This window comes from Oryctolagus cuniculus, chromosome 18, assembly GCF_051225735.1.
Source record: "Oryctolagus cuniculus isolate XC-2025 breed Fujian yellow rabbit chromosome 18, ASM5122573v1, whole genome shotgun sequence".
NCBI lineage: Eukaryota > Metazoa > Chordata > Mammalia > Lagomorpha > Leporidae > Oryctolagus > Oryctolagus cuniculus.
In genome coordinates, this window is record NC_142884.1 from 11,327,721 (window position 1) to 11,573,542 (window position 245,822).

Below are 245,822 nucleotides of genomic sequence, written 5' to 3' on the forward strand. Positions count from 1 at the left end.
GAAGTCACCACACTCGACCCTGGCAGGGGAAAGCGAGGGCGGGACAGGAGGAGGCGGTTACCGGCTGTTTTACTGAAGGGTTGGTCAGGCTGAGCAGCAGGGGACAACTAAACGGTGGCCACACAGCAGGGGCCTGCCTGGGGAGGGTGGGCAGTGTGGGAGGTGAGGGTGTGGCTTCTGTGTGCCAGGTTGAAGGTCAAGGGCACACGGAATTTTCACTGCCATGGCAGGGTGGTGGGCAGCAGAGAGAGGAGAGGACGGGGCTGAGGGCTTGGTGGGTGCAGCAGTGGGAGGTGGCTTGGGACTTCCCACGTGACACAGTCCCACGTCCCTCGGATGCCACGGGAGCTGGCTGACAAGCCAAGCAGGGCGCTGCCTGACTGCTGTGGCCGTTGACACGGGCTGAGAACCTGGTGCAGGGCAAACCCCTCTAACCTGAAGACCTGAACGCTGAGTGCTCCCAATGCAAACTGTTCTGAGCATGGACATGAGTTCCCCCAAACTTTGTTTCAAACACAAATTGGTTAAATATTGTACAGGGGCCGGCGCTGTGGCATAGCGGGTAAAGCCACCGCCTGCAGTGCCAGCATCCCACATGGGCGCGGGCTTGAGGCCCGGCTGCTCCACTTCCGATCCAGCTCTCTGCTGTGGCCCGGGAGGGCAGTGGAAGATGGCCCAGGTCCTTGGGCCCTGCACCCACATGGGAGACCTGGAAGAAGCTCCTGGCTTCGGATCAGCACAGCTCAGGCCATTGTGGCCATCTGGGGAGTGAACCAGCGGATAGAAGACCTCTCCCTCTCTCTGCCTCTCCTTCTCTCTCTGTGTAACTCTTTCAAATAAATAAATAAATCTTTAAAAAAATATATTGTACAAAGTCACCTTCAGCCTATGTGTATGGAACATAAACAAACACATTTCATGTTTAGTCCTAGGTCTCATCCCTAAGAAAGCTCATTGTGTATATGCAAATACTAAAAAAAAAATCTGAAACTTGTGGAGCCCCAGGCATTTGGGACAAGGGATTCCCCACCCGTCTGTGAAAGGCACCGCTCTGTGCGTGCAGGTCGGCGCCTCCCACTCCCCCGAGAGCTTGGTGAGGCAGGAGCACTTCCCCTCACATCCCAGAGGACACGAGCATGGGAGACGGGAGACACTGTCCTCCTCCTGCTCCCAGCCCGAGGCTTGCTGTGGTTCTGCAGAGCAGCCCCACGAATCGGCACACCGTGGCTGGTGCGCATGACGCAAAAGCCAAAACCAGTGAACTGCTGAGGAAAACGAGATCCCTTAACAAGAGAAAAGGAGAGACGCACGACACCCATGGGCTGGGACGTCTCAACTCTCCCCACGTACCTACAGAGTCAAGACAGGTTCAGTGCAAACCCAGCAGGCTTGAGACTGGCGAGCTGATTCAGAAGTGCATGGAGCAATGTGGAAGGCTTGGAATGACCCAAAGAACACCACAGTTGGCACTCGCACTGCCTGCCTTCCAGACCCGCTGTGATGCCACGGGGACGCGCTCAGCACACACTCCCCGACAGGACAGGGCTTGGAGAGGCCCACGTGGGAGGAGTCCGCCATCTTCAGGAAAGGTGCCAGGTTAATGAAAAGGGAAATAAATGAATTCAATGGCTTAAAGAACCAATCGACACTCATATACAGAAGGGGCTCACATGCACAAAACTAACAGAAAGTGAAGCATTAAAACAAGGGTAAAATCTAAAACTACAGAACTACGAGGAGAAAAACACCACAACCTTGAGGGTAGGCAAAGGAACACCAATGCTTAAGTAGCAGAGAAGGAACTGAATTTCATCCAAACTGAATGTGCGTGCCTGGGGCTGGCGCTGCGGCACAGCAGGCTGAGCTGTCGCCTGTGGCGCCCACATCCCAGAGAGGTGCCCCTGCAAGTCCCGGCTGCTCCCCTTCTGATCCAGCCCCAGGCTGATGTACCTAGGAAGGCAGTGGAAGGCGGCCCAAGTACCCGAGCCCCTGCACCCAGGTGGGAGCCCCAGGCTCCGGGTTTTTTTTTTTTTTTTTTTTTTGACAGGCAGAGTGGACAGTGAGAGAGAGAGAGAGAAAGGTCTTCCTTTGCCGTTGGTTCACCCTCCAATGGCCGCCGCGGCTGGCGCGCTGCGGCCGGCGCACCGCGTTGATCCAATGGGAGGAGCCAGGAGCCAGGTGCTTTTCCTGGTCTCCCATGGGGTGCAGGGCCCAAGCACCTGGGCCATCCTCCACTGCACTCCCGGGCCACAGCAGAGGGCTGGCCTAGAAGAGGGGCAACCGGGACAGAATCTGGTGCCCCGACCGGGACTAGAACCTGGTGTGCCGGCGCCACTAGGCGGAGGATTAGCCTAGTGAGCCGCGGCGCCAGCCAGGCTCCTGGTTTTGTCCTGGCTCAGCTATGGCCACTGTGGCCATTTGGGGAGTGAACCTGCGGAAGAAAGATCTGTTTCTCTCTTCCTGCCTCTCTTCTCTGTAATTCTACCTTTCAAATAAAAAACCTTTTATAAAAAAATGCATGCTCTCCAAAACACTGTTGAGAAAATGGAAAGACAAATGTATGAGGATGTTCAAAAAGTACATGGAAAATGAGTATTATGGACAAACCATGCATGGATTTCACTGGGTTTTTTGCACCAAAATCAACTTGTACTAACTTGCTAGGCCTCAACAGCGTCCAGTTTGAGGCACTGAGAGGGCAAAGGCATCAGTCTGACAAGTGTCCCTTTTGGAGCAACACGAATCCTGGTAGAACTGCAGGATAAACACCAACGCGAGTGAAGCCTGGGTGGAAGAATGGTGACGTCACTGATGCCTTAAGTAAGGAGGGTGGGGACAGCGCCCCAGAGAGGTCGGCTTACAGACGGGTGACGTGTTAAAGAGGGAGGAAAGTGGCTGGCACTGAGGCACACTGGGGAAAGCCACTACCTCTGACACCAGCGTCCCATATGGGCACTGGTTCATGTCCTGGCCGCTCCTCTTCTAATCCAGCTCCCTGCTGGTGCGCCTGGGAAAGCAGTGTCAGATGTCCAAGTCCTTGGGCCCCTGCACCCATGTGGGAGACCTGGAGGAACCTTCTGGTATCAGCCTGGCTCAGCCCTAGCCATTGTGGCCACTTGAGGCAGTCAACCAGTGGATGGAGGATCTCTGAGTGCCTTTCCCTCTAACGCTCTCAGATAAATAAATAAAACTTTTTCTTAAAAAGGGGCGATGACGCCAGGTGTGAAGCGTGCAGTGGCAGACCACTCACGTGAACTCACTGTGCCCTCCCTGGACTGACGGCCCACACGGCAGCACCGGAGTTGCTCTGGCTTACACACTTTCTGCCCCACGCTCAGGACGCCGGCACCCAGCTCGGCTGCAGACGGGAGCCGAGACTCCCATGGAAACTAAACAAGTGCGGTCGAAGCATCTAAGCAGGACGTGACACCCAGGTTTACTAGCACGATCCTGAGAAGAGGCGCGGTCAGAGCAGCGGCTCCCGAGAGCAGACGGTCGAGCGCAGAGTCATGGCATCAGTTTCCCAGGACGTCCAGGCATCTTGCTTGCCAGCTCCCTGAAAGGCCGGAGGACAATCCCATCTGTGTATAAGGAGAGTGCTGAACAAAGTTGGCCAAAGGCTTTTTTTTTTTTTTTTTTAAGTGATTTATAGTTTATTTGAAAGGCAGAGTTAGAGATCCCAAATGCCCACAACAGCCAGAGCTGGGCCCGGCCGAAGTCACCCGGGTCTCCCACATGGCTGCAGGGGCCCAAGCACTTGGGCCATCCTCCGTTGCCTTCCCAGGCGCACTGGCAGGGAGCTGGATTGCAGTGGGGCAGCCCTGTGTGCGCATATGGGTGCTGGTATCAGGCAGTGGCCTAACCACAACCAAGGTTTTGAAGAGAAAATGCCTAGGGAGGCTCCACCGAAGTCCCCTAACACAACCAAGCTCCCGCTCACCAATCCCGGGCCAGTCTGGGCAAGTTTTAAGGGACTCTGGGCATCTACCTCACAGTTCTGACTTGGCTTCTTGTTTCCTACGATTAAGGGCACTCACTTGTCTTCAGCTAATGCAGAAAAGACGGCACTGACTGGGTCACACTCGCATGACCCGAGGTCCTGAGGGGTGGACTCAGCAGCTGTCGCGGCCACGGAAGCGTCTCCAGTGCTGCAGCCTAAAACTGGAGCAGTAACTCAGACTGAGGGGACAGCTGTGTGGCACACGGGGTGCCCACGTTCCACACTGGAGTGCCAGCTTAAGTCCTGGCCACGCTGCTTCTGCTCCAGCTCCTTGCTAACGCATACCTCAGTCCCTGCCACCCAAGAGGGAGACCCTGGATGGAGTTTCTGGGTCCTGCCTTGAGCCTGTCCCAGCCCCAGCTGTTGTGGTCATTTGGGGAGTGAACCAGCAGATGGAGAACCTGTCACACTTTCAAATGACTTTTTTTTTAAAGACTTTTAAAGTTTAGATTTTCCTCTTTTAATCCCATACTTCGATGAATTTTCTGAAGCCTTTTCATGGATGTGGAAAAAATATTTATTAACATATTACCTGATAAAGGACTTGTGTCCAGAATATAGTTTTAAAAATCTTTGAAACAGTAAGACACACAATCTCTCTGGCAGAGAGACAGTTCACTCCTGGTTCACTCCTCAAATGCCTGCAAAAGTTGGGCTGAGCCAGACCAGGCCAGGCCAGGCCAGGCCAAAGCCCAGAACCAGGAGCTCTACCCGGGTCCCCACGTGGGTGCAGGGACCTAAACACCTGAGCCCTCACCTGCCGCCCCCAGGGCGCACACTAGCAGGAGGCTGGACTGGAGGCTGGGACAGAACTTGACCCCAGTCACTCTGAAATACGGGATGCACGCATTCCAAGTGGTGCCTCTTTGTCTCTCAAATGAAAACAAAAAATATTGTAAAAAAGTATACACTAAGCGGGGCCGGTATTGTGGCGCACTAGGTTAATCCTCCGCCTGCAGTGCCGGCATCCCATATGGGCGCTGGTTCTGTGCCAGCTGCTCCTCTTCCAGGACAGCTCTCTGCTGTGGCCCGGGAAGGCAGTGCAGGATGGCCCAAGTGCTTGGGCCCTGCACCCGCGTGGGAAACTGGGAGGAGGCACCTGGCTCCTGGCTTTGGATCGGCGCAGCGCCGGCCATAGTGGCCATTTGGGGGGTGAACCAACAGAAGGAAGACCTTTCTCTCTGTCTTTCTCTCTCACTGTCTGTAACTCTACCTGTCAAATAAATAAATATTTTTAAAAAGATGTACAATAACCACCAGTACAATGCTTGAGATAAGAACACAACACTGATAATCCCTAGTCAGCAGGTGGAGGGGTGATCGTGCTCTCTGGTGCTGGTGGAGTGCAAACTGGTAGAAGGACCTTGAAGAACAATTTCAGACTCAGCCAAACCCATCCAGGAATTCTACCCCCCGGATATGGACTCAACAAGACGCAATTCACCAAAACCAAGGGCCAGTGTGTTCGCTGCCGCATTGTTGGAAGCTGGACATAAACTGAGTGTCCATTAGCAGGACAAGCAGTGAAGGCATCTGCTATGATGAATAAAGCAGAGCCAGATGCGACGTCATCTCGAGCAGAAACCAGAGAGAGCACACTGCGAAGTTTGGAACTGTGAGTTAGTGGGCGTGCTGGCCACTCGGGGGACATGGGGACACCAGCTGCTTTAGTCCTCAGCCTGGAAGCTGGTAGCACAGGTACCCTTCATCTGGGAAAGCCACCACACTGCTCACTTATGAGCTGTTTTGTTTTTAAAAATTTAGGGGCAGGTACTGTGTGCTGGGTAAAGCCCTCACCTGCAATACTGGCACCCTATAGACACCGGTTCAAGTCCCAGCTGCTCCACTTCCAACCCAGCTCTCTGTTAATGCACCTGGGAAAGCAGCGGAGGATGGCTCAAGTCCTTGGGCCCCTGTGCCCATGTGGGAGACCCAGAAGAAACTCCTAGATTAAGCCTGGCTGTTAAAACCATCTGAGGAGTGAACCAGAGGATAGAAGCTCTCTCTCTCTGTTTCTCCCTCTTTCAAGTAAATTAAATATATTGTTCCACTTCGATGTTTGCAAGATTGCTGAATGAAGGCGTGAGACCCCGCCAGGCTGCCGACTACCGAGACTGTCAACGTCCCCGGGATGAGCGCGCCCCTGCTCCACAGCTGCCCAGCAGCCACTGTCACCAGTTGCTGTAAACAGGCCCAGCACTGACCGAGAAAACGACGCCTACATGTGGTTTGTGTCATGCGGGGTCACGGGAACGCCAGGGCCACGGCCCCGCCTGCAGCAGACAGAGCACACGTTGTTCTGGTCGCCGAGGGAGGTCCTGCAGGACGCCACCCAGTCCCCGAGAACAGGCCCACCCAGCCCCATCATTAACCTCGAGCCACAGCACACACCAGAGGGGGCGTGACCCTTGGCTCCTCCCATGTGACCGCTGCACTGACAGCCACCTCTGGGCAGTAAGAGTCTCTCCACTTCTCAGAAGCTCCCTTTAGACTCACTCCCCAGATGGGAGTCTTGGGTGGGACACCTCATACACGCTCCAGACAGACAAGCGCCCTGGTTGGTGGACAGACGGGAGAGGAAGCGACGACTGCGATGACTGAGGAATGGGGCGGCAGGGACTCTGAGGTTGGCCCTGGCGGGGTCAGGCCCGAGACCCCTGTCAGGCGGCAGGTGTGGGTGCCCAGGAGGCAGCAGGGCACAGGCACCAGTCAGGGAGCAGTCAGGGCGTGGCGAGATCGGGGATCATCAGATGCAGGGGGAGGTGAGCTGAGGCAGGTGGGCAGAGCCAACCAGGTGAGGACGCGGAAAGAGGGCATGGAGGCCACTGCGAGCGAGGCCTGGTGGGCCAGCAGCAGGAGCTCCCTGGTGGCTGCCACGTGAGTCAGCTGCTAGGGCCCGGCCCCACAGGAGCATTCCCCCCCCGCCACACCCACCCAACACGAGGGCAGATTCGGGCCTCCCGAGCTCCAGGGGAAGCGGAGAGCAGACACTCTGGAGAGCCTAGCCCTGCTGGGCCCTGACCACCCAGCCCTCCTGCAGCCCTGTGCGCACGGTGCAGGGCGGCAAGGACAGCCAGCCTCGAAGCTTCCTAAGCAGGTAGCAGCCGGCCCACAACCAGGCCTGCAGGCAAGGCTTTATTCACACGGTCACCCCCGCCCTCCAGACCGGGACCCCCAGGCTGGGCTGGAGCTAACTGGTCCCGCAGGCCAGGCGCCCACCCCGCCGCCTGCTCACACATGCTGCTTCCGGTGCCGCAGCACCTCGGTGGGCGTGAACAGGAAGTCCTTCTGGCAGGCCTCGCAGTGGTAGGGCCTCTGCAGGGCAGACGCCTTCTGGACAGGCTCGGGGGCCACTTCCTCACCCCCTAAAGGAAGGGAAAGGGTGAGGCTGTGAGAGGGGCGCCCCACTGTGCACTCCCACCCACCACATCCAGGTTCCCACGGGGCTCAGGCTCTCTTCCCGCCTCCTTCCGGGAGCCGTCCTTGGTTAACACACGCACTGGCCAGTGAGTGAGACAGACAGACAGAGACACAGAGCCTGGAAGAGTGAGCTTGGGTGGGGCCGAGTGCCACGCTGCAGTCCCCCCCGCCCCCTAACCCCCACAGCACGCGACGCCCTGCAGTATGCTTTGGGTGACAATGGCACGGGTGGTCAGGGCAGTCAGCTACGAGACAGAGCAAAGAACAAGAGACAGCCACAGATGGACAGAGAAACAGAAACAGACAGGGACAGCAACCCAGAGACCAGAGGCAGGCAGGTGGGCAGACAGAAGCAGGTGGTGCTCCAGGGCCCATCTTTGGAACTGGGTCTGTGTGTGGCTCTGGCTAGGGGGTAAGGTCATCAGCCCCTAGCGTCCAGCAAGAGCCCAGCCACACAGGAAACAACGTGGGATGGCCGGGCAGCTGGACAGACACACACGGCTGGGGCCCCAGGCTTGCCTGCGGTGCCCTCCTGCGGGGCCTGGGGGCAGGAGCTCTCGTGGGCGATGCGCTCCAGGGGCGTGAGGGGCAGGTGCAGGTCGCAGTGGGGGCAGGTCCAGAAGCTGCGCAGGCAGTCGCTGTACAGGTCCACGTCACTCTGCAGCAGGCAGACTGTCAGGGCTTGGCCCCCCAACCCCAGACCAAGTCCCAGTGGGGGTAGGGCTTCCTAAAGCCCCTTCGCTAGGGCAGGAGGGTGAGGGGCCAGGGCGGGGTCAGGCTCACCGTGAGGCAGTTGTACGTGAGGAAGTCAGTGACGGCATAGCCCCCCTTGATGGGGTGGGGGGACAAGGTAGAGCTGCCAAAGAGGCCAGGGAGACTGGGGGCAGCTGTGACAGTCTGTGGCCCCACGTAGAGGTTCTGGGTTTCCAGCCCTGTCAGCCGCCGGAGGCTGTAGGGAACCTAAGGAAGCAGACAGCAGATAGAGACAGACTTGGGGGATGACTGTTGAGCTCCTGGATCCAGCTGTGCCTGAAACCTGCATTTGGACTTTCCCCCAGCCTCCATTCTTCCAGGAAGTCACCCTGGATTTCACCTTTCTCCCCCACCCCACCTACATGAACCATTAGGGGCAATTTTGCACTCTCCACTTAAAGAGTTGGGGGACTGGTTTAAAGTCTGTTCTGGCCAGCTCTTCCTCTCTGTCTTCCATGAACAGATGCCTACGGCTTCCCTCTCTCATCCTGAGCTCTCTTACCTGCTCACATCTTGCATGCAGAAGGTGCTTACTAAACATCTGAGGACACAGGTGGTGCAGGACAGGAGGCGGTGGGGTGGCCTCCACACCTCACAGCTGACTGACCATGGGCACGTTTTTAACCCGCACCGAGTGACCTGGAGGCTGAGCCTTCCCACGTCTGCAGCCCACGGGAGCTGACTCCTGACCGCAGGTGCGCACCAGCACGCAGGCCAGGCTACCTTGGACGCCATGAACTGCAACAGCTCCCTGCTCAGGGCCGCCACCTCCTTGCGGCTGATGGGCGGAGCCTCCTCCCCCTCCTCCTCCTCCAGGTGCTGCCGCCGGGCCTGATGGGCCAGCTGCCGGTCCAGGGCACTTTCCCAGTGAGCACGGAGCCGCAGGGAAGCCGTCAGGAGCCGGACGGCACTCTCGCTGTCCGCCAGCTGCAGCTCCAGCCAGCCGTCAGCCACCAGGCGGGAGCAGTCACCATTGGTGTCCAGGGACCGGCTGAACAGCAGCAGGGACTGCAAGAGAGGGGGCAGAGGATGGAGCGTGGGTGGGAGGGGCAGGACGCCATCTCAAGGAGAACTGCTCCCGCCTGGGCTCCTGTCCGCCCACCTGTCCATCTGTCTACCTGTCAATCTGAGGAATCCACCCCTGCGGGCTCTGCGCCAGACCCCTTCAGGTGCTGCGGACACAACTGTGAACAAGGCCTGGCCCTGGCCCTGACACCGACTTGGAGAGACAGGAGACAGCCTGACCCTAAGAGGCAGCTGAGCCCAGCAGGGGCGGGAGTGGGGGGTGGCAGCTCGGGGGCGACGCTCACGGACAGGAACACCGTGGAGGGCAAGAACCTGGACAGCAGGTGCACGCTCACCCACCAGGGCAACCAGGACACCATGCTGGGGCATCCCACAGCTGGGGCACGGGGTGAGGGGAGCGGGAGCAGCCACAGGTCCTGGGTGACGTGTGGGAGGGCTCGACACCTGGTTCTGCCTACTTCCAGACCCAGGTACCACTCTCCATGCACACAAAACACTGAGGGTGGGCAGAGACGCAGGCATGCGGCTGTTCCATCCACTGTCTGCGGGACATGACCGGGTGCACTCCAGCGGGGTGGCACGCGGTCGCCGAGGGGGAGCAGTGGCTCCTGGGCGGGAAGCACGGCGGCCACAACCCCTCCCGCAGGGACCTCTTCCCTCTCCGTCCCCTGGGACCAAGGCCAGGGTCCTGCTACCGTGGGCATACAGCTGAGAGCGCCACTAGGTGCACTGTGTGACCCTGGAGCTCTGCTTGGTCACTCGCTGCTGCCCACCCTGAGCCCGCCGGCCCTCTACAACGTGGGTCACAGGGGCCGGGCCTGGTGGCGTGCAGTGCAGCAGCCACTGCCGCCAGGACCACCTTTCTGGCCATAGACATGGGCACCAGCGAGTCTGCAACCCGAGCACCTGGACAGCTGTGCCCACCTCGGCACGGGGTGCCCAGCTCTGCCCAGCTTCCTGGGGCTCCGGTCTCACCTGCCTCTCTACGACAGCACTTCCAGCCCTCCCTGAGCACACTGAGCCTGGTGCCTCAGGGCCTTTGCGTGTGCCGCTGCTCTGCCCCTAGAGACCCTCTGACCGAGGCCCACCCTGCTGGCCTCATCGCACCGACAGCCCGTGCTCCGCATCCGCCCCTGCCCCACTGCTCATCTTCCCCTGCTACTTCCCTGGCTCAGTGCCCTCCTGCGTCTGCGCTGTCCTGAGGGCAGGGCTGGGTTCTCAGCAAACCCACGCAGGAAGAGGACAGCGGGCCCAGACAGCGGGCCCAGACAGCGCCGCCTGCAGCAGCTCCTCGGCAGGGGTGGCGCGGGGTGGGACGCACCTGCAGGGCGGGGATGCGGACGCAGTTCACCAGGTAGGGCTTGTTGGTCTCCAGCAGGGACACGAAGGCGAGGAGCTGGTGGCTGCTGTTCATCTTGTCCTTGTCACCTGAAGGGCAGCAGAGTGGCTCAGAGCCCGGCTCTCCCGCTCACCCGCCCCACCCCACCCGTTCACACCCACACGAGGAAGGGCTCGAGTGGGTCCTGGTAAGACATCCGCCACTTGTCCGCACATGCTCTGCCCGCAAGGAGGGAGAACCGGTGACCTGGTGCCACTGGCACGTGTGGCAACAGCGCGAAGGTCACGGAAAACCGGGCGTAGTGGTCAGCAGTGCCACTGCACACGAGACGGCGGCCAGCCCCAGCCCCTGACCATCGGAGTGAACCAGCCCATCAAAGACCCCTGTCGGGCCCTCTAACTTGAAGAGGAAAGGGCAGGGCAGTGTGGGAGTGGCCACTGGGAACTCAGAGCGCAGGGTCGGGGGGACCAGCGTGGCCCCCTCAGGGCCCTCCCTCAGCAGCCTCAGCTTCACGCATTTCTACCTGTGACACGAGCAGAGTGCCACGCACTCACTGCACACGCGGGCGGAGCCACCCAGAGCCTGGAGAGACCACGAAGCAGCCGTGGGGGCTCTGGAGCCAGCTTCCGCCAGCTCAGTGCGACAGGAATGGGGCTCGAGGCCCGGGGGACTGCTGGGCCCACGCCGAGGAGCACAGCCCACGGCCAGGGTTTCTGACACCCAACACTCCTTGGGCACGGCCACTGGCTAGATCGGTGTGCAAGGCCTTGCCCGAGGCCGACCTGGTGGTCCCTGGCAGCCCCCTCCGACGGGCCCTGCGTCAGCAGCGCCACACAGGTGTGTGGGAGGAGAGGCAAGCCCATGGGTGCCGCGCTCCTGAGGCCACTGCGTCACTGCCCCTCCCATGCGGGATGGGCCCCTCCCACCAGCTCTCGGTACCTTGCTTTCCTTCGCCACCCGCAGTCTCCCGCTCCTGTGTGTGCAGCACCTCAGGGTTGTTGGCAAAGACACAGGTGGGGTGCAGCACAGTGCCCTGCTTGGCCTGCGTGTGGAAAACCTGCAGAGGTGGGGTGGAGGCTCCAGACTCTGCTCTTCCCAGGCCCAGGTGCTTCCCTCCATCCTCAGAACCAGGTTCCCTCTTCCACGTCTCAACCCACACGCCCCTTCCTCCAGGAAGACCTCCCTGACTACGTTCAGGCTGAGTGAAGTTCATCCCAGCCCTGCCCCCCTCCAGGTGTCATTCTGGGATGTCTGTGCCACTGAGCTGTAAGCCCAGTGAGGGCAGAGCCAGGGCTGTTTGCAGTCCCCACCATGTCCCTAGCACAGAGTGACAACCAAACAGGGATGGGAGTGGAAGAGGCCCACCTGGTCAGAGTCCTTGCGGCCACTGTTGAGTGCATCGGGGACGGCCAGCTGCGGATAGAGGCCCCGGCCCAGCACCAGCTTGAGCAGGGCCATCTGCTCCCGGCTCAGGTCCTGGGCAGCGCTGGCGGCCGCCTGCAGCTGTTCCAGGTTGTGCCGCAGCTTGAACTTCACGTCCTGAGGGGCCATGGGAGGGAAGCGGGCTCCTAGGAGCTCTCCCAACTCTGCCTAGTGGGCTGGGGCTAGGACACATGCACCCTGGGGCTCCGGGCCAGGCCCTGTCTGGGACCTTGTTCCCTGGTGCAGGGGCAGGGACGGGTCCCCTCAGGCTCCAGGACAGAGCACAGAGCCGACTCCCCTCCATGAAACTCCTGCTCACCCCAGCCCGCAGCCCCACGGCGCCCCACCTGGATGTCCACGTTGTCATCGGCCGCCCGGCCTGCGCAGTCCTCCTCGCTGGAGCAGTCGCCCAGGTCCTCCTGCAGCCGCAGAACCTTGCGCCTGCGCCCTGCGCCCTCCTCGTGCTGCCGTTTCAGCTGGTGTAGGGCCCGGCGCTCGCGACGCTGCTCCAGCCGACTGTAGCTGTCCCCCGGCGCCACCGGCTGAGCCTCGGCCAGTAGCCCGTGGTCTTCCAACAACTCCTGGGGGCGTGGGGGGGGGGACAGAGAGACACAGAAGGCTGAGTGGGCTCTAGCATCAGATGTAGGTTCAGGGCCAAGGCCCACCACTTGCTGGTGAGTGCCTTCCCCCTCTGAGCCACCAGCTTCCTCACACGGAAAATGAGGACCCCTCAGGATCCCACAGGGCTGCTGGAGGCTGGGGGCAGCAGATAACTGCTCCATGGGAGACAGCGCCATCACCGCTGGCCAAGGGAGTGCCGGCAAGGGACAGGAAGGGGCAGAAGAGGGGTCAAGGCGAGTGCTCCCTGGGGTCCTCCCTAGGGGCTATGGTCAGCGACCGCTCCCTACAGCCCACAGCTGCCTCCAGGCTCTAGCTCTGCCCCCACCCTCCCCTCAGGCCCAGGGGAGGGCCCTGTCCCGCTGGTCCCAGGATGCTCCAGCCCAGGAATGGCCTCAGAGCCCGGCTTCCAGCACACCCGGGAACCTGCTGGAAATGCCAAGTCCTGGCCCCCAGCGCAGACCCAAAGTCAGATCTTATGGAAGGGCTGGACGGGGGCCGGGAGTCTGCATCCAGCAGCCCCCAGGTGGCTGACGTGCAGTCACTCCAAGCCCCCAGGCCTCCACTGGCCACGCCTTCATAACAGCCCTCATGTGACCCAGGCTGATGGGACCCTGCTTCCTGTGGAGCCCCTGACCCATAGAGGACTGAAAGGGGCCCACACTCCTCGAGACAGCCCAACAAAGGTTCCCTGAGATGCTAATAGCAATCGGGACAACGGGTCCCCACCACAGGGACCCCGGAAACCGCACAGGGGCATTGGCCAGGTAACCACGCACTCTGGGCCTCAGTACACCCATCTGTAACCAGAGGGAACAAAGGAGACAGGCTCTGATGTTTCAGCCACGGAGACACGCCGGAGGGAGCTCCGTGCCAAACGAAGTGACAGCCACGGAGCACGACCCCAAGAGCCGTGGAGGGGCCGGGCGGGGGGCCGGGGGTGGGGGCGGGGCTCATCACGACTCCACAGGCAATCTCCTCGGGCCACCCTCACCCTACAGGCATCCAAACGGGTACCCGCAGGCGCTGTGCTCAGAGAAGACTGTGTGGCTGGGCGACATTTATCTTCTGTTTGTGGAGGGGACGTCCGGGGGCAGGCTGCTGGCGAGCGGCAGAGTGAGGGCTGGCTCCGTGAGGGCGGCTCCATCTCAGGGCCCCGAGCCTCGCCCTCAGCCGCCTCACAGCGCTTGGCCTGTGCTTCAGGCTGTTTCCCTGGTCCAGAGCGTGAGGCTCTTCCATGAGGACGCGGCAGGTCACTGCTCACCCCATCTGCCTCCTCCAGGAAGCCTCCTGGGGTTCTGCCCTGCCCAGGCTACCCCACACCTGCTCGTCTGCCGGCGGGGGAGGTGGGGGGAGGGAAGGAGTCTGGTCTGATCAGGGAAGGGGAGAGGAAGGGTCTGCAGGGGGCCGGCACTCTGCTTGCTGGGCAGGGCCGGCCCAGGCCACTCAGCCTCACCTTGAACTGGCGCCGCAGGTTGGCCATCTCATACAGCCGGTGCTCCTCTATGCCTCGGCGGCGGCACCACTTGCGGGAGTTCCTGCTCCGTTCTGATTTCACCTGCGAGGCGGAGCGGACGTCCCAGTGCCTGAGCCCAGCCAGTTCAGGGGCACCGGGGGCTGGCCCACCACCCAGCACGAGCTGCCCCAGCACGAGCCACGGCGGGCCATGAGGCAGGTGGGAGACCTGCTGGCCCTCACTCAGGGACAGCTGCTCTCCTCCTTCCAGGTCTCAGCCCCAGCACTCCCTCCCACAGGAAGTCCTCCTAGACCACCCTGTGGGCTCTCCCAGCCCTCTCTGGGGTGTCACTGTTTAAGGTTAGGTCTGTCTCCCGGCTCCAGACTGGGAACCCCAGGAAGGCAAGACCAGGGTAGTTCTGGTCACCAGCAGGTCCCCAGCACCGACCAGCTCGGGACTCAGGACACGAGTCCTGGATGCATGGTTGCCAGGCTAGGGAATGCGACCCTTCTACAGGTGGCACTGGCTTTAGAAACCCCGGGGCCGAGCCCATGCAGCCCCTCAGCCAGAGGTGGGGAGGGCTCACGGGTCCTCCCAGGGAGGGGACAAGGTACAAGGAGCCGCAGCGCAGGATGCCCAGACCCCATGCAGGACACGTGGACAGAGCTCCCCTGGCAGCCTCACCTGAACCCAGGCGTTGAAGATGTTGAAGAGCGTGAGGGGGTCGCCCTGGTCGCTCTCCAGCGGCCGCCGAGCCGCCGCACACTCCAGGCTGCTCTGGGCGCTGCGGGTGAAGGGCGACTGGACACTGAGGGCGGCCGCGACGGTGAGCATGGGCTCCGCCAGGCTGAACACGGAGCCCAGGATCAGCATCTTCCCTGGCGGGCAGGCACGGCTGAGCCTCTTGGCGCTGGGACGGGGCCCCTCACCCCCGGGGCCCTCCCACCCCTACTCTGCATCCCCCCACAAAGGCCCCAGGAGCCAGAGGGTTGGATTCAAACTCTCCTGCCGTGCTTTCTGGACACGTGACCCCAGCACTGTCCTGGGATGACGGCGCCACCACTGCTGTCACTGACGCCACGGCCTTCCTGCTCTCCCACTCACAACTGCTGCCGCCCCAGCTGCCCCTGCTTCCGGCACCTGCCCTCAGCTGCCAGGGGAACGGTGCTCCCCCGCCTCGGAGACCTGTGCACAACCACACCTGCACCAGCTCTAGCACACAGCAAGTGCTAACTCTGCTGCGGCAGAATGAATCTCTTGCCATCTTTGTCCAACTCAAGGGTGGTGGCAGAGGAAGAAGGGGGGAGGAGAGTGAAAGCAAGGAAAAGAAACAGAACCTCAACATGGCCAAACGTCTGTCTGTGAGGCGCGCCCGGGGGAATCTGGCCATCTCCGGCCTTGCCCACCTGCCCTGTGACTGTGGCTCACATGTCCCAAGTCTGACAGTCCCCATGACTTCATGCTAAGCACCTGTCCCATGGCTGCCCTGGTCAGATAACGCTGGGCAGTAAGGCCAGGCCCCCGGCTCAGTGACCACACGTATCCTTCCACCTAACCAGGCCTCTGTTTCCCTATCTGAAAAATGAGGAAACAGGGGTTGGCATTGTGGCGCAGTGCGCTAGGCCTCCACCCGAGGTGCCAGCATCGCATATGGACGCTGGATTGAGTCCCGGCTGCTCCTCTTCCAATCCAGCTCTCTGCTATGGCCTGGGAAAGCAGCAGAAGATGGCCCAAGTTCGTGGGCCCTTGCACCCACGTGGGAGACCCGGAAGAAGCTCCTGGCTTCGGATCGACTCAGCTCTAGCTGTTGCGGCCATTTGAGGAATGAACCGGCAAATGGAAAACCTCTCTCTCTGTCCCTCCCTCTTTCTGTAACTCTCATAAAATAAATAAATAAATCTTAAAAAAAAAAAAATGGGGAAACAGCATTGACCTCTCCTCTCCGGGGTGCTCCGAGAATCAACTGGGGCTCACCTCGTAACAGGCTAGGAACTGCACTGGCACGGAGGACACCCCAGCCAAGACCCCTGCACCCCCAGCTCTGCTGCTACCCATCTGGGAGCCTTCCTCTCCTTCCACAGGAATTGAAAAGTCATCTCCCTGCTCTGACCCGGGGAGGTGGCGCGAAGGAAGTACTGAGCACCAGCACCCACCAAAGCCAGGCTCTATGGCCACTGCTTCCCAGCGGAGTTTCAGTATCCTCACCTGTACAGGGCGACACGAGGCCCTGCCCTCAGCAGTAAGCACCAAGCGACACAGCGAAGCGCTGACACAGCCATGCACTCACAGAATGGTCTGCTGACCCCCTTTCTCCAGCCCTATGTGCTTCTAAACAAACAAAATAACTACCTCAGCCCGGGGGGCACTTGGAGCGGCTGGCCCAGCCTCAGCCCACCCTGGGGACCACAGTCTCTGCGCCAGGTGTCCAAGGCGTTAACGGAGACGGTTCAAGCAATGGCACCCCAGGAGGCCCTGCTGAGGCAGGAAGAGTGGGCGGCGTGGGCTGTGATGGCAACCGAGCCACTGCGAGGAAGAACAAGCGTGGTCAGCAGGCTCCCCAGAGGGCAGCGATGACTCAGGAACGCGCGAGAGAGCAACAGGCAGCCGAGTTGCAAAACCTCAATGACCGCAGAGCAGGCAAGGACAGAGTAGGAACAGGCTGGGCCCAGCAGAGATGCGGGCAGGGGTCTGAGCTGAGGGACACCCAGGACTCCTGTGTCTGCGCAGTCAGTCCTGTCCCTCCCAGGGCGGCCCTGTGAACACACCCAGTGTTGGGCAATCCCTGCGGGCGAGGGCATCCGGTGTATCACCACCGCAGCGCCCCTGCGTGGACAGTCCTCCAGCCAGGCACCTCAGGCCACACCTCCCCCAGGGGTGGCATCCGCAGGACACCAACGGTGTGCCCGAGGTCAGAGGTAAGAATGACAGGGTCACAGGGCCTACCCGCCTCGGGCCCTCAGGATGACCCCCGCTCCAGACTCTGTCGCCCACACAGACAAGCAACACCGCGCCTGTCCCTGACCAGCCACTGAGGACCCGCACAGGCCCAGTCGGGCCTAGAAACAGCGTCAACGCCACAGCACCCTGGGGACCTGGCCCCTCGGCCCTCACTGAACCCAGCTCTCAGGATAACTCCTTCACTTTCCAGCCTCCTTCAGTCACGGAAGACCCACTTCTACCCAACCCTGCCAGCCTGCATCCAGTGCAAAGCCCTCCCCTGACCTGGAGCCAGCACCACAGGGACCAGCCTGCCCTGCCCAGCCCTGCCTGCTTCCCTCACAGCCCGCACACCGTGCATCTGCCCTTGATGCACGCAAGCCCCCAGCCCCGGGACATCTGTTCTCTCCACTGTGCCGTCTCGCGTCGGGAAGGGGGCTGGCTGGGACCCTGGTGAGTCGCTGGGCCCAGAGAAGGAACAGACTTGCCTATGGGATCACCCAGGGGTCCTCACCAATCACGACATCCACGGGCAGCTGGGCCAGCAGGGACCCGATGGGAGTGAGGCTCTCAGAGCTGTCCAGAGCTCCCTGGTCCTGGAGATACAGGATGGCGGTTTCCAGGCTGGCTGGTGGGGGGGGCTCAATGAAGGGGAAGGTTCGGGGGTTCCCCACGCTCATACTCTTCATCTGGAATGAGACAGAAGCCCCACCCCGAGACCAGGGAACACATGAGCCACGATGGAGCATGGACAGGTGTTGCTCAGTGTGGGGAGCAACCCGGACTAGACTAAGTTACTGGAATTAAGACTTATTCTATGCATCTGCTCTCCCACAATATGGCGCTGGGAGAGGAGGAAACAGCTTCTACACAGCTGCCTCTTGCCAACTTGAGTGATGACCTCCAGGAGCTGATCCTGCTCCTGATTGGAGGAGAGCAGCGTACTCGGCGTGTGGGTAGCAGAGTTGGGATTGGTGGAAGAGGACTATAAAGGAGGAGAGAGACAACATGCACCAGGAACATCTAGGGGGAACATCTATCTGAGGGAACACCTGTGCAGCCCCCGAGAGAGCCGGCCGCCGGCGGTGTGCCGCTCCCCTGCGGAAGTGGGGAAAGTGGCCAGGGGGAACCGCCCTTCCACGGAGGTGGAAGGGTCGGTAGCCAACCCGGGAAGAACCAGCAGCAAACCCGGGAAGGGCCGAGCAGACAAAAGAACAGCGCAGGGTCCTGTGTCGTTCCTCCACGAAGAGGGGGAGCGACAGCTCAGGAGTCGCAAACACATGAAACTTCAAACCCCCAGCTGAGGCCCACAGCGAGGAGCCAGGGGAAAGTCCACTGTGTGTCTCCGTGCGTCTGCCCAGCACATCTGACCACAGTAGAGGAGCCCATGATCCCAGCTGGACCAGTCACAGCTCCTGGGCTCTGGGTCACAGCAACTATGAAATGAACAAATGAGCGGGGCAGAGTCAATTGGAATCCTTCCCTGGGACTCTGCAAACTGGAGCTGAGATATGGGGGCTCTGGCATCTCCTGTGGTTGTGAGTGGTCAGGATGGAAGCCACTGCCTGGAAATCCACGCATCCGCCACAAGCCCAGGAGTCTTGGGCCCGTTTCTAAGGTAGACATGGCCCACCCCCCGCCCCGCTGCCGCAATCACACACAAATTGATAAAACTTCCCTTCCTGTGATAGTGTGAGTCGTGTTTCTCTCACTTGCTACCGAAGGAATCATGATTAATTCAGAGGCCCAGGTGGGCAGTGGGGGTGTGGAGAAGAGACAGCATGGCCACTACTGGGCCTGGCACACGGACAGACGCCGACGGTGAAGGTAGGCTTGGGGGCACCACAGCTCATACGACCGTGAGAGAGAAGCAAGCTCACCTGGCCCTGGTCCCTGGCACAGTTCTGGCTGTTTTCCTGGCAACCAGCTGTCCCAACTTCTTCCTGCCAACTAAGCCCTGATGCCTGGGAGAGTGTCCAGTGCTCACTAAGAGACACATTGCTTTTCCTTTTTGTTTCAGGTGACCCCAACATGCAGCTGGGGCTGACCATTACTGTTCTGAACCAGCTGGGCGAGGCCACGCCCCTGCCTCAGACAATGACGGGTTACAGACTGGACACGTGACCCCATCCCGTCAACAAGACAGGATGTGAGACTGGCCAGGGGCTTCCGAGAAAGGCTCCCATGGCCCGACTCGGCGCTTGCCAGCTGAGTGCCCAGAACAAGGTGCTTCACCCCTGCGCACTCTGCCCTCAGCTGTAAAGGGGACATGGAGATCCCCGACCCCATGGAGGCTGCGTGAGGATCACAACAGTTACATCCAAAACACTCACAACGCTGCTTAGCCAAAGAAAGCCCTGGGTAAGGACATTCTAATTTTACTTTTAATTGCTGATGAGAGACAGCACATTTATCCACTGGTTTACACCCCCAATGCCCATAACACCCAAGGGTGCAGAACTCGATCCAGGTCTCCCAGGTGGGTGGCAGGAAGCCAACTGCTTAGACCATCCCAGCTGTCTTCCAGGGTGTGCAGCATCAGGAAGCCAGAGTCAGGAGCCAGCCCTGGGGACCCCACCCAGGTGCTCCCACGTGGGACCTGCGCATCCTAAATGGCATCTTAAGTGGTAGGCTCCTCCTCCTCCTCACTGGGAGCTGTGCCAAACTGGCTGGAAAGCTGAGAAGAACCTAGTCCTTGGCGACACCGTTCGCTGATCCCCCAACCTAAGCCCGGGGCCCCTGCCTCATGGCCTCTCGTTGTGACACGGCAGACATCCTGCACCGTGCGGTCAGGCTGTGAGTCACCAGCGGGTCAGAAATCCACCCAGTGGGTCACAATCAGCCTTTTTTATTTCCATCGAAACCAAACAGAACAGAAAGCACCAGCACGCACCACTGTCAGCAGGGCGCTGGCTCGTGCTCCTCGCACGTCACGCTCTTCCCCACTCTCTTCCTCCTGAGCACTTCCCAGCGGCCCTCTCGGTGAGGGGTGGCCCAGTGACCGGGCTCCACAGGGGAAGTGTGTGGAAGGGACGCGCACCCCTGCAGGGGCCTGGCCCACACTCTCCCGCACTCATGTCCCAGGCTCCCCACCACCCACCCCTCCCAAACCAGCCCCCCTGCAGACGCAGAGGGAAGGAACCGAAGCCGCTGTGCCGGCCCCTGGTGACGGGCTCTGGCTGTCAGGCAGCCTCGGGACATAAAGTGTACTGAGCACCGCTCCCCGCCTGGAACCCCCTGCCCTGGGGCTGGGGCTCCCTGTTACAGAAGCAGGTACTACTGTGGGGTTTCCCATCACAGCCGAGAGCATTCTGACCCCACCCCACCCCCCCAGGAGCAGTCTGACATGTGGAAGGAAGAGCTCCCTCAGTCTCGCCAGCCCTGCCCTTCCTGGCCCCGACACGCTGGGAATGGTCCTGTCTACACCCGCTGCGTTCTCGCCTGGCACCTGCCCTCCCTGCCCACGTCTCACCTGCAGCACCAGCGCGTCCAGAGCCACCCTCCGAATTTCTGGAACGGGGTAGGGTGCGAAGGCATCGTAGTCTGACTCAGCGTAGAGGCGGAAGCAGACCCCGGGGCCCGTGCGGCCTGCCCGGCCCTTGCGCTGCTCGGCGCTGGCCTGACTGATCCAGAACTCCTGCAGCCTCTGCAGTTTGGCCTGCGGGTCATAGCTCATCTCCTTCACTTTGCCTGGGTGAGAGCAGGGAGGCCAGGAGGGAAACGCGTGTGTGGACGTGCGCACTGTAGCACACGTGGCTGTACACACACCTGGCGGCCAACCATTCGCTTGGTCACCTGCACCCACTCCTCACCCCATCGACACCAGCCGGCAGCTGTGATGGGCCAGCCCTGAAACCTCCTCTCTCTCACTTCCTTTCCCAAGCCTCGCGTCTTCAGAGGAGCGCTCATCCTACACCTCTGCTGAGCTCCCAGCCAGGCACCACGCAGCACCAGGCACGGGAGTGCCAGCCGTGGACGAGACAAAGGCCCTGGCCTCACAGGGCCGAGCAGAACGCCCCACCCACCCTAAGCCCAAGCTGTGTCTGAAAGCGGAGCAGCCTCAAATCCGGGCACCACAGCTCCTGTGGCAGCACCGAAGGCCCTCTCGGCGGCACGAGAAGGCGGGCGTGTTCCCATCAGCACACCCAAGGTGGCTCTGTTATTGCCGCACTCAGTCAAGTCACCCCGGGCCAGCTGCCACCACGTACACCCATGCGTATGAACTCACTCCGTCCTTATGACCTGGCCAGGGTAGCACCATGGGACAGGTGAGCAAAGCAACACAGGCAGTGCCAGTGACTTGATCCTGGTGACACAGACAGCAGTGACCAGGCCAGGCTGGCCGGTGTCGCCTCACCACCAGGCCACGCTGACTTTCCAGTACCTTCCAGTCAGAAGGAAGACAGAACAGAGAGCAACAGCCAGAGAACCCAACACCAGGCTCTCGGCAGCGAAGCAGCAGTGGGAGGAGAGGGTGCCTCTGAGAGTGAATGGGGCCTCCAATGAGGGCAGGGAGGGAGCCATGTGGACACCTGGAGAGACAGCTCTCAGCAGCGAGATCAATGGTGCAAAGGCCCTGGGGTCTGAGAACATCAGGGGGCCAGCACTGTGGTGCAGGGGGTTAATGTCCTGAAGCGCCGGCACCCCATATGGGTGCTGGTTGGAGGCCTGGCTGCTCCTCTTCCCATCCAGCTCTCTGCAATGGCCTGGGAAAGCAGTAGAGGATGGCCCAAGTCCTTGGGTCCCTGCACCCATGTGGGAGACCTGGAAGAAGCTCCTGGCTTTGAATCGGCTCAGCTCTGGCCATCGCGGCCATTTGGGGAGTGAACCATCGGATGGAAGACCTCTCTCTCTCTGCCTCTCCTCTCTGTGTAACTCTGACTTTCAAATAAATAAATAAATCTTTTAAAAAAAAGAACATCTGAGAAAAATTAAGCGGCTGTCACTGCTCCACAGCCAAACCTCACCAACTCCCCACTTAGGTCTGGGGCTTCCCTGGCTGCACCCGCACATCTCCAGACTTCTTTCTAGGTTCCCACGGTGGGTGAGGCCAAGGGACGGCCCTTACCAGAATCAACCACAAAGCGGATCCCATCGATAGTGACCGAGGTCTCGGCGATATTGGTGGAGAGGATGCACTTCCGGACTCCAGGGGGTGCCACGTCAAACACCTGGGGGAGGGCGGTGGTGGCGTCAGAACTAACTTGACCCTCAATGAACTGTGTCCAGGGGCCCGTGTGTCTAACACAGCCTCAGCACCTCCACTAACCCCTCTTCCTCCACAGTCCCCCGCGCAGACGGCTCTGCACCACCCTCAGCCCTCAGCCCCACCAACCCGCCTTCGATATTTCCCCAGTCTCTGTCCCCTGCCCAAATCCCTGGCCTCTGGCTTCTGGTCTCACACCCTCCAATCCACCCCTCACAGAGCAAGCAGAGGGCTCTGCTAAAGCACAGCTGGTAGCGACCCCCAGCCCTGCTCAGAGCCCGCCCACAGCTCCCCAGTGCGCCGGGAGCGAAGCCGGGCACCACGCTGGGTCCTCGAGGTGCCTTGCAGGCCAGCCGCACGCAGCTTTCAGCCTCATCTCTGCTGATGCCCACTTCGCGATCCGGAACCCAGCTACACTGCACAGCTTTCCCGTTGATCCTTCTTTCTCTCGACCCAGGCCCTCCGCACAAGGCCTTCTGGGGTTAGGGTCAACAACTACGGCATGCGAGTCAAGCCCAGCTCACCAAGAAGCAGCACAGAAACCGAGAGCGAGACCCCTGCCTGCTGCTTCACTTCCCAAATGCCTGCAACAGCCAGGGCTGGGCCAGACTGGAGCCAGGAGGCAGGAACTCAGGGGCCCGAGTACTCGAGCCATCACCTGCTGCCTCCCAGGGTCTACGTAAGCAGTGGAGCTGGGACTTGAACCTAGGGATTCCAACATGGGATGTGGGCATCCCAAGTGGTGTCTCACAGCTACACCATGACCTAGCCTTTGTCATTTTTCTTTAAGAAATATTTACTTATCCATTCAAAAGCAGAGCAATAGAGACAGAAACAGATTCCCATCTGCTGATTCACTCCCCAAGTGGCTGCAACAGCAAAATCTGGGCGAGGCTGAAGCAAGGAGCCAAGAATCCCATCCTGGTCTCCCACGTGGGTGCAGGGGCCCAAGCACTTGGGCCACCTTCTGTTGCCTTCCCAGACACATCAGCAGGGAGCTGACTGGAAGTGGAGAAACTAGGACTTGAACCAGAATGCCGATACAGGATGCCAGCGTCCCAACTGGCAGCTTAACTCACTGGGCCACAACGCTGGCCCCTGCCACATTTGTCCAGTTTTACTAGAACACAGCTGCCCACACATGCGGTTTAGGGTTGCCTCTGCACTGCAGTAGTGAATCTGAGCAGCTGTGACAGAGCCTAGGGCCTACAAAGCTGAAAATATCTATTCTCTGGCCCTTTACAAACAATTTGTCAAACTCTGGCTAAGCGCGGGCTCTGGGTGTCCACCCTGACCTTGCTGGCTGTGGACCTCTGCACAGGTGCAACCCCACCGACCTGCACCTGCGAGCCACCTCGGTCCTCATGCAGCAGCCCCGCCCCTTCTCCCACAGACCCCACCTGCCCGGCTCCGCAAGGCTGCATGCCACACCTTGTCCTGGTCGGCCACAGAGAGCGCGCTGTGCAGCGGCAGCACCACCCAGCGCTGGGTGTGGCTGGCATAGGTCTGGGCGGCCTCCAGCACGGCGCTGATCTCCGCCATGCCGCTGAGGAAGACCAGGAGGTCCCCCCGCTCCTCGGGGGGGTACTTATTGTCAATGGCCTGCAGCACCCTCAGGAAAGGCCGTGGGTCCAGCTTCTCCGACTTGGATGTGGTCGGCTCTGCCTCCTGCGGCTGGTAGACCACCTGTGATGAGACAGCACAGAGCACACCTTGTCATGCCAGGCCTGAGTAACAAATGGGAAGACTGGGGGTAGGCAGACCTCAGGCTGCTGGGGAGATGCACACAGCACAACTCAAATGGGACCATTTTGGAGGACGTAATAAAAAGACCAAACAGCAAGGGAACTGGGACTTCTGGGAGGACAGTAATGTTTGCTTTTTACAAATCTGGGTGCTGGCCCCACAGACATATGTGATCTGTGAAAGTTAACTGAGCTGCACTGAGGGCCTGCCACTCAGTGCATCTCAAGCACGACTCCACTAAGCAAAAACACTCTCAGTGATGGAACCAGCACCCTTTACGGCTACAGAGGAGACAAATGGCTTTTAGAACCAGAAGCCACAGGGATGATGGAACCCTTCCGGCGAGCTCTGACTGCATGGTTTAGACAAGGCAGCCCCAGGAGGGCAGTTCTCAAAGGGGGTGGTTTTGCCACCTGGAGCAGGCTGGCGACACCTGGAGACCCTGGCAGTCGTCACAACTGAACAGCAGAATGCCATGAGCACACAGCAGGCAGAGGTCAGACGCCGAGTAGCCCGGGGCGCACAGGACAGGCCCAAGGTCAGTACCACTGACTGAGAAACCCTGCCCTGCGCAGACAGTAGAGCAGACAGAAAGAGCCTGGGTCCCTGAGTGACACACGGAACACACTTGCCCACCAGGCTGCAGCAGCTGGACTGTGAAACCACAGACAGAAACTTCATCTTGGCCAGTGCCGTGGCTCAATAGGTTAATACTCCACCTAGCGGCGCCGGCACACCGGGTTCTAGTCCCGGTTGGGGCGCCGGATTCTGTCCCGGTTGCCCCTCTTCCAGGCCAGCTCTCTGCTGTGGCCAGGGAGTGCAGTGGAGGATGGCCCAAGTGCTTGGGTCCTGCACCCGCATGGGAGACCAGGAGAAGCACCTGGCTCCTGGCTTCGGATCAGCGCGGTGCGCTGGCCACAGCACGCCCGCAGCAGCGGCCATTGGAGGGTGAACCAACGGCAAAAGGAAGACCTTTCTCTCTGTCTCTTGTCTCTCTCTCTCACACTATCCACTCTGCCTGTCAAAAAAAAAAAAAAAAAAAAAACCTTCATCTTATCAGAGTCTATTTTTGGCTCACTCTGTCACCAGTCTGGCTCTTCCTCTGACAAGCACTTAGCTGTTTACCTGGGGCATTTTAAGTGGTCAGACCATGGGAGCCTTAATAGAGAAAATCCTTAACCAAACAGAGCAACGGAGAGGACAGACAGGTCCGGGTGGCCAGGGGGCGGGGTGGGGGCTGCGGAAGCACCAACCGTGATGGGGAACAGCCTCCCGGGCACCTGCACCACAGGGGCATTGCCGAAGTAGCTGGAGAAGAGCGAGATGTTGATGGTGGCCGACATGAGGATGACCTTGAGGTCAGGCCGCTGGGGCAGCAGGCGGCGCAGGACACCCAGCAGGAAGTCATTGTGGAGGTGCCGCTCATGGACTTCATCCACAATCAGAACCTCGTACTGCGGCAGGCTGGGTTCCCGCTGGATTTGCCGCAAGAGCAGCCCCACGGTCAGGAACACAATCTTGGTGGCGGCAGAACGCGTGCTCTCAAAGCGGATCTGGTAGCCGACCTGGGGCAGGAGGGAAAGGCATGATCAGCAGGGACTCTGGGCCTGGCACCAGCCCCTCATCCCGTCCACACCAGAAATGCCTGCTTGTCAGACTCCAAGGTCCAGTGGGCTTGGGAGAAGACCCCCACCTGTACCACTTGGTGGTGTTGACCTTGGGCAAGTCCAATTCCAAGTATATCCCTTAACGACCTCTTTTTTGGGGGCAGCATTATAGCATAGCAGGTAAAGCTGACGCCTGCAATGCTGGCATCCCATATGGGCAATGCTTCAAGTCCCAGCTGCTCCACTTCTGACCCAGCTCCCTGCTAATGTGCCTGGGAAAGCAGCAGCAGGTGACCCAAGTCCTTGGGCCCATGCACCCATGTGGAAAACCTGAAAGAAGCTCCTAGCTCCTAGCTTCAGACCAGCCTAGCTCCAGCCATTGCAGCCATTTGGGAAGTGAACCAGAGAATGGAAGATCTGTCTCCTCTTTCTGAAAAAAAAAAAAAAAAAAAAAAAAAAAAAAAAAAAAAAAAAAAACAACTATCTTTCAAATAAATAAATCTTAAAAAAAAAGTTATTTTCCTCTCCTAGATGCTGTGAGATTTCACATGGCAATGCCAATAAGGCTTGTGGCATGGAACTCTGTGTATGTTAATCATACTAGTAATTTCTTGAAGTTTATTTATTTACTTGAAAGGCAGAGTGACAGACACACACACACACACACACACACACACACATCTTCCATCCACAGGTTTGCTCTCCAAATGCCAACAACAGCCAGGGCTGGGCCAGACCAAAGCCAAGGGCCAGGAACTCCATCCAGGTCTCCTCTGTGGGTAGCAGGGGCCTGAGGACTTGAGCCATCACCTGCTGCCTCCCAGAGCACACATAAGCAGGAAGCTGAAACAGAAGAAGAGGCGGGACTTGATCCCAGAAACTCCAGATGGAATATTCAATTCTCAAGCAGTACTTAACCCACTGAGCCACAACACCACCCCAAAACATCAAAGTCTTTAGAAAAAAACAAACAGGAAAATATAGTCATGGCCTTCACATAGGCAGGTTTCTTAAAAAGAACTACATGTAAATGAAAAGACACCAGTAATGGAGTGAATGGCAACTCGTAGAGCAAGAGACAAGACCTGCAACACAGAAATCACACAAAGAACTCATGTCCAAAATCTACAAAGATCTATATAAATCAAGAACAACGCAAAGGACAAACGGGACAAAGACGTGAACAGGCACTGTGCCAAGGAGGGTCTCCAAAGGGCCCACAGGCAGATGTAGAGGTTCTTGGTCATCAGGGAACAGCCCAGCAGAATGGGAGCACCCATCAGAGAAGCTGAGGCAGGGCTGGTGCTGTGGAGGTAAAGCCGCAACCTGCAGTGCTGGTATCTCATATGGGCGCTGGTTCTATTCCCGGTTGCTTCACTTCCCATCCAGCTCTCTGCTGTGGCCTGGGAAAGCAGCAGAAGATGGCCCAAGTCCTTGGGCCTCTGCACATGCACGGGAGACCCCTAAGAAGCTCCAGGTTCCTGGCTTCGGATCAGCCCAGCTCTGGCCATTGCAGCCCAAATGGGCGCCAGTTTGTGTTCTGGTTGCTCCTCTTCCGATCCAGCTCTCTGTTGTGGCCTGGGAAGCAGTGGAAGATGGCTAAGTTCTTGGGCCCTGCACCCACACAGGAGACCTGGAAGAAGCTCCTGGCTCCTAGCTTTGGATCTGTGCAGCTCCAGCCAATGTGGCCATTTGGGGAAAAGACCTTTCTTTCTTTCTCTGCCTCCCTGTCTGTAACTCTACCTCTCAAATGAATAAATAAAATCTTTAAAAGAGGGCCGGCGCCGTGGCTCAATAGGCTAATCCTCCACCTGCGGCGCCGGCACACCGGGTTCTAGTCCCGGTCGGGGCGCCGGATTCTGTCCCGGTTGCCCCTCTTCCAGGCCAGCTCTCTGCTATGGCCCGGGAGTGCAGTGGAGGATGGCCCAGGTGCTTGGGCCCTGCACCCCATGGGAGACCAGGAAAAGCACCTGGATCCTGGCTCCTGCCATCAGATCAGCGCGGTGCGCCGGCTGCAGCGGCGGCCATTGGAGGGTGAACCAACGGCAAAGGAAGACCTTTCTCTCTCTGTCTCTCTCTCTCACTGTCCACTCTGCCTGTCAAAAAAAAAAAAAAATCTTTAAAAGAAAATAAAGTACCCTTATTAATGAATTTCTGTATGACTGCTAAAATTGATGAGGTTTTAATGTGTTCCCTTTTTCTGGTGTGCTATTAAAAGTGCTACACTGGATCAAAGCTAGTGCCTTTGTCTTCTGGCCATACACAAGCCAATCTGCAAAGTTCTAGAAGACTCCTCACTAGGTCAAAGGGTGAGTGCTCCACTTCTATTGAAATCGCCACATGCAGAAGCAACTGCTCCCACGGTCAGCTGGAAGCTCAGCGTCCTGGCTGGCCGGTCCCACTCACCTTCGAGCCGTACTGACTGAGGCTCTCGAAGCCCACACGCTTGGCCAGGGAGATGCAGGCAATTCTCCGGGGCTGGGTGCAGGCCACGTGACTGAAGCCAGCGGCCAGTAGGTACTGGGGCACCTGAGTGGACTTGCCGCAGCCGGTGTCGCCGGCCACCACCACCACCTGGTGCTCCTTCAGGGTCCGCAGGATGCGTTTCTCGTACTGAGCAATGGGAAGCGCCGCCCGCTCGCGCTGCAGTTTCGCCAGCCGCGCAAACGCCTGCTTCTGGCTGAAGTCCAGGTAGTGCAGCAGGGCGCGGCGGAACTCGGACGCTCTCTCCGGGGGCAGGCACCGGCCCAGCTCCCGAGAGCCCCGCGTGTCAGGGCCGAGGACGGAGAGGTTGATGCGGTAACGTGGGTCGTAAGCGCGAGGGAGGTCAGCCAGCGCCGGGATGCTGTGTGTGGGATGCCCGGGGTCTGCCTCCTCCTGCCTGGAGGCCTTGAGGCTCCGGAATCTCTGCAGGCGCTCAAAGAAGGCCCAGAACCTCTGGCACTCCTCAGAACCCTGCCGGATGGGGTCCTCCCCCCGGAAGAAGGCATCCTCCAGGAGGCGCCGCGTCTCCGGGCAGCTCCAGTCCCACTTCTCCGGGGCCTCTTCCTCACTGGGAGCCCGACGGTGGTCTCTGTGGTCCCTGGCATCCCTCGTCCTGGGAGGGGGCATGCTGCCAGTCACACCACTGTCCCCAAACTGGTCTCAGCGCTGACCACGCAGACGGCATAGGGCTCATCCGCTCCCCACCCACGGCAGTGAGGGGCCGGTGCCTGCGCCAAGAAAGCACGTGCTCCCCAAAGAGCCACCAGTCTTCCCGGGTCGCGGTGCAGGGTCACCCCGGGCGGCAGAGAGCATGGCCCGGGGCCTGGCTGGGCCGGCGACACACAGGGCACTTCTGAATGCTGCTGCGATCCGTGATGGCCGAGTTCAGCCTGGGTTGTCAGGCCCTGGAAGCTGGGGGGAGAGAGGACAGACAGTCACTCACGCTCACAAACGCTTCCGGAAAGCCCGCTCTGGACTAGAATAGGGGTAGCGAATGAGAACACTGGGGCGACACACGGTGGCACCCCAGGAATGGAGACTGGGACTACGGAGGGAAACCAGGGAGCCCCAAAGAGGCACCTGCCCAGGCCCGGCGGGCAGGGACGAGACCCTTGGGCACCGCCAATCAACAGCACAGCCTTCTCAGGGGAGGGGGCTACACGGAAAAGAACGCGATCCGGACGCCATCTCCCGAATCCTTCCATTCCCAGAGGTCTGCAGCCTTCACGACCCCTCAGCCTACGGCTTCCTCAGCTCTTGGTGTACAGGGGCCCTTCCATGAGTTCGTGGAAACTGGAATTAACCCATCGGTGTATTTCGGTGCAAAAGCAACTTTGAAATCCACGCATGGCTTTTCCATGACGCACACTCCCTACGAAACTTCGTATAAACTTTGGAACTTCCTGGCGCCAAAACACGCCAGTCTGTTCATCCCACGCCTCCGCGGACTTTTCCAAGTCGTCACGTCCGCACACCTGCTGCCCCGCAGCCCCAGGCAGGTGCCGTCCTCACGCCCGGCCCGGCCCGGCCCGGCCGCGCCCCCAGGGCTTCAGTCGTAAAGCGGCCGAGCAGGGAGGGAGTCAGTGTCAGGTCTCGGCCCGGCTCTCCCCCGGTTGACGGTCCTCAGCCTGGCCCAGGGCCTCGCTGCCCACGGCTCCGCGTCTCCGGGAACGGGGCGCCCCCATTTCTCGGTCTCTCTGGCTGGAACGAGACGAGAGCTCGCCCTAGTTTTCAAATCGTCTCCCTGCCCCTCCGGTTCCGCGACTCCATGTCCGGCTCCTTCGGCCCCTAGGTTCTCCCCGGGATGCTCAAACTCCACCTGTCCGCGTCGGCCAGCCCCGTCAGCTTCCTCCCACTCTCCTCACCGCGCGACCCGCCTCCCCGCTCGGCGCTCTCCCAGCCCATGTCAGGGCCCGGACCCACGCGCGTCCCACGCCCCTCACCGCACCAATCGCCGCCAACGCATCAACTTCCGGTCCGCGCACTCCTCGCGCGCCCGCAGCCGGTCCTGCGCCTGTGCACACCGCCCTCTCGGCCAGACCCCGCCCCCCGCAAACACAGGGCCCAATCAGGAGGTGTGGGCGGGCCAAGGCCCACACTGCGCCGGCGCACAGCGCAGTCCCTCACCGCCCCGCTCTGGGCGGAGCCTCGGACGACCCTGCGCCCTCTAGGGGCCGGTGGAGGTATTGAGACGGAGACTTGAGTTTCCGTGGCTTTGCTGTCGCGGGCGCCCCGGATTATCGGACGCTGGGGTTTTCACCCGAAGAGGGATCTTCCGGGGCCCCGGGCACTATTAAAACCGTCCCGCCGGCCGGCGCCGCGGCTCAGTAGGCTAATCCTCCGCCTAGCGGCGCCGGCACACCGGGTTCTAGTCCCGGTCGGGGCGCCGGATTCTGTCCCGGTTGCCCCTCTTCCAGGCCAGCCCTCTGCTGTGGCCCGGGAGTGCAGTGGAGGATGGCCCAGGTGCTTGGGCCCTGCACCCCATGGGAGACCAGGAAAAGCACCTGGCTCCTGGCTCCTGCCATCGGATCAGCGCGGTGCGCCGGCCGCAGCGCGCCGGCCGCGGCGGCCATTGGAGGGTGAACCAACGGCAAAGGAAGACCTTTCTCTCTGTCTCTCTCTCTCACTGTCCACTCTGCCTGTCAAAAAATAAAAAATTAAAAAAAAAAATAAATAAAAAAAAAAAAAAAAAAAAAAAAAAAAAAAAAAAACCGTCCCGCCATCACCCGTTAGTGTATAAGTCACTAATAAATGATACAGCGTAAAGTCCCCGAGAAGGCGCGGTGTGGGTCTTGCCTGGGACTTCCTACCCCCACAGTGTCTGGGGGTCAGCGTGTGTTTGTTGAATGAGTATTAAATGAATGAGCAAAGCGAGTCCTCTGCCTTGCAAGGAAGCAGCACTATAAGGTACATGCGGAAATTTCGGGGTGCTTCTAGAACACACTTTTCAGGTGGCAGAATTTCCCACGTGCTCAAAGCCGCGTGAGAAGGCAGATGGCTGAAAACATCTTCAAAGAATAGAACAAGGAGACTTCCGTCCTAAATGAGCCGGTCATTTATAGCAGAATTACCTACGTTTCAAGGTTGTTGGGGAAAACAAGTGAAAAAGTCTATGTAAGGTGCATGAATGGGTCTTTTTGCCATACCTACAGATACTCAAGAAATGTGTATAAATTGTAATTAAAGGACTCATTTCAGGGAAAAAAAAGAGTTATGTGGTGGGGCCGGCGCTTTGGTGTAGCAGATAAAGCTGCCGCCTGCAGGGCCGGCGTCCCATATGGGCGCCAGTTCAAGTCCTGGTTGCTCCACTTCCGGTCCAGCTCTCTGCTGTGGCCTGGGAAAGCAGTAGAAGATGGCCCCAGTCCTTGGGCCCCTACACCCGCGTGGGAGACCCGGAAGAGGCTCCTGGCTTCAGATCAGCTCAGCTTTGGCTGTTGCTGAACAAAACAGATGCCCCCAGGAGTTCAGATCTTCCTGGGGGAGACAGAAATAGATGCAAAAAAAAAAAAAAATTCTGATGGCAAGAAGTGCCACCTGCCCGGAGCAAGCTGGGTGGAAAGCAGGCTATTTTGAGCAGCGCAGTGGGAGAACTCTGATGAGGGTGTCGGAGCAGGAGCTGCTGGAAGGGAGGCAGCCAGCCAGGCGGCGGGGACACAGCCGAGCTGGGGACTGCAAAGCTGAGTCCGAGGTGGCACCGGCTGGGTGGTTCAGGGAACGCCAGGCAGGGGCTGCAAGGGGTCCTGTGCACGGGGGTGCCACCCGATGAGCAGCCTCAGCCGGAGCTAATCCGAGGAAACCTTGAGTCGCTTGTGCCAATACATTGAGGGGACGCCAGGGTCCCCTAAGGAAATGGCCTCCCTACACAGCAGCCTGCCAGGGCTCTCGCAGCTAAGGGTCGGGGAGCGCCCAGCCCGGGGAACAGAGCGGCCGAGGAGGGCTCTTCCTGCTCACACTGTGTCCGATCATGGTGACGATGGCCTGCATCCCGCATGGGAGGGCCTGGGTTCAAGTCCTGATGCCAGCTTATTGCTAAAGCACCCCTGGGGGGCAGTGGCTGGTGGCTCCGGTGACTGGGCCCCTGCCGCCTGTGTGGGAGACCAGGATTGAGTTTCTGGCTCCCAGCTTCAGCCTGGCCCAGCGCCGGTTCTACTGGACTTTTGGGGACTGAACCAATGTTTCTGGAACATTCTGTGACCAGCACGCTCAAGGGACTGACTGTCTAGATGCTCTGCTCGTGTCCCGGGGCCTGACTCTTGCCTCTCACTCTGAGATGCCGGAGGGAAGAAGGGAAGAATAGCAGGGCACGGGGAGGGAGAGGGGCTCGTGTGGTCGCTACACCAAAGGAGGCGGCAGCCTCGGAATGGATTCGAGATGTGCTCTGACCTCAATTTTAACTGTTACGTAGATCTTTTTTTTTTTTTTTTGTCATTTTTTCCTTTTTTTTTTTTTTTTAACAGGCAGAGTGGACAGTGAGAGAGAGAGACAGAGAGAAAGGTCTTCCTTTGCCGTTGGTTCACCCTCCAATGGCCGCCGCGGCCTGCGCACTGCGGCCGGCGCACCGCGCTGATCCGATGGCAGGAGCCAGGAGCCAGGTGCTTTTCCTGGTCTCCCATGGGGTGCAGGGCCCAAGCACCTAGGCCATCCTCCACTGCATTCCCTGGCCACAGCGGAGAGCTGGCCTGGAAGAGGGGCAACCGGGACAGAATCCGGCGCCCCGACCGGGACTAGAACCCGGTGTGCCGGCGCCGCTAGGCGGAGGATTAACCTAGTGAGCTGCGGCGCCGGCCTGTTACGTAGATCTTTAAAAAAAAAAAAAAAATTAGCCTAGTGTTGCGGCAGTGCTGGTGAAGCGTCTGCCTGCAGTGCTGGTTCAAGTCCCAGCTGCTCCACTTCCCGTCCCGCTCCCTCGGGATGCGCCTGGGAAGGGAACAGAACATGGCTCAAGTACGTGGGCTCCTGCACCTGCGTGGGAGATCAGGAAGAGGCTCCTGGCTTCGGATCGGCCCAGCTCTGGCCATTGTGGCCATTTGGGGTGTGAACCAACAGGTGGAAGATCTCTCTCTCTCTCTCTCTCTCTCTCTCTCTCTCCCCTTCTGTCTGTCTCACTCTCTCTCTCTCTCCCCCTTCTCTCTCTCTCTCTCTCTGGCTCTACCTTTCAAATAAATAAATCAATCTTTTAAAAACAATATTTATTTATCTGAAGGGGAGAGTGATGGGGGGAGATATCTCGCTCTTCCATCTCTTGGTTCGCTCCCCAGATGGCTGCCACAGCTGAGGCTGGTCCAGGTTGAAGCTCCATCCGGGTCTCCCAAGTGGGTGGCAGGAAATCCATGGATTTCCCAGGCACATCAGCAGCGAGCTGGATCAGAAGCAGAGCAGATGGGACCTGAACCAGTGCTCTGAGATGGAATGCTGGCATCGAAGGCAGCTGCTTAGCCCGCTGCCCCACAATGCCAGTCCCTAGGAGAAATGGAGAGAGACAGACAGACAGACGGACAGATGGACAAAGCTGCCATATGGGCACTCAGGGACAGCTGGGACTGGGATACGCTACAGCTGGGAGCCAGGATCTACATCCAGGTCTCCCACATGAGTGACAGGGACTCAACCTGCCACCTCCTGAGGTCCGTATGAGCAGGAAGCTGGAGCTAGGCCCTCCAACGTGGGACGCAGGTGCCAGCCGATGTCTTTTTTTTTTTGACAGGCAGAGTAGAAAGTGAGAGAGAGAGAGAGAGAGAGAGAAAGGTCTTCCTTTTCCCCCCAATGGCTGCTGCGGCCGGCGCACCACGCTGATCCGATGGCAGGAGCCAGGTGCTTCTCCTGGTCTCCCATGGGGTGCCGGGCCCAAGCACTTGGGCCATCCTCCACTGCACTCCCTGGCCACAGCAGAGAGCTGGCCTGGAAGAGGGGCAACCAGGACAGAATCCGGCGCCCTGACCGGGACTAGAACCCGGGGTGCCGGCGCCGCAGGTGGAGGATTAGCCTAGTGAGCCGCGGCGCCGGCCAAGCCGATGTCTTCACCCCTGGGCCAGACGCCTGCCCCGATGTGGTGTAACGGAATCCTCCGGTTCCCGTGTGGAAGCCAATCGGTAGGGGAGCAAGACAAGGCGGGGGCGAGAGGTGGGGAACAGGGTGTGGCGATGGCCGGGGTGGGGGGCGGCAGTGGCGGGGTTCTGCAGGTTGCTGGGAGGTAGAAGCCAAAGGAGGTGGCTGGCAGGTGGGAGCGAGGTTGCAGTTGACGCTGATGTTTGCAGCCTGAGCACCTAGAAGTGGGGATTGCCGTCTGCCCAGGGTCACCGAGTGGAGGGGGAAGGGCTCCGCTTCAGGCCTGACGAGTTTTCCACGCGTCAGATATCAAGGGAGGGTGTCAAGTGGCCAGCCGGACGTATGTAGCAGAGCTGAGGGACGGCTCAGAGAGAGAGGACAACGGATGCCACGGCCACGGGAAAAAGGAGAAACGGACTCAGCCTTCCGCTGACAGTGTCCCAACAAGGCTGCGATCTTAAAAAGAGGAGAATGGATGAAGCAGACAGCAGCTATGAGATCGAGAGAAAAACAACCCCAGGGCCAGCGCTGTGGCCCAGTGGGTTAAGCAGCCACCTGTGACACTGGCATCCTAGATGGGCGCTGCTTCAAGTCCTGGCCGCTCCACTCCCAGTCCAGCTCCCTGCTGATGCGCCTGGGGAAGCCGCGGAAGGTGGCCCAAGTGCACCCGCGTGGAAGACCCACAAGAAGTTCCTGGCTCCTGGCTTCGGACTGGCCCAGCTGCAGCTGTTGCAGCCATTTGGGGAGTGAACCAGTGGATGGAAGACCTCTCTTTCTCTCTCTCTCTCTCTGCCTCTGCCTCTCCCTCTCTGTAACTGTGCCTTTCAAATAAAAATAAATATATAAAAAAAAAATAAGGAGGAGGGGAGAATGTCACAACCTACCAACCAAAAGTTTGAGTAGAAAAACTGAATCCAGTTCTTGGAAAACCCATTATGACTAGTTCTTCAAAAACTTAAAGAAATTGGTATTTTATTGTTTAAAAAAAGTCCAAATCAAACAATACAAATAAACAAACTTAAGAACAACAAAGGAAGAATTACAACAAGCAACAAAAACAGACTTACACTAAATCTCTCAAGACGTAGATTTGACATGTGTTGCTGTGGATTCGTTCTGAGAGGAGAAGCGCGGTGGGGGCAAGAGGCGCGGAGTCACCACACAGACCCTGGGAGTCAGGTGAAAGCGGGCCAGAGGCGAGCAGCCCGCAGACTCATTTATTTCAGTTGGTACATCAGCTTATATAGCTGAGGCAGCCAATCCGGTCAAGGGGCGGTCTATGCCCTAACCAATCACAGCCTGTTGCCAGGCAGGCTCTGTTGCCATGTGGTTTTGAAGCCATTCCTGAGTAACTGAAGCTGGCTTGTCAGCGGCCATCTTGGCATGGCCTTCTCATTCCACCACAGACATGCGTGACATTTATTCTTTAAAAAAAAAATACATTATGTTTCTGTGTGGGAGCAAACTGTTGAAATCCTTACTTAATGTATACTAAGCTGATCTTCTGTATATTAAGATAATCGAAAATGAATCTTGATGTGAATGGAAGGGGAGAGGGAGTGGGAAAGGGGAGGGTTGTGGGTGGGAGGGACGGTATGGGGGGGAAGCCATAGTAATCCATTATTCGTACTTTGGAAACGTATATTCATTAAATAAAAGTTAAAAAAAAATACAGTTAATGAAGTAAACAATGACAAAAATTTCAAAAATCCAAAAGACGTCAGAAAGAACTTATTGAGGAAATCTCTTACATGGTCCCGACTGGTTATGGCAGGATTTTTTTTTTCCCCAAACTTTTCAAGAAGCCACAGAATTTTTCCCAGGACAAAATTCATACTACAGGACACTCTTGGTCTTCATAATTCTGAATAAAATAGCCACAAATACAGCATGTGCTGTGGGGAACTTGTGTTCCTCAAAGTTCATGTGAAGAAAAAGTCTGGAAAAAACAGGTCTCCACTGTCCAGGACCTCAAGGCTATAGATAGTATTTGGTTCTTTCTCAGCCCTGGCACAGGAAGAGGAGAGACAGAAATTAAAGTGGTCCCGAGTTGTCTTTGGAGAATTTATAGTTTATCTCTGAACTTACAGTCCTGAGTCTCGGAGTAGGAACCAGTACACCCTGCCTTAGGAGGGGGATGAGTAATCCGGGAGGGCTCCCTGGAGGAAGTGTCATTTGAGGGGGTCTTTGAGGGCGAATCTTCGCCAGGGAAGAGCACAAGTCTTGGGACCAGGTTCACTGTGGCTTGTTGTGGAATTCTGGGTCAGGTGCGTTCCTGGAGAAGTGACAGCAGTGCGGGTACCCACCCTGTGTGATTCAAAAGCCCTGAGCTGGTTGCGGTCCTGGCGCGGCATAGCCAGAGGTGTCCTGTGACTGTGTGTCCAGCGCGGGAGCCACAGCGGAGCCCTTGAGCTGTGTCCAGGGGGCCTGAGGGCCTGGATTTCCGCTGCGATGCATCTGACAGCCACAGACAGCGTGAGCTCACCACGCTGCGCTGGGCGGGCTCCATCAGATGGGCGCCCCTGCACGCGGCCCCAGCCTGAGGACGCCCAATGCAGCCCGGAGGGCGCCACAGAAAAGCACACAGGGCACCGTCTTGGTATCTGGAGGCCTTGGCTGGCGGCCCCCTCTTCACACCGCTCTGACCACCGCACCCAGTGTCACCACGCCCGCTCCTGACTCCCGCTCCTGCCCTCTTGTGATGGCACTGGGCTCACCCCACTCAGGATCCTTAACCCGGTCCAACTCACAAAACCCCACGTGGGGTCGCACAGACACGGGTCCAGGGGACTCCAACGTGGACCTCACTGGGGGCCATTACTCCGTGTGCTCCAGGATCCAGAAAGCTAAGGCACGTGCCCATCATCTTCTCAGCGCCTCTGCCCCACTACTCTGACCCAAGTCACCCTCGCCTCTGCTTGGACTATTGCAGTAGCCTCCTCACCAGGCTCCTTCTTGCCCCTTTCCCACATCGCCACCAGCCACCAGCAGGATCTTATGAAAATCCAAGTCAAGTCAGGACACTCTTCTGCTGAGAATAGTTGCTTCATTTAGGGGAAAAAAAAATACATTGTGCTCAGTTCAATTTGAATGTCAGATAAGCAACAAACACAACCTTTAGCATAAGTATATCCCAAATGCTTTATGGGCTGTACTTACACTAAAACTTCCTCGTCGCTTATCTGAAATTCAAACTTAGCGGTGTGTCCTGTATCTCATCCAGCTCCGGCAGCTCGGAGCCTCCCTGTAGACTCAGACATCAGCCATGGCCCAGAAGACTTCCCGAAGCTGCCCCCCACTGCCCCCTCCTGCCCTCTCCCACCACTACCCCCCTGCACACGGACCTCCTCCACGTCCCCGGAATGTGCTGTGGACGTCTTTCCCTGGGAAGGACATTCTCCAGATTTGAGCACGGCACCTCCCTCCCTTCTTCGAGTTCTGTCTGAAACATCGCCTGGCCCGAGAGGCCCCTGTCTGGCCGACCTATCTTGCCCCTGGATCCTGCCATGCCTGAGGCCAGATTTGTGAAAGCGAACAGAAGGGAGAGAGCCGTGTCCCTCTGCCTACACCTCCATCTCCGACACCAGGTCGTGGCTGGGGACTGTCTTACTGACCACGCTTTCGTCCTCACCCTGGGACTCCCTCAGGGCCCAGCGACAGGCAGCGGCCAGGGACTGTCGGAGCTGAGCCCTCCCAAAATACAAGAACAGCAGTGGATTGAGGCAGCTGTGCGCAAGGGCCAGGCCCACCACCAGAGGCTCTGCCTTCAGGGCCCGAACCAGGAGCGCAGAGTTCGGGGTCGCCACGGCCAGCACCAGCCCCAGCAAGTGGTAGGGGGCCCAGCAGACAAAAAACCCCACGATGACGGCCGTGCACAGTGGCCGATGGCGTCGGACGCCTCGGCACAGAACAGCCCCGAAGCAGCCGGCCACGACCGCCAGCGGCCCCAGGAAGCCCAGCAGGAAGCGAGCGGCGGTCACGGCGTGTTCAGCCGCAGCTGAGCCCCCATAGTCCACCACGCACTCCAGCCGGGAGGGGAAGTGCTCCTGGTGCAGCCGCCGGTGGATGGCAGAAGGCACGGTGAGCAGGACAGCCAGCACCCAGGCTGCCGCCCGGGCCAGCCGCACCCCCCACGCCCGCCACGCCACCGCCCACCAGGTCGGCCAGAGGGCCAGCAGGCAGAGGTCCGCGCTGAGGGCCGCCAGGAGCAGGACGCTGGCATACATGGATGTCAGAATGACCGAGGGCAGAGCCCAGCAGCCCACGGCCCCGTACGGCCAGTGGCCCCCTTGAGCTATGGGCACGGCCAGGATGGGGAGGGACAGGCAGCAGAGCAGGTCCGCCACGGCCAGGTGGAGGAACCAGGCGGCCCCAGCGGAGCGGCTGGCCTCCCTCCTGGCCACCCAGGCCACCATGGCATTGCCTGGCACCCCCACTAGGAAGATGGCGGCGTAGAGCAGGAGCGGGGCCACGTGGCCGGGGCGGGCGGAGAGGCAGGTGCCGTCGGGGCAGTCCACGGGGAGATCCAGGAGGTCGCTATAATCCCCGTAGTCGTAGCTCAGAGATGTGTTCTCCATCGGTGTCCCAGACGCCTGGACGGGAGAGAAACGCGTCTGGGAGTCAGCGACGAGCGCCCCAGGGGTGGACGAAGCCCAGCTGACCCCAGCCCGTGCTGCAGCAGGGTCTCACGCTCTGAGAACTCGCCTTGCATGTTGCGGCGTGGTGAGGGCTGCAATGCTCACAGCTCGCAGCGCGTGCCTCGCCTAGGAATTCTAGAACATTCCACAAGGACTCTAGTGTGAGGGACATCCCGGAATTCCGGAATGCTCAACCGAGAGAACCCTAGCCGTGGATGACTCGGAATTCCAGAGTGGCGCCGTCCGGTGGAAAGTTCCACGTGGGTGCAAATGTCGCCTGCCTGAGCTGGCCGGTGAGCTGGCCGCCGCCAGCTGCGCATGGCTACAGAGCATTTGCAAAGTACCGGGCGGGGGCCAGTGCTGTGGCACAGTGGGTTAAGCCGCTGCCTGCAACACCAGCATCTCATATCGGAGCGCAGGTTCCAGCCCCGGCCAGTCCAGCTCCCTGCTAGTGCGCCTGGGAAGGCAGCAGAAAAGAGTCCCAACTCTTGGACCCCTGCTACCCAAGGGAGAGACCCGGATGGAGCGCCTGGCTCCTCCTGGCTTCAGCTCGGCCCAGCCCTGGCTGTTGCAGCCATGTGGGGAGTGAACCAGGGGATGGAAAATCCCTTTCTCTCTGTCACTCGGCCTTTGAAGATGTATTTATTTCGTGTAAGCTAGAGCGTAGAAGACAAGCCAACAACAGAGCGCATGCGTCTCACCAGACAGCTTGCAGGTTTCACAACCTGAACTCATTCAGGAAATGGTCGCCCAGAGGGAGAACATACGGAACTTTCTAGAATCCTTCTAGGGCCATTTTACAAAGTAATCATGCAAGTAGGAAAGCAGGCAAAAGAAGCGACCGGGCTCGGTAAGATCCACTCACTCGCTCAACGCAGAGCCCCAGGGCCGGGAGCTCCTCTGTGTCGCCTGCGGCTCCAGGTACCCAGGCTTGCAGGGGACAAGGCACACAAACCTCTGTGGCCTGGGAGCTGACAGTCCAGGGGGAGGAGTCAGCCGGAAAAGAAGTAGATCAGCAGCATTCCAGGAAGAGTAAGTGCTGTGGGGAGAGCGAGGGAGGCAGACGGGTGGGGGACCTGGCAGAAGGGAATTCAGGCACAGGGAACAGCTGGTACAAAAGCCCAGAGGCAGGGAGGTGCTGCTTACGATCAAGGAACAGGCAGGAGGCCGGGGTGGCTGGAGCGGAGCAGGCGGGCAGGGCCAGCACAGAGGCCGCGATTTTTATCTTTTACTCCAAACGCCGCGGGAGCCGCGAAAGCGAGGGCGCTAACCAGAAAACCAGCCCAGCGTGTCCCAGCCCACACAAGCCCTGGTGGCCAGAAGCCACCCTCTGCAAAGCCCTTGGCAATACTCCAGGGGCCTTAAAACAGCACGGCGCACTTCCACCAAGCCTCCGAGGGCGAGACCATCGCTGCGCCCATTCTGCAGATGAGGATACCGCAGCACTCAGCTGGGTCACTCACGGCGCTGGGTTTCAAACCGCGCTCGCCCCACTCTGGAATCCCGGGAGTAGCATCCGCAAACCTTAGACACTGAACAGTTGGAAGGCAGTATAGACCCGGCCACGTGACCTTCAGCCACAGACCTGAGCGGTGGATGAGTCATCGAGACAAAGCTACCTCATCAGTTTTGGGGAAGACGTGAGAGCTAACGCCTGCACAGGGCGGTGGCTCTGACGGCGGCTCGGGTACCCAGGGCCCATGCAGTTCTCTGCTGACTCCTGTGGGCTGGCACTGCCCCGAGCTCCGGCTGGGGTTGACCCAGCAGGAAGGACGGAGAGGAAGTTAAGGGGCCTCTGCCCTCCGCCCCTGCTCACAGGCCCGGCCTCTTGTTTTGCATCCCTTCTCTGGCTTTCAAAACTGAAACCCTCGGGGTCAGCGTCGTGGCGTAACAGGTTAAACTCTGCCTGCAGCCCCAGCATCCCATATGGATGCCAGGTTGAGTCCTGGCTGCTCCACTTCCGACCCAGCTCCCTGCTAATGTGCCTGGGAAAGCAGTGGAAGTCGGCACAAGTCCTTGGGCCCCTGCACCCATGTGGGAGACCCGGAAGAAGCTCCTGGCTCCTGGCTTCGGGCTGGCCCAGCCCTGGGCCGTTGCAACCATTTGGGGAGTGAACCAGTGCATAGAAGACCTCTCTCTCTTGCGCGCTCTCTCTCTCCTTTTCTCCCTTTCTCCCTCTCTCCTTCTCTCCCTCTCTCTCTCTCTCTGTAGCTCTGACTTTCAAATAAATACATAAATCTTAAAAAACAGAGACTGAAACCCTCGTCAGCTGCCTGACCTCTCTGTGCCTCTGTTTGCTAATCTGTAAAGTGGGAACAAGAGTGTACCCACCTTAGAGGATGCCGGAAGCTGCCAACAGGTGAAGAGAAGGGAAGAGGGGAGGGCGTTTGGCACAGCAGTTAAGTCCCCTGTGCCCTGCATCGGAGCACCCAGGTTCGAGTCAACATTCGAGCTCCCTGCTAACCTGTACCCTGGGAGGCAGCAGGTGATGTCCCTGGCACTTGGGTCCCTGCCACCTACATGGGAGACCCGGATGGAGCCCAGCTCCGGCTGTCCTTGTGGCTATTTGAAGAGTGACCGAGTGGTGGGTAGGACCTCTCCGGCGCCGGTGCTCCATGGGCGCCTCCCACGTCCTGGCTCCTATTATCACAGGAGCACACAGCCTCTCGGCCCCTGCACGCCACGCCCAGCCCTGGGCCTGCTGATTAACTTCGGGAAGCTTGCTTGGCAGAGGCGAAGACAGAGGTGCAGACACACAGAGCTCCCAGTCTCTGGTTCCCTCCCCTAAATGGCCAGGGTGGGGCGTGGGATGGAGTTGGGAGCTGAAAGCTCAATGCAGGCCTCCCACGTGGGTGCAGGGGCCTGAGCACTTGGGCCATCTTGTGCAGGGAGCTGGGCGGGAACTGGAGCAGCTGGGACTTGAACCAGCGCCCATATGGGATGTTGGCGTCTCAGGTGGCAGCTTTACCTGCTGCGCCACAGCGCTGGCCCCCATCCCTATTTTTTCTTTAAATAATTAAACTAATAGGTGATGTTTATTGAGCACCTACTGTGTTCCAGACATGACCCCCATAACAGGCCTCCCAGGTGCGTGGCACTGTCGCCCACAGTCCCAGAAGTCAAGGCTGTGACCTCCTGGTTCCCACCCCCAAGCCCCGCCCCCAGCTCCCCTCTGTGCGTGCTCCCCTGTGTGCCCCGCAGCCACAGCGAGGGGACAGGTGACGTTCGATGAGCGGAAGAAATGAAGGAGGAGACCGAGGCACAGAGCGGCTAGGAGGTCCATGAGCTCACACCAGTCTCTTGGTTGTGTTGGTATCAGCTGGCCGGGGGTGGAGGTGGGGGGACCAGAGCTCACCGGAAGCCAGGTGCCAGAATCATTCACCCACAGCAGAAGGAACCGACACCCCGAGGTGTGTTCCCCCGGGAGGGGAGGGGTCTAGGACAATGTGTGAGAGACCGGTGGGTGTCACCCTGCAGTGTTGAGGGACCGAAGCCAGGCACACGGACGTGTGTGCAGTAATCCCACTCGCATCAAGTTCAAGATCGGCAGAGGGGTTCAGACCCCCAGGGGCCCCAGCTGGCCCTGCCTCCACCCCTGCACTCTGCCTGCGAACCGGGAGGGCTCAGGGCCCCTTCCTGGCATTGCTGGAGTCAGGGGCCGCGGGAGTTCCAGGAGCTGGAGCGAAGTTGTCCTTGCACGTCTGAGTGCGAGAAAACACTTGGCTCCCGGGACCCGGGCCAGAGCGCATTCCAAGAACCCGGGGCTGCAATTCACCTCCCAAATCCTAACTCTCCTCCTAGGGCTCTGAGAGGTCACTCCCCACCCTCTCCCTGTGTCCCCCCCCCCCGCCACATCCTTACCATCTCCTGCAGGAGGGGGTCCCCCGATTTGCCCAAACGCTACGTGGGTGCAGGAGCCAGGAGCACAGCCAGGACCCGGGCTGTTGGGGGTCTGAGTCTGCAGCTCTGGGCACTGACCGGGAACCAGGAGAGACTTTTCCCACTCCCAGGGAGTGTTTGTCCCAATTCCTGCCGGTGACTCACATGTCCCTAAATGACAGGGCAGCCCTCGGGACTGGCGGGGCTGGAGTGAGTGGGCGGAGAGCCGACCAGTGTCCACAGCCCTTCACCTCACCTCCCCTCTTTCCTGGAAGCCACACCTGCCTGTGGTTTGACCTTCAGTGCCGGGATTTGGCCTGACCACGGGGCCCCCCAGAGCCTGCCATCCTCATTCCAGCCGGCCGCAAGCACAGATAAACCTTCCTTCTCCTTTGCCCTGGGCGTAGGGGTGGGGGTGGCCCAGGGTTAGCGGCACAGAGGCCAAGGCTTCCGCAGTGAGCAAAACACAAACAAGTGCTAAGTCCCGGCCCCTGTCTGGGCTTCAGTTTTCCCATCTGCAAAATGGAAAGATGACGGTTGGAGTCTTTTTATTTTTCTAATTTAAGACAAAGAGGGCTCCCAGGTGCTGGTTCACTCTCCAAATCCTCGCAACCACAGCCGAGTCCCCGGCCGGGGGCGGGTGGTGGGGGGCAGAGACCCAGCTCCTCAAGCCGTCGCTGCCGCCCCCCAGGTCTGCCTCAACAGAAGCCGGGAGTCAGGAGCACAGAGCTGGGAATCGAACCCAGGCATCTGGACTGGCAAAGCGAGCACTGGGTTCATCCCGTCATGGCAGTTCTTGGTTATCTTTCATTTATGTGAAAGCAGAGAGAGAGAGAGAGAGAGAGAGAGAGAGAGAGAGAGATCTTGCGCTCACTGGTTCACTCCTGAAGTGCCCAAAACAGCCAGGGCTGGGCCAGATGGAAGCCAGGAGCTTGGAACTCCATCTGGGTCTCCCACGTGGGTAGCAGGGACCCACGTATTTGAGCCATCATGGCTGTGTCTCAGGGCCACAAAGGTTCAAAACACACCCTCTGATATAGGGTGTGGGTGTTGTGAGCAGGGCCTTGACTTCTGCACCCAGGGCCCCTTCCCCACTTCACAATGGCTGAGAACAGAGACCCAAGAAACTGACAGGGGCCGGCGCCGTGGCGTAGCGGGTAAAGCCACCACCTGCAGCCCCAGCATCCCATACGGGCGCTGGTTCGAGTCCCGGCTGCTCCACTTCCGATCCAGCTCTCTGCTATGGCCTGGGAAAGCAGTAGAAGATGCCCAAGTGCTTGGGCCCCTGAACCCACGTGGGAGACCTGGAAGAAGCTCCTGGCTCCTGGCTTCAGATTGACCCAGCTCAGGCCATTGTGGCCAACTGGAGAGTGAACCAGCTGATGGAAGACCTCGCTCTGTGTCTCTCCCTCACTCTCTGTCTGTGACTCTGTCTCTTGGATAAAGAAATAAATAAATCTTTAATGAGAGAGAGACCGAATGACAAGAGTCATATTCCAGGTCCACCGTTGTCGAGTTGCAAGTCCTCAGCCCTTCTCAGCCTCAACTTCCACATCTGTGAAATGGGTTGTACTGTGAGCAGAGAGCCGTGCATGGCTTACAGCACAGGGTGAGTTTTGTCTTAGATGAAACGGTTGGGACCAGAAGTGCCTCAGAGTTCAGACTGTGCAGGGTTAGGGAATATTTGCATACGTCTAATGAGCTACTATGGGGACAGGACCAAGTATAAACAGGAAACTCCTCAGTTACTTTTCCAAAACCAGTGCATGCAACTGCATCCAGTATCTTTACTGCCCCCGCATTTTGAAGCCTGGAGCGTTGTCTGCTAGGGGAATCCTGTCGGCAAATAGCTTCAGATGCCAGAGCATCCTGAATTCTGGATTTTCGCGTGAGGAATGCTCGCCCCGCACATGCTAGGTACATGTTTGCAATATTAACAACATGAGCCAGTGTTGTGGCTCATTTCATATGAGCACCAGTTCATGTCCCGGCTGCTCCACTTCTGATCCAGATCCTTGCTGGAAAAGCAACAGAGGACGGCCCGAGGGCTTGGGCCCCTGCACCCACGTGGGAGACCTGGAAGAAGCTCCTGGCTCCTGGCTTCAGCCTGGCCGGGCCCTGTCTGTTGCAGCCATCTGGGGAGTGACCCAGCAGACGGAACATCTCCCTTTCTCTCTCTCTGTCTCAGCCTCTCTCTGTAACTCTGCCTTTCAAATAAATAAATCATTTGTTAAACACTGTTTTCTTATTACTTTTTTAAAATAAAGATTTATGTATTTATTCATTTGAAAGGCAGAGTTACAGAGGGGCAGAGGCAGAGAGAGAGAGAGAGAGAGAGAGAGAGAGAGAGATCTTCCATCTGCTGGTTCACTCCCTAGATGGCTGCAATGGCTGGAGCTGAGCCGATCTGAAGCCAGGAGCCAGGAGCTTCCTCTGGGTCTCCCAAGTGGGTGCGGGGGTCCAAGGACTTGGGGGCAGCTTCTACTGCTTTCCCAGGCCACAGCAGAGAGCTGGAATGGAAGTGGAGCAGCCAGGACTTGAACCAGCGCCCACAGGGGATGCTGGCACTGCAGGTGGCGGCTTTACCTACTATGCCATAGCGCCGACCCTAAATCATTTTTTTAAACCCATAAGAAAAGCGCAGTGTAGAAGAGCGTCTGGCAGGCACAGGTGCAGGCCGAGCGAGCGGAAGTGGTCCCATGGCGCTCAGAGCCTCCTCACTGGGCAGCTGCGGCCACAACATCTCAGCTGTGGGTGTCCAGAGACTGACATCACCGTGGCACAGGAAGTCGCTCCAGAGTGCCCCGGGTGGCTCCCATCTGCTCCCTGGGTGGCCCTGTGGTTCCTGTGTGGGAACTGGCCCCATCATGAGCCCTGACAGAGACAGAAGACACAGGGTGGGGGAGGGGGAGTGGGGGGGTTCGCACGAGAGCTGGCCATAGCCGGCCATGCTCACTGCAAACTTTCCCAGGGCTAAAAGGGCTCCTAGCGTCTACCTATCAGATAATTGGCGCTCTCTCTCTCTCTCTCTCTCTCTCTCTTTTTTAAAGATTTATTTTATTCATTTGAAAAGCAGAAAAAGAGAGAGAAAGAGAGAGAGAGAGAGAGAGAGGTTCACTCCCCCAATGGCCAGGGGCTAGATCAGACCAAAGGCAGGAACCCAGAACTCCCTCAGGGTCTCCTTTGCGGGTGGCAGGGGCCCGAGCACCTGGGCCATCTTCCGCTGCCTTCCCAGGTGCATCAGCAGGGAGCTGGACCAGAAGCGGAGCAGCCGGGATTCTGACCTGGGCGGCCGGCGCTGCCCCCAGCTCGCCAGATCCCCACACACGCCCTGCACAGCCGCTGAGCTCGGAGCCCCGGCTGCCCAGATCCGCGTCAGTCTGTTCTTCTTGGCTGTAACGCTTGAGGCTGAGCGACTGTACAAAGACAAGAGGTTCCTGTTGGCTCGTGGTTCTGGGCCAAGGCTGCCAGGCCAGCTGCGGGCGGCCTCATTGCTGATAGGGTACAGAGGCGGGGCGGGTGTCAGACGACGAGAAAGAGGGAGAGGGTGTGCACGTCTGTGTGTGTGTGTGTATGCATGTGTAGCATCCTGGTCTCTCTCCCTCTTCCCGCAAAGCCATCAGGATTTGCTCCTGGGGGCTCCATCCTGGTGCTCTGTGAACTCACAACCTCCTATAGACCCCACTCCTGAGGACGGCGCTGTGGCGTAGCGGGTAAAGCCGCCGCCTGCAGTGCCAGCATCCCATATGGGAGCCGGTTCTAGTCCCGGCTGCTCCACTTCTGAGCCAGCTCCCTGCTGTGGCCTGGGAAAGCAGCAGGAGATGCCCCAAGTGCTTGGGCCCCTGTACCCGTGTGGGAGACCCGGAAAAAGCTCTTGGCTCCTGGCTTCGGATAGGCACAGGTCCAGATGTTGTGGCCATTTGGAAGTGAACCAGTGGGTAGAAGACCTCTCTCTCTCTCTCTCTGCCTCTCTGTAACTCTGCCTTTCAAATAAATAATTTTTTTAAAAAAGACCCTGCCCCACCCCCACAGCGGGATTAACTTTCCACCTCCTCTCAGCTCGCAGGGGGCGCTGAATGTTAGCACAGGAACCTCCAGGAGTGCGCCCAAACCACAGCAGGTGCTGCAAGGCCCCTGTTTCCGGCTGTCCCTGGGGCTGGGGGCTCTTGCCCAAGGGGCTGGTGGTTACTACAGGCCAAGGTCAGAGTCACTGTTGTCCTTAGAAGCCTGGGGAACAGTGAGAGGTGCTCCTTCCTCAGCCTTCCCCTGGGGACCCTGAGCCCCAGGCCCTCAGCTCATCAGCTGTTTCCTGCTCCCTGCGTGAGAATGTGCTAGAAGTTTATTAATCAACCCCTGCAAAATGGCCATGCTTGGAGGCCAAAACAGGCTGGATTCAGCAAATCTGGAGAGAAACGAAGCAGATGAGTGGTTGCCAGGGCTGGTGGGGTGGGGAGTGGGCGTGGCCTCTGTGTAAGGAGGCGGAGGTGCCCTGAAAGCAGACAGCGGTAACAGGTGCACACACCCAAGTGCTTGGACCCCTGCCACTCACGTGGGAGACCTGGTGTCCATTTGGGGAGTGAACCCGGTGGATGGACGATCTCTCTCTCTCTCTCCCCCTCTGTGTGTGTCTCTCTCTCTGTCTCTCCTGCTCTGTGTAAATCTGCCTTTCAAATACATAAAATATATCTTTAAAAAAAATAAATTCTGTGAATGTAAAATTCCTACCAAATTCTTGAGGTCTCGTATGAAAAAAAAAAAAAAAACAATGTGTAATTACCTGAGAATTTTTAAAGTATGGATCACATATTGAAATGATACTATCTGGGCCGGCGCCGTGGCACACTAGGCTAATCCTCCATCTGCGACTCTGGCATCCCATATGGGCGCCGGGTTCTAGTCCCGGTTGCTCCTCTTCCAGTCCAGCCCTCTGCTGTGGCCTGGGAGGGCAGTGGAGGATGGCCCAGGTGCTTGGGCCCTGCACCCACATGGGAGACCAGGAGAAACACCTGGCTCCTGGCTTCAGATCGGTGTAGCTCCAACCATAGTGGCCATTTGGGGGATGAACCAACGGAAGGAAGACCTTTCTCTCTGTCTCTCTCTCTCTCTATCTAACTCTGTCAAGTAAATTTAAAAAATGATACTATCTTACATATAGCAGGCGAAACAGAAGACATCGTCACAGGTGACTTTTAACCTGGTTCTTTCCATTGCTTTTTGCTCGGCTCTTGCTTGCCTGATGGAAAGCACGACATGGCAGGTGTGTGGTCAGCCGGGGCGGGGCTGGCCCTCCTGGTGGGCACTGGGCGCAGGAGAGGCAGGGCAAGCAGCTCCGGCCCCGCCCAGGCCTGGGGGTGCCCAGGGCTGCAGCCGCTGAGGACAGAGAAGTGCAGGTTCTCCCCACCCCCACCCTGGACACCTGCTGACTCAGCCAAACCATCATCCATTTCCGCCCCCTCCACTTCCCCTTTGCAACTTGTTGACCTAGCAGATTCCTCCGCTAAGGATGTGGCAATGACCTGGGCCTTGGGCCAACTTCCTCCCTGGGCACACAGCTGGTCAAGCCCACACAGCAGCTGCCTGGGAAAGACCACCTGAACGCCGCGCATCGACCTCCAAAGTGCCCCTGGAAGGCTGTTCTATGGCCGTGTCTCCGAGAACCGGCAGGTTGGAGAGACCGGCTACCTGCACCCCACCTGCAAACCAAGACAGAGAGGCAGGGTGGGGGCTCGGAAGGCAGGGGAGAAGTCAGGGAGGTCCTCCCGGAGGAGGCCACACTCCGCAGGAATGGTCTTTGAAAAACAACGCCCAGGAGAGCAGCGAGAGGCAAGGCAGAAGCCGAGGGGGAGAGGAGAGAGGGCTTGGAGCAGACAGGCTCTGGGCGGACGATGGCGCTGTCCCCAGGGTGGGGTCGCCAAGGGAGGAAGAGGCTTGGGAAGGACGTGGAGGTCAGGGCGGGTGTGGTGAGTGGAGGGACGGGGACAGGGGTGACAGAGATGTTGAAGGAAGTCACCAGAGCAGGCAAGAGAGGTGGGTTGAAGAGAGAGTTCCACAAGTCAAGTTCAAGAGCAGAGGAAGACAGTGGTGGTCGAGACACCAGTCAGGATGACTGCAACTGCATTCCCTCCGTATCGTGGGTTCAAGTCCTGGCTCTGCTTCTGATTCCAGCTTCCTGCCAGTGCGCACCCTGGGAGGCAGCAGGCAAGGGCTCAAGTCCCCGAGCCCCTGCCAGGCACGAGGGGTGGGGCTCCGGGCTCCTGGTCTCGGTCTGGCCCAGTGGATGGACAAGCTCTATCTATCCTCTCTTTATCTCTCTCTCTCTCTCTTTCCCATGTCTCTGCCTTTAAAATATAATGTAAATTTAAAAAAGAAAGAAAGAAATCAAAACAGCAGAGGAAAACCCCAGGCCAAGTAGGGGCAGAGGACTGCGGGGCAGGTCAGGCCAGCTGGGGAGGAGCAGGTGCAGGCTGCTGGCTGCTGTTGGGGGGAGGGCATCCAGCAAGACCAGGGTCTCCTCGGAGGACCAGGAGCCACTGCCCAAGAGAGAGAGGCTGGGGCTCAGGCCTTCCCTGCGAGGGGGGCTGTCTGCCCCAGTGACCACAAGTCTGGGAGGAAAGTTTGTCTTTTGGGTGCTCAGCCAGGCACAGAGCCTGCCCACGCAGGTGCTCAGATCATGGCTTTTTTTTTTTTTTAAGATTTATTTCTTTATTTGAAAGGCAAAGTTCCAGAGAGAGTGGGGGAAGAGACAGATCTTCCATCCGCTGGAAGCCAGGAGCCTGGAACTCCATCCGGGTGGCCCATGTCGGTGGCAGGGACCCAAGTCCTTTGGGCCATCTTCTGTTGCTTTCCCAGGTGCCTTAGTGGGGAGCGGGATCAGAAGTGGAGCAGCTGGGGCTCGAACCAGAACCCACTAAGCCACAAAGCCGGCCCTTGGGCAGTGTCATTATCTGAGTCACACCTGGAGGGGCCGTGAGGATACAACAGGGCAGTGCGCAGACACAGGAACCAGACCGAAACTCCCCCAAGCGCCCCCCAACAGGGTGCGCTGCACTAGGGCTGAATCTTGGAGCTGAGAACTCCAACCAGGTCTCCCACAAGGTACCTGAGCCGCCACTGCTGCCTCCCAAGGGCCGAATCAGCAAGAAGCCAGAATCAGGAGCAGAGCCAGGAACCGAACCCAGGTCCTGTGACGCGGGAGGCAGGCACCACAGCTGGTGCCTCCGTGTAGCACAATTAGCAGATCATTTTTTTTTATCTTTTTTTTTTTTTAATTTTTTGACAGGCAGAGTGGACAGTGAGAGAGAGACAGAGAGAAAGGTCTTCCTTTTGCCATTGGTTCACCCTTCAATGGCCGCCGCAGCCAGCGCGCTGCGGCCAGCGCACCGCGCTGATCCGAAGGCAGGAGCCAGGTGCTTCTCCTGGTCTCCCATGGGGTGCAGGGCCCAAGGACTTGAGCCATCCTCCACTGCACTCCCGGGCCACAGCAGAGAGCTGGCCTGGAAGAGGGGCAACTGGGACAGAATCCGGTGCCCTGACCGGGACTAGAACCCGGGGTGCCGGCACCGCAGGCGGAGGATTAGCCTAGTGACCGGCCCAATTAGCAGATCACTGACGTCATTGTTCTGAGCTTAGCCTACAGGACCGCTCCAGTACCTCAAAGGGTGCTTGCAACTGTGGATCCTTTTAACCCTATGTATACTGTGGTGTGACCTAGATGCACACACCTGGGCTAAAGTCCAGCCATAGCCCCTTAATCCCTTAGGCACAGCAAGAGAGGAACAACAATAGCAATGACGACAAGAGACCAGCGTGGACGCGGTCACTCCCTCCTGAAACACTCACCACCAACAAGAAACCGAAAGCAGGAAGAGAGAGAACCCCGGGGTGAGGCGCGGCGGCTGCGGTCTCACCATCTTACAGCAGCGCGAGCCCCAGCTGCCTTATCTCCCGTCTTGGACCAGCCCACGGCACCCTGTGGTTCACACATAGGCCTCTCGCTGGCCTGCCCGCTAATGCTCGCCAACCCACAGGCCCACACGTACACACACGAGTGAGCAGAAATATTGCAACGTCACCTCCACGTGATGAACGAGACGTTGGGCGCAGGGGCCCAAGGACTTGGGCCATCTTCTACTGCTTTCCCAGGTGCCTCAGCAGGGAGCCGGCTTGGAAGTGGAGCAGCCGGGACTCGAACCAGTGCCCATATGAGATGCCGGCATCACAGCTTAACCCGCTGCACCGTAGTGCCCGCCCCTCCTAACCATATATTTTTTATTTTACTTAATACTTTAAAGAAAACAAAGGAACACTTTAGCCTCGTATTTTTCTTTTTAATCAACTCTTGGACCTGTGTGCTCTCACCTTCTCCTACACAAGAGTGACTTGTGAGAGGCCACAGTGACGGCCCCTCGATGTCCCTGGGGGACTGACTGCCGGTTTCCCGTGGGCACCTGCACCCCAGGGTGCTCAAGGCCTTCCTGGAAACCCCTTAGCCTTTGCGTGCACACCCAGCTGCACACCCAGGCTGTCCCCCGAAAACAGCGCCCTTCCTTCCCTTCCCCACCAACGGTTTGAAGCACCTGCAGCAGGTTCCAGCACCTCTGGGTTACTTGTGCCCGATGTGTACTGAATGCTAAGGCATGGGTTGGGTTACCATATTCTTTACAGAATAATGACAAGCAAAGCAAGTCTGTATATGGGCAGCTATTTATTTATTTGAAAAGCAGAGAGGGTGGGGGGAGGGAGAAGGAGAGATCCTCCATCCGTTCACTCTCCAAATGCACAAAACAGCCAGGACTGGGCCAGGCCGAAGCCAAAGACCCTAGAACTCCACCCGGACCTCCCACATGGGCGGCAGGGACCCAAAGACACCAGCCATCATCGCCTGTCACCTCCCAGAGTGTGCATCTGTAAGAAGCCGGATCGGAAGCGGAGGCAGGATCCGAACCCCGCACTCGGGTGTGCAATGCCGCCATCCACAGCAGCAGCCCGACCCCTCTGCCACAAGCGCCACTCCCAGATGCAGTTTTCAAACATTTTTGACGCACAGTTGGTTGAATCCATCCATGGGGAACCCGCGGAGCCAGGAGCGCTGCTTCTGGGTAACAAAATTTCCATTCGAAGCCACCGAGATGAGTTCACCAAGGCCTCTAAGAGCTAAGTCCAAATAAGCAGAGAGAGAGAGAGAGACAGAGAGAGACCCGGAAGGGCAGGGCGAGCACGGGAGCCGGCGCCCCAGAGCCTCCCTCACACCGCTTGGCACTTGTCGGCCACCGTGTCCACCGTGGAGCGGGAGAAGGACTTGCTGCCTTGGATCACAGATTCCTCCGCCAGCACGTTGCGGAGGAGGCTGGGGAGAGACTTGCGCAGCTGGCCCTGGAAGCCCTTGCCGGCGACCACGTAGATGATGGGGTTGATGCAGCAGTTGACGTAGGCAAGGGCAATGCACAGGGGGTCCAGCCGGATGGCCCACCGGAAGGTGGCGGAGGAAGGGTGCAGCAGGGCTAGGATCATGCCCATCACCTGGTAGGGCAGCCAGAAGATGAAGAAGCTGACCACCACGGCCACCACCACCTTGAGCGTCTTGGTGGAGCGCGTGGCCTTGCGGCTCCAGGTCCGCAGCAGGAGGAAGGTGTAGCAGACGCTGAGCGTGAACAGCGGCAGCAGGAAGCCCACGACCAGCCGGACGATGGCCACCGCCCTCTCGGCGCGCACGCCCTCGTGCCCGTAGTCCACACCGCATGTGGTCTTGGGCGGATAATCATCCTGGAGCACCTTGCGGTACAGGAAGGAGGGGATGGTCAGCAGCAAGGCCAAGCCCCAGGCCACGCAGCACGCCAGCCAGGCCAAGCCAGCCCCTCGGGTGTTCTGGCACCAGATGGGATTGAACACCAGCAGGAAGCGGTCGGCACTGATGGTGGCCAGCAGCAGGATGCTGGCGTACATGTTGAGCAGGATGAGGGAGGGCAGCACGCTGCAGGCGGCCCTGCCGAAGGGCCAGTGACCCTCCTGGATGATGGACACGAACAAGATGGGCAGCGCCAGGCAGGACAGGAGGTCGGCCACGGCCAGGTTCAGGAACCAGATGGCGTTGACGGTCCGCTTGGCTTCCAGCGCCGTCACCCAGACCACCAGGGCATTGCCCGGCACCCCCACCAGGAAGACGGCCATGTAGATGACCAGGGCCACGATGGTGGTCGGGCGTAGCCTTCTGACAGTGTTGTCCACGGGGGTGGAGGGGTCCAGGGTCCCCAAAGAGTCATAGTTGGTGTAATCGTACGTGCTATTTTCCATGGGCGCCTACGTGGAATCAGAGGCAGGGAGAGTCTGAGGCTCTGTGGGCCACCGCCTTCTCCTGGGGAACGGGGGTGCGGAGGGCCCAGGCAGCTGGGGGGCTGGCCCTCCGCTCCAACCTCACAGTGCTTGGGGCAGGTGCCCGGCCCACCCTCCACGTGTCCCAGGGTCTGGCCCCAACCCCGACTTCAGCCTCCTGCTAGCGTGCACCCTGGGAGGCCACAGGGGGAACCCTCGCCACCCATATGGCAAACCTGGATGGAGCTCCTGGCTCCTGGCTTTGGCCTGGGCTAGTCCCAGCCATCAAGGGCATTTGGGGAGTGAAGCAGTGGACAGAAGAGCTCGCTCTCTCTCTGTCTCTCTCAAGTAAAGAGAGAAGGAGGAGTGGGAAGGCAGGGAAAAGAAAGTGAGGGAATTTTTTTTTTTTGATAGGCAGAGTGGACAGTGTGAGAGAGAGACAGAGAGAAAGGTCTTCCTTTTTCCATTGGTTCACTCCCCAAATGGCTGCTATGGCTGGCGTGCTGCGCCGATCTGAAGCCAGGAGCCAGGTGCTTCTCCTGGTCTCCCATGGGGTGCAGGGCCCAAGCACCTGGGCCATCCTCCACTGCACTCCCTGGCCACAGCAGAGAGCTGGCCTGGAAGAGGGGCAACCGGGACAGAATCCGGCGCCCCGACCAGGACTAGAACCCGGTGTGCCGGCGCCGCAAGGCAGAGGATTAGCCTAGTGAGCTGCGGCGCCGGCCATATTGGCCAACTTTTGATAAGGTCTTCAGAAAGTGTTTACGCATGGACTTCGAAGGCTTTGAGCACCAAAACAAACATCTTCGTGGTCCATTTTTCCCCGAACTTTTGGAAACCCCTTCAGATTCTGGAACGGGAAGAAATCGGGCGTTTGGGAGCCGACACAATTGTGGCGCAATGGATGAAGCTGCCACTTGGAACACCTGCAGCCCTTATGGGAGCCAGTTCCAGTCCTGGCGGCTCCACTTCCGACCCAGCTCCCTGCTAATGGCCTAGAACAACCAGCAGAACATGGCCCAAGTGCCTGGGCCCCTGCCGCCCACGGGATGCAGGTCCCAGCTCCAGGCCTCAGCCTGGCCATCGCCAGCATTTCAGCAGTGAACCAGAGAACGGAAGTACTGTCTGACTCTCTTTCTCAGAAACTAAAGAAATACAACTTCAGATGGTGAATTATCCAAATTTTACTTGATTTTTCCAATGCCAATGTCATGAGGATGAGGAGGGGCCGAGGGCCGAGACCACAGAGCCAGGATGCCCACGACAGCCTGGAGTCCCGGCCTGGAGGCTGGAGCAGGAAAAGCAAGTCCACTCTAGCGGGTGCCACTGGGACACCAGACAAGCTTGGACACAGCGCACGGTCCAGACAGCAGCAGTGAGCGTATCCTGACACCGACACCCGGGCAGTGCACCTGCAGGTGCAATGCTCGCTCCTGGGAAACTGATGCTTGGGTGTTCAGAGGTAGAGGGGCATGGGGCCTACGCTGGACCCTCAAAACTATTCAGTAAGAACATGATAGACATGGATAGACAGGGAGAGGGAGCTGGATGGAGAGATGAGAGACAGATAGATAGATGGGGGGCTGGCGCTGTGGTGTAGCGGGTAAAACAGCTGCCTGCAGTGCTGGTATTCCATATGGGCACTGGTTCAAATCCCGGCTCCTCCACTTCTGATCCAGCTCTCTGCTATGGCCTGGGAAAGCAGTGGAAGATGGCCCAGTTCCTTGGGCCCCTGCATCCACATGGGAGACCCAGAAGAAGGTCCTGGCTCCTGGATTCGGATCAGCACAGCTCCAGCCATTGCGGCCATCTGGGGAGTGAACCAGTGGATAGAAGACCTCTCTCTTTGTCTCTGCCTCTGCCTCTCTGTATAACTCTGCCTCTCAAAGAAATAACTCTTGGCCGGCACCGCGGCTCACTAGGCTAATCCTCCGCCTAGCGGCGCCGGCACACCGGGTTCTAGTCCCGGTTGGGGCGCCGGATTCTGTCCCGGTTGCCCCTCTTCCAGGCCAGCTCTCTGCTGTGGCCAGGGAGTGCAGTGGAGGATGGCCCAGGTGCTTGGGCCCTGCACCCCATGGGAGACCAGGAAAAGCACCTGGCTCCTGGCTCCTGCCATCGGATCAGCGCGGCAGCCATTGGAGGGTGAACCAACGGCAAAGGAAGACCTTTCTCTCTGTCTCTCTCTCTCACTGTCCACTCTGCCTGTCAAAAAAAAGAAAAGAAAAGAAATAACTCTTTTAAAAAAAATAAGTGAGTGGATGGACAGATGATTGATAGTTGGGTTGATGGATGGATGGATGATGTGCACGGATGATGGATGAGTGGATGGGTGATAGATACTGGATACCTAAAATCTGATAGATGGGCGGTGTTGCCGGGAGGATGGATGGTCGAGTAGGTGGATGAATAGATGGAAAGACACATGATAGACTAAATTTGGAGAATCTAGGTAAAATGTATATTATTTGTATTACTCTTGCAATTTCTCTACATGTTTGAAAATCAGTCGAAATCAAAAGTAAAACGTCTGAAATCCTTGCACTGGTAAACCCCCAACCTCAACCGCCCTCCCCACAGCACCACAAGCCAGCTTCCCACTTCCTGTCCTCCAGGTCCCCAAGGCCTCAAGGCACGAAAGGGCTCGTGCCAGGCATAGCCGGAAGCCCTGGCCCCTGGCCCAGATCCTGGCACCGGAGCAGACAGCCACCTGTTTTGAACATTGCCCCTACCCCGACCCCACAAGCGACTTGTGACGCCAGCTTTTGCCACTGCTGGTTCCCCGCCAGCCCAGAGCCTCCCCTCCCCCTCCCCAGCTCCTTTCCCCGCTATGAGCTCAGCAGACTTCTCCTCTCCCTGACATCTGCAGGACAGAGTGGAGATGTCCGCTCCAGCACTCTGAGGCTCCTGGGGTCTTCCCGCATGCCAACAGCTCGCTGGCTTTTGCTGTGAGCATCCCACAGAGGCTGGAAGTACACCAAGTGCCCAGCAAGAGGGGAGCGGCTGAATTAATCACGCGCATCACTACTCCTAGGTAGCTCGCAGAAAGGAGGAGGGGGCGTCTATGTGGCGCTGTGGCAGGACTTCCAAGGTCAAGGGTAAAGGAGAAAGAGCCGGCTCAGAACCCAGCATGTGGCCTACAACCAGGGACACGCCCGCTCTGGCTCCCCGACCTGTGTGTGCCTGTGGGCTCGTGCATGGGCCTGGCTCCAGAAATTGTGGCAAGGCAACCTCCCCAGGATGGGGAGAGGGACGGGGCCAGGGCAGCTTTTGCCCATATATACTTATTATTATTATTATTTAAAATATTAAATTAAATTAAAATTTAAAAGCTGGATTTGGATGCAAAGGGGTGATGCGAACCCAGGCACTCAGATTTGGGATGCGGGCGTCCCGAGCGATGTCTCAGCTGAGAACCTAGCAAGCCGCTGAGACCTGATAGACCCTGTTAGGTCACTGAGCCTGAACTTGAGCCCGATGGAGCCAGGCGCAGAAAATGCGAAGCCTCGCACCCGGGACTTTGCAAACTGCTAAGATGCGCACTGCAAACGTCACCAAGGAGCCTCTCTACACGCCCCCACCCACCTGGTCAGGGCGCCCGTGACGCTCGGCACCTCCCCCAGCGAGCCGCTTAAGAAGGGACTGTGCAGGCTGGTCCTGTGGTGCAGCTGGCTAATCCACAGCCTGCGACACCGGCATCCCTTATGGGCGCCGGTTCGAGTCCCAGCTGCTCCACTTCTGATCCAGCTCCCTGCTATGGCCTGGGAAAGCAGTAAAAGTTGGCCCAGGACCTTGCGCCCCTGCACCTGCATGGAAGACCTGGAAGAAGCTCCTGGCTCCTGGCTTTGGATTGGCCCAGCTCTGGCCGTTGCAGCCACCTGGGAAGTGAACCAAGGGAAGGAAGACCTCTCTCTCTGCCTCTGCCTCTCTGTAACTCCGCCTTTCAAATAAATAAAATAAAAAGGAAGAGAAGAAAGGACTCTACCAGCTGCTCAGGCAGAACGCAGCCTCGCTTCAGCCCCCTGCCCTGGGTCCAGGCAGACTCAACCCCCAACCCCGCCTCTCTTCACCTGCTCGCTCGTCCCCGCTAACCTAACCAGATGCCTCCTCGCTTTCTAAGAACCTGAAAACCCTAACAGCTAACATGAGCCACGGCACCAAACGCCACACCTGCTGCATCCCTGGATGTGCGCCCCCCCCCCCCCGCCAGCTCCTCCTCCACCTGCCCCCCCCCCCCCGCCACGCGGAGGCCTTCCCAGCCCCAGCCTCTGCTGTTTCCCTGGGTGTGCTCACCTGCCTCCCCCCACCCCCACGCTGATCCTCCTGAGGAGGTCACAGTCGCTGTGGCCTCAAGGACAGGGTGGCCACCTGACTCATTTGTCTTCTTGAATTTGCACAATCTCAGTCACAAAAAATCTATAAACATTCCAAAGCAGAAACACTCGCTTTTTTTTTTTTTTTTTTTTTTTTTTTAATAGCAGCAGAAGAAGCTTCCATCTACTGGCTCACTTCCTACATGTCTGCAACAGCTGGAGCCGGGCCAGGCATCAGTCAGGAGCCAGGAAAATCCCAGCCAGGGTCTCCCCTGTGGGTGGCAGGGGCCCAGCTACGGGGCCGTCAGTGCTGCCTCCCACAGTGTGCAATCCCCGGGAGACGGCACCTGAGCCAGAGCCAGCAACTGAACCTGCCAGGGAGGAAGTTAGAAATCCGCCTACGAGGGGCCAGCGCAGTGGTGCAGTGGGTAAAGCTGCCGCCTGCAGTGCTGGCATCCCATATGGGCGCCAGTTCAAGTCCCGGTTGCTCCACTTCCCATCCAGCTCTCTGCTGTGGCCTGGGAAAGCAGTGGAAGATGGCCCCAGTCTTTGGGCTCCTGCACTCGTGTGGGAGACCTGGAAGAAGCTCCTGACTTCGGATTGGCCCAGCTCTGGCCATTGCAGCCATCTGGGGAGTGAACCAGCAGATGGAGGACCTCTCTCTCTCTCTCTCTCTCTTGCCCTCTCTCCCTCTCTTTCTCTGCCTCTCTGTAACTCTGCCTTTCAAATAAATAAATCTTGAAAGAAAAAAGAAATCAGCCTATGAGCCCAGGACTTACACACGGCAAAGTCCTGCCCCGACCCCGAGAACTTTGCAGGCAGTCTCAGCCCTCCCCCTCAGGAAAGCTCTCAGCACCTGAGAACACAATAAAACCTCGGGTCCTTCCTCCAAGGCGGGCACCAGGGGAGGGCACTAGGGAGCAAAAGCTGGGCAGGAAAGAGGGGAAGGGGAAAGCGCCGCGGAGAACCAGACCCCTCTCCCTTGTGAGCCACCCGCCCGCCCCGCCTGCCGGGTTCATCCTCTGCACTTGACCATGGGACCTGAGCGACGGGGTACTGTCTGTCTCTCAGATCTGTCCCATCCGTTCTGCCCCAATAGCCCTCTCTACCTTGCTGACCACTGCTGTCTCACAGCTGAATTCCTTCTTGAGTGAAGACAAGAACCAAGACCCTACCCCCCATCTCTGCTAACAAACCCAGATAATCATCTCCCATGTGAGATGTGGGTGTCTTAATCAATTAGCCAAACACCCGCCATTAACACTCACATTTGTCTTTAAAGATTTATTTACTTATTTGAAAGGCAGAGATACAGAGAGAGAAGGAGAGAAATGAGGTCTTCCATCGCTGGTTCACTGCCCGAATGACCACAACGGCCAAGGCTGTGCCAGGCTGAAGCCAGGAGCCTGGCTCCCACATGAGTGCAGGGGCCCAAGCACTTGGACCACCTGCTGCTGCTGTTCCGGGCACATCAGCAGGGAATTGCATGGAAAGTGGAGCAGCTGGGACTTGAACCAGTGCCCATGTGGGATGTCGGCACTGCAGGCAGAGGCTTAGCCTTCTATGCCACAGCGCCGACCCCCTAACACTCACATTTTAAAAATCAAAGGAGCCAGCAGGTTAAACCATCGCCTACATAGCCGACATTCTAGATGAGCACCAGTTCGAATCCCGGCTGCTCCACTTCCCATCAGGATGGAGCTCCAGGTTGCTAGCATTAGCCTGACCTCAGCCCTCACTACTGCAGCTTTGGGGGGCAGTGAACCAGCAGACAGAAGCCCTCTCTCTCCCTCTCCCTCTGTCTCTGTCTCCCTCCCTCCCTCTCTCTCTCTCTCCCTTTCTCTCTCTCTCTCTGTCTCCCTCTCTCTCTAACTCTGACTTCCAAGTAAATAAATATGGTTAAAAAATAAAACCAAATAAAAAGACATGTCTCCAGGTCCCACGAGGGTGCAGCGAGCTGCCTCTCGGGCTGGCAGACAAGGAGGGCGCGCGCACTGCGCAGGGGAGTGTCACGCCCACAGGCACTCCCCGGGCTCCACAGGTGGGGACAGAAACGGCGCAGCTTTGGGCAGTGGCCCGGGGCCCTGCATTCAGCACTTGTCGTTCTGGGAACCCGGGCACAAGGCCCAAAGGTGAAATACTGGCGACCGTATGAATGGCCCTCGCCAGGGGGGCGGGGCCTCGCATTGGAAGACTGTGCAGTGCAAGGGGGTGCCGGTTTACGCGTCAGCCGCTCGGCTTCCAATACAAAGCCCCGAAAGATGGCCCAAGCGCTTGGATCCCTGCCACTCACGTGGGAGACCCGGATGGGGCTCCTGACTCCCAGCTCTGGCCTGGCCCCGGCCCCGGCCCCTTAGCTACTACGGGCATTCGGGGAGGGAACCGGCAGATAGAAGAATTTCAGTCTCTCTCTCTCTTTCTCTCTCTCTCTCTCTCTCTCTCTCTCTGTGTGTGTGTCGCTCTGCCTTTCAAAGAAATGAAGATAAAAATAACCTGTTTTTTAATTTAAAAATTAAAAGTCCAGGCAGAGGCAGCCCAGGACAGCCATCTTCAGGCGAAGCTGAGGTCCGGGTGCCCCCCAGCCCAGCCCCGCCTCACTTCACTGCATCCAACAGTCTGGTGACCAGGCGGGACTGGCGGGCAGGGCGGGGCTTCTTTGCCGAATACCCCTGGGTGTCTCTGGACAGCTGGTCGCCCTGTGCAAGTCTGGCTTGCTCAAGCCCCCCCCCCCCCGCCCCGCCCCGGCCTCCCTATCACCCCACCCCCACCCCCAGGTCCATCAGCCTGTTTTCCGTTTCCTCTTTCTCTCAGATGAGGCAAAGGCAGAGACCGCTATACCAGCTGAGCAGGTGCAGTGCCCTGGGCTGGGACACAGCAGCCGGGCCGGGCTCCCCCCGGAGACTCATGGACCCCATGGCACAGCCAGGCCGCCTCTGCTCCTGCGGGCCTCAGTTTCCCCCATGGCTATGACTCAGAACACCTGCACTGTGCAGTGGGGCGGGGCAGGGCAGGGCAGGGCTTTGCCATTCCAGCCCCCTGGTCTCTGCCCCTGCCATCTCCCTGGCTGTGCCTGCGATGGCCTTATCTGTATTCTCCCTTCTTGGGCCGGGACTTCCTCCCTGGGGAAGCTGCTCAGTTCCGGAGCCCCTTGGGGCCCCCATAGCCCCTTGGCAACCTCATTCCTTGGTCCTGTCCCAGCCCTGGAGGGTGAGACTGAGAGAAGGGGGGAGCTAGGGAGAGGGCAAGGAGCCCCCCAGGGGGTGGCGAGGAGCGGGCCTCCCCCCTCCCGAGACTCACCAGATGCTGGGCTCCCTGCTCCGAGGCCGGACACCCTCCTGCCCGCCTGGCCCATGGTTTTTGAAGCCTTGAGGAAGGAAATGCCGTCTTTCATGGAGGGGTTCTCATTGGTCTGCCAGCTGGGCGTCTGGGCTGGGCCCCCTGACATGGGTGCACACCCAGAGCACCCAGGGCCCCTCCTCCTAGGCAGAGAGGGCGGCAGCCGGGGCGGGGGGGGGGGGCTCAGCCCCTCTCCTGGCCTGTTTCCCCATCTGAGGCGCTCTCTCTCTCGCTCTCTCCTCACTCTCTCTCTCTCTCTCCTGGAGCCCCAGACTTCTGGGGAAGGGCTCAGGGGCTCAGTTGGCTTCAACTCTCCTGGAGTCCTGGAGAAGGGACTTTGAGCCCCCAGTACCCGCCCCCCAAGCCCGGTTGCTTTGAAGCCCAGAGAGGCCAAGCAGGTGGGGGGGTGGCCCAGCCCTGGCGTACATTTTCCCATTCAATTTCCTCTCTAGAGTTCTGTCTTTCTTTCTTTAAGTTTTTTTTTTTTTTTAAGGCAGCATTAAAGAGAGAGAAAAGAGACAGAGAGAGCGAGAGATCTTCCATCTCTTAGTTCACTCCCCAAATGACCACAGCAGCCAGGGCTGGGTTAGATCGAAGCCAGGAGCCAAGAGCTTCTTCTGGGTCTCTCATATGGGTTCAGGGCCATCCTCTGCTGCTTTCCCAGGCGCATTAGCAGGGAGCTGGATCAGAAGAGGAGCAGCCAGGAATGGAACTGGTGCCCATGTGGGATGGCGGCGTCACAGGTGGCAACCAACCCACTGCGCCACAGAGCCAGTCCCTTGCCAGGGCTTTTATGACAAGGGTCAGGGGAACAGGAGGGCCCTTCCTGTTCGTGGGCTACCTCCACACTCAGGATGTGCAAAACTCAGCCTCGGGGGCCGGTGCTGTGGCGTAGCAGGCTAAGTCACCACCTGTGATGCCACCATCCCATATGGGCACCAGTTCGAGTCCCGGCTGCTTCACTTCTTCCAATCCAGCTCCCTGCTAATGCACTTGGGAAAGCAGAGGAAGATGGCTCAAGTGCTTAGGCCCCTGCACCCCTGTGGGAGACCCAGATGGAGCTCCAGGCTCCTGGCTTCAGCCTGACCCAGCCCTGGCCATTACAGCCATTTGGGGAGTGGATCAGTGGATGCAAGCACTCGCGCTCTCTCTCTCGCGCTCTCTCTCTCTCTCTCTCGCTCTCGCTCTCTCTCTGTCTAAACAACTCAGGTTTCTCTGTCTCTTGCTTGTGGGTGGCCTGGCCCCCGCTGAGTGCCATGTTGCAAGATGAGCTTTTCTGGAACAAATGCACTTGGGGGAGTGAACAGTTTAGATTCTCTGCCCCTGTTCTGCGCCCGCTCTTATCTCAATTCTACCTTCTTGGTAGGAGGCTGTTCTCTGTGATAACCATGCGTCGCTGTTGAAATAAGGAAATGTAATCCTCCTGCAATGCCGTTACACAACCTGCGTCCAAACGGACATTTTACCCATTGCCCCATTTTTGTCCTTGATCACTTTTCTTTTCTTTTCTTTTCTTTTATTTATTTATTTATTTTTTGACAGGCAGAGTGGACAGTGAGAGAGAGAGACAGAGAGAAAGGTCTTCCTTTTGCCGTTGGTTCACCCTCCAATGGCCGCCGCGGCCAGCGCGCTGCGGCCGGCGCACCACGCTGATCCGATGGCAGGAGCCAGGAGCCAGGTGCTTTTCCTGGTCTCCCATGGGGTGCAGGGCCCAAGCACCTGGGCCATCCTCCACTGCACTCCCTGGCCACAGCAGAGAGCTGGCCTGGAAGAGGGGCAACCGGGACAGAATCCGGCGCCCCGACCGGGACTAGAACCCGGTGTGCCGGCGCCGCTAGGCGGAGGATTAGCCTAGTGAGCCACGGCGCTGGCCTGATCACTTTTCTTTTCTTTTTATTTTTTCAGATAAAAAAAAATTGGTAAGTACACTCTAAAATGCCTTATTCTATTTAAATTTTACTATTGGCCGGCGCCGCACACCGGGTTCTAGTCCCGGTCGGGGCGCCGGATTCTGTCCCGGTTGCCCCTCTTCCAGGCCAGCTCTCTGCTGTGCCCGGGAGTGCAGTGGAGGATGGCCCAAGTGCTTGGGCCCTGCACCCCATGGGAGACCAGGAGAAGCACCTGGCTCCTGGCTTCGGATCAGCGCGGTGCGCCGGCCGCGGCGGCCATTGGAGGGTGAACCAATGGCAAAGGAAGACCTTTCTCTCTGTCTCTCTCTCTCACTGTACACTCTGCCTGTCAAAAAATAAAATAAAATAAAAATAAATTTTACTATTTTTCTAAAGATTTTTTTAAACATTTATTTGAAAAGCAGAGTTCCAGAGAGAGGCAGGTGCAGGGGCCCAAGGACTTGGGCCGTCCTCTGATGCTTTCCAGGCTAGCGTCAGCGGGGACCTGGATCGGAAGTGGAGCAGCCGGGACTGAAACCAGTGCTCATACAGGACATTGGCACTGCAGGCGGCGGCTTAACCCACAGTCACCAGCCAGCCGAGGCCACTGAGTGCTTGAGCCGTGGTAGACCCAGAGTGAGACGGCCGGGAATAGAAAAGACACACATGGTGGGGGTGGGCAGTGCTGTGGCGCAGAGAGCTAAGCTGCTCTGTGCAGTGCCGGCAGCCCGAAAGAGCACCAGTTCGAGTCCCAGCTGCCCCACTTCCCACCCAGCTCCCTGCTCATGTGCCTGGGAAAGCAGAAGAGGAAGAGGATGGCCCTGTGCTTGGGTCCCTGCCACACACGTGAGAGACCCAGATGGAGCTCCAGGCTCCTGGCTTCAGTCTGGCCCAGCCCCGGCCACTGCAGCCATGTGGAGAGTGAACCAGTGGATGGAAGATCTCTCTCTGTCTTTCTCTCTCTCCCTTTCTCTGTAACTCTTTCAAACAAATCAAGTAAATATTTTTTTAAAAAATGAAGAAGAAAGAAATCCAGCAAGGGCGCCCGCGAGAGAAGGAGCACTGTTGATTTTCCTGGGCTGTGAGCGGTGAGGACTCCCAGCTACACTCGCCTTCCAGAACACAGAGCTGTCAACTCCTGCAGCATCTCCAGGGCTGCTCGTTATCAAAAGAGGTGACTGCGAAGGCACGGACAGTCCCCGAGCCGGCCCGCCTTCCCCCACTTCCAACACCTGCTGCAAGCTCAGGGGTCCCAAGACCCCTCTCGCCCTGAGAATCTGCGGAAAGTCTCAGAGCTCCCGGAAGCCATCATGCTCACGGGTCTGGCCCATGGCGGTGAAGGGCATGGATTGAAATCAGGAAAGACAGGAGACTGAGCGGAGGGCGGCTGTGCCCGTCCAGACCTCGTAGGGCTCAGCCACACGGGCCCAGCCGGCCACCAGCGTGACTATCTCGGGGCCCTGGCCCTCTGCTAGTCACGCTGACGCCACCCAAAGCCCCAGCCTCAATCACGGTGGGGACTGTCGGCTGTGACGCTCTTACCAGAAGAGGCGTTCCAAAGACTCAGGCGCTCAGGCTGGGTCTCTCCTGGGGCCACGTTAAACTCCTGCTGCGCAGCCACAGCAGTCACCATGGCCCTCGCAAGGGTGGAAAGTTACTCACCCAGGGCCCGAGAGCAAGATCCGGCGGCCGGGTGTCTTAGCAGATTTCTGCGTGGGAAATACTTCCGCGGGGATACGTGTGGCACGCAGCCTCGCCTGCTCCCCTCAGAGTGTGCAGCAAGGGGCCATCCGGCTGAGGTCTGTCTGCTCAGTTTCAAAGGACAGGTCCCGGCTGGGGCTGTGGCACGACGGGTAAAGCCGCTGCCTGCAGTGCCAACACCTCGGAGTCCCGGCTGCTCCACTTCGGGTCCAGCTCCCTGCTAATGCGCCTGGGAAAGCAGTGGAGGATGGAGGCAATGAGGATGGTGTAACCACTTTGGGTAACTCCTCATGATTTCTGCTACGACCAACCCATGACGCAGCGGTCCCACTCCTAGGTACCGACCTAGCACAGAAACAGACTTGGGGCCGCAAAAGAGCCCACTTGGAAGGCTCAGGGCTGCTCCTTCTACAGTAACCAACCACTGGAATCCAACCAAGAGTGCGTCAGTGCGTCAACAGTGAAGTGGATACACATGTATTTACACAGAGGGATATTCTATAGCGACGGAAAGGAATGCAAACACCGTTAGTTACAAAACAAAACAAAACTAATCGTGCAACAAGTACCATGGCTGAGTCCCAGTGATCATGTTGAGCAAACAAGAAGCCAGAGGCTAGAGCCTGTGCACTGTATAAAGTTCAAGGTCGGGTAAAAACTGGACTTTGGTGCCATAAGCCAGGACAGCAGCTGTTTCTGAGGGGCGCAAACTGGAAGGGGCTCCCGGTATTGGGGTGGGGGTGGGGGGTCTGGGGTCTCATTTTTATTCCAAATGACTGTAACAGTCAGGAAGGACAGCAGCTGACGCTGGAAACAATGTGCTTAGCCGGAAATTACAAGCGGTTGGTTCGCCGCCCGCCCTCTGACAATGGTTACTACCAAGAAAGCCTAAAAGTAGCCAAGTCCTTCTGCTACACAATGCGCATGAGCAGCATTTAGAGAAAGTACATGAAAAGCAAGAAGCAGCAAGGAAGGAGACAGAAAAGGAAAGGAAAGAGAAAAACCCACAAATGCCGAACTTCAGAAATTAACATTCGCTAAGAACACAGTGGTGAAGACGTTCAGTAGCGGCGTCTTCAAAAGAACTTCCTAATTCAAAAGCTAAACACTCCCAAGAGGGGACAGTTGCACCGGCTTAGAAGAGCTGCCGCGGTCACACAATGACAATCAGTGCTGCTTCCGAGACACCGGGAGAACCCGTGAGCCCCACGCACCTGCGGCCCGGGCCCACCGGCGGCGCTGTCATCCCTGACTGTATACAAGGACATGCTGGTCACCTCAGGCCAGGTGGCGCCCCCCACCACTCGCTGCTCCCCCTGCCAATGAGCCGAGGCCCCTCGGCTGCAGCTGCAGTGACTTGTGGGGCGGGGCATGCACATCCCAAGAGCACCTCTTTTTTTTTTTTTTTTTTTTAAGATTTTTATTTATTTGAGAGGTAGAGTTACAGAGAGGCAGAGGCAGAGAGAGAGAGAGAAAAAAAGTCTTCTATCTGCTGGTTCACTTCCCAAATGGCTGCAACGGCCGGAGCTGCGCCAACCCAAAGCCAGGAGCCAGGAGCTTCTTCCAGGTCTCCCAGGCAGGTGCAGGGGCCCAAGCACCTGGGCCATCTTCCGCTGCCTTCCAAGCACTTTAGCAGGAAGATGTCTGGGCAGCTCAAGCCACCGCACCAGAATGACAGCCCCTCAGGTTGTCTTTCTTTTTTTTTTTTTTTTTTTTTTTTTTTTTTTTTGACAGGCAGAGTGGACAGTGAGAGAGAGAGACAGAGAGAAAGGTCTTCCTTTGCCGTTGGTTCACCCTCCAATGGCCGCCGCGGCCAGCGCGCTGCGGCCGGCGCACCGCGCTGATCCGATGGCAGGAGCCAGGAGCCAGGTGCTTTTCCTGGTCTCCCATGGGGTGCAGGGCCCAAGCACCTGGGCCATCCTCCACTGCACTCCCTGGCCACAGCAGAGGGCTGGCCTGGAAGAGGGGCAACCGGGACAGAATCCGGCACCCCGACCGGGACTAGAACCCAGTGTGCCGGCGCCGCTAGGCGGAGGATTAGCCTAGTGAGCCGCGGCGCCGGCCCTCAGGCTGTCTTTCTAATCACCGGTAGGGGCCAGAGTTGTGCCAGCTAAACCGCTGCCTGTGGGGGCCGGCGCTGTGGCATAGTGGGCAAAGCTGCTGCCCACAGCGCCAACATCTCATTGAGCACTTGTTCGAGTCCCGGCCGCTCCACTTCCCATCCAGCTCCCTGCTAATGTGCCTGAGAAAGTAGTGGAAGATGGCCCAAGTGCTTGGGCCCCTGCACCTGGCTTCAGATGGCCCAGCTCAGGCTGTTGCGTCCATTTGGGAATGAGCCAGTGGATGGAGACCTCTCTCTCTCCCTCTGCCTCCCTGTAACTCTGCCTATCCAATAAACACATAAATCTTAAACAAACACCTGCCTGCGATGCCCAGGCCCGGATGCTCCACTTCAGACCCCACTCCCTGCTAACGCACCTTGGGGCAGCAGCAGATGCCCCGCCACCCACGCGGGAGACCCTGGTGGACTTCCTGCCACCCATGTGGGAGACACAGATTGAATTCCTGGCTTCCGGCTTCAGCCTGGTCCAGTCCCAGCCATTGCAGCATTTGGGGAGTGAACCAGTGATGAGAGCTTGCTCGCTCGCTCTAACAAAATCGATCTCACAGAGAATAGGACCGTGGTCAGGACAGCCTGGGAAGGCTGTGGGGAGGGAGGGACAGAGAGTGGATGGTTCATACGCACAATTAGTATGCATCAATTAATTTTTTTAAGAAGGTGCCAGGTGACCCTGGGGACTTTTAGGCAAGGAGCAGTCGTTAGAGCACCTCCAGGCCGGCGCCTTAGCTCACTAGGTTAACCCTCCGCCTGCGGCGCCGGTACCCCGGGTTCTAGTCCCGGTCGGGGCGCCGGATTCTGTCCCGGTTGCCCCTCTTCCAGGCCAGCTCTCTGCTGTGGCCCGGGAGTGCAGCGGAGGATGGCCCAAGTGCTTGGGCCCTGCACCCGCATGGGAGACCAGGAGAAGCACCTGGCTCCTGCCTTCGGATCAGCGCGGTGCGCTGGCCACAGCGGCCATTGGGGAGTGAACCAACGGAAGGAAAACCTTTCTCTCTGTCTCTCTCTCTTACTGTCCACTCTGCCTGTCAGGAAAAAAAAAAAAAAAAAGCACCTCCGGCTCTCCCCGTGCAGAGGGCGCCACCCTGTGGACACGCTTGAAGCGCCCTGGCTCCGCCAGGCTCCTCGGAGGGTGCGAGATTTGGGGGCGCGGACGGGCGTTTGTGGTCAGCTGAACCGAGAGCAGCACAGACGCGCTGCCTTGAAAATAATTAATTTCCAACAAAACCCTCGGGGAGGGCTGCCAACGGAGCGGGGTCCACAGAAGAGCAGCCTCGCGTGCGGCGGCCAGGGGAGCGGACGCAGGCGGGGAGGCCCTGAAGCCCCGGTGCTTTGGAAGGAGGCGCACTGAGTCCCGGGTCAAGGAGGCAGGGGGCTCCCAGGCCGAGCAGCCCCTCGGCCACGCCCCGCGCGGGAGAGAAAGTGGCCCCCGAGGGATGCCAGCAGATAGCTCCGCCCACGGCCTCAGGGTCTCCGTCCACGGCCCAACCCCGCCCCCTTCCTCTAGGCTCCGCCCCTTAAATACCTCCCCTCCCATCGCCACGCCGGGGACCGAGCATCCAGCGGTAGACACACCCAAACCGCCGCGGGACATTCAATGCCCATGCACACTTTGGGGGTGCATCTGGGCTCCATGAGCTCAGGGGCGCTCACGCAAACCACGAGAGCCCTGGAGCCCACTGGAGAGGCTGCCAGCCCTGCGGCAAGTGGACCCGGGGCAGCTCCGATGGTGATGGCCACGGGCCCCGCCAGTGTCTACCATGCGCTGGCGCGCCCTGCGGCGTCTCTGTCCCGGCCAGAAGCAGTCATTACCTTTCAGCCCACATTTATTGGTCTTTTTAATTAATAGAAATCTGTTCCTCTATTCCACCTCTGAATCAGTGCTTTAAAAAATCATGTGGATGGAGCCGGCGCTGTGGTGTAGCAGGTAAAGGCGCCGCCTGCAGTGCCAACATCCCATATGGGCGCCGGTTCTAGTCCCGGCTGCTCCACTTCCTATCCAGCTCTCTGCTATGGCCTGGGAAAACAGAAAAGATGGCCCAGGTCCTTGGGCCCCTGCACCCACATGGGAAGATTCAGAGGCAGCTCCTGGCTCCTGGCTTCAAATTGGTGCAACTGTTACGGCCAATTGGGGAGGAACCAGTGGATGAAGGACCTCTCTCTCTCTCTCTGCAACTCTGCCTTTCAAATAAATAAATTAATCTTTTAAAAAAAAAATCATGTGGAAACAATGGGCTTAAGGAGCACTGAATTGTTTCCTTCTGTGACTCATAAAATCGCCCTCTTCCTCCACGGGCCAGAAGTGACTCCACTGGGCTTGCAAGAAACTGTCGCCCTTGTTGCAGAGCTAACCAAGCATGGCCAGCAAGCCCCAGAGAGACCCTCGGGGAGATGAAGACCATGTCGCCCACTCGCACAACAGAGGAGATGGTGAGAAGGAGGACCGACCTGGCCATGTGGGGCATGAAGAATTGCATGATTGAAATGAAGAACCACGGCTCACTAGGCTAATCCTCCGCCTGCGGCACTGGCACCCCGGGTTCTAGTCCCGTTGAAGCACCGGATTCTGTCCCGGTTGCCCCTCTTCCAGTCCAGCTCTCTGTTGTGGCCCCGGAGTACAGTGGAGGATGGCCCAAGTCCTTGGGCCCTGCACCAGCATGGGAGACCAGGAGAAGCACCTGGCTCCTGCCATCGGATTGGCGTAGCACAGCGGCCATTGGAGGGTGAACCACAGAAGGAAGACCTTTCGAAAGAAAGAAAGAAAGAAAGAAAGAAAGAAGAAAGAAAGAGAGAAAGAGAGAAAGAGAGAAAGAGAAAGAGAGAAAGAGAGAAAGAGAGAAAGAGAGAAAGAGAGAAAGAGAAAGAGAGAAAGAGAGAAAGAAGAGAAAGAGAGAAAGAGAGAAAGAGAGAGAGAGAGAGAGAGAAAGAGAAAGAGAGAAAGAGAGAGAGAGAGAGAGAGAGAGAGAAAGAGAGAGAGAGAGAGAGAGAGAGAGAGAGAAAGAGAGAGAGAAAGAGAGAGAGAAAGAGAGAGAGAGGAGAGAGAGAGAGAAAGAGAGAGAGAAAGAGAGAGAGAAAGAGAGAGAGAAAGAGAGAGAGAAAGAGAGAGAGAAAGAGAGAGAGAAAGAGAGAGAGAAAGAGAGAGAGAAAGAGAGAGAGAAAGAGAGAGAGAAAGAGAGAGAGAAAGAGAGAGAGAAAGAGAGAGAGAAAGAGAGAGAGAAAGAGAGAGAGAAAGAGAGAGAGAAAGAGAGAGAGAAAGAGAGAGAGAAAGAGAGAGAGAAAGAGAGAGAGAAAGAGAGAGAGAAAGAGAGAGAGAAAGAGAGAGAGAAAGAGAGAGAAAAGAGAGAGAGAAAGAGAGAGAGAAAGAGAGAGAGAAAGAGAGAGAGAAAGAGAGAGAGAAAGAGAGAGAGAAAGAGAGAGAGAAAGAGAGAGAGAAGAGAAGAGAGAGAGAAAGAGAGAGAGAAAGAGAGAGAGAAAGAGAGAAAGAGAGAAGAGAGAGAGAGAGAGAGAGAAAGAGAGAAAGAGAGAAGAGAGAGAGAGAGAGAGAGAGAGAAAGAGAGAGAGAGAGAGAGAGAGAGAAGAGAGAAAGAGAGAGAGAGAGAAAGAGAGAAAGAGAGAAAGAGAGAAATGAAGAAAGAAAGAGAGAAATGAAGAGAGAAAGAAAAGGAAGAGAAAGAAAGAAGAAAGAGAGAAATGAAGAAAGAAAGAGAGAAATGAAGAAAGAGAGAAATGAAGAGAGAAATGAAGAGAGAAAGAAAGAAAGAAAAAGAAAGAAAGAAAAGAAAGAAAGAAAGAAAGAAAGAAATGAAGAACCAGTGCTTTGTGGTGTGGATGTTGGCCCAGGGGGATCAGTGGGGGGCGAGAGCGAGCCTGCAAGGGCAGTGACTGAGGGGAGGGGGCTGGGGCTGGGTTCTTCCCTCCCAGGCAAGAAAAGCATTGAAGGCGAGGCAGGGTTTATTTGCGCGCGGAGTGGAAGTACCCACTCACTTTTGGAGGTGTTGTGGGCTTGCTCCAGGGACAGCTGCCCTGAGCAAGGTTTAGGGCCATCCCTTTTATGTGAGCTGGAGGCATGTCATAGATGTAAAACCGGTGTACCTCGGCCAGCCCGCAGGTGCTGGGGAAATGTGCTAGGAAACCACCGCCACCGTGACCAGCTTCTCACCGGGAAGGCGGGAAGTCGTCCTGGCGCCCGGCCCCGCCCCGCTTCGCAGGTGGAAAGAGGCCACACCCAGGTGGGCGGTTCCCTAGCCAAGCAAGAGGGGTGTGAGGAGCAGGCCCTGCCGTGGGGTCTGTGAAGCCAAACTGATCTCCTTGACGACGGGAGGGCTTTCTGGGGCTTGTTCACGCCCCCTCAGGCGTGTGCGGTGGGTTTTGCAGAGGCTGACGGCGGTGGAGCAGTGGCGAGAACCGAGCCAGACTTCTCAGACATGGGCATTTGGGACAGGCGCGAGGTCACGGGTCGAGACGCTGCTTGGGATGCTGGCATCCGGTATCTGAATACCTGGGCTCCAGTCCTCAAGGGCTTGGACCCCCGCCACTCCCGTAGGAGACCGAGTTTTGAGTCCTGGGCTTCTGACTTCAACCTGGCCCAGCCCCGGCTGTTGCAGCCTTTTGGGGAATGAACCAGCAGATGGAAGCTCTCTCTCTTTCTCTCCACCCCCCACCCGCCGTGTGTGTGTGTGTGTGTGTGTGTGTGTGTCTTCCCCCTCTGTCACTCTGCCTTTCAAAATAAAGTAAATCAAATCTTTATTTAAAAACAAAACAAAACAAAGCTGCCCACCTGCCAGGCCGGAGTGCCTGGGTTATTTCTGGCTCCCGCCTCCCGCCTCCCACCTCCGCCTCCCGCCAGTGCGGACATGAGCAGCAGGTCAGATCCTTGGGTTCCTGCCACCTGGATTGAGTTTCAGGCTCTCGACTTCCAGCTTGGCTCCGTCCCGGCTATCATGGGCTGTGAACCAGCAGATGGGAGTCCTGCCTCTCTGCCTCTCTAATGAACACGTTTTAAAATGCAGATTAGTTTCTTCTGGCCGAGGTAGGCAGGCGACCTCTAGTGGAAGTAAAAGGTATTGGCTGCTGAGTGATTCTGGGGAGTCGTGGGACTGAGAGGACTTTTCGTCAGCTGCACCACGGTTTCTCTTGTGCACACACACACACACACGCGTGCCCTCACACACACACGTGTTCACACATACGCGTGCTCACACACAAAGCTGAACTCACACATTGGCACTTGATGGCACAAACACAACTGGACATGCACACAACACACTTGCATCCAACTCAGAGACATGATCGGACATGCAGACTCACACAGTTCACTCACACACACACAATAGCACTGAAATAGCACACTTCTGACAGAGGGTGGGAGAAGCAGCCTCACCCGTCCACGCAAAGGACGGACTCAGACTCAAGAGCACTGCCCCGCCCCCACCCCCAGCACAACAGCAGGGAGCTGGACCCAAAGCAGAGCTGCCAGGACCCAACCTGCGCTCCAGTATGGGATGCTGGCGTCGCCTCCTGTTACAGGTAAGGAGATGGAGGCAGAGAGGCAAAGTACGGGAGAGCATTTGGAGCCCTTCCCAGATCCGAAAGCCCGGGCGGACAGCACGAACCCTCCGCCGGGGGCGGGGCCCCCACCGGGAGGCTGCAGCCAGCACTGGGTCCCCCTCCTCAGCGTAATCCTGGAATCCAGGGTTGTGGGAGCGGGGACAGACTCAGCGAGCCAGCCTGCAAGGCAGCAGCAGACAAGCTTGGAACGCCGCAGCCCAAATACCCCACCCCCCGGGGGGCTCTGGTCTCTGGGGTGAGGGGCTCCCCGGCCTCACCCCAGGTGTCCAGGCCCAACCCCTCGCCCGCTCAGCCAGCATGTCTTCCACGTGTGCACAGATGCTGTCCCATGCCCAGGTGTGTGCCCGTGACAGAAACAGGCGGGAGCAGGCGCCGTGGCACAGCTTGGCCGCTGCATCCCACGTCCAGGTGCTGGCTCCAGTCCCAGCTCTTCTGTTTCGGATCCAGCTTCCTGCTAATGCACCTGGGAAGGCAGCAGAAGACGGCCCCACTAACCACGTGTGAGACCCGGATGGAGTTTCAGGTTCCTGGCTTCAGCCCGGCCCAGTCCCAGCTGCTGTGGTCATGTGGGGCACCTAGAACATGGAAGAGCTCTCTCTCTTTTTTTTTTTTAAGATGTATTTACTTATTTATTTATTTATTTATTTATTTATCTGAAAGGCAGAGAGGCACAGAGATTTATTTATTTATTTATTTGAAAGGCAGAGAGAGAGAGAGAGGTCTTCCATCCACTGGTTCACTCCCCATATGGCTGCAACGGCTAGAGCTGCGCCGATCCAAAGCCAGGAGCCAGGAGCTTCCTCCAGGTCTCCCACATGGGTTCAGAGGCCCAAGCACTTGGGCCATCTTCCACTGCTTTCCCAGGCCATAGCAGAGAGCTGGATCAGAAGTGGAGCAGCAGGGACTTGAACCAGCGCTCATATGGGCTACTGGTGCTGCAGGGGGCAGCTTTACCCACTATGCCACAGTGCTGGCCCAAAAAATGGAAGATCTCTGTCTCTCCCTCTCTGTCACTCTGTTTTTCAACTAACTAATCATTAAAAAAAAAAAAAAAAAAAAAAAAGACAGCTGAGGGCCGGCACTGTGGCATAGCAGGTTAAGCCTCCATCTGCAGTGCCAGCATCCCACGTGGGCACCAGTTCAAGTCCTGGCTGCTCCACTTCCAGTCCAGCTCTCTATGGCCTGGGAAAGCCAACGATGGCCCATGTGCCTGGGCCCCTGCACCCACATGGGAGACCCAGAAGAAGCTCCTGGCTCCTGGTGTCAGACTGGCCGAGCTCCAGCCATTCTGGCCATCTGGAGAGTGAACCAGCTGATAGAAGACCTCTCTCTTCCTATCTCTCCTTCTCTCTGTCTGCCCTTCAAATAAATAAATACTTTACAGAAATATATATGGGGCTGGTGCTGTGGCGCAGCAGGGTAAAGCCGTGGCCTGCAATGCCAGCAACCCATCTGGGCACCAGTTCAAGTCCCAGCTGCTCCACTTCCAATCCAGCTCCCTGCTGATGCACCTGGGAAAGCAGCAGAGGGTGGCCCAAGTGCTTGAGCCCCTGCACCCACGTGGGAGACCTGGCTCCGGCCACTGTGGCCATCTGAGGAGTGAACTAGCAGTTGAAGCAGCTGAAGACTCTCTCTGTCTCCACCTCTCAGCCGCATGGTTCACAACAGCCAGGGGTGGGAGCAGCCAGCGTCCACCACAGCTTATCGGGGACGAGCAAGAGGTGGTCCTGCCCACACACGCTGGGCTGTCACTCAGCCGCGGAAAGGAGCCAGCACCGACTCCTGGCCCAGCATGGATGAAGCCTGAAGACAGGAAGCTCTGGGTGCGCCAGCCAGACACGAGAGGCCACGTATTGTATGGATCCTTTTATACGGATCGTGCGGAATAGGCAAATCCTTAGAGGACGGGGGGTGCGGCGGCAGAGGGATGGGTGAGGGGTTTAACAGGCACAGGGTTTCAGCTGGGGACACTGCCGACAGTCTGCAGATGGTGACGGCTGCACAGCATGTGAGTTTATTTGGTGCCACTGTTTACCTTAAAATAGTTCAAAGTGGGGCAGGTGTCCGGAGCAGCAGCAAGCCGCTACTTAGGATGCCAGTACCAGAGCCTGGTTTGGCTCCTGGCTCCACTTCTGACTCCAGCTTCCTGCTCATGGGATGGCTCAATGCCTGGGCCCCTGCCACCCACAGGGAGACCTGGCTGGAGTTCTGGGTTCCTGGCTTCAGCCTGGCCCGGCCCTGGCTGTTGCAGGTACCCGGGGAGTGACCCAGTGGGAGGAAGATCTCTCTCCCTCTGTCTCTTTGCATCTCAAATCAAATAAACATCTTTCGATGCAGTAAAAGGGTTAAACACTGTAACTTCTATGCTCCAGCCTCACTTGCCCCTCACCTGAGCCAGGGCAGCAGCCCCCTCCCTAGCTCCAGGCTCGCACCATCGCTCCCCTAGCGGCAGTCAGGGGGCCTGCGAGGCTCCCACCTCATTCCCAGGAAAAGCCAAAATGCACAGCAGGGACCTGAACAATCCGCCCATGATCTCCTCCCCCCCCCCCCCACTCCTGCACCAGCCACGCGCCTCCAGCCTCGGGCCTTTGCATTTCTGCCCCCTCCCCCCGCCCTGCTGCTCCCCCGCTGTGCACACGCCGACCCGTTTCCCTTCGGATGGGGCCGTTCCAACAGCCTGCTGGGCTCACTGCCGCCTCCTTGGTGTCTAAAATAACCCTGGCTCAGAGCAGATGCTCAGAGATTTGTTAAGTGAAAGATCAAGAGATACAGATGGAGACTGAGAGAGGAGAGGAGAGGAGACAGAGGAGGGAGGGGAGGGGAAGCCGGGGACTGGAGGGGGGAGGTGTTGGGGTGAGCGGGGTGGGGGGCAACATTCGGGGACAGGGCATGGAGTGAGTCACAGGAGAGACAGAACGGGTGAGGCTGACAGACATCAGGAAGAGGAGAGAGCGGGAGGTAGAGGGAGCGCATTAGAACGATCGGGTCTGGTGCAGGGCTGGGAGACTGGGAAACCTGCAGCCCACGGCCGGGTGCCCGGTTCAAGTCCCAGCTCGGGTTCCTGACTCCAGCTTCCTGCTAGCGTCCACCCTGAGAGGCGGTGGGCGATGGCTTAAGTGCTTGGGTCCCTGCCCCCAATATGGGAGACCCGGATGGAGTTCTGGGCTCCTGGCCCAGCCCCAGCTTCATTTAGGGGATGCAGTGGATGGGAGACGCTCCCCTTCCCCCACTCCTTCTCTGCCTCCCCCCACCGCAGAAAAAAAAAATTAAAAAACAGAAAAGATGAAGAAACATGGGGCTGGGCCGACAGCTGCCAAGTCGAGAGGGGGCAGCCAGTGGGGAGAGATGTGAGGGCCCGCCCCTCGCTCACATCTGGTCTCAGGCATCGGGCTGACTTGCCTTCCCCGGGGACCTCACTGCAGGCTAAAAGGCCTGAGGGCTGGGGGCTGGGGGCTGGGGGCTGGGGTGGTGGGGGGGTAGCACCTTATCTAATCCTACCGCACCACGCCTGTCCTTGGCTTTACAGACCTGCACAGGTATGGCGAGCAAGAGCTGAGATTTGCAGCCTGACCCCCAAATCAGTGCCTCTGACCACAGCCGCTGCCGACTGCAGAGGGAGCTGGCTCCCTGCACGCGCTCCCCCGCCCAGCCCCTGGGGAGCGCCGGGAGGAGGGGGTGCCGAGCCCAGGGGCTGCCGCTCCCAACCCCTCTGGCCACAGATTTTCCCGTCTGAGAAAAAGAGGCTCAGCTGCTTCTTGGAAAGCCACCGGTTCTAGTGGGCAAAGCACTTCCTGTATACTGGGTTCCAGACCTGCCCGGAGCCACCCCATGCCCCCTTCACGCCTCCGCCAGGGGTCGGACCCCAGTGTCTCAGCCTCGGCTTACGAGACGCGCGCCAACCCGGGGCAGCACGGCCTGTCACTCACTTGTTCTCTGATGTCCATAAGGGCAGAGTGGCGCCAGCCCCCACCCCCCGCCAGGAAGGCAACGCCGCGCCCCGCCACGGCCCCACTGCTAAGGCAAAGCCCAGACCTCCGGGTGCTGCCCGAAGCCCTCCCACCCCCCGCCGGCCTCCCCGCGGGAACAGAGGCGCCGATCCCAGCCCCCCCTCCCCCCACCCCGCACCCCGGCAGGTCCTTCCCACTGGCTGACCTTGGCCGGCCCTGCACCTCGGGCCCCCATCCCTGGAGACGCCCGACAAGGGGGCAGCAAAGGCCGGACCACCGCCGACGACACGACTCGACACGACAAGACACACACAGCGCGAGGCAGCGGGCTGCGGTTTATTGCAGCTGGACACGGACGTCAGGGAGGGGGACGCGGGCTGCGGGCTCTGCGCTCAGAACCCCGTGGGAGGAGGGGCGGGAGGCAGAGGCCAGGAAGGGGTCGGCTCCCGGCGCCCCTCGCCCCATTCTGCGGGAAGACGGCGCGTCCGCGGCCAGGGGCCCCGGGCTGCTGCGGGAGGTTTACCCCGGGCCTCGGCCCCCTGCGGCCCCCGGCGTCCGGCGGCGGCGGCTCCGCGGCAGCTCGAGTTGGGGTCGCGGTTCGCCCGGGGCTCCGGAGAGGCAGGACAGGGAGGCAGCAGCGGGCGCCGGTGCAGGCGGCGCGCCCGGGCGGGCGGCACACGGAGGGGCCGGAGCGCTGGGCGGCGGGCCGGCAGGGGCTGCGTGGGCCCGCGTGGGCACCCAGATGAGACCGTAGTACACGGCGAGCAGCACGGCGGCCAACGAGACGCAAAGGAAGTAGGCGCAGACCGGCGCCAGACGCAGCCAGCGGCCGCGCGGGCCCTCGCTCAGCCCGGAGCCGCCCGGGCTCTCGCCGCCGCCGCCCACGCAGCTCGTGCCCCGCATCGCCGCAACCCACTCAGCCCCGCGCCGCGGCCCGCAAGGCCCCGCCCCCTCCCCGGGGTCGCGTTCTAAAGCGATTTTTTGAGACTCCGCCCCCGCCGGGGACAGTCACGCCCCCGCAGGGCGGGCTTCCCCCGCCGCCTCCGCCGAGCACGCCCCCAGCCCCCACCAAGCTGCGGCACCCTAACCCCACCCCTGTGGCTGGGGCCCCGCCCAGCTCACTCCGCCTTTCCTCCCCCCCCTTTGCCTTCCGCCGGGTCCCTCTACCCACGGACCCCTCCGCGGGCTCAAGTCTCCCTCGCCTCCCGCTCTACTGTCCCGCTCGCTTCCGACCGGCCTCGGTCCTCCTCCCCACCTCGGATCGCAGGGTCCACTCCGCACTCACGCCCGTCCCTCCCTCTCTCCCTTTTCATTCACAGGATCCTGCGAGCCTGGTCACGCCCCCCTGCGGTAGCCCCGCCCATCGCCCCTCCCACCCGCTCCGGCTCGCTCAGGGCTGGCCCCACCCCCAATACCGCCCGCCGGGCTCCACGCCCCCAGGCCTCCACCTCGCCGGCCCGGGGGCACCTGCTGCCACCTGCGGCCGCCCTTCCTGGGGCCGCGAGGCTCAGCTGCAGGTCCTGAGGTTCCAGCTCCACGCCCACGCTCCTCCGCCACCACCCTCAACCTCTCTCTCCCCTAGAGCCGGGGGACCCCCAGGGGGCTCCGGCGATGCAGACACCCCCTCCTGCCGCCCCCTTCCCACCAAGGCGGGGACGCTCCGGTCCCCTCCCTGCAGCGTCTTCAGGAGTTCGGGGAAGCCTGCGGGGGGAGGGGAGGGAAGACGGGTCAGGGGGGAGAAAGCAGGCCCCTTCCTCCCGCCGCCGCCGCCGAGCCCAGCCCGCACCCGCACCCGCACCCGCAGGAACACAGCTCGCGGGTGAGCGAAGCACGGCGTGGAACAGACCCGGGGCAGGGTCCTCGGAGGGCGCCGCCAGCCACGGCCCGGGCCCACGCGGAAGCTTCTAGGCACTGGGCCCGGCACTCGCCCCCGGCCCCGGACGGCCCCCGGGGGCGGCTGACTCGGAGGGGCTCAGCAGTAACGGGGCCGCGACGCCCCCCGCCCCCGCCCCGTGGGCCTGGACCGAGTCCTCCGAAGCGCGACCACTGCCCTGGCCCCGCCCCACACGCTGACCCTGGCTCCTCCCCCCTTACATTTAACCCTCTCCTGGCCGGAGCATGGCAGAAGCAGAGGACAGAGGAGCGAGGCGGCGGGAGGTTAGTGCAGGGCCCCGAAGTCCGGCGGGCGCGGTCAGCGGGCGGCCCCCGGGGACGGGGCGGCCGCCACCACCTTGCAGAAACGCACCCTCTGGAAGTCGGTGATCGCCGCCGTCTCCTGGCCCTCGGGGCCCGGCTCTGGGGAGAGAAGGACCGGTCAGCGGGGGCCACCCCGCGCCCTCCCCGCCCCGCGTGCTCCAGCGCCTAGGGGCCGGGCTCGAATCCTCTCCGCGGTCGGGGCGCGGCGCCACCGCCTCATCCAGCCCCGTCCCGGGCGGGCAACGGCCGGCCTCTGGCTCCGTGTTGCACCTTAACACGCACCCCGCACAAGGACACAAGTCCACCACTGCCTCCCCCAGTGCCTGGGCTCCGGCTCTCCGCGGCACCAGCCTCGCCCGCGCTGCACCGCCGCCTGCCCTCGCTCAGGCTCGGCCGTCTGCCCTCACGGCCAGGTACAACTGTGGCCCAGCACCAACTCCAGGCCGCCCGCGGCCCCACTGCAAGCGGCAGGCGGCCGCCTCCGCCCTCCGCACACACTTCCCCCACCTGGGGTCGGCTCAGGGCCCTCCTCTTCAGCGCTCGGGGTTCCTGGGAGGCTGGGCCCTCTCTCCAGGGAGGCAGGGACTGGCTGGTCACCGCCTGGGGACGGGGAGGCCCAGTCAAGCCCCAGCGGCCCTGGAGGGAGTGGAGGGGCTCAGGGACACGCGTGGGGGTTAGCATCTGCACATGTGAACTTTATTGGGGGTGGGGGGCATGGGGTCCAGCCCTGGGAGAGAGTCCAGAGACTGGGTGACAGCAGAGGGCCGCGGCCGTCCTCCCTAGCCGCCAGGGCTGTGGGGCGCCTGCGTTCCCGGGCCGGCCCCGCGGGCCCTCGCCAGCCGTGCCCCCGGCCCACACACACACAGCAGCCGGCTTCATGCATCCCCGAATGGCCAGGCCTCACTGGGAGGGCGGGCGCCAGCCGGGTGCGCCGTCTGGGGCGAATTGAGCTCCATCTCGTCACCCCAGTCGGACACGGGCTGGTGGCCCCCGGGGGGCGAGAAGGGGCTGGAGGGCGGGGTGGGGGTCCGGGGAAGCGGCCCCTCAGCACCACGGGGCGCCACGCCCGCCTGCTCACTGGAGGGGCTCCCGGCGCGCGCGGCCTCTGGGGGCTGGTGGTCTTGGGCTGGGGCTGCTGCCTCCTCCCCCTCTTCTTCCTCCTCAGTAGCATCTTCCTCGTCCTCCTCCTCCTCCTCACTCATGTCCTCCCATTCTTCATCCTCTTCCCCCTCGTCCTCCTCCCCCTCGTCCTCGGGAGGCCGGTGGGCAGGAGCTGGGGTCTCGGGAGGCTGTGGGCAGGCAGCAGGTCAGGGAAGGCGGTGCATCCCCCAGCACCCCGGCACCGCCCAGCCCAGAGCCACGGCCTCCTCACCGGCTCCGGCGTCTCCTTAGGGGATACGGGCTGTGGGGCTTCGGGGGCCGGGGGTGCCGCCGCCTCTTTTGTCTCCCATCGGTCATCGTGGTCGCTGGAGAGAACAGGACAGAATGGAGGCCCAGGAGCAGGGTGGCGCCGGGACTTCCGGGCCCTGCTCCTGCGCCTGCTCCTGCACCAGCGAGGAAAGATGCGCGTGTGTTCCCAGGGGTCGGGGGGATGGGGGAGGCAGGAGGAAAAAACCAGAAGCCACCCGTCAACCCCAAAACCAGAGGGCAAGGACAGGATTCAGGACAGAGGCAGGCAGGCAGGCAGGCAGGCAGACAGACGTGCCCACACGCGGCCGCACCAGGTCAGAGAAGCAAGCAGCCCGCGGCCAGGGCCGTGCAGCCCCGCTGACTGTGCCAGCGCTGGGGAGAGCGCCCCACCTGTAGACATGGAGGAGAGCGCCCCCACCTGTAGACATGGAGGAGAGCGCCCCCACCTGTACACATGGAGGAGCGCACCCCCCCGTAGACACGAAGGAGCGCACCCCCACCTGTAGACACGGAGGAGAGCGCCCCCACCTGTAGAGGCGGGGGAGAGCACCTGTAGAGGCGGGGAGAGCGCCCCACCTGTAGACATGGAGGAGCGCCCTCACCTGTAGACGCGGGGCACTGCCCTGGCCTGGGGCCGGCTGCTCTTCCTCCGCCTGCGGCCGCTGACCTCAGCTTTATGTTGGGACAGGAACTCCCCGAAGGTGGGAGGCTTGGGGGGCCGGGCCCAGGCCTGGTCATCTGTAACACAACCAGGAAGAGCCAGGGGGAATGCAACGACCTCCTCATCCCCAAGCCCACCCAGCCCACAGCCCGAGCACACCAGGACACCCCTCACCGTAGCGGTGGGACGGTTCGTGGGCTGCCGCTGGGCCATCCTTGAACCTGAGGAAAGAGAACAGGTGAGACGGGGCAGCCAGGGAGCACGAGGAGGGAGAGCAGCCGGGCGAGGCCAGGGTCAGAAATCCAGTCAGGGAGGGACATGTGGTGCCCTGCCCGAGCAGAAGCAGGGCGATGCGGGAAGGCAAACTGGACATTGTAGCGACAAAAACAGAAAGAAAATCCAGAATCTCACCCCTCCCCGCCACCCAGAAAAAGCTGGCACCCCACATAGCAGCGCCTGTTCGAGTCCCGGCCGCTCGGCTTCTGTTCCAGCGCCCTGCTAACGTGCCTCACGAGTGCTTGGGCCCTGCCACCCTCGGATGGAGCTCCAGGCTTCCAGCTTCAGCCTGGCCCAGCCCTGGCTGTTTCAGCCATCGGGAGAGTGAACTAGCAGAAGATCCCTCTCTCCATCACTCTGATTTTTAAATGAATGGGGGCTGGTGCTGTGGCGTAGCAGGTAAAGCTGCCGCCTGCAATGGTAGCATCCCATGTGGACACTGGTTCGAGACCCGGCTGCTACACCTCTGATCCAGCTCTCTGCTGTGGCCTGGGAAAGCAGTGGAAGATGGCCCAGGTCCTTGGGCCCCTGCACCCATGTGGGAGACCAGGAGGAAGCTCCCGACTCCTGGCTTCGGATCTGCGCAGCTCTGGCTGTTGCAGCCAATTGGGGAGTGAACCACTGGATGAAAGATCTGTCTCTTTGCCTCTCCTTCTCTGTGTAACTCTTTCAAATAAATAAATCTTTTAAAAAAATGAATGAACGGATCTGCAAAAAATAAATATGACTGGCTGCAAAAACAAATTGTGGGAGTTCACCACAGACCCTCGTTGGAAGTCCAGGATGTCCACCGCCCTAGCTGACCTCATCTCTCCCACCATCCCTAGATGCTGCCTCAGGGCCTTTGCACCTGCTGCTCCTGGACATTCTTCATTGGCCCGCTCCCTCAGCTCCCTCAAGCCACAGCTCAGAAGCCTAGCTGAACCCCCCCAGAACAATATGATAGCATTCATCACCTGTGTCTAAATTAACAACTCCCATCCCTGTCTCCTCGCTCTGTTGCCTCAGTCTACAACCTGAGAGATCAACTCACTGTCCATTTGTCCAACCAGGCTTTAGGTTCCACTGAGGCAGAAATGTTCCGTCCACTGCTGCCATCCCATCACCTAGAACCCCGGGCCACCCAGAGACTCAACGGGTGTTTGCTGATGGAATTCCCACCCGCACATCATTCTCCACGCAGGCTGCTTCAGACACTGAAGGCAAACGGCCGCCACCCGGGCCGCACCCCTGAGCAGCGCTGAGCTACGATTCGGCCCCCTTGGGTTATGATTTGAAAAAGGTAATGGGCCAGTCGGCACCGTGGCTCACTAGGCTAATCCTCCGCCCCGGGTTCTAGTCCCAGTCAGGGCGCCGGATTCTGTCCCGGTTGCTCCTCTTCCAGGCCAGCTCTCTGCTGTGGCCCGGGAGTGCAGTGGAGGATGGCCCAAGTGCTTGGGCCCTGCACCCCATGGGAGACCAGGAGAAGCACCTGGCTCCTGCCTTCGGATCAGCGCAGTGCACCGGCCACAGCGGCCACTGGCGGGTGAACCAACAGAAAAGGAAGACCTTTGTCTCTGTCTCTCTCTCTCTCACTGTCCACTCTATCAAAAAAAAAAATGGGGGTTAAGGTGCTACTTGGGGGTGGTGCTGCAGTGCAGTGGGTCCAACCACCACTTGCAGTGCCAGCATCCCATATGAGCGCCAGTTCAAGTCCCCGCTGCTCCACTTCCCATCCGGCTCCCTGCCAATGCGCCTGGGAAAGCAATAGAAGATGGCCTAAGCACCTGGGTCCCTGCACCCACATGCCAGACTCGGAAGAAGCTCCCGGCTGCAGATTTCAGCCTGGCCCAGCCCTGACGGCTACACAGTAACCCAGAGGAAGGAAGAGGCACGGATAACCTGTCTCCCTCTGCCTTTCAAGTAAATAAAAATTCAGAATGTTTTACCAAGATCCTGACCACCAGAAACCATACAAAGTCATCCTCTTCTTTAGCCAGAGCCAACGATATAGGTTCGAGGTGCATGGATGCTCCCAATAGAGCACAGGCTGGAAGTGGGGTAACACCGGGGCTGTGGTGGGCGGTTGGCCGGCCCCGACGCCCACGCCCCGCAGCCTCCCACACTGGAGGCCTCGGCTGGATTCCCAGCTCCAGCCCGACTCCCGCTTCCTGCCAAGGCAGACCCTGGGAGGCGGCGGCAATCGGCTCCTGCCACCCACGTGGGAAACCTGGCTTGCATTCCCAGCTCTTGATCTCGGCCTGGCCTGGCCAAGCCGCTTCGGGCATCTGGGCAATGACCCAGGGCGTCTGGGGACTAACCACTGCTGGAGAGCGCGCGCTCTGCCTCGTGAATTAAAAGGAGAAGAATAAACTAAGACTTGCATCCACTGGCTCTTCTAGAGCCGCCTTCTTGGCTATGAAGTTGGCCCTCGCAAGGACGACTTTAGGTCTGACCGCTTGGATTTTCCACCGGGACCGGAAGGGGACAGCATGGCCATGCCTCCAGGTGAGTGGGTGACGCGGTGTGCAGAACAGCTCGGGGCTTCTGCTGGGCAGAGGGCTGAGGGTGCCGAGGACCGGGCGCTGGCAGCGAGTCTTCACTCCCCAACCCCTGGCCGCACAAGCCGCGCCATGCCACCTGCTGCAGCAGGCAGCCTCGGCGGGGAGGGGTCTGCCTGCCTGCTTGTGCACCTGCCAGCACTACGACACGCCCCTCTCAGGTAGCTCTGCCCTCGGCCTGGACCGCAGAAGCAACACACACGGAGCAGACCCGAGTTCCACCTGCAGCCCAGCCCAGCCCAGCAGGACCCCTTGCTGACCGGCCGGCCGGGTGAGCCAAGCCCAGCGAGAGAGGGGGATTGCCCCGCCCCAGCCTTGCCTTAGCAATGGCTCTGAGACACAGGCGCGAGAGAAAGCAGACAGCAGCAACGGGGTCAGAAGCTGGGGCCGAGCCCAAAGCTCCAGGCTGGTGGGGGGCGGAGGACTCACATCCCGTCGGTCTTCTCGGCGTCCCACTCCCGCCGCCACTGGCCAGTGGGCTTGCGGTGTCTCTGCAGCCGCTCCTGGTCGATCTTCTCCCTCTCCTGCTTCCAGCGCAGGTACTCCGACCGCTCCCGGCCCGTCATGGACAGCGTCATGTCGCCCGCGCTGCCCGGGCCTGCCCGGCGGCCCTGCCACGCGCAAAGGCAGTCAGTGCCCTCGTCCCCAGCCCAGCCCTCCCCTCCCCCAGGCGCAGGGGCGGTGCCCAGGGAGCAGGTGACACGCACAGAGCAGAGAGGCCCTCCCAGATCTCTCTGCTAAGCAGCCCTCCTCCGACCTCAGCCCTCGCCTACTTCTCGCTCACCCAGCCCCCAGCAGAAGCGAGCTGCTCTGTGAGCTGTGCCTGGCGCAGCACTAACGTCGCCCACGTGACATCCTGCAAAGCTCTGATAACCACGCAGGGTGAGCCTGGTCGGGGCGACCCGGGGTGCCTCTCGACGACCAGGGAAGACGGCCTAGCAGGGCGCACTCCCGCCATGCGAACCCTCCCTAAGGGAACCCCGGGGGCCCCGCACAGCATGTGGGACGCGGGGGCACCCACCTGCCGCTCCTGCTCCAGGCCGCAGCGCACGCGCTCGAAGTCCGAGCCCCCCCAGTTGCGCCCGTGCCGCCGGCTGCCCTCCCGCCGTTCGCGCTCAGGCTCCTCCAGGGGCCCGCTGCGCCGCCGGGGGTCGTCCAGGAAGTTCCGCACGGGGTTCGGCTCGAGCAGCCCCTCCTGTGGGCACAGGGGCGGCGGTGGGCGGTTGGCGGCGGGCGGGTGGGCTGCGCCCGCCCGGGGCCGCGGCGGCACTGACCCGCTGGTTCCGCTCGTACTCGGCGATCTTCTCCATCTCCTCGTTCATCTTCTCGATGTTCTGCCTGCGCCGCTCCTCCCACTCCTGGCGACACGGAGACGCCCCGTCAGCAGCGCGGGCGCCCGCACCCCGCTGCCCACCGCCTGGTGCCCTTCCAGGGCAGCCCCGACACCGCCCCCGGGCACCGGGTCTCGCGTGAGTTCCCCGCGACTCCACGGGCAGGGGCTCGGCAAGCCGGCGTCTCCTCCCAGACCCTGCTCTGCGCCCTCTCCCTGGAAGGAGGCTGCGCCACGAGGCCACCACATGCCGGGCCTTCCGAGCCTGGGGTCAGGGTCAGGGCACCGGGGACCCCAACCCACCAGGGCTGACACACGACACGGACGGCAGCCACAGCCGACCTTCGCGGGCTCGGTGGCCTCCGTGAGCGGCTCTCCCCCTCCCAAAGCCACAGCATCTCAGAACACGTGGACTACTTCCTGTCTGCCCGAGGCGGAGAGCGAGACAGGCAGGAGAGCCCCCATCTGGGCGTCCACTCCCCGGATGGCCTCACTGCCTGCTGCGTGAGGCCAAGGCCAGGAGCCAGGGACGCAACCCAGGTCCTCTCCAGGGTGACGGGAGCTCGGTTTCGTGAGCCCTCCCCTCCCAGAGTCCGCGGCGTAGGAGGCGGAGCCAGGGATGAACCCACGAGCTCCCACGCTGAACCACCAGGCCAAACGCCCACTCTCAGGGCAAAAGACATTTCACATGAACACGTGGCCGCCCGGAGAGGCGACACGTTCAGCCCCAGGCTCCTGGGCAGGCAGCTGTGGCCGGGCTGTGAGTTCTTGCTAAAGCCATCCAACTGCCTCCTCTTTCTCCTCCTTGTGAACTCAGGGCGCCTGCAACCAGTCCTGATCACGACCACGCCCACAGCCCTGACCACGCCCACGGCCCTGACCATGACCACGCCCACAGCCCTGACCACAACCACACAGAGCCCTGACCATGACCACGCCCACAGCCCTGACCACGCCCACGGCCCTGACCACGCCCACGGCCCTGACCATGACCACGCCCACAGCCCTGACCACACCCACAGCCCTGACCACACCCACAGCCCTGACCACGCACACAGCCCTGACCACGCACACAGCCCTGACCATGACCACAGCCCTGACCACGCACACAGCCCTGACCACAACCACAGCCCTGACCATGACCACGGCCCTGACCACGCACACAGCCTTGACCATGACCACGCACACAGCCCTGACCACACCCACACCCACAGCCCTGACCATGACCACGCCCACAGCCCTGACCACACCCACAGCCCTGACCACGCCCACAGACCTGACCACGCCCACAGCCCTGACCACGACCACAGCCCTGACCATGACCACAGCCCTGACCACACAGAGCCCTGACTACGACCACAGCCCTGACCACGACCACAGCTTTGACCACGAACATAGCCCTGACCACAACCACAGCCCTGACCACGCCCACAGCCCTGACCACGCCCACGGCCCTGACCATGACCACGGCCCTGACCATGACCACAGCCCTGACCACGACCACAGCCCTGACCACGGCCCAGGGCAGGGCTGGAAAACCTTCCTTCGGCCAAGAGCCACATGATACTCATGACATCACTTGTGCTGGGGACGTGATTTCAGTGCCGGCCCTTCCGCAGCCTTGCCCGAGGGGGTGGCCAAGCAACCAAGGCAGGACCCGGGTCCCTGAGTGACATCACGGAGCTCGGCCTCTGCCTTCACCGGACCAGCGACTGGCGGAGTAACCCCGCACCACGGCTAGCCCCGGGCCGGCAGCTTGGCATGCCCGGGCGGCAAAGGCCCTTGCCAAGCCTTTGCTCTCCGCCGTCGCACACGTGTCCTAAAACGTCACCCGGTGCTGGCCCACGTCGGCCGAGTGTGCCAGGGCTCCCCCAGCACGTACAAGGCGCAGACATAAGCAGCCAGCGCTGCCCAGGGCCACGAGGAGGAGGTGGGGAGGGGACCACACCAGAGCGAGGGGCAGAGGGACACAGCCGCAGCGGCGGGGGGTGGGGAGGGGGTCCGAGGCCCCGGAAGCCGAGCAGGCAGAGACCCGGCAGAGACCCGAGGCCCCGGCTCAGGCCCCACCCGCTCCTACCTTGGACTTGCGGTCGGCAGCTGAGGTGTCTCCGGCTCCTGAGAGATGGGGGGCGCCTCGGCCCCGGCCCCTGCGGCCCCGGGCCCCGGCTCCTCCCCGCGGCTGCTCCCCAGGGCTGCCCTCCCAGCTGCGGGAGGGCCGGCTCGCGCCTGCCCGGCCCCCCTGCTGAGGCGGAGGCCGGCCCCCCTTGCTGGGGCCTGGGGGCCGAGGGGTCCCAGGAGACTTTCTGGAGGGACCCAGGCTCTTCTCCTGCAGGTCGGGGGAGGGGAAGTCCAGTCAGGGGGCAGGGGGGGGTGGACCACCCAGGCCGCAGGCCGCCCCCACCCCAGCACTCCCCCCAGCGCCCAGCCCACCACCTCCACTGCCATGTTCTCCTTCTCCACCGCACGACCCTTCCGGGGCGCCGTCACCGCTACGCCCTCCTGCTCGGCCTTCTTCCGGTCCTCCTCGATCTCCTGGGGCGCACGGGGCACAGGGGTCAGGGGCCCCGCCGCCAGCCCGGCCCCCGCTGGCCCAGGCCTCGCCCTGAGCTCTGGTCAAGAAAGCTGCTCTTCCCGGCACCCTCCTTCGGCCCTGCTCGGTCGGAGCCTGGCCCTGGACAGCGCACGGGCGCCCTGAGGGTCTGCGTGGTGCCCACCCCCACCCACTCACAGCGCCCCCACTGCCAGGAACACTCCTCCCCAGGGGCCCGAACCCCCCACTTCCACCTCCCCCGCCCAAGGAGGCCTTTGGGATGGCCCCCAGCAAGCACGCTGGGGGGGCTGCCTTCTGCAGTCACTGCCTGGACCCCCCCACACACAGCAGAGACCCTGCCCCTTTTCGTGTGAATGGACGGCCGCTGGAAGAATGAAGACATGGAGCGCCCGCCCCGCCCCTACGCTGGGCCCGTCCTGGACAAGGCTCACCACAGGGCCCGGCCCTGAGCCAGGCCCTGCCTCTCCCGCAGGGTCCCTGCCCCGCTTCCTCCTGGGCCTCTGGATCCCCCTTCTGCCCCTCCCACTCGGTTCCAAAAGCTACTCTGACCCAGGCCCCCTCCCACAGCAAGCCACCCGAGGCTCCCAAGCCCCAGCCCGGCGGCACCCAGGGCCCTGCCTGGCCTGGCCCTGCTGACCTCTCTGTGTCAAGACTCTCCCAACTTCAGCTCCTGCTTTAATCAACTATTTACTTCCATCTGACATGAAAGGCAGTGAGAGGGAGAGACAGAGAGAGATGGAGGGAGGGGAGAGGGGCTTGCACCCACTGGTTCATCCCCCAGACGCCCCTGAGAGCCAGGGCTGGGCCGGGCTGAAGCCAGGAGCCTGGAGCTCCAGTGCGGCTGCCCACGGGTGGCCGGGGCCCAAGGACTGGAGCCAACATCTGCTGCCCCCCAGGACAGACATGCACAGGAGGCTGGACCGGCAGCAGGGAAGTGGGATGCAAACTGGGCCCCGTCATGCGGGACGTGAGCGTCCCCAGCAGTGACATAAGCCCCGTGCCAAGGTCTGGTCTCTCCAACTCTAGTTTCCACGTCGTCCCGTTGGCCTGAAGCATGTCACCCCCCCTTTCCTCTCCAACTGGCTAACGTCAGCTCCCCCGTCAGGCCTCAGAGCCCCCTCCTGCAGGAAGCCCTCTCTGACGGCGCCCAGGCTGGGTCACGAGCCTACTCTGGACTCCCAGAGACCCCCCTCCGGGCTGCTGCAGCGAGGACCACGGGGAGGACCTGTGAGTGGGGGATGGGATGAGAAGGGACGGCCAGGCCAAGGCCTCTGGCTTCCACCCTGAAAATGACTGACAGGGACCACGAAAAGCCGCTAAGGAAGGGAGAGGTGAGACTCACTGGGGGGGGGGGGGTCTCCCAGGGTGGGGCTAGGGCACCTGGTAGCGCCGGATGAGGGCCTCGTTCTTCCGCCGCAGAGCCTCGATCCTCTTGTCCAGCTCGGCATCCTTCTCCTCCTTTGATTTCAAGTCCAGCGCGGCTGCCTGAGGCCGGGACGCAGTGAGAAGCGGGGGGACACCGCCCCCACCCCAGGCCGGCCCCCCAGCCCTCCACCTCAAAGCTCACGCTCCCGGAAGCCTACTTGCGGGCTCACCATCTCGCTGGCCACGGCCGGCGTCGCGCCACTCCTCCGCTACACGGTCTGGCTGCAGCAGGCGGCTCCTGAGAGCAGAGGCCAGTGCCCCCCGATCTGCGCCAGCCCCCCGCACTGGGGGCTCCTCACGCAGACACAGAACCACCCGCACCCCCGAGGATCCTTGCCCACCCTGCCACCCTCAGGCCCTTGCCCCTTCCCACTGTCGCTCGCTGGCACCGCTGCAGTCCTGCGCATCTCAGAAACACCCGGGCCGTGCCCGCCGCCTAAGGGAGCCTCCACCCCTGCTCCCCTCCAAATGCAGGCTCCAGGGCCGCCTCCAGAGCCCCGAGGTGGGCGTTTCAGCCCGGCTCCATCTCCAGGGAGCTCCGGCCCTCCCACGCTCTGCCTCAGAAACACGCCCTGACCCCGCACTCAAGACGAGGCCCAACACCACTCCCCCGCTGCGCACATCTCCCGCGGGGACGCTCAGCCCCACCCGGGCATCCTGAGACAGGCACAGCAGCCTCTCACCTCTGCCAGGAAGGCGCTACAAACGCGCTCGGGACCCGCCCCGGGTGCTCCAAGGACCAGCTCCACGGCCCCGCCCCAGGCAAGCCCAGAAGCCAGCCAGGGCCAAACTTTCTGGTCCCGCCCTTCCCGCCATTCTCCTGGCCCCGCCCACGTCCTTGAGTCACGCACCAGGCCAAGATCCCGACCTTTCCCAGACAGTTCTCTCAGGCCCGCCCCGTAGCTCCCCAGGCAACAGCCTGAGCCCGCGCCCGCCCGCCTTCTCGGATTTCACTCAGCCACGCCCTGACCACGCCCCCTCTCCTACGCAAGCACCTGGCCCCGCCCACAGCTTCCCCGCCGAAGCAGGGGCCGCGCCTCTGGCTCTGGCAAAACTTTACGGTGGCCACACCCCCCGGCGTTCCCCGCCAGCACCCCAGTCCCGCCCCCTGCCCCTCAGCACGTTCGGCCCAGCCCTCGCCTTTACGTCAGCCTCTAGACCCACCCCGGACCACCGGCCGTCCAACAAGACCCACTTACAGCGCGGGCAAAACTTTCTGGCTCCGCCCCTAGCGTGCTCAGCCAGCGCCGCGGCCCCGCCCACAGCTCCCCCGGCCACGCCGCGGCCCCGCCCACAGCCCGGGCGCCACTTTTCAGCCTCGCCCCCACCGCCGCGCGGCCACGCCCCCGGGCCCGCCCCCGGGCCCTGCCCACCCACCCACGCCCCGCCCCGCCAGCGCCCCTCGGGCTTCCCATGTGGGCGTCCCGTCCCCGCCCCCCGCAGAGCCCTCTAACCCCGCCCCCGCCGGCTGTCGCTCCCCTCACGTGAGGGCGCAGGCCCCGCCCTCGCCGGGCGCGCTCCCGGCCCCCTCGCCCGGTCACCTGTCCCAGAGACCCCGCAGCGCCCGCGACTCCGGCGCCGTCAGCCTCCGCGTCCGCAGCTCCCGGGCCGCGTGCGTCACTTCCCGCCCGCACCACGTGAGGCGGGGAAATAAACGGGGTCACTTCCGGTCCGCCAGCCCGTTTCCGGGAGCCTTAAAGGGGCCGCGCGCGCTCGGGGCGGGGGCTGGCGGGAGCGGGTCCAAGTGAGCCCCGGGCGCCTCGGGCGGCCAGTTCGGCGACAATTCGCCTCAGCTCTTCGTCCCCAGAAGTCTCCCGTGGAAACACCACGCAGAACTCGCAAAGGGACAGACCTCCCTCTCTGCCTTCCTAATAAAGTGAAAATCCACGCATAGAAATGGGGGGTGCCTGTCCCCGAGGTCCCCCGCCATCGGCGCCCCGCCTTCCCGGTGGGCTGGGCGGTGGGCGTTCGGCTCAAGTCCCTCCCGGCCCCTGCCGCCCACCTGGGGGCCCCGGGCAGAGCCCCAGGCTCCTGGCCCGGCCCTGGCTGTGGCGGACCATCGTCCACTGCTTTCCCAGGCGCCTTAGCAGGGAGCTGGGTCGGAGGTGGAGCAGCCGGGACTCGAACCAGCGCCCCTGTGGGATGCCGGCCTCGCAGGCGGCGGCTTTACCGGATGCGGGCGCTCTTCTGGTGCTGTGGTTAAATCCCCACCCCAGCAGCGCCCCGCCCCGCCCGGCCTCCTGCTAATACAACCTTGGGGGCAGCAGACAGGACAGCTCAGGTGCCCACGTCAGACACCAGGATCGAGTTCTGGGCTCCGGGCGTCAGCCCGGTCCGGTCCGGCTGTTTGAGCAATTAGGGAGTGAACCAGTGGATGGAAGATCTCTCTCTCTCTCTCTCTCTAACAAATCAATCTTTTAAGAGAAGAAAGCACATGCCAGGAAAACACTATGCATGAGCTTCAAAATTTTTGAGCCCAAATACTCCAGCTCTTACCTCATTTTCCCAGGAGCTCCTTGAGGTCCAGTTTCACCAAGGTCTGAGAGACGCGACGGCCCTGCGGCCGCAGACGCTGCCCACTGGCCACTAAGGGGCGGCGTGGCGCCTTCGCTCTGCAAATCCTCCCACACCCGCGGGAGCGAGGTGGGGGCCAGGACGTCAGGCCAGGAACCAGCCGTCAAGCACATGGAGCCACAGCGGGCAGGGCAGAGGGCAGGGGGCAGGGGTGGTCCAGGAGGGCCTCTGGGGGGAGGTGACCTTTTGGGAAGAGGCCTGGGTGAGGGGCGGGGCAAGCCAGGCAGCCCGCGTGGAGGAAGCAGCATCTTGGGCCAGGCCACACAGTTAGGAGGTTAAAAAGCAGCACAGGGCCGAGTGCAGAGAACTGTTAGGGGGCTGGAGGGAGGCCCGGGAGGAATCCATAGGTCCTGGCTGGAGGAGGTGGCACGAACCCCAGAGCCTGCAGGCTTACAGGGCTGCTGCATTATATCTCTATTGTTTTCTCATGATTCGCTTGGGCGCCGTGGACTCCCCAGCCCTGAAGAGAGTCGGTGCTATATTTAATGAGCCCTTCACTCTTGGCATTATTACCTCATCAGCTCGTCCTCTGCTGTTTCTGTTCTCTACTTAGAGCAGCAAGCCGGAGCCAGAGACGCGCAGTGAGCTGCCCAAGGCCCCGCACCCCCGCAGTAAGCCCCTGCCCCCGCGCCGGGGCCGGGGCCGGGGCCGCCGCACCTGCAGCCTGGCCCAAGCTTGCGTCCCGCTCGGCCACCAGAGGGCGCTCGCTAGCACGGGATGCGCTCGGAGCTTGCGCCCCGGTTCGCCCACCGAATGCGCTCAGAGCTCTGCACCCCGGGCTCGCCCAGAGCGCCCCCTCTCTGACGTCACCTCCTGCTGCTCTCTTTTTCATCCCCTTCCAGCCCTTCCAGCCGCCCCCCACTCCCTTGTGGCCGCAGGACCTTTGCAACTGCTCCTCCCGCTGCTGTCCGGTCACTTTCTGAGCTGTCACTTTTCTCAGGGACAGCCTGCCTGGGCGCCCTGCCCAGCTCCGCGCTCTCTCTCTTTAGAAGACTCAGTGTGCGCTGTCGCTTATGTTCCTCATTGTCCGTCTCCCCCCCTCCCCCAGGCCAAGGGGTCAGCCCCAGGAAGGTAGGACAAGAATTTCCCCGCGCTGTTCTCCAGCGTCTACACCCGCAGCCGTGCCTGCCGGGGGACGCCCTGGGCCGCTCTGACCTCACACTCCGCCCTGTAAACGGGACTGAAGGCGCCTGGGGCCGCGGAGAAGCTGACCCGTGTTCCCGCCTGGTCCAGGCCAAAGCGCGCTGTATGCGCGCCGCCTGCGCTCCCGCCTCCGGCCGCTGGGGGGCAGCAGGCGCCCGGCAGATTCGCCTGCGCGGCCGGTGCGGGGCGCGGGAAGCCGAGCGAGCCGGGGCGGCTCGGGCAGAGGAAGCTGATGAAATCCGAGCCAACTCGAGGTGAGCTCATCCCCGCCCGGGTGCCTCCGGAAGCCACGGGGCCGCCTGGCCCGCTCCTGGCTGCAGCGATAAAGCTCGGGTGCTGAGCCGGGGCGGGAAGTCCTTCCTGGAGTCTGCCTCGCGTGGGGCCTGCTGCCTGCGGGGAGGGGCGGGGACCAGGCGGTGAGACGGCGCCCTGGCTGCCCTCGCACCGTGAAAAGTGAACTCTGAGCGTGGCTGGGGATGGGGATGAGGAGGGCCAGCCCCTCCCGCCCAGCCCCGGGCCGCGGTGTGCGAGCCCCATCCCCAAGTCCCCGGGTCCCCGAGTTCCCGCAGGAGGCGCGAGCCGCTCACTGGCGCGGCCGCAGCCAATCAGAGCGCGGCGCCGCTGTTCTCGGGCAGGAGGCCTGGAGACGCGCGCGCCTGCCCCGGCACCCAGCGACGCGCGCAGGCACGCGCCCAGGGACCTGCCGCGGCGGCCCCAGCCAAACGATGCACACACGCGGGCCCCGGCCCGGGCAGAGGAGCAGCAGCAGTCCCGGGCCCCGCAGCGCCGCCCGGCCCCGCAGTCGCCCCTACACCCAGCGTCGCCAGGAACAGGCATTCTTGAGGGCGCACGCACCGCCCCGTCCCGCCGGCCGCACGCGGTGGGTGCCGTCTCGGACACACTGTTGCACGCACACCGGTGACACGGAGCCACGCAATCCCGCGCGCACACGCTCAGATGCGGTCACAGCTCGGGCCCAGCGCAGACCGCAGGGTCGAGATACACGCGCACCCTGGTACACAATGCCGCGCCACGCACCACGCGCGTCCTGGGAGTGACACGGGGCCCACCACGCGGCCTAACACAGTACACCTTGCCGCGTGGGTACACACATGGTTAGAGACTCAGCCACAAACCTTCCCGCCAACACTCTGACCCCGTGCCATCCCAGGGCCACACAAGTCCGTTCCGATGGAGGCGCGCTGACTCCCGGGGTCACGCCCCAGCGTACTGGGCGCACTGAACAGGCTGTCACGCAGCCCTGCACATAGGCGGCGCTGTGGCAGGTGTCACCCCCACACCATCACACTGACACACAATGGCACACACAGCACCCCGGCCACAGCCCTAAAGAAAACTCCACACACACACACACACACATGCGCGCGGCCCCTGCCCGGGAAGCTGTGCGCCATGTGGCACTCCGGAGAGGGATGCTAGGTGGGCCTGTGCGTGTGTGTGTGTGTGTGTGTGTGTTTGCGCGCGCGCGCTCCACCGCCCCCTCCCCTCCTTCCCTGGGGGCGGGGCCGCGCCGCAGCGCTGTTACCGGGTAAACTTCCCCGCCCCCCCCCGCAGCGCGGCCATTAGTCACCCCCCTCCCCAGGATGATGTCATCGCCTCATTCTGGAGGCTGAGTAATCCTAGACTCCGCCCCCCCGCAGGTACCCGGGTAGGGGCGCGCCGCACCTGGGCTCAGCTCGGCTGGAGCTGCACGCGCCGCGGCCCCGGCTCTCCCTGGAGTGGGACTGCCGACTCCGGGCCGCCCCGTGGTGGCCTAGGGACACACCGCAGGGTCCCTAGAGCCCGGGGCTGGCAGCCCTGGGGCCACCTAATAGCGGGAGGCTGGGTCTCCCAGACGTGGGTCCTTGGGCACCCCTCCCTCCCAGAACCACGGAGGGGCTAGGTTGGTTCTAGGTGTGTGCGTGGGTAGGGGTGGGGGTCTGAGAGGCGCCCAGCTTGAATTCCAGGGCTCTTGGCACCAGGAGGCCTGGGACCCTGGCGTGAGCTGGGAGATCGGGCGCCAAGGAGTAGAGAAAGTAGCTATGAGGTCAGAAGCCCTCTGTCCTGCGAGACCAACCTGCCGGGCCCTGGGGAAAGGGCTCAGGGGGAGGGGGCAGGCACCTGGGGCCGGGCAGGTGAGCATCCGCAGGAATGGATACCCGAGGGTCTCCCACGATCAGGATGGTGGGGCCAGGAAGCCAGGGGGTTCGGAGGCGGCTGGGGACCGGGACCCTGGTCCCTGTGGGGATGGGGCACCAGCGTCCCCGAGGAAGGAGGCCCCTGCCCCTGTTTTCAGGGGCCCAGGCGTGCTCGGCTCCTGCGGGAGGGGTACCCCCTCTTTTGTATGCGGCAAGGACGCCTGGGTTCTCTTGCGGGAAGGCTCCTGTTTTCCAGGACCACGATGCGTGCGTCGTGTTTGGGGGGTGGCACCCGAGTCACCCCCAGCCCCGTCTCCAGGGGTCAGCAAGCACAGAGAGGGGAACACTCGGTGTGTTTTCAGGAGGCCAACTTCCCGCGGGGGAGGGACACGACGCGCAGCCCCAGCCCCACTGCCCATCCTCGCCCGAGGATGCGGGGCAGAGCGGGGGAGGGAGGTGGACGGTGCCCAGCCCGGGTCTCACCCCAGCCGGCCGCGCGCCCGGCAGCTCCCCCGGGCCCGGCTCCCCGCCCCCCGCGCCGAGGGCTCCCCCAGATCCGGGCGGGCGCCGCGGCGGCCAATGAACGCGCTCGCCGTCTCCGGGAGCCCGGCCGGCTCTGCCCGCCTGGCATTGGGCACGCGGTGGGCAGCGGCGGGCGGGGCCTGGGGGTCCTCGCGCCTGGTTGGGCCAGGCTTGTTGCTGGGTAACGGGGCGGCGAGTTTCCCCTGGCAACGGCGGCGGGTACCGCTCACTGGCTGGCCGGGAAGGGGCGGGGGCGCGGGCGCAGGCAGGCCCCGCAGACCCCAGCAACAGCGCGCGCCCCCGCCCGCCGCCGAGCGGTAACCTTCACACGCGCGCCGGCCGCTCGGACCCTGCGGACGCCCGCGCCCCCGCCCAGCCCCCACGCGGCTCGGGTCCAGCCTCGGGGCCTGCGGGGCAGGCGGGGCGCGCGCGCGGGTTTGGGGGGGGTGGACCCAGGAGGGCCCGACGCAGGCCCTGCGGTGAAAAGTTAAGTCCTTCGCAACTCCCCGCGCCCGGCGCTGCGCGGCCGGCTTTTCCGAGATCGTGGGGTTTTGGGGGGAGCGCGTGTGCGTGGGTCTGCCTGGAGCCGGCTGGGACTTGCGCGCCCTCTCACCAAGCACCCCATGAGGGCCCCTCTTCCCGCCAGGTGGACAATCCCCTTGCCCAGGACAAAACCCAGGTCCTCAGGACTCCTGGTAGGCTGGGTGCTTTGTCACTCCATCAAGGGAGAGTCTGCAAGGCCAGGGGCCTGCCTGCTGGAGACCCCTGCCCCAGCCGCGGGGCTGCACTCCAGGGCCTTGTTTGGGTTCTCTGAGGTGCTGGGCCCCCACCCCAGGCGGAACCCCTGAAGCCCCCCTGTGCCCCCAGTACTTTATTCCTACGGGCTGGTTCACTCTGCATAACTTTCTCTCTCAACTCACAGGTGGGGAAATGGAGGCACAGACACAGGACCACTCGCCCAGGGTCACACAGGCAGCAGGTGACCGAGCTGGGGACTCACTGGGCCATCAGGCCTGAGCTAAGCCCCTGCCCTCCACGACCCTGTCCGGCTCTCACCCCTTATCAGAGGTGTCCGTGCCCCCCCCCCCCAGGAGACCTGCCAGGATACCGGTGTACTCTGGGAGATGGAGGTGGGGGGGGGGCAATCAACTCTCCCTGTGCCTCTAGGGTAGGGGGCCTCAAAAAGACGACCAGCCACAGCTATTTTTCTTTGCCCACAAAGTTTTTAATGAGTTCCTCCCTAAGCAATGCAACCTATCCATTAGCCACAGTCCCTACCATTCCCTACTGCTTCCACTGGACTCCTTTCTCTCCTGTATGTGATGATGGCTCTGAGTCTGACCCGGGTGACAGGGCCCTAGAATTTGAAGTGGGGTCTGCAGTAGACACTGGGGTGGACCCTGGCCGGTGACCCTTGGGCCTCTGCCCTGCTGTCTCATCTCCAACCACCAAGCTAGACACCCCCTGCCCTCCATCCCCGTCTGGCCTCCTGTTATCCCGTGCAGCCTGCGGGCACTGGGGGGAGAATGAAGGGTGCAGCTGGACCACAGCCGGGGGAGGGCTGGGCCCTGCCCCTTCTCAACTGCGTGGCTGCCAGGCGCCCAGGAAGCACTGCCAGCCCGGAGACATTGAGTGATAATGGCACCCACTCAACAAGCGCTTACTGTGTATCACACACTGCACCTAGCGACTTCCAAGTGCACGGTCTCATTTAATCAGTCTAAAGCAGTGTTTCTCCAACATCTTCGCACTGGGTCCGCGGTCAGAAAATACTTTTCCTTGCAACCTTGGGTGTACTGACTCAGTAGCAGCTCACAAAGCAAGTTTTCCTAACATTCAAACACTATATTCCATATTGTGTATTTTTTTTCTAACTCCAGGCAAGGGGCTGGCGGTATGGCAAGTGGGTTAAGCTCCTCCATGACACCAGCACCCCACGTCTGAGCACCTGCTCCAGCCCCGGCTGCTCCGCTTCCGATCCAGCTCCCTGCGACACGTGCGTGGGGAAGCAGCAGCAGATGTCTCAAGTACTTGGATCCTCGCCACTCACATGGCTCTTGGCTCCTGGCTTTGGCCTGGCCCAACCCTGGATAGTGTGGGCATTTGGGGAGTGAATCAAAGGATGGAAGATCTCTCCTTCTCTGTCTCTCCCTCCACCCCCCTCTCCCATGACTCTGCCTTTCAAATAAAATAAAAATAAATAAATTAAAACATTTAAAAAGAAAACCACCAAGACCCAAAGCAGTGACTTCATGGTCCATGGTTTGCCCATGGCCCACAGGGGAAAACACTCTGGTTGGACGCAGGAATGAATGAATGAATGAATGAATGCCCTCTGGTGGGAAGGCCGCTGAGGTCTCCAGGGTTCAGGATGGGGTGAGATCTGGACTTTCTGCTCTTGGGAAGCCTGACGAGGCTGCTGCTCTGAGACCTGCCGGGCCCCCTGAGTCACCCTCTGGTGCAGGGCTTGGATGTTGTCACTCCGGGAACGGAAAGCGGAACAGAGACCAAGGGTCCCGGGCTCAGCGGGAGGGAGGGAAGGTGACCCACTCAGAAGGGGAAGGAAGTGACGGAGGGAAACTCGAAAGGGAAAGGGAGCCCCGAGCGTGGTGAACCCTAGTGCGGGGTCTGCCCGGGCATGTCCGTGCCAGGTGCCCAGGGCCTGCGCCTCCCGGGTGCCCTGGCCCAGTGGCGGGCAGCGCGGCCAGATGCGCACCCTCCACACAGGTGTGGCTTCTGTGACCGCACCTTGCGGGTCAGTTTCCCTTCGTGGCTCCAATTGATCCGTGGATTGATGCGTGACGACTTTCCGGTGCTCGGGGCAGGGAGACCGCGTGGGTGTGCTCGCGTGTGTCCACGCGGGAGAGTGGTGTGGATCCGGCTGGCGTGCAGGTGCGTGTGCGTGGGGGGGAGGGTCTGTCACCTAAGTCTGCATTTCGCAAGCTGTCAGCCTGGCCCTGCCCTGGGGCCCGTGGCTGGGGCGGCGGGGGCACGGATGCTCCGTGCACACTCGGGTCTCGGAGTGTGTGTGTTTGTGTAACTTTGAGTGTCCCTGTCGCAGTGTCACTTGCGCGTGCCCTGTGACCCTGGAGGCCTAGTGGTCAGTGCCTGCTTGTGCGTTCTTGTCTGGGGCGGAGGGTACGGGAGCGGTCCGCGCGCCCATGCCCCTGTCCAGGGTGCGCACTGGGGAGACGGGGAGTCTGCACGTGACTTCGCGAACCCTGGAGCGCCGGCCAGCCGGTGGGTGTGTGTGTGTGTGTCCGTGGGTCGCAGTCAGTGTGTCAGTGTGTCAGGGCGCGCGCAGGCCGTCCCGGGGGGCTGGGCGTCCCCGCCCCCCGCGCGCCCCGCCCCCGGCCGCAGGGAAACCCCCCGCGCGGAGGTGGGGGGCGCGGCGCGCGCCTGCAAGCCCCGACTTGTCCGCGGCCGGCGGGCGGGGCCGCGGCGTCACGCGGGGGCGGGGCGTGGGACCCGGCGGGCGGGGGCGGGGCGGGGCGGGGCGGTCGCCGAGCGGGCCCGGGATCCGCCGGGCAGCCAGAGCCGCGGGGAGAGCCACATGCGGGCGGGTTCCTGGCGGCGGCGGTGGCACGAGCAAGGCGAGCGGCGGCGGCCACCGGCAGACGCGCCCGCAGCAGCAGCAGCAGCAGCAGCCGCCGCCGCCACTGCAGGAAGGACAGCGACAGCAGCCGCAGCGAGCGGCGCTCGGCGGGCGCGCCCTCCTGACGGAAGCCGCCCGCCGCCCCTCGCCGCCCCCTCCGGCGTTTTCATGCCCCCGGGGTGAGTGTGCGCACCCACCCCCCTTTCCCCAATCCCGGCCCGCGGCGACCGGCCAGGCAGGGTGGGCTTCCTGGAGGAGGTGACGGGCGTGCGCTCGGAGAGCAGCGCGGGCGCCCTGCGTTCCCACGCCATGCCTCCTCCACTTTCACGGGGTACGGCGCGGGGTGGCGTGGACTCTAGACCGGATTTGCCAGGCAGGAGGCGCTTAGGCGAGCGGGCGTCCAGTCTGGGCGCACAGGTGCCTCAGCGGTCTGGCGGGTTTGTTTACAAACAATGGGGTGTGTGCTCGGCAGCGCCCCCTGGCGGCCAGTGGGGCCCCGGGGGGAGAGAGTCGACCCCAGGTTGCCCCAGCCCCCCGAGGTCCGGGAGGGGCGTGGGGGGGGCGGCACGGAGGGGCGGCCACACCCAGGGCGCGCGCCCGCTGGGGGCGGCGACAGGGGGCGGCTCGCGGGCCGCGGAGTCTGCGGCTCCTGCGGGCGGGGGCTGCGCCCCAGCAACAGCCGGTTATTGGCCCCGCGCTCGCTGGGCGGGCGGGGCGGGCGCACGTGGCGGCGGCGGTGGGGGGGGCTGTGACAGCGGAGGGGGGCGTCTGGGACCGCCGTGGGAGCGCGCGTGTGCGGGGTTGTGGATCTGCAGGTGTCTCGCCTGGGTGTGTGCGCGAGTCTGGCGCCGAGTTGGCGCTGGGGTCCTGCGGGGAGTGGTGGTCACGTCCATCCGGAGGAATGTTGGGGTTCGTGGCGGTCGGGGTGCGTGCGTGAGTCCCCGCGTGCGCCTCCCGTGTCCTGGGGTCAGTGCACCTGTGCGGGTCGGCAGAGTTGTCTGCGCGCGCTCTATGGGGGGTGGTGCTGTGGCTCTGGCGTGCCCCCCGGGTGGCGTGTGGCTGGAGCGGCTTGCGCGGGTGTGCGGGATGTGTGCGTGTGTGTCCCGTCTCATCCGTGGCTGGCTGTGTGTGTCTCCGGGGCACGTGTCCTTGCCATGGTGCGCCTGGTCCGGGTGTCTGTGTGACTTGTGGGGTGTGTGTGTGCACGCGCGCGCGTGCGAGGGGGGTTGTCTGGTTGTCTCTGTGTTGGGCTGTGTGTCTGGCATTGCTGCCTGGGATTTGAGGATCCCAGGCTCTGTGGGGTGCACACGATGCAGCCTGTCTGAGCCTTGTGTGTATGTGTGTGCGTGTGTGTTGGGTCGGGTCTAGGGCTTGTTGCTGTGCTCATGCGTGTCATGTGGGCTGCCTGTGTGTAGTGTTTATGTCAGTCACGTGAGCCCAGTGTTTTCTGTCCCTGCTCTAGGTGTGTGCGCTGCTGTTGCTGTGCGGGATTAGTTAGCTGTGGGGCGCGCGCGTGTGTGGGTGCTGACAGGTGGCGGTGGGCTGGGGTTGGGAGAGGCAGGTGGGCTGCTGACTGCTATGGTGCTGCCGCCCGCTGCATGGGGTGGGGGGTGCGGGGTGCCTCTGGGGGCCCCCTCTCCACGTGTCCCGGAGTCTGGAAGTTGGTGCCCGTGCTGTGCTGGTGAAGTGGCGTCTGTTCTGTGTTGATATGTGTGTGGGTCCGGGCATGCGGGCGGCTTATCTCTGGGGAGTGTGCCTGTGCTTTGATGGCTACATTGTGTGTCCCCAGGGCGTCTCCACAGTGGGTCTGTGTGTGCCATCTTGACAGTGTGTTTGTGTGTGTGGAGGGGGGCACCGGGTTGGGTGGTGGCAGCCACTGGGTCATGTGTGCAGGGTGCTTGTGATGGTGTGTGTGTGTGTGTGTGTGTGTGTGTGCAGGACACTGCCGGCCAGTGTTGGAGGCTGGGACCATCGCAGAGTCTATGTGCCAGTGGGAGCAGGCTGGCTGGTTTGGGTGAGCCCTGGTGTGTCCCCATATTCGCCTCGCAGCCAGCTTCATTTGGGTCCTGTGTGCGCCCATGCCTGTGTTGGGAAAGTTACCTGCACCTGTCCTTACTGGGCACGCTGCCCAGTTGGCGCAGTCTGTGCTGGGGGGTGGTCACAGCCCTCACTCACAGACCCACACGTGGGACAGGCCGTCCCTCTGGGTCCCCAGGGAGCCCTGGCCTCGCTATGCCCATCAGTGAGCGGCCAGCCTGCCCCCTGTGTCGACCCGAGTTGGGTGTGTCTTGCGGGGGGCCGTCACCCCCTTCCGATGGCACACGCCTCCGTTTCCCTCCATCCACTGGGGGGTTGTGGGGCCATGGTGCACTTCCCCGCTGACCTGCTCCTCCTCCCGTGTCCCGCAGGCCCCAGGGAGCGCCATGGCCCGCGCACGCCAGGAGGGCAGCTCTCCGGAGCCCGTAGAGGGCCTGGCCCGCGACGGCCCTCGCCCCTTCCCGCTTGGTCGCCTGGTGCCCTCGGCCGTGTCCTGCGGCCTCTGCGAGCCAGGGCTGCCCGCCGCTCCCGCCGCCCCCGCCCTGCTGCCCGCCGCCTACCTCTGCGCCCCCGCCGCCCCGCCCGCCGTCACCGCCGCCCTGGGGGGCCCCCGCTGGCCTGGGGGTCCCCGCAGCCGGCCCCGAGCCCCGAGGCCCGACGGTGAGTGCCAGCCCCACCCCCGGGGTTGCTGGGAGCCCGGGAAAGAGGGCCGCGGAGACCCCCGAGGGACTCGAGCGGGAGCGGAGGGGAGGCGGGGAGCCGGGCCGGGCCACTGGGAGGGTGTGGCCAGCGTGGTCTTTGTGTTGCAAGAAGCAGGAAGACGGCGCGGGGGGCTGGGGTGGAGGGGAGGCAGGCGGGAAGTCCCTCCTGGAATCTGACTGCAGTCCCCGAGCTGCGGCCGGCGGGCTCCTCCCGGCCTCCAGCCACAGCGGTTTCCCAGCGCCCCTCCCCCGGCCTGGGCCCCCGCGACCCCCACGGGGCTCGCAGTTGGAAGGAGGGCGTGCAGAGTGGGAGGAGGGTCACCTCCGGACCTCGGGGAGGGGTCCAGGGGCCCCTGTGCCTTTATTTGCATCTCTTTGGCCAGGACTGGCCCCCTCTGAAAGGGAGGGGAGTAGTGGGGGGGCGGGGAAGGAGAGGGGGAGGGGCCATTGTGCTGGGAAAGTCCCTTTGGGGAGAGGGTGAGTCTTGGGGAGGGAAGGGTTAAAGGTCCCCAGCCCGGCGGGCTGTTAACCCTGCGGCTCCCGGTGGCAGGGTTTGGAGCGTCCTGGAATACCCGGCCCATCCCCCAGTCCGGCCCGGGAGCCCCGGGGGGTACGGGAAAAGAAAACTTCCCTAGCTCAGTTCCTGGCTGGGAGCGGGAGGGAACCCCGATTTCCAGGCCCAGAGTCCTGGGTGCAAACCGAGGCCCGGGCCCGGGGCGACCGGCACGGAGGTTACCTCCGAGGAGCCCCCCGGAAGGCGTCTCCCGCGCCCCAGCCCCCCGGGCCAGGCTCCCTGGCAGCCCGTCTGGCCTCGGGCTCGCCAGGCCTCTGCCACATCCGGGGGTGTGGCTTCACTGTGGTTGGACACGCGAGGGCTGGAGACCTGAGGCTTGTGACTCTGGGTGGGGTCACTCGCCGTATCCCCGTGTGACCTTGGCCACTGCGTAAGGTGCGCCTCAGTTTCCCTGTCTGTCAAGTGGAGCGCGCCAAACTGGGGCCCGTTTTGGAACGCGGGGTTCCTTAGGCCGCCCGAGCGGAAGGACTTCCAGTCCGCCGTGGGCCCCGGGGAGGCGGCTGGCCAGGCAGGTGACCCCAGAGCGGCCTCGCAGCGCCTCTGGCTCCCCCAGTGCCCGGGGAGGAGCTCAGAAAATCTGCCTCCGAGAGCGGGGAGTGGGGGAAGGAACCGCTAGAAATGAGGCGGGGGGCAAAGGCGCGCCCGGGCCCCTCGCGGCCTCCCCAGGGCCCGGAGCAGGGTGGGTGGTGACCACGCCCCTCTGCCCCCCAAGGTCCCCAGCCGTCGCTGTCCCCGGCCGAGCAGCACCTGGAGTCGCCCGTGCCCAGCGCCCCGGGGGCCCTGGAGGGCGGCCCCACCCCGGCGGCCCCGGGAGTCCGGGGCGAGGAGGAGCAGTGGGCCCGAGAGATCGGGGCCCAGCTGCGGCGGATGGCGGACGACCTGAACGCGCAGTACGAGCGGCGGGTGAGTGCCGGGGGAGGGAGGCGGCAGGTGGGCGACTCCCCGCCGGGGAGGGGGGCTGCGGGCCGCCCCGCCAGATGTGCGGCAGCTGCCGGCCTGCGCGGCGGGGTCGCGCCGGGGACAGGCGGGGGTGGGGGCCGCACGGCCGCGCGAGGGCCGAGGCCCGGCCGAGAGCCGCGGCGCGCCCGAGGCCCGCGGCCGCGGGGACTGAGGGCGGCGCTCGCCCGAGCGGCTCCTATATCCCGGGCTATTTATAGCCGGTGAGTCAGCAGCGGCGCCGGCCGCGCCCGCCCCGCCCGCCGCGCGCCACGCAGCGCCGGGGCCCGCGGGCGGGGGGCGGGGAGCCCCGCCCCGCCGCAGCCCCGCCCCCACCCCCACCCCCACCCGCAACATGGCCTCTGCAAAACCAAATATTGGGAGCCCGGGACGGCGAACGGAGAGCGGAAGACGCCTTGGGCTGTGTTCAGTCCGCGCATTTACACCTGCATTGTTTGCTTATGTTAAAAACCAAAAAAAAAAAAAAAAAAAAAACTCCACGAAAAAACAAAACCACAACGCAGTAGAGATCCGATGTTGTGGAGCTCCCTGATCCCCGGCCGGCCCTCGCTTCCCACCAGGTCCGCCCCAGTCCCCCTGCAGGTGCGAGTCTCTCACTACATGTTTACCAGGCCAGAAACAATGCGAGCCTGGCGGCGGCTCTGGCTCCGCTCGCGTCCGATGCTGCGGAGAGCGCCCTTGCGCGCTGTCTCACTGGCGAATCTCCAGGCTCTAGTTTTCTTTCTGTTGACTTATTCATGCTCCTTCGCATGGTGGAGGAGCAGAGACAGGCAGAGAGATCTTTCTTGCACTGGCTCACGCCCCAGATTCCCCTAACACGGGAGCCAGGGGTCTCCCTCGCGGGTAGCAAGGACCCAAGTCCTGAAGCCAACACAGTAGCAGGCGCCTGGCTGGGAAGCAGAGGCGGGACTCGAACCCAGGCGCCCCAGGCAGTCTTAACGCCCCCCTCCCCAGGATCTATTTCTGATATGGTTTATCGGTGTATGCCCTCTTTCAAACCACGCACCTGCCCCGTGTGCCCGCGTGCGAGGGTCTGGCTGCGGGAGTTGGTAGCGGGGTCTGGTGCCAGGCGCCCCACTGCCAGGGGCCCCTGAGGATCTTGGGGTTGCTTCGCTGACCTCAGCTCACCGTGACTGACCTGCCACTGAGTTTCTCTCCCTCCCTCTGCATCTGTGGGTGGGTGGGGGGCGTGACGTTGGGTGGGCCCTGCTTAGCCCCCGCCTGGCCGTGACTCCTTGCCAGGGACATGAGGGGGCTGTAGCTGCACCTGCCACCTTTTTCAGTATTGTCTTTCATTTCAGTGGGGGCAGGGCAGGGGCCAGCCTCCTAGCTCTGAGGAGTCCTAGGGGGGGCCCTCCTGCGTTTTCATTCTGCTGGGGTTGCGGGGTGGGGGGGCAGGCTCTCCCTGCAGCCGCGGTGACCCAGCGTGGCCTGGGAGTGCAGCCCTCCGTGCAGACGGTGAACCTTCCATGCGTTGTTCTAGAAACGTCTGAAGACAGACGTGGAGGGAGGAGGTCCTGGGGAGCAAGGGCCGAGCCAGGCTCTGCCTGCGTCCTCTCCCTCCTGCTCTCCGGGTCCAGGAGAGGGCGGGAGAAGGGGTAGCTCTCACTTCTAGGATGCTGTCCGCCGGCCCCGGGGACCGCATGGCCCACACTAACCGCCCGGCTCTCTGTCGCCCCCTAGAGACAAGAGGAGCAGCAGCGACACCGCCCTTCGCCCTGGAGGGTCCTGTACAATCTTCTCATGGGACTTCTGCCCTTACCCAGGGGCCCCGGAGCCCCGGAGATGGAGCCCAACTAGGTGCCTGCACCCGCACGGTGGACGTCGGGGACTCGGGGGGGCAGGACCCTCCCGCCTCCTGACGGCCCGGCCAGCGCGGGGAACTCTTTTTCTGCACCATGTAGCATACGGGACTCCCAGCTCTGCCTGGCCCAGCCTGGGCGCACTGACGAAGAGACGACCCAGACGTGGACTCCTGCGTCCCTGGCTGAGACCCGGACTCTGAAGGCGGCGGGGACCGAGGGGGTGGGGCCTGAGCCGCCCACCTCCGCCGCCCACCACCATCTCAGGAAAGGCTGCTGCTGCTGGCCGCCCGTCCCAGCTGCACGGTGACACTGGGTCTCCGCCCGGTGCCCCTTCACTTTGGGCCTGGCCCCAGGCCCCTGGTGCTTCCCCCCCTCCTCCTGGGGAGGGGGCCCGTGAAGAGCAAATGAGCCAAACGCGACCCCTGGCCTCCGGGAGCCAGAGGAGGGGAGCGGCGGCGGCGGCCCCCAGCCGTCGTCCCTGAGCCAGCCGGTGGGTGGTGGGCTCGCCTGCCTCACCTTCATCTGGGGGTGGCCGGGGGGTGGGGGGGCCCAGACTGTGAATCCTGTGCTCTGCCCGTGACTGCCCCCGTCCTCATCAATCTCATCGCATAGGTTTAGAGAGAGCACGTGTGACCACTGGCATTCATTTTGGGGGGTGGGAGATTCTGGCCGAAGCCGCCCCAGCCTCAGTCCCCAGGGCCAAGCGCTGAGGGGGGGGCCGGGGCGTCAGGGAGGGGGGTTCTCGGAGGAGGGAGGAGTCTGGGAGTGGGGAGGGTGGCCCAGCCTGTAAAATACTGTATATGCGCTGCTGTAGATACCGGAATGAATTTTCTGTACATGTTTGGTTAATTTTTTTTGTACATGATTTTTGTATGTTTCCTTTTCAATAAAATCAGATTGGAACAGTGGATGGTTCTGCTCGCCTTCCCCGCACGGCTGGGACGTGCAGGCGTGGGACAGGCAGCTGCGGCCATCTCTCTTGCAGCCCCACCCCTCAGGGCTGTGGGGGCTGCGTCCTCACCTTATCTGATCCGGTGCTTGATGGTGGCTGAATGAATGGTGGCCTGTGCTGGGGACCGACCGGTCAGTCGTGACAGCCTCCTGCGGGCACAAGGGTGCCGGGGCCTAAGCACTTGGGCCATTGTCCACTGCTTTCCCAGGCACATCAGCAGGGAGCTGGATCAGAAGTGGAGCAGCCAGGACTTGAACTGGTGCCCATATGGGACGCCAGTTTTAAGCTGCTGTGCCACAGCACCGGCCCCCCATTAAGATTTTTTTTTAAGCAATGTTCTAGGAATTACAAAAATATGTCCTGGAGGCATTTGGTATAGTGGTTAAGACACCCCTGGTGGGCCGGCCTGGTGGCATAGTTAGACACTGCTGGCGTTCCATGCATTCCAGCGCCCTGCTAATGCACCTCACTGGAAGACGGCCAAGTGCTTGGGCCCCTGCTGCCTGTATGGGAAACTGGATGGAGTTCCAGGGTCCCAGCTTGACCTGGCCCGGAACTGGCCGTAGTGGCCATTTCGGGAGTGAACCAGCAGATGGAGATCTGTCTCTCCCTCTCTGTTGCTCCGCATTTCAAATAAATAAATCTTTTTAAAAACCACTTGGGGCCGCCGGCGCCACAGCTCAATAGGCTAATCCTCCGCCTGTGGCACCGGTACTCCGGGTTCTAGTCCTGGTTGGGGCGCCGGATTCTGTCTGGGTTGCTCCTCTTCCAGGCCAGCTCTGCTGTGGCCCGGGAGTGCAGTGGAGGATGGCCCAAGTGCTTGGGCCCTGCACCCCATGGGAGACCAGGAGAAGCACCTGGCTCCTGGCTTTGGATTAGTGCGGTGCGCCGGCTGCAGTGGCCATTGGGGCGTGAACCAACGACAAAGGAAGACCTTTCTCTCTGTCTGTCTCTCACTGTCCACTCTGTCAAAAACAAAACAAAACAAAACAAAACACGCTCGGGAAGGCCACACCCCATGTTGCAACACCAGGGTTCAAGTCCCAACTCTGCTCCTAAATCCAGCTTCCTGCTCACACACTTGGCTGGCAGCAGGTGATGGCTCAAGTAGTTGGGTCCCTGCTGCCCACGTGGGAGACCTGGATGGAGCTCCCAACTTCCAGCTTCAGCCTGACTGACTCGGCCCTGGCTATTGCAGATATTTGGCGGAGTGAACCAGCAAATAGACGTCTCTGTGTCACTCTGCCTTTCGAAAATGTAACATATATATATATATATACATATATATATATACATATATATATATATATAAACTTTAGAGGGAGAGGCAGAGGCAGAGAGAGAGAAGTCTTCCATCTGCTAGTTCACTCCCCATATAGCACAAGCAGTGGGGGCTGGGTCAGGCTGAAGCCAGGAGCTTGTTCCAGGTCTCCCACGTGGGTGCGGGGGCTCAAGCGCGTGGACCGTCTTCCTCTACTTTCCTAGGCACGTTAGCAAGGAGCTGGATCAGAAGCAGAGCAGCTGGCGCTTGAACTGGTGCTCCAAAAGGCAATGCCAGCATCACAGGCAGTAGCTTAACCTGCTATACGACAGCAGCCCCCTAGTAACTTTTTAAAGGTCATATATATTTCCAAAAAATTGAGGGAACAAATCTTTAAAAAAAATGAGCCCGTGCCATGGCTCACTTGGCTAATCCTCCGCCTGCGGCGCTGGCACCCTGGATTCTGTCCCGGCTGCTCCTCTTCCAGTCCAGCTCTCTGCTGTGGCCCGGGAAGGCAGTGGAGGATGGCACCTGGCTCTTGGCTTCGGATCAGCACAGCGTGCCGGCCCTAGCGGCCATTTGGGGGGTGAACCACTCTCACTAACTCTGCCTGTCTAAATAAATAAATAAATAAATAAATAAATAAAGTTCAGGGTCAGCCCTGTGGTATAGTAAGTAGATTAAGCATCTGCCTGTGGAACTAACATCCCATATGGGTGCTGGTTCAAGTCCCGGCTGCTCCACATGCGATCCAGCTCCCTGCTATGGCCTGGGAAAGCAGTGGAAGATGTACCAAGTGCTTGGACCCTGCACTGGTGTGGGAGACCTGGAAGAGGCTCCTGGCTTCAGATCAGCTCAGCTTTGGCTGTTACGGCCATTTGGGGAGTGAACCGGCAGATGGAAGACCCTGTCTCTTAAGTAAGTAAAATACCTTTTTTTAAAAATTGCCATTTACCATTTCCAGTGCTCGTCAATCCATCCAGCAATGCCAAGTTTCTCCATTGTCATTTCCCTTAAGCCTAGCAGCTTTCCATGAACATATCTCACAGTGTATCTCTGCTGGAAACAAAGTATCTCTGTGTCTTCAAGGATATTTCCATTGGTTACAGTTTCAAGCCGATCGTTTTCTTCCAGCATCTTTCATTCTTTATGTGAAAGGCAGCGTGGAGAGAGAGAAAGGGGGCGGGAGAGAAAGATCTTCCAGCAGCTGGCTTACACCCAAATGGCCACAATCACTAGGTGAGAGCCAGGCTGGAGCCAGGGCCCAGGAACTCCATCCGGGTCCTCCACATGTGAGGCAGGGCCCCAAGCACTCGGGCCATCTTCCTCTGCTTCCTCAGGCGCATGCCAGTGTTGCAGGTGGCGGCTTAACCCACTGCACCACCATGCTGACCCCTCTTCTTGCAACTTTTAAGTCTTTTGAAAATTCACCTGCTGGCGCAGCATTTGGCCCAGAAGCTGTTGGTTAAGAGCCGTGCCTGCCACACTGGAGGGCCCGAGTCCAGCAGGTGGTGCCCGCCCTCAGCATGGGGACTGTCCGCTCCGGAGCCTTCTCTGAGGGCGTCTGCAGGGGCACTTCTCTGTTACACACTTACTGCGGCCTCTGTCTGTCCAACAGGACCAAACCCACTGCTATCTAGGACAGCCAGAGGCCAACTCCCGCCCCCTGCCCCCCTGCCCCCACCACCCAGGATACGAAGAAAGGCAGAGAGCAGAGGGCAACGGCGAGCCCTGGATGTCGCCTTCCCCCTTGCAGACTGGTGCTCAGTGCTAGTGAGGCCCCAGCTACACCGCGACAGGCAACGCTGCCACCCCAGGGAAGCCCATCGCAGACCCGGAACCGGAGCCCTGGCTTTGCCTCCCAGCGTTCCATCCTGCAGTGCCGGCTCCGGGGAAGGAAATGTTTCAGTTTATGCCTTTTCTTCCCTTCCTAATGACGTGTACTTTTCTTTAAAATAAATAAATGAATAAATAAAGCCTTCTTTCTTTATCTGGAAAGCACAGTGACCGGGCAGGGCGACCGAGATCTCCTACCTGATGGTTCACTCCCCAGACGCCACAACAGCCAGGGCTCGACCAGGCCGAAGGCGACAGGGACGCTGGGTCTCCCAACACAGCTGTAACCTGTTGTGTATTTAGTATTTCCCCAGACAACAAACGCCAAACAAAATCCCGGAAAACAAACAGAAAACCTCCTCGGCACTGCCAGTGCCACCAACAGCCCTGGGGCGGGCGTCCCGGTGGAGTGGGCCAAGAAGCCCCGCGGAGCACCCGGGCCCCACGTCACAGAGCTGGGCCCGGCGCTGGCTGCTCCACTCCCGCTGCAGCTTTCTGCCACCCACAGGGGAGACCTGGTAGGAGTTCTGGGCTGCAGGCTTCAGCCTGGCCCAGCCCCGCTGTTGGTGTCATCAGTGGGGAGATCTCTGCTGCTCCGCCTTTCAAATAAACTTTTAATTTTTTTAAAAAGAGATTTTATTTACTTGAAAGGCAGTTACAGAGAAGCAGAGGCAGAGAGAGAAAGGTGTCTTCTATCTGCTGGTTCACTCCCCAGATGGCCGCAACGGCTAGAGCTGAGCTGATCCAAAGCCAGGAGCCAGGAGCTTCCTCCAGATCTCCCACGTGGGTGCAGGGACCCAAGGATCTGGGCCATCTTCTACTGCTTTCTCAGGCCACAGCACTGGCCCCATAAATAAGCTTTTTAAAATATAAACACTGACAATGCAGTGATATTCTCGAACCTTAGCATTTGGTTTTGTGTGCACAAAGGAAGCCAGCTCCGCGTCCCACAGCTAAGTAGCTATAGCTCAACTGTGGGTGTGGAATTTGGTGCACTGACACAAACTCTAAGCTCTAACAAGAGCAAATTTCAGAAAAATAGTGGGGCCAGTGCTGTGGCATAGCAGGTGAAGCCACCGCTTGCACTGCTGGCATCCCACATGGGTGCCGGTTCTAGTCCTGGCTGCTCCTCTTCCGATCCAGCTCTCTGCTGTGGCCTGGGAAAGCAGTAGCAGATGGCCCAAGTCCACGGGCCCCTGCATCCGTGTGGGAGACCTGGAGTAAGCTCCTGGCTCCTGGCTCCGGATCAGCTCAGCCCTGGCTGCTGCAGCCATCTGGGGAGTGACCAGTGGATGGAAGACCTCTCTCTAACAGCAGCTAACACTGAGCGAGTCCAGCTCAAACTACAGACTCACTCCATCCCGTTTCACAGCTGGGGCTGCTGAGCCACAGCAAATTCACCTGGGGGGGGGGGCTGTTGTGTGTACAGCCAAGTGGTAGGGGCTGGGTTTGAATGTGCCAGTCCAGAGGGAGTCACTCCGTCAGCAGGGGAGGACCCTGGGTGGTGGACACGAAAGTGGACACCGGCAACAGGTCCAGAAAGCAGCTCAAATTTCTCCAGAATCCATGCTTGGCTGTGTGGCCAGTGCTGACCTGAGGGCCCCAGGCCGAGGCAGGCAGGAGTCTCAATCCTTGCACGGGACTTTGCAAGGTCCACGTGCTTTCTGGGCCCAGCTGAAGGCTCTCCTGGCACTGGGCTTGAATGTTTTCTGCCAATTCCAGGGTCCCACCGATGGGACATCTACCGGCACCCCGTGTGGAAGCTGTCCGGGCCAGTCCGGGCCAGCCTGGGCCACACCATATTGTGCGAGGCTGCCGCAGGCCACAGGACGAGGGTTCCGAGGCACAGGCAGGTGGTGCGGGCACCAGGAATGCGAGCTGCCGCCCTCAGCAACACTCTGCCTCGGCCCTGCACCTGCATGGGGCTCACGGCAGGCACCTCGGGACATCTGCATGCTTCCGCGGTAACCGGGAAAATGCAAGAAGTCGGCAAAAGGAAGCCACAGAGCACAGGGCTGTGATGGGGCTGAGAACTGCTCACTGTGCTGGAGTTCTTTTTACCTTTGTGTCACCTTTGAAAGAACTTGTTTCAAGTTGCCTGTTTTAAATTTGTGATGAACTGTACTGCCAGGGCAACCCTATTCCCCTCGAATGTTCTGAGGCTGCCACAGCCTCAACATGTCCCACACCACAACACAGCCGGCCCCGCACAGCACACACACAAGTGCGGCGGGGGCACAGGGGCCGGGCGGCCTGGTTCTCCCCTCAAGGTCCTCACCTTCAGGGGCTAGCTGGGGTGCAGCGCCCTGAGATGCCCGTCTGCGACAGTGCAGACTGTAGTGCGGGGCTGGCAGATACCAGCAGCACTCCCCACCCCGAGACCCCCGGGGTCTCCTGGGGTGAGTCGATCTCCGCCATCAGACAGGGCGGAAAAGTTTGAGACACTTCAGATCAGAGTCTGTTAACAATTGGTCCACGTGGACCCACCTGCGCCCCCTGGTGACCAGAGCCCCACATTGCAAAGGTAAGGGTGTAATTAGCTCAAAATTTCAAAGACCATGCAAGGTCTATGCGGCAATAAAACTGCGGACCCTGGCGCCACGGCCTGCATACGGGGCCAGCAGGGGAGCCCTCCAGGAAGGACCGGGCCCCTCCTCCACTGGAGACCTGTGCTCCCCACCGACTGTGGCAGGATGGGAGAGGGCGGGTTTATCCTGAGCTTGCTCCGTTTTACTCAGAGGACACAAGGGCGGGGGGACAGCGGCTCTGCGCTCTGGCCTCGCTCCTGAGGGGTCAGTCACCCCTCCTCCGCTGGACGCCTGCCAGGGACTACACAGCTGGCGGCCACTGTAGTAACCATTTAGCTGGATTCTTCACACACAACTGGCACCAGCAACCTGGACACACCGCAGGAGCCGGGCAGGAGGGTGGGGAGGCCCCGAGAGAGCTCTGAGCGGACTTCCCCCAGGACTCAACAGGCCCTTGGTCACCCCGTCAGAAGTCGCCAAAGAGGATGAAAAACAAGCAAATCCCGAAGCAAACAACTTTATTCCCATTATTCCTTTTTAAACACCCAAGGAAAATACAGCAAACATGTAAAATACAAACAGCTGTGGTTCAGGGGCACGGAAGGGCTGCCCCGGGCCTCACAGGCACCCGGCTCCACCAGCCCAGCCCCGAGGCCCCAGGGCGCGACCCGGGATCTGCCCTCTCAAAGCAGCCTCTGCCACTAATACGCAGCTGGGTGACATTTCCTGGCTTCCACGACCCAGGCTGGAACTTGACTAAGCCTAAACTAAAATGAAGAAGAGCCACCTGTTGTTTTCCAGGATCTCAAACTCTGGAGACCCACGCGTTCCGTCGCGCGGCCCCTCCCTCCAGGCACCCGAGGAGCTGCGGCCCCAGCCTCGCCCCCACCTGGAGTTCCTCCCTGCCCTGTGTCGGGCAGGGAGCAGGTCCAGAGGGGGCAAGGGGGCCTAAGCGACGGACAGCAGGGCTGCAGGGCTGCTGCTGCGGAGACTGCCCAGGACGGAGGCGGCCGGCGGCCTGGGGCAGCGCACATCCGCGCCAGAGCCTTCACTTCCGGGGAGGAGACGGGCGCGGCCAAGCCTCAGGCTCACTTGGGGCCAAGGCACTCGACGATGCCATTCCCCTTCATGCCATCGAAAAAGAAGAAGTTGTTGTGAGGAGGGTCTCTCTGCGACAGGGCCTGGGGGAAAACCAAGACGGGGTCAGCGCATGGCTGCGGTCTGCACGGCCGTTTCACCTCTGAGCAACGAACGCATTACGCGGGACCTGACTGCAGCCAGCACAGCGCCGCCGCTGGAGGAAGGCGGGATTCACCTCAACCTCCGTCGGGCGTCACCTCGGCACCTGCGGGGACACATTCATGGCCACAGGCTGCTGGCCACCGACAGGCAGCCATGGAAACAGCGGTGCTCTCAGGGAGGCCAGGACAGAGCGCTCCTCGCGACAGGAGCGGCGCCGGGCCAGGTGTGCACCCCCTGTCCCTCAGCAGAGCGTTCAGAGGAGTCCATGAGGCCAGCGCTGTGGTACAGCGGGTCAACACCCTGGCCTGAGGCGCCGGCGTCCTGTATGGGCGCTGGTTCAGGACCCGGCTGCTCCACTTCCGATCCGGCTCTCTGCTACAGCCTGGGCGGCAGTAGAAGATGGCCCAAGTCCTTGGGCCCCTGCACCCGCGTGGGGGACCCAAAGGAGGCTCGTGACTTCGGATCAGTGCAGCTCTGGCAGTTGCGGCCAATTGGGCAGTGAAACATCGGATGGAGGAACCCTCTCTCTCTCTTTCTGCCTCTCCTCTGTGTAACTTTTTTTTTTTTTTGACAGAGTGGACAGTGAGAGAGACAGAAAGGTCTTCCTTTTGCTGTGGTTCACCCTCCAATGGCTGCCGCAGCCGGCGCACTGTGGCCGGCGCACCGTGCTGATCCGATGGCAGGAGCCAGGAGCCAGGTGCTTCTCCTGGTCTCCCATGGGGTGCAGGGCCCAAGTACTTGGGCCATCCTCCACTGCACTCCCTGGCCACAGCAGAGAGCTGGCCTGGAAGAGGGGCAACCGGGACAAGAACCCGGTGTGCCGGCGCCGCAAGGCGGAGGATTAGCCTAGTGGGTCACGGCGCCGGCCCCGTGTGACTTTTTTTTTTTTTTTTAATTTGACAGGTAGAGTTATAGACAGAGAGAGAGACAGAGAAAGGTCTTCCTTCCATTGGTTCACCCCCCAAATGGCTGCCACGGCCGGCGCTGCACTGATCCAGAGCCAGGAGCCAGGTGCTTCCTCCTGGTCTCCCATGGGATGCAGGGCCAAGCACTTGGACCATCCTCCACTGCACTCCCGAGCCACAGCAGAGAGCTGGACTGGAAGAGGAGCAACTGGGACTAGAACCCGGTGCCCACATGGGATGCCGGCGCGGCAGGCGGAGGATTAACCAAGTGAGCCACAGCGCTGGCCCTCGGACTTTCAAATACATAAGTAAATCTTTATCACTGAACACCCACTCTGGGCCAGGTGTGGGGCTGCACCGAGGGGTTCTGTGAAGGGCCCCGCCCACAAGCAGCTTCTCCGAGATCTGGCCAGGACGACTGGCAATGAGGCCTGGCATGCGGCCAGGGAGAGGAGCCCAGGTCCATGAGAGGAGGCCCGCCACGAGCATTGCGGCACACGGGCACAGAGACACAGGAGGCCTGATGCCAGGGGGCCGTGTCGAGAAGGAAGGAAGTCAGAGATGATCCCGACACCTGCCCCCGTCCCCCACGGCCAGCTGCAACGGGAACGTCCACAGGGTGAACGCGGGGCAAAGGTAAAGAGCTTCCCAAGCCAGATGGGGCAGGAGGAGATTCCAAACACACCCAGCCCCGAGAATGCGGAGTACTCTGGCTATCTGGGTAAACAGAAACAAGATGCTGGCTGACAGCTGTCCCCGCAGGCAGCGATGAGGGGGCAGCACTCGGGCCGGGATGCGGAGAGGCCACAGTGAACAATGGGGTCAAGGCCACCTGTCCCAACCTGCCATCTCCATCCCACACGCAGAGCCCGAGGAGCAGCTTCAACTGGACACACGGAAGTGAGGCTGAGGGGCAGGGACGGGGCCTTGGCTCCACACCAGGCCTCCGGGCAGCAGTGCCACTGAGGGGCACGGCGTCAGAAGGCCGATGGCTTGGGTTCCTGTGGGCGGGAGGAGCTGCGAGAAAATGAACTGACCCATGTGAAGAACACGCTCTTGGCGCGGGACGCAGTGGGCCTGCAGTAAATGCCACCTTCTTGCCAGCAGCCGCGTCGGTCCAGGCTACAAGACCTGTGCGCCACCCCCACCCCCACCCCCACCCCGTGTCCTGCAGAGTCCGCCGCAGGCTCCCCGTCCTTCCTCAGTGCCCCTGTCATGGACGCAGGCTAGACCCGAGCACAGGAGAATCTGGTTCAGGTAGAAGGATCAGGAAAGAAGACGGGGAAAGGAGCCTTAGGAAGACAGTGAGACGATGAACGTGAGTCACACATCCTGAGAGCAAATGTACAGAGTCCAAGGCCAGGTGGTGAGAGCTGGGCCTCTGCACACGTGGACACGGGCCAGGCCCGACCCCACCCCAGGAGGAAAAGGGCAAATGCTTACTGCACGTCCCCTAAAAAGCAAAGTGAACAGCTCTTGGCAATATTAAAGTCCCCACAGAAATAAAAACATCCAGGGCGGAGCTACAGTTAACAGCCCGAGTGCTCTGTAAGAGGCTCAGGAGGCGGTGCTACCGGTCAGGGGACGTGAGGACAACCGTGGTCATGGGCGCCCTGCGGAGCCTGGGGGCTCCACAGCCGTCGCTCCTCCTCCTCCCCTACAAACACTATGGTGTGTGGGTTACGCAGAGAGGGCTCTGGAGCCATGGTGATGGAGGCAGAGCGGTCAGGAGCACAGGCTCTGCAGTCCTCAGCGTGCCCCTCTTACAGGGGGACGGCGAGCAGAAGTGCTGCTGGCTGGAATCCTAAGCGCCAGACAGCAAACAGGTATCGTCAGGGGACAGGAGGGAGCACCTTAAATCACCACGTCCTACTCGAGGCTCAGCCAGGAGCAGGACTTCGGGGTAACTTGTGTTCTGGCCATGTGGATGGGGCACACAAGGACGAGGGGGTCACAGAAGGCAGGCTGGGGTCTCTCCGCCGGCAGGCACCGAGGGCCAACTCTCCTCTGCTCCCCAGTGACTTTTACCTTCACAATTTCCTGTGCCAAGATCCCGCCAACCACCGCGCACACAGGGGCCATCTCGGAGAAGCAGTACCTACGAGACGAGACGGGACAAGCAAAACACACACTGAGATGACCTTGAGATGACCTCTGGAAGGCTTAAAACCTCTCCTGATTCGGACAGCAATGCCGGTGCTGGCTTCTAGCAGGGACAATGAATTCTGATCGGGGGGGGGGGGGGCACGCAGCCACACGTGGTGGGAAAGACCTCGGAACTCTGGCCAGAAGGAGCTCTTCAACAACACTTCATTATTTTTTAATTGAAGGAAAGACTCTGTGCTTCCTAAAAATAAGGCCCTCCGAAACATCAGACGTCTCAGTGCCCGGACACATTCTCCCAATTCTCCTCTTACCCAAGGTGGGCGGTGGGTCCTGCACGCTCTCCCAGACACACGTCAGGGAGCAGGCCTGTGTTAACATGCAGGAGCCACGGGAAACCTGCCACCTGCAACTGAAGCTCAGGGCGGAAGGTGTCCTCACGGCCCACACGGAAACGATGGGGCAGCCGCGGCACGGACGTCGGTGGATACTGTCACCACCCAATCGCCCACATGGACAGCAGAACACTGCCGCCGAGGTGAGAGAGGAAGTGTGCTCTGCCAGCTGCCACCCAGAACACAAAGGCAGCTACGACCTGAGCAGACTGGAAGCCAGAGAAGGGAGGGGAGCTCCCTAAGGAACCCTACCGCCAGGGCGCCACCTCCAAACTCCCCAGGGTGGGCACACCCTTCTAGATGCATGCATTTTTTTTTTTTTAAAGACTCACCCATTTATTTGGAAGGCAGAATGACAGAGAGAGTGAAGACAAGAACCTGGAACTGGAACTGCACCCGGGTCTCCCACATGGGTGACAGGGGCCAGCTTCCACTGCCTTCCCAGGCACATTAGCAGGGAGGGAGCTGGATCAGAAGTGGAGTGGCAGGGACTCGAACTGGAATTCATGGGAATGCTGGCCTTGCAGGCGGTGGCCTAACCCACAGCACAACCCCAGCCCCGCTTCACACGTATTTCTAGTCACTTCCTGAAGAGGCAGTGTCTGTGTCCTTCTGAAAGACGTGCTCCTGAGTAGAAAGCGGGTAGGGGCAGGGCAGGGCAGGAATCCAGGCCCTCTGCTGTGGCACGTGCACGTCCGAAGTGGCCATCTCAACCACGATGCCGAGTGCTGCACCCTTTTCAAGTCTTTCTTGCTAACAGTGAATTGTGGAACCGTGGTTAAGAGTCCGTTACTCAGCGCCAATCCAACTACCTCCCTCTGCACCCGGGAAGGCAGTAGATGACGGCTCAAGGACTTGAGTCCCTACCACCCATGTGGGACCTGGATGGAGGGAGTTCTGGGCTCCTGACTGTGGCCAGGCCCAGGTCTGGCTATTGTGAGCCTTTGGCTATCACAGAGTACAGACAGTTCAATATTTAAAAGGGGAAAAAATGGGCCAGGGCTGTGCAGCAGCTGGTTAAGTCGCTGCCTGCAACACCAGCATCCCATATGAGTGCTAGTTCAAGTCCCAGAAGCTTCACTTCCTACCCAGCTCCCTGCTATGCCCTGGGAAGGCAGTGGAAGACGGCCCAAGTGCTTGGCACCCCAACAGCTATGTGGGAGACCCGGATGGAGATCCTGGGTCCTGGCTTCAACCTGACCCAATCCTGGCCGATAGACATTTGAGTTTCTGAGCAGATGCAAAGATCTCTCCCCCTCACCCCCCACGCCCTGCTCTCTGTAACTCTTTCAAATAAATCAATCTTTTTTCAAGTAAGTAAACAGAGAAAAGTCTGTGGGGTTGGATGCTGTTGTGTTAGCAGTAACAGGGGTGGTGAATGACTCTTGCTTTTATACTTCCTGGAGATGGGCATCTGTCACTCATAAAAGGCAATAAAGAAAAGCAATAAAGCTTCCTGAAAGGAGAAAAGCAAGCTCGGGGAGAGCGAGCGCTCGCAGCACATGAAGGCGAGCACGGCTTGTGCACGGCCTTCCCGCTCGGCCGCAGCGCTGGGCGATGGGTGCGGGCAGCTCAGCTGCGAGGCGGCGGCTCACTGCCTGGCTGGCATCCCGATCCCTCTCAGCCATTGTGCCGCCTGTCCACAGACAGACGTCAAGAGGCTATCAAACACCTCTTACTTAGAAGGCAATAGAGCAGAACACCTGAGTACACGGACCAGCCGTGGAGAAACACTCTCCACACGGACACAGGGCAGGCGAGGAAAACACTCTGGAGAGAAACCAGCCGGAAGCGTGGTAGGCTGTGGCTTGCTGTTTCTGGGCAGCAGGGTCTTGAACTCTGCTGGCTGGCGATGCACGGCCAACAATGCATCACTCTTAAATGCCCAAATCAGTCCCTCAGCTGACCTGCACAGCCGGGTGCTCAGCGGCCAGCCTGGCTGGGTCTGTCAGAACAAAGCCTGCAGAACCTGGTTCTTCCTTCTTTCCACTGTGGAGCAAGGAGCAGGCCACGCTTGGTTCTTGCACACCGGGCCTTCCTCCAGGAGTGCCCAGCTGAGCGAGTGTGAGACTCCGACCGCAGCCACGCCTGCAGTGTCACCTACTGCTGACACTCAAGAACGATGCTTATTTTCCAATGAAGGCTTCTTGGCCCAATGACCAGTGCTGGCCCGAAATCAGGTGGGTTTGCTAGGGTCTGAATGAGGTTCTCAGCCAGAAGCGGAGAAAGAAGAAGGGAGGCAGATATTGTGCTAGACTGGAATAAACTACTGCCTGTGACGCCGGCATCCCACATCAGGGCACTGGTTTGAGTCCTGGCTACTCTGCTGCCCACTGATACACTTGGGAAGGCAGAAGGTGCCCAAGTATTTGGGCCCCTGCCACCCATGCTGAAGACCTGGGTGGAGCTCCTGGCTCCTGGCCTCAGCCTGGCCCTGACCTGCCTGTTGCAGCCATTTGGGGAGTGAATCAGTGGGTAGAGCATCTCTCTCTCTGCCAGTCTGCCTCGTAAGTTGGTCAGCCAGCCAGTCAGCACATGAATAAATCAATATATATATATATATATATATTTTTGGACAGGCAGAGTGGACAGAGAGAGAGGTAGAGACAGAGAGAGAGGTTGTACTTTACCATTGATTCACCCTCTAATGGCCGCTGCAGCCAGCACGCTGCGGCCGGCGCACCGGCCTAGTGAGCCGCGGCACTGGCCAATAAATCAATGTTAAAAAAAATAAATAAATAAAAGACTGAGATAGACTTTACTGTGGAAAAGCAACCCAGGAAGTGTGCTGTTGCCAGAGACTAGCTGCGAGGTGAGACCTGAGGTAGCCTCTTGGTTGGCTACTTACTCAACCTTGGGCCTGTTTCTTCATTTAAACAGTAACATGCAACTCAAGGACTTTTCCTACGATGAATGCAGCTGTTGTAGGTAAAGTGTAGGAAGTCTGTGATGCTACTGATATTACACAACCCCAGAACTTACTAGCCTTTCACCTATAACAATGAGTTGTTGCTGGCCAGCGCTGTGGCTCACTAGGCTAATCCTTAGCCTGCGGCGCCAGCACACCGGGTTCTAGTCCTGGTTGGGGCACCAGATTCTGTCCTGGCTGCTCCTCTTCCAGTCCAGCTCTCTGCTGTGGCCCGGGAGGACAGTGGAGGATGGCCCAGGTGCTTGGGCCCTGTACCCGCATGGGAGACCAGGAGGAAGCACCTGGCTCCTGGCTTTGGATTGGTGCAGCGCACCAGCCACAGCGCGCTGGCTGTAGCAGCCATTTGGGGGGTGAACCAATGGAAGGAAGACCTTTTGCTCTGTCTCGCTCTCACTGTCTAACTCTGCCTGTCAAAAAAAAAAAAAAAAAAAAAAAAAAAGAGTTGTTGGGGCTGGCATTGTAGCATAGTGGGTAAAGCCTTGGTCTGTAGTGTCTGCATCCCATATGGGCACCAGTTTGAGTCCCAGCTGCTCCACTTCTGATCCAGCTCCCTGCTGTGGCCTGGGAAAGCAATGGAAGATGGCCCAACTCCTTGGGCCCCTGCACCCAAGTGGGAGACCCGAAGAAGCTCTTGGCTCCTGGCTTCGGATCAGCCCAGCTCTGGCTGCTGCAGCCATTTGGGGAGTGAACTGGAATATGGAAGACCTCTCTCTCTCTCTGACTCTCCCTCTCACTTTCTCTCTAACTCTACCTTTCAAATAAACAAATAAATCTTAACAAAAACAAAAACTTAAGGGGACCAGCGCTGTGGTGCAGCGGGTAAAGCCGTTGCCTGCAGTGCCGGCATTTCATATGATGCCAGTTTGAGTCCAGGCTACTCCACTTCCGGTCCAGCTCTGCACTGTGGCCTGGGAAAGCAGTGGAAGACAGCACAAGTCCTTGGGTCCCTGCACCCATGTGGGAGACCCAGAAGAAGTTCCTGGCTCCTGGCTTTGGATCGGCTCAGCTCTGGTCATGGTGGCCATTTGGGGAGTGAACCAGCGGATGGAAGACCCCTCTGTCTCTCTCTGCCTCTCAAATAAATAAATAAGTAAAATTTTAAAAATGAGCTGTTACGAGGATTAAGAAACAACACATGTACAAACGACCTTCAAAAAGTTCAAGGAAAAATGCATATTATGAAAAAATTATCCAGGACTTCAAAATTTTCTGCACCAAAACAAACTTCTCCTTTAATGCCATCTTCCACTTAGTTGTTAGAAGTACTCTTGGGCCGGCGCCGCGGCTCACTAGGCTAATCCTCCGCCTAGCGGCGCCGGCACACCGGGTTCTAGTCCCGGTTGGGGCGCTGGATTCTGTCCCGGTTGCCCCTCTTCCAGGCTAGCCCTCTGCTGTGGCCAGGGAGTGCAGTGGAGGATGGCCCAGGTGCTTGGGCCCTGCACCCCATGGGAGACCAGGAAAAGCACCTGGCTCCTGGCTCCAGCCATCGGATCAGCGCGGTGCGCTGGCCGCAGCGCGCCGGCCGCGGCGGCCATTGGAGAGTGAACCAACGGCAAAAGGAAGACCTTTCTCTCTGTCTCTCTCTCTCTCACTGTCCACTCTGCCTGTCAAAAAAAAAAAAAAAAAGAAGTACTCTTGTATATAACACAACTGCCTCTGAGGGAATATGCTTGGCTCAGTGGGTTAACTGCCACTGGAGACGCCCACGTCCAGCAGCAGAGGGCCTGGGTTCAAGCCCTAACTCTACTCTCAACTGCAGCGTCCTGCTAATGTGCACCCTGGAGGCAACAGGTGGCAGCTCCAGTGCTTGGGTCCTTGACATCCACATGGGAGACCCAGACTGAGTTCTAGAGACTCTCGGCCCAGTTCTGGAGGAGCCAGGCATCTGGGGAGTGCAACAGGAATGAAGGATCCCTGCCTCTCCGCATTTCAAATAAAACGATTAAAAAAAAAAAAAAAAAAAAAGCTAACGCGCCCTCCCATCCAATGACTGATTCCTAACAGCTGCTCTAATATGGCAGGGTAGAGCTGAGGAAGCCCCAAAGACAAGGGAAGGGATGGCGAGTGAGCAGAGGAGCCCAGGCCACGGGGAGGGGGGAGGGGGCTCCCGACCACCTCACACCTGGTCTTCTGCAGTCAAATCCTAAGCCGGACTGAGGATGACCAAAGACTGTCAGTGGCCTTAGGTGGAGGCATTTCAGTGTTCAAGTTGGAGAGGATGCTGGGAGTATGATGTGCTTGCTGTTCAGGGGACAAACTGACAGGCTCTCCCTGGAGGGTAAAGCAGCAGAACGATGCCACGGAAACTATATCCTTTGGGCCCAGCAGCTCTCTATGAATTTAACCCGCATTTGCTCCCACACACGTGACAAGGTCAGGCACTGCAGCACTGGGCACAATCCGAGTGAATAGGTGACTGCCTCCCATACAGAAGTACTATCCAGCTGTGTGCATGCGAGAGAGAGAGAGAGAGAGAGAGAGAGAGAGAGAGACACAACTATGGCCTCTGCAAGCATCCCTCAAGGATCACGAGAACATGCAAAGTCAGAACAGCACCTACACATCTTCCATGGCCTGGAATTTTGAACCTCATGAATAAAAATACACATCGAGAAACTGGACGTGGCAGCTGGCAGAATGCAGCAAATAGGGTTCTCCCCAGGGCCTGGTCTCAGTGAAGGCAAACAGTGAGAGCAGATACTCGCCCACCAGGGAGCCCCACCTGACGAAGTCGTCGGGCAGCAGGTCAGCACTGACGCCCAGCGAGTCCAGCACGTCGTTTCGGATCTGCAGCAACAGCTCAGCATCTTCCCCGCGCGTGGCAGAGCCAGGGTCTCTTCCTTTATCCGTGCGGAATTTCAGGAGCACTGCGCAAGGGGAAGAGAAGGTGCCTTATAAAGCAGTCTTTTGTATAATGATTGCTGTAAAACTGTCACTCTGCAGAAGTATATTCATAAAATAAACGCCATGTGAAATACCATTTCATTTATCCAACACACACACAGGGACGCACACTAGTAACTACGAAAGCAACTAAAGTTCCCGTGGGAAGTGCTACCGGAGTGTAAGGGGCACCTGACGCCCTGGCCGGAGGAGGCAGCCACGGAGTCAGGTGAGTGTGTTTGCAGGGGAGAGGGCAGTGGAGGCGTCCAGCAGACGGGCAAGGCCTGCCACCAGCCAGGCCAGAGGTCAGGCGTGGGAGGCACACATTTCAGGCAGCGGTTCAAAGGGCTGCTTCAGCCAGAAGGGCAGGCCAAATACCAAGACCCGTCAGACAGGCAGTCACTACAAACAAAACCTCCCTGAACTGCATACTATGTCAACTTCCAGGAACGGCATGTTTCATTTTTGTTGTGATCCGGAAGCCAGGTTCGGGTGATGGCTGCAAATTAGAGCTACTGTGCAAGGAGACCCCACCAAGGTGAGAACTTTTAGCCTAAACACAGAGACGGGGACATTCTGATTAGAACAGAGCACCATCTGCTGCCAGTGCGCCTTGTCCACAAGTCACCTGTGCTTCAGGTGGGTGGGCATTCTTGCATTCTTGGTCTCTGCGTGCTCTCCCAAGGCAGGGGCACAGCTGGCCTGCAGCGTCTCTTAGGGCAGCGCTCTGTCTCCCCCAGCACACACGGCTGCATCACAGCAGGAGGAGGGACATGGGGAGCAGCTTCTACGCCAAGCGCTGATGCCCTGAGACTACACTTTGCAGCCAGAGGGGGCTTTACAGTTCACAAAGCACTTTCATCTTAAGTCTCATCAATATCTAACTTACAGAGCAAACTTATGGGGTCAGTGTTGTGGCATCCCATACAGGTGTCAGTTCGAGCCCTAGCTTTTCCACTTCTGATCCAGATCCCTGTTAATGTGCCCAGGAAAGCAGCAGAGGATGGCCCAAGTGCTTGGGCCCCTGCACCCCTGTGGGAGACCCAGAAGAAACTCCTGGCTTTGGATCAGCCACGCCCTGGCCCCAGCTGTCGTGCCCATTTGGGGAGTGAACCTGCAGATGGAAAACCTCACTCCCTGTTTCTCCCTATGTAATTCTGCCAGTAAATCTTTAAAAGACAACTCGCATGCTGGCTCGCAGGGCTCTGCTGCCACTAGAATGCACCGCCTAGCTCTGCAGATGTGCTCCTGCATAAACAAAAGCCATCAAGTAACGTGCAGAAAGGGGGGCCCGAGGGACACTGTTCCCCGCGGGAATCGAGCTCCGTCCCCAACACCACAGACATCAGGCATCCTCAGCAAGTGCAGTCAAGGCAGAAGGTACTTGGATCAGTGGAAGCAAGGGTGATGGCTCCTGCTGTCCATCACTCCTGAGAGGCTGGGCAGCAAGGCCTGGAACGTGTATCAGCGTCACCACAGCAGGTGCCAACCAAGGTCCATGGGCCCAGCAGAAACCAAGTGAAGCAGCTTGCCTTCACGTGCCTGGGGCAGCGGGTGGTGGCAGGAGCCCCATGCCGGCTCCCTCCCGGCAATTCTCACTTCAGCGTCACTGGGACAGAAGCACGAGAGCCCGGGAAGCGTGGGTCATCTTTTCAGTGCTCCTCACAAAGCTTTCCATCTTTTGGTTAGGAAACAGCTGTGGGAGCAAGGCCCAAGTGTTGCAGCGCCTGCTGGGAGCCAGCACCCCTCACCTGCATGAGCACCCATCTTCACGACAGCCTGGAGAGGCGGCTGAGCGCTGTCACCTGCCTACTCCACAGCCGAGGAATCCCAAGCTCAGAGACGTTCAGTGACTTGCAGAAACATCAACTCAGCTCTGCTGCAGCCCTGCAGGACAGGACCATGCAGAAGTGCAGCCCCCACCTAGGAGGGCCCTGGACATTCTGTGAGGCACTGTCCAGACGCCCTGCCCTCTCTCAGTGGTTCATGTGTGGTAAGGCACTAGCTCCACGAGTGAGAGGTGGGGGCAGAGTCGTAGGAAACCTGCGCACCTATCTCCGGCGACAGGCTTCATCTCAGAACCGAGACGACACTCGGGCGGAGGCGGCTGCCCCGCCGTGGCCTGGGCCCCTGGTCTGCTCCTGGTGCTCTGCAGCTTGCCTGGCCCTGGCCCGGCAGCCTGGCACCGCGCACATACCTCGCTGACCACATCTGAAGTCCTCTTAGGCATTCTGGGAAGGGGGCCAGGCAGTCGGCCACTTATTTGTAGCAAAGCAAACAGAAGCTGTCTTTTTCACTCTTTTCTGAATGTCAGCATTCCAGTTAGTAGGGCTGGAAGTGGTGGGAGAAACCCATGTTCTAGGAAGGCGGCAGCCTCAGGACTGACCCTAGCCCCTGACAAGTCCTTGCTTATTAAATTCCCCCCTTTGTTCTGCTTCCCATCGCTCCCAAACAGCAGACACACACACGCCACTGTTGACTGTGCATTTCTGAAAAGCTCCTCCCCACCAGCCTACGCGTTAGAAAACCGTCCTTTGAAGATCAAACCCTGTTAGGGACGGGGAGCTGCTCTGCCAAGACATGACGCATCGAATCGTATCAAAACACTGAGCAAAATCAGGGCCGCAGCCTGGATGAACTTCATCTGGACCTTTTCATTAACTCAGGCTGCTGGCGTCTGGGGGTGCCATCCGTGCCCAGGCTCGGGACTGCCCTTGTCATGCACAAGGCACACATTGAGAGAGCGAAATCACGTATTGAGAAACAGTCTATATGTGATCGCAACACCTCCCCCCACCCCGCCCCTTTAAAGGTTTATTTATTTATTTGAGAGGTAGGGTTACAGACAGAGAAGGAGACACAGAGAGGTCTTCCACACGCTGGGTCACTCCCCAAATGGCCACACGGCCAGAGCTGGGCTGATCCAAAGCCAGGAGCCAGGAGCTTCTTCCAGGTTTCCCTCGTGGGTGCAGGAGCCCAAGGACTTGGGCCATCTTCTACTGCTTTCCCAGGCCATAGCAGAGAGCTGGATCAGAAGAGGAGCAGCCTTGGCCGGCGCCGCAGATCACTAGGCTAATCCTCCACCTTGCGGCGCCGGCACACCGGGTTCTAGTCCCGGTCGGGGCGCCGGATTCTGTCCCGGTTGCCCCTCTTCCAGGCCAGCTCTCTGCTGTGGCCCGGGAGTGCAGTGGAGGATGGCCCAAGTGCTTGGGTCCTGCACCCCATGGGAGACCAGGAGAAGCACCTGGCTCCTGCCATCGGATCAGCACAGTGCACTGGCCGCGGAGGCCATTGGAGGGTGAACCAACAGCAAAGGAAGACCTTTCTACCTTTCTCTCTGTCTCTCTCTCTCACTATCCACTATGCCTGTTCAAAAAAAAAAAAAAAAAAAAAAGAAGAAGAAGAAGAGGAGCAGCCTGGACTTGAACTGGTGTCCATATGGGATGCTGGCAATGCAGGCATAGTTTAACCTACTATGCCACTGTGCCGATCCCTGCAATACCATCTTTGCCCAAAAAAAGCGAACATTCAAATTCAAATTTAATCAAAATCCAGAATATCAGATTAGTGTTATAAGAAATTTAGAAAACAGTATCATTAATCACTATTCCTTTAAACTTGTTCTTGTATTTAAATCCTGTGATTATGTCTAAGGCTACCAAGCCACCCCTCCCTAGTATTTTAATAGGAAGAAAATATAGTCAGTGTCACAAATTAGCCCCCAATCCATCTGCTGTCCTCAGAAACAGCTCTCCTGGGGGTGGGGTGGGATTCTCAATGAAAACCTCATTTGCCTGACTGCTGCCCAAAGCTTTTCTCGCCAGACAGTCTTGGCCCTGGCCTCCCTGGCTCTCCCCAGCCCGGCACGCACTCTCCCCGAGGCTGCTCACTTAGTGCAGACTCATTATCTCTGGGAACAGCCTGGAAACCCGCTTCACTCCCGAATTACATCTACTTCCAGGAAAAAGCAAATAGAACACTCTGGGTCTGGCATTTACTCAACTGGTCTCTCAATAAATATATTCTGGGACAGGCCTTTTCTCAGCAGTTAGGATGCCCACGTCTTCCATCAGAGTGCCTGGGTTCAGCGCTGGCTCTGGCTCCTGACTCCAGCTTCCTTGTTAGTGCAGACCCCGGCAAGTAGTGGTGATGGCTCCAACAACTGGGCTCCTGCCACCCACATGGGAAACTTGGACTGAGTTTTCTGGTTCCTGGCTCTGGCCAGGCCCAGTCCTTGTCATTCTGGGCACTTGGGAGAATGAGCCAGTGGATAGGAGTTTGCTCTGTCTGCCTCTCAAATAAATCAAATAATCTTTAAAAACTGAAACAAAAGGCCGGCGCCGCAGCTCACTAGGCTAATCCTCTGCCTAGCGGCCCCGGCACACCGGGTTCTAGTCCCGGTTGCCCCTCTTCCAGGCCAGCTCTCTGCTGTGGCCAGGGAGTGCAGTGGGGGATGGCCCAGGTGCTTGGGCCCTGCACCCCATGGGAGACCAGGAAAAGCACCTGGCTCCTGGCTCCTGCCATCGGATCAGCGCGGTGCGCCGGCCGCGGCGGCCACTGGAGGGTGAACCAACGGCAAAGGAAGACCTTCCTCTCTGTCTCTCTCTCTCTCACTGTCCACTCTGCCTGTCAAAAAAGAACTGAAACAAAATATATTTTGAACAATGCCTTTGAGAGCGACAGAGAATTCTGTAATTTTAGAACATTTCACAAGGGTGGCCAATAAAATGACACAGGAGCTTCAAAATGTGCCAGTTAGCAAAGGAGCCCTGAGACGGAGCCCTGGAATGCAAGCAGGGGCCCTGTCCACAGCCAGTCTCCCCATCACTGTCCTCAAGGCGTTCCAGCTCCCCCAAAATACGTAACCTTGCTGTCCACTGCATACTCATCAAGTTCACAGTCTTCAGTCTACAGTTTACAAAGCTCACCCCGGGTCTGGAGTTTTGCACATGAAGGCAGCACACTGCAGCGCTGCAGCTGGACCAGCCACTCTGCTGCTTTCCCACTCACCATGACCTTGGGCATTCTGCTGGCAGTGACAACAACCCTGATCCTGCCTTGTAAAATGGGAACCGAAGGTCTTACTCATGGGGCGTCAGGCCTCCATGAACAGTTTGGAATAGAGTACCTGGGACAGTGCCTGGGATGTGAGCACCTGATGAGCTAGTGCTCCAGAGAGGTCACTACTCTGACACAACAGCCACAACCCAGCTCTCATGCGCCTTGGAGACCAGGATCCACTTGTTCTGGTGGACACAGACACCTGTGCTGACATTACACATTCGACTGTGTTACTGCTAATTTGGCTACGAGCTCTAGACCAAGCCCAACTTGGCTCTCACCGTCTCCTGACACTGACCTCCCAGGCGCTCTGTGCTTCCCCTTCACGCTTCCCCTGGTTTGTGACTGCATTCAGGGCTGGGAATCTGCAAGGAAGGGCAATCTCATCTGCTCCACAGGGCACAGGCCCTCTCTGCTTTCCTCCCCACTCCACACCTAGCAGAGCTTGCCCTGGGGCAGGCAGTGAAAACACACCTGTCACACGGGAAGCCTCAGGGCCTGGGAAACTAGGGTGGACTGCACTGCGAGACACACAGGGAAGATCCACTGTGCATCCTGTCTGCCCCAGGAGGGAGATGAGAGAGCAGGCCTGCTGGGCCACCCATCTGAGGGTCAGAGATGGGAAGCAGCTGGGCTGGGGAAGGCAGGCACAGTTCACGGAAGCCACCATGCGTCTGACTTCTTCATCCTTTTATTCATGGCATCTGGACACGTGATTAGCTCAACTCCACATAGCTCTCCTTTGCTTACCTTACTCACAATTTCCTCTTTAATCCAGAAACTGTATGTTCCTGATGGACATGTATTCTTTCATGAATCCCATAAACATTTCCTAATCGCCTGCTATCCCCACCCAGTGCTTAGCTGTGCTAGGGTCCCAGAAGTGACTCAGACAGCCCCAGGCCCTGCCCTGGGCACACTTGGAAGCACCTCTCTGCGGCCACGGCCATGGGGACTTTGGACCCCTGAGACCTACTTGGAAATACCCCTAAGTGGGCTCCCATTCATGCCCCCCTTCCTCTTCTCCGATGAATCTGCCCTATGACCTCATCGCATATCAGCTCAGAACAGAAAAAGAAGCGGTCTCTTGTAATTTGCATCCCACTCTTTCTGCAGAGTCTAGGGCAGCCGATGAAAGCTGTCGCCGGGAGAGGGGAGAGTACTACTTCTCCAAAATGACCTCAAAACAAGATGCCTTTTTTGCCTACCAAATCACAGGCAGGGATGACACTCAACCCGAACCACTGAAGCAGAAGGACCTGCACCCTCACGCAGAGATCAGTGGACCACACGAAAATGTGGTATTTATGAAGATGTTTACAAAAGGTCACAGACCTTGACCAACAACTGAATTGTGCACAAATGTCCACTGCCAAGTCACACGTACCACAGGAAATCTGGAAACAATCCCATTACCAGTAGGCTACACTGAACATGATATGGCTTTTTTTTTAATGTAGTTATTTGAGAGGTAGAGTTACAGATACACAGAGAGACAGTGAGAGAGAGAGAGAGAGAGAGAGAGAGAGAATGAGAGTGAGAGCACACTCTTCCATGCTCTGGTTTACTCCCCAAATGGCTGCAATGGCCGGAGCTGGGCTGATCTGAAGCCAGGAGTCAGGAGCTTTTTTTTTTTTTTTTTTTTTTTAAGGAGAGTGTGAGAGAGATCGAGAGAGAGTGAAAGACAGAGAGAGAGAGGTCAAGAGGGGTCGAGAGACAAAGAGAGAGATCGAGAGGTTGTTTTTTTTTTAAATTTTATTTATTTATTTATTTTTGACAGGCAGAGTGGACAGAGAGAGAGAGAGAGACAGAGAGAAAGGTCTTCCTTTGCCGTTGGTTCACCCTCCAATGGCCACCACGGCCGGCGCGCTGCAGCCGGCGCACCGCGCTGATCCTATGGCAAGAGCCAGATACTTATCCTGGTCTCCCATGGGGTGCAGGGCCCAAGCACTTGGGCCATCCTCCACTGCACTCCCTGGCCACAGCAGAGAGCTGGCCTGGAAGAGGGGCAACTGGGACAGAATCTGGTGCCCCGACCGGGACTAGAACCCGGTGTGCCAGCGCCGCAACGTGGAGGATTAGCCTAGTGAGCCGCGGCGCTCTTCTGAGCTTCCTAGGAGCTTCTTCTGAGTCTCCTATGTGGGTATGGGGAGCCAAGGACTTGGACTACCTTCTGTTGCATTAGCAGGGAGCTGGCTCCAAAGTAGAGCAACTGGGACTTGAACTGCCACCCATTTGGGATGCCCATGCGGTGGAGGCTTAACCTTCTACACCATAGAGCTGGCCCCTAAAATATTTAAGTAGAGTTCTTAGTCACACTGCCTACAACTTTGGTTAAAGTATGCAAGGTCCTTGAAAGCACAAGTCCCTGCCACTCACGCAGGACACTCAGGTTGTGCCCCTGGCCCAGGGATGGCTGCTTCAGTATTTGGGGAGCAAACCAGCAAATGACCTCCAATGTGGGATGAGGACCTCTTAATTGTTAGGCTAAATGCCCTCTCCTAAAGATGAGTTTAGCTAGGTAAAAATAAAATGACAGAATGAGGTGGGTGTAACTGCTACTGTCCCCATTTAAGGGTTGAGAAAACAGAGGTCTTTGATCACAATGGACTCACAAGTCACCAGGCTGCTACCTCTGCATGACATGGTGACCTGAGGAACACAGGTGAGACAGAAGATTCGCTGGTTCAAAAGAGAAAGAGGGCGGACACTGTGATGCAGTAGGTTAAGCCACCATCTGAAGAGCTGGCCGGCATCCCATATGGGCAGTTTAGGTCCTAGCTGCTTCGGGATCCAGTTCTCTGATAATGTGGAAGATGGCCCAAGTGCTTGGGCCCCTGCACCTGCATCAGAGACCTGGAAGAAGCTCCTGGCTCCTGGCTTCGGATCTGCGCAGCTCTGGCTGTTGTGGCCATTTGAGGAGTGAGTCAGCAGATGGAAGATCTCTCTCTGTGTGTCTCTCCTTCTCTCCTCTGTAACTCTGACTTTCAAATAAATAAATCTTAAAAAAAAAAAAAAAAAAAAAAAAAAGGTCATCTTAAATCATTTTGTTCCCCCACCTCAGGGCCCAGCAGTTTACAGTAACTCGGATGTCCCCTAAACAGTATCAGCGGATTCTTGAGCTTGACCCTCTCCTGTAAAGTTGACATCCAGGAGCTCCACACAGGACATCTGCATCTGGTACTGAAGTGCCTGGTTCCGGTCCCCGCGACTCTGCTTCTGATCCAGCTTCCTGCTAATGTGCATGTATAGACCACTGAATGACAGTGCAAGTATTTAAGTCTCTGTATTGGGATTTGGGCTCACTGCAGCTTGGCCCAACCTTGACATTTGGGGAATGAACCAGCAGATGGAACATCTGCCTCTGCATTTCAAAAAAAAATGAGAATAAAATTTACTTTTAAAACAGTATGAAAATACTGTAATTTATAATAAGAAAGGGACCACCCCAAATAACTAAACTGCAGAGGTAAGTGCAGAAGACAAGAATAAAATCCCTCGGGCCACTAGCGAGTGGCCTCACTGCTCAGCTCTGCTAGCCACGCCCCCGGTCACAGAGCTGCTCTGACAGAGCCCTGCACATTCAGACCACCCAGCCTGGTCACAAGCGGCAGGGAGAGAGGGTCTTTTCTCCAGCCCAGCACTTGAGTGGCACATGACCTTGACTCTGGGCATCTGCTGCGCTCTGTCAACTGCTCTTGCCGAGGGAAGACAGCACAGGACATTCCCGTGACTGCTGTCTGACAGTGAGAGAAAAGATGTGAGGTTTTACACAAGAATTGCAGCTGGGCCTAGGGGCCTGCAAGCAGCTCCAACACAGGCTGATGCCAGCGTGGGGGCGAAGGGGGCCTGCACAGAACAAGGCAGGTTGCTGACAATGCTGCCCATTATTGTAATCTGATCTTGCTGGGCCTCAGTTTCCCATCTGAAAAAGTGCAACAAGACAATGTCCTGCGGCTGGCGCTGTGGCTAGCTGGTAAAGCCGCTGCCTGTGGTGCCGGTGTCCCACGTGGGTGCTGGTTTTTTGAGTCCCGGCTGCTCCTCTGGCCGTTGTGGCCAATTGGGGAGTGAACCAGCGTGTGGAAGACCTCTCTCTCTCTCTGCCTCTCCTTCTCTTTGTAACTCTTTCTTTCTTTCTTTTTTTTTTTTTTTACAGGCAGAGTGGACAGTGAGAGAGAGAGACAGAGAGAAAGGTCTTCCTTTGCCGTTGGTTCACCCTCCAATGGCCGTCGCGGCCGGCGCACCGCGCTGATCCGATGGCAGGAGCCAGGTGCTTCTCCTGGTCTCCCATGGGGTGCAGGGCCCAAGCACTTGGGCCATCCTCCACTGCACTCCCGGCCACAGCAGAGAGCTGGCCTGGAAGAGGGGCAACCGGGACAGAATCCGGCGCCCTGACCGGGACTAGAACCCAGTGTGCCGGCGCCACAAGGCAGAGGATTAGCCTAGTGAGCTGTGGCGCCGGCCTGTAACTCTTTCATTTTTAAAGGAAAAAATGTCCTGAGTTATCTGTGAAGCTCAGACAGAATCACAGTCACAAGGATGTTGTTAGGAATGCCAGCAACTCAAGTCTGCCCAACCACTTCATTGGAGATGCCTAAATGCAGGCCCAGGGGATGACAGCTTTGGCTCATGTTCTGACTCCAGCACTGGGTCTGGTAACGAACAACGCAGCTACTCCAAGCCTCAACTTCCTCACATGAAAATGCAATGAGATGCTATGAAGACTTAATGGGAATGTGCTGTGTGGATCAATGATGATTAATGCACAGCACGTGCCAGGGCGCCATTCAATCCTTCCGGCTCTATGAGGCCGACTGAGCGTCAGGCCTGCTTTTCACGTTCAGGTCGGGAGGAGCTGGTGACCAGCTAGGCTCGAAGCGATGCTGGCTGAGAAGCCCTGGGCACCTCCCCTTCCCTCGCCTCTCCGCTCCTTGCATAGCAGTGCCTTCTTCCTTTCTGAATGACTGTGGTCTCTGTATCGTCTACCGCTGATAAGGCAGTGGTGAGCACACAAACACCAACCACTGCTTTTTTTCTTTCTCCTTAGAAATTATTTTTAAACATCTGTGGTCATGACGGCAGCAAATCAACAAGCAGTCAGCTACTGCCGTTACCAGAAACCTTTCCCTGTGCCGTCTCTTCCTCACCAGTCCCTGTCACTGCTGGACACCAAAAGCCCACCGGGGAACCTGTGCCAAGACAGCCGCGGCTGCGGATGGCCCCATCCACGAAGACCACCAGTTCTGAAAGGAACTGATCACCAAATCCAGCGGGGGCCAAAGACAAAGCCACCGAAAAATCATCAACCAGGGAGGTCAGAGGTCTAATGCGGGGACTGAGGAACGAGGAATCACAGCAAGTTCTCTGAAGTCTTCTAACATAAAAACCCAAACACCCCTATGGAAGTACTTATCAGTACTGAAGCACGCGAAGCAGCCCACGCGGCTCCTAAGGAGGAATGCTGTGCGGCAGGCAACACAGAAACAGTAGTTTCCTCCCAGGCACCTGTATATTTTTACTTAGAAGGTGTCTTACTTTTATCACCTGAAACATGAGAAAACAACTGCTTATAAAGCTCTCAGATACATGATCTTGAGGTTAAAGATTATCATCGCCTCCCCCCGCCATGTTTTTTAACATGAGAAAGCAGAGGCCATGACAAGCGAAGAGACTTGCTCAAGGTCAGGAAGCCAAACACGAGGGGACTTCAGAAAGCTCACGGAGGGAGCAGTGCTGCGGCACAGCGGGTTAAGGTGATACTGTGACACTGGAATCCCATCTCAGAGTAACGTTCCAGTCCTGGCCGCTCTGTTCTGATTCAGCTCTCCATTAACTCGCCTGGGAAGGCCGTGAAAGGCTGACCCAAGTACTTGGGCCCTTGGCACCCAGTAGGAGAACTAGACGGAGTTTCAAGCTCCTGGCTTTGGCCTGGCCCAGCTCCAGCGGTTGTGGCTATTTGGGCAGTGAACTAGCAGAGGGAACATCTTTCTCTCTGTCTCTCCTTCATGTTCTGTCATTCTGCCGTTCAAATGAACTTTCTCAAGGCCCCCTTCTATATGGCAGAGCTGGGACCTGAACTTGTTTCTCTTAAATCCAAACACAGAGAATTCAAGGTTTTAAGCTTAGATGACCAAGAAATTTCTATTAAAGGAGAAAGCTGTTGTGTGAACTCCAAACTTACCGGCGCCCATATGGGATGCCAGCACTGAAGGCGGAGGCTTTACCTACTACACCACAGCGCCAGTCCCGAACTCCAAACTTGCTTTGCTAGATTTATGAACCAAGAACTAACAGCAGCAGCCTTAGAAAAGACACGAGGGGGGCCAGCGCTGTGGGGTAGTGGGTAAAGTCATTGCCTGCAATGCCAGCATCCCATATGGGTACTGGTTCGTGTTCTGGCTACTCTACTTCCTACCCAGCTCCCTGCTAATGTGTCTGGGAAAGCAGCAGCAGATGTCCAACTACTTGGACCCCTGCACCCAGGTAGGAGACCCGGATGGAACTCCTGGCTCCTGGTTTCAGCCTGATCCAGGCCTGGCTGTTGCAGAGTGAACCAAGAGATGGAAGATCTCTCTTTGTCTCCCCCTCCTCTTTCTGCAACTCAGTCTTTTTTTTTTTTTTTTTTTTTTTTTTTTTTTTTTTTTTTGACAGGCAGAGTGGACAGTGAGAGAGAGAGACAGAGAGAAAGGTCTTCCTTTGCCGTTGGTTCACCCTCCAATGGCCGCCGCGGCCGGCGCGCTGCAGCCGGCGCACCGCGCTGATCCGATGGCAGGAGCCAGGAGCCAGGTGCTTTTCCTGGTCTCCCATGGGGTGCAGGGCCCAAGCACCTGGGCCATCCTCCACTGCACTCCCTGGCCACAGCAGAGGGCTGGCCTGGAAGAGGGGCAACCGGGACAGAATCTGGCGCCCCGACCGGGACTAGAACCCGGTGTGCCGGCGCCGCTAGGCGGAGGATTAGCCTATTGAGCCGCGGCGCCGGCCAACTCAGTCTTTCAATTAAATAAAAAAGGAGGAGGAAAGGAAGGAGGGAGGGAGGGAGGCGGGGGGGGGGGGCACCAGGAACTCCCTGGGAGGCACGGTTCCTACGGCATTAGCCCAGCAGACCTGTGAGTCGCTGATTATTAGTGAGCCTTTGCTCCCTAGACACTGACAGCTGAAGAAACCGGACGTGCTCCCTAATCTACGGATGGGTTAGGACCAGACCCACGGCCATGGTCTGAGGCTTACAGCATCTTGTACCATGGCACAGCCTGGAAAAGACCAAAATCAACTGTGCAAATTACACCACCTAGATGGCTACACTGGAACCTTAAATAAATTAATGAAGCCACATGTTAAAAAACTGACCAGATTCTTCGAACTTGGGGCCATCAGTCAACCCACATGTAGCAGCTCTGTGTCAGATCTGCAGCCAACAGTCAGGAGGCCAGCGAGGCAGGGGTGGCGGGAGATTACAGAGTGAGGAGAGAGGACTCAGATGTGAGGAGTAGGTCCTAGAGGTAACTCTGCAGCTGAGCAGTGGAGAAAAGAGAACCCATCATGTCATAAGGCAGAGGCCTGGGTTCAAGCCCTGGCGTCTGATTCCAGTTTCCTGCTGACGTACATCCTGGGAGGTATCGAGCTATAGCTCCAATATTTAGGTCCCACGCACCCATGTGGGAGACCCACACTGAGTTCTGGGCTCCTGCCTTCAACATGGCCCAGTCTTGGCTGTTGTGGGCATTTGTGGAGTGAACCAGCAGATGGGAGATTCCTCTGTCAAATAACATTAAAATACATGATATATGGAAAAAGAAATGAGGGTGAGAGCAGGTGGTGACAGGTATCTGAGGGGCAAGAAGCAGTTCAATATGATACCAGGAGAGAGTTCTAGGAGGGCAAAAGAAGAGTGGAAAGGAACAAAGGAGGTCAGCCGGTCGCAGGTCTGGGGTCTGGTCCAAGAGGCCTACATTGTATCCCAAAGGCAAAAGAGAACCCTGGGAGGGTTTTGGCTTTTAGACCCAGCACCCTGCTGCCCAGTAAAGAAGATGTATGCAAAGACGAGACCTGGGCAGAGACCAGCCAGGAGGCGGCCTTCCAGCAGAGCTCACCCTGAGAGTTCCTGCCACTCTGGGCAGGGGAGGACCCTGGCTCCATTCCCATGGGGCGCCTGATAAAGTCCTTGAACTCAACATTGCAGAAGAGAAAACGGCAAATGGGTCAGAACAAGACTCAACCGGGAACACTAATTCCTAGAACTCTCACTTTGAGAATATAAAGTAGGTGGTGTGGGAGGCACACCTTATACGTCTTATACCTACCCCTCCCATACCTATGGCAGCTCAGCAGCCATGAGTGGACTCACACTAGGCCACCACAGATGCTCTTTGCACCCCACCCTCATCTCCCAGCACCAGCTGTATTCCTAGCAAGGTCCTGGCCAGCTCTTTTTTTCCTCGTTTTGTTTTTTAAAGATTTATTTGAAAGAGTTACACAGAAAGAAGGAGAGGCAGAGAAAGAGAGAGGTCTTCCTTCCATTGGTTCACTCCCCAGTTGGCCACAACGGCAGGATTCAAAGCCAGGAGCCAGGAGCTTCATCTGGGTCTCCCATGTGGGTGCAGGGGTCCAAGGACCTGGAGCATCTTCCACTGCTTTCCCAGGCCATAGCAGAGAGCTAGATCGGAAGTAGAGCAGCTGGGACTCGAACTGGCGCCCATATGGGATGCCTGCACTGCAGGCGGCAGCTTTACCCGCTATGCCACAGCACCAGCCTCCTGGCCAGCTCTTAACAAAAGTTCAAAGTTTGTTTGCAGTTAATTTTGTTTTAAAAAGATTCATTTTATTTGAAAGGCAGAATGACAGAGAGAGAGATATCTGCCTTTCAAATACATAAATCTTAAATAAATTAAAAAAAAAAAAAAGCACAAGAGTGTACCAAGGCTCTGATCCAGTTTATGGGCTCCACTTCTCCTATGGCCGAGGTGTCGCCTAACTTGGTTGAGTCTTCAGAAATCTCAGAGTGGGGTAGGCATTCTGGGGTTTTGAGTTAAGCTGCCACTGGGAATGTCTGCATCCCACATCAGACAGCTGGCTGCAGTCCTGGCTACTCTACTTCCAATCCAGCCTCTTGCTAATGCACACCCTGGGAGGCAGCAGGGAATGGCTCAAGTACGTGGGTCACTGCCACCCACGAGGGAGACCCGAATGGAGTTCCTGGCTCCTGGCTTTGGCCTGGCCCAGCCCTTGACTGTTACAGGCATTTGGGGAGTGAACCAGAGATAGACGAACTCCTCTTTCTGTTGTTCTACCTTTGAAACAAATAAAAATAAACTTAAAAGGAAATCTGGGAGCGTAAGAAAAATAAGGAAATCTAATACATTCCTAGTGTTTTGACTGAGCGAGTCTGAGCTAAAACCAGAGAAGCAGTATTTTCCCACACTCCAAGTGGTTCTGCCATCCGATCCGCCGGGAAGCCACTGGTCAGCGCGGCACAAGCTCTGTCCTGCTGGCCCTTTACCACGCTACTCCTGTCTGCAGGACGCCAACTGCTCACAAAGACCTGTGCCTCCCAGTCAGCTCGGATGTCTCATCTGCTGAGACTGTGCAACTCAGAGTTGGCCCAACCCGCAGTTCCCTGAGCTCCCAGAACAGTCTGCATCTGTTTATTACAGAACAATCCAAGTCTATTAAAAAACAGAAAAGCAAGGGTGTCTGGCTAGGGATGAAGATGCCATTCGGGACACCCACACGGCAGATCACATGGCCTGGGTCTGTTTCCCAACTTTGCTCCGATTCCAAAGTCCTGCTCATGTGCACCCTGGGAGGCAGCAGGCGATGACTCACGTAGCTGAGTCCCTGCCACCCTCCTGGACGAATGGACTGACTTCTTAGCTCCTGGTTTCAACCTGGCCCAGCTGTTGAGGGAATTTGAGGATTGAAATAACAGATGAGAGAGCTCCGAGTCTCTGCCTTTTAAATAAATAATTTTTAAAAAATCAGAAAAAAAAAAAAAAAAAACCAACCCTGTCTACCCCAAACAGACAGGTTTGTCTACAGCCCTCTACCCTGAGTTTCCTCACAAGGCACACAACGGTTTGTGCTTCCCATTGGCAACACCTCCCCTTCCTCTTCCGGTGATCTGCAGCCATGGCATCTGGCATAGCGCAGGCACTCCTAAAATATCTGGGCTCAGATTATTTTCAGCTGCAATCTGTGGCTCAAACATGGCCTAGGTACTTTTCCATAACCCATCAGAGCAGAGACTGACAAAGTTAAGACGCTCAAGCCGTCTCTGATACGTAATTCCCATCTTGAGTTGAAGTCCGTCTCTTCCTGGTCTGGGCTAGACCTGCGTGTTATTGTTCACGCTGCTAAGTGAATGCTGTTTCCATACTAGACCAGATATTTTTAGCACTCCTGTTATGATAAACTCACAGTAACCTCAAAAAGAACAAATCAAAGTCAAATTTTTGCCACAGGAAACCAGCTCACGCTTAATGTTTTGCACCATGCCACGGGAGAATAATAAAAAGATGAGACCTGTTTGCTCACAGCTGGCGAGGCCAACACTCAAGATCATGGAAAACTGCAGCAGGAAGCGTCCAGCCCGGCCACTATCTCAAGTAAGCTGGAAAAACACTAAACACTCAGACACGGCAAGCTCCCGCACACAGATGCAGGAAGCTGGCTTGTGCATGGAGCAGCAGGCCAGGGCCAGCACGACGCTGCACTCTGAAGCCTGGTGGGGATCAATTCCAAGGACTGGGAGAACTGGAAAGCACATAGGGGCCCTTCCAGATGAAGCTGGTCACGGATGTCCTACACCAGTAGTCCCAGCTGCAGCGTCTCTGCAAAGCTATTAACAGCTCAGACAGTCGAGGGCAAAAACCATCATCAAGGGGGTGTATGTTGTGGCACACGGGGTTAAGCCACTCTCTGGGGTGACTGCAGTTCGTACTGGAGGGTCAGCCGAAGTTCCCGTTCCTCTGCATCAGGTCCACATCACGTTAGCTTCCTGCTAATGCATCTGAGAGGTAGAGGGTGATGGCCTAAGTGCCTGGGTTCCTGCCGCCCATGTGGAAGACCCAGATAGAGTTCTAGGCTTCCGGCTTTCAGCCTATCCAGTCTTGGCTGTTGGGAGCATTTGGAGAGTGAACCAGCAAATGGAAGATTGATCTCTCTTTCAAGTAAATAAATAAATCTTTTAAAACAAAAATCACCAGGAAAGTGTAAATATAACAAAAAGGTTAGGGCCTATCATCTGCTGCTAAGAGACAGGTCTAACAAAGATCTTACTATTGAACATCCAAAAAATCAGGACAGCCACTGTCCATGTGATAGAAAAGAATTGGAGCCTCAAAGAGTCAGGAGACTTGAGTTTTGTGGATTCTCTTATTTTTTTAAAAATTGACACCTATAGTTTTTTCTTTTGAAGATTTTATTTATTTGAAAGACAAAATTACAGAGAGAGAGAGGTAGAGCTAGAACCATCTGCCAGTTCACCTCCCAAATGGTCACACGGGCCAGGGCCAGGCCACATCAAAGCCAGGAGCCAGGAGCTTATCCAGGTCTCCCACACGAGTAGCAGGGTGCTTCTGCTCTCCCAGGTCCATCAGCAGGGAGCTGGATTGGAAGTGGACCATCTGGGACTTGAAACGGTGCCCATATGCGACGCCAGTGCTGCATGCTGCACCTTAATCTGCTGTACTACAGCACCAGCCCCAGACCCTACAAGTTTTTAGAAAACAGTTTGACAACACAAAATATGTACATATTGGCCGGCGCCATGGCTCACTTGGCTAATCCTCCGCTTGCAGCACCGCCACCCTGGGTTCTAGTCCCGGTTGGGGCGCTGAGTACTAGTCCCAGTTGCTCCTCTTCCAGTCTAGCTCTCTGCTGTGGCCCAAGAGGGCAGTGGAGGATGGCCCAAGTGCTTGGGTCCCTGCACCTGCATGGGAGACTGGAAGGAAGCATCCAGCTCCTGTCTACGGATCTGCGCAGCACCAGCCGTGGCAGCCATTAGGGGAGTGAACCAACGGAAGGAAGACCTTTCTCTCTGTCTCTCTCTCACTGTCTATAATGCTCTTTCTGTCTCTCTCCCACTGTCTAACTCTGCCTGTCAAAAAAAAAAAAAACATACATATTAATCAGAAGTGGGCAACCGGCACATCCATCACCTCAGACACTTGCCATTTTTCTGTGTTGGGAACGCAGAACCCTCTCTATCAGTATAAAATTCACTGTTGCCAGTATGGCCGTCCTACTGTGCTACAGGACATGAGAAGCTGTTACAGCTGAACCCATTAACCACCCCCCTCCAACCCTCCCTCCCCTACACTCTCATCCAGGCCCTGATAACTAACCACTGTTCTATTCTCTACTTCTATGAGACCAACTTTTTTTTTGACAGGCAGAGTGGACAGTGAGAGAGAGAGACAGAGAGGAAGGTCTTTCTTTGCCGTCGGTTCACCCTCCAATGGCCGCCGCGGCCTGCGAGCTGCGGCCAGCGCACCGCATCCAAAGCCAGGATCCAAAGCCAGGAGCCAGGTGCTTCTCCTGGTCTCCCATGGGGTGGAGGGCCCAAGCACTTGGGCCATCCTCCACTGCACTCCCTGGCCACAGCAGAGAGCTGGCCTGGAAGAGGGACAACCGGGACAGAATCCGGTGCCCCGACCGGGACTAGAACTTGGTGTGCCGGCAGCGCAGGCGGAGGATTAGCCTAGTGAGCCGCAGTGCCAGCCGAGACCAACTTTTTAGAATCTGTGAGCCCTGGGTTTTAGACCTAAGATACCACCAAGTTGTATGGCTACTGAGAGGCTCCTCCCTGCTGGGCCTCATTTTGATCATTAAAAGATAGCTGGGGGCTAACGCTGTGCATAGTGGTTAAAGCCACAGTCTGCAGCACTGGCAGCCCATATAGGTGCCAGTTCATATCCTGGTGCTCCACTTCTGATCCAACTCTCTGCTAATGGCCTGGGAAAGCAGTAGAAGATGGCCCAAGTCCCTGGACCCCTGAACCCGCGTGGGAGACCTCGAAGAAGGTCCTGGCCCCTGGCTTCGGATCGGCACAGCTCCGGCCATTGCAGCCAACTGGGGAGTGAACCAGCAGATGGAAGATCTCGCTCTGATTTTCCTTCTCTAACTCTTTCAATAAATAAATAAATATTAAAAAAAAAAAAAAAAAAGACAGCTTTTCTAATAGAATTGGGAAGTGGGTTCATTTTGCGTGCCAAGTCAGAGAGCGACTGCGGGCAGCTCCTGCCTGAAGGGTCCTGAGGTCATAAGGTGGTGGCACGAGGGTTCAGACAGGCTGGCTTGGCTGAGGACTCTTCCAGTCACTCTGTCAGAGGTGAAGAATGGAGGGAAGAAGGAGAAGCATGTCATTTGTCATTCTCGGCCTACGGTATGTGAGTTGTTGAGGCTGTGGGTTCAAGTTTCACTTGGACTCCCAATTCCAGCTTCTTGCTGATGTGCACCCTGGCAGGCAGTAAGGGATGGCCCAACAACTTGTTGGGTACTCTGCTATCAACAAGAGAGACCCGTACTGAGTTCCTGGCTTCTCACTTCAGCCTGAACCAATCCTACCTTTTATGAGCACTTGTGTATAAGCTAGCAGATGGAAGATATTTCTCTCTCTTAAAATAAAGTATACATGGGCCGGCGCCGCGGCTCACTAGGCTAATCCTCTGCCTAGCGGCGCCGGCACACCGGGTTCTAGTCCCGGTTGGGGCGCCGGATTTTGTCCCGGTTGCCCCTCTTCCAGGCCAGCTCTCTGTTGTGGCCAGGGAGTGCAGTGGAGGATGGCCCAAATGCTTGGGCCCTGCACCCCATGGGAGACCAGGAAAAGCACCTGGCTCCTGGCTCCTGCCACCGGATCAGCGCGGTGCGCCGGCTGCAGCGCGCCAGCCGCAGCGGCCACTGGAGGGTGAACCAACGGCAAAGGAAGACCTTTCTCTCTGTCTCTCTCTCTCACTGTCCACTCTGCCTGTCAAAAAAAATAAATAAATAAAAATAAAAAAAATAAAAAAATAAAGTATACATGCCCAAAAAACCATTCTAATATCACAGACAACGCATATTTCCAGGAGTTGGTTATGTGCGAGGCATTTTCTATGTCGATCATCCAAGGTTCCCAAGAGGCCCTGAGGGAAGTGTGCTATTAATGCGCCATCTTCGGAGAGGACTCTAAGGCTCAGGGAATTTAGGTCAATGGCTCAAGATCACTCATCTTTAAAAAAAAACAAAACAAAACAATCACAATGGCAGAGCCAAGTCTGCTGTATTTCAAAGTTCACGGTCTGGTCTGGACAGCCGTGTGCTACAGTCCACCATGTAGGCCACCATATTAAAGCCACTGCTTCTCCAGAGGCCTGTCTCCTTCTCTAGGCCCTTGAGAACTTCAACCAGTGACAGGCAGTGGTTGGCAGTGGTGGCAGTGGCGGCAAATGTGCCCTTGTCCCCACTGCTGATGCAGAGCATAGGTTTTGTCTCCTGATCTGGCTCATGCCTACCACCTGGCCTTGAAGACCTAGATGGAGTTCCAGGTTCCTGGCTTTGGCCTGTCACAGCCATTTGTGGAGTGAACCAGCAGACAAAAGATCTCTGTCTCTCTGTCCTTTTCTCTCCTCTGTCACTCTGCTTTCAAACAAATAAACAGTATATCTTAAAGCGGGCAGGTGACACTGCAGGGCAGATTGTGGCACAGTAAGCTAAGCTGCCCTCGGCACACTGGGACCTAGCAGAGCACCGGTTAGGGTCCTAGCTCTTCTGCTTCTAATCCATCTCTCTGCTAATGCACCTGGGAAAGCACGGAGGATGAGGATGGAGCTCTGGGCTCCTGGCTTCAGCCTGGACTACCCCAGGCCATTGTGGCCAATTAAAGAGTGAAACAGCAGATCAAAAACCTCCGTCTCACTTTGTCTTTCAAATAAATAAAAATTAAAAAAGAAAACCACTCACAAAAAAACTATTGCTGTTTCCTTAGCTCAAGGAACCAAATAGGGAGTTAATTTCCACACTGCTACCTCATCGTGGTGCTGTGATGTTGATAGATGAGAAAACCAGAAAACACCCCAGAAACTGCAGAGTTCAATCAGGGAGTGGCGAGGTAGGCACTCCTAACACGTGGGTACGATTATTATACCGTGGGGGCTGTCCTGTATACCACAGGGTGTTTAGTCAACATCCCTGGCCTGGACCATGAGATGCCAGTCATCTCTCGACTCGGCTGTAACAACCAAAATGCCTGCAAGCACAGCCAAATGGCTGCAGCTGACAATCACTGTGAATTCAAATACCATGTGACTCCTTTCATGGCAGTAATTAAGAGCCACATTCAGGCTACACCCAGGACTTCTGCAAAGGGGTGTCTCCTGTTTGCTGAGGGTCTTCTCTACGCAGGCCTGAGTGATCGGTTTCTCTCCGAGGGCACAGGTGCTGCGCTCACATTGACCCTGGACTGGGGAGGGCTCTGCTGACTCCTGCTCAAGACTCACTCTCGCATTAACTATTCAATCATTCCTACACAAACAGCTATTCAGGCCTTTAAAACAGCTCACCCACTCTCAACCCTACTCTTGTTAACACCACTCATCAGCATGGGAAAAGCTTTGTTCATGGATAATACAAACTTGCAACCTAACAAGTGTTACATATTTTCTTTTGAATCTATGCCAAAGGCAAGCCTGCCATGGGGAAGTGCAGCTTGGAGGCCTCACCTTGCAGGAGAAAGTAGTCAGAAGTTGTGCGCTTCAGAGTGGCCTTGGCTTTGTCACTGCTCCAGTCTACCTCCAGTGCTTCCTTAATGGGGCAGAAGACCACCTTCTGTTGAAAAAGAGGCAGAACTGCTTAGGGATAAAAGAGATTAATTCACAAAGCAGGACCTCTTTTCCACCTCTGAAAGAAATGCATTAAAGTTTACTGATCATTAAAGGAAGCCAAGACCCAAGCAAACTCAAGAAACGCTTGTCAAGTACCTACTGTGTGCTCCCCTGGGCCCTGGGGACATGCACTCCCTGCGCTCAGTGGAGACAGGGCCAAACTCAGAAGACGTAGCTCAATTCTAGCTCTCATTCTGGTACAAGTAAGGAGCGAGAATGTACAACTGAAGATAATCAGGGCCAGTGCTGTGGTGCAGTAGTTAAGTTCCCCACATCAGGAGGCTCACATCATCCAATACCTGGCCACTCTGCTTCAGGTCCAGCTTCCTGTTAATGTGCCTGGGAGGCAGCAGAGGATGGCGCAAGTATGCAGCTCTCTGCCAACCGTGCTGGAGACCCAGATGCAGTTCCTGGCTCCTGGCTTCTGCTCCACTGTTCTGGCCATTTGGGGCACGAATACATGGAATGGTGATCTTTACTTCCCAAATAAATCAATCCATCTCGGGGGCCTGCCTTGTGGCGCAGTGGGTAAAGCTGCCAGCTGTGATGCCAGCATCCTACAGAGGCACAGGTTCATGTTCTCGGTCCACTTCCAATCCAACTCCTACAGAGGCACAGGTTCATGTTCTCGGTCCACTTCCAATCCAACTCCCTGCTAACTGGCCAGGAAAAGCAGCAGCAGATGGCCCAAAGTGTTTAGGACCCAGCCACCAATATGGGAGACTTGGGTGAAGCTCCTGGCTCCTGGTTTTGGCCTAGTCCAGTCCTGGGTGATGCAGCCATCTGGGAAGTGAACCAGTGGATGAAAGATCTCTTTCCCTTGTTTCTCCTTCTCTCTTTCAAAAAATAAAATGTCTTAAAAAAACAAAAAAAAAGCCACGGCCAGCGCCGCAGCTCAACAGGCTAATCCTCTGCCTAGCGGTGCCGGCACACCGGGTTCTAGTCCCGGTCGGGGCGCCGGATTCTGTCCCGGTTGCCCCTCTTCCAGGCCAGTTCTCTGCTGTGGCCTGGGAGTGCAGTGGAGGATGGCCCAAGTGCTTGGGTCCTGCACCCCATGGGAGACCAGGAGAAGCACCTGGCTCCTGCCTTCGGATTAGCGCGGTGCGCCGGCCGCAGTGCACCGGCTGCAGCAGCCATTGGAGGGTGAACCAACGGCAAAAGGAAGACCTTTCTCTCTGTCTCTCTCTCTCACTATCCACTCTGCTTGTCAAAAAAAAAAAAAAAAAAAAAAAAAAGCCAGGGGAAAAAAAAATTAATCTTATAAAAAGAGATACTCAAGGGGGCTGGCACTGTGGCATAGAAGGTAAGCTGCCACCCACAGTGCCAACAACCCATAGGAGCGCCAGTTGGAGTCCTGGCTGTTCCACTTCCAATCCAGCTCTCTGCTATGGTCTTCGTAAACAGCAGAAGATGGCCCAAGTCTTTGGACCCCTATACCCATGAAGCAGACCTAGAAGAAGCTCTTGGCTCCTGGCTTCAGATCGGCTCAGCTCCAGCCATTACAGCCAACTGGGGAGTGAACCAGTGGATGGAAGACCTCTCTCGGCCTTTCCTTCTCTGTGCGTATAACTCTCATTTTCAAATAAATAAGTAAATCTTTTTTTAAAAAAAAGATACTCAATAGAGCATTACTAGTAATAAAAAAAACACCCTGGCCGGCGCTGCGGCTCAATAGGCTAATCCTCCGCCTAGCGGCGCTGGCACACCGGGTTCTAGTCCCGGTCGGGGTGCCGGATTCTGTCCCGGTTGCCCCTCTTCCAGGCCAGCTCTCTGCTGTGGCCCGGGAGTGCAGTGGAGGATGGCCCAAGTGCTTGGGCCCTGCACCCCATGGGAGACCAGGAGAAGCACCTGGCTCCTGGCTTCGGATCAGCACGGTGCACCGGCTGCAGCGTGCCAGCCGTGGCGGCCATTGGAGGGTGAACCAATGGTAAAAGAACCACCCTGTTTTTCAGTAGAGGAATGGTTTGATAATGACAGATGACAATAAGAACAGTAAGAAAAAAAGCACTTTAGCCGGTGCGGCGGCTCAGTAGGCTAATCCTCTGCCTGCGGCGCCGGCACACCGGGTTCTAGTCCTGGTCGGGGCACCGGATTCTGTCCCGGTTGCCCCTCTTCCAGGCCAGCTCTCTGCTGTGGCTGGGGAGGGCAGTGGAGGATGGCCCAAGTGCTTGGGTCCTGTACCCGCATGGGAGACCAGGATAAGCACCTGGCTCCTGGCTTCGGATCAGCGCGATGTGCCAGCTGCGGCGGCCATTGGAGGGTGAACCAACGGAAAAGGAAGAGCTTTGTCTCTCTCTCTCTCTCACTGTCCAGTCTGCCTGGTTAAAAAAAAAAGGGGGGTGAAACAAATCCCTTACTAGGATGTTTAAAAAAAAAAAGGCATTTGGGGAGTGAACCAGTATATGGGGGTTCTATCAGCCTTCATGCTTGTTCCTTTATATCTCTAATATATTTTTTTAAATGTTTATTTATTTATTTGAAAGGCAGAGTGATACAAAATGACAGAAAAACAAATTTATGTTCCACCTGCTAGTTCACCCTCCAAATGCTTGCAATAGCCAGGAATGGGCCAGGCTAAATCCAGGAGTCAGAAATTCCATCTGGGTCTCCCACATGGGTTGCAGGGACTCAAGCACTTGGGCCATCACCTGCTGCCTTCCAAACACATTAGCAGGGAGCTAGATCAGAAGAGCAGAGTAGGCGAGACAAGAACCAGGTGCACCAAGAAGGGATAGGGTTGTCCCAAGTGGTGGCTTTACCCATTGCACCACAACATCTGCCCTCAACAAATAAACTTAAAAAAACAAACAACAACAAAAAAAACACAATGGTGGCCAGCGCTGTGGCACAGCAGGTAAAGCAGCTGCCCGCAGTGCCGTCATCCTATATGGGCGCCAGTTCAAGTTCTGACTGTTCCACTTTTTTTCCCCAAAGAAACCTTTTATTTAATACATACAATTTTTTTTTAAGATTTGTTAACTTGAACATCAGAGTTACTCAGTGGGAGGAGAGGCAGAGACAGAGAGAGAGAACTGTTCCATCCGCTGGTTCACTCCCCAATTGGCTGCAATGGCAGGAGCTGCGCCAATCAGAAACCAGGAGCCAGGAGCTTCCTCTGGGTCTTCCCACGCCAGTGCAGGGGCCCAAGGACTTGGGTCATCTTCCACTACTTTCCCAGGCAATAGCAGAGAGTTGGAATGCGAGCAGCTGGGACTTGAACTGGCGCCCATATGGGATGCTGGCACTGCAGGCGGTGGCTTCATCCACTATGCCACAGTGCCAGCCCCTAATGCACACAAATTTCCCAAGTATAACTTTAGGAATATAGTGATTCTTCCCACCATACCCGCCCTCCCACTGCCATCACTGCCACTCCCCACCCCACCTCCTCTTCCCTCTCCCATTCCTAGTCCCATTCTCAATTAAGGAAAAAAAAAAAAAAACCATTATTTGAGTCAAAACAAGGGCTGTTCAAGTCATTGCTTCTCAAAGTGTTAATTTCCTTTTAGGTGCTCTATTAGTTATCACAGGTAAGGGAGAACAAATGGTATTTGTCCCTTTGGAACTGGGTTATTTCAGTAAGTATGATGTTTTCCAGATTCATCCACTTTGTTGAAATGATTAGATTTCATTTTCTTTTTTACCACTGTGTAGTATTCCATAGAGTACATATCCCATAATTTTTTTTTTTTTTTTTTTTTGACAGGCAGAGTGGACAGTGAGAGAGAGAGACAGAGAGAAAGGTCTTCCTTTGCCGTTGGTTCACCCTCCAATGGCCACCGCGCTGCAGCCGGCGCACCGTGCTGATCCGGTGGCAGGAGCCAGGAGCCAGGTGCTTTTCCTGGTCTCCCATGGGGTGCAGGGCCCAAGCACCTGGGCCATCCTCCACTGCACTCCCTGGCCACAACAGAGAGCTGGCCTGGAAGAGGGGCAACCGGGACAGAATCCGGCGCCCCAACCGGGACTAGAACCCGGTGTGCCGGCGCCGCTAGGCGGAGGATTAGCCTAGTGAGCCGCGGCGCCGGCCCATATCCTATAATTTTTATTTTTTTTATTTTTTTATTTTTTTTATTTTTTTGACAGGCAGAGTGGACAGTAAGAGAGAGAGACAGACAGAGAGAAAGGTCTTCCTTTGCCGTTGGTTCACCCTCCAATGGCCGCCGCGCTGCGGCCGGCGTACCGTGCTGATCCGATGGCAGGAGCCAGGAGCCAGGTGCTTTTCCTGGTCTCCCATGGGGTGCAGGGCCCAAGCACTTGGGCCATCCTCCACTGCACTCCCTGGCCACAGCAGAGGGCTGGCTTGGAAGAGGGGCAACCGGGACAGAATCCGGCGCCCCGACCGGGACTAGAACCCGGTGTGCCAGCGCCGCTAGGTGGAGGATTAGCCTAGTGAGCCGCGGCGCCGGCCCCATAATTTTTTTTAAAGATTTATTTTATTTATTTGAAAGACAGTGTTACCGAGAGGTAGAGACAGAGAAAGAGGTCTTCCATCTGCTGGTTCACTCCCCAGATGGCCACTGCAGCTGGAGCACCGCTGATCCAAAGCCAGGAGCCAGGAGCTTCTTCCAGGTCTCCCCAATGGGTGCAGAGGCCCAAGGACTTGGGTCATCTTTCACTGCTTTCCCAGGCCACAGCAGAGAGCTGGATCGGAAGAGGAGCAGCCAGGACTAGAACTGGCGCCCATACAGGATGCCGGCACTTCAGGCCAGGGCTTTAACCTGCTGTGCCACAGCGCTGGCCCCCATAATTTCTCTATCCAGTATTCAGCTGAAAGGCATTCAGGTTGATTCCATGTCTTAGCTATTGTGAACTGAGCTGCAATGAACACGGGGATGCAGTTAACTCTTTTATTTGCTGATTTCAATTCCCTTGGGTAAATTCCCAGGAGTGGGATGGCTGGGTCATATGGTAGGTCTATATTTAGAAAAATATGGAACACGACACGAATTTGTGTGCCATCCTTGAGCAGGGTCCATACTAATCTTCTCTGTATCACTCCAATTTTTGTATATGTGCTGCCAAAGTGACCACTGCTCCACTTCCGACCCACCTCTCCGCTATGGCCTAGGAAAGCAGTAGAAGATGGCCAAGTCCTTGGGACTCTGCACCAGCGTGGGAGACCAGAAGAGGCTCCTGGCTTTGGATTGGCCCAGCTCTGGCCATTGTGGCCATTAGAGGAGTGAACCAACAAGTGGAAGATGTCTCTCTCTCTCTCTCTCTCTCTGTCTCTGTCTCTGTCTCTACCTCTGTCTTTCCACCTTTCAAATAAATAAATAAATCTTCTAAAATAAATTAAATTAAATTAAAAAAAATTACTGGGGCCAGCACTATGGCTTAAAGGACTAAGCCTCTGTCTGTGGTGCTAGAATCCCATGTGGGCGCCAGGTTATGTCCCAGCTGCTTGCAATCCAGCTCTCTGCTGTGGCCTAGGAAAGCAGTGGAAGATGGCCCAAGTCCTTGGGACCCTACAATCATTTGGGAGACCAAGAAGAAGCCCCTAGCTCTTGGCTTCAGATCAGATTGGAGCCAACTGGGGAGTGAACCAGCGGACAAAAGACCTTTCTCTCTGTCTCTCCCTCTCTGCCTATAACTCTCTCTCAAAAATAAATAAATAAAATCTTAAAAAAAAAAAGATGACCATAGTATAAATTAGAAAGCTACATGAACCAAAAGTTAACAGTTACTAGACAGTATACAAAGCTTGCTAAGGACCTACGGGGTTGGCACTGTGGCATCACAGGTAAAGCCACTGTCTGCAGTACTGGCAACCCATGTGGGCACTGGTTTAAATCCCAGCTGCTCCATTTTCGATCCTGCTCTCTGCTATGCCCTGGGAAAGCAGTGGAAGATGGTTCAAGTGCTTGGGCCCCTGCACCTATGTGGGAGACTGGGAGGAAGCTCCTGGCTCCTGGCTTTGTATCAGCGCAGCTCCAGCTGTTGCAGCCATCTGGGGAGTGAACCATTGGATAGAAGACCTACCTCTCTCTCTCTCTCTCTCTCTCTCACTCACTCACTCTGCCTCTCCTCTCTCTCTGTAACTCTGCCTTTCAAATAAATAAATCTTAAAAAACAGGGACCGGTGCCATGGCTCACTTGGTTAACCCTCTGCCTGTGGCACCAGCATCCCATAAGGGTGCAGGGTTCTAGTCCCGGTTGCTCCTCTTCCAGTCCAGCTCTGTGCTATGGCTCTCTGTGCTAGGGCAGTGGAGGATGGCCCAAGTGCTTGGGCCCTGTACCCACATGGGAGACCAGGAGGAGGCACCTGGCTCCTAGCTTCAGATCAGCATAGCTCCGGCTGTAGCAGCCATTTGGCGGGTGAACCAACAGAAGGAAGACCTTTTTCTCTGTCTCTCTCTCTCTCTCTCACTAACTCTATCTTTCAAAAAAAAAAAAATCTTAAATGACAAAAACAAAAACCACAAAGTTTGCTCAGAATCTGACAGAGGGAAAGGTCAGACTGTGGCAAGCAGTCATGACGTTCGAGTGGCTTTCTGATCCTCACAAGCACTCCTTTGGGGTCTGGATCCATGATACAGCCAGTGTGCACGATGTCTGTGCTGTCTTCAGCACTGTAAGTCATCAAGTACAGCTCAAGTCAAATACCTGGTACACTTAAGCCTGCCCAGCCCTTATTAAGAAGTCTTAAAACAAAGGTTAAGCCGTAAGTAAGACAGGCTGGGAATCCCACCAGCAGGAGAAACAGAGCCTTCCCAGGCTCAGAACTACCAAGTGGGTGGGCATTTGACAGAGCGGTCAAGATGTCATTCAGGATGCCCACATCCCATGCCTGAGTTCCTGGGTTTGAGTTCAGGCTCAACTTCTGATTCTACTTCCTACTAATGCATTCTCTGGGAAACAGTGATGACGGCTCTAGTTGGGTGCCTGCCACTAATGTGAGAGAAACAGAGGTTGAGTTCTGGGCTCCGTACTTCAGTTTGGCCTGGTTCTGGCTGCAGCAACCATTTGGGAAGCACTTCAGTGGATGGGAGCTCTCTATCTCTGCCTTTCAGATAAATAAAAACAAAACACTACCAAGAGCTCAGGCCAGAGTCTTTGTTGCTTGCCTGGCTAAGGGCAATGTCAAGATCCACTGACATACACTAAAGCACTATAGGACACATGGGTGGGAGTTGTTTTAGAATTTCCATCCCAGGCAGGCCTGCCTGTTAGGCTTGATCAGGGCCTGGACCACGAGTATAAAGAGCAGTTGGGCCTTATCTGTCAAGTCAGACCTTTCAAAGGGAAATGGTGCTATATGTTTATTATTGTTACTTTGTATAATGTTGTTGTTATGTTTATAAGCTACAAGAACCAGTAATAAAAGCCTGAGCCATTTGTCATAAATGCCGATAATATGTTCACAAGAGGCAAGAATGTGCATTTTCTTTTAAGAAAACCAAATATATAGACCTAAATGCAACTATTTAAAGGATCTCTTCATCTGTTATTCCTTGTGTGCTATACCACTAGATTCTCACTTAAACTTGGTTTTCTTTCAAAATCTTTGTATGAAGATGCTGTGTCCAACTGAACAGTCCTCAGGTATTTGTACAAATACTACGTTTTATATATTCCTAAAATTGTATTCATGAAATGCATTAAGTCTGTATTCCTTAAATAAAAGGTTTCTTTGGGAAAAAAAATACATTTTACAGTTTTTAAAATATAATAGGGGCCGGCACCGCGGCTCACTTGGTTAATCCTCCGCCTGTGTTGCCAGCATCCCATATGGGCGCCGGTTCTAGTCCTGTTTGCCCCTCTTCCAGTCCAGCTCTCTGCTATGGACCGGGAGTGCAGTGGAGGATGGCCCAAGTGCTTGGGCCCTGTACCCGCATTGAAGACCAGGAGGAAGCACCTGGCTCCTGGCTTTGGAATGGCGTAGTTTCAGCCATAGCAGCCATTTGGGGGGTGAACCAACAGAAGGAAGACCTTTATCTGTCTCTCTCTCTCTCACATCTAACTCTGTCAAATTAAAAAAATACATAATAAAGTTAAAGAATTGCTGGCTGGCGCCGCTGCTCAATAGGCTAATCTTCCGCCTTGTGGCGCCGGCACACCGGGTTCTAGTCCCGGTTGGGGCACCGGATTCTGTCCTGGTTGCCCCTCTTCCAGGCCAGCTCTCTGCTATGGCCCGGGAGTGCAGTGGAGGATGGCCCTGTTCCTTGTGCCCTGCACTCGCATGGGAGACCAGGAGAAGCACCTGGCTCCTGGCTTCGGATCAGCGCGATGCACCGGCCGCAGCGCACCAGCCACGGCAGCCATTGGAGGGTGAACCAATGGCAAAAAGGAAGACCTTTCTCTCTGTCTCTCTCTCTCACTGTCCACTCTGCCTGTCAAAAAAAAAAAAAAAAAAAAAAAAAAAAAAAAAAAAAAAAAAAAAAAGTTCAATAATTGCCCAAAACAAAACAAAAAAGTATAAAGACCAGGGCTGGCACTGTGGCATAATGGGTTGTTCTCTGCTAATGTGCCTGGGAAAGCAGCAGAAAATGGCCCAGATCCTTGGATCCCTGTACCCACGTGGAGAGCTGGATGAAGCTACACTGCAGCCATTTGGGGAGTGAATCACTGGATGGAAGATCTCTGTGTGTGTCTCTCTTGCTGTAACTCTGCCTTTCAAATAAATAAAGTAAGTCTTAAAAAAAAAACAGAAAAGAGCATAAAGACCCACCTACTTCATCTGCATATTTGAATAGAAATCAGACCAACAACTGTTATATAAAGTACACCATATTCTCCTGCCTTAACAGCTGTGCATTCTGCATATCCACCTGGAAGGTGGGATTCAAATTTGAAATTTTCACACTCTTTCGGAGCTCTGTGTCAGAGAAAGGTACACTGGGAAAGCTGGCCCCCTGCCACCTCTGAGTCTGTCCCACAATGCCTGAGGCCACCCTGCTGTTCATCTCAGGACTAGGCATTCCATTCAGACAACGGAGCAAGGTCTATACTCTGGAGGTAGACCAGGGAAGGAGTCCACAAAAAAACCTGGGATGGCCTGGACATAGATGCCAGGAGTACCAAGTATCAGGAATGTAATAGAGAACTGGTTTGGCACATTGCCTTGACTCCAGGAGGAGAAGCACTGAAAAAGCGCCAAGAAGGGAGTTTTTCCAGCACTAGGGCCAAGGACAGAGGCCTTTTTCACCGGGGGCTAAGGGCTGAGCTATTCCTTCTTCTTACTCTAACTTGTAACCTTAGACAAATTTACTTACTTCTCTGAGTCTATCTGCAACAACACTTTCAGGGATATTTCTGGGCATCTGGGAATAAGACTCCCAGTGGTCTTGTCTGTAATGGGTATAAAGGCCCACAGGTGAAAGCCAGGTGGGCCAGCTGGATTCTCTCTCCAGAGAACTGGGTGTGTCAAAGTTGGAACAGGAGAACACAGTAATGACAGGGCTCAAAAGAGAAAGGCCACTATTTCCTACGGCATGCAGGGCACCCAGCAAACCTGGTCTTTACTACCACACTCAGATCACAGTCTCCGCAGCCCTCCAAAAGATACAACAGGGGCTGGTGCTGTGGTGTAGTAGGTTAGGCCTCCAACTGCCAGTTTGAGTCTCAGCTGCTCCATTTCTGACCCAGCTCTGCTGGTAGCCTGGGAAAGCAGTGGAAGATGGCCCAAGTACTGGGGCCCCTCTACCTCCATCTGGGACCCCCAAAGGAGGCCCCTGGCCCCTGGCTTCAGATCGGCACAGGTCTGGTTGTTTGCAACCATTTGGGGAGTGAACCAGTGGGTGGAAGCCTCTCTCTCTCTCTGTGTCTGTAACCATGCTTCTCAAATAAATAAATCTTTTTTTAAAAAAAAATAGATTTCCCACACTGCTGATCAATCATCAAAAGACCTGGAAACCGGAGTGACAATTTGAGCCCTAGCTACTCTGTTTCTTATAGTTCCTGCTAACACATTCTGGGAGGCACTGGTGATGCCTCAAGTGCTTGGATCCCTGCTGCACTAGTGGGAGACCTGAATGTAGCGCCTGGCTCTTGGCTTCAGTCCCGCCCAGCCCTGGCTCTTGCAGCTATTTGGAAGTGAACCAGTGGATGCAAGATCTGTCTCTGCTGCTCTGCCTTTCGAAAAAATAAATACACTGTCCTCTGTGTTTAAATCTGAAAGACAGTATGGAGCATGACCACCATCAGGCACACGTCTAACCATCTCTCGCAGCCTCCAACAACACACATAACTCACAATGAAGCAGTGAACAGCCACATGGGAGTGTGACATTGCTTTTTATCCCCAAGAACTTCTAGAATGACACAAATTTTCAAATACTGTATCTGATTATCCTCATAAACCTTCATATTAACCTCGAGTCTCCCAAGAGGCTGACCTTGCAGGGCAGTCTGGAGAGCCTGGGCCTTGGTCCACTGTCTGCTCTCTGCACCCATTCCTCCCCCTGAGCTCTGGCACCTGGGGCAGGTCACTCCATCTTTCCCGGCTACAAACTGAGACAGCACAGCTGGACATGCCTCCCTGCACCCACTAGAGCACCTTGCACACAGCAGGCCTTTTTCAAGTCCTACAAGAGCTGGCTGTTTCAGAGTGAGGGAAGACAGAGAGACTGCCTCTCCATCTATCTTTTGGCTTACTCTGTTTTCTCTGAGCACCGGTCTGGGCTTTGGTGCTTGGCAAACTTGCTCTTCACATGCCAACTCAAACAACACGTCCTCTGCAAAGCCTTTTTGGCCCCTTCCTCTCCAGCACCACACTGCTTTCTCCTTTATCTACTGCACATCAGTGTCTATACCAGGCTCGTGACCACGACCCGATTCTGATGAAATCTGTCCCGTGACTTCTCCTGGGCACCAAAGGAAGCAAACAATGTACTGAGCACCCATCTCTGAGTTAGACATTTTCCTACTGCTTTATTTATCAAATTCTGGCACATGTGTTAAAGGCCAGGAATCTTCCTAGATGGTGTGAAAACCACAAGCTTTGTTTTTCCTCTGTGTTTTTTAATGTTTCTAATTTAGGAGCACAATGTGTACCTTGAAGCAAAAGTGGCTTTACAATATTTGGTTGAACCTAGGAAAACAGGGAGGGGAAGGGAACCCTGACCAGAAACCTTTCACAGGAAACAGGAAGTGGCTGCTTCCCCACCCCAATCCTGCACTCTCTGATCATAACTCAACTTGTTATTCCATACAATTAAGGCAAAACAGCAGGATTTAAATCAAAGAAATTTTGAGTTAGAAGAGAACTTGGAGATCACAGGGCCAAAATGGAAGCAGCGTGGAGTACAAGGTGGCCGAGCCCGGCCAGTCCTGTGCTGTCTGGGGGAGGGCACAAAGACAAGGTCTGGAATCCCGGGGATTGTCACCAGGAATGCCCTGAATGCCTTGCAACCTTACGGGCTGGCGCTGGAATCCAAGCCTGAATTGTCCAAGCACAGCAGCTGACTAACAATGCCAGCTGGGGCATATTTTAATACCTTCAGATTCAGTCCCATGCAGGAAGCTCGGCGGCCGTGAAGCCCCAAGGAGTGGTACGCTGAGGCTGCCCAGAGCCTGCCTGGGCTGCCCACATTCTCCTCATAGCGAGCCAAAGTGCTTCCCAAAAGAGGTTTCCAGATCCACCCCAGTGGGCACCACAGGAGCAGACTGGGGGTGGGGGGGACTTCCAGCTGTGCAGGGCTAACAAAGCGAGGGCTCCTGCATTTGAATGTGAAAGACAAGCCTCAATCAGAGAAGGCCCTTAAGCCATAAAACCCTTCACACCAAGGCCAAGTGTCACACTTGTAGGAGGGTGTGATTTATAAACTGACAGCGCCCACAAAGCTGCTTTTGTACTCCTCCGTTTGTTAACAATTTATCTCCCCCCACAAACTCACCGAGCTATTCAGATAAGCCTGGACGGGCCTCAGAAAGAAAGGAAGGAAGGAAGGAAGGAAGAAAGAAAGGACTCAAGTTTTGGCCAAAACACCCATGTTCACTCTGGATAATTATGATCCTGTGAATAGACACTAAAATTAGGGCTTAATCACTTCTCTGTATCACACTCACAGAGTCAAACTATTCCAACACAAACACACAAAGCGAGAGCGAGAAATCCCCAGCGTGGCCTCACTGAGTTCCACCTCTGTGGCTTCTGCAGGCTCCTTTGTGGTCTCTGCACTCTTCAGAAACCCCCTTAGAGCAACTGTAACTCACATTCCGACCAGCTGGTTTTCTCTCTCAACACTCAAACCTACAAAGCACAGTAAACACTGGCTTGCTCCCCATTCAACAAACCCAATGGCGGCCATTCCACTTTATGTCCCCCATTGAAGATTCCCACACAGCTACAGAAACCACTGTCCCCTGATCCCTCTCCCAGTCCTTCTCTAAAATGAATTCAGTTACTGCCCCTCATCCAAATAGAGGCCAAGTCCCTAACGTAAACCGCCTTAGGAAATAAAGGCCTGATTACGTTCTCAAGGTGGAAGGGAAGGCTTTTCCCAAGGTGGAAGGGAAGGCTTTTCCCGTTAAAGGCTGTATTGTGGTAAAAGAGAAAAAGGCAAAAAACAAAAGCAGGTTTAAACTGGCTCCTGTCCACCGAACAACCTTACTCAAATGTCTAATCAATCTGAGAAAAAAAAAAGTACTGAAAAGGAGCCACCTTCTGCTCCAAATGCCTTCCTGATAACCACAATGCATCTGGCTGACAGCAGGCACACCAGCATTAAAAACTGAAATCTGCATTCTGGTTCCCTTGGAAAGTCACATCTGGAATCCCTGGGCCTGCGCATTCCCTCACAGTAACAGCTGGCTAGTACTCCAGCTAGTGCTCCCAGGCAGCTGCCTCCCCTCAAGATGGGCCCCTCCCCTCAAGACACCCCCTACTCCCAACCCAGGCTACAGAGCTACAAAGCAGACTACCTGCTCACTTGCAACTGCAATGGCCAGTCCCCACGAGACCCCAGGGTTGCCGACCTCTGCCCTCTGACCCCCCACACCCTCCTACCTTTTTTACCATAGTTGTCTCAGATGAATCAAGTTTTACTCTCTTGGTATCAGGTCCATCTTCCACTCCTTGGCTGACTTTGGCAACTTTGGTTTTCTCCCTAGAGGGTGACAAGGGGACAGAACTGATGAAGCATGCCATTAGAATAGAAAGAACATTGCCAGCTCATAGAACAGGGGCAAGCAAAGCCTTGGAGTCCACAGGCCTGGGGTTCAAATGCCAGCTCTGACACCTGATGAGTTGGTTACCCAAATACCATGACCCGCTCAGCTTGCTGCCTAACACATAGAAGCTCTCAAAAAATTCAACTGATTCCTTTGTTAACATTCTACTGGAACCATAAAATAGACAGCAACCTTTAATTAAGGAATTCCTCTTTTGCTATGGGCAGCTCACACTAAAATAATTTGGTCTACTTTTCATTACTACAACTTCCTTATCCACTTACAATGTGCCCAAAACTAGTCCTAAAGCCATAAAAAGCTAGTGCTGGGAGGCATCTGGAACATGTTTGTCCTTCCGCTGTCTCAATTTTACAGGCAAGAAACATGCAGACCAGACACTGAGTGGCCTGCCTGAGAGGCTAAACAAAGACAGCAGTTCTCAAACCCCTGGTAAGAAGCTCCATCCTGCCACTCGCGACCTCTCTTTACTTCTCCTTAGCAAGCTGGGGGTGGGGTGAGAAACTGCAGCCAAAACACCAGCACATTAGGGGGGAAAAAAAAAAAAAAACACGAAAAGAGCTCATATAGTTTTACAATACTCTGTCATCTGCCATCTTTCATCTACCAGTTCAAGACACTGCAGGTCCCATCATGTGAGAATTAGCAAGGTCTGTAGCCCCAATGTTCAAAATGAGCGGGTAAGTTCTCTTGTGCCACCAGAGCAGCCTCTGGACCCTGGAGCTTTTCCCAGGTAGACCTGGGCTGACGGTGCCTCCGGCGTTGTCCACCTCACTGTTCTACAACCACGTTTTACTACGTTCCAACCTGAACACATGCAAGCCCACCCTGGGGAACCAACGTTTACACACCAAGCAAGCCCTCCCATGCAGAAAGCATGCTTCAATAGTGAAGACCAGACTGTCAAACACCCACATCTAGAACTCCGCTTGCTTCAGACTCCATGGTCTGGGGAACAGAGGTCATATCTCCCACAATGCTGAACGTACAGTCAGCACCAGTTGGTTTCAAAATGCTCTGAGTATAACTGTAAAATTATTTCCTTTGAGGGTTCATTTCCTAATAGCTAAGAAAACTAAATTCTGAAAATATTCTCCCAACACTTACTCCACAAACTCATGCTCCCCAAGATTCGCAAATGTGTATCCATGGTAGCCAAAAACATCTCCTGTAAAGAACTTGATGCTGTTTTTGTGACAGATCTGGTCAACTTTGACTATGACATCCCTGGAGCAGCAGGTCAGGCACACCTGCAGAAAGAAAGAACGGGCTGGTGTGAGCTGTGCAAGCTGTGGACTGCTGCCCAGATGTCTACACGAATCTTAATGAGCAGTCTCTCTGGGCATGTTTAAAGCCAGCTTCAAACTGGTACAACAGGTTCTTTGGATCCTATGGATAGAAGACAAAGGAAAAGTTGTAGGTTTCAGTGTGTGGAAAATGTAAATTATGAGACTGTCACTTTCTGCAACCAAAACAAAAAGTGTCTAGCTAGAAAGTAAATGAGTTTGTTTCCCCTAACCTATGAACATACATAAACCATATTTCATAGTCTCATGAAAAAGACAGTAATAACTTTGCAAGTTATTTCTAAACTCTTAAACCTATTAAAATCCAAATGAGCTAGAGGGAGAGCAGAACCAGTTTTTAAAATTGACCTAAAGGTCATGTTTTTTCCCCCTTTAGTTTGATTGATGTGTATGAAACTTCAGCTGAATTTAAGGACAAAAGAAAAGGTTATAGACCGAGTGCCCTTTATCCAGACTGACAAGGAACTGGTGACTCACTCAGCAGAACCCTCAGAGTGGCTGTGGACCCTGAGTTTCTGTTCCAGGTAGACTGAGGTACTGGAAATGGCTAAATTCAATTGCACAAAACACCATCTTTTCAGGGGAATCTTGAGGATCCCAGTCAAAAAACAACTTCCAGACTGCCATGCTCTCCCACGAACAAAAGCTAGATCCTCTTTGCGGCTGTCTTGCGGCCGGAACACCGAAGAAACACAGAGATATGTTCTCCTCTGGTGTTTTAGAGGATGCAGCCGCCCGAGAAGAGTCACAGGGAGAAGGTAAGAAAGCCACAGGTGAACACGCAACCAGCGGACCCAACAACTCCCTGTGGAGTCCAGTCCAAAGTGACAGAAACATGGCTGAGGACCACCCCAACCAGGGGCCCATGAAGCAGTCAGTATTACTCAACCAACAGGCCACGTGCTTCCAGTCTAACAACCTCTCTTCCGATTCTCTAAGTTCAAGGGACACCTAGAGTAAACCTAATGTGGCTGCTACGGGTAAGGCAATGAGGACACGTGTCCAGGTAGAAAGGGTCCTAGTACACAAAGTTACAAAGTAAAAGAGATTGGGAAGAAAGAAAAGGACAAACACACAGACAATGCATCCGTCCACACTGCAAGTGAACAGATGTGGGTGCAAAATCTGTGAAGTACAAACCACCCAACTCAACTTCTACTCTCTCATGTAACAGGCCTGTCATTTTAAAAAAAGGCACTCACCATGATTATTTCACAGTTACCCAAGATTTGTGAAGCTTTTCCAGGATAGGTGCCCAGTACTGCCATAAAATTCAGCTCACCTTTTTCACCTCTGCACAGATCTGGTGGTGAACCCAAGTGAGGATTTGCCTCATTTGGCTCAGTTCTACATTTCTACATAAGAAAGACAGGCAGACGCAGGTACACCAAGATCAGGTGTGCTCTTTCTCAAGACAAAACACAGCTGTAGTTTGATATTTCTAGCCAAAAGTATGTCTCTACCATCGAAATTAATCACCAGATTGGGAAGTATGAGGGAGAAAACATTTGCAATAAAATGTATCACAGCTATGTGCAAAGATTCTGGAAGGGAGACAAAACAGCAATATGGAAACCTGGTCTGGGGGCCATATGCACAGAAAGGAAGCCAGCAGACAGCACGTCACAAGCGGCTACAGCAGGTCCAGCAGACTGGCCCTACCTCGCAGCCATCCATGTGCCATACTGAGCCGAGAGAACTAAGCAGCCTAAAGATGCACTTGGGGCCAGCGCTGCGGCTCACTAGGCTAATCCTCTGCCTGCAGCGCTGGCACACTGGGTTCTAGTCCCGGTTGGGGCACCGGATTCTGTCCCAGTTGCCCTCTTCCAGGCCAGCTCTCTGCTGTGGCCCAGGAGTGCAGTGGAGGATGGCCCAAGTACTTGGGTCCTGCACCCCATGGGAGACCAGGAGAAGCACCTGGCTCCTGCCTTTGGATTGCCGCAGCGTGCCGGCCGTAGCAGCCACTTGGTGGGTGAACCAACAGAAAAAGGAAGACCTTGCTCTCTGTCTCTCTGTAACTCTGCCTGTCAGAAAAAGAAAAAGAAAAAAAAAATGCACTTGGGGAAAAGCTCATCTGAGATGGGGAGATGCGAATGCTCCACTATTCATTTCTCTGCAGATCTTCCACCGCGAAACTCACAGCATCAAACTGCGTGAAGAACGACTCCGGCTTCTTCTCTATCTCCTCAGTGTCCACCTTCACGTCCACCATGGGGTTGAGGTTCTGGGCACGCTCCAAGGAGGCTTCGGCCCGGTTCCGACCAACAGACCCGGTCCGGATCAGGAACTGTGCTCCAGGATCCTCTGGAGATACCTAGAAATAATTTTTTTTTTCTTAAACCTTTGATTTTTTTCTGGGAAATATGCTCCAAAGACAATGAGCTTTTTTAATTTTGAAGGTTGGCTAGAACACTTACCATCTAATTGGTTAACAGTTCCTGCAGCAATATGCCCAATGCAGACTGCCTATTCTCAGTCCTCCTTCTGAGAAAAGGCTATTTAAAACAGGACATTTGGGGGACAGCGTTGTGGGATACTGGGTAAAGCTACGGCCTGCTCCACTTCCGATCAGGCTCCCTGCTAATGCACCCGGGGAAGCAGTGGAAGGTGGCCCAAGCGCTTGGGCCCCTGCACCCATGTGGGAGAACCAGAGGAAGCTCCTGGCTCCTGGCTTCAGCCTGGCCCAGCCCTGGCGGTTGCAGCCATTTGGGGAATGAAGCAGTGGATAGAAGTTCTCTCTCTCTGTAACTCTGCTTTTCAAATAAATAAAAAATCTTTTAAAAATAAAAATAAAATTGGAAACAGATGTTTGACTTTTAACTTTTTTTCTGGGCATTGGTGGTTAAAGAGCACCCCCTTGTGTTTATAGAGAAAAACAAGAAAGTCCATGCATTCCTTCTCACATTGATAACTGCTAACAAACTAAACCCTTACATGTGCCCAACGCTAAGTGTGGTCCCTGTCTCATGCAGTTTACAACCTGACTCGTGCAAGGCACAGTGGTGAGGACACCCCTGGGGACACCTGCGTCCCACATGAGTGCGCCTGGATTTGAGTCCTGCCTCCGCTTTCAATTCCAGCTTGCGGCTAATGTGCACCCTGGGAGGAGCCGGTGATTGCTCAAGTACTCAAGTACCTGCCACCCACATGAGAAACCCAGACTAAGTTCCAAACTGGGTTCCGCCTGGCCCAGTCCCAGCTGTGGGCATTTGGGGAGTAAGCCAGTAGATCAGAGATCTCTGTGTCTTTCCAGTAAATAAAAAATAATTAAAAAAAAAAAAAAAAAAAAACAAAAAACCCATACTGGCCGGCACCACGGCTCACTAGGCTAATCCTCCATCTAGCGGCGCCAGCACACCGGGTTCTAGTCCCGGTCGGGGCACCGGATTCTGTCCCGGTTGCCCCTCTTCCAGGCCAGCTCTCTGCTGTGGCCCGGGAGTACAGTGGAGGATGGCCCAAGTCCTTGGGCTCCACACCCCATGGGAGACCAGGAGGAAGCACCTGGTTCCTGCCATCGGATCAGCGCGGTGCGCCGGCCACAGCGCGCCAGCCACGGAGGCCATTGGAAGGTGAACCAACGGCAAAAGGAAGACCCTTCTCTCTGTCTCTCTCTCTCTCACTGTCTACTCTGCCTGTCAAAAAAACAAACAAACAAACAAAAAAAAAAAAACACAAAAAAAAACCATACTAGTACAAAATTCAGACACAATTGAGAATGCTTAAAATGAACTTTAGGGGCCAACACCATGGCACAGTGAGTTAAGCTACTGGCTAGGATACCGGCATCCCATATGAGTGCCAGTTCAAGTTATGGCTGCTCCACTTCCGATATAGCTCCCTGCTAAGAACATAGGGGAAGGCCGGTGCTGTGGCTCACTAGGCTAATCCTCTGCCTTGCGGCGCCGGCACAACGGGTTCTAGTCCCGGTTGGGGCGCCGGATTCTGTCCCGGTTGCCCCTCTTCCAGGCCAGCTCTCTGCTGTGGCCCAGGAGGGCAGTGGAGAATGGCCCAAGTGCTTGGGCCCTGCACCCCATGGGAGACCAGGATAAGCACCTGGCTCCTGGCTTCAGATTAGCGCGATGCGCCGGCTGCAGTGCACCAGCTGCGGCGGCCATTGGAGGGTGAACCAACGGCAAAGGAAGACCTTCCTCTCTGTCTCTCTCTCTCACTGTCCACTCTGTCTGTCAAAAAAAAAAAAAAAAAAAAGAACACAGGGGAAGATTGGCCCCTGCCACCCAAGTGGAAGACCCCAGTGGAGTTCCAGGCTCCTGGCTTCGGCCTGCCCAGCTCTGGCCAATGCAGTCACGTAGGGAGTAAACCATCAGGTGGAAGATAATGTTTCTCCCCCTCTCAATGTAACTCTTTCAAATAATGTAAGTAAATCTTTCGTAAAAATGAACTTTTAAATTCAATGAAATTCAACCAGAACAATAGAGGGGACTGGAGCAGAGGACTTCCACAGCAGAGCCTGAAAGATGAAATGATATAAACCCTGACAGCCACCAGGAGACTCAGATTCCACACTCACAAAGCATTTCTTCACACACCAAACATCTAAGTTAACCCTTCATCACTGCAAATGACCTTGGCACCTAACCAAGAGGAGCTTAAACAGAAATCAGCTCCATCCCCACTCTCTGAGCACACTCCTCCTCACTACCTTTCCTCCTACAAGAAGAGCTGGATGCACAGGCACTGTGGTACAGCGGGTGAAGCCGCCACCTGGGATGCCACATCCCGTATCTGAGTGTCAGTTTGATCCAGTTTCCTGCTAATGCGTCCTGGAGGCAGTGGTTGATAGCACAAGTGACTGGGCCCCTGCCACCCACATGGGAGACTCAGCTGGAGGTACAGGTTCCTGGCGTCAGCCTGGGCTAGTCAGGGCTGTTGTTAGCATTTAGCCAGTGGATGGGAGATCGCTCTTGCTCTGTCATTCAAGTATACAAAAACGAATTAAAAAAAAAAAAAAAAAAAAAGAGCTGGTCCTCCCCCCATTGCAGGCCAACCCTACCATCACCCTTGACCGACCCTGTCCTGCTTCTTCAGAGATCTCATGCAGCATCGAGACGCTGCACGTCACAGTGGTGAGGAACAAGGCCTCTGGAATAATTCAGGCTGGACCCTAATCTTTGATTCAGGCTCTGGTTCAATCACTTTGACAAGTGATTCAACTGGTTCAATCACCTTGACAAGTTACGCAGGAATCACACGTAAAATGAGAATGTTAATAAAAACAGACACTTCCTACCCCCCCAACAGAGGCAGTTACCATTACTAGCAGGGCACAGGATGATCCTTCATTGCAAACCCCTACCCTAGCACTTGCTAGAGGGTGCAGCTATCACCAGCCCCTTCAGAACCACTCAGCTTTTCACTCCACAGTTCCATCAACAACCGAAGGCCTCTTTTACGTTCTACAAAATCTTGTGTTGTATCTCGATCACTCTTACCTGGGCAGATTTCTGTTTGGCCTCCTGAGTTGTCTATCAAACCATCCACCAGCCATTTCCTCTTGACTGCTCCGACACCTGCTGTCTGGTGATGGATCACTGCCCACCCACCTAGTCACATCCAAGCCAGAAACCTGGTCTCCCCATCCTGCCGGCAGCAGCACGGGGAGACAGCAGAGGGCAGGCAGGGCCCTGGATCAGACTGCCGAGATCCTGGCCAGCACTAACCACTTTGAGACAGCGTGGGCCAGGACTCCGAGTCCTCCCCCTCAGGCTCCTTCTCTGTAAGGCAGAGATAATCACCTGGATAAGGTCCTAATCTCGGAGCTGCTCTCAGGACTGGATGGGATGCTACTGCTACAGCCCTTCAGTAAGGGTCAACTCCCGCAGGAACAGGCCAGCTGACGGCACCAACTCAGTCTCACACCTGCGTGCTTCTTGCCATCTGTCATCTCAACCACTAAAGCAACCTGCTAAGGATCTACTGGATCTAGATTAGTGATCTGTCCCAACAGTAAGTGGTCTACTATATTACTGGTAAAGTCCAAAGCTGACCAGATTGCTCCCCACCTCCGCCTCCAGTTAAAATTCTTCAACGAGGGGCAAGCACTGTGGTGCGGTGGGTTAAGCTGCCACTTGAGACATTAGCAACCCCTATCTGAGCACTTGGATCCAGCTTCCTGCTAAGGCGCCTGGGAAGGCAGTCGAAGATGGCCTGAGTGCTCGGATCCCTGCAACTTTGTGGGAGATCAGGATTCCAGACTCCTGGCTTCGGCCTGGGCCAGCCCTGGCTGTTGCAGTAACTTGGGGAGTGAGCTAACAGATGGAAGATCTCTGTTGATCTGCCTTTAAAATAAATAAATCTTTAAATATAAAATGAAATGCTTCAAGGCAGCCACACACGTAGAGGATCATATAAAAGTTTGCAGAGGGGCTCCACAGCTGGCCTTCCTGACTCAGACCTCATCTTCAACCTGACCCTCCTCCTTACCACTTTGGGGCTCAAAAGCTCCAAAGACCTCAAACTGCTTGCTATTTTCTATCTTTACCATGTTATTGGGTGCCTTTGTGCCACCGCTAATTTCCCTGCCCAAAACGCAGCCCCTCACCTTGATAAACTCCTCTTTGTTCTTTAAAACTTGGCTCAGGTCATTCCTCCAGGAAACTTTCCATGTCTCCCTTTCACAATCTCAGCTGGGGAGCCCACTCTGGTTTCTGGAAAGACTTGAGAATGGGAGCCAAACCTTGAGTAGCTGTCTACTGCCAGCTCCTAGCAAACTTCAGCACACCCAGCAGGGGCTCTCACGTGCCTGCTGACCGTTAAGTAACTGATATCTTCCTTTTCAATGATGAGTAAACTAAGTCTGAGCAGCTCAGTCCTTGTCCAGCTTGAGAAGCTGGCATGTGAGCAAGTCTCCTGGATTCCAAGGCCTCCTTGGAGGATCCCAGCCCGAAGGGTCACCAGGGAACGGCAGAGGGGAGAACCATGGCACGTTCCTGAACCGTCCAATTCGTCTGACTGAGTCAAGCTGAGGATGCTAACAGGGATCAGGCTGTACGAAGCCAGGGATTCACAAGCCTCCCAGACTATTATTAGACTCACCTGGAAAACTCTGCTTTTTAAATAACTCCCTAGATAGTTTAAAGCGGTGCCGAGGTAGAGAACCACCATGTTAGGCAGGTCAGGGGGTCTCCAGAGTGAAGAAGTAATGGATAAAACCAGTCTGTTGTCCCCAGCTGGGTAGTCCTCACCACTGTACTGATAGGGGTGTCAGAACTGCACCACACACCCTTCGTTATGTGGTCATCCCCCATTCTCAGGTTCCCATGGCCAGAGGAGAAGTCATCACCCCATGTAGTTTCATTTTTTCTATGCCAAGGACTTCCACAGCTGGGTACCCTCCTTCCTCAGGCTCTCGTCCTCTGTCCCCACCCCTAATTCTTCCTCCAAATGGGGCTCCTGCCTCTGGAGGGCACTGCAGTTGGGGAGAAGTTAGAACAGCCAAGGGCTCTGACCTTTAAAAACCAGGCATCTTGCAGGAAGTTTTTTTCCCTTGCAAGTTTTTTTTTAATTGAATTCAAAACCAATTTGTGGCTGTGATAGTGAGCCAATCCATGTTTCTCGTCACACTACAGAATTCTTTAAAAATTAATAATCCCAGATATCACTTTTCCCTTGAACCCCCAAAGAAGGTAAGCTTTAAAAAACTCCATTGGCTATTCCTTTTGTCCCCAGAGGCTACGATTCACACTGTGCACTAGTTATTTAGCACAAACAGAAAGAACCCCTGTTCACTGCCTAAAAGATCCAAATATAACAATCTTGGCAATATTTTATCAAAACAAAAGACATTATTTATGGAATTTGCTTCAAAAACATTGTCCAAAAATATATAGGGAGAAAAATACAGACCAACAAACTGGCATCTCTGTGGACACCAGGTAGATGGGGCATCAACTGTTATTCTCCTATTGTTATCTGCTTGAAATTCTTTACCAAAAAACTAAAATATCAAGGAGGGATGGCACTGTGGTATAGCGGGTGAAGCCACCGCCTGCAGCACCAGAATCCCATATGGGCGCTGGTTCGAATCCTGGCTGCTCCACTTCCAATCCAGCTACAGCCTGGGAAAGCAGAAGATGGCCCAAGTCTTTGGGCCCCTGCACCCGTGTGGGAGACCAGGAAGAAGCTCCTGGCTCCTGGCTTCGGATCAGCACAGCTCCAGCTATTGTGGCCATCTGGGGAGTGAACCAGCAGATAGAAGATCTCTCTCTCTCTCTCTCTCTGCCTTTGCCTCTCTGTAATTCTGCCTTTCAAATAAATTAATTAATCTTTAAAAAAAAATCAAGAATGTAAAGAATCACTCATTTTCACCCTGAATACAGGTCAGGGACAGCTAAATTGGAACTATACTGGCACTCCCATTACTGATTAAGCACGCTATGTCATATGCCATATCATTATTATTAATTATTGGATGTTTATTGTGTCCACACCCTATGGGGAGCAGTCCACACATGATTTCTTTGACCCAGAGTCTGTGGCCATTACCAAACCTCTTCAAGATAGCTCTTAAAGGTGTGCATTCCTGGGCCCCAGCCCAGATCTTCTACATCAGAATCGCTGGGGTGCATGGGAGACCAGGAGAAGTACCTGGCTCCTGCCTTCGGATCAGCGCGGTGCGCCGGCCGCAGCATGCCAACGGTGGCGGCCATTGGAAGGTGAACCAACGGCAAAAAGGAAGACCTTTCTCTCTGTCTCTCTCTCTCACTGTCCACTCTGTCAAAAAAAAAAAAAAAAGAATCGCTGGGGTGAAGGTGACACAGCAAAGCCGACAGGCAACTCTGCTGTTCTGATCAGTTACTCAGGAGAACTTGGAGCTCAGGTTAGAAAACCACTTCTAGGCCGGCGCCGCGGCTCACTAGGCTAATCCTCCGCCTAGCGGTGCCGGCACACCGGGTTCTAGTCCCGGTCGGGGCGCCGGATTCTGTCCCGGTTGCCCCTCTTCCAGGCCAGCCCTCTGCTGTGGCCAGGGAGTGCAGTGGAGGATGGCCCAAATGCTTGGGCCCTGCACCCCATGGGAGACCAGGAAAAGCACCTGGCTCCTGGCTCCTGCCATCGGATCAGCGCGGTGCGCCGGCCGCAGCGCGCCGGCCGCGGCGGCCATTGGAGGGTGAACCAACGGCAAAGGAAGACCTTTCTCTCTGTCTCTCTCTCTCACTGTCCACTCTGCCTGTCAAAAAAAAAAAAAAAAAAAAAAAAAACCACTTCTTTACTTCCAGCAAGCACCCACCTAGGGAGAAGCAATCAGCTCCATTTTACAAAAAGGCCAGCTCCCTGAGGTGAAGCCTGTGCTGGAACTGCAACGCAAACCCAGCGCTGGCCCCTTCGGTCTCCAAAGACTCCAGCTCCGTTACTGCCACCTCTCCTCCCCTGCCTGAGCGCGCCAGCAGACACTGGCTACAATCGGCAAGAGTTCACACTGAGGAGGGGAGAGAGACCATAGCAGTGATGTGACAACATCGCACCTGTTCGTGATCCAGCATGGTCAGTCCTTTCACTCCTGCCAGGATGAGATTCTTGGCAATTTCAGCCCCAAGTCCTTTCATGCCGACAAGAAGCACCCGGGAGGCCCGCAGCCTGTAAGGCAGACATTGTTAACCCAAAGATACAGGACCATGGAGCTTGCTGAATCACAAAAGAGCAAATAACAAAGAAAGAATTTTAGTTCCCACTAGATGACGCATCGTGGCCTCAAATGTAAGAAACGGGCTCCCATCTCTCCTGTTCACAGTCCATTCAGCAAGTATCTACTGAGCACCTGCCCTGCCAGGCACCCCTCCGAGGTGTAGAAACACAGCAGTGGGGCTGGTGCTGTGGTGTAGCAGGTAAAGCCGCTGCCTGCAGTGCCAGCGTCCCATACTGGCACCGGTTCAAGTCCCAGCTGCTCCACTTCCGATCCAGCTCTCTGCTACGGCCTGGGAAAGCAGAAGAAGATGGCCCAAGTCCTTGGCCCTTGCACCCACGTGGGAGACCTGGAAGAAGCTCTTGGCTCCTGGCTTCAGATCAGCGTAGCTCCAGCTGTTGTGCCCATCTGGGGAGTGAACCAGCGGATGGAAGACCTCTCTCTCTGCCTCTGCCTCTCTAACTCTGCCTTTCAAATAAATAAATAACTTAAAAAAAAAAAAAAAAAAACAACAAAGAAAAACACAGCAGTGTGTAAGATCAAGTCCCTGCACCTCCCAGAAGAGAAGGCAGATAGACAGATAAAGAAACATGTCAAAAGTCAAGAAAATCAAACAAGATAAGGATAAAGGAGAATACCTTTTAGAGTGATCATAAAAGCCTTTCTGAGAAAGTGCTATTTGAGTAAAACTCAAAATGAAACGAAGGACAAATGTACTTGTACAGATGCTTGGGAGCAGAGTGTTCAGACTGAAAGCAGCAAGTGAGAGACCACCGAAGCAGGAGCACTTGGCAGGCTTCAGGGAGGACGCACAGGGACTGAGAAGCAGGCGCAAAAGGAAGAAAGGAGGAAAGGAGATTGCACACAGCAGGGAGCCACGTCCTGCAGGCAGACAGGCAGAGAAGGGATTTAGCATTTGTCTAAGCAAGATGGAAAGCCAAGGAGGACAGGGGACATAGTTAAAGTAAGAGAACGGTGGTGAGAAAGGGTCCTGATTAAGCTATAGCACACAAGCAGAAAGCAAACATACGGATTATTTAGATCTAAGTCTTTAAAATGACAGAAGAGGAAGTTTCAAAAAGGCAGTCAGGTTGGTCTAGTGGTTAAAATTCTGCTTGGGATGCCCACATCTCATATTCGAGTGGCTGGGTTTAAGTCCTGGCTCCACTTCTGATTCCAGCCCCTGACTAATGCACACTCTGGGAAGCCCAGCCACCCACATGGGAGCCCCAGAGTGACTTCCCAGTTCCTGGCTTTGGCCTGGCCCAACCTCAGCTATTAGTCATTTGGGGAGTGAATCAACAGATAACATAATCTCTCTTGTTGTTTTTTTTTTTTTTTTTTTCAGATGTATTTATTTATTTGAAAGGCAGAGTTACAGAGAGGGAGAGACAAGAGAATTTCCATCCACTGGTTCATTCTCCAAATGACCACAACATCTGGGACTGGGCCAGGTAAAAGCCAGGAGCCTGTAATTCCATCTGGTTCTCCCACAAGGGTGGGCAGGTGCACCCAGCACTTGAACAGGCGCTCAGATGGGATGCCGGCATCACAGGGAGTGGCTTAACCCACTGCACCATAACACTGGCCCCTCCTCTGCCTTTCCAATAAACTAATAAAATCTTCTTTAAAATAGGCAGTCAGAGGCTACACTACCCCAAGACTTCACTCTGAGGTCAACAGAAGGAAAGACAGGTCCAATATCTTATTTGAAATCTCTCAAACAAGAATCAGAACTTCTCAGATTTGAAAAAAAGTAAACATTATTACATTATTATTTATTATTATATTATTTATTGCTAAACAACCCCACCAGGATTTTAGGCAGCATCCTGTAATAAAATGGTATTTCTGCAACAGATCCATGCTTATTCACACTGAGAAAGATTAGCAAGAACTAAGAGTAGTTTCACAGAAACTCAAGTTGTGCTGGACAAGGAGACTGCTACTAATTTACATAATAAGTCAATTCTCTCCAAATACCAGCATTAGGGGACTATCCAAGAAGACTACGAACTATAATCCCAAAAACTATGGATACTTGTATGTATAATTAGACTACAAGTCTCAAGGAATGGTGGCTGAGGGCTGGCATTTGGTGCAGCAGTTAAGGCGGTGGGATGCCTGTGTCCCATGATCAGAGTGCCTGAGTTCAAGCCCCAGCTCAGCTTCTGATTCCAGCTTCCTGTTAATGTGCATCCTAAGGGGCAGCAGGTAATAATAAATGGCTCAAGTAGCTGGGTCCCTGCTACACACACAGTGTACTGGACTAAGTTCAGGGCTCCTGGCTTCAGCCTGGCCTGGCTCAGACTACTGCTGTCGTGGGGAGAGAACCAGCAGACGGAGATTCCTGTCTTTCAAAGAAAGAAAAAATATAGAAATAGAAGGATAGTAAGGGCCAGCGCTGTGGGGCAGCGGGTTAAAGCCCAGCCCATAGTGCCAGCATTCCATATGAGAGCTGGTTTGAGTACTGGCTGCTTCACTTCCAATCCAGCTCTCTGCTATGGCCTAGGTCTTTGGGCCCCTACACCTAAGTGGGAGTTTCAGAAGAAGCTCCTGGCTCCTGGCTTCAGTTTAGCTCAGCTCTGGCCATTGCAGTCATTTGGGGGAGAGAATCAGAAGATGGAAGACCTCCCTCTCTCTGCTGTACCTCTCTAACTCTGTCCTTCAAATAAATTAAAAAAAAAAAAAAAAAAAAGAATGGTAGCTGATAAGATCGGGTTCTGCATTGACTCTTGATGCTAGCAGGTTTTGAATTTCCTTCGCAAATACCATCAGAAGGTAAAACTGACAATACTGCCCTCAAAGGCATATCTGGATCCAGGTCCTTTGGCTTTTTCTCCTATGGGACCTCTCCAGTGCCAGTCACAAGCTAGCAGACACGAATCTTTCAAGCAACAACTCCACTTCACTAAAAGGAAGGAAACAGGATGAGAGCTTACAGCACACAGGCATGACAAATACCTAGGCTAGCATCAGGCAGGTCTCTAATCAGATTTCAAGCACTACACCAGTGAGCGGAAAGAGAAAGGAAAGCGATGCAGCTTCCCAGGGCTCCTCCCATCCCTTGGGAGTCAGCTTGGATCATAAACCACATTTCCAGAGACTACATACACACACAACAGACCTTTGACAACAGTAAGGTTGAGCGCCCTTGTATTTCACATACAGGCCAGGTCTCTAAGGTCACTGTTAGTCCACCAGGCTCCCTGTCACCTGGTACTGCCACTGCCATTGCCTCACCTGTAGTTTCTTTCTTTGTTTTTTTTTTTTTTTTTTTTTTTTTTTTTTTAAGATTTTATTTTGAAAGACAGAGGAGTTACAGAGAGAAGCAGTGCTAGAGAAAAAGAGAGAGAGAGAGAGAGAGGTCTTCCATTCTCCTGGTTCACTCCTCAAATGACCGCAATGGCCAGAGCTTAGCTGATCCAAAGCCAGGAGCTGGGAGCTTCTTCTAGAAGGGTGCAGGGGCCCAAGGACTTGGGCCATTTTCTACTGCTTTTCCAGGCCACAGCAGAGAGCTGGATCGGAAGTGGAGCAGCTGGGACTCGAACGGGTGCCCATATGGGATGCCGGCACTGCAGGCTGGGGCTTTAACCCGCTGCACTACAGCACTGGCCCCTCACCTGTAGTTTCAGTTTCAAGATCATGTCTTGGCCTGTTTGGCTGCTCTAGTAGATCAAGGACAGCTAGCACAGCCCTGCTCTCCTCTGGGGATCTGTATGTCCAAATAGTACCAAGGGCCTCCTTGTTTCCAAACCGTTAACTTCTTCTTGGGATCAGCACTCCTGACAAGTACTGATGCCTTTAGCGTGTGAAGACCTGGTTTTCCAATTCTGGCTGTGATGCTTCCTAACTGGGTGACCTGGAAAGCTACACAGTTGCTCTAGATTTCAGTTTATTCATCTGTAAAATGGAAAGGCTAGTCCCAGCGCCATCACCATTTAATCCCCTGGATAATCCAGTAAAATGTGGATGCAAAGGCACCCAGCAGGGGCTGGCACTGTGGCACAGCAGGTTAAGACACCGTCTGCAGTGCCAGCATCCCATATGGGCACCAGTTCAAGTCCTGACGGCTCCACTTCCGATCCAGCTCCCTGCTAATGCGCCTGGGAAATCAGCAGAGGATGGCCCAAGTCCTTGGGCCCCTGCACCCGTGTGGGAGACTGGGAGGAAGCTCCTGGCTCCTGGACTGGCTCACCTCCAGCCATTGCAGTCACTTTTGGGAATGAACCAGCAGATGGAAGACCTCTCTCCGTCTCTGCCTCTCTCTGTAACTGTCTTTCAAATAAATAAAAAATAAAATCTTAAAAAAAAAAAAAAAGGCCAGCGCCGCAGCTCAATAGGCTAATCCTCCGCCTGCAGCGCTGGCACACCAGGTTCTAGTCCCGATCGGGGCACCAGATTCTGTCCCAGTTGCTCCTCTTCCAGTCCAGCTGTCTGCTGTGGCCCGGGAAGGCAGTGGAGGATAGCCCAAGTTCTTGGGCCCTGCACCCACATGGGAGACCAGGAAGAAGCACTTGGCTCCTGGCTTCGGATCAGCATGGTGTGCCGGCCGCAGCAGCCATTGGGGAGTGAACCAACAACAAAGGAAGACCTTTCTCTATGTCTCTCTCTCTCACTGTCCACTCTGCCTGTCAAAATAAACTAAAAAAAAAAAAAAAAAAAAAAAAAAAAAGGTAGAGCAGCCGGGGACTCACACCAGTGCTCCCATGGATGCTGGCGTTGAAGCCAGCCCCAATGCCTAGGTTCTTCATCCTTAACCATAGCAGGGGCCTGAGACTGGTTTATCTATGGCTCATTACATGAAAAGTACTTAAAGCAGTACCTGACACACATTCAGCACTTATTGAATGTTGGCTATTATTATATTCTCTGATGTAGCAATTCCTCTTTAGGAACTGTCCTATAGAACAACTCAAGTGGACACAAATCTAGGCAGAATATAGTCAGAGCAGCCCCAGGCACTCATTTTCCCCCACTCCTACAGCCACCACCCTAGTCTGAGCCACATCACTCTCACCCACAGAACTACAACAGCCTTGCACCTCATCTCACTGCTTCCATTCTTGGCCTCTACAAGCCACTGTCCCCATCTCAGTGAAATCTCAAAATGTAAACCAGGGGCCGGCGTTGTGGCACAGCAGGGGAAACCACCGCCTGTGAAGCCGGCAGCCCACAGTGGAGTGTCAGTTAAGAGTCCTGGCTGCTCTGCTTCTGATCCAGTTCCCTGCTGGTGCAACTGAGAGAACAGCAAAAGACAGCTCAATTGCTTGGTCCCAGTCACCCACGTGGGAGACCCAGATAGAGTTCTGGGCTCCTGGCTTCAGCCTGGCCTAGCCCTGACCATTGCAGCCACCTGGGTAAGAACCAGCAGATGGAAGGATCTGTGTCCCTCTTTCTTAACTCTGCCTTTCAAATAAATAATTTTTTTAAAGGAGGGGCTACTAAGAGGAAAACATACGGTCATGGACACTGGGATGCATTGCACCTTGCGCACTCCTCCTGAACTTCACTGTGTGTTCCTTGGGCTTCAGGGAGGGCCATGTTCCTGGCTTCAGTGCCAGTTCTTGCCGTTCCTCTGCCAAACCCTAGCCTCATCTGCTTAGGAGCAGCCATCAGTGTCACCACAGCCATGGCCTCTTTTGGCATTTCCTCTGCCAATGTACCCCCTTGGGAAAGACAATGGCACCCAACTCTCAGGGCTGTTACGAAGATTAACAAAATGTTTGCAAAGCACACAGAGCAGCGCCTCACACACAATTAGTGATAGCTGCAGAAGCAAACTCAGTGGTCAGCATCTCCTCCTAATGCTACAACTGAAGCTATTGCAACCAGGAATCCTAGTTAAGAGAACTTGGTGAATGCCCAAACAGCACTCTGGAGATACACTGGACTGCATGTTAGCTTCCGCGACCTTGCAAGCAGGATAATTAACCAATACTCACGACACAGTGAGCAAGTAGGTGTTTTGTTGTTTTTTTTTTTTTTTTTTTTTTTTTTTTTTGACAGGCAGAGTGGACAGTGAGAGAGAGAGACAGAGAGAGAAAGGTCTTCCTTTTTTTTGCCATTGGTTCACCTTCCAATGGCCGCCATGGCTGGCGCGCTGCAGCCAGCGCATAGCACTGATCCGATAGCAGGGGCCAGGTGCTTCTCCTGGTCTCCCATGGGGTGCAGGGCCCAAGCACTTGGGCCATCCTCCACTGCACTCCCTGGCCACAGCAGAGAGCTGGCCTGGAAGAGGGGCAACCGGGACAGAATCCGGCGCCCCAACCAGGACTAGAACCCGGGATGCTGGCGCCGCAGGCGGAAGATTAGCTTATTGAGCCGCGGTGCCGGCCTGCAAGTAGGTGTTATTATCATCTCTTCACTGCTGAGGAAATCTGACACAAAGGTCAAATGGCTCCCAAGGTCACCTCCCTGATCTTACTGCAGCGGCCATAGCATACGCCCAGGCCGCACAACCGTGCTGTATTAAGAACCTAGAACAGAGCAAGAAATAGTTGGGGTAATAAAATGGAACGCTGGCTTTCATTTAAAAGGACAGTTTTCTAAACTGTTGAACCTGTTCTTAAAACCTTTTAGGGCCTTAAATAGTTCAATTACTCTCCCACTGCCCTGACTCCTATTTCACACTCACTTTATCCTGCTGGACTATTTCCTATGTAGTTTCCCTTCTTTTGTGATTTGTAATTGTCAAATAATTGTAGCTGTAATTTCTGAGTGTGACACACTATTCATGCATTATCTCATTTACTTCAACAATCTGATAAGGTAGATTCTATCATTTCCAGTTGATAAATGGGAAAACTGAAGCAAAAAATGTACCCAAGGGCCTGGCGTTATGGCACAGGGGGTTAAGCAGCCATCTACAACACAGGCATCCCCTATGGGCACTGGTTCAATTCCCAGCTGCTCCACTTCTGATCCAGCTTCCTGTTGAGGCGCCTGAGAAAGCAGCGGAGGATGGCCCAAGTGCTTGGGCCTCTGCACCCACGTGGGAGACCTGGAAGCAGCTCTAGGCTTTGGACTGACCCAGCCCTGGCCATTGCAGCCATGGGAGGATGGAAGCTCTCTCTCTCTCTCTCTCTCTCTCTCTCTCTCTCAATCTTTAATTAAAAAGGGGGGTGGGGGGAAAGGTATCCAAGAACAAATAAGAAGTTCTGGAGCTAAGATTTAAACTGAATTACCAACCACTATAATAAATTGGTCCTAACGTTATATTCTTTTAGAACTCGTGAAAACTAGAAAACCTCCTACAGGGGGAAATACACATTGGTCTGTGGTACACAGTACTACTCAGTCACTTTCATAACAAATATATGTTCCATGGAACCAACTGAAGTTCTGAACAGCAGCAGTAATTGGGTAATGACTATCTGAAAAAAGGGCAGCTTTTGTGGTCCCATTTTTTTTTTCATAAAATCAGAACTTCAGTGGAAAGAGTCCACGATTAAGTCACACTCAACCCTCCTTTTTACAGATGCAAAGCCTAAGGCCAGGGATGGTGAGACAGGTAAGTTGCCACCGTCTGCGCCAGAGTCCCATTTAGAGCCCCAGTTTGATTTCTACCTGCTCTACTTCCAATCCAGCTCCCTGCTAATGCATCTGGGAAGGCAGCAGAAGATGGCCCACCAGCCACATGGGAGACCCAAAGAAAGCTCCTTTCTCTTTCTGGGCTTTCAGACTGACCCAACTCTGGACTTTGCAGCCACTTGGGGGGTAAATCAGCGGATGATAGACCTCTCTCATTCTCTGCCTCTCTGTAACTCTGCCTTCCAAATAAATGCATCTTTAAAAAAAGAGAGAGAGAGAGAGAGAGAAACAAACTCCTATCTCAGAGCTGGTGTCCTAGCGCAGTGGGTTAAGTTGCCAATGCTGGCATCCCATATGAGTGCTGGTCAGTCCCAGCTGCTCCACTTCTAAAGCAGCTCCCTACAAATGCGTCTGGGAGAGCAGTGGATGATGGCCCAAGTACTTGGGCCCCTGCCACCCACATGAAGAGACACAAATGGAGTTCCAGCCTCCTGGCTTCAGCCTGGCCCAGCCTCGGCCATTGTGGCCATGTGGGGAGTGAACCAGTGGATGGAAGATACCTGTCTCTCCTCCTCTTTAAACTTTGCCTTTGGCCGGCGCCGCGGCTCACTAGGCTAATCCTCCGCCTAGCGGCGCCGGCACACCGGGTTCTAGTCCCGGTCGGGGCGCCGGATTCTGTCCCGGTTGCCCCTCTTCCAGGCCAGCCCTCTGCTGTGGCCAGGGAGTGCAGTGGAGGATGGCCCAGGTGCTTGGGCCCTGCACCCCATGGGAGACCAGGAAAAGCACCTGGCTCCTGGCTCCTGGCTCTTGCCATCGGATCAGCGCGGTGCGCCGGCCGCAGCGCGCCGGCCGCGGCGGCCATTGGAGGGTGAACCAACGGCAAAGGAAGACCTTTCTCTCTGTCTCTCTCTCTCTCACTGTCCACTCTGCCTGTCAAAAAAAAAAAAAAAAAAAAAAAAAACCAAAAGCAAAAAACTCCTATCTTAACTCCTGGGCTTTTATAAAGTGTTTGTTCTCATAATGCTTATCAGCTATTTCCCTCTTTCCAATCACATGCCTTTCCTCACTCTGAGATACAGGATAAGATACTGTCCAGTACAAGGAAACCAGGGGCCGGCACTGCGGCGCACTAAGCAAAGCCATCGTAGACGCACTACCAGCATTCCATATTGGCCCTGGGTCACGTCCATCCTGGCTATTTTACTTCCAATTCAGCTCCCTGCTAATGTTAGGTCCAAGTGCTTGGGCCCCTGCTACCCATGCGGGAGACATAGAAGAAACTCTGACTCCTGGCTTGAGCCTGGCCCAGCCCTAGTCCCAGCAGTTGCAGCCATCTGGGGAGGGAACCAGCAGATGGAAGATCTCTCTGTGTAACTCTTTCAAATAAATAAATAAATCTTTCTTAAAAAAGCAGAAATGGAAGAATAGACATGCTTCTGACAGGCAACGCAACACTTGCTGGAGCACACAGAACGCAGACAGGTGTCAGTTTGCCCCTATTATGTGATTATGCTGCAAGGAAAACAGCAGTGAGCCTAAACTAAATAAGTAAATCTTCTTTTAAAAACCCAGAAAATATATTTGACCCCCTTCTCTAGAGTTTCAAGTCATCATTATTTTCATCTCCACTAGATTATTGCAACACTCTAAGTGGAATCTTTACTTCCACTTTTGTCCACATTCAATCAAATTTTTAGAAATATTTATTTGAAAGCCAAAGTGACAAAGAGGGAGAGACAGAGAAAGAGATCTTTCATTGCTGGTTCACTCCCCAAAAGGCCACAACTCAGCCAAAGTCAAGAGCCAGGAACTCCACCCTTGTCTCTTACAGGTGGCAGGGGCCCAAACATTTGGGCAATCCCAGGTGCATTAGTGAGGAGATGGACTGGAATCAGAGCAGCCAGGACTTGAACCGGCACTCATATGGGATGCCTGCTCCAAAAAAATAAAATGTGTTCATTTAAAAGGCAGAAAGAGAAAGAGAGACAGATAGTAAGACAGATCTCCCATCTGCTGGTTCACTCCCCAAACGCCTGGGAACTCAATCCACACCTCCACGTGTGTGGCAGGGACCCAACTACTTGAGCCACCACTTGCTGCCTCCCAGGGCACACACTAGCAGGAGGCTGCACTCAGACGCCGGCATTCCAAGCAGCATCTTTAACCACTACGCCCAACACTTCCCCTACTTCTGCCCACTTTAAACCTACTCTCCACACACCCTTGTGATCCTTTTAAAACACAAATCAGGAGGCGGCGCCGTGGCTCAATAGGCTAATCCTCCACCTAGCGGCGCCGGCACACCGGGTTCTAGTCCCGGTCGGGGCGCCGGATTCTGTCCCGGTTGCCCCTCTTCCAGGCCAGCTCTCTGCTATGGCCAGGGAGTGCAGTGGAGGATGGCCCAGGTGCTTGGGCCCTGCACCCCATGGGAGACCAGGAAAAGCACCTGGCTCCTGGCTCCTGCCATCGGATCAGCGCGGTGCGCCGGCTGCAGCGGCGGCCATTGGAGGGTGAACCAACGGCAAAGGAAGACCTTTCTCTCTGTCTCTCTCTCTCACTGTCCACTCTGCCTGTCAAAAAAAAAAAAAAAAAAAAAAAACACACACACACACACACACACACACAAATCAGGTCATGTTACCCACACACACACTCAAAAGTCTCCAGTTGGGTTTCCCAGCGCACTTAGAATAAGAATAGGGCGGTAGCTGCCCTATTTTGCTAACTAAGCACACTCCAGCCTGTAGCATTCCGTACCTGCTGTGCTCTCTGCTAAGGTCCTGCCAGGTGGCCTCAGGGCTCTTGCTCCTCACACACATCTCAGGCTCAACGCCACCTCTTCAGCTTTCCCTGACACCCTATCCAAATAGCTCCCTCCGCCAGTACTGCGGCATAGTGGGTAAAGCCGCCACCTGCAGTGCCTGCATCCATACGGGTGCCAGGTCGAGACGCGGCTGCTCCAATTCTGAGCCAGCTCTCTGCTGTGGCCTGGGAAAGCAGTATAAGATGGCTCAAGTGCTTAGACCCCTGCACCTGTGTGGGAGACCCGGAAGAAGCTCCTGGCTCCTGGCTCCTGATCAGCTCAGCTCCAGTGGTTGCAGCCACCTGGGGAGTGAACCAGCAGATGGAAGACCGCTCTCTCTGCCTCTGTCTCTCTGTCACTCTGCCTTTCAAATAAATAAATAAATAAATAGCTCTTTTTAAAAAATTGGTCCCTCTCCTCTCCATTTTTTACAGCTTTTCTCTCCCAGGCACTTGCATTACCAAACATCCCATTTCTTAGGTTGATCGTATCGCCAATCACTATGCCAGCTCCCTGCGAACAAGCACCCAGTTTAGTTCCCTGAATCAGGATGCGCAGAGCCTAGAACAGTGCCGGTGGCAGGTGCTCAATGTTTGATAGACTCGACCGCCTCAATCAGAGCCGTCCCGCCCAACCCCTCCCCGACCCCACAGCCCCCACACCTAGACACAGGTAATCTCTTCCGGTCCCTCCAGACCGTCCCCCTCTACTCTCCGAGCCCCTGCAGGCGCCCACCCTGTTTCTGCCCAGAAGCATTCCGTCGGCGGGCCCGCCCCTCAGGAACCCCAAGAGGGTCAGCTCACGGTCCGACGGGCTCCCTCGCGTGCGGCACAAGACAGGTTCTCACTATCTACGAATGAAAGAACTATGCCCTCCCCACCTCACCACCCAGTCCAAGCACCCCGGGTGCCTCCCCACCCCCTAGACCGCCACCCGCCACTCAACCCCACCGTGGCTCCTTCGGGGCGTCCGGTTCCCCAGGTCTGAATCCTGCCAATCCGCTCACGACTCCCCCACGCCGCCCACAGCCGCGTCCAGTCCCGCGGGACGCCCGCCCACCATCCCAGGGTCGCGCTCACTTCCCACTCGTCAACCCCCCCCCCCCGCCCTCGCAGGGGCTCTGCCACCCCCGCGCGCAATTCCCGCCTCCTCTCTCGCAGCCAGACCTCCCCGCCGCTCCCTCAGGGCGCCCAACGCCCGAGAGAGGCGGCGGCCCCTCCAGACCGTCGGTGTCGCACGCCCCACCGGCCCTGACCGTTTCTGGGCCTCCAGTCCCCACAGGCGGATCTGCCGGTCATACTGCGCCGCCTCCTCCTCGCTGATGCCGCCACCCGCCTCCTCCTTCTCCACCATGGCGCGGCCTCGCTCTGCCTCCGCTCCGGTCCCGCTCACGCCAACAGGCAGCCGGTCCCGCGCGCCGCCAACTGCCGCCGGCCGAACGCCCGGGCTGTGTCTACGCATGCGCGGGGAGCCGCGCCTGCGCAGTACCTCCCCCGGGGAACCAGGGACCACGTGGACGTCGGGAGCCTCCAGGGCCAGCCGGCGACTACCAGTCACGTGACGGAGGCTGCCCCCGTTGCTGGCCCAAAAACTGGCGCGACTTATGGCCCCACGGGGATGCCCACGCGGCCTTTTACGAGGCTTTTCAATTCTGCAAATGTTTACAAAGCGCCTACTGAGCTCCTGGCAGTGGAGGTGTGGTTCAACAGAGTGGGTGATAGGCAAGGCCATATCTTCATGAACATTATGGTCTACTGAGGAAACTCTGACAAATAATACATAGACTTGCCGTGGCCTGCAACACGGGCCTCCCATATGAGCTCAGGTTCGAGTCCCAGCTGCTCCACTTCGGATCCAGCTCCCTGCTGATGCACCTGGGAAGGCAGCAAAAGATGGCCCAACTGCTTGGGCCCTGCCACCCTGGTGGGAGATCCGGATGGCGCCATCACTGTGGCTTTTGGGGGGCATGAAACAGCAGATGGAAATATTTCTCTTTCTCTCCTCCTCTCTCTCTCTGTAACTCTGCCTTTCAAATAAATTCTTAGACCTGCCCTGGTGTCCGTGGGGGATTGGTTCCAGGACCTCTCCCTCCCCTTAAATACCAAAATCTGAAGAAACTCAAGTTGCTTATATAAGATGATGGAGTATTTGCATACAACCTATGCCTATCTTCCCATGTAGTTTAAATGAGCTATAGATTACTTATAATACCTAATACAATGCAAATGCTATATAAATAATGTAATTTGTCATACTGTATTTAGGGAAAATATACTTTAAACATAGCTGTATTGGTTTTCCTTTTTAAGATTTATTTTACTTATTTATTATTTACTTATTTGAAAGAGAGAGGGGGGCCAGCACTGTGGCACAGCAGGTTGACGCCCTGGCCTGAAGCTCAGGCATCCGATATGGGCGCCGGTTTGAGTCCCAGCTGCTCCACTTCTGATTCAGCTCTCTGCTGTGGCCTGGGAAAGCAGTAGAAGATGGCCCAAGAACTTGGGCCCCTGCACCCACATGGGAGACCTGGAAGAAGCTCCTGGCTCTGGCTGTTGTGGCCATTTGGGCAGTGAACCAGCAGATGGAAGACCTCTCTCTCTCTCTCTGCCTCTCCTCTCTCTGTGTAACTCTTTCAAATAAATAAGTAAATATTTAGAAAGAAAGAAAGAAAGGGGACAGAGAGATCTTCTAACTGCTGGTTCACTCCTCAGATGGCTGCAATGGCCAGAGCTGCAATGGCCAAAGCGAGAAACCAGGAGCTTCATCCAAGTCTTCCACATGGGTGCTAGCCTCCAGTGTGGTGGCTTAATCTGCTATGACATAATACTGGTGTCTACTTTTCTTTTATTATGTTTTAAATATGTACATATTTATTTGATAGAGAGAAGGGTAGAGAGAGAGAATCTTCTATTCGCTGGTTCCTTAGAGCTGGGCCAGGCCAAAACCAGGAGCCAGGAGCTTCCTCTGGGACTCCCATTGGGTGCATGGGCCCAACGACTTGGGCCATCTTTTGCTGCCTTCCTGGGTGCATCAGCAGGGAGCAGCATTGGAAGTGGAGCAGCCTGGGCTCAGCACCTATATGAAATGCCCCTCTGCAGGCGTCAGCTTAATTCACTGAGCCACAGCGCCGGCCGCTCCTATTTTTAGTTTCAGTCTGCAGTTGCTTGAATCCACAGATGCAGAACCAATAAATACAGAGGACCAACTGTATAAATTAGCTGGTAATAAATGCATTGAAGGAAACAGACAGCAGAAGATGGGGCTACAGAGTGAAGGGCGTGTTCAGGGAAAACTCAGAGAAGGCTGCAGCCACGAGAGATCTGAAGGCACCAAGGCAGCAGGCGGGCGAGTGCCTGGGAGGTGAGCACTCCCAGGCAGGGGAGGAGAAGGGGGAAAGCCAGGGAGCTGGAGTGTGCTGGCGGGCTGAGGGCTTGAGAGAACAGAGTGAGAAAGCGGACACTGTGGTAAGAGGTGAGATCGTAGACAAAGCGAAAGAACCATGCAGTGCCTGTTGGCTAATGAAGGGTGATGCATAGTGTCCTTGGACAAGGTGCCTTTTTATTCACTCAACAGATTCTTACTGGGCACTTGATGTGTGAGCCAGTGACCTCCGAGCCAGGAATAAAGAAGTAAACGAGAAAAGTAGTTGTCCAGTGGGAACGGCAAGCTCTGACCCTGCTCTGGTTTTTTGATTTGATTGCTTATTTGCGAGAGAGAAACACAAACACACAGAGAAAGTTCCTATCTATTGGTTCACTCCCCAAATGCCCACAATGGCTGAGGCTGGGCCTGGGCCCAAAGCAGAGGGCAGGAAATCAATCCCGGCAGAAACCCAAACACTTGAGCGATCACTGCCGCCTCCCAGGATCTGCACCTGCGGGGAGCTGGAGTGAGGAGCAGAGCCAGGAACTGAAACCCATACTTCTAATGATTTGACAGATGAGAACCATGGAACTTGGAAAGGGCTAGGAATCCATCAGAGGTCACAGATGTCATTCAGAAAAGATTCCCGGGGTGGGCCTTTGGCACAGCGGTTAAGTCATTGCACCCTACATTGGAGTGCCTGGTTTTAGACCCAGCTACCTTGCTTGCTGCTAATGTATATCTTGGGAGGCAGCAGGTGATGGTTGAAGTACCTGGGTCCCTGCCACCCACGGAGAAAACTCAGATTAAGTTTCAAAGGCTCCCAGCTTCACCCTGGGTCAGCCCTGGGTGATGCAGATATTTAGAGAGTGAACCAGGGGATGGGATATCTCTTTCAAATAAATAAAATAAAATTTTAAAATATTTCTGTGGGGGCTGGCGCTGTGGCATAGCAGGTAAAGCTGCCACCTGCAGTGCTGGCATCCCATACGGGTGTCAGTTCATGTCCCGGCTGCTCCTTTTCTGATCCAGCTCTCTGCTGTGGCCTGGGAAAGCAATGGAAGATGGCCCAAGTGCCTAGGCACCTGCATAGGAGACCCAGAAAAAAGCTCCCAGATTCTGCCTTCGGACCGGCTCAGTTCTGGCAGTTGTGGTCATCTGGGGGGTATAACCAGCGGATGGAAGACCTCTCTCTGCCTCTGCCTCTGCCTCTCTGTAACTCTTCCTTTCAAATAAATAAATAAATCTTTTTAAAAAAATCTTTTTGAGTGACTTCTGAACCATTCCGTAGTACTTGGGTGGTGCTGAGTATATTTGCATGGTTGGGCACCAGGCTCTAGAGCCTTTCATCTTGCGAAACTGAAGCTCTGGGGTCCTGCTGTGCACAGTGCGTGAAGCTGATGCCTGCAAGCCCCCGTTCGGGGCCCGGCGGCTCCTCTTCCAACCCAGCTCTCTGCTGTGGCCCCTGGGAAAGCAGTAGAAGATGGCCCAGGTCCTTGGGCCCCTGCACCCATGTGGGAGACCTGGAAGAAGCTCCTGCCTCCCAGCTTCAGATCAGCTCAGCTCTGGCCGTTATGGCCACTTGGGGAGTGAACCAGCGGAGGGAAGACTTCTCTCTCTTCTCTGCCTCTCTGTAACTTGGCCTTTCAAATAAATAAAAGAAAGAAGAGAGAGAGAGAGAAAAGAAAAGAAAGAAACTGGGGGCCAGTGCTGTGGTGTAGCAGGTAAAGCTACTGCCTGCAGTGCCAGCATCCCATATGGGCACTGGTTCAGGTTCTGGCTGCTCCTCTTCTGATCAAGCTCTCTGCTGTGGCCTGGGAAAGTAGTAGAAGATGTCCCAAGTCCTTGGGCCCCTGCACTCGTGTGGGAGACCTGGAAGAAGCTCCCAGCTCCTGGCTTGGGATCAGCTCAGCTCTGGCAGTTGCAGTCATTTGGAGAGTGAACCAGCAGAATGCAGGACCTCTCTCTCTCTCTCTCTCTCTCTCTGGCTCTACCTCTCTCTGCAGCTCTGTCTTTCAAATAAATAAACCTCAAAAAAAAAAGAAAGAAAGAAAGAAACTGCAGCTCTGTGCAAACTATCCAAAGACAAAATTACACAAGTTTAATTCAAGAGATTTAATCAGCTTTTATTAGCAATTCATGACCAGGGAGCGTCCCATCAAAAAGTAGAAAGGTGTGGGCGAGCATCGTGGCACAGTGGATTAAGCCGCAGTTTAGGACTACCCCATCACATGTGGGAGTATCTGGCTTCCTGCTAATGGGCCTGGGAAGCACCAACTGATGGCCTAAATTCTTGGGTCTGGGCCGGCACTGTGGCACAACAGGTTAAGCTGAAGCCTGCAGCACCAGCATCCCATATGGGCACTGGTTTGAATCCCTGGTTCCTCCATGTCCCGTCCAGCTCTCTGCTAATGACCTTGCATAGCAGCAGAAGATAGCCCAAGTACTTAGGCCCCTGCACCCACGTGGGAGACCAGGAAGAAGCTCCTGGCTTTGGCCTGGCCCATATGGGGAGTTGTGGCCATTTGGAGAGTGAACTAGTGGATGGAAGATCTGTCTTGCTCTCTCTCTTTCAAATAAATAAATAAATCTTAAAAAAAAAAAAAAAAAAACTACTTGGGCTCCTGCCATCCACGTGGGAGATCCAGATGGAATTATTGGCTCCTGGCTTTGGCCTGGCCCTACACAAGCTGTTTCAGCATTTGGGAAGCGGATAGAAATTTCTCTCTCTCTCTCTCTCTCTCTCTCTCTCTCTCCCTCCCTCCCTCCCTCCCTTTCTCTCTGTCATTCTGCCTTTCAAATCAATAAATCTTCAAAAAACAATAAAACTAGAGGGTTGTTGGAGCAGACATTTAGCCTCTGGCCACTGTGCACCCTGGGAGGCAGCAGGTGACAGTTCCAGTAATTGGATCCTTGCTACCAACATTGAATACCTGGATTAAGTTCTCAGCTCCAGGCTTCCATCAGGCTCAGCTGTTGCAGACATTCGGGAAGTAAGCCAGCAGATGGAAACACACTCTCTCTCTCCCTCTTTCTCATTGCCTCTAAATAAATTTAAGAAGTTTTTTGAATGGGATGCACATTTGGCATCAAGGTTAAGACACCACTAGGGATGCCCACATCACATATCAGAGTGGCTGGGTTCAAGCCCTGGCTTTGCTCATGTTTGTGCTTCCTGCAAATGTGCACCTGGGAAGGCAGCAGTGATGGCCCAAGTCCTTGTGTCCCTGCCACCAAGTATCAGATGGGAGACCTAGATTGAGTTCCAGGCTCCTAGCTTCAGCCTGACCCAACCTTAGCTGTTGTAGGTGTTTGGAGAGTACCAGGGACGAGAGATCTATGTCTATCTCTTTGTTCTTTCAAATAAAGACAAATAAATAAATAGCTGTATATTATCCTTTTTTTTTTTTTTTTTTTTTTTTTTTTTTGACAGGCAGAGTGGACAGTGAGAGAGAGAGACAGAGAGAAAGGTCTTCCTTTTCCATTGGTTCACCCTCCAATGGCTGCTATGGCCGGCGCTGCGCTGATCCGAAGGCAGGAGCCAGGTGCTTTTCCTGGTCTCCCATGGGGGTGCAGGGCCCAAGGACCTGGGCCATCCTCCACTGCACTCCTGGGCCACAGCAGAGAGCTGGACTGGAAGAGAAGCAACCGGGACAGAATCCGGTGCCCCAACCGAGAGTAGAACCCGGGGTGCTGGCGCCGCAGGCGGAGGATTAGCCTATTGAGCCGTGGCGCCAGCCTGTATATTATCCTTTTAAAACACAAAATTTGGGGCCAGCGCTGTGGCACAGTACGTTAATCCTCTGCCTGCAGCACCAGCATCCCATATGGGCACTGGTTCAAGTCCCGGCTGCTCCTTTTCCAGTCCAGTTCTTCGCTATGGCCTGGGAAAGCAGTGGAAAATGGCCTTAGGGCTTGGGCCCCTGCACCCTTGTGGGAGAAAGCTCCTGTCTCCTGGCTTCGAATTGGTCCAGCCCTGGCTGTGGCAGCCATTTGGGGGATGAACCAGCAGATGGAAGACCTTTCTCTTTGTCTCTCCCTCTCACTGTCTGTAACTCTACCTCTCAAACAAATAAATCTTTTAAAAAAGGAACAGCCGGCCCCGTGGCTCACTAGGCTAATCCTCCACCTTGCGGTGCTGGCACACCAGGTTCCAGTCCTGGTCGGGGCGCCGGATTCTGTCCCGGTTGCCCCTCTTCCAGTCCAGCTCTCTGCTGTGGCCAGGGAGTGCAGTGGAGGATGGCCCAGGTCCTTGAGCCCTGCACCCCATGGGAGACCAGGAAAAGCACCTGGCTCCTGGCTCCTGGCTCCTGCCATAGGATCAGTGTGGTGCGCCGGCTGCAGCGCGCTGGCCGCGGTGGCCATTGGAGGGTGAACCAACGGCAAAGGAAGACCTTTCTCTCTGTGTCTCTCTCTCACTGTCCACTCTGCCTGTCAAAAAAAAAAAAAAAAAAAAAGGAACAAAATTTAAAAATAAGAACAGGGAAATGCTATACTGAGTTTGGCAGAAGTCAGTTTTCTTAAGGCAGCGTGTGCAGGAACGTGGAAACAACACAATACAAAAGGCACAAAAGGCAGATTGGCTGACATTAGATTATTTCCCTCGTCGGGATTACAGCAGAGGGGACTGGCCTACTTGGGAGTTGGCTACGGCTCTCTCCTGACTTCTTGGAGAGCTGAAACACGTCGTTTCTATTCAGTGACATGAAACTTTAGCGTGAGTGATTCCATTCTGGTTTGGTCTGTTGAGGGCCAGCTCAGCCCAAACCAGTGGCCCTCTATCAGTTTTATTTAATACCCATCCAAGAACAACTCCCATGCTTTCCCTGGCAACTGGCTCCTGCCAACCACCATTCCAACTTCTACGTTTGTGGGTTTCATTATTCCACATACCTCATGTAAGTGACTTCAGATAGTATTTGTCTTTTTATACTTGGCTTCTTTCACTTAGCCTAATGTCCACTAGGTGCATCCATGTATGAATTCACATGTAGAAGCACGTGAATTAATTTCCTTCCTTTTTTTTTTTTAAAGATATTTATTTATTTGAGGCCGGCGCCGCGGCTTAATAAGCTAATCTTCTGCCTGCGGCGCCAGCATCCCGGGTTCTAGTCCTGGTTGGGGCGCCAGATTCTGTCCCGGTTGCACCTCTTCCAGGCCAGTTCTCTGCTGTGGCCAGGGAGTGCAGTGGAGGATGGCCCAAGAGCTTGGGCCCTGCACCCCATGGGAGACCAGGAGGAAGCACCCAGCTCCTGGCTTCAGATCAGTGCTGTACGCCAGCCACAGCAGCCATTGGAGGGTAAACCAATGGAAGAAAGACCTTTCTCTCTGTCTCTCTCTCTCTCACTGTCCACCCTGCCTGTCAAAAAAAAAAAAAAAGATATTTATTTATTTGAAAGTCAGAGTTACATAGAGAGGGAGGAGAGGCAGAGAGAGTGAGAGGTCTTCCATCCGCTGGTTCACTCCCTCATTGGCCCCAACAACCGGAGCTGGACTGATCCAAAGCTAGGAGCCAGGAACTTCCTCCGGGCCTCCCAGGTGTGTGCAGGGGCCCAAGCACTTGGGCCACCTTGTACTGCCTTCCCAGGTCATAGCAGAGAGCTGGACCAGAAGTGGAGCAGCCGGGACTTGAACCGGCACCCGTATGGGATGCCGGCACTGCACATGACGGCTTTACCCACTATGCCACAGCACTAGCTCAATTTCCTTCCTTTCTTAAGAAAATGATTTATTTGAAAAGCAAAGTGGCAGAGACAGAAGGAGAGACAGAGAAAAAGAGATTCATCTGGGGCTGGCGCTGTGGCATAGCATGTAAAGCTGCCACCTGCAGTGCCAGCATCCCACATGGGCGCTGGTTTAAGACCAAGCTGCTTTACTTCCGATCCAGCTCTCTGCTGTGGCCTGGGAAAGCAGTGGACGATGGCCCGAGTCCTTGCACCCCCACACCCACGTGGGCGACCGGGAAGAAGCTCCTGCCTCCTGGCTTCAGATTGGCTCAGCTCTAGCTGTTGTGGCCATTTAGGAGTGAACAAGCAGATGGAAGACCTCTCTCTCTCTCTCTCTCTCTTTGCCTCTGCCTTTCAAATCAATCAATCAATCAATCTTAAAAAAAAATAAAGAGAGATTTATCTTCCATCTGCTGGTTTGCTCCCCAAATAACCACAATGGCCAGCGCTGGGCCAGACTAAAGCCAGGAGCCAGGAACTCCACCTGGGACTTGCACGTGTACAACAGGAGCCCAAGGACTTAGGCCATACCCCACTGCCTTCCTGTGTATCCGCAGAGGGCTGGGTCAGGGGTGAGCAGCTCAGCCAAAGGGGCTGAATAATTTCCCATCACAAATGTATACGACGTTTTTTGTTTGTTTTTGTCCGTTCATTCACTTATGGGTTGCATCCACCTTCGGACTATTGTGAACAATACTGCCATGAACATGGGTGTAGAAATATCTTTGCAACCCTATTTTCAGTTCTTTTGCAAATACAGCGATGGGTGGGTTGTTGTTTAATCCCCTCACTCCACTCAAGAGTAGACTGTAAGAGCATCAATTCAGAGTTCAGCCCCTGGGTTTGGGGATTACCTAGGTAATTATCTCCACCCAGGCGACTGCTCACCATTCCGCCTCCTACCTGCATATTAGCAACCCCCAGGGACCTTGCCCCAGGCCCCTCCTGCAGAGACTCTGATTAATTAGTCTGGGGAGGAGCTGAGACACTGGGATTTTCACAAAGTGCTCCCCAGCGGATTCTAAAATGCAGTCAAGGGACATTTAGCCTGGTGGTTCAGACACCGCATCCCCCGTTGGAGTGCTTGAGTCGGATTCCCCAGCTCCAGCTCCTGACTCACAGACCCTGGAAGCAGTTACAACTCAAGTGATTGGGCTCCTACCACCCACTGGGTAACTAGATTGAGTTCTCTCTCGGCTCCTGGCTTCTGCCTGACCCAGTCTTGACCATCAGGGGCATTTGGGGAGTGAACCAGCAGACAAGAGCTAGCTGCGTACCTACCTACCTACCTATCAGCTATTTTGCCTCTCATATAACTAACATAAAATAAATGAATAAATAAACAAAACTAAAATATGTGCTTGGCTTTCGGCTATGAGATTAAAAAACAATAGAGGCCAGCATTGTGGCACAGTGGAGTAAGCCGCCACCTGCAATGCTGGCATCCCATGTGAGCACCAGTTGGAATCCTGGCTGTTCCACTTCTGATCCAGCTTCCTGCTAATGTGCCTGGGAGAGCAGTGGAAGATGCTCTTGGGCTCATCCATCTGGGAGACTTGAATGGGTTCTTGGAGTTCCTGGGTTCGGGTCCCAGCTGCTCCTCTTCTGATCCAGCTTTCTGCTATGGATGGCCTGGGAAAGCAGTAGAAGGTGGCCCAAGTCCTTGGGCCCCTGCACCCACGTGGGAGACCTGGAAGAAGCTCCTGGCTTCTGGCTTCAGATCAGCTCAGCTCCTGCCGCTGCAGCCATTCGGCACGTAAACCAGCGGAGGGAGCACTTCTCTCTCTGTGTCTCTACCTCTCTGTAACTCAAATAAATGAAAATAAAATTTTTTTAAAGAAAGCGGGTTCTCCCATGTGGGTTCTGGATGTCCTAGGCCAAATGCTTACACCAACGCATATTTTAAAATACAGAAACAATTGTAGAAGTATGGGTGTATATGTGTAGAGAGACATAACTACACTGCAGGCATCTGGGGAGTGAACTAGTGAATGGAAGCTCACTCTCTCTCTCTCTCTCTCTCTCCCCCTCTGTCTCTCTTCCTCCTCTCTGTAACTCTTTCAAATAAATTTAAAAATAAATCTTAAAATAAAAGATCGCTTTGTGAGAAAGAGCCCTGAAGACAAAGCTAATAGCTGTGAAATTTGTTTTTCCTATACTTCTTGGCTCCTAAAAGCCCAAAGTGCCCCCCCCCCTTTCCTTTCCTCCCTTATCCTTCTCTCTGGCTTATGGGGAAATGAAATGTAGCGGTATATTCTTAGATTTTGAGGTATACCTCTCTTCTGAGGCTTTTTAAAATTAAAGTGATACCCAAATGACCTAAAATTAGTTATTCTTTCATACAAATTAATTTATTTGAGGAGCTGGTGTTGAGGCACAGAGGGTCAACTTACTATGATGCTGGCATCCCCTATGAGTGCGATTGTAGACATTTGGAGAGTGAACCAGTGTATGGAGGATCTCTCTCTCTCTCTCTCTCTCTCTCTCTCTCTCTCTCTCTCTCTGTAACTCTGCCTTTCAAATAAATCTTACAAAAAAAAAAAAAAAGCCCACAACCGCTAAGACTGGGCTGGGCCAAAGCCAGGGGCTGGAAACTCAATCTGGGTCTCACACGTGGTGGCAAGAGCCCAATCACATGACCGTCCCTGCTGCCTCCCGGGATCTGCATTAGCAGGATGGGGTCAGGGACCTGGTATAGAACCAGACACTGGCCGGCGCCGCGGCTCACTAGGCTAATCCTCTGCCCCCGGGTTCTAGTCCCAGTAGGGGTGCCGGATTCTGTCCCGGTTGCCCCTCTTCCAGGCCAGCTCTCTGCTGTGGCCCAGGAGTGCAGTGGAGGATGGCCCAGGTCCTTGGGTCCTGCACCCAATGGGAGACCAGAAGCACCTGGCTCCTGCCATCGGATCAGCGCGGTGCTAAGTAGTGATGGTCTAGAGGTGGGATTTTAAACCCTGCCAGCCTTCCACAGAAACACATCACTTGCTTTTCTGATATTTTGGGGGTAATACTTTGGTTTTAAAAAGCTTTTGATAGTAGGCCGGTGCCGCGGTTCACTAGGCTAATCCTCCGGCTGCAGCGCCGGCACACCAGGTTCTAGTCCCGGTTGGGGCGCCGGATTCTGCCCCGGTTGCCCACCATTCCAACTTCTACGTTTGTGGGTTTGCTTATTCCACATACCTCATGTAAGTGACTTCAGATAGTATTTGTCTTTTAATACTTGGCTTCTTTCACTTAGCCTAATGTCCACTAGGTTCATCCATGTATGAATTCATGTGTAGAAGCACGTGAATTAATTTCTTTCCTTTTTTTTTTTTTTTAAAGATATTTATTTGAGGCCGGCACCACAGCTCACGAGGTTAATCCTCTGCCTGAGGCACTGGCATCCCGGGTTCTAGTCCTGGTTGGGGCGCCGGATTCTGTCCCGGTTGCCCCTCTTCCAGGCCAGCTCTCTGCTGTGGCCCGGGAGTGCAGTGGAGGATGGCCCAGGTGCTTGGGCCCTGCACCCCATGGGAGATCAGGAGAAGCACCTGGCTCTTGGCTTCGGATCAGTGTGATGCCCCGGCCATGGCAGCCATTGGAGGGTTAACGAACGGGAAAAAGGAAGACCTTTCTCTCTCTGTCTCTCTCTCTCACTGTCCACTCTGCCTGTCAAAAAAAAAAAAAAAAAAAAAAAAAAAAAGATGTGGGCGTCTTAATAGCCAGGCCAAGTGATGGCCCCTAAACTTAGCCATTTTATGTATTTTTTCAAAGTGTATGGAGGTGGCGGGGAGAGAGACAGAAGGAGAAAGATCTGTTTGTTTACTCCTCCCCAGATATCCTCAGTAGCTAGGTCTGGGCCAGGCCAAAGCCTACAGCTGGGAGCTTGATGCAGATCTCCCAAGTGGGTGACAGGAGTCCAAACCCTTGGGCCATCATCTGCTGCCTTCCAGAACAGTAGCAGGAAGCTTTTTTGATTGGGATGGAGCAGCCAAGACTTGAACCAGAGCTCCAGTATGGGAAGCTGGTGTTGCCAGTGGCAGCTTAACCTGCTGTGCCACAGTGCTGGCTCCAGTCTTGTCTTAAGGAGTTCATGATGTGAGCCTTCATTATTAGTGTTACATATATTTTAAAATTGATTTTTAAGTGTTAATTTATTTGAAAGGCAGAGTTACAGAGAGAGGTAGAGACAGGAAGAGAGCTCTTCCATCCACTGGTTCACTCCCCAAATCGCCACAACAACCGGGATTGGGCCAGGCCGAAGCCAGGAGCCAGGAGCTTCATCCGGATCTCCAGCATGGGTGCAGGGGCCCAACCACTTGGGCCATCCTCTGCTGCTTTCCTGGGCACATTAGCAGGGAACTGGATCAGAAGTGGAGCAGCTGGGACTCAAAACAGCACCCATATGTGATGCTGGCACTGCAAGCCAAGGTTTTAATTCACTGCGCCACAGCAGCAGCCCTATTATTAATCTTATATTTCAGGGCCTCCTTAGCGTCCCCTGCTCCCTGTCTCCTAGTTCCACAGACAAACCCCCACCATTGTGACAACCAAAAAAGCATTAACATCCTCTGGAGAGAGTCAATTGACTTCTCTCATTAACGTCTGTCAATAATTTCCAAAATGTCCTCTAGGGGGCGACATCATCCTCTTGAGAACCCGGGAGAGGACTAATTCCATTTCCCAGCAGGGACAGGATTACCTACCTCTCAGCTCCCGGGTAAATCCAGGCTTGGATTAGCAAGGGAAAAAGGGAAATAGCAACTAGGTTAGGCAGTCAGCAGGGCCCAACACAAAGAAATGCTTCTCTTTGGTCCGTGGTCTCCTCCATTTCTTCCCTGAGCGACTGCAGAGGTTGTGGCCGGTTTATCTACAGTGCAGAAAGCCCATCCTTCTTTTGTTTGTTTTACAGATTGCTGTGGCACAGGGGGTTAACGCCCTGGCCTGGAGCCCCAGCATCCCATAGTGGCGCAGCTTTGAGTCCCCGCTGCTCCACTTCCGATCCAGCTCTCTGCTACAGCCTGGAAAGGCAGTAAGTAGATGGCCCAGGTCCTTGGGCCCCTGCACCCGTGTGGGAGACCTGGAAGAAGCTCATGGCTCCTGGCACCCGTGTGGGAGACCCGGAAGAAGCTCATGGCTCCTGGCTTCAGATCGGCCGGCGCAGCTCTGGCTGTTGCAGCCAGCCAACTGGGGAGTGAACCAGCAAGTGGAAGACCTCTCTCTCTCCGTCTACCTCTCACTGTCTGTAACTCTCTCAAATAAATAAATAAATCCTTTTTTTTTTTTTTTGACAGAGTGGACAGTGAGAGAGAGAGAGAGACAGAAAAGTCTTCTTTTGCCGTTGGTTCACCCTCCAATGGCCGCTGCGGCCGGCGCACTGCGCTGATCCGATGGCAGGAGCCAGGTGCTTCTCCTGGTCTCCCATGGGGTGCAGGGCCCAAGCACTTGGGCCATCCTCCACTGCACTCCCGGGCCACAGCAGAGAGCTGGCCTGGAAGAGGGGCAACCGGGACAGAATCCGGCGCCCCGACTGGGACTAGAACCCGGTGTGCCAGCGCCGCAAGGCGGAGGATTAGCCTAGTGAGCCTAGGCGCCGGCCAATAAATAAATCCTTAAGAAAAAAAATGACATAAGAGTCCCTTGCACACAGGGATACCATGTTGCATGCAGCAGCTTAATCCCTTTCTCTTGTTTCTTTTTTTTTTTTTTTAAGATTTATTTTTTATTTATTTGAAAGGCAAAATTAAAGAGAGAGGAGGAGAGAGAGGTCGTCCATCTGCTAGCTCACCCCCTAAAGGTCCATAATGGCTGGAGCTGGGTCAGGCTGAAGCTAGGAGGGCAGAGCTTCTTCTGGATCTCCCATGTGGGTGCAGGGAGCCAAGCACTTGGGTCATCGTCTGCTGCTTTCCCAGGTGCATTAGCAGAGAGCTGGATCGGAAGTGGGAACCAGAGCCCATATAGGATGCCGGCACTGCAGGTGGTGGCTTTACCTGGTATGCCACAGTGCTGGCCTCGAATAAACCTTAAAAACTGGGGTGGGGCCAAAAGAGAAGGTGTGTGTGCTTATTTTGTTGCAAAAAAAAAAAAAATGCAATGCATTCAGTTTTTCTATCACATGCATTTTCCAATCAACTCTTCCAAGATCCCTGTTATGTAAGTTCTGAAAATCAAGGTAAGTAGGGAAGCAAGGCAGCTTTGTCATTTTTAAAATGGGGATTGCTGGGCCAGCCCCGTGGCTCTCTTGATTAATCTTCCGCCTGCGGTGCCAGCATCCCATATGGGCGCCAGGTTCTAGTCCCAGTTGCTCCTCTTCCAGTCCAGCTCTCTGCTCTGGCCCGGGAGGATGGCCCAAGTGCCTGGGCCCCTGCACCCGCATGGGAGACCAGGAAGAAGCACCTGGCTCCTGGCTTTGGATTGGCGCAGCGCTGGCTATAGCGGCCATTTGGGAGTGAACCACTGGAGGGAAGACCTTTCTCTCTGTCTCTCTCACTGTCTATAACTCTACCTGTCCAATAAAAAATAAACAAACAAACTGGTGAGGCTGTAGTATACTTTTCTGGTTCCATAACCAAGCACTACTAGTTCTTGGTGTGTTAAACTTCTCTGGGTAACTTAATTGTATGTGAAAACATTTATTACAACCTTGCCTTCAAGGAAGTAGGCCCATTAGAAGAGAATCATTAAGTGTCACTGGGTTAGACTGGATGCAGAAAGAATGGAAAGTCAGGAGTTTCCACCGACAGTGGGCTGTCAGCTGGGCGCCCCCCCCCCCCCCCGCCATGGAAGCATTTTATTTGAATTTTTTTAAAATCAAGAATGCTCTTTTTTTTTTTTTTTTTACCCCGAAGAAGCTTGTAAATTACAGCCCTAGCCGGCTGCATTCTAGGTAAGGTCTGGAACTTTCTGTTGTTGTCTTTGATAGGACCAAGATGCAAGGTCGTTCGGGCTTGTCTGCAGGCTTAGCCTTCTTGCCCCGTGGGTTTTCTTACTGTTCCTGGAATCCGACTGGCCTCTGCCTTCTCAGGCTCGGAAAGAAGCTGTTCCCGAGTCTTCTCTCTGCCCCCCTCCCCACTTGTATTCCTTAGCCCCCAATTTCTGTGCCCGGGGAGACAAGCCCCCATCACCGGGGCCAGCGCTGCACGGACACCCCTGGGTGCACGCGCACCGAGCAGTTCTCCAGCCAGCAAAGGCATCCCGGCGGGGACTCGACACCCGGCTTCCGTCTGCATCCAGAAAACGAGAACAGCAGCTTGCCCCAGTGCAGGATCGCGAAGGCCCGAAGAAACCCAGACCGCGGGTTCAGGGCGCCACGCCTCGCATTCTTCAACTCCCCAGAAGGCGCCGCCAGGCCCCGCCCCTGGCCACCGATGACGTCATCAGCCGAGGTAGCTAGTGATGTCATCTCCGGGACGGCTCTGCGCTGCTCCAGCCCCTGTTCTTCGGAAACCTCCGACTCCCGGACCCGGGCTCCAGCTTTCGGTTATTTTTTTTCTCCCTCCCATTCCCCCCCCGCCCCGCCCCACTTAAACCTTTGGGTTCTTCCTGCCTTTCGTCAAGCTGGCGATTGTCAGTTTTCCCGCTTGCTCTCGGGCCAATTCCTCACGGTCGTCTACTGTCCTAATTAATCGCCGCTTCTCCAGCCACGCCGGTTTAGCTCATTTTCTTCATTCCCATCACCCAGCTCGGCCTCTTTCGGCTGTTTCCGGCTCCCGGCACTCACCCCCACCGACGCCGCCTTCGGCTCTTTCCGGAACACCTCAGCTCCTCTTCGGCTGTTTCCGACTCCCCCCGGGCTCCCCTGCCTTTAGCTTCACCCCCGTCGTCCCCTTCGGCTCTCTCCAGCGCCCCTCGGCTTCGCGTTCCTCCGCAGCCCAGACCACCACCTTCGGCTAGTCCCGGCTCGCCCCACCGCCTCCCGTCGCCCGCTCAGCTCTCTTCGGCTTTTTCCGTCTCCCTTCGGCTCTTTCCGCGGGCCTTCGGGCGGTCTCTGCCCCTCTGCTCCACGTGACACCGCCTCCGCCTCCCGGTTCCCCCACCCACCTCGCCCTTCCTCAGCCTCTGAGCTGGTCCGGGCCGAGCCGCCATTTTGTGTGAATTCTTGACTGCGGCGGGGGCCGGGCAGCCGGGGCACCTGGGGTGGGCAGACAGACAGTCGGCCCGTCTTCACGGCCCGTTCCCTCTCTCCCTAAAATCCCCCCCCTTTTTTTTTTAAAAAACGCTCTCGCTCTCCTCTCCTCCCCTTCCCCCTCGCTTGCTCCATTGCGCGCGGCCCGGGCTAATCACACCCAACCACCCACCAGTGTCCGTGTTCCCCGGGTTTCCCGCCCGCGGGCGTGTGTGTGTGCGTGTGGGGGGCTCTCGACCCGATGAGGGCCCCGCGCCCGTGAGCGAGTGACCGCAGGGGCAAGGCTGCGGAGAAAGCAGGCGGCGAGCGGCCCGCCGAGGCCTAGGCCGCGCGGCCTACGCGGAGGTCGGCGCAGAGGTGATTCCGAAACCGAAAAAAATATATATCCAACCCTCATTAGAAGCCCTCAGAGCTGAAGTGTGTCCCTCCCGCCACGCCCAAGCAGTCCTTTTTCGTGCATTAACGTCCCCTCCCCCCCAAAAGGAACTATGGAGGCCGCGCCCGGGACCCCCCCGCCGCCGCCATCAGAGTCGCCGCCGCCGCCATCGCCGCCGCCGCCATCAACCTCTTCGCCTCCTCCGTGTTCCCCCGACGCCCGCCCGGCCACCCCGCACCTCCTCCACCACCGCCTCCCGCTCCCTGACGACAGGTCAGGCCCCCGGCCGAGCCGGGGCAGCGTCCCCGGGGGGAGGAAGAGGAGGAGGAGGAGGAAGGGGGGCGGCCGCCATGTTGGGTCGGGCCACGGAGGAGGAGGAGGAGGAGGAGGAGGAGGAAGGGCGGGGTCGGTGGGTGTCTCTCGCTCGCTCGCTTGCTCGCTCTTTCTCGCTTGCTTTCTCTCCCGGCCTCATGCGTTTCCCCCCCCTCGCGGCGCTCGCCCGCTCTCCCTCGCTCTCGCTCTGTCTTTTTTGGGCGCCATGCTGAGGGGAAGGTGAGGAGGCGCCCCCGGACCCCCCGCGCCCGCCCGCCCGCCCTGGGGAGGGGGCGCCGGGGGAGGGGGCTGCGGAGGCCCACGGGGGTCCTGGCTGCTCCTGCGCCCGGAGCTAGCGGCCACGGGCCCTCCTGGCCGGCGCCCGGCTTTGGGGATGGGGGAGGGGCTCCCGGGCCCTTTTTGGGGGGCTCTAGAGCCACAGCCTCGCTCTCAGGGGCTTGGAGTTGGGGGGCCTCCCAGTCCCCGGCAGTATCCTTTCTCCTGGGGGAGGTTTGCCCTGCACTACCAGCATAGGTGCCCAGCCCTGTAGGAGGCACACTGTGTTTTTTGGGGGGGCTTGTTCCCTCCTCTCCATCCTCCTACTGAGGGGGGTCCGTGGGGTGGGGGCTCTTCAATTTTTTTTTTCGGCGGGGGTGCTTTCTGCTCCCTAGAGGGCAGGCCTGGGGGGTACATTTTCAGCCTTTTTGGTGGAGAGCCACTGCCTCCTGGGATAAGCCCCCCGCCCCGTGTTTTTCCTTTCGAGGGAAGGGTTCCTCTTGGTTCCCGTGAGTAGGTAAAGCGGGGGAGGGTCCTCAGCCTTTTTTGGGGGTGAGCCTTGCTTTCCTCGTCTCGGAGTAGAGCAGGGCGCCGGCCCTTCCGGGGAGGCACAGGAGCGCCCCCCTCGCCCTGTAGTAAGTGCGAAATGGGCCCCGCCGGCGCCCTGCCCTGGCGGGGAGAGTGCAGCCCGCCCCGCGCGGCTCGGGCGCGGCCGGGCCCCGGGCCCCGCGCTGCAGCAGGCGGAGTTGGGGTGCGGGCTTCGCCCACGTTTTCCTGGCGGGAGAGTGGGATTGAGAAGGGAAGGTGGGTTCCAGTCGGCAGGAAAGCGAGTCTTGGAGGCGCGGGGGTGGCGAGGGGAGAGAAGGCGCCGGACAGATGGCTGCCGGGTCGCAGCCCGGGCCCGGGATCCGCGCAGGACCCTCCTCCCCCGGACCGGGGTCTCCGCCAGGGCTGCCCCGTCTCCCCTCCCCTCCCCTCCCCTCCCCTCCTCTCCCACCTCCCCTTTTCCCTTTCTCCTTCACAGACCACACTTTGCCTTTTAAAAGAAATGCCACCCACATTCAGAGACACAAGTGCAGCAGTTTGGTGAGCTTTTAAAAAATGTATATTTTTTTTCTGTTTTGTTCTAATTAAATGTATCGTCCTGGGAACCGCAGCCCATCGCAGCCCGACTCCAGGTCAAGGAAATACACAGATTAGCAAAGGTCTGTTCGCTAAGCCCTCGCTGGGCTGCCGGGCCCCCTCTCCGGGGGCAGGTGCAGCACTCAAAGGTGCTTACACGCTTTATTCGACCTCTAAGGAGTTCTCTTATGTCAGAAGTGTATGTCTTACAATGGGTTGGGATGGTAAGTAGCCTCTTTTATTGAGTAATTCAATTATCTCCCTCTTATTGTCCCTTTCCTGCCTGCCTTCCTCCTCGCCTTTAGACCAAAGTGATGCTTGAGAGTGAATTTATATGTTCGAATCAGGATTCTAACCCGTTGAACCCTTTTAGACTTGCACATCCTTTCAATGTTTAATTTTTAAAATTTAATGTACACAGTTTTCTCAAAAAAAAAAAAAAAGTGTGATACTGTAACATGACAAAAACAGTGTAAAAGGCCCATAGCGTTTCCTCTCCCCGGCAGCCCTCATTCCACTTCAGTCCATTGCCTGTCTCCAGCCTTGATGTTTGAAGAAAGTGGATGCTTCAAGTCCATGCGCAGGAGACAGGCTTCCTGAATGTGGTTTATGGTAGTTGCATTCAAGTTAATGCCTCCACTCCCCCCTTGACACTCCCCCCCCAAAAAAAAAATTGGTTCAAGTAGATCCAGTTTCCTCATTTTACTCCAGTATCTTATGGTGATGGACGTTTAAATTGAGCAGGTCATTTGTAAACTACTGTTTAAGCACCAAGTCTGTAAACTGTGTCAAGCCCCGTCAGCCTGCCTCCACCGCTCCTTTGTCGGAAAGCACATGCCTGATGTGAAAAGTTGACGCAAACGTGTTACACTCCCGGTCATGGAGAGAACACCTCCCGTGCCCCCAGCCCACATGTACAAGGAAAAAGCAGCACCAGAAATGACTTGCAGAACCAAACACCGTACTTCTGATGTGTTTTACAAGCATAAGTTTCTCCGGTAAAAGACAAAACACGTTGAAGTTCCTCCTTCCCTCTTGCCCCCTTTTGGCCCCTGACACATTTCTAACACACGGCCCTCCAGCCTTGCAAAAGACCCCGCGAGCTCTCAGTTCACGTTCAGATGAGGAAACACGGCAGACCAGGCCACTTGTTTTCTGTTCTTCCTTTTAATGTGTTCACAACTTGACTGCCCTGAAATGGTGATCTTAGGTGTGTAACATCAGTTTGGGAAGGAAGAAGTCTGCAAACTACAATATCCTGCCAAAAAAATGTTGAAGCACCAACCGAACACACTGTCCAGTGCGCTGTGTCAGCCGGAAACGTTTGAAGTCCCCCAGGCTTTGTAAGCTGCCTTCCCCAGGAGCTAAGAGCAGAAATTGGAGGTTAGCTGGTGGCCCGAGTTTTAACAGCTCCGGAGTTGTAGTAAGATGCTTATTTGAAAATGTGCTTTAAAAATGAAGTGGTAAGGAAGTGGATTATCTTTTGTAAGTGAAAAATTTTAGCAGTCATTCACTGAATTTGAAAATGTTTGCCCAAACATAAAAAAAAAAAAAAAAAGCTCTCAGATGTGTCCACACAAAGGTTTATTGTTTTTTGTTCTCAAAGGAATCTCATCCATCAAGTCCAAGAAGCCCAAGTAATTAAGTCAACTGCATTTTGGTAGTCTTGGTTTTTGGAATGTCACAGTACTGCTTTTTTTTTTTTTTTTTCCCTCCAAACTGATGTACTGGTATTAAAAACCAAATTAATGGATGTTGCAAAAAAAAAAAAACCAACAAGACAAGAAAAGGGTGCCATCAGAATGCCTGATTTAACAGCAGATCTTATACACTTGTAACTTTTTCAAATTTTTGTTTTCTCTGAGAGGTTTGATTTGAAACCAAATCAAAGTCTCCCAATAGAAACATCAATGTGACCGCGAAAATATGGGTATTCTAGTCCTAAAATCCCTTTCTCTTCTCCTCTCCTCACATGTGCCTCCCCGCAGGGGCTTGTGAATCCTCAGCCTGTCCTGTCTCCCTGTAGCGTTTCTGTCTGCTCTGAGGCTGTTCGTTTTTGGTTCTCGACAAACCAGAATTTTCTTTAGGTAGAGCTGGTTGTCTCGGGTAGCCACTACTGTGGTTTTTCCTCGGTCAGGAAGGCGGGTGCCCGGGGAAAAGGGTTTTGCGCCTGTGGAAGCAGAACCTTTGGTGGCTGCTTGCTGCCTGGCGGGCTGGAGATGGATGTGTAAGAAGTGAAGGTGGACGATGGGTTGCGTCTGGTTAGTGACTCGGTAACGCCTCTGCCTGTTTCCTGCTCTCAGATCTCTCCCCTGGTGGGGGAAGGGGCCATCTCAGGGTTACTTCAGTTGTTCCCTCTTGTTAGGTTTCTGGGGCTGTTGAGTCCCTGGAAACATCTCCTGGAGGCCAGATCCAGTTACAGTAAATACCTCTGTGGCCATAATCGCTAATGAAACTATTTTCCAGTCTCTGTGGGTAGCTTTAAGTCAAACCATATTCCCGAGAACCTAATTTTGGTCCCTGTGGATGGTGTCTTCTGCGAGAGCAAGTGGTTCTGACCCGCGTTGGGAGGTTGAGTGACAGAGCAAGGGAGCTCAGCAGATGGTGAACAGACAATAGGAGAAAAAGGGATGATTCCAGAGACTTCTGCCAGTTGATATTTACTTGCTGTTAAACATTTTTATTTGAGGGACGTGGAACAGACCTTGCTTTGAGCCAGCCAAGGCCGGGAGCTGGGAACTCAATCTGGGTCTCGCACGTGGGTGTCAGGGACCCAAGGCATCACCTGCTGCCTCCCAGGGGCCTACGTTAGCAGGGAGTACTCACAAGTGGCTTGTGGATGCCCCTTGTAGCATCTTGACTGCTGTGCCGAATGCCTGCCCCCAGTTGGTATTAAGCACGCGGATGTAGGAGTAGGTTGCCCTTCGGTAGACGGAATGCTGCCTGAATAAGTGATTTGAGGCCAGTTTTGTAATTAAAACCTAAGAGAAGGGATGGAAAAGCTGCTGTTTTGTCCCCGTGGCTGGTAGTATTTGTTTGGATGCGCCAAGGTGAGAGGAGATAGTACGATGGGTTGGGGGGCCTCGCTTTGTGGATTGACTCTCTGTGTCTCTCGGCCCAGTCTTCGAGGCGTGCTCTCTTGCTCTTGGTAGTTAACGTAGATGCAGCCTGAAAGATATTCTGCAAGGCGTTAACGCGTTGATTTCGTAAAATGTAGAGGTGAGGTGGGCAGTTTCCTGGCAAAACACCCACTGGGGTGGCTCTTGACCTGTTGGTGGCAGGAATGAAGACATGGCCACGTCCTGTTATTGGAATTTATTTTTTTAGCAGTACACAGGGTATTTGCTCAGAGCCTAAGTTTGCTTCTGGACAAATTGTTCCGGAGAGAGCATCTTGTATTTTCTGCCATTCTGCATGTGTGTGAGTTGGTGACTCAGCACCCTATTTGTCAGGCAGGCTGTAACATCTTTGTGAACCGTGGAGGTGGCAACAGGATGTGAAGGGGGAGAGTGGGCTTTGGAGCCAGATAAGCCCGGCCCCTCCCCGGCAGTGCAGTGGGCGTTGGAGATAATGGCCCGTTCCTCAGGGTCGTTGTGGTCACATGGGTGCACTCGGGACACCCACACAATGCCTGGCATTCAGTGAATCTTCCTGCTTCCCCTGCTAGGGAAAAATTCTAAATAGAACTTCTGCAGTGTGGCATGTCAACAGAGTAAGAACGGTGCCTGTGTGAAAGCAGTTGGTTCGTCTTTCACCGCCTGGGGTCCTGGTCAGTGTGCTGAATGGAGGAGCCGCGGGGGCTGACGCTGAGTGAAGCCATCTGAAGGCACTGCTTGCCTGCTCCACGCCCTTGTTACAGATGCTGAAACAGTCCTCTGTCCTGAGCGGGGCTGACTAGCTTCCTGTGCGCGTGTTTTGCAATTAGAATCTGAGTCATTGCCACAGCCTTGCTAGGCCTCCCGAGAACTGCTAACTAGTCACATCACCTGAGGCCAGTCCTTGACCCTCCCAGCATCTCGGAGAGCGAGGTCTCCTGAGCAGCCTCTGCCCCGGCCTGGGATGGGTCGCAGCCTTGTGATCTGGCAGGGGCAGGTACGGTTTTGCTCACTCAGCAAGCAGGCTTGTCCCGTGCTTAGCCTGAGCAGAATGTCTCAGTGTGTGCAGAGAACCTTCTCTCCTGAGAATTAAACAGTGGGCCTGTGCTGGAGCTGCCTTCTGCAGTTTCTGGCCTGGATGAAGGGTTGCTGCTGCTGCTGCTGCTGCTTCCAACTCATTAATCCCCACCTGCAAAGTCGACGCCTTAAAGCGGAATGGTGAGGTTCCAGTCTGTGGCCAGACCACAGGCAGGCCTGTCAGGAGACCCCGATGCAGCAGCTGGCCAAGCACCTGGTTCTCTTGTCCCAGAGCCATAGCGTGCAATAACCCGGGGTGCTGCTGTGTCCCTCCGCCCCGTGTGGCCCTCTGCTGGTAGAGAGTGATGGGCAGAGTGATGAGCCTCCTGAGTTACCCGGCTTCTAGGTCAGCCTCCTTTGTCGTTGGGAATGGTGGCAGTGCTGCTTGTGTGCTGTCAGTGAGGGTCAGAGATGACGTGTCTGGGTCTTCTTACCTGACCTCCACCTTACTAGGCTGGGTTCAGTTGTCCTGGGTCCCAGAGCTGGTATGTGCTGGAAGCGGTGGTGGAAGCCAGCAGCCTGTTCCAGGCCTCATTTCTGTCCGTGTTGTGCTATCCTCAGTCTGGTGTAATGTTTTCCAAACTGCTGGCTGCAGCCACTGGGATATGAAGTCCATTTACTGATCTGTCTCCCACATTGGGAAAACAAAGCAATGGAATTGGATAGAAATAGCGGTTACGGTTAAACGTAGCTCAGAGAAACTTGTGTCTGGGAGAACTGTGGAAGAGATGGGGTGGAGGTCAGAAAGTTTGAAAGCCGCTGTGGGTAGGATAGGAGTTGGCAGACTGGCTGTGGGGCCGTAGCAGCCCCCCAGGCTTGCTTTTGTAGGTAGGTTGTTGGCACACAGCCAACTCACTGCTTTATATCAGGGGCTGCTTTTGTGCTGTGACAGCCGAGTTGAGACAATGAGGGCCGGTGAGGCTTGGTTTACTCTTTGGCCCTAAACAGAAAGCCTGCTGGCCCCGGCACCAGTGCTTACGCTGGCTGCAGCCTCGCGGTGACTCCTCGTGCAGTGGCAAGGAATGGCTGCACTGGAGAGGGTGGGCGTGTGTGTGCCCCGGCCTGCACGGCCCCCTCGCCCCGCATTCCCTTCTTCAGTGGATGCAGAGGCCCAAGCCCGGACTTCTGAACCATTACATGGAAGGGATTTTCATTCATCCGAAGCTGCTGGAGACTCCTTGAGCCCAGTGCAGGAGTGGATCACAGCTCACACAATCTTGCTGTGGCCCAGCCCCAGGGAGCTGGACCCAGACGCTGGGGTCCTTGGCGTAGAGTCCATTGCAGGTGGCTTGGATTCCTGGCCTCGTCATTTTCCTAACAGACGCCAGGGCTTGGGTTTCCTCAGGGTTCCAGGTTGGCTCTGCCACTGTCAAGGTCACGAGAGCAGTGACAGTGACTGAAGTGACTTAGGCAGCTGCTTCTCCGGGAGGGTCACGCCCCTCCCTGGCCAACCAGGAAGTCCTGGATAAACAGAATGAGTTTGTGATGGAGAGACCCCCTCACTACCCAGGTTGCCTGGGTGTTATTGACATTGACCCAGAGTGTGGCTAGCTGAAACTGAGGCCCCTGCATTCCTGAGCTGGGCCCTTGGCACCTCAGGGGGAGCTGTGAGCCGCCCCCTGTCTGCCTGTAAGGACCTCACCCTCCTATACCTCCACCCCCACCCTCACCCCTCCCCCTCAGGGGTGTTGGGGAGTTAACAGTTACATGTGAATACTTGTGGTTCTGCCCAGGAAATTTATTAGTGGTGGATGAAAAAGAAATCTCTAGAGTGCTAGGCCCAGGGTCTCCTTTTAGAGGAAAATATTAATATTTCAGTTCAGTTCATGTTGAATGGAGCCAGATTGGTTCCTTTAACCATGAAAGATAAGGCGGAGTCTACAAGCTAAGTCACTAGAAGTCTGGCCTGCTGGCGGGAGAAGGTGGCTGAGGTACCCCTCCGCGCTGAGAAGCAGGTTCCAGAGCGTCCTCTGCCAGGGGGACTTGGCTCTCAGAAATCCCTTTGCTCCGCCTGAGTTTTGAGAGCTTGTGGGAGTGAACGCAGAGGGTCTGTGTGTCTCACTGGGGTTCCTCCAGCAGCAGGCTTTGCTTTGGGCTTGCTTCACCTCTTGGGAGCTCTGCAGAAATGTGTGCTTGAGGCCGGCGCCGCGGCTCACTAGGCTAATCCTCCACCTAGCAGCGCCTGCATACCGGGTTCTAGTCCCGGTCGGGGCGCCGGATTCTGTCCCAGTTGCCCCTCTTCCAGGCCAGCTCTCTGCTGTGGCCCGGGAGTGCAGTGGAGGATGGCCCAGGTGCTTGGGCCCTGCACCCGCATGGGAGATCAGGAGAAGCACCTGGCTCCTGGCTTCGGATCAGCGCGGTGTGCCGGCCACAGCGGCCACTGGGGGGGTGAACCAACAGAAAAGGAAGACCTTTCTCTCTGTCTCTCTCTCTCACTGTCCACTCTGCCTGTCAAAAAAAAAAAAAAAAAAAAGAGTGCTTCTGTCCTTTGGATTTGTGTTTAATGGATGAATCCTATTTGAATTTTTGCTAGGATACCCCAGGTCTTTCTGTGCACCTCGTATTCCCTAAACTATCTAGATGTCCTTGGTCAGGTTTTTTTTGTTTTTGTTTTTCAAGATTTATTTATTTATTTTGGAAAGTCAGAGTTAGAGACAGATCTTTCATCTGCTGGTTCACTCCCCAGATGGCTGTGATGGCCATTGCTGGAGCACTCCGAAGCCAGGAACTTCATCCAGGTCTCCCATGTGGGTGGCAGTGGCCCAAGTACTTGGGCCATCTGCTGCTGCTTTCCCAGGCCTTCAGCAGGGAGCTGGACCAGAAGTGGGGCAGCCAAGACACAAACCATGCACCCTTATGTGATGCTGGCATTGAAGGCAGCACCTTAACCTGCTGCTGTGCCATAATGCATAATGCCGGCCCCATAATAAGATTTATTTATCATTTGAAATTGACAGAGCAAAACAGAAATCTTCCATCCGCTAGTTCACTCCCCAGATACCCGCAACAGCCAGGGCTGGAGCCAGGCCAAAGCCAGGAGTCAGCCATTTGGGTTTCCCACGTGGGTGGCAGGGTCTCAAGTACTTGGGCCATCTTCTGCTGCCTTCCCAGGTGCGTTAGCAGGGAGGTGGATCAGAAACGGAATGGCTGGAATGCCAATTGGTTGCTCTGATAGAGGGTGCTAGTGACAGCTAAAGTGGCAGCTGAAAAAACCGCTCCACAAACTGGGCCCTGGTCAGTGTGTTTGAAAGGCCCATTCCCTTCACTGAGTCTTGGAGGGCTGTGTTGGCCTCCTGTCTTTTGCAGGTGCATAGTTTATCCTCCTAAGTGTTTAGTGAGCCTGCGCCAGGTTTGTGTGCAGCTCTCGAATTGTGTTGTTTTGTGGAACTCTCCCGTAGCCCCATCTTGGGGTTCCAGTGCTGCATCTGCGTTACAGTGAAGAAAGCAGGTGCAGTTTTTATTTCTTTTTATTTTAAATTTTTTTTTTTTTTAAGATTTATTTTATTTGAGAGACAGAGTTACAGAGAGAGGTAGACACAGAGAGAGAAAGGTCTTCCATCTGCTGGTTCACTCCCCAAATGACTGCAATAGCCAGAGCTGAGCTGATCCCAAGCCAGAAGCCAGGCGCTTCTTCTGGGTCTCCCATGTGGGACAGGGCCCCGAGCACTTGGGCCATCTTCTGCTGCTTTCCTAGGATATAGAAGAGAGCTGGATCGGAAGTGGAGCAGGCAGGCCTTGAACCAGCGCCTGTATGGATGCCGGCACTGCAGGCCAGGGCTTTAACTTGGTGCACCACAGCACCGGCTCCTAAAAGATTTCTTTTTATTTATTTATTTGAAAGAGAGGAAGAGAGAGAGGTCTTCTGTCTGCTGGTTCACTCCCCAAGGCAATGGCCTGGGAAGAGCCAGCCCGAAGCCAGGAGATTTTTCTGGTCTCCATGTGGGTGGCAGGGGCCAAGCACTTGGGCCATCTTCCACTGTTTTCCCAGGACATTAGCAGGGAGCTGGATCAGAAATGGACCAGCTGGGGACAGACTGGTGCCCATCTGGGATGCTGCTGTTGCAGGCTGTGGCTTTACCATCTACGTCACAATGCTGGCCCCATGGGTGCAGATTTTAGTACCTCACTCTGACCTTTAATCTGCTATCCATTCATTCAGCCTGTTTTTCCTATTTGATTAGAAATTTCAGTGTGGGAGTTGTTTTGTTGGTTATTGGTTCAGCAATTCTTTTCCAGGTAATTTCTAATTGTCTTTAGGCTAGAGGCTAAGGGCTGGGCCTTTGGTTCCAGTCGTGTCTCTTCTGTTGAGACCTCTGGGCACACTTCTGGGCCTCCCTTTGCTTATCTGTAAGAGGCTCGCTGCCCATTGTAAGGAGAGGAGAGAGGGAAGCCCGAGCGGCCTCGCTGCTGCACTGTTCAGGGATGGCACTCCTGGGGCTCCGAGGCCCGCGTGCAGTTGAGGAAAAGCTGGCAGAGAGGTGAGGCTGGAGGGGGCTGTGGAGGCGCGGGTCCGGGCTCTCACTGTCTGCAGGGAGCTTCACGCCGTGAGGGCCTTGCCCTGTGCCATGTCTTCTCATTGCGCAGAGCTGGCCCACCCGGAGCTGCTTGTTCTCCAGAAATTTTCTGACATAGGAGAGAAAACAGTACAGTAAGCTGCCGCGTACCCATCACCTAGTTCCAGGAGTTACCTACCTTTCGGGGCTTTCTGTCCGCGTCACCTTGTCTCCTACTTGTCTGAAAGCAAACTCCAGATCTCATCTCACCAAGAGGTTGTTCAGTGTGAATCTAATTTGGGAAGGATTTAGATCCTGCGTGTGTATGTACAGACCACAGAGCTGTCATACTCCTAGCAGAAAAAACGGTAGACTAGTGTCGGAATAGCCAGTCCAGTGTAGGTTGCTGTACTTGCCCTCAGGGATGCCTGCGCTTCCACGCGTTTGCACCTGGAAAGCTGCATTGGGTAGGCCATCTTGCTGAAGTGAGGGGTGGGCTGGTTGGTTTGTGCCTGCATGCTTGGGCAGTGGCCGTGATGCAAGCATGTTGCCATGGAGACAGTGTGATGTCACAGAGTAGGCTGTGACACACGTGAGAATGCTGAGAACAGCCATTTGCTCTTGATTTCTGGTTGATGAACCTAGGTAGTAAGGACACTGAAAAACACGTGCAGGACCCAGAGGTTTATTTCAAGGATTTCCTGGCTCTGAACATCTTTCCATGGGGTTCCCTCCACGGCCGCTTCACTACATCCTGAATGGGGGATGGTCGTGGGGCGGGGCCTCTCTCAGGCGAGGGTCCTGAGCTGGTTTCTAGGGGAAAGGCCCTAGGCCTTTACTCCAGTAAGTGGCTGTCCCGCAGGGTCCGGTTTGAGGATCCTGCGCTTCTGCACTTAGGCCAGCCGTTACACATTTGAAGAGGTGGGGCCTCCTTTGTAATGTTTGTCATTTTGTCCCTAGTTAATGGGTCATTCAAGAGCCTACCCAGGCAATTTGTTGAGAGCCTGGGCAGTTAATGGTTGTAATCCCGACCTTCACATTAACCTAGCCACCTCATGGCCTTCAGGTAACCACCGCTGCTCCCACCAGTTTCCATCTTCCCTCATGGCTCCCGCCGCCTTCCCCCCACACCCCCTTTGTAAACTGGAGGGAGCACTAGCCCGGGGCCCTCTGAGCTCCAGCGCAGCCCTGCTGCCCAGAGTTGCCAGGTTGTCAGGCGTCGCTGTTGCAGGGCCTTGGTCCCAGGCCCTGGCTGTTCTCGCGCCTTTCCTCTTGGTCAGCCACCTGCTTTCTGTCAGAGCTGAGGAGGGGAGAGGTCGGTTTCGTCAGTTTTGTCAGCAGAATTGGACGAGAGGATGGTGACGGTCAGGCCAAGTGACATGGGGACGTGTTGGTCAGTAGTGTCCCCCAGGGAGAAGTCGGCTGTCGGTCCCCTCAGTTGAGGGCTGTCATGTGGAGGTGGGCTCCTGCTGGCTGGGTCCTAAAACCAACACCCACTGCTTGCTGTGGGCCTCCCCCACCCCACCCCTGTAGTAGCTCAGTTGGCGCTCACGTTCCCTGAACTAGGTACTGCTGTTGTCCCATTCTACAGATGAGGAGACCAAGGCTTAGGGTGGTGCACACTGTAGGGGGAGGGCAGAGCTGGTTAAGCTGCTTGGCTTGCAGAAGGAAGCGTGGTGCCCCAGACATGCTCTAGGCTCCGTGAGGCTGCCCCTGCGGGCATTTCCAGGAACGGGCCTCGAGATGCAGTGTTGACTGAGAGAGGAGCAGCCTGCTCTGAATGTGGACGCTTCAGCACCTGCAGCTGTGTCCTCCAGGAGGCATGAGCCTGGGCTGACTCTAGGCCTCTGCCCGTGTCCTCCTGGGGCCAGTTCCACGTGCATCTCCCAGTGCGGCTGGTTCCTGTCCCCATGGCTCTGGGGACGAAGCCACCCTGCGCAGGCCAGTGCCGCGGGCTTTTCTTGTGAATGCTTGTCTCGAGAGGGCCTGGCAAGTCCAGATTGAAAGGCTCAGCGTGGTGGGGCTTCCTGCTCTTCTTGGGGGATTGTGTCATGGTCTGTTAGGCGCCCTCCCTGGGTGTCTGATCCCACTCTCACATGGGCTTTGCTGGCTGCTGTCCTGTGGAGGCTGCTGCGTGGCCCTCGTGGTTTCCACTGGCTCTCCTAGTTGGCTTTTCTGTTTTCCTTCTGTGCAAGAGTCTGAAGAAAACAGTTACATTCAGTCTTGCATTCATGCAGGCCATTTAGGTGTGTGTGTGGGTACCTGTGTCATGTCATGAGGGGCATGGCTCAGGTCCCAGGGGCCCTTTCGGAATCACCTCTCCCAGTGCAGGGAAACAAAGTTGCAAGTGTCCACTGCCCTGTTGTCGCTGTGGGGCTGGTGCTTCCCAGTCCAGGGTGCCAGGGCTGCTGGGCTTGAGAATGTGGCTGCTGTCTGTGGGTGGGTCCCAGGGCCAGCCTGCCTCGTCCTTCGGAATGAAAGCGCTTTCTTTAGTGGGCTGGGGAAGCTTTTCTCTGCCAAGGGCCATGTGGATATTTATAGTATCATTGCAGGCCACACAAAATTATCAAGTCCTGCGTGTGGTTCCCTTGGCAGGGCCAGACCAAACTGTTTCTCCGTCCGTTCCCCACCCTTGTTCTAGAGCCATTCCAGATGCTGCTTAAGGCTCACAGAATTTCTTGGAAGGTCTTTTGTCCCCCATCCCAGGTGTTAGATGGAGAGCAACTCCAGCCCACACTCTGGTCTGGGCCAGCTGGGCCCTGGGCGAGAACTTTGCCTGCCATGCTGAGTGTTGGTTAGGTGTGGGGCCCTGGAGGCCTCCTTCCAGCTCAGGCTCAGCCGATGTGCCCCTGTTGAACAGGGGGGCTGCTGTGTCTCTCATTCAAGGAGGGGTGCAGGAAAAGAGGCGGTCAGATCCCTGGCACAGAGTAGATGCACACAGATTGTAGCCTGAATGGTGATCAGCCCCTGTCTGCTGGTCGCTTTCCAGACTGAAGGATGGACAGTGACAGTCTTTTTAGCTTTTCTTCATGAAGGCCAGCCTGGGTGCTCCCCAGCTCCTGCCCCATGTCTGTCTGAGGCAGCCCTGGCCGGCCCACAGTGTTCCCATCAGGGACTCCCCGTCACTACCCCCCAGTGTCTGCACAGCAGGAAGTTTGCCATGGTGCCGACTAACAGCCTCTCCCTCTGGACGAAACCAGTTTTCCCAGTCAGGTGGCCCTTTACTGTGGGTGAGGCCATCCTGCCGGAGCGGGCCGCGCCCTGGCTGGGCGGGAAGGTGCCTCACTGGGCAGGAATGCTGCCTCTGTCCTAACCCCGGGTTTGCTGCCTCTTGCTGGGGCTCCTGGGACAACTCAGTGCGCAGGCGGAGACAGCGCCAGGTGTGCATCATCATCAGCTCCCTGATCCCTTTGGAATGGCAGGAAGTGCTTTCTTTTGTTCCTTCTTTCGTTCGTTCTTTTTTTTTTTTTAATATTAATTTATTTATTTGAAAGGCAGAGTTAGAGGCAGAGAGAAAGAGAGAGAGAGAGAGAGAGAGGTCTCCTATCTGCTGGTTCACTCCCCAAATGGCCGCAACAGCTGCAGCTGGGCCAATCCAAAGCCAGGAGCCAGAAGTGCCTTCTGGGTCGCCCACGTGGGTGCAGGAGCCCAAGCACTTGGGCCATCTTCTACTGCTTTCCCAGGCCATCGCAGAGAGCTGGATCGGAAGAGGAGCAGCCGGGTCTCAAATTGGTGCTCATATGGGATTCTGGTGCTGCAGGCAGTGGCTTTACCTGCTACGCCACAGCATTGGCCCCTTGTCCTGCTTTCTGTATTTGGGAAGTTGCCTTTGACCTCTGCCCTGGGGCATCCATGGGCCAGATCCCATTCCCTTTGACTTAGGAGGGAGAGTCGATGGGAAATCTCCTTAGGGGCTCCCCGATGTTTGGGGAGTTGCTCTGAGAACAACAAAGGGGCAGGGGTCCCTGGAGGTCTCTACTGCCTGTTTCCCACAAAGCCCATGAGAACCTTGGGCGCATGCCCTCTGCTGAGCCAGGGCCTCCCGTGGCCGTTGGCTCCCTTTGCGGCTGCCTTGGGCCCGGGTCCATCACCTTCCTCTTCATGTTGCTTTTGGTCTCTTTGTGCCCAGGTTAATGGAGATGGACTTGATACGCTCCCACACTAACCTTTCTGTGGTCATTCGTGAGGAACTTGGATGATTTTTTAAAATGAGAAGAAAGATTTTTTTTCCCCCTTACCAACTCCTGTACTTGTGAGAACTGTGTCTGTGGGTTTGGCTCAAACACTGGATTCTTTTCCAGCTGCTCCGTCCTTAACCCGCTCCCTGCTCCCCCAGCCCTACCCCGCAGATATTTGGGTCTGAGGAGGGCCCTGGTGACAGCATCTGGTGTGTTTGGAGAGCACTTTCAGTTTGGAAGGCTGCCATGATAGGGGCAGGGGCTGGCACGGGTGTCTGGTGGGCGAGAAGGCAGGCTCAGCGCGGGACCTGGGCACCAGTGGCTTCTCTGGGGCTTTGGTCAGTACGTAATGGCCAAAGCCCAGGCTTGCCTGTGGGGAGGTCCAGGAAGCAGAGGAGCACCCTTGACTCAGAAGCTTGGCCCCCTGTCCGCTGTTCACAGCAGGGCACCTCTGGGGGCGTCTCTGGGAAAAGGAGCTTCTGCGGAGCAGAGCTGCGTGGCCCGGGCTGCCCGGCGTCCTGGAGGCTCCGACAGCCCGAGCACTGTGCTCCCCTGCCAGGGCGTTCCACGCTCGCCACCACAGGGGACACTGGGAAGTCCTGGCCTAGATCTGTCTCCTCATCAGTGGTAGTGCCTTTCAGTGCTGACTTTACCCCCACCCCATCTCAGCCAGGTGGGACAGGAGGCAGGGCCTGCGGGGCCTCTCGGGACCTCTCCCAGGGGTCACAGCTCTCGCCTGCTAGTCAGGCCTTCTGTTCCTCCGGGGGCCAGCCCAGGACCCCCGGGGGTCTCCTGTCAGACCCGTGTTCACACTGCTTTGGGGTTTGTAGGGAAGATGGTGAGTTGGAAGAAGGTGAACTGGAAGATGACGGGGCTGAGGAGACGCAGGACACCTCTGGAGGGCCGGAGAGAAGCCGCAAGGAGAAGGGGGAGAAGCACCACAGCGATTCTGACGAGGAGAAGTCTCACAGGAGACTGAAGCGGAAGCGCAAGAAGGAGCGGGAGAAGGAGAAGAGGCGGTCGAAGAAGAGGAGGAAATCCAAGCACAAAGTAGGTCGGGGAAGGTTGGCTGGGGCTGCCGCTGCCTGGCTGCCGGCCTGGCCCGGGGCTGAGCCTGTGCTGGCGGCCAGAGGGCACTCAGTGTGGAGTCCTCCCGCCCTGAGTCAGATAAAGAGCTTTCTTTAAAAAGTCAGGGCTTACGCTCCATTGCCACTGAGTGCCCCCAGGGAAGGTGTTTCAGGGCCAGCGACCGCACGGCCCCTCCGGCACCTCTCAGCAGTGTTTGTCTCGGGGCTGGCGGCCCAGCCGAGTCGCTGAATCCCTTTCCCTGTCGTTGCAGCGCCATGCTTCTTCCAGTGATGACTTCTCGGACTTCTCAGATGACTCGGATTTCAGCCCCAGCGAGAAGGGGCACCGCAAGTACCGGGAGTACAGCCCCCCGTATGCACCGGTGAGTGACGTGGGCTAGAGCTGGGGCCAGGACAGCCACCCTGCTGGGAGCTGGATCTGTGGGTTTGAATCCTGCACACAGGCACAGAATTGGAGGAGCTGGCATCTGAGCTCAGGCAGTTAGCTGTTCTGCCGAGGAGCTCAGTGTGTCTCAGGGAGAGGCCGGCGGGCTCCCATGAGCGCCCCCTGTTCCCCAGTGCAGACGTGACCTTTCGTGGAACACTGGCAAGAGAAGAAGATTGGGTGGTGGGAGGAAATTTTCTCACGTGTTGCAGAGTCAGAAGTTAAATACTTACCCTTGTGTCTCTCAGTGTCAAGTTTAACTTTTTTGTGCAGTTTCTATACCATCTTTTTTTCTCCCAGAAAATCTCGCAAGGAAAAAAGGCAACTTGGCTTCTTAGGTTCTGATAAGAAATGTCAAATGTGGTTAGTAGGTCTTTTTTTTTTTTTTTTAAAGATTTATTTATTTGAGAGGTAGAGTTACAGATAGTGAGAAAGAGAGAGAGGAAGGTCTTCCAGCGGGCACCATGGCTCACTTGGCTAATCCTCAGCCTATGGCACCGGCTTCCCAGGTTCTAGTCCCGGTTGGGGCATCGGGTTCTAGTCCTGGTTGCTCCTCTTCCAGTCCAGCTCTCTGCTGTGGCCCGGGAGGGCAACAGAGGATGGCCCAAGTGCTTGGGTCCCTGTACCTGCATGGGAGACTGGGAGGAAATACCCAGCTCCTGGCTTCAGATCAGCACAGTGCCGGCCGTGGCAGCCATTAGGGGAGTGAACCAACAGAAGGAAGACTTTTCTCTCTGTCTCTCTCACTGTCTATAACTCTCTCTCTGTCTAACTCTGCCCGGCAAAAAAAAAAAAAAAAAAAAAAAAAAGGAAGGTCTTTCATCCACTGATTCACTCCCCAAATGGCCACACCAGCCAGAGCTGAGCTGATCAGGAGCCAGGAGGCACTTGGACCAACTTCTGCTTTCCCAGGCCATAGCAGAGAGCTGCATCAGAAGAAGAGCAGCCGGGGCTAGAACCTGTGCCCATAGGGATGCCGGTGCCGCAGCAGAGGATCAACCTACTGAGCCACAGCCCTGGCCCCCGCTGGTGGCTCTTGAGGCTGCTAGCCCCTGTCCTGTGACTGAGCACTGCCCTCATCAGCAGTAGTTGTCATGGTCCAACCCCACAGCTGAGTGAGCTCCTGTGGAGGCTCAGACCCTAAGCCTGAGGGAGCAGGGAAGGCAAGGAACGCAGTGTGCTCCGCTGTGAACTAGAGCTTGAGGCATTTTGGGATCTGCTAAAGCACACATGTCTCTGTCCACATTTTGTTTTGTGCTGTTCTACAGTGAAGATGGGTGTGAAAAATTAACGGTCTTCCTTTGTTAGAGTGGCTTTAGAGCAGGCATTCCCACGTGTTTGGTGGCCTGCACCCTCGGGGCCGTGGTTGCAGTTGCGTGGTGTTACTTGTTGGGGCTCCGTCACGTGACTTGCATCAGGCTTCTGCAGTTGTTTGTGTTGAGTGGAATGGCTGGCGTAGGGATACACAGTGCAGGCTGCCGCCGCAGCGCTTCCCTGCCTCGGGCATCTGCTGGGCGGTGTCATCCCTCCTCCCCGGCAGCCAGCCATCTTGCTACTGTCTCCAGTTTGCCTGCTCCAGAATAGCATAGCTGGAGTCTCCCCATCCAAAGCCTCTTCACACTGGCTTCTTTCTCTTAGCCTTCAGCATGTTTGGCTCCTATCTTTGTGGCGTCATAGCTCATCTCTTTTCTTTGCAAACAGTCCTCCGTTTGCTGCATGTGCCATAGTGTTTTTATCCATTAATTTGCTGCTTGCTTCCATTTTGATATGTGTCACGCATCCAGCAGCTCTTGGCTCCAGCACACTTTGGGAAGCATCATGTGAGACTATGTAGTTGAGTCTGGCCCCAAGCAGGTTATTGAATTCTAAGACCCTAGGAAAAAAATTTTTAATAAAGATTTTATTTATTTACTTGAGAGGCATAGTTACAAAGAGAGGGAGAGACAGAGAGAGAAATCTTCCATCTGTTGGTTCACTCCCCCAATGGCTGCAACAGCTGGAGTTGGGCTGATCCAAAGCCAGGAGCTTCTTCCGGGTCTCCCATGTGGGTGCAGGGGCCCAAGCGCTTGGGCCATCTTCTACCACTTAACCTACTATACCACAGCGCTGGACCCCCGGGGGAAATTTTGACCAAGGAGCAGGCCTCCCGCCTATCAGACCCATTCCCTAAATGTATTTGCTCTTCATCCCTGGAAAATGCTCCCTTCTCTTACCCTCGGTTCATCAGGGAGTGTGGGGTGTGTCGTCCTTTCTGAAGAGGAGAAACACTCCAGTCCTTGGGGGAGAAGCTCCCTAAAGTGACTGGAGGCCGGGGATAGTAGAGAGCCAGACAGATGGAGTATCTTGGTGGTCCCAAGCCAGGTCTATGGGGCTGGCTCACCCTTCTCTCCTGGATCCCTTTGGGCCCCAGTCTCACCAGCAGTACCCTCCCTCGCACGCCACCCCTCTGCCGAAGAAGTCCTACTCCAAGATGGACAGCAAGGGCTACGGCCTGTACGAGGACTATGAGAACGAGCAGTACGGGGAGTACGAGGGGGACGAGGAGGAGGACACGGGCAAGGAGGACTACGACGACTTCACCAAAGAGCTCAACCAGTACCGGCGCGCCAAGGAGGGCGGCAGCCGGGGCCGAGGTGAGCCTCCTGCCCTGCCCCCGGGGCATCAGAGTGGCCACTGCACAGACCACAGCATCGGCCTCCCAGAGCCTCCTGTTCAGGGGGAGGGACAGGCAGGCTTTGTGGGTTGCAAGAGCATGCAGAGAGGGACTGGGAGCAGCACATGGTGATGCAGGGGCTGGGGTCAGGCATGTGAGAGACAGCGGGAGGAGGGTCCCAGGCTGGGCTGGGCGAGGCAGGGAGGAGGCCAGCATGGCCAAGGGCTGATTTTTTAAAATTCATTTCCTGGTTAGCTGTGGGGAAGAGATGGGACAGTTGCTCTCTTATCTGGAGTAGAGTAACACCCACTGTCTGCTCAGCTCCCGTCACCTGACAAGGTGTGTGACTTTAGCCCCTGGAACTGCCACACCTCTGAACCTTGACCTGCGGCTTGTGAAACTTGGTGGTGCTGGTGCTGGGGGGTGTGCGGTGAGCCCAGCATCCCAGCGGGAGGGGCTTCCAGAACCCTCCAGCCCAGAGGTGTTTAGTTTGCAGCAGTCCTTGGACAGCCCCGGGGGCCAGGCCCTCTGCTTTGGGGAGAGCCCAGACCAGTGCTGTCCAGTGAAAATAATGCAGGCTACACTGCTGGTTTACATTTTCAAGTTCCCACATAAAGAAATGATAAGAGGCTTGAGTGTTTGGTGCAGTGATCAAGACCCTGCCTCGGATGCCTGTATCCATATTGGAGTGCGTGGGTTCTAGTCCTGACTGCTGCTGCTGTTGCTTTTTTTTGTTTTTTTAAGATTTATGTGTTTGAAAGGCAGAAATAAAGAGAAGAAGGGAGAGAGGGAAAGGGGGTGGAGGGGGAGAGGGAGGGAGGGGAGAGAGATCTTCCATCTGCTGGTTCACTCCCCAAATGGCTGCAACGATCAAGGCTGGGACAGGCCAAAGCCAGAAGCCTGGAGTTTTTTCAGGGTCGCCCACATGGGTGCAGGGGTCCAAGGACTTAGACCATCTCCTGCTGCTTTCCCAGGTGCATTAGCAGAGAGCTGGATCAGAAGTGGAGCAGCCGGGTCTTGAACCAGTGCCCATAGGGGATGCCGGCACTGCAGGCAGAAGCTTAACCTTCTATGCCACAGCACCGGCCCCTGACTGCTTCTGATTTCAGCTTCCTACTAAAGTGCACCCTGGGAGGCAGGAGCGCAATGGCTCAAGTATTTGGATCCTGCCGCCCACTTGGGACACCTAGTTTGGGTTCTGGGCTCCTGGCTTTAGCTTGGCCCAACCCCGGATATTGTTGGAATTTGGAAAGTGAATTAGTGGATGGAAAATTTCTCTCTCCCTGCTTTTCAAGTTTAAAAAAAGTGAAAATAAACATTAATTTTTAACAAGTTATTTTATTAACCCACCTCAGAATTTTATTTCAACATAATCAAGACAAATGAGGTATCTCCTGTGTTCTGTCTCCCCTGGTCTTTTTTTTTTTTTTTTTTTTTTTGGACAGACAGAGTTAGACAGTGAGAGAGAGAGACAGAGTGAAAGGTCTTCCTTCCATTGGTTCACCACCCAAATAGCTACTATGGCCGGTGCACTGCGCTGATCCGAAGCCAGGAGCCAGGTGCTTCTCCTGGTCTCCCATGGGGTGCAGGGCCCAAGCACTTGGGCCATCCTCCACTGCACTCCTGGGCCACAGCAGAGAGCTGGGCAGGAAGAGGAGCAACCGGGACAGAACTGGCGTCCCGACCGGGACTAGAACCCGGAGTACCGGTGCCGCAGGCGGAGGCTTAGCCTAGTGAGCCGTGGCGCCGGCCTCCCCTGGTCTTTGAAGTCCACCGTCTGCTCTGCACTCGCAGCAGCTCTTGGTTTGGCCCAGCCACGTTCAGGTGTGCAGACAGATGGAGTATCTTGGTGGTCCCAAGCCAGGTCTATGGGGCCTGTGTCTGGTGGCTGCTGTGGTGGACGGTGTGGCCCTAAGTGAGCGAGTTCCCGTGAGGCAGAGTGGTGAATGCCATAGCCACTGTGTGCCCAGAACACAGGATGAGAACCTCTTGGAGGGGACTGTCTGCCGGGGGCGGTTGGAAAGGCTTCGTGGAGGAGGAGGAGGAGGAGGAAGTGATGGGCTTCAGGGTGAAAGTGGGCTGCCCCTTCTCTTGTTGCTGGGATCGGATCCTTGCGGCTCACCGTGAGTTATCGTGCAGGCAGCCGAGGCCGTGGCAGGGGCTACAGGGGCCGAGGAAGCCGTGGCGGATCGCGAGGCCGAGGCATGTGCAGGGGCAGCCGAGGCCGGGGCAGGGGCTCTGTGGGAGACCATCCAGAGGATGAAGAGGACTTCTACGATGACGAGATGGAAGTAAGGTTTCTGCCGTCCTGCTGCGGGGAGGGGTGGCCGGTGGCTCTGCTGCGCGCGCCGTGGAAGGGGCCTCTGAGCCTAAGCGGGAGCACAGGTGGCCGTTGTGATGGGAAGGAAGTTCTGTGTTTGAGAGGGCAGGCTGTGAAAACGGCCCTGTCCCTAGGGGCAGGTTCAGGACTTTTTGGGGGAAAGACTTCCTGCCTTGACAGTCAGGCACCTAGCTCGACACCGCCCCACGCAAGCACACAAGATGCCCGTCTGCTTTGTGGCCACACTGTTGTCAGTGTGTGCAGACGCTGTGCACGCGCACTGTCCAAGATTTGCCCCACGGAGTGGACTTGAGCCACCCCCTGTTGAGGTGGTCCCAAGTCTGCTGGTCGTCTGGTCTTTAGAGGGGCAGAATGTGTAGGTAGGGACTGTGTGTTCCTCTGTTAAAACTTCTTGCCCTCTCTCCTGTGGATGGTCTAGTACGGAGAGAGCGAGGAGCCGCTGGGAGACGATGATTATGATGAGTACTCCAAGGAGCTGAACCAGTACCGCAGGTCCAAGGACAGCCGAGGCCGAGGTGGGCAGGGCCCTGGGGGGAGGTGCTCGTGGGGGTTGCGGTCTGGGGAAAGGGCAGCAGGCTGATACCCATCTGTCTCCCCGCAGGGTTAAGTCGAGGCCGTGGACGGGGTTCCCGCGGTCGAGGGAAGGGCATGGGCCGGGGCCGTGGACGAGGTGGCAGCCGAGGAGGGATGAACAAGGGCGGAATGAATGACGAGGACGACTTCTACGACGAGGACATGGGCGTGAGTCCACGCTTCCCTCTGAGCCCGCAGCTCTGCCCCTGCTCCCGTCAGTCTCCCTCAGGGACTGCTCAGTCGTCATCTCTCCTGGGGGTGTCCTGCTAGCGAGACCCTCTGTGTTTGAAGCCACAGCTTTAGCAGCACCTCCTGACGAGTCCCGCAGGCTCCAGGGGTTCTAGGTGACCCGTCTGGTTAACCCTGCCTCTTCCTTGGGGGAGGATTGCTCCTGCACACCTGTGTGGGACTCAGAGCCTCAGCTGCCAGCACTGCCCACCCCAGGGCCTCACCCTGCACGCAGCCTCTGGGTTGCGCCCCTGTGAGTGCTCCTCCCCTTCCCCTGCGGGCATTCACTCAGAGCCCGTCTCCACCTCCCTCCTCACGCGCCCCCCCCCCCCACACACCGCTGTGTTCCTAACAGGATGGTGGTGGCGGAAGCTACCGGAGGAGTGACCATGACAAGCCCCACCAGCAGTCCGATAAGAAAGGCAAAGTCATCTGCAAGTACTTCGTGGAAGGGCGGTGCACATGGGTGAGGAACCACTTAACATAGCTGGGTGCGGGGGACACGTGGCCTCCCGGGTTGTTGGGGAGGGAGGGCCTCGTTCTTGGGGGAACTCATGGGTGCTGAGTTTGTTGGGTTCCTGTGTGGGGTTGCCTCAAAGTCTACTTCCCTTCTCAGTGGGGAGGACTTAGAGCAAGAGAGCAAGGTGATGCGGGTGCATGTTTTTGGTTTTAGCAGGATCGTTTTTGTCTAAGATTTTCAACCAAACCATATGGCCTCAAATGTGCTGATGGAGGTTGATGGAGAAGGACATATTAAAGCCTCCAGACAGAAAAGGGACAGTCACACTGTCGTACTAGCCAGGGGTTTCAGAGCAGTCAGAGCCGACGGATGGACCAGTAATGACTGACGTGCTGAGTGTTTTTGTTTGTTTGTTTTTGAGATTTATTTATTTAAAGGCAGAGAGGGAGTTAGAGATGGAGAGAAAGATCTTCCATCTTCTGGTTCACTCTTCAAATGCCTGCAACAGCCAGGGCTGGGCCAGCTGAAGCCGGTAGCCAGGCACTCTATCCAGGTCTCCCACATGATTGCAGAGGCCCCAAGCATTCGAACCATCACTGCTGCCTTCCCAGGTGCATTAGTGGGAAGCTGGACTAGAGGTAGTGTAGCCAGTACTTAAACTCACATTGTCATATGGGATGCAGGCATTGCAAGCAGCAGCCTAACTCGCTGTGCCACAACACTGGCCCCAAGCCCAGAGTGCTGAAGGAAGCACGTAGAATTCAGTGTACGTTCACTGTTAAACGTAAGAGCAACAGGCAAGTATCAGCTATAACTCACCGACTCTGTAGAAAGTTGAAGGGGAACAGAGGACAGCGTCTGCTTTCTGTTTGCAGTGACTGAATGGGCCCTGTGAGGGCCGAGGAGGCGGTGGCCAGGGATTCCTCCCAGGGCTGCTGTTTGCCTTGTTCGCAGACAAGGAAAAGTGAACATCATCAGCTTCAACACACATGTGCTTATGTTCAGACAAGAGTCTAGGGGTGATGGCAGAAGAGGGTTGGTGCCAGGCTTGCTAGTCCCTGGAGCACCCTCATCCTGTAGCCTGTCCTCGTCCTGCTCCCTGTCATAGATTGATTAGGGATTCTGGCTTCTGTCCTCCTCGCTGCACAGTGGCCCCCACCCAAGGGCCAGGGGAAGAAAATGGGTGAGAGGATTTTTTAATTCCTGGAGTGTGCCCTCTGGAGTCTGGACCACGTCCGATTGGCTGGATTGGCAGTGGCGGCTGGGAGATGGAGAGTTTTTAGCTAAACACATTATTCCCAAACAAAACAGGGCTATGTTAGCAAGAAATGAGAGTCTGGATTACAAGCAGGTGAGCAGTAAAAACAAGCCAACAGTAGCTAAGAGAGGGGAGGGAGAGAAGAAAAGCAGAAGCAGGGTGGAGGGAGGGAGGGGCACGTGCGGTGTCCAGGAGCTGGCACCTGCTCCGTGGTGGTGTCTGGACCTGCCCTTCCCGGGCCCGGCGTGCTTTCTCCAGGGGCAGTCGCTTCTGCCATGGGCCCCTCTGCCGGCAGTGACCGAGGCTGCTTCCCTTTGCACGCAGCAGTAGGCAAGGGTTCTCCGCACCACCGCCTAACCTTGCAAGGGCTTCTCTTCCAGGGCGACCACTGCAATTTTAGCCATGACATCGAACTACCAAAGAAGCGAGAGCTGTGCAAGTTCTACATCACGGGATTTTGCGCCAGAGCTGAGAACTGCCCCTACATGCACGATATCCTTTGGCAGCCATGGCTCAGCTCCGAGCGCGGCCGCGCTTGGTTCATCAACAGTAGGAGCGGCTGAGCTTCCTCGGGCCTGTTCTCCGTGCGCCTCAGTCCCCATGACCCCTCACTCCTGCCCTGTCATGACTAAACTGAGGCACGTGCCCTGCGTCCCCGCTTCATGTGCACACAGCTGGCCTGTCTCAGGTTTTTGTAGCTGGCTTTGTAAACTTGGCTTTTGACTTCCCCATTCCCAGTCCCCAAGGCTTGCGGGCAGGAGCACGATGTGCTCTGTGCAGGAGTCTCTGGACCTGGCTCCTAACTTGTTTGCTGCCCAACCTCCGGGCACCCCTTCCCTCGTCTCCAAGGCCAGGGCAGTTGGATTTTCCTGCGGGCGGGTTCTGTGAAATGCAACATTTGCCTTAATTTGCCGTGAACGGGACTTCCCGTGCAAGTTGTACCACACAACTGGGAACTGCATCAACGGCGACGACTGCATGTTCTCCCATGACCCTCTGACTGAGGAGACCCGAGAGCTGCTCGACAAGGTACCGGCAGGGGGACGGGCCGGCGGCGCGCCTTCCATTGCCTTGGCATTCGGGCTGCCCCCGGCCCCTGAGGACCAGGCCTCGCAGCTGGCTTGATCTGGAGCTGGGCCATTCTCAGGAGGAAGCAGGACTGCGATCCTCTCTGCAGAGAGTTGGGCTGGTCACATGGGTGTCTGTCGGCCGGCCAGAGCAGCTGTTGCCATTTTTGGTGTGTGTGTGATGGGGAATAGCTACCTAACGGGAAGGCCTGCGTGTCTCCACACGTACAGACGGCCAGTATGTCCACAGGAGAGGGGAGGGTTCTGTGTTGGGGGTGGGAAATGTTTCTTTCCAGCTCTTCAGGACCCCTCGTTAGGGAGGAGGTCTCAGGAGGGGCAACTCCCTTGGGTGAGGCATCACTGGACCCTCACCCTGTGTGTGTGGTTCTTGCTGAGGAGGGAGTCTGGCACCCTCATGCCTGTCCTGACTCCTGATCCCTCTGGACAGTGGGTCCTTTCCAGAGAAGCCTTCCTGCTGTCCGGTTGGCGATTCTTTAAGAATGAAGTGACACATCAGAATATCCCAGCTTCAGGAGTCCATCCTGAGAAATGGTGGCTGGGGCTCCTCATGAAGGTTTAGGGGTCCAGGGAGCCCTGTGCAGACATCTGTGGAAAAAGTACTCAATTTGGCCAGTCCCTTGAGGGGTTGACTACCCTGGGGTTATGTAGTCAGTCAGTAGCCGGAGTCTGAGTGACTTCCTGTGGAAGTAGGCACAGTGGCGAAACCAGTAGCAGCCCTTTTCACAGTTGAAGGATCAGATGAGGGCTGGTGCTGTGGCGCAGAGAGTTAGGCCTCTGCCTGCAGTGCTGGCAGCCCACATGAGCACCAGTTGGAGTCCCGGCTGCTCCACTTCCGATGCAGCTCCCTGCTGATGCGCCTGGGGAAGCAGCAGAGGATGGCCCAAGTGCTCGGGCCCCTGCACCCATGTGAGAGACCCAGAACTCTTGGCTCCTGCCTTCAGCCCGGCCCTGCCCTGGCTGTTACAGCCATTTGGAGAGTGAACCAGTGGATGGAAAATCTCTCCTTCCTATTTCTGCCTTTTAAATAAATAAGGGGCTGGCACTGTGGCATAGTGGGTAAAGCCGCCGTCTGAGGTGCTGACATCCTGTATGGGTGCTCATTCAAGTCCCAGCTGTTCCACCTTCAATCCAGCTCCCTGTTAATGGCCTGGGAAAGCAGAAGATGGCCCGAGTGCTAGGGCCCTTGCACCCACATGTGGGACCTGGAAGAATCTCCTGGCTCCTGGCTTTGAATCCACCCAGCTCCATCCATTATAGCCATTTGAAGAGTCAACAGGTGGATGGAAGATTTCTCTTTCTCTCTCTCTCTCTGTGACTCTGCCTTTCAAATAAATAACAACTCCCCCCCCCCCCCGGAAAAAACCCACAAACCTGGCTGAGCGCGCCCCCTGCTGGAGGCTCAGAGTTTGTGCTCTTCATTAGTGCTGTCCATAGACTCGCACCAAGCCCCTTGTTTCCTGATGGCCACTTTTTTTTTTAAAAATGAACATAAGGTTTTTTAAAAAGGAACATAAGGGTGATTCACAAACACACCTTTTTACTTGAAAGGCAACGTGACAGAGATCTGTCTGGTGGTTCACTCCCCAGATGCCCCCCACAGCTGGGACTGGGCCAAGCTGAAGCCAGGGGCCAGAAACCCCATCTGGGTCTCCCATGTGGGTGGCAGGAACTCAAATACTTGAGTCACCACCTGCTGCCTTCCATGGTGTGCGTTAGCAGAAAGAGGTCTTCCATCCCCTGGTCCACTCCCCAGACACCCGAAACAGCCTGGGCTGAGCCAGGTGAAAGCTGAGGGCCTAGAACTCCATTCTGTTGCCAGGTGTCTGGTGGGCCACCACCGTCATCTGCTGTTTTCCTGGGAACATTAGCAAGAAGCAGGCTAGGAAGCTGAGCCGCCAGGACTTGGCCTGGCGCTCTGATAGCGGACGCCCTCTACACCACATGGTGGCTCCCTCGAGGTTAATTTCCTAACGGTAGATATTATTTGGTCAGAAATATTTCAACAAGAAGCAAATAATGAAAAAACTAAGCTGTTTCATATTCCTTTTGTGTGCGTGTGCGTGTGCGGGGAGGTGGTCAGTCATTGGCGTCTGGTGCTCATTTCTGCTTCCAGCCTTTCTTGATTTGCACTGGCCACACCTGGCCACTGTTTAGGACTGCACAGCTTTGTGGACACTCCAGTTAGAAACCAAAGTGACATGGTTTAGTTTCTGGCTTTAGACATTTTAGGTTTATTTTTTTTATTTTTTTCTTTTTTTAAAGATTTATTTAAGGGGAGGGAGAAGCTATTGTAATCCATAAGCTGTACTTTGGAAATTATATTCATTCAATAAAAGTTTAAAAAAGATTTATTTATTTATTTGAAAGTCAGAGTTACACAGAGAAAGAAGAAAGAAGGAGAGGCAGAGAGATAGAGATCTTCCATCCACTGGTTCACTCCCCAAATGGCTGCAACTACTGGAGCTGCGCCGATCTAAAGCCAGGAGCCAGGAGCTAAGAGCCTCTTCTGGGTCTCCCATGTGGGTGCAGGGGCTCCATTACTTGAGCCATCACTGCTGCCTCCCAGGGTCTGCATCAGTAGGAAGCTGGAATCAGGAGCAGCGCCAGGTCTTGAATCCAGTTACTGGTTAGGGAATGCGATGTCTTAACCACCCTGTTAACAGCTGTTAGACCAAACGCCTGCTCCTCCAGAAACATGGTAAAGGCATCAGTGTCATCCCCTATGGAAAGTCAGATCTCAGTGTAGTTGAGAATGCAGGTTACCCAGGAAAACCATACCAGAATCAGGAGCAGAACGTGAGGCGCAGAGTAACCTCTTGGAAGGGACGCAAGACTTCATCGTCCAGAGACTGCAGCTTGGCCAGCCAAGCTGGGGCCTGCAGCTCCTGTCAGCCCTCGAGTCCCAGCGTCGGCCACTGAGGCCTGGGCCCCAGCTGAAGAGCCTGCTTTTTCTTTCCCCAGCCTTTCGCTTTGGTTTTATTTTCCTACTTCTTGGTGACGTTTCCATCTGTCTAAAATGGCAGTTTCCAGCTGTCCTCTCCAGGTGTGGGCGCTCACCTGCGGGTGAGGTTGGTGAGGACGTGGATGTGCGAGTAGGTGGCAGGCACACCAAGAAGCCCCGTCTGCCTCATCTGTTAGTGACCTTCCCCTCTGCTTGGGGTGGTGCCTGCGTGCATGCATGTTTGTTTTTCCCTGATGCACACACCTCCTGTGGCCTTGCACCAGCAGCCCTTCAGTCCCACGTCTGTTTTCCTGCAGCCAGGCTGACAGAGGCACAGCTGGTTCCAGTACAATTCTCCCTGCTCTGTGTTTAGTTCTGTGAGGTTGAGCCCCAGTCCTGGTACAGGAAACTCCCTCCCTCCCCTGCAGATCGTGGAGTGCCCCCTTATGTAAGTGCCCCCGGCAGCCCCAGCACCACCGATCTGTTTTCTCTCCCTGTGGTTTTGCCTTTTCAGGAATGTTGTGTAGATGGAGCTGTACAGCGAACAGTGAACAGTGTGTGTGTGTAGGGAGAGTTTTCACCTCTTCTGTTTGCTGCTGAGTAGACTGCTCTGTGTGGATGATCTGAATTGGTTTATCCAGTTACCAGTTGAAGGCCATTGGGTTGTTTCCAGTTTGAGGCAAAAACTTAGGATTTCTGAGCAGCTGCCTTGACCTTCTACGCTTGGCTTGGTAAACTTTGCCCACTGCCTCTGTACCTCTGCCCATGGCCATGGTGCCGGATGGCACTGGGCATTGGTCCTGGGGAGGGAGGTGTAGGACCAGCAGAGCAGCAGGGGAGCACAGGGGGAGGGTGGGGACTTTTCTCCCTTGAGTTTTCTGTGTCTGCGTATTGTGGGCTCAGCAGCAGCTCGGGATCAGAGGAACTGGGTAGGTCCTGACGCGAGTCCTCTGCAGGCTTGGTGGCATCTGCCATGGCCTTGTATGGTGGCCAAGTCCTGAGGCTTGAAACTAGGGAGGTGTGCGGGTCTGTGTGTGCTGGGCGGCAGCCCAACGTGGGCACTGCTGCGGGGCTTAGTGCAGGTGCACACAGGCTTCCTGGAGGGGAGGAAGGATGCTGTGAGCAGGGCCCCTGGTTCTCTCAGTTAATCACAGTTCGCTGGGCTCAGCCTGTCTGGATTCACACTGGCTTCCTCCTGTGTCAGAGCTGACAGTCTGAGGGGTGGGGTGGCCTCGAGGGGCTGATGTTGGGCTAAGAGCAACAGCTCTCCAGCTAAGGCTGGAGAGGGAGCCAGGCATTGTGGTTGAGAGTGGGGGCCGCAGGATGGGGGAGCATAGCCCACATGGAGGCCTGAGGTGGGGCTGCTTGGCGCTGGCGCCCCCCGCGGAGGTGAGAGCCAGGCGCCTGTGTGAGCTGTTTCCTGGCTGGGCCCGCAGAGGCCGTCGAGCTGTGTCTCGTGAAGATTTCTGTCGCAGAGAGGAGTCTCGGTCGTCGGCCGAGTGCTGTAAAGGCCTCGGGGCCCTCGTGCTTGCAGCTTTTTCCTCGGGAAATCCAGCTGTCAACGCTGGAGACGTCTGCTCCCACCTGCTGCTGCTGTGCCCTCACGGGGAGGTGACCCTGTCGTTCTCTCGGTCCTGCAGATGCTGGCTGACGACGCAGAGGCGGGCGCTGAGGATGAGAAGGAGGTTGAAGAGCTGAAGAAGCAGGGCATCAACCCCCTGCCCAAGCCGCCCCCTGGCGTGGGACTCCTGCCCACTCCCCCTCGGCCCCCTGGACCCCCGGCTCCCACCTCTCCCAACGGCAGGCCCATGCAGGGGGGCCCCCCACCGCCACCGCCACCCCCTCCCCCACCCCCTGGGCCCCCTCCGATGCCCATGCCGGTGCACGAGCCGCTGTCCCCGCAGCAGCTGCAGCAGCAGCAGGACATGTACAACAAGAAGATCCCCTCCTTGTTTGAGATCGTGGTGCGGCCCACGGGACAGCTGGCCGAGAAGCTGGGGGTGAGGTGAGTGCTGGGGCTGCAGGGAGCCTGGCGGGGCCGGTCCGGCCTGCCTCTGCAGCTGTTGGAGGCCTGGTGCAGGCCTGTGACCTTGGGTCCGGAAACCGTGCCCTCTCCTTGGAGGATGTGGCCCCGCCCTTCCTGTGCAGCTGCTCTCACAGGCACCGTTTCCTCCTCCTCTAGGTTCCCTGGACCTGGTGGACCCCCAGGGCCGATGGGCCCAGGGCCCAACATGGGACCTCCAGGGCCAATGGGGGGCCCCATGCACCCTGACATGCATCCGGATATGCACCCCGACATGCACCCTGACATGCACCCTGACATGCCGATGGGCCCTGGCATGAACCCTGGCCCACCCATGGGCCCCGGCGGCCCCCCGATGATGCCCTATGGTCCTGGAGACTCCCCGCATTCTGGAATGATGCCCCCCATTCCACCAGCCCAGAACTTCTATGAGAACTTCTACCAGCAGCAAGAGGGCATGGAGATGGAGCCAGGACTCATTGGGGACGCAGGTATGCAGGGCTCCGGGTTGGCTACCCAGGGCCACTTGGCTCAGGAGGGTGGGGTTTTTGTCTGTGGGGCAGGTGTCTGAAAGCAGGCACCTGAGTCCCGTCGTGTGCCCTCGGGTGGCTGAGTGTTCCAGTTACGCGGGAGGGCGTTCTGTTGATCAGCAGTATCACTTGGGGATTTTTCACACATTTTGCTCAGTGTGCCTAGAACCGGGAGTGGGATCCTGTTGGGAACAAGTCAGGTGCCCTGGCCGAAGCCACCTCCTTACAGACAGTTCTTGGCTGGTGCCAGTGTCCACCCTGTGACCCACGTTCTGTCCCATGCCTGGCCATTCTCCTTCCTTTTGTATTGTTGATGACTTGAATGTCAGATGCAGCACTGGAGAAAGCGTGTACGTTCTGGGGAGAGGGGATTTGAGGCCTGGCCAGCGGTCAGAGCAAGCGAGGAGCCACAGCCTCCATGGCAGCTGCCTCTCAGTGCGAGGGCAGCAGACAGGAGATTTGAAAGTAAATGAATGAGCTCATTTCAGCAGTGGCTGTTGTTAGAAGATGGGGTGAGGGGTGCCTTGGCAGGGGTGGTAAGCAAAGGCCTCTGGGAAGCAGGGTGTGGCTGAGAGGGAGGAAAGAGGCAGTGCAGGGCTCAGGGTTCATGTTGAGCACAGCCAGCTTGTCTGGGAGAAGCAGAGGTAGCTGCGTGGCCTGGAAAGGGGAGACGAAGGAGAGAAGTCCAGCATGCATCAGACTGCTGGGCAGCCGTGCAGGGTGGCCACACTGCTGTGAGGAATTGGGACTATGCTGGGGTGGCCAGTGATGGGGCCAGAGTGGAGTGAGGGGGCTCTGGAAAGCTGGGCTGCTCTGGAGTTGTCTTGGGCAGAAGTGAGCAGGCGACGGCCACGAGGCGGCCTTGAGTGGCCTGGGCAGGCTTGCAGGGAGGCAGGAGTGGCTCAAGGGTGCTGATGGGGGCAGAGCTCCCTGGTGCAGCCACACCTGCGGGGGTGCCCGGTGTCGGGGCAGCACTTCCTCCCTGGCCACTTGGAGCGTGGGCTCCTCAGAGCCCTTCCAGGGAGATGCAAAGCGGTAACCTAACGCTGCGCCACAGTGCTGCCCGCGCCCCCCCCCCCCCGAAGTTTTGAGAGGGTGATTGAGGGCCTCAGGGAGACCCCGGCAGAAGATGCAGATGCGAGGCTTTGGCGTCCAGAAGGGTTTGGAGCTGTGGCGCAGGTGTTGGAGGAAGGAGCAGGGGCTTCAGAGGGTAGGGAAGGCAGACCACAGGGAGTAAGGTGCTGGGGTTCCCTGGGCCCTCCCCTTAATAAACGTACCTCAGACGCGCGTGACAGAGTGCTGTGGGGGACGGACGCCAGAGCTGGTCAAGCTGTAGCAGCAAGTGTCTCTAACTTCCTTTTTTAAAAAAAATCAGAAATGACTCCCACACCATAAAAAGTGCCACTCTGAAGCTTGCAGGTAGTGGATTTTACTAGATTCATGCTTGTGCAGCTGTAGGCTCGGCTCCGTGACTGTTGCACGAGGGGTTCTTGACTGGTTTGGTCAGTGACCTCAGTTCCCATCAAGTTCCTGTAGCCAAGTTCAGGCGCTAGCAGAGGCGAACTTTGACTTGGTTGCTTCATATACTCTTCTCCTCTCCTCTCCTCTCCTCCCCTCCCCTCCCCTTCCCTCCCCTCCCCTCCCCTCCCCTCCCCTCCCCTCCCCTCTTTTCTTCTCTCTTCTCTTCTCTTCTCTTCTCTTCTCTTCTCTTCTCTTCTCTTCTCTTCTCTTCTCTCTCTCTCTCTCTCTCTTTCTCTTTCTCTTTCTCTCTTTCTTTCTCTCTCTCTCTCTCTCTCTCTTCCTTTCTTTGTCTCTTTCTTATTTGACAAATACTGTTAGACAGTGAAAGACAGAGACAGAGGGAAAGGTCTTCCTTCTGTTGGTTCACCCCCCAAATGGCTGCCACGGCACCGGCCCTCATGTAGTTTTCGAAGTGAAACACAGATCTGCTGATTTCTCAGCCTCCTGATCTAACGTAACGGACAGGGTAGTTTCAGGAGCTTGGAGGCCTGTGCTGTGCGCTGCAGGTGTCCCCGCCAGTGCAGAGTGCTCCCCGAGGCAGCCTGACGCCAGACTCACCGTCTTAGAGCTCCTTGGGTTTTGTTTTTTGGTTTGTTTGTTTTTGTTTCTCTTTTTAAGATGTATTTTACTTATTGGAAAGGCAGAGTTACAGAGTGGGAGGGAGAGAGAGATCTTCCATCCACTGGTTCACTCTCCAAATGGCCACAACAGCTGGGACTGGGCCAGGCCAGAGCCAGGAGCTTCATACAGGTCTCTGATGCGGCTGTGGAGACCCGAGAAGTTGGGCCATCCTCTCCTGGCTTCTCAGGCACATTAGCAGGGAACAGGATCGGGAGTGGAGCACTGGGACTTGGCTGGAACCCATATGGGATGGCAGCGTTACAGGCGGTGGCTTAGCCCGCTATGCCACGGTGCTGCTCCTCCCCCTTTTTATTGATGTATCTATGTATTTATGATGTATGTATTTACTTGAAAGTCAGAGTTACACAGAGAGGAGAGGCAGAGAGAGAGAGAGAGAGAGGGGTCTTCCATCTGCTGGTTCATTCCCCAGATGGCCACAATGGCCAGAGCTGTGCCGATCTGAAGCTAGGAGCCAGGAACTTTTTCCAGGTCTCCCACATGGGTGCAGGGGCCCAAGCACTTGGGCCATCGTCTACTGCTTTCCCAGGCCACAGCAGAGAGCTGGATCAGAAGTGGAGCAGCTGGGACTTGAACTGGCACCCATATGGATGCAGGCACTGCAGGTGGTGGCTTTACCTGCTACGCCACAGTGCTGGCCCCAACTCCTCCCCTTTTTTAAAAATTTATTTATTTTCTTTGAAAGAGAGAGAAAAAATCTTCTTCTACTGGTTTACCCCCAGATGACCACAGTGGTCAACACTGTGCCAGCCCAGAGCCAGGAACTTCATCCGGGTCTCCCATGTGGGTGGCAGGGGCCGAACACCTGGGCCTTCTTCACCTGCTTTTCCCAGGAAGGGTCGTGAAGGGGTGCGGACATCCCAGGCAGCAGCTGTACCCGCTGCGCCGCAGCGCTGGCCCCTAGTGGCTCCTTCAAGGAGTGCAGGCAGCCCCTTCGCCTTCAGCTAGCTCCCTTAGCTGCTGCGGGGAGAGCCCTGCCCAGTGCCACAGGAGTTACTGGAGTTCAGAGACTGAGGGAGGAGAGGAAGAATCAGGCAGGCGCCTCCGGGTGAGGTCAGGCCACAGTGACAATAGGTTCTTTCAGTGTGTTTTTCTCCTGGTTTTGGTTTACCGTGATTGAGCTCTTAGCACGGCTCCCTGTGAGATGCGTCGTGTTTCCTTACTGATTATTACAAAGAAACCATGACACTGCGGCAGGCAGTGAAACAGATGAGGAGCGTGTGATGGGGAAGCGAAAGCTGTGTCTCCTGAGTCTCCTTCCCAGAGGAGCCGCCTCTCTCTGCCCAAAGCCCCTCCTGGCATCTGGCACACACATGCCCAGCGTCCTGTCTGCGCCTCGTGAGCACTTGTGCCTGTCACATGTCACCTCCTTGGGGACCTCATGCCCCCGCTCCCAGGGTCGGGCTCTGCACAGGCACTGACCCGGGGTGGGGGTGGGGGGCAGGGCAGGACTGGCTGCATGTTCTCAGCTGGCATCTGCAGGGGTTGTCTTTTCCCGCTAGGGGCGGGGGGGTGGAGGTGGAGCTGGCGCCTCATGGCCTCCCCGACGTGAACCCTCGGTTCTTCCCTGCCGCAGAGGACTACGGGCACTACGAAGAGCTGCCGGGGGAGCCTGGGGAGCATCTCTTCCCCGAGCACCCTGTGGAGCCCGACAGCTTCTCTGAGGGAGGGCCCCCAGGCCGGCCGAAGCCGGGCGCCGGTGTCCCCGACTTCCTGCCCTCGGCCCAGAGGGCCCTGTACCTGAGGATCCAGCAGAAGCAGCAGGAGGAGGAGGAGAGAGCGAGGAGGCTGGCTGAGAGCAGCAAGCAGGACCGGGAGAATGAGGAAGGCAGGTGTCCTCCCAGGGGCAGGCGAGGGGGGACTCCCAGGCTGGCTTGCTGTCCAGGGCCAGGAAGCCAGGCTGGGCTGCTGCATGTCCCTGAGGATCCTGAAAGTCAGGGCTGCCCTGTGTCTGGACTCTGGGGAGACCCTGATCCCATTGGGGAGGGTGGTGGGCTAGTCCCTGGAGCAGACAGGAGCCAGCACCTTCCCGGGGGCCTTTAGGGGAGACCCTCACGGCCCCTTTCCCTAAGACCAGGCTCTCAGGAGCCAAGAGATAAAACACAGTCGCTGCAGGCAGCCTGTGATGACCAGGGGTCGGCGCGCAGCCCACCTGGAGGCTCCCGCACTGGGTGAGCGGAGGCCGCAGCCCCGGAGCCACTGGGCGCAGCAGAAGAGGGACACAGCAGGCGGCCCCTCCCTGGTGCCAGGAAGGTTCTCCCTGGGCCAGTGTCTGACCTGCCACGTGGCCCCACCTCTATACAGCTGGTGACTGCTGTTGCGCAGCGCCTGGTCTTCCCTGGGACACTGTAACCTTTTGAGGGGCCCGAGGGAAGCATCTGTGAGCCCCTTGCCCGGGGAGAGCCGTCAGCGCTGGCTGCTGCTGAGACCTGCAGAGGGGCCTGGAGCCCTGACAGTGTGGAGGGGCAGGGAAGTCCCCGCTCAGCCCTGCCCCTGCCTCCTGGGCCTGTGATGGGAGGAAAGCTCCCCTGTATGCCAGCCGTGACCCTCCTGGCCCTGTGCCCACTCGCCCCAGTGCCCTGGGTCTCCTTGGCTGCCACTGGGGGCGGGGGGAGTCTTGAGAGGGGCAAGGCCGAAGTTCTGAGAAGCGAGAGCAGAGGAGCCACATGCCCAGGGGGCTGCCGTGCGACCTGTGTGGGCGGGTATGGACGTGGTGGCCACTCAACCCCTGTCACACCTCTGCTCTTCCTCAGGTGACACCGGAAACTGGTACTCGAGTGACGAGGACGAAGGGGGGAGCAGCATGACCTCCATCCTCAAGACCCTCAGGCAGCAGACGTCCAGCCGCCCTCAGCCTGCGGTCGGGGAGCCGAGCGGCAGCGGGCTGGGGGGCCCGCGCCTCCAGAAGGGGCACCCCACAGGGGGCCGGCTGGCCGACCCCCGCCTCAGCCGGGACCCCAGGCTCAGCCGTCACGCCGAGGCTGCTGCAGGCTCCGGCCCGGGGGACACGGGGCCCTGCGACCCTCGACTTGCTCGCTCTCTGCCGGCCTCCAAGCCTGAGGGCAGCCTGCATTCCAGCCCCGCAGGCCCAAGCAGTTCCAAGGGGTCTGGGCCACCCCCCACAGAGGAAGAGGAAGGGGAGCGGGCACTGCGGGAGAAGGCTGTGACCATTCCCCTGGACCCCCTGCCGGGACACCCGCTGCGGGACCCTCGGTCGCAGCTGCAGCAGTTCAGCCACATCAAGAAAGACGTGACCCTGAGCCGGCCCAGCTTCGCCCGCACTGTGCTCTGGAACCCCGAGGACCTGATCCCTCTGCCTATCCCCAAGCAGGATGCGGTGCCCCCTGTGCCCGCTGCCCTGCAGTCCATGCCTGCCCTGGACCCCAGGCTGCACCGGTCCACCCCCACGGGCCCCCCCAATGCTCGGCAGCGCCCGGGTACCTCCACGGACCCCAGCACACCTGGCTCCAGCCTGCCCGACTTTGAACTCCTCTCTCGAATCCTCAAGACTGTCAACGCCACCGGCCCCTCCGCAGCCCCTGGCCCGAGCGACAAACCCAGCGACCCCCGGGTGCGGAAGGCCCCCACCGACCCTCGGCTGCAGAAACCAACAGACTCTGCGGCCTCTTCCCGGGCAGCCAAGCCTGGCCCCACCACCGACGCATCCTCCCCGGCCGCCAGCCCCAGCGGGGAGTCCTCTCCACCAGCCACAGCTCCCTATGACCCCCGTGTGCTGGCGGCCGGCGGTCTGGGTCAGGGCAGCAGCAGTGGGCAGAGCAGCGTGCTGAGCGGCATCAGCCTCTATGACCCGAGGACTCCCAACTCCGGTGGCAAAGCTGCGGAGCCAGCTGCCGACGCAGGCACCCAGTCCAAGGGCCCTGAGGGCAACGGCAAAAGTTCAGCCTCCAAGGCCAAGGAGCCTCCGTTCGTCCGCAAATCTGCCCTGGAGCAGCCAGAGACAGGGAAGGCCGGCGCCGACGGGGGCGCAGCCACAGCCACAGACAGATACAACAGTTACAACCGGCCCCGGCCCAAGGCGGCCGTGGCCCCCACAGCCACCACAGTCACCCCACCACCCGAGGGCACCGCGCCCCAGCCTGGGGTGCACAACCTGCCCGTGCCCACCCTCTTTGGGACCGTGAAACCAGCGGCCAAGACAGGCTCAGGAAGCCCGTTTGCAGGCAACAGCCCAGCCCGCGAGGGAGAGCAGGACGCAGGGTCCCTGAAAGACGTGTTCAAAGGCTTTGATCCCACTGCCTCCCCCTTTTGCCAGTAGTGTTGAGCCGGAGCCAGCATTCTCTCCACTCCACCCAATCCCAGAGTGATGGTCAAGGGCAGACCCTGCAGTTGGGAACCTGGGGGTGGAGGGTGGGTCTGGGTGACCTTTTTTTTTTGACTTTTCTTTTCCTCCCTTCCTTTTATTTTTTTTTTAAATAGTACTTCCTTTGAGACTTATAAATTGTATATAACCATCCTCCGTTCTGGTCAGTGCTGCAGGGTTCCTAGCCTCCCACCAAGAAAACCCACTTGTGTACGCGAACCATCCTGGGTCCCCAGGCCTGAGCCACCATCAGTGCTGTGCCAGGCCAGGCCTCCCTGGAGGTGGGGGCCTCGTCTGGTGGGTTTTCTGGGCAAAGCTTGAGACCCCCGCCACCCACGCAAGGGGACAGTGTCGTCCGAGAAGGCACTGAGGTCGCGCACCACTCCATGCTGTGGAGCAGTAGGAACTGGAAGCAAGACAGGCAGGACTGCGAGGAAGCAGGGTCAGAGAGCCCTCAGCACGCTGGACACAGTGCTCCCTGGCCCGTGCCTGGGGCCCTCTGCACCCTGTCCAGACCCACGCTCTGGAGCCCGCAGCAGGAGAACGCACGTGAGGGGCCCTCAGAGCGCATGTTTTCTGTCAGTATTACCCATCCTGACCTGTCCCATCCGTTTACTGCCCGCAGAGGGGTCTCCTGGACCTTGGCGGCCACAGCACCCTATGTGCCTCCTGGGACAACTCAAGGATCCGTTGTGTGGCCACTCGGTCAGGGTCCTGAGGGTGGAGCCCAGGGTGGCTCTTGGGCAAAGTGTTCCTGGCTCTGCTTCCTGGGCACCTTGGGAGGGCACAAGGTGTCGGTGTGCACGGGCTCAGGAGTGTGCCATGATGTTTCTCTGTGTGCACTCTTCCCAAAAAGGGGTCTGAGGAAAGGGCTGGAAGCTGCAGCCAGTGGGGGAGCGGGTGTACATTGGGCCCTCCCTTTCCAGGAGAGGGACCAGAACCCCTCTCGGGACACAGGAACCCAAGGCAGCAGTCTGTGGCGGGCTGTCCCTCCCCTCGTGCTGCCACCCTGCCGAGTGAGGTCCGTCCACGTAGCCGCAGAGGAAGCCATCCCCGTGGACGAGGCCTGGGAGACAGCTGAAGGGAGCTGGCGAGGCGCGAGTCCTTCATAAGTGCTAGGCGTCTCCTGACCCACTGGCTCTTCCCTGCTAGTGACGAGGAGACGCGGGCACCTCCCTAGGGAGGGGGGGTGAGCGAGGCTCCTGCACTGTACCCACCACCCGGCAGAGAGCAGAACCTGTGTGGTTCTGGAGCCAGAAGCTGGGGTGGAAAAGCCAGTGGGCTGTGATCGGGGCGGCTTGATCTGTCTGTTGTTTTGTTTTGTTTCATTTACAATCATCAGTGAGATTGGTCTTCAGCCACCGGTGCCGGCCGGGGCTGGGCTGCGGCTGTGGGTTTATGAGATAAGTGAGGATACACAGTGTGGCAGTGTTGGGTTTTTCCCCCTTCCTTTGAGATTTTTTTTTTTTTTTTTGTAAAAGAAAAATACTTTTTTAAAACCAAAATCTTTGGATGAAATAAGTAGAAGCTGGAACCCTCCTCGTGGAACGTTCAGCCTAACAACCTCACGGGACATGAATTACCCCCGAATTCTCCTTTGCCATCAGGCCGAGCTTTTAAAGAAAAATTGTTCTCTAACCAGGATTGTAACAAAAGTGTAAATAGTATTTCAGAGTTGAAGTTGCTGGTGCAAATATGTATATAACGTACTGTATTTTTACAATGGTCGTCGCATGACTGTCCCCCCTTTTTGTACTCCGTCTGTCTTCCATGTCACCTGCCTTTACTCCTGTGGTCTCCTAATCCGATAATTGTATTACTGCCATTAAAGGATGCAGTTATTTTAAAAAGCCGTGGGTCTCATCTCCCTGTGCTGTCCCCACCATCGCTGTGATTGGGGTGGGTGGGAGGAGTGGAACTCACCCCGGGTCCCCGAGTGCGCGAGCAGGACGGGGGCCCACTCGCCAGGCGGTGAGGAGCCTGCTCTCCACCCACAGGGGGCCATGTCTCTCGGGCCAGTCTTGGCCTCTGTTACGGCGGCCTGTGTGGTTTTCCATGGCTGCGGTACGCGTTCCCACAGAGGCGACACGGATTTGTTATCCTGTGGGTCTGGAAGTCAGAACTGGGTCAGTCTTAGTGAAAATCCAGTTGTTGCCAGGCATGCGGTTCCTTCTAGAGCAGCCTGGCAGCCTGCCCCTGGTGCAGTCAGAAACTCCCGGCATACTCCTTCGCACTGGCTGTCTTGGTGCCTGGCATCACCGTCATCTCATTGGAGCACTTGGTGTGGGCACTGAAGAGGCGTTGGCTCCTGGCAGCATGGCCTGCTGGCTGGGCTGGGGCCACGAGGGCTGGGCAGACAGGGCCTGGGAGTTGAGGCAGATGTGCCGGGGAGAGCCTTGCAGGCCTCGGAGGTCTGAGCAGAGCTTGTGTTAACAGTAGGGTAGTAGACCCAGAGAATAGAAGACAGGCCAGGGCGCCTGGTGGGACAGTGCGGGGGTGCAGGGGTGCTGCGGGCAGATGGATTTGACGTCCATCATGCAGAGGGCAGGGCTGAGATGTTTCCTTGCTGAGATGGGCATAGCGAGGACAGGGGCGTGGTCTGGTGAGGGCTGGGCCCCGGGCTGGGAGGTCTTTTTGTAGAGTTCATCGATCAAGCCACAGGAACAGAAGATGGCTCTCGGGATGTGCCGGGAACCCCAAGAAAGATCAGAAGCTGAGGGAGGACTGGCATTGGACATCGGCTGCTGAGGGAGGCCCTCCCCCTGCCAAGGAGGACGGGCACAAGTGCTCCCGGGTGGCACCTGATGGTCTACCGCCAGATAACTCCTGCATGGCCTTCATTGTGCATCCGACCAGCTGTCCGTCTGTCCACCCGTCCCTCACAGTCGCCGATGCAGTTCCGAGTAAGTTTTGGGCAGAGGGCCCCCTCCTTGGCCTGTGCATCATTTAACTGGAGGTCAGTATTTGCTCCTAGTTCCTTTCTTTGCAGGTGAGACTTCCGTACCGTGAAACATAACAGGTCTTGCATGTTCTGAGAGACCCAAACCCCTATCAAGAGAAACAGAACGTCTGCAGGCCCCTTCCTGGTCAAGACAGCTCTCCCCCTCCAGGGGCAAGCACGTTGGTTTTTCCCTCTTGTCGCTTTTGCACGGGGATCGGGACGGGGATCGGCAGTTGCGTGCTTCTGTTGCTGGGCCAGCGGATCGACCCGGGCTGTGTGCCCGCCCTGCCGCTGATGTGTGGGGCGATTGTGAATGAAACTGCTAGAAAGACCTGCAGCTGGGTCTCTGTGTGGCCGCAGATTTTTCCTCTAGGGTAGTACCTGGGTGGGGCTGTTTGGTCACGGGCAGGTGTAGGTTTAGTTTTGTAAACTGTCTTCCAGATCGGTCAGCATCTTCCAGATCCCTCCAGCAGCATGTTGGATTCAATTCATTCTCCTCCTTGCCAACACTTGATGGGAGTTTTCTTGTGTGTTTTAAGATGCATTGATTTCGCCGGTGCCGCGGCTCACTAGGCTAATCCTCCGCCTTGCGGCGCCGGCACACCGGGTTCTAGTCCCGGTCGGGGTGCCGGATTCTGTCCCAGTTGCCCCTCTTCCAGGCCAGCTCTCTGCTGTGGCCAGGGAGTGCAGTGGAGGATGGCCCAAGTCCTTGGCCCCTGTACCCCAGGAGAAGCACCTGACTCCTGCCATTGGATCAGCGCAGTGCGCCGGCCGCAGTGCGCCGGCCACGGCGGCCATTGGAGGGTGAACCAACGGTAAAGGAAGACCTTTCTCTCTGTCTCTCTCTCTCTGTCCACTCTGCCTGTCAAAAAAAAAAAAAAATGTATTGATTTCAAAAGCAAAGTGACAGAGATCTTCATCTGCTGGTTCAGTCCTCAGATGACCACAACACCCAGGTCTAGTCCAGGAGCCAGGAACTCCATCCGGTTCTTCCACACAGGTGGCAGGGGCCCAAGCACTTGGGCCGTCCTCCACTGCTTTCCCGGTGCGTCAGCAGGGAGCTGGACCAGAGTGGGGCAGCCGGGACTTGAACCAGTGCTCCCCTGTGGGACTCCAGCCCTGCAGGTGGCGGCTCATCCTTCAGCCACAACACCAGCCCCTTTGGTTTTCTTTCTTTTTTTTTTTTTCTTTTTTTTTTTTTTTTTTTTTTTTGACAGGTAGAGTGGACAGTGAGAGAGAGAGACAGAGAGAAAGGTCTTCCTTTGCCGTTGGTTCACCCTCCAATGGCCGCCGCTGCAGCCGGCGCACCGCGCTGATCCGATGGCAGGAGCCAGGAGCCAGGTGCTTTTCCTGGTCTCCCATGGGGTGCAGGGCCCAAGCACCTGGGCCATCCTCCACTGCACTCCCTGGCCGCAGCAGAGGGCTGGCCTGGAAGAGGGGCAACCGGGACAAAATCCGGCGCCCCGACCGGGACTGGAACCCGGTGTGCCGGCGCCGCTAGGCGGAGGATTAGCCTAGTGAGCCGCGGCGCCGGCCCTCTTTGTGTTTTTTTTTTAATAAAATAAATTTCTTTTTTTAAAGATGTGTTTATTTGAAAGGCAGAGTTACAGAGAGGCGGGGGTGGGGGGAGGGGAGATGTCTTCCATCTGCTGGTTCACTCCCCAAATGGCTGCAATGGTCAGAGCTGCGCTGATCCTAACCCAGGAGCCAGGAGCTTCCTCCAGGTCTCTCATGTGGGTGCAGGGGCCCAAGGACTTGGACCATCTTCCACTGTTTTCCCAGGCCACAGCAGAGAGCTGGATCAGATGTGGAGCAGCCGGGACTTGAACCGGCGTCCATATGGGATACCAGCGCTTCAGGCCAGGGCGTTAACCCACTGCACCACAGCGCCGGCCCCTACTATGTGTCTTTAAGCTGTATTTTTTTGTCACTGTGGTGGTGATTTTAAATGCTGTTGTAATCTAGAGAGCCTTGAGCCAAGTCTGCCCTGATGGTCCCATGTGGGTCCTGTCCCGGGTGGGCCAGGGAGCCCCTTGGCGCTCTCATCAGCTCACAGCCGCCCTGTGCTGCCTGCTGTGCAGCTCACCTTACCCTGCAGAGCCGCCCCTGCCCGGATCCTAGAGAACTGACTGAACTCCACTTTAGCAAAAACACTGGGGCAGCTTCTAGAGCGGCTGTTAGAAGGCACTGGAACCGAGGTGGCTGTCAGCCGGGCTCAGGGGAGGCTCCTCCTGGCTCTGACTTCCGGTCACTCCCATCTCTGCCCCTTCACCTGGCCTCCTCCTCTGGTCTCCTGTGGCTTCTGCCACTGGGCTCAGAGCCCGCCTGGGTAATTGAGGGCATCTCATCTCAGGATGTGCAAAGACCCTCTTCCGAGAGACAGCCATGCCGGTTCCTGGGGTAGGACGTGGACAAGCGTTTTTGGGGACCGCCATTCAGCCCACTCCCCTACCCTTGCAGCTGACTCCCGGGATGCAGGCAGTGGCGCGTAGCAATTGAACAAATCCCAGATGGTAGCCGATTGGGCCGTCCCTCACCAAGCAATGCAGCCTTTTCCCTACAGGGGTGGGTGGGTGGGTGGGTGCTTAGCGCTTCCCGGACTGCGGCGCCGGCCCTGGAACCCCTGGACAAGGACAAGGGGCCACAACGAAGCCCCCAAGTTCTTCAAAGCCTCGTGCGGGAAGCGCTGGCGGCCCTTCTGCTGTTTCATTGGCTAATGCGGGTCACGTGGCCGGCTTAACTTCAGTCAGGGTCTGCACTTCTAAGTGTGGCCAGCAGGTGGCGCACTACAGTTCTTCAGAGACCGCAGCACCAAGGTCTGCCCCAGAGGGTCTCCCACCGTGCGAAGGCAGGTGCCATCGACAATGAGAGGACGCGGCGGCCTGGAGAGGCTGCCTCTCAGGTCTGAGACTTTCCCTTCCAGGCTACCTTCCTTGCTCCCTCCCCTCTTGCCCCTCACTGCCCTGCTCGCCCATCAGGTCCCTGGAAAGGCTGCCTTCCTGGGACGCCTGCTGGCTTCTCAGGGGACCTAGGCCGCCCCCTGGGGCACGGCTGCGGTCACCCGGCGGCCCTCTGGATGTGGGGTGAAGGGTGTCCCAAAATGGCTTGGCTGCACAATGCAAAGGCAGACTGGGCTCAAGAACTGGCCGCAGCATGTGGGCAGTGCCTGGAGGGGCCTGCTTAGACAGCGAGGGGATCCGAGTTCCCCAGAGAGCCAGGTCCAGCAGGATAGACCCAGGCAGAGAGAGCGCGCTAAGCCTTTATCTCTGCATACACATGCCCCATCTGTTGTCTGGCTATACGTGTGCGGGACATAAAAATACATCCTGGTGTGATTTTTTTTTTTTTTTTTGTCAAAGCAATACTTGCACATCACTTAAAATGAAATGGTTCTGAAGCTCTTAGGACAGTTGCAAAGATCTACCCTCCACCCACCCACCCAGGGTGGCTAAGGCCACAGTGACCGGGGTAAGGGCTAAACAGGGCATGGGTGCTTCCTCACGGTTCTGGGCCTGACGGCCCGAGATCAAGGTGCTGGTGGCCTTGGTTCCTGGTGAGGACCCTCCTCCTGGCTCACAGGTGCCCACCTTACCACGAGGTCCCCACGTGGCCCCTTCCTTGATGCACACATTGAGGGCTGATTAAGCCCCGCCCCTCCCCGTGAACTCATTTTTTTTAAGTGTCAATAAGTAATGGTTTCTTCTTTTTTTAAAAGTTTCTTTGTTTGATAGAGTTATAGAGAAGAGAGAGAGAGAGAGAGAGAGAGAGAGAGAGAGAGGTCTTCCATCCACTGGTTCACTCCCCAAATTTCAGCAACAGCTGGGGCTGCCCCAGGCAGAAACCAGGAGCCAGGCACTCCACCCAGTTATGGCAGGAACCCAAGGACTTGGGCCATCACCCACTGCTTTCCCAGGCCACAGCAGAGCTGGGTCGGAAGTGGAGCAGCCAGACTTGAACCAGCACTGCAGGTGGTGGCTTTACCTGCTACGCCACAGCGCCGGTCCCAAAAATAGTTTTTAAAAAATTGGGTGCGGAGCCGGCGCCGTGGCTCAATAGGCTAATCCTCCACCTTGCGGCGCCGGCACACCGGGTTCTAGTCCCGGTCGGGGCGCCGGATTCTGTCCCGGTTGCCCCTCTTCCAGGCCAGCTCTCTGCTATGGCCAGGGAGTGCAGTGGAGGATGGCCCAGGTGCTTGGGCCCTGCACCCCATGGGAGACCAGGAAAAGCACCTGGCTCCTGGCTCCTGCCATCGGATCAGCGCGGTGCGCCGGCTGCAGCGGCGGCCATTGGAGGGTGAACCAACGGCAAAAGGAAGACCTTTCTCTCTCTGTCTCTCTCTCTCACTGTCCACTCTGCCTGTCAAAAAAAAAAAAAAAAAATTGGGTGCGAGTGGTGTGGCACAGCGGTTAAGCTACCGATTGGGACAGCTGCATCTAGGAGTGTCTGGGTTCCGGTTCTGGCTACGCTTTCCGCCTCCAGAATTTCTGCTAGTGCATGTGGGAGGCAGCAGAAGATGGCCCAACTGCTCGACCCATGTGGGAGACCCGGATGGAGCTCCTGGCTCCTGGCTCTGGCCTGGTTCATGCTTGGCTCTTGAGGACATTTTGAGAGTGAACCAGCAGATGGAAGAGCTCCGTCTCCCTCTCTCCACCACTCTGCCTTTCAAATAAATAAATAAGTCTTTTTTCTTTAAAGATTTATTTATTTGAGAAGCAGAGTTACAGATAGAGAGCGAGTGACACAGAGAAAGGTCTTCCATCCACCGGTTCTCCCTAAATGGCCACGACGGCCAGAGCTGGCTGATCGGAAGCCAGGAGCTTCTTACGGGTCTCCCTCGTAGCTACAGGGGCCCAAGCACTTGAGCCATCATCCTCTGCCTCCCAGGCTCATTAGCAGGAAGCTGGATCAGAAGTGGAGCAGCCGGGATTTGAACTGGCACTCCTAGGTGTGCTGGTGTCGTGGGCGGTGGCTTAACCTGCCGCACCGGGACCACAGCCCAGACTCCTTTTTTTGGGTGGCGATTGTGTTTTAACCACAGCCTTCCCCAAGGGTTTTGTTTCCTTCTGACCATTCTGTGTTGCCCGATGCTGTGATATGCAGGCCCTCCCCTGTGCACAGGGATGGAGTCGCAGCCGGGAGCCCTGGGACCCACAGCCAGAGGATAACCGAGGTCACTGGCCACGCCGACACCACTGCCTTCGGGTTCCGGAATGTGCTGTTGCAGAGTCCTGAGACCCTCACCCTGGAGACCAGGCTCTGGAAGGGAAGAAGGGAGGTGGCTGGGGAGGAGGAGGGGCGGGACACCAGGCAGGCTCCACTGGACGCCGACTTCTCTCCTGTTCTGGCTTCCGGTCTAGGAATGGGGAGGCCCTGCTGGAGCAGCCGCGGTGCCCCTCTCGAGGCTGTCGCCCACATCCACGTGCTGCCGACACCCACGCGGAGTCCTCCAGCGGCAGAAAGCTGTGTGTCTTCGAGTTTGTCCTGCCGTTCCGTGCCCAATGCAGACTCAGCGGGGGCCAGTCGGGGAGAGACTTCGCTGGGGGCCCCAGGGAAGCCGGCAGCCAGAGCCTCGGGGGATTTCCCATTATGTGGTGAGGTCACGGTCACGGCTGCTGCACACAGCACGTGGGGTGGTGCTGGCTCTGCGCTGGGTACTTGCTCCATGGGGTAGGTGCCGCTGTGCTCCCACTGCACAGATAAGGAAGCTGAGGTGGAGAGAGACTGCACAACCACTGGGTGGCGCAGTAGGGCTCTAGGCTGATCTCACTGGGGTAGAGAGCAGTTGAGGGAGGGGCGCCTCCTCCCAGGGCTCCTGTCCTCTCTCCGGGCGTAATGGGCATCTGCTGAGAACAGAAACCACCCCAGGTATTTCAGCCCCAGGGAGGGCGCTGCCACCACCGGCAGCAAGGGTGGAAAACCTGTTGCTTCTTACTGCCGTGGGATTGCCAGAGAGAACCAGGAGCCGGGTGTCGGAGAAAGGTAGCTGGTGGGACCAGGAGCCGGGTGTCGGAGAAAGGTAGCTGGTGGGCTTCTAGCCCCAGTACCTGGACAAAAGCACAGGAGGCCAGTGGGTGTGGGCCCAGGGAAACTGCCTTTTCATTAATTAATTTGACAGGCAGAGTTAGAGCAAGGAGAGAATCGATCTTCCATCTGCTTTTTCACTCTCCAGGTGGCTGCCAACAGCCAGGAACCTGGAACTCCCCGCCCCCACCCCGGGCTCCCAATGTGGCTGGCAGGGGCCCAAGCACTTGGGCCATCATCCCCTGCTTTCCCAGGCGCGTTAGCAGGCAGCTGGAATCTGGAGCGAGCTGGGGCCGGAACCCAGGCACGCGGGTGTGGGATGCAGGCGTGCTAAGCTGCAAGCTGAGGGTGTCTTAACCGCTGTGCCCAACACCAGTCCCTCGGGAATAAATGTCTGATCCATGGCCGACACTAGGGGGCAGTGTGGTTCCCCTCTGCCTTCTGGAAGGCTAGGCCGCAGAGCGATGTAAGAAACAGGCATCCCATACAAGCAATGGTCCCTGTCCCAGCTGCTCCACTTCTGATCCAGCTCCCTGCTAATGCTCCTGGGAAAGCAGTGGGTGGTGGCTTAAGTGCTTGGCCCTTGCAACCCACGTGGGAGACCCTGATGAAGCTCCAGGTTCCAGCCTCGGCGGTTGCAGCCATTTGGGGAGTGAACCAGTGGATGCAAGATCTCTCTCTGTATCTCTGCCTTCCAAATAAATAATAATCTTTTTAAGTGTGCATGTTGTCAAAGGACAGCACAACCTGGCACCCTCCGCCCTTCCTCCAGCGGGCGGAGGTGGGTGGCGTCCGTTTTTAGAAAGCTCCATGGATCTCTGATCTAGCCACCAGCGTGGACACCAAAGCCAGCAGGCCCGGGACCCGCGCCTTTAAGCAGGATCTGCTGTCCCAGACTTGACCTTTTTTCAGCTCCTAGCTTATTTTTCCTCTCTCACCAGCCAAGAATGTGAACCATGCGTCCCCAGTGTGTTCGGTTCCCACAGAATCCCCTCGCCTGGCCGGCACCGGGCCCCGCGGCTCCACAGGGCCGCAGGCGCGGTGGCATCTCCGCGCGCTCACGGAACACCTCCCTGGCCCCGGGCTGTGTCGCCCACCCCAGCGGTCTGCGCCATCGCCCCGAGGCCGGGTCCCACCACGCTGGCCGCCAGGTCAGCACCTCCCACTGGCTCCCACCACAGCGAGCATAACACACAAGGCCCCCCAGCGTCTTGGAGACCCCCCAAACCTAAGCCCCCTCGCCGGCGCGCAGCCAGCCCGCCCCTGATGCCTAGGCGGTGGAAAAAGGCAGAGCGAGGGCACGGAGGCAGCCATGGCAGACTGGCCAGCCTCCGCGAGGGCTTCTGGGTAAAAATTGCGATGGACGGAAGTTGGGGTGGAGAGGGGCGTGTTCAGCTCCCGTGCAGGTCCCTGGTTGGTCCACGGTGCCCCTGGCCCTCCTTTGATTGGTCGGCGTTCTGTCGGGACTTCTCAACGCTGACCTACGGGGTGGTGGCTCTCTGCTCAGGGCCACACCCCTCAAGGCCTGAATATCCTCCAGGTGACCTTGAGGGTCTTGAGGTCAGGGTCCTCGTGGGTCCAGCCGCACCCCCTCTCATTCGTGAACTTTAGTACAGGCGGGGCAAGGGAGGCAGGCGTCTGCGGGAGCCCGGGCACAATGGTGTCTCACTCCGAGGGGCGCGGTTTCTTCTACAAGATCCAACAGGTGGCCGCCCGCACCCCCAAACCGGCCCCCAACACTCAGCTCCAGCCGCGCCGGCCTCGGACCTTGGCGTCTGCCCCCTTCTCTGCCTGTCACTGTCCTCCGCCACACCTCCCGGCTGACTCCTTGTCACTCAGGGTGGTGCCTGTCCGCCGCATCCTCACAGCGCAGCTAGGAATCAAATTCCAAATGCTCACAGAAAAATGGTCCAAGAGGCGCCTACTTTGGCACAAAAAATGTTGCCATCCACGCCCACAACGTGCCTTCCGACAGTTCAGGAAAATGTGCATTATAGATTGCAGATTGTTGGCACCGAAACAAGCTTTATTTTCTTTTTTTTTTTTTTTTTTTTTTTTTTTTTTTTTTTTTTGACAGGCAGAGTGGACAGTGAGAGAGAGAGACAGAGAGAGAAAGGTCTTCCTTTTGCCGTTGGTTCACCCTCCAATGGCCGCCGCTGCAGCCGGCGCACCGCGCTGATCCTGGCAGGAGCCAGGAGCCAGGTGCTTTTCCTGGTCTCCCATGGGGTGCAGGGCCCAAGCACCTGGGCCATCCTCCACTGCACTCCCTGGCCATAGCAGAGAGCTGGCCTGGAAGAGGGGCAACCGGGACAGAATCCGGCGCCCCGACCGGGACTAGAACCCGGTGTGCCGGCGCCGCAAGGTGGAGGATTAGCCTATTGAGCCACGGCGCCGGCTACAAGCTTTATTTTCTAAAAACTATTTATTTTTTATTTATTTGTAGAGAGAAGGAAGACAGAGATTTTCCATCAGCTGGTGTGCTTCCCAAATGGCCACAACAGCCAGGGCTGGGCCAGCCTGAAGCCAGGAGTCAGGAGCTTCTTCCACGTCTCCCATGCGGGTGCAGGGGCCCAAGCACTTGGACCATTTTCCACTGCTTTCCCAGGCCATAACAGGGAGCTGGATCAGAAGTGGAGCAGCCGGGACATGAACCAGCGCTCATACGGGATGCCGATGCTGCAGGCAAAGCCTTAGCCTGCTAAGCCACAGTGCTGCCCCTCTTCGAAGGGTTTAACGTGGCCTGAAGTTAGACCAAGGGTTCCTCTGTCCCCACCCCCTACTAGGAGCGTTGATCACATAGAGGCAGGGATATTTATCCTGTCACTGTTTTGTTCACAGCTTTATCCCCGGTGCTGCAGATGAAACGTGGCCCCTAGAAGACACCCAGTAAAAATGCACTACGTTCAGAAATGCAGACTTTGCTTTCACAAGTCCGGAGACACAGGTGCAGGTAAGTTTCCGCCATCCAGGAGAAAGATGGTAAGGGTTGGGCCAGGGAAGCGACAGAGGCAAGTGGGTGGCTGTTGTCGGGGCTGCCTGGCCTCCTGTGTCTTTCTGATGTCCCCTTGTTGTGGCCTATCCTCTACAGGGAGGCAGAGGGATCATCTGAGCACTTGAACGTTGCCTGCCTCCTGCCTACCATCCTCCATGGCTCCCTAGTCCGCAGGGTCAGGAAGTGGCCCAGGAACCAGAGTGACCTTGGATAGTGAAGATTTGCCCATACCTTGCTTGGGGTGCGGTTAGGTTGGACAGAATCTGGCAGCTGCCACACGAAGTTCAAAAAACCCCCACACACTCTCTCAGCCATCTCAAGAAAATATTATTGTCATAGCTGCTCATAGGTCAGCCAAAACATCATCTCATGATGGTAAATACTTGGAGTTTATTTTGTTGTTTCTGTTCCGACTCCTACACTCACTATCCTCTCTCTCCAGCCACAGGTTCCTTCTACATGGTTTTGATCACTCTTGCTCTGGGCTGTGCCCACTTATACCTTAGGGACGTACATAACCCAGCACCCCTTGCTGCTCCCACACCCGGGCTTGCTCAGGGCCCTCTTGGGGCTCCCCCAGTCCTCTGGGTTTCCCCTGAAACTCATTTTCTGCTCATTTTCTGCCTGTCTCTCTAGAGTGTATGCTCCATTAGGACAAGGATTTTTTTCTGATCCATGAATATGGTATACCTCTCAATTTGTTTAGCCCTTCATTAATGTGTATCAAGATTTTGTAGCATTTGGTATAAAAGCATTGCACATCTTTCAGTTTTTCAGGGAATCATTTTAAATCATAATTGTTTAGTGCCTGCATATAAGCATAATATTTATTTTTGTATGTTGGTCATGATTTTTTTTAATTAATTAATTTATTTGAAAGGCAGAGTTACAGAGAGGCAGAGGCACAGAGAGAGAGAGAGAGAGAGAGGTCTTCCACCTGCTGGTTCACTTCCCAGATGGCCACAATGGCCAGAGTTGTGGTAATCCGAAGCCAGGAGCCAGGAGCTGCTTCTGGTCTCTCACATGGGTGCAGGGGCCCAAGCACTTGGACCATCTTCCACTACTATCCCGGGCCATAGCAGAGAACTGGATCAGAAGTGGAGCAGCCAGATCTCAAACCAGCACCCAGGTCATGATTCTTGAAACCTTGCTAAGTCCTGCCTTTATTTCTTTTCCTTTTAAGATGTATTTATTTATTCAAAAGGCAGGGTTACAAAGAGACAGGCACACACACACACACACACACACAGATCTTTCCATCCTTTGGTTTACTTCCCAAGTGGCTGCAATGGCCAGGGCTGGCCAGGCTGATGCCAGGAGCCAGGAGCCCAAAACCCCATCCAAGTCTCCCACGTGGGTGCAGGAGCCCAAGTCTTTGGGCCACCTCCCATTGCTTTCCCAAGTGCATTAGTAGGAGGCTGGGTTAGAAGTGGAGCATCTGGGACTCAAACTGGCACTTGTATGGGACGCCGGCACTGCAGGCAGCAGCCTAACCTGCTGCGCCTCCATGCTGGTCTCTTCATTTCTTTCTCTTGACTTATTGCACTAGCCAGAACCTCCAATACATTATTGATAAGAAGCGGTAATGGTGGAATTCCTTGTTTTAGTCCCAATTTGGGGGCAAAACAGTCAATATTCCACTATTAAGAAGAATATCGATGTGTGGGCTTTGTGGTGCAGTGGTTAAGCTGCTGCTTGGGACACCCACGTCCCATTTCAAAGTGCCTGGTTCGAGTCCCAGTTACTCTGCTTCTAATCCAGCTTCCTGCTGATGTACCTGGGGAGACAGTGGATGCTGCCTCAGGTACTTGGGCTCCCCCCAGCCCCACCCCATGGGAGACCCAAATGGTGTTCCTGGCTCCTTCAGCCTGGCCCTGCTCTGGCTGTTGTAGGCATCTGAGAAGTGAACCCGCAGATGGAAGATCTCTTTCTCTCTCTCTCTCCCTCTTGTTCTCTGTCAATCTGGCTTTTAAATAAATAAATCATCTTTTTTTTTTTTTTTAAAGAATGATTCTTGTAGATTTTTTTTTGTAGTTTTCAGATTGAGGAAAGCAGGTTCAAGTAGAGAATTTGGCTGGTGTTTCTTCCTCTTGATTTGTACCAAATATGTAGCGCCACGCTGGCCGAGAAGAGTGTTCAAGATCACTTACTGACTTTGTTAATGGATGGATAAGTGTGAGCCATGTGGCATCGTGGCTGGTAACTTTTATGAAGACGTCTATTGGTTGTGTGACCTAGGGCAAGTGAGTGAGCGTCTCTGCCCCTCTGTAACATGGGTAGGAATAGTGCCTACACGCAGGGCTGTTGGTGGGTTTAATGAGATTATCCAAGAAGGCAGTGGCACAAGTCCAGCTTGTGGTTAGCGCTGAACCAACATTAGCTATCATCATCTCACTTCTCCGAGCCTCCTCTGCAAAACAGAGACGGTTCGAATCCCTAACTCCCATGTTACAATGAGGATTAGATGACATTAACGTGACAGTGTGCCTGGCTCAATATCACAATATCTGCCAACAGGGAAAGCCAACAGGAAGTGTTCGTGATTGCTACTGCTCTTGTTATTGAGCGCCTCCCATCTGTGTGGGGCAGGGAACAAGGAAATGAGTCAGTTCAGGACCCGTCCTTAGCAGCTCACCAGCCGGTGGCAGCGACAGGCAGGTGTGCAGAATCAGGGCATGGAGGGTGCCCACGGGACTGGGTTCTGCCTAAGACCAGAGGCTTGGACCTTGAAGAAAACGGGGACTTGGACATAATCTAGGTGTCCAACAACAGCAGTGCGGGTCAGGCACTGTGGTATGCCCTTGTGAGGCACCAGTATGAACCATCAAATGGGACGCGGTGGCATGGGGCATAGGAACTGGCTAGGAGACAGAGGGGGCTTTTCATTAGATCCTTTTGTTCCACATTAAAAATTAGTGATTTTACAACTGCAGAGAAAAAGCTTGACATGAATACAGCAAAATCCGAGATTTTGCAAATGTTTGCTTTAAGCACTCGGAGTTCTTGGTTTTCTGGCTATTGCAGTTGATTGTTTTAAAACTACAAGTCCCAGAAGACGTCGCGCTGCCGGTTTATCGAGACCAGCCTGCCTCTGGCGCAATGGACTCTGGGATTCG

The 245,822-nt window shown here is 56.7% G+C and overlaps 8 protein-coding genes, 1 long non-coding RNA gene and 1 other non-coding gene across 31 annotated transcripts; 3 read left to right on the forward strand and 7 right to left on the reverse strand.

Moving 5' to 3' along the window:
- Positions 1 to 7,086: 7,086 nt before the first annotated feature.
- DHX34 (DExH-box helicase 34) lies at positions 7,087 to 30,085 on the reverse strand. Of its 7 annotated transcripts, none has more exons than XM_008250813.5 (17): positions 29,963 to 30,085; positions 27,937 to 28,926; positions 25,177 to 25,488; positions 23,609 to 23,863; positions 22,040 to 22,142; positions 20,444 to 20,661; positions 17,486 to 17,660; positions 14,719 to 14,912; positions 14,035 to 14,136; positions 12,308 to 12,541; positions 11,904 to 12,077; positions 11,478 to 11,595; positions 10,521 to 10,627; positions 8,897 to 9,181; positions 8,204 to 8,380; positions 7,940 to 8,078; positions 7,087 to 7,365 (listed from the first exon to the last, which is right to left on the reverse strand). In XM_008250813.5, the coding sequence occupies exons 2-17, from the start codon at positions 28,639 to 28,641 to the stop codon at positions 7,232 to 7,234; spliced, it is 3,432 nt and encodes a 1,143-aa protein (XP_008249035.3). In that variant the 5' UTR covers positions 28,642 to 28,926; positions 29,963 to 30,085; the 3' UTR covers positions 7,087 to 7,231. The 7 variants fall into 7 exon arrangements, 6 of the variants coding, with proteins under 6 accessions (XP_008249035.3, XP_008249034.3, XP_008249033.2 ...); XM_008250812.5 differs by having other exon boundaries at positions 29,958 to 30,082; XM_008250811.5 differs by having other exon boundaries at positions 29,880 to 30,028.
- Positions 30,086 to 35,017: 4,932 nt separating this feature from the next.
- Positions 35,018 to 60,522, reverse strand: C5AR2 (complement C5a receptor 2). 2 transcript variants are annotated; one of them, XM_070062048.2, is made up of 2 exons: positions 60,491 to 60,522; positions 35,018 to 38,651 (listed from the first exon to the last, which is right to left on the reverse strand). In XM_070062048.2, exon 2 carries the CDS (start codon positions 38,634 to 38,636, stop codon positions 37,623 to 37,625), a length of 1,014 nt encoding a protein of 337 aa, XP_069918149.1. In that variant the 5' UTR covers positions 38,637 to 38,651; positions 60,491 to 60,522; the 3' UTR covers positions 35,018 to 37,622. The 2 variants fall into 2 exon arrangements, with proteins under 2 accessions (XP_069918149.1, XP_051693320.1); XM_051837360.3 differs by lacking the exon at positions 60,491 to 60,522 and adding an exon at positions 42,558 to 43,139.
- C5AR1 (complement C5a receptor 1) lies at positions 51,261 to 64,463 on the reverse strand. Of its 2 annotated transcripts, none has more exons than XM_089320520.1 (2): positions 64,081 to 64,463; positions 51,261 to 52,871 (listed from the first exon to the last, which is right to left on the reverse strand). In XM_089320520.1, exon 2 carries the CDS (start codon positions 52,863 to 52,865, stop codon positions 51,819 to 51,821), a length of 1,047 nt encoding a protein of 348 aa, XP_089176646.1. In that variant the 5' UTR covers positions 52,866 to 52,871; positions 64,081 to 64,463; the 3' UTR covers positions 51,261 to 51,818. The 2 variants fall into 2 exon arrangements, with proteins under 2 accessions (XP_089176646.1, XP_017194300.1); XM_017338811.4 differs by lacking the exon at positions 64,081 to 64,463 and adding an exon at positions 60,491 to 60,522.
- Positions 64,464 to 76,062: 11,599 nt separating this feature from the next.
- Positions 76,063 to 76,796, reverse strand: INAFM1 (InaF motif containing 1). Its single transcript, XM_051837398.3, has one exon. It carries the CDS (start codon positions 76,651 to 76,653, stop codon positions 76,270 to 76,272), a length of 384 nt encoding a protein of 127 aa, XP_051693358.1. The 5' UTR covers positions 76,654 to 76,796; the 3' UTR covers positions 76,063 to 76,269.
- Positions 76,797 to 77,229: 433 nt separating this feature from the next.
- CCDC9 (coiled-coil domain containing 9) lies at positions 77,230 to 91,372 on the reverse strand. Of its 9 annotated transcripts, XR_016225441.1 has the most exons (16): positions 91,227 to 91,372; positions 90,636 to 90,751; positions 88,298 to 88,377; positions 88,095 to 88,199; positions 86,597 to 86,695; positions 86,241 to 86,489; positions 84,108 to 84,191; positions 83,855 to 84,028; positions 83,263 to 83,444; positions 80,192 to 80,238; positions 79,959 to 80,094; positions 79,319 to 79,412; positions 79,025 to 79,235; positions 78,454 to 78,582; positions 77,845 to 78,045; positions 77,314 to 77,451 (listed from the first exon to the last, which is right to left on the reverse strand). XR_016225441.1 is itself a non-coding variant. In XM_089320522.1 (15 exons), the coding sequence occupies exons 2-15, from the start codon at positions 88,310 to 88,312 to the stop codon at positions 77,434 to 77,436; spliced, it is 1,557 nt and encodes a 518-aa protein (XP_089176648.1). In that variant the 5' UTR covers positions 88,313 to 88,377; positions 89,681 to 89,791; the 3' UTR covers positions 77,230 to 77,433. The 9 variants fall into 9 exon arrangements, 2 of the variants coding, with proteins under 2 accessions (XP_089176648.1, XP_089176647.1); XM_089320522.1 differs by lacking the exons at positions 90,636 to 90,751; positions 91,227 to 91,372 and adding an exon at positions 89,681 to 89,791 and having other exon boundaries at positions 77,230 to 77,451; positions 77,996 to 78,045; positions 78,454 to 78,546; XM_089320521.1 differs by lacking the exons at positions 90,636 to 90,751; positions 91,227 to 91,372 and adding an exon at positions 89,681 to 89,796 and having other exon boundaries at positions 77,302 to 77,451; positions 77,996 to 78,045.
- A 601-nt stretch (positions 91,373 to 91,973) lies between these two features.
- On the forward strand, positions 91,974 to 96,742 carry LOC138846422 (uncharacterized). Its single transcript, XR_011383902.2, has 2 exons — positions 91,974 to 92,110; positions 96,397 to 96,742. It is a non-coding gene; the product is annotated as an uncharacterized LOC138846422 (long non-coding RNA).
- Positions 96,743 to 97,131: 389 nt separating this feature from the next.
- On the forward strand, positions 97,132 to 105,093 carry BBC3 (BCL2 binding component 3). 5 transcript variants are annotated; one of them, XM_051837393.3, is made up of 4 exons: positions 97,132 to 97,408; positions 100,520 to 100,808; positions 102,136 to 102,326; positions 104,064 to 105,093. In XM_051837393.3, the coding sequence occupies exons 2-4, from the start codon at positions 100,535 to 100,537 to the stop codon at positions 104,178 to 104,180; spliced, it is 582 nt and encodes a 193-aa protein (XP_051693353.1). In that variant the 5' UTR covers positions 97,132 to 97,408; positions 100,520 to 100,534; the 3' UTR covers positions 104,181 to 105,093. The 5 variants fall into 5 exon arrangements, with proteins under 5 accessions (XP_051693353.1, XP_051693352.1, XP_051693355.1 ...); XM_051837392.3 differs by lacking the exon at positions 97,132 to 97,408 and adding an exon at positions 98,019 to 98,290; XM_051837395.3 differs by lacking the exon at positions 97,132 to 97,408 and adding an exon at positions 98,835 to 98,939.
- Positions 105,094 to 111,263: 6,170 nt separating this feature from the next.
- On the reverse strand, positions 111,264 to 178,015 carry SAE1 (SUMO1 activating enzyme subunit 1). Of its 2 annotated transcripts, XM_051837389.3 has the most exons (9): positions 177,801 to 178,015; positions 166,052 to 166,163; positions 158,713 to 158,886; positions 156,373 to 156,515; positions 155,084 to 155,183; positions 141,976 to 142,081; positions 121,059 to 121,203; positions 114,938 to 115,007; positions 111,264 to 111,943 (listed from the first exon to the last, which is right to left on the reverse strand). In XM_051837389.3, exons 1-9 carry the CDS (start codon positions 178,004 to 178,006, stop codon positions 111,851 to 111,853), a joined length of 1,149 nt encoding a protein of 382 aa, XP_051693349.2. In that variant the 5' UTR covers positions 178,007 to 178,015; the 3' UTR covers positions 111,264 to 111,850. The 2 variants fall into 2 exon arrangements, with proteins under 2 accessions (XP_051693349.2, XP_089176650.1); XM_089320524.1 differs by lacking the exon at positions 166,052 to 166,163 and having other exon boundaries at positions 177,801 to 178,000.
- Positions 147,062 to 147,168, reverse strand: LOC127488377 (U6 spliceosomal RNA). The gene has a single exon (XR_007916071.1). It is a non-coding gene; the product is annotated as a U6 spliceosomal RNA (small nuclear RNA).
- A 14,421-nt stretch (positions 178,016 to 192,436) lies between the features above and the next one.
- ZC3H4 (zinc finger CCCH-type containing 4) lies at positions 192,437 to 232,591 on the forward strand. The gene is made up of 15 exons (XM_070062052.2): positions 192,437 to 193,089; positions 194,219 to 194,384; positions 209,495 to 209,714; positions 210,004 to 210,114; positions 212,587 to 212,809; positions 214,969 to 215,120; positions 215,589 to 215,685; positions 215,772 to 215,911; positions 216,327 to 216,437; positions 218,070 to 218,181; positions 218,609 to 218,718; positions 223,359 to 223,723; positions 223,901 to 224,232; positions 228,008 to 228,259; positions 229,185 to 232,591. The coding sequence occupies exons 1-15, from the start codon at positions 192,978 to 192,980 to the stop codon at positions 230,705 to 230,707; spliced, it is 4,026 nt and encodes a 1,341-aa protein (XP_069918153.1). The 5' UTR covers positions 192,437 to 192,977; the 3' UTR covers positions 230,708 to 232,591.
- Positions 232,592 to 245,822: the final 13,231 nt, after the last annotated feature.

Coding starts and splice junctions, on each gene's coding strand:
- DHX34 (XM_008250813.5), bottom strand. CDS start 28,641: ATGCCCCCTCCCAGGACGAGGGATGCCAGGGACCACAGAGACCACCGT. Junction 12,078..12,307: donor ATGACAACGTGGACATCCAG/GTGGGGCGCCGT, acceptor ATGGCCCCTCAG/GACGTGAAGTTCAAGCTGCG. Junction 8,079..8,203: donor TCACGTACAACTGCCTCACG/GTGAGCCTGACC, acceptor TGCCTGCTGCAG/AGTGACGTGGACCTGTACAG.
- C5AR1 (XM_089320520.1), bottom strand. CDS start 52,865: ATGGAAAATAGCACGTACGATTACACCAACTATGACTCTTTGGGGACC.
- INAFM1 (XM_051837398.3), bottom strand. CDS start 76,653: ATGCGGGGCACGAGCTGCGTGGGCGGCGGCGGCGAGAGCCCGGGCGGC.
- CCDC9 (XM_089320521.1), bottom strand. Junction 86,490..86,596: donor AGGAGAACATGGCAGTGGAG/GTGGTGGGCTGG, acceptor CCCGACCTGCAG/GAGAAGAGCCTGGGTCCCTC. Junction 78,583..79,024: donor GCGCGCCGGGAGCCCCTCCA/GTGAGCAGGCGG, acceptor CACTCCCTCCAG/GGCCGCTGGGGCTTGACTGG.
- BBC3 (XM_051837394.3), top strand. CDS start 100,015: ATGGTGTGTGTGTGTGTGTGTGTGTGTGTGTGCAGGACACTGCCGGCC. Junction 100,809..102,135: donor CCGAGCCCCGAGGCCCGACG/GTGAGTGCCAGC, acceptor CTGCCCCCCAAG/GTCCCCAGCCGTCGCTGTCC. Junction 102,327..104,063: donor ACGCGCAGTACGAGCGGCGG/GTGAGTGCCGGG, acceptor GTCGCCCCCTAG/AGACAAGAGGAGCAGCAGCG.
- SAE1 (XM_051837389.3), bottom strand. CDS start 178,006: ATGCGTAGACACAGCCCGGGCGTTCGGCCGGCGGCAGTTGGCGGCGCG. Junction 166,164..177,800: donor GGACTGGAGGCCCAGAAACG/GTCAGGGCCGGT, acceptor TCTGCCTTACAG/GCTGCGGGCCTCCCGGGTGC. Junction 158,887..166,051: donor CCATGCTGGATCACGAACAG/GTGCGATGTTGT, acceptor AATTATTTCTAG/GTATCTCCAGAGGATCCTGG.
- ZC3H4 (XM_070062052.2), top strand. CDS start 192,978: ATGACGTCATCAGCCGAGGTAGCTAGTGATGTCATCTCCGGGACGGCT. Junction 215,912..216,326: donor TCTACGACGAGGACATGGGC/GTGAGTCCACGC, acceptor TGTTCCTAACAG/GATGGTGGTGGCGGAAGCTA. Junction 218,182..218,608: donor GAACTGCCCCTACATGCACG/ATATCCTTTGGC, acceptor TTTGCCGTGAAC/GGGACTTCCCGTGCAAGTTG.